General features: G+C 38.9%; 3 protein-coding genes and 2 pseudogenes across 10 annotated transcripts; 2 read left to right on the top strand and 3 right to left on the bottom strand.

Annotated features, from left to right (window-relative positions):
• Positions 1-7,058: 7,058 nt before the first annotated feature.
• Positions 7,059-30,259, bottom strand: KNOP1 (lysine rich nucleolar protein 1). Of its 4 annotated transcripts, XM_072597983.1 has the most exons (6): positions 29,848-30,240; positions 28,210-28,255; positions 17,739-18,634; positions 12,470-12,538; positions 11,192-11,269; positions 7,059-9,145 (listed from the first exon to the last, which is right to left on the bottom strand). In XM_072597983.1, exons 3-6 carry the CDS (start codon positions 18,630-18,632, stop codon positions 8,831-8,833), a joined length of 1,356 nt encoding a protein of 451 aa, XP_072454084.1. In that variant the 5' UTR covers positions 18,633-18,634; positions 28,210-28,255; positions 29,848-30,240; the 3' UTR covers positions 7,059-8,830. The 4 variants fall into 4 exon arrangements, with proteins under 4 accessions (XP_072454084.1, XP_072454083.1, XP_072454085.1 ...); XM_072597982.1 differs by lacking the exon at positions 28,210-28,255 and having other exon boundaries at positions 29,848-30,259; XM_072597984.1 differs by lacking the exons at positions 28,210-28,255; positions 29,848-30,240 and adding an exon at positions 29,179-29,430.
• IQCK (IQ motif containing K) lies at positions 29,984-185,111 on the top strand. The gene is made up of 9 exons (XM_072597992.1): positions 29,984-30,263; positions 66,762-66,826; positions 72,403-72,541; positions 77,390-77,487; positions 107,981-108,033; positions 108,178-108,255; positions 127,587-127,671; positions 156,379-156,490; positions 184,152-185,111. The coding sequence occupies exons 1-9, from the start codon at positions 29,984-29,986 to the stop codon at positions 184,232-184,234; spliced, it is 993 nt and encodes a 330-aa protein (XP_072454093.1). The 3' UTR covers positions 184,235-185,111.
• Positions 37,990-39,205, top strand: LOC140497254 (ornithine decarboxylase pseudogene; annotated as a pseudogene).
• LOC140497252 (large ribosomal subunit protein uL3 pseudogene) lies at positions 114,211-115,582 on the bottom strand (annotated as a pseudogene).
• Positions 185,035-214,467, bottom strand: GPRC5B (G protein-coupled receptor class C group 5 member B). 5 transcript variants are annotated; one of them, XM_072597991.1, is made up of 4 exons: positions 214,315-214,467; positions 196,064-197,077; positions 190,014-190,126; positions 185,035-186,412 (listed from the first exon to the last, which is right to left on the bottom strand). In XM_072597991.1, the coding sequence occupies exons 2-4, from the start codon at positions 197,067-197,069 to the stop codon at positions 186,353-186,355; spliced, it is 1,179 nt and encodes a 392-aa protein (XP_072454092.1). In that variant the 5' UTR covers positions 197,070-197,077; positions 214,315-214,467; the 3' UTR covers positions 185,035-186,352. The 5 variants fall into 5 exon arrangements, with proteins under 5 accessions (XP_072454092.1, XP_072454088.1, XP_072454090.1 ...); XM_072597987.1 differs by lacking the exon at positions 214,315-214,467 and adding an exon at positions 214,166-214,254; XM_072597989.1 differs by lacking the exon at positions 214,315-214,467 and adding an exon at positions 213,566-213,813.
• Between the last annotated feature and the right edge of the window lie 19,034 nt (positions 214,468-233,501).

Here is a 233,501-nt window from a genome sequence, read left to right as displayed (position 1 = left end):
CCATCAGAGGAAGACATGAAAATCAAGACTTCATCCAAAACCTCCAAAAAAAAATATGCAATGGTCTCAGGCCATGGAAGTGCTCAGAAAGGATTTTGAAAATCATGAAAGAGGTGGAGGAAAAATTGGGAAGAGAAATGAGAGCGATGCAAAAAAAGTCACTCCAGTATACTTATACCCATTCTCAGTTTTTTGATCTATGAAAAATTAATTTCCATAAAACAGCCTTCTAGGATTTTTTAAAAGGCTAATATATTAATAAGTAGATTTAAAAATACTTCCTTTGATTATAATTTTCCAACCTAAAATCTGTGAACTTTGTAGGATTTGAGGGATTTCTATCTTTCCCCTGCACTAGACATGGTATCTAGTGTCAGAACTACTTGCATAGGAAAACATCCATCCAGCAGTCGAATAGTCACTTTACAAGAGTTTGAGTCAAAGCTGAAGATGCAAAAACACATTTGACAGCTATGGAGAAGCAACTTTAGGAGGGGGACCTCTTAAAAGGAAGAGAGTCAGCTATGGATTCAAGAGAAATCTAGCCTTAGGAATAAAAAATTGAGCTACAGGCAGAAGATGCTGGAAGCCCAGTTAAACAACTCATTAAGTGCCCAGAAAGAGCTTTGTGAAGACTCAGTCCTAGAGTTGAGTGACCTTGCCTTGTCTAAATATGTCCCTCCTTACCATGGTTTGTGCTCACCCTTCCATGGTTGTATTTCTGGTTAATCATGTCCAAGGTTTATGCAGGAGCCATGGGCAATATTTTGCCAACTTAGCAAAGAGCCACTTGTCTGCTGGCGGATTAAGGAAAGCACATGAGTTAAGGCTCATGAGCTATAGTTTCAGGAATTGGTACCCAGAGAATACCCTTAGAATCTCAAGATAGAAAGTTTCTCTGGGAGTAGTCCAGGGCCAGTGCCATGTGCAAATATTCTGTTGGTTATAATCAAGGGAATAGTTATTTAGTTCGATATGGAAGACTGGAAATCAGGAAACTTGAATTTAAATACAACTTTGCCATTTTTTTTTATGTGTGACTTTGGGCCTAAATTTCTTCATCTGTGACATTCCTAGACTTCATGTTAATAAATATAGTGTTCCAAAATTCATAGTGCATTCAAGGTTAAAAATGGCACTAATATCCAAGGTTACCTTATATAATATAGAGGAACAACTGATGAATTTTATAATTTTTTCTTATCTGCTTCATAATTTTTCAGTTACCTGGGAAAATGATTTTCTTTCATTGTGACAGTGTGAGTAAAACTAAGTGATTTTTCAAACCTGTGTGCCTTTGTTTCCCTAACGCTTTACCAGATGAGTCATTCTTTCAAACCACAATTACAAGTTGGTGTTAGGAGTATAAGCGTGTTTTAATGATAATCTAAAGACTTTCTTAGAGGAGACTAACATGAAAATAATGGATAAATTGAGTATAACTAGTTATTCTATTCTTAACCAAAGAAATTTAGGGATAAAAACTAGACCTTTGCCTTTTTAAAAAATTAATTTATGTATTTTTAGTTTTCAACATTCATTCCACAAGATTTTGAGTTCCAAATTTTCTGCCCATCTCTCCCTTTCCCCCTAGATGACATGCATTCTGATTACCCCTTCCCCTAGTCTGTCCTCTCTTTTATCATCCCCTTCTGTTATCATCTTCCCCTTTACTTTCTTGAAGGGCAAGATAGATTTCCGTACCCCACTGCCTGAATATCTAATTTCCCAGTTGTATGTAAAAACAATTTTTTAACATTTGTTTTTTAAAACTTTTGAGTTCCAAATTCCCTCCCTTCTTCCCTCCCCCCACCCTCATTGAGAAAGTAAGCAATTCATTATAGATTATACATGTGTAGTTATGCAAAACACTTCCATACTAGTCATGTTGTGAAAGACTAACTATATTTCCCTCCATCCTATCTAGCCGCACATTTATTCAGTTTTCTCCTTTGACCTTGTTCCTTTTCAAGTGTTTGCTTCTCATTACCCTTTCCCCCAGTCTGCCCTCCCTTATCATTCCCCTCTCCCCTTCCTCCCTATTTTCCTGTAGGGTAATGTACCCAATTGAATGTATATGTTATTCCCTCTTTAAGCCAAATCCAGTGAGAGTGAAGGTTCATGCATTCCTTCTCACCTCCTCCTTCTTCCCCTTCATTGTGAAACCCTTTTTTTGCCTCTTTTATGTGAGATAATTTGCCCCATTTTATCTCTCCTTTTTTCCTCCTCCCTTCTCTCATCCCTTTAGTTTTTAGATATCATCCCTTCATATTCACCTCACCCTGTGCCCTCTATCCATCCATCCATCCATTTCCTCCAACTGCCCTAATACTGAGTAAGATCTCATGAGTTATAAATATCATCTTTCCATGTAGGAATATAAACAGATCAACTTTAATAAGTCTCTTATTTCTCTTTCCTGTTTTCCTTTTCATGATTCTCTTGATTCTTCTATTTGAAAGTCAGATTTTCTATTCAGCTCTGGTCTTTTCATCAAGAATGGTTGAAAGTACTCTACTTCATGGAATGCCCACTTTTTCCCCTGAAAAATTATACTCAGTTTTGGTGATTCTTGGTTTTAATCCTAGCTCCTCTGACCTCCAGAACAGAATATTACAAGCCCTTCAATCCCTTATGTTGAAGCTGCTGAATCTTGTGTTATCCTCATTGTATTTCCACAGTATTTGAATTGTTTCTTTCTAGATGCTTGCAATATTTTCTCCTTGACCTGGGAACTCTAGAATTTGGCTACAATGTTCCTAGGAGTTTATCTTTCTGGATCTCTTTCAGGAGGTGATCTGTGGATTCTTTCACTATTTATTTTGCCCCCTGGTTCTAGAATATTAGGGCAGTTTTCCTTGATGATTTCATGAAAGATGATGTCTAGGCTCTTTTTTTGATTGTGGTTTTCAGGTAGTCCCATAATTTTTAAATTGTCTCTCCTGGATCTATTTGCCAGGTCAGTTGTTTTTTCCAATGAGATATTTCACATGATCTTCCATTTTTTCATTCTTTTGGTTTTGTTTTGTGATTTCTTGGTTTCTCCTAAAGTCATTAGCCTCCATCTGTTCCATTCTAATTTTGAAAGAACTATTTTCTTCAGTGAGCTTTTGAATCTCCTTTTCCATTTGGCTAATTCTGCTTTTTAAAGCATTCTTCTCATTGGCTTTTTGAACCTCTTTTGCCAATTGAGTTAGCCTATTTTTCAAGGTGTTATTTTCTTCAGCATTTTTTTGGGTCTCCTTTAGCAAGTTGTTGACCCACTTTTCATGGTTTTCTTTCATCTCTCTCATTTCTCTTCCCAATTTTTCCTCCACCTCTCTTACTTAATTTTCAAAATCCTTTTTGAGCTCTTCCATGGCCTGAGACCACTGAATATTTATTTTGGATGTTTGGGATACAGAAGCCTTGACTGCTGTATCTTTCCCTGATGGTAACCGTTGTTTTTCCTCATCCAAAAGGATGGGAGAAGATATCTGTTCACCAAGAACCCTTCTATAGGCTTATTTTTTTTCCCCTTTTTTGGGTCAACCAGTTATTTGACTTTTGGGTCCTTTGTCAAGAGTAGGGTATACTCTGGGGGTCTGTAAGATCTCAGGTCCTCCAGGATGGTATAATCAAGCGTGTACAGTGGTCTGGGAGCAAGCAGAAATTTTTGTGCCCAGAATCTGAGTAATAGAGTTTCCTCTACACAACCACCTTGCCTTCAATTCTGCCAAAGTCAGCACTGGGGGCTAAGATTCAGATAAGCTGCAGGGGCAGGGCCACTATTCAGTGTGAGATAAAGATCAACTGCTCAAATCCCCCAGGAGTATTAGGTGGGGGCAGGGCCTCTACACAGGGCTGAGGTAAGAATCAGCTGCTCAGTGCCCTCAAGGGTTTTATGATCCAACAATGGATGCGGGCTGCTGTAGGGGCTGTTGTGGAAGCTGCTGCTGTCACCCACCCAATGTGGCCTCTGTGGCTGCAGCCTGAGGCCAGAGCTATGGGAAGGCCCTTCTTCCTTCTTGGCCAGCTGAAAAAACCCTGTCACTGACCTTTGGTGCCTGTAGGTTGAGGGATCTATGAACCACTGCTACTGTGACTGGGGATTCTGCCCCCGAGGCCTGCTCTTGTTCTCCTCCCAGAGCCGTGTTGTGTGGCCAAGGCTAGGCTAGGCTCTGCTCCGCATCTGGTGCAATAGATGTTTCCAGTCAGCCTTTCAGGTCACCCTGAGCTGGAAATCGCCTCCACTCTGTTGTTCTGTGGCTTCCGCTGCTCTAGAATTTGTTGAGTCTTTTTTTACAGGTATTTTATGGGCTGTGGGGGAAGAGCTAGTATATGTGTATCTTTTTACTCTGCCATCTTGGCTCTGCCCGCCAGAATTATTTTCTTCAGTGAGTTTTTGGACTTACTTTTCCATTTGGCCAGTTCTCCTTTTTAAGGCTTTCTTCTCCTCATTGGCCTTTTGGACCTCTTTTGCCATTTGGGTTAGTCTATTTTTTAAGGTGTTATTTTCTTCAGTATTTTTTTAGGCCTCCTTTAGCAAGCAGTTGACTTATTTTTTATGATCTTCTTGTATCACTCTCCTATCATTTTTTCCAATTTTTCCACTATTTCTCATATTTGATTTTCAAAATCCTTTTTGAATTCTTCCATGGCCTGAGACAATTCATATTTTTCTTGGAGGCTTTGGATGGAGCTTTGACTTTGTTGTCTTCTAGTTGTATGTTTTGATCTTCTTTGTCACCAAAGTAAGATTCTATAGTCTGAGTTTTTTTATACTGCTTAGTCATTTTCCCAGCCAAATACTTGACTTTCTAATTCTTTGTCAAGGTAGGACTCTGCTTCCAGGGGGTATGGGTGTACTGTCCCAGGCTTCAGGGGTTTTGTATCAGCTGCTTGTTCCCCCATCATCTGTGGGCCCAGAGTTCCAGAAGCAGCTGCCACTACTACTCCTGCTGCCACTACTGCCCCAGGCTGCGGCTGCATCCTATCCAGATCATGAACTCCTTCTTCACCCAGATCCCACAGTTTTCCCACTGACCTTCTATGCTGTCTTTGGTGTTGAGAAGTCTAGAAACTGCCACACCTGCCAGTGATTCAGTACCCCCAGGCCTGCTCTGGACTGGCATGGCCCACACTGCACTGCACTCCACTCCCTGCCCAGTGGTATATATACACCCTTCTTGATTTGTTTCACTTTATCATTTTGTGTGTTCTGTAGCTCTAGAATTTGTTTAGCATCATTTTTTACAAGAAGTATCTGGAGGGCTTTGGGGGAGAGCTCAAGCAAGTCCCCACATTTGCCCTGCCATCTTGGCTCTGCCCTGGACCTCTGTTTTAATGGTATAAGGAATTCTGAGATGAGGAAACTTTCTACCAACGTATATTGTTTCAAGAGAATTGTTTATATCAGTGCCTAGCAGACACATAATTAGTTCTTCATAAATGTTTCTTAATTTCTACAGTTAGATCTTGCCACTCACATAGAACAGCTGGAAAGACCAATCATTATGCATAAGTACAATAAAATATTTATCCCCTGAGAAACTGCAAATTAGTAAAACTGCTTTTTAGCCTTAGAAAAGCAGGTATTATATACAATATACATATAATCCATTTTTACATCTGTGTAGATCAAGGACTGTTGTACATGACTAAGAAATATTTACAAAGGACCTTACATAGAGTAGAGGTGGGAAAATCTATTTTTAATACAGTCTGCTGATAATCTAGTAGATCTCTGGCCATCAGTGCACTAGTTCCTCAGTTACAACTGCCATTTTGCGTAGTTCAATAATGTGAAATATCTTATTGGAAAAGCAACTGACCTGGAAAATAGAATCATTTTGCGTAGTTCAGAAGTAAATTTGGAAAATAACAGGTCTACCTTTTCTGCTCACCACTCTGAGGATGTAGTTAGTATAGCCTGAAAAGTTAAGAGAAAGCAAAAGCTAGACACTGTGCAGAGGCGGCCAGTTGATATCCTCTCTTTTGAGAAAGGAGCTCAGTAAATCATTAGTTAATGCTCTGACATCTAGCCACTCCAAAAAGTTTCTTGCCATGTATTATTTGCAAGGCATAAGAATTTTCTTAGTGATGAGGGATGAAAGATTAAAGAAAGCAACAAGGATTTTTAATTATATTAGAGGAAGTAGCTCTGAGTGGGTGGGACTGTGATAAATGAGAGGATGAGAGTTGCTGCTTAACTTTTTCCACTAGCTGCACAATAGAAAAAAAAACTGACTAATAAGGAGTTGGGACACAAGAAAAGTAGCAAGATGGTAAGCAAGGACATAGATAACCTTGATGAGTTTGACACTGGGCCCAGAGGCTACTGAGAAAATCCAGCAGATGTAATTGCTGAGTACCCACCAGTCATTTATGAAGGACCTTGGTGAACCAGGGACATAAGATTTGAGACAGGCAAATGTTCTAATTTTCTGAGAGTGAAGCCTACAAAATGTAGGCTAGTGAACTTTACTTTGTTTCCTTGCAAAATTCTATAAAGTATTAAAGTGATTGTTAGCAAACTTCACCTACCAGAAGGTAAGTGATGACTAAGATTCATGGCTTGATTAAAAACATCAATAAACAATAGGCACATCATAACCCTAACACTGTAAGACACCCTGAGGATCATCAGATCCAAGCCCTTCATTTTTCAGATAGGGAACTAAGACTCATATCAGAAGCAGAATTTGAATCCAGTCCTGACTCGAGTGGTCATACCAATGCAATTTTTTTTTTTTGATGGGGTTACTAGACTGGCAGACTAAGGGAATACTATATTTAGACATCTGCAAAACATGCAGCAAAGCCTCTAAGCTATTCTGGTGGAAAATAGGGAGATATAAATTGGATGGTAGTGTGGTTAGGTGAATTTGGAAATGGTTGAATGGCTGTACCCATGGATTAATGGTTCCATAGAAAGGTTTTCTGGGAGAGGATGTGACAGACAGGGTTGGCCCCATGCTATTTTAACATTTTTAGCAGTGACTTGGGTATAAACAAAAATACCATGTAAAATGACACAAATTGGATAACAGGTTTGAAAAAGATCTTGACAAGCAGGATTATTAGGCCTAATATTGAAATTTAATAAGAAAAATTGTAAAGTTTTTATGCATGACTTTAAACAATCAACTTTAAAAATACAATATGGTGAGAAATATGCTATAGAAGAAGACTGGGAATTTTACTGTACTGCAAGCTCAATAAATATAGAGCATATGGCAGCCCCAAAAGCTAACGTGATCTTAGGCTGTTTTGGGAAGTATGGTTTCTACAAAGAAAGAAATAAAGCACCTACTATATGCTACGCACTGTGCTGTGTGCATTACAAGTACCTGATTTGATTTTTATGACTGTTCTATGAGGTAGGTGCTATTATCTCAATTTTACAGATGGGGGCATTGAGGCAGACAAAAATTAAGTGACTTGCCCAGGGTCACACAGCTGGAAGTGTCTAAGAAAATCTAACTCCAGGCCCCGTGCACTGTGCCATCCAGCTGTCTCTGCAGTGTGTTGTGTTCACTTCTTAGAGTCACATTTTAGGAAGGACATTAATAAAGGGTCTTGAGTGTGATATAGTAAAACCAAAGGAACTAAAAAGAAAACAATGGGAAACATGGTCACAAGTTTTCTAGTACTTAAAAGGCTGGGCTAGGGGGAAAATGAATTAATCCCAATGGCCAGAACTAGGAGTGGTGGTGGAAGTTGCAAAGGATCCAACTGAGGTCTGATGTTAGGAAAATTTTCCTTATCATCAGAGCTATCCCAGGTAGAAAGGTTCACTTTAGAGGAAGTACTGGTTCCCCCTTGACTGGAGGTTTTCACGCAAAGGCCATCTATAGGGGATATTGTAAGGGGAATATTTGTTCAGACAAAGGTTGACCAATATGGCCTCCAAGATCCCTACTGACTCAGATCTGTGATCATAAGGCTTGCTTCATAAAGATTAGAGTACAAAAGGGATCTGAAACATAAACAAAACAACCCTGCCGTATCCTAACATCTCAAAAGTGAAGAAAATAAACCACTAAACCTTGTTACTTTTGAATGTCTCTAAAACTGTTGCCTAACGCTTACAATTAAGGCAGTTGAAAAAGCTGAATTCAAACTTTGAAAAACACAAGAACTCTGATCAGCACAATGACCAACCATGATTCCAGAGGACCAATGATGAAGCATTTTGACAGGTGATGGACTCAGAATAAAACGTGTTTCTGCATGTAGCCAGCATGGGAATTTATTTTACTTAACTATACTTACTTATTATAAAGGTTTTGTTTTGTCATGTTGTTCCAAAGAAGGGCAGATGAGAGGAGGACAAATTAAGTTTCTGTTAATTGAAACAAAATTTAAAGAAAAAATTTTTTAAATCATTTTAGAAATATTGAGACATTTAATGTCAAAGTCTAACTATAATTTTCCTATAGTATTTCTGAATAGTTCATTTTCTCAGAGCTACTTTCTAATGCCTGGGTAAAACAAACAAAAATTACTTGACTATTAAATTTTCATCATTATAAAATCTTAGTTATAATAAATGGCCAAAGGCCGCAAATTTAGCTTGGCAAGGGTGGAGAAGCAATTTTAAAAAAGATATTAGCATACTGTGGCCCATTTTGGTCCAGAATATTTTGAACGCTAAACATAAAAACATCTTTAACAATAGAAATACTACACTGGCTCTTATAATGCAGGTTATCCTCCAGCTCCTCAAGGAACTTTGAAATCCTCCTGATGACTCAATATTGAGAAAAGCAGCTCAACCTTTAGCTCATGTAATATAAAACTTAAAAACAACTTTGGTGATTTGGGGGGAAGGGAGAACAAGACGCTGTTAATCATTAAACTTCACAGATCTGGATGCATTTCTGTCTATATAAAATTTGTTTTTGTTTGCAGAAGCTGAATAGCCAAGTCCAACGCCACGCTGATGCTTCCAGCTCATCGCTCTGTCAAACTCCACTTGCAGATTTTGCTGTAAAGTGTCGGCGGCCTGCTTATTCAGAGCCATGTTCGGTTTCCTGAGGCTGCCTGGGGAATTGCTGAGGGAAAGGGAGGAATTCTTAAAGCCTCCCATAAGTCTGAGAAATTTCATCTTTTGGTCCGAATTTTCAAAAGTAGCTGTATCCCACTGGCCAAACTGTGTAGGCTGTTTAATGAGAACAGAACAAAACAAAAAACCAAACAAGGTTATTTTCCTTGGCTCTTCTTTCCTTGCCTCACATCTCCAGATCCTCATGATGCTTTGTCTGTACAAGAAGGCAACAAGGGGGTTTTTTGAATTTGTCCAGGGATGGGAATGATTTTGCCCTGAATCATTTACCCTGTTCTGCCTGGTCCTTGTGACCAGTGACAATCAATTGACATGATTAACCAAGAAGTGGAGTGTAAAGCAATGGTCTCTAAGCAGTGGTTTTCTGTGTCAAACTAACTTGTTTGGGGGTTGGAACTCTGACTTTAAGCTTGGTTTAGCATCAAATGAAAGGCCTTTCACCTTCATAATGGAGTGCTCTAAAATCTTAAACCACTGAACTTCCAACAACTCCTAGAAGATTTTAAAGATGGGTAAGTGTCAACATCTGTCCCCTCCCCACTTCCTCCAATAGAGAGGACAGCTGAACTGGTTTTACAACATTTGGGTTTCCTGCTCCTGACCCAATGCTCTTTCCACCAGACCATCTTGCCTCCCTAAGCAGAGAACAAATAGTAATCCCTTCTTCAAGTTTGCTAAGTTGGGACACCAACATAAAAACTCAGCCACTTTATATGTGGAATGAGTGAGGAGTTCTGCAATTTGAGCCAGGTTGGCCAGCACACTAAAGAGCTCCCATATTGTATGAGAATTTCCTCCTATAAAACCAAACGCTGGCCTCTAATAATTTCTCTGTCAGCTTGGGGAGAAATTTATTTGCAGGTTGGTCAAACAGCTGCCTCAATTTAACGTGTGACACACTTTCCTGCTGCTGAGGATTTGGGCAGCACAGATGCAAGAATAATTACAGCTTTCCAAATCCTGCAATTTTTGAAGTGAACTGCTGCAATTATTTTGCATTTGGCTTTTAAGACAGCATTTCCAGCCTGCTCTTTATAGAGCAGGCAAATTAGTCTTGTGCCAGATTTTTTCCCTCAGGGTCAATAACATTATCAGAAGCTTCTTTGAATGATTTGAGAGCCACTGGGACATTTTTATCTCTGAAACCTACCTGAAGGAATGCAGCCACAGAGACTACATGCCTGCTGGTTCCTTTCCATGTGATTTCTAAGACACTGCTTGTGGCTAGTCATGCTAACAGCTTTCAGCCTGGCTACTAATAAAGTTAGTATATGGTGGTACTAACACCAGTCCCTGCAAAAGCCAACAAAAAAGGCAGCTGATGTGGCTCTGTAACTGCTGAGGTTTGGGGGATGGACTAGAAGCAAAGAATAGAGACGTGGGGGATTCCAAATTCAAAGCTGTACCATCCAGGTGAGCCATGGGGGAAAAGAGCCAAACTCAGTTTCCTGTATTCCAAGAATGTGGGTGTCATAGGAGAGGCTATGACAGCCATTGCAATAACAGGATGCAGAAGTCACCAGATTCCTTTGGGTGTTTCCTCTCTGTTCCTGACATCTGCAGGAAATGATTTCCCCCAGGAGCAGCTCCCACCCAGTCAAAACTAGCCTTATGCTAAGTGAGACAGCTTTTTTCAACTTATCCTTAGGTACTTCTGTCCTTGCTAAGAAATCTGCCATCAAAACTGTGCTTAGAGAAAAAGTGCCAAAGCCCCAGTGGAAAGATGCTCAACAAACAGCCCTGTTTTTTCCTCTCTTTTTGCACTTTTCCAGTGGCCTTTCTGATGCTCAGCAGGAAGTAACTCAGTGATTTATATTCCAAAATGTCTTACGATCAAAAAATGAGAAAGCAAGGTCTTTGTTGCTAAGCTATCTCAGCCACTTCTCCAAGGTGGGTGCAAGGCAAATGCTACTTTTCTGGATTAATGATGGAAATTAAGTACAATTTCTACTGCTGAGGGAGCAGGGCAGTCATCTTGTGCTGTCTCTAGGGATTGACAAATTTGTTCTATTGCATGATCTCAAATTTACAATCTAAAGACAGACTGGTATACCAAAAGGGAAGCATGACGAGCATGCTGAAGAGAGCACAGCTGCTCTCGGACATTATACTGCAAAAAATCACGTCCAATTTCAAACGTACCTCTTCCACTTTGGTTTCAAGAGCATCAGTTTTCCTGGATTCTCGATCAATCTCTTCCTGCAAGGCCTTTCTTCTAACCTAAGTGAGAAAAGAAAGCAAAGAAATAGAGGATAAAGAGATACCAATGTTCTAAGGGATGTCTTGATGATTAAAGGAAGGCCAAAGCTTGGGGAAGGAAGACAGAAAGGGCAAAAACCCTCCTTAGCCTCATTACAATACAATGATGCGGTGTGTTTAAGTTAATGGATACATAAAGAGTGGATTTTTTAATGTCTTGAGATTTTGTGATTCCCAACTCAAAGTCACAGTTATGCTTCATTTTATCAGACATCACAAGGGAATTCTCCCCATCTTGAGCTACAAATCTTTAACCATTTTGGATTTATTATGCAAAATACACGTTTTTTCCTCAAACAGAATATAATATGCTTTTCTTCACTGACTCAGCATCTTCATTATAACATTACTGTGCTGTAATGCAGTAGTTCTGAGGTCTTTTCCCTTAATATATAGCACCCTGTTTGCATTCCTGCCTTTACTGTTCCTCTCTGATAAATGTGACACTTCTATTTACGTTCTTCTGTGGAACTTTGTGATAGTTTTTTTGAGGGGCTCCAATCTACTGTGCTTTTCAAATGACTGGATTCAGTCTGTGTACCGATCTATGTACAAGGAGTCTTTCCTTATTCTTTGAGGCCAGGGGCTGTTTTTGCCTCTCGTGCTACATACAGTGCCTGGCACATAGTTAGTAATGAAGACAATGCTTGGAGGAGGGAGTCTGAGGGAGGGAGATTCAATTTTGGAACTCAAGATTCAAAAAGAATACAAAAAATAATAAAATGTAAATAAATACTGAAATGCTAGTTTAACTGACAATTGAAATTATTTAATATCCAAATAACTGGGATATTATTACATACACCAAAAACCCTAGCCAAGAAGTTCTAAACTCAGATAAACCAATGGTTTGCAACTGTGACTCTAGGCAACTTGTCTCTAAGTCTCTCCCCTCTCAGGGCCTTGAATCCCTATCCCATAAAGTTACAAGGCACTGAAATAAGACTGCAAGGACCATGATCATCCTTCAGTTAAAAAAGATCAAATTCAATTAAAAAAAGACTAACTGAAACAGAATGAGTAGTCACTTCCTTCTCAGAGTGGGGCAAGTCTTCCCAAATCCACACTTTTGAAACGTGCTTGTAGAGAAGCCTCATCTATAGTAGATCAATGTACTTTTAAAGGCTGGATGGCAACACAGGTTAGCAGATGCTACTGTACCGTATCTATGGTGACTTCATCCAAGTTTCCTGTTTTTTCAGATACCACTTCCAAGTCTGATTCATGTGCCTGAATAGTAAAAGCAAAAACTCATGTGACATGTGCAAGCATGTGTACATAGGCAAAGGTCTTCAACAGCCCAGCATTAAGAGGTAGAAAACTGCTATGGGGACAAATTCTACCTGACCTCCTTTGGGGAACAAGCACAAGCACTGGCATGTTATGCCAGAAACATGTTATCTCCAAGGATTAAGACAGGGACCAATAGTGTAATGACCACATCCAAAGAAACAAATGTATTGAAAAGAGAGCTGTCAGCGAGGCCGGGAGGCCTGGTCAGGTTCAGTGGCCTGGGTCCAACTTCATAGCTTATCAGGCAGCCCAAGGCACAGTAGAATGCCCTGACATGAACGAGATTAGAGGCCAAGCACAAGCAGAGGCCAGGTAACCACAAAATGTCAGGGAGGTTAGAGAGCATTCCTGCTCAAGAACAGGAGAGGCAGCATGGTGTGATGGAAAGAGTAATGGATTAAAGAGACCCTTGGGTTTGAATTCCACTTCTGATATTTACTAGCTGTGACCATGATCAAGTCACCCAAACTCTGGGACAACACCGAGGTGTGTGGATCAAATGAGATGTGTGTAAAAAGCCTAGTGAACATCAAAACACTCTACAACTAATAGCAAAGAAGCAGTGTGGGCTTGACTTCAAACATGGCCCCAGGCTCACATTGGCAGTGTATCTCAAAACAAGTCACTTAACCTCTCAGTGCTTCAAGCAAATGAGATTATGAATTAAAGAACAGCTAAAGACTGATGATGGCAGAAATTTCCTCGTTGGAAACTTATAAAAATCACAGGTCTAGTCCATAATATTAGCAACCATTCAACTTTGAGAGTGATGTGAAGAGGTCAAATGAGATGGGAAGCAAAGACAGAACCTACCTAAACAATTATAATAAATCAAATGGGAAATAATAACTAAGACATAACCTTCAGCCAAGTTTACTAGGTTTATTTTTAGCTCTTAAAAAACAAAAATCAATCTATAAAAAAAGCTGAAAATTTGATTGACTCTCCCCCTCTTGGCCACATAAAAGAGCCTCTGAATACATGACTTATACAACCACTTCCATAAGAAGCAAGTGGAGAAACTTTAATCTTCAAGTAATTATCTGAAGTCCTATTGTTCTAAGATTTTTTTCCTCAAAAGAACTATTTAGAGCCGTAGTTAGTTTCCTCCCAGGCAGCCTAGTCTTCTCTCTTCTCATTTCCATTAAGAAAGGTAAAGGTCAAAGAGTTGTAAAAAACTCAGTCCAACAGTGGCTGGGGCAGAGCTCCTAGTTCTACAATGGAAAGGGAGTCACAGCACTTCCTGGTTAATTCTTAGAAATCCAAGACTCCCTTCCCCTTCTCCAGTTATGGATTACCAACCAACACCATACTTTTTGGTGGAGAAGTGAAGGACTACAAGACTAAGACATACATTTTCAGACATTAAAGTTTTAATATACATTTATTTTGCTTAATTATATTTATTTCTTACAAGGCTTTTATTTTGGGAGAAAGAAAAATATGGGCATGATGTAGTGATAGTGATGTTAAAAAAAGAAAATGAAAATCAATGAAACATTTAACACCAAGAATAGGGAAGTTCAGAAGAAAGAGACAAGTGGGACCATGTTATTATTACCAAAATAAACTTCACATGTTAAAAAAACAAACATCAAACTATGTAATAGATTAATAGTTGCATATATTTTTCTTGCCTCTGGATCTGTAGAAATGTTCATATTGATTATTTACTAGTTTGCAATTAAGAAATTATTTAAATAAACAAGACAACACAAACCTTGATCATCCTCCATGCTCAGGTTCAGTTATGTCTCCAGCTGTAGGAGAGGTGCTCGATTGCATAAAACCCCTTGGGATTACAAGTTTCCAACCCCACAGGGGAAATAGCCTAGAGTAAATCCATTCTCCTTTCACTCTTCTAGTGGGATAGGAAACAGCCTACATCTTAGAGCCATATGCCTCTTTACTTTCCCAGTTCGCCATGTTCCCCATCCTCTAACAAATCAATGATGGAGAATGCACAGCTGACTGCCTTCTCAATCACAACAGCTTTTGTGATCCGGGACACATCAGATATGGCCAATGGTCAGGGGTCCAGCAGCCCAAAGGAGTTTCCAGGTTCTTCTCTCTTACTTCCCAGGGCGCAGTAGAGGCTGGACTGCCTTATCCTCCAGGCCTCCATATTTGGTCACGCCCATCATTCATTTTTCATTATCTCATCTCCACAACCAGCTACAGAAATCCAAACAAAGAGTACTAATCTGCTGCAGATCTGGAATGTGGGCAATCAGTCAGAAAATTTATCAGGATAAAATGTTCTTGCCCTTCATTCAAGGTCAAAAAGAAAAACCTCTCACATTAAAGGCCATACAGATCATCTAGTATTATGTTGCCATTCCATTTAAAAGACCAAGAGTCAATTTCCCTGTCTTTGGGGAGACTAATGGCAGGTATCTCCTGGAGAGGAGGATGGCTCCTTAAACTACACATACAAAACATTATTTATCTTGTTCCTCTTCAACCAAAAGGATTTTCCAATGTTCACCTGTCCTCACAACACATGCATCCTGGGGCAGTAGGAAAGTGCTGAGTCATCTGGTTCCCATTTTACACTTAGGAGTCAAGCTGGGGTCAATTTAAAGGGTTGGGCTCAAGGCCACACGACCCCATTTTATGATGGCCTCAAAACATCTGGCCCTCATTTAGATGTTTCTTCTGATAATGGGAAGGAGGCACTAGTGAGCTCTAGTACCAAAGCCCTATATCTTCTGCTGCAAAGGGGGTAGGGGGTGTCTATTACTCACTTGGGCACTTATGTGTATGCAGTCACATCCCTTCTCTGCTCCAAAATCTTCAGTGGCCACTAATTTCTACCAAGGAAGGTCCAAGTTCCCTTATCTGGCATTGAAAACCCCCACAATTGGACACCACTATCTTTCTGGTCTTACATCACATCGCTCCTCTCCATCTGTGACGTTTTAATCAAAACAGAATACTGCTCTCTGTCCCAACCCCCTAAAAATCCCATGTTTCCTCCCTAGAAGGGCTTTCCTGATGTTGTTCCCTCTGCTTGGACAGCATCCTGCACCCTCTATCAGCATTTCCTCTAAAATCCAAATCAAAGGCCTCTTTTTCCATAATAACCCATCTCTCTTGCACTGAACCACAGGCCTATGGGGGAGAGCTAGAAAGGATCTTGGAGATCACCTAGCACAACCCTCTCATTTTACATCTAAGGAAACCGAGTCTCAGAGAGGAACAATGACTTCCATAGCAGAAATGAAAACAAACTTAGGTCCTACAACTCCAAATCCATCTTTCTTTCCAGGATACCACACTGCTTCCCACTGTGATGACCTCCCAAAGTATTGACTAGTAAAGCTCTAGTGCATTTACTTTTGTGGATTCCGTTTATCTTTATCTGCATCTTATCCCCCTACCAGGCAGTAAGCTGAGGACTGGGACTATTTTACCTAAACTTCTGCATCAAGGTGGCACTTAAGTGAAAGGCCAGAGGAAAAAAGAATTCAGGTGAATTGGCAAGGTTGAATCCACAATTTTTCCTTCTGGACCTCCTGGAGTTTTCTTACTAAAAACAAAAACAAAAAAACAAAAACACACATATCCTACCTACCTCAGATGTTTTTCTCTTGTTCCTTACAAGTTTTTGTTTCTTCAAATATGATTACCTTGACAATTCTGTAAATTATATCTAATGAGCCTGTTCTTTCACAAGCAGTGCCCTCAGAACCACAAAGGAGTCATCTGAGAGTGTTGGTTATACTGCATTTCTCACCGCACCCCTTCTGACACCAAGAAAAAAGATGGAAATTTTTTCCCCTTTCTCACCTACAGATACAAAAATGTACATTTCTACTTATGTTTTTTTTAAAAGGTCCAGAAGGAATTCCTAGTAACATCTACCCAGTGGTTAAGCCTGGAATGTACTTGGTCCTCTATCTCTGTAGTGTTAAACTCAAGATAGAAACAGGTTCCCTTATGTAAGGATCATACGCTATGCTTGATGGTTGGTCACTTATCTGCCATCTCTGCTCTTCACCATTTATTTCCTCAAATATTTTCTCCCTATGCATCAGAAGGGTGAGCTTTGGTTTAGACTCAGAAGCCCTGAGTTCTAATTTTGGCCCTGTTGAATGTTGAAAAAAAGAAGGTTGGAAAACTTGGTAATACTTCAGCTACTTCACTTTCTTTTTCCTATCCATGAAATAGGAATATCCTTTCCTTGCTTAATTAGAGGAGAGTTTTATATTTGGGCCTCTCAACTTCTGATGCCTGGTATAACAGTGAGCCTTTTTTTTTTGTGGCCAAAAAACATTTTACAAAAGCTAAGAAACTGATAAGGCTCGTAAGAATCACATGGTAATTCCCCTGACCAAGGAAGTCAGCAGGTACTGGGCATATAGGGACAGTGGTCTCCTTCTGTGCTTGCTTTTGGGGTCCAGATGGCAGTTTTGGCACATGTAGCCCAGTGGCCAAGGTTGACAAGGAGGGAAGAAGTACCTGAGTAGTTTCTAATGGAAGATAGATAAAGATCAAGCCACATCTGGAAAACAAAGCTGAAGGGGAACGTGACTAAGGACCATAAAATTAAATACAAAGGCCTGTGCACCTAAAACTGTAACACCAGAATGGATTCTTCCACAGTCTATCCCTGCTCTGAAGCAGAAACTATTAGGACAAATAAAGGGACACAAATTAAGAGAACTTTTAAAACTGAAAGGGGCCTCAGAGGTAAGTTAAACCAATTACATTTTCTATCATGAGGCCCAAAGAGTTGAAATACCTTGACCAAGAGACCCTCAACACAGAAAAAAAAGCCAGACTCCTAGGACATGGTCAGGAGCTAATAAGAGCAAAACGGATAAATTGGAGGAGTGTACCAAGATGGGTCCCTCAATAGAAGCTCCAGAACTCTAAAGATGATGCCATGGAGGGCAACTTCCTATTCTTCTCTAAACCACTCACCCTAGTGCCCATAGGGTCAGCCCAATCAGTGGCAAATCTTTCATCCTCTGGGGAAAGGAGGTATGTGCATGCATGTGTGTGCATATGTAGGTGTCTCCATGGGCCCTTCCTTATCTTTTCTTTAGACAACAAAGGCCTAGACTCTATTGGGACATAGGCCAAGAGCCTTATCATGCCCACACTGAATCAGCTTCTGGGAAAGACTTACCAGGCCTGGGCCTTGAGGGTCCTGCATCACTTTCCTCCCTACCGCTGTCTTCTTCTTCTTCCGAGCAGGCTCCTCAGCAGAAGGTGGCTCTATCTGTGTCTTAGATGTTTTTTCTTTCTTTTTGATGTTCCTGGGAATATGTGCTAGAGGAACACTTTCTGCCAATTCGACCTCTGGCTGCTTCTTTTTGTGGCCTTTCTTTCTGCTGCTGCTGAAGGTACTGAGGTCCTCTACGTGGCCCACATCATCGGGCACTCTGTCAGTTCTATCATTCTCCTCTTCTCTGTAAGCCTTCTTCTTTTTCTTTTTCTTCTTCTTGGTGCCAGAGTCCCCTGATACCTGTCCCTGTTCGCTGGGCTCACATTCCTCTTCTTTCTCCTCTTCCTTCATGGGGTCAGGAAGGGCCTCCTTAAACTCCTGCTCCTTAAAGCCCTCCTCATCTGACCTTTTATCCTTTTTCCGCTTTTTAGGTTTTCTGACAAAGGCCCCTTCCAGATCCACACCCACCGCTGTCTCTGCTCCTGGGGGGTGAAACAAGGATGATTTTGTCTTCTTTCTCTTCGCCTGACACAGGGACTCAAGTGGATTTGGAAGCAGCTCCTTTCTGCTATGATGCTTCTTCAGAGAGTTCATTCTGCCTATGATCTCTGCCTCCATGCTCTCCTCATAGGGGGCTCTGTCTGGGCTCTCTGTTTCATGAGTGTTCTTCTTTTTCTTCTTCTTTTTCAGCAGGGGCATCTCTGGAACCATGTCTGGGGGGCCCACACTCTTCTGGGATGGCTTTGTTTTAACAAGGGGTTCCACATCCAAGGCATTCTCCTCCACTGCCCTTGTCTTTTTCTTCTTCTCTCTTGTTTCCTTGCCAAAGTCCAATTTGTCTGCCTTAGCAATCATTGCTGAAAAGAAATCACGCAAGTTACTTCACAACATGATCTTTCCATAGCATTTTAATGTACATCAGTAAATGATGATGGTTTTCTGATGGTTACAAGACTGTTGAAGAAAAGGAAGGAAAATTACACACATCACAAACACAGACTATATGAGAGTAGAAACATGGAATAAAGTATAGGGAACCATAGGGGAGATTAGGAAAATCTGGATTCAACCTCCAACACACTGTGGAGAAGTGACTCAAAGGAGGTAACTGCTTAGTGCCCTTGGGTACTCTATGATTCCAAATTGGAAATACTTGCTAATTTGCATTAGGTGAAAAGGTTAAAAACAAAACAAAATTAAAAAGAAAGGTGTATTATTCCTGAATAATACTATGATACAACGGCCAAAATTTTAAGCCTTGAACGTTGCTATTCTGGAAACCCATCCACCTACTAGTATCAGGGACACTAAGAAAATTACCAAAAAGACCATCCTCAAATGGAGAGACCAGGGGTGTCAAATCCAAATCAAACACGTACTTAGAAAACCATAAATTCAGATGATCTACGTTGTACTGTATTGTACTTTATTTTGTTAAACATTTCCCAATTATATTTTCATCTGGTTCAGGTTGCAGTTGATTGCTCTAACCCCAGAGTGTGACAGAACTGATACAGACAATCTACAACAAAGTCTGACTTTACTAACTTTATTGTATGCCTTGAGAAGGCATTATATGCCATCTTCCCTATCCTGCCTTTTAAACTTCTGATTTATGCTTGACCGGGCTGTTCCATGAACAAGACACTCCATATTTAGGCTCTGGGCATTTTTCTGGCTGTCTCCTATGCACGGAAGACTCTCCCTCCATTTCTCTGAAGTCCCAGCTAAAACCTCTTCTTTTACAGGGAGCCTTTCCCAACCCGCTTTGAATTCTAGTACTTTCCCTTGGTTAATTATTTGCTATTTGTCTTGTCTAATAGCTTGTTTGTACATAGTTCTTTGCTTGCTGTCTCTCCCATTTGACTGTGAACTCCAGGCTCACAGGGCAGGGACTTTCTTTTGTCTCTTTTTGTATCCCCAGCACTTAGCACAATGACTGACACACAGTAGACACTTAAAAAATGCTTACTAATTATTGACTGAATCAGGTTAGTTTTAAAGAAACAGCATGGTATACTGAGAGTCAGCAAACCAAGGTCCAGATCTGCCACTAACCAACTGGACAAATCACTTTATCTTTGTGAGCCTTAGTTTCCTCTTTTATAAAATGAGGGGCCGTATCTTTCAATACCAAGCTAAGGCCTATGCAGACATGAAGTACAAGTTGGTCTCCATCCTGTGGAAAAAGTGAATAGTGTAAAAGCACTCATCTCTACTCTCCCAAGTTATTAGGAAGAATGAAGTGTTGCTTGAAAGCAGTGTTTTAAAGGAGTTCAAGAAAGAAAAGGAAGTGAAGAGACAGAAGGGGATTCTAATTTAAATCAAGAGACTAGAGGAAGAATGAAGAGAAGTGGCCTTTTAAGGGATGGTAAAACAACAACAACAAAACTTATCTGCCTAGAATTTTTGTAAAATTTGTAAAAATCTTATCAAAATCATTCTAAACTGAAATGAAAAATGGGAAGGTGGAAAAGTATCCAAATGGACTCTGCCAAGCCTAGTGTTAGAGAAGGGACAGCCAATAATTTAGGGTAGACAATGTTCAAGAGAGCCAATTATAATAATCATGACCTCAGACTATCTCTCAGCAAATACAAAAAGGGAAGGGTAAATAGAGTTAAGAAGTAGGATGATATTTATGACTAAAATACGGTTCTAGAAAAGAAAGGGGGGGGCAGTGGAATAGCAATGAATGTTAAGATAAACTCAAGAGAAAAAAAATCCAAGAATCGTGGAACACAGTGGAGAACAGGCTGAAAACTGCTGGAGGGAGAAATAAAAACTCTATTTTCTCCCCAGTCTTTTCTTCCCCAGGCTACACAGCCCCACTTCCTGGAAGGGTCTTTATAAGGAATGGACCCCAAACCCCAAACTATTCTGACTGCCTTCTCCTGAATACCTTCTAGCTATTATTAAGGTCTAGACACAGAAGGCTGAAAGACTTTCTAAGGCATCCTTTGAAGAGGCTTGGCACTTGTAGGAGATAACTGGAAGAACTGTTAGATACTGCACTCCAGTGAGCAGTTCCCTATAGAGGTTACCATTTTGTAAATAGTTATCTCGTTCACATGTTCCTTTAACACCTGTTTCTAGGCTGGTCTAAGTCAGGGAAAGAATATAATAGGAAGAAAACTGGGCTGGGAGTCTGACTTGAGTTCTTTCTTGTTTGATTTCTGTGACTAATAATGAGCTGTTTTACTTTGGGAAAGGCCCTTCACTTCCCAGCCTCAGTTTCACTAGCAAAATGAGGTAGGTGGACCAGATAATGATTATACTTAATTATGAGAACTATATTCCTTTCACCTAAGGAATTTTCTAATTCTGTGACTGGAGGATACTAGAAGGTAAGGTATGCATAATTATTTCTAGAATGTACACAGCAAAGGTTTTAAAATGGGGGTTCATGATCTTGATTTTTTAAAATAAAATTTCTGATAACTCTATCTCAATATTATTGGTTTCCTTTGTAATCCTTTGCATTTCCTTTGTATTTTATTTTCTACACTTAAAAGAGATTTTTGGAAAAGGATGCCAAAGGAGTCCATGATCCAAAGAATATTAAGAACCCCTGGCTCTGGGGCCAGGTGGCACTTAATAAAGGCTTCTGATAATAAATATTGGGTACAGCAACCCAAAACAGTACAAACTGACTGGAATTTCTGGCTTTGCCTTTGACCTTTTTCTCAAATCCTAATGTTTTCTTTTTTTTAATAGTTTACTTTTTTCAACTTAGCATTTAAAAAAATTTGTTTAACCTGTTTTCCCCAATGTGCAAATAATAAAAACTAAAAAAAATAAAGCCTCCAATACGTAGCTGCATAGTTTGGCAAAACAAACTCCCACATGAGCCATGTCCAAAAGCATTTATCTCTTTCTACATCACCTCTCTTAACAGGAGATGATGGCAATATTTTGGACTCACTGATTCCAAAACTGTCAAACACCATTACAATCACCACCAACAACAAAAGCATTTTCACTTCATTCTAGAGGAAAATGAGTCAGATGCACATGTACAATTATTATCTCCAGTCCAGCTGGCTCACATCTAATTCATAAAGGATAGTAACAAACTCAAACAATTAATAAACAACCAGACAGGGCTGCCAATAGCCTGGCTCCAGTCTGGGTGGGCTTCTTGTAGGACTTGATTTCGAAAAACATTTATCAAGTGCTCACTACATGCCAAGCATTGTGCCTGACTTTGGGGATACGACAGGTAAGTCAACAGAAAGTAGTTGTAGGCCAGAATGAATTAGCAACAGGGGGCAGTTAAGTGGCACAGTGGACAGAAAGTAGGATGGAGAGTCAGGAACAAATGAGCTCAAATCTAGCCTTTGATACTCAGGCGCTGTGTGACCCTGGGAAAGTCACCCCAACAGTTTGACTCAGTTTCCCCATCTGTAAAATAGAGATAATAATAGCATCTAACTCCCAGAGTTGCTATGAGGATTAAATGAGATAATATTTGTGAAGTGCTTTGCAAACTTTAAAGTGGTATATAAATGCTAACTATTTTTATTAAATCAGCAAAAATTTATGCAGAGATCTCCAATACAGTTTCTGTAGAGAAATTATTATGAGGAATCTCCTGCTAAAAAACCTGGCTGAAAAAGGCAGCCCAAGCTCCCACATACCTTCTCTAGCAAAATCCTGAAGTTTGTTTCAGATTCATTAATGATCAAGAAACACCACAAGAAATTACAAATATTTTTTACTCTGGAAGAGGAATAAAAGACATCCAGAAGCCTACGGACAATATGAAAGAGTGTCCTTTCAAGAAAGCTAGCATCAGCACATTCAGAGATGAGCACACAGAGCGAAAGGCTCTGAGAAAGCCCCAACTGGATAATATGGAAGTTCTTGGAAGTAGTAACCGACCAGAGGATCTGAAGTATATCTAACACAATCAAGCACCCTGAACCTCAAGATCCATGTGGGGCCCAAAACCAGGAGTTGGAGGTCAGCACAAGAACATGGGAGATCCTGGGTGAAACCAAGCAGGGCTGACTTCCATATCCAGAAGCAAAGCAAGTAGCCAAGCCTAGCCCTAGCCCAAAGCTTCAGTTCAGGAACTAAAACTGTCAATAAGTAAGTCAAAGAAAACAGTGACCTATATAAAAAGTACTGCAAATCTAACTCCATGACAATATCATGCAGAGACTCAAAAGAAAAAACATTTTCTACAAAGACTATGTGTATGCCTAGAAAAAATGAAGCAAGAGTTTAAAAAAAGAAAGAAATGTTCTGAAAAATAGAACTGGAAAATGAGTAGCTTATGAGAAAATGGTAAACCTTTCCGAGAAATGCATTCTCTAAAAACTCAAATAGACTAAGCAGAAATCAATGACTCTATGAGACAGCAAGAAATATTAGAATAAAACAGAAAGATTAAACAAACAAAAGACATATGATATTGGAAACAGCTGACCTGGAAAAGCAATGAAGGAAAAATGATTTAAGAATTACTGAACAGGCCTGAACACTATTTTTTAAAAATAATTCTTTGTAACTAGTTATTATCTGTCCCTCCTATTTCCTCCTCACTCCATTCAAGAATTAAAAAAACCTCAAACATGCAAAGTTCAGCAAAAAAAATTTTAACACTTAAAATATATTTCTCTTCTGCCTTTTAATTCTATTGCCTTTCTGGCAGAAGATCGATGGCACGCTTCATTCATGTTCAGTTCTCTAGAATCACACTTTATTATTACTATTACTGATCAGAGATCTAAAGTCCTTCAAAGTTGTTTCTGTTTACAATGTAGTTGTCATTGTATAAGCTGCTTCGTTTCACTCAATTCACTTTGTATCAGTTCATACAGACCTTTCCAATTTCCTCAAAAATGGACCATTTTCATCATTTCTTAGGGTATAATGCTATTATATTACATTCCTATAGCACAATTTCTTTAACCGTCCTTCAATGGGAGGGCAACCCCATCATGTGTGGGTTTTTTTTTAACTACTACAAAAAGAGCTGCCATAAATATCTTTTGCATATATTGGTCCTTTTCCTTCCTCTTTCTTTGATATCTTTGGAATACAGGTCTATTAGTGATATTTCTGAGTCAAAATGTATGGACAGTTTAGCAACCAATGGGGCATAGTTCCAAATTACTTCCCAGGATATCTGGACCAATTCACCATTCCATCAATAGTGCATTAGGTTTTCCTATACTCCCCAAATATTTGATCTTTGTTGTTCTGACAGGTGTGAGGTAAGCCTCAGAGATACCATAATTTGCATTGCTCTAATTATCAGTTACTTACAGCATTTTTTAATGATTGTTGATAGCCTTCCTTTAAAAATAGCTTGTTCACGTCCTTTCATCATTTATCAAATGGGAAATGATTCTTAGTCTTTTAAATCTGAATCTGTTCCTTATACACTTTGGATGTACAATCTTTTATCAGAGAAGCTTGCTGCAAATATTTTTTCCCAGTTACCAACATGTTTACTTTCCAATTTTAATTTAGTATTAGCATTTGTACAAATTTTCTGTAATCAAAATTGTCCTTTATATCTTCTGCGATCTTTTCTAACCTTTATTTGGTCATGAAATCTTCTATCTACAGATCTGAAAGATAAATTCTTCCTTGATCTTCCAATTTGCTTATGACATCATTTTTTATGTTTAAGTCATGTATCCATTTGAAATTTACCTTAGTATATATGTTATGAAGTACCATATATGTTTAAAGAAATCACAAATGAAAACTGACCAGTTCTATTAGAACCAGAGGGCAAAGAGAGAAAGAATCTACCAATGATCTCCAAAAAGGAATCCTAAGAGGCAAAGCAACAGAAATGTCATAGTAAAATTCAGAGTTCTCACATCAAAGTAAAAAAAATGCTGCAGGCACCCAGAAAGAAGCAATTCAGTTTTTTTTCCTGGGGGAGGAGCCAAGATGGCGGAGTAGAAAGATACACATATGCTAGCTCCAAACCCACAGCCCATAAAATACCTGTAAAGAAGAACTCCCAACAAATTCGGGAGCAGCAGAAGCCACAGAACAATGGAGCAGATCCAAGCAGGCTTCAGGGACAGAATCTCCAGAGGCCACGCAGGTCCCTCCACCCACAGGGGCCAAAGGTCAGTGAGAGGGTCTTTTCAGCTACCCGAAAGGGCAGCGGGGTGTCTCCATAACTCAGGCCCCCTCGAGAGGCAGCAGCAGAGGACAGGGGCTCCCAAAGCAGGCAGGAGCTCGGATCCATTGTTGAAGGTCTCTGCATAAACCCCCTGAGGGAACTGAGCCCCCTGAAGCGGTCCTGCCCCCACCCAAGCACCTGAACTTAATCTCACACTGAATAGCAGCACCCTCTGCCCCCAGCCAAAAGCCCTGAGGCTGGGAAGCAGCATTTGAATCTCAGTCCCCAAGCGCTGGCTGGGCAGATCTGGAGGCAAGGTAGGTGTGCAGAGGACATTCAGAAGTCAAGTCACTGGCTGGGAAAATGCCCAGAAAAGGGGGAAAAAAAATAAGACCAAAGAAGGTTACTTTCTTGGTGAACAGATATCTCCTCCCATCCTTTCAGGTGAGGAAGAACAATGCATACCATCAGGGAAAGACATAGAAATCAAGGCTTCTGTATCCCAAACATCCAAAATAAATATTCAGTGGTCTCAGGCCATGGAAGAGCTCAAAAAGGATTTTGAAAATCAATTAAGAGAGGTAGAGGAAAAACTGGGAAGAGAAATGAAAGAGATGCAAGAAAAGCATGAAAAGCAGGTCAACACCTTGCTAAAGGAGACCCAAAAAAATGCTGAAGAAAATAACACCTTAAAAATAGGCTAACTCAATTGGCAAAAGAGGTTCAAAAAGCCAATGAAGAGAAGTATGCTTTCAAAAGCAGAATTAGCCAAATGGAAAAGGAGGTTCAAAAGATCACTGAAGAAAATAGTTCTTTCAAAATTAGAATGGAACAGATGGAGGCTAATGACTTTATGAGAAACCAAGAAATCACAAAACAAAACCAAAAGAATGAAAAAATGGAAGATAATGTGAAATATCTCATTGGAAAAACAACTGACCTGGAAAATAGATCCAGGAGAGACAATCTAAAAATTATGGGACTACCTGAAAGCCATGATCAAAAAAAGAGCCTAGACATCATCTTTCATGAAATTATCAAGGAAAACTGCCCTGAGATTCTAGAACCAGAGGGCAAAATAAATATTCAAGGAATCCACAGACCACCTGAAAGAGATCCAAAAAGAGAAACTCCTAGGAACATTGTGGCCAAATTCCAGAGTTCCCAGGTCAAGGAGAAAATATTGCAAGCAGCTAGAAAGAAACAATTCAAGTATTGTGGAAATACAATCAGGATAACACAACATCTAGCAGCTTCTACATTAAGGGATTGAAGGGCATGGAATAGGATATTCCAGAAGTCAAAGGAACTAGGACTAAAACCAAGAATCACCTACCCAGCAAAACTGAGTATAGTACTTCAGGGGAAAAATTGGTCTTTCAATGAAATAGAGGACTTTCAAGCATTCTTGATGAAAAGACCAGCGCTGAAAAGAAAATTTGACTTTCAAACACAAGAATGAAGAGAAGCATGAAAAGGTGAACAGCAAAGAGAAGTCATAAGGGACTTACTAAAGTTGAACTGTTTACATTCCTACATGGAAAGACAATATTTGTAACTCTTGAAACTATTCAGTATCTGGGTACTAGGTGGGATTACACACACACACACGCACACACGCACACACACAGAGACAAAGTGCACAAAGTGAATTGAAGAGGATGGGATCATATCTTAAAAAAATGAAATCAAGCAGTGAGAGAGAAATATATTGGGAGGAGAAAGGGAGAAATGGGGCAAATTATCTCTCATAAAAGAGGCAAGCAAAAGACTTATTAGTGGAAGGATAAAGAAGGGAGGTGAGAGAAAAACATGAAGTTTACTCTCATCACATTCCACTAAAGGAAGGAATAAAATGCACACTCATTTTGGTATGAAAACCTATCTTACAATACAGGAAAGTGGGGGATAAGGGGATAAGCAGGGTGGGGGGGATGATGGAAGGGAGGGCATGGGGAGGACGGAGCAATTTGAGGTCGACACTCATGGGGAGGGACAGGATCAAAAGAGAATAGAAGTAATGGGGGACAGGATAGGATGGAGGGAAATATAGTTAGTCTTATACAACACAACTATTATCGAAGTCATTTGCAAAACTACATAGATTTGTCCTATATTGAATTGCTTGCCTTCCAAAGGGAAGGGGTGGGGAGGGAGGGAGGTAAAGAAGTTGGAACTCAAAGTGTTAGGAATAACTGTCGAGTAATGTTCTTGCCATTAGGAAATAAGAAATACAGGTAAAGGGGTATAAAAAGTTATCTGGCCCTACAGGACAAAAGAGAAGATGGAGACAAGGGCAGAGAGGGATGATAGAAGAGAGAGCAGATTGGTCATAGGGGCAATTAGAATGCTTGGTGTTTGGGGGGGGAGGGGAGAAAAGGGGAGAAAATTTGGAACCCAAAATTTTGTCAAAATGAATGTCAAATAAGGGATCATATCTTTAAAAAAAATGAAATTAAGGGGTGAGAGAGAAATATATTTGGAGGAGAAATGGAATGGGGCAAATTATCTCTCATAAAAGAGGCAGGCAAAAGACTTTTTAGTAGAGGAGAAAAAAGGGGAGGTGAGAGAAAAACATGAAGTTTACTCTCATCACATTCCACTAAAGGAAGGAATAAAATGCACACTCATTTTGGTATCTTACAATGTGGGGGAGAAGGGGATAAGCAGGGTGGGGGGATGATGGAAGGGAGGGCAATGGGAGGAGGGAGCAACTTGAAGTCAACACTCTTGGGGAGGGACAGGGTGAAAAAAGAGAATAGAAGCAATGGGGGGTAGGATAGGATGGAAGAAAATATAGTTAGTCTTATACAACATGACTATTATGGAAATCATTTGCAAAACTACACAGATACGGCCTATATTGAATTGCTTGCCTTCCAAAGGGAATGGGTGGGGAGGCAGGGATAAAGAGAAGTTGGAACTCAAAGTTTTAGGAACAACTGTTGAGTTCTGTTCTTGCTACTAGGCAATAAGAAATACAGGTAATGGGGTATAGAAAGTTATCTGGCCCTACAGGACAGAAGAGAAGATGGGGACAAGAGAAGGAAGGGATGATAGAAGAGAGGGCAGATTGGTGATGGGGCAATTAGATTGCTCGGTGTTTTGGGGTGGGGAAGGGGACAAATGGGGAGAAAATTTGGAACCCAAAATTTTGTGAAAATGAATGTTAAAAGTTAAATAAATAAATTAAAAAAAAAAAAAAGAAGCAATTCAAATTCCAAGAAAGTAGAATCAGGGTCTCACAAGACCTGGAAAGTTCTATTAAAACCCAGAGATCTTAGAATACAATATTCCAAAAGGTAAAAAATAGGCTTACAACCAAGAAGAACTTACCCTAAAAAATGTACCTTGAAATGGAATAGAGGACTTTTGAGCATTCCTGATGAAAAGAACACAGCAGAATTTTGAAATACAATCAAGCACAACTGACACAGCACTTTGCAAAATCCTTTACAAATTTTATCTCATTTTATCCTCACAACTACTCTGGGAGGTGCTATTATTTTCCTATTTTACAGAAGAGGGAACTGAGGTAGAGAATGGTTAAGTGAAGATCCAGGGTGAGCTACGAAGTGTCTAAGGCCAAATTTGAACTCAGGTCTTCTTCACTCCAGGCCCAGTGCTCTATACAATGTGACACCTAGCTAGCTGCCTCTAAAACAAACACAAGAGCCCAGAAAAATCTATAAGGTGAATTTATTTGGACAACTAGAAGGGGCTCATGCTGATGTAATATTAACATTTTAGTAGGCAGAGAAGAAACAAGTGCCCCTTCAGAACCTTAATGTCCTCAAGTGCAAGGAGGGAGTTATATGACCCAGCCTGGATTGTTTCCTTATGTATGATGGAAGGAGACGCCCACCCAGGGAGGGAGCATCTGGACCCCGTGCAACAACTGGACATGGCTAGTAGTAAAGGATGATTCCACCATTACAACCTGATCTATAGCTGTTCCTCTCTAAGCTTGCTCAGTCTGTCTCCCTTGCCTGGGATGTACTTCCTTCTTGTTTGACACTCCTAGCTCCCTTCAAGGATCAAATAGAGTGCTACTTCTTCAAAAGTCCTGACTCCCTCAGCTGTCAGCCTCCCCCCTCCCCCCATCTGGGAACAGCTGTAGAAGTGACGCTTCCCTCCCGAAGCTGCCGGAAGGCAGAGGGCCTGCCACAGAACACACAGCCTCAGAGCGTGCTGGGGAACACCACCTCTGGTCTCTGGCCCCCAGGCGCTTAACCAACGTTTACTGACTCGGAACCAGCAAGGTAAGCTGCAGAGCCTGGCACCACAGAGAAGGCCCTCCCTCACCTCGGCTTCCACGAGTTCTTCCCGATCCCCAGAGAACCAACACCCGGACATACGTAAAAAGAACTTCATGTGACCGTCTCCCACCTGTAACGGGCTGTGCCCACACCCCCTCCCTGAGGCATGCCCGACTGCAGCTGCGGCCCTCGTGGCCGGCACCCAAGGCAGCCCGGCGGCCAAACGCCAGCGGGCTGAACTAGGACCCTACGGGGGCTGGCGCCGGGCTCCCCAGTGCCCAGGGGCAATCCCACGTTCTTTCTGGGCGTGGCTGCGTGGAGCGCCTCCGACCCGCTCCGTGAAGGGGTTCCGGTCCAACCCGCTCATTTTACAGATTAGGAGACTGAGGCCGGGGACCGTGAGTGACTTTTCCCGGGAGGAGTCCGCAGCGCACCCCGGCCCCACAGAGGGCGGGGACCCCTTCTGTCTCCGGCCTACAGGTAGGTGACTTCACCGAGGTAGTGGTGGGGCTACCCCTGCAGATCTCGGGGGGCAGCCTCGGGGTAGTGGGGTCAGAAGCCAGGAGGCGAGGGCTGAGAAGGGAGGAAGACGACTCTTTGCAGGAGTCTGGGTGTCAAGGGAGACGACTCGGCTCCGCGCCTGGATAATCAAATGCTCGCCCTCCCCCTCAATAGCCCGTACTCGCCCGTCCCCCGTCCTTTCTCCCACGCTCACCTCACATCACTGTTCTCTGCCCGCCACGTGCGTATCCACTCTTACGTGCCCCGGAAGTGAAAGCCTCCCTCTCGGAAACGGCCTCTTCCGGGTCACGGCCCTCGGCGCGCTGGGTCGTTGCTGGGTAACCGCGTCCATGGCCGGGAAGACTGGCCGAAAAGCCCCGGCTCCTCAGCCGGCGGCGGAGGTCGTGCAAACCCCGGTGGGGGACGCTGCGGAATCCGGTGGGACCATCGTGGAGACGGCGTCCCCTCCGTCCACCCTGTCTACGACCTCTCCATTGTCTCCGTCGTCTCTGGCGGTCGGGCCGTCGGCAGCCGCGGTCGAGGCCGCGGGCATAGGCGTTAGTGAAACCCCCGCAGACGCTAAGACTGCAGCTGAGCCGGAGAAGAATCTCTGGGAGCAGATCTGCGAGGGTAGGAGCCGCATGTGAGGAGGCGGGGAAGGGGCGGGGCCTGCTGGCGGGGCGGGGCCGTGGGCGGGGCCAGCGCCTGCCCAGGCTGGGGAGGGAAGCCCTTCATCCACCTGGAGCCTCGCAGTTCGCTGGAGAGGGATTTGGAATGAAAGGCTCCGAGTTCGAATTCTGGTTTTGTCTCTGAGTCACTTGACTATCCTGGGTACTCTGGTTCTCAGTTTCCTCGTTAGTAAAACGAAGGGATTGGACTAACTGGCGTCCTAAAGGTCCCTTCCTGATCCAACAACAAGGGGCATTTATTAAGCACCTTACTCTGTCGTGCCCAGTTACTTAGATGCTAAGTGCTGGGAATACTGAGAAAGCATAAACCTGGTCCCCGTGCTCTAGGAGCTTACACTCGTATGGCAGAGACTGCCCATTCAGCCTCTGACTGCAACCATGCAGTCACCTGAAAATGGGATTGAACGAATGCATGTATGTATATGTATGTCCTTACTTATGAACGTATGAATGAATGAATGAAAAAGCCTGTGCTACTAAAGCTTAGTGTGCACAGCACTGTGCCAGATGCTGAAGTATATACAAAAACTAGATAGCCCGCCACTTCTCCCACCCCAGGTGAGGGAAGGATGAGGATTTAAACCCTACTGTGTAGTGGGGCCTGAGGATGCAAAGACAAAAAAACAAATCACCTTTGCCTTCCAAGAATTTACTTAAGTCTTGGGGGCGATTGGGAGGAGGGGAATGGGAAATACTTAGACCCCTATGAACTAGAAAGGAACTTAAAAGCCATCCAATCTAACCTCCTTATTTTATACATGAGGAACTAAAGCCTAGAGAGTTTAGGGACTAACCCATGAGCTCACAGGTAGTAAGTGGCAGAGCTGGAATTTGAGTATATCACTGGACTCCAAATCCAGGACTCTTTGCACTGTATCACATTTGATTCTGGAGGAAAATTCAAAGTTCTTAAGCACATAAATCATGTTGGGATCAAAGATCTCATAAATTACCTTCATTTAATGCATTACCTTTTTTGTGGTTGTCATTTTAAAGGTCCATATCTATGATTTTGTTTGGGTTGGAACTCCTTGCGTGGAAGTTCTTTCCACTGATGCAGAGAGGCAGCTCATCTCCTCTCCCCTTCTCTTACTCCTTCTCTCTATTTCTATCTCTCTCTGTCTCTCCTTTTCCTCTACTCTCCCTCTCTGCCTTTCCCTCTTCTACTCTTTCTCTTCCTTTTCTCTCCTTTCTGTACTTCTCTATCCATTCTCTTTCCTTCTTTCTCCCCTTACAGTGATGGATAGAAGAATAGTCCCTTCCAAAAATGGCGACCGTTTGTATGTGATGACTGCTAGAGCAGGGACTCATCCAGGTGCAGCCTCTGATTGCCTTTTCTGGCCTGCAGTTCTTTGCCTGAGTATAGGAGCTTGAATGGATTCTTTGAGATAGACTTTTGGGGAGTGGCTACTGTGGGAGCTTCTGGGTTCCTCAGTATTGACTACACTCTGGAGGTACCTCTATGCATACTAAAGAACATCTTTGAGGAAAAGATGACCATCAGCAGGAGGTGGTGGACTTTGAGGGAGCTATTCAAATAGTGCAGAGACCCTGCATGGATGATGGGAAAGGAATAAGGCACCTGGTGGTTCACAGTGGACAGTATTATTCTGAGCAAAGTTGTCTTTTCTGGGCCCACATCTTGGGCTCCAATAGAAGACCTGAATTCAACTTTGACCTCAGATGCTTACTGGCTTTGTGACTCTGGGCAAGTCACTTAACCCTGTTTGCCTCACTTTGCTCAAAGAAGGAAATGGCAGATCACTCCAGTATCTACCAAGAAAGCTCCAAATGGGGTCATGAAGAGTTGGACATGTTAAACATCAACAGTGTAACTACCCAGCTCTAGAAGAAGGGAACAGTCCCACGGGATATTCCTCAAAGGGAGCAAAACTTTATTTATCAACACTCCCACCCACCCCACCACCATCGGGAGAGGTTCTGAATGGTGAGTCAGGGAATACTGGATGGATATAAATCTCAGAACTGACTCTGGATGTAGGGCCCTGGTTCCATGTGAGAGGGTAATGACCTCTTAGCTAGTTTGCTACAAATGAACCTAATCTGTGATAAGAATTGATGCCTATGCCAGAATATCAACATTTTCACAGTGGCCTTGATTATTTCTGGTGCCCTCATGCTAGTAATCACTGTTTTACATCAGGAGACCCACTTTGAACTACAAAGGTTTGGCATCAACTACCAAAAAGATCAGATTAAGATCTGGAACTCATCCCTTCTAAAGGGCAGTGGAAAACCCTGGAATTGCTGGACTCTGTTTCTTTCTATGTATAGTCATCATGGTTCTGCTCTCCTTTAGGGGCTATTAGATTTCTTACTGTCTTTTCTTTCAGTTTTTTTTTTTTTGCCTTCATGTCTCATTTGATTCCAATCTTGACTCTGAACCACTACACCAATCTGCCTTGGGCCTAGTTCAGAACTCCTTTTAACTTAGCACCAAAAGGGTCTGTCTTGGGCCCCCTCTTACTTGGTGACCTCATTAACTCCCATGAGTTTAATTACCATCTCTGTGCCGACCAATCTACTAAACATTCAGCCCTACTCTCCAAAACACCCAACCTTCATCCCTACTCCCTATTGGACATTTCAAATTGGATATGCCATAAATATCTCCAAATCTACAAGTCCACAGCAGAACTTATTTTTTCCCCCTAAAATCCATCATTCTTTTGAACTTCTTTATTTGTGCCAAAGGCACCACCATCCTTTCAGTATCCCAGGTTCACAGCCTTGTCATCATTATTGACTCTTCTCTCTCTCCCCACATATGCAATCAATTGACATGTTTTGCCATTTCTATAATCACAGCATCTCCCTTATTGATCCCTTTCTTTCTGTTCATATAGCAGTCACCCTAATTTAGGGACTTTGCATTTTCCACCTGCACTACTGCAGTAGCTTCCTTGCTGCAAGTCTCTTCCCTCTCTAATCTGTCCTCCATATAGCTGCCAAAATGATTTTCCTAATGTGTGGGTGTGTCTGTAACATCCTTCTACTAAGTAAACTTCAGTGGCCTCTTATTGCCTCTAGAGTCAAAAATAAATTCTTCTTTTTAGTTTTTAAAGCCCTCCATTACCTATCCCCAACCTATCTGTCCAGGTTCATTGCACATTAACCCCTTTTCTGTTCTACAGAACAGATAAGTGACTTTGCTGTTCCTCACATATGACATTCTATTTCCTGTCTTGCTGTCCCCTGTGCCTAGAATGCACTCTCTCCTTCCTTTGGCATGTCGGAGTCCCTTGTGTTCTTTCAAACTCACCTCTGATGCCCCTTTCTACATGTAGCTTTTTCTGATCACCTGTCTCTTGTCCCCTAACTTGGGGATCTCCTTCCAACGTTGCCTTATATGTATTTTTATCTCTCTTCTATATACTTCATATATGTACATGTTGTAAACTCTTTGAGGGCAGGGACTGTTTCAGTTTTGTCTTTATATCCCCAGTGCCTAGCACAGTGCCAGGCACTTAGTTGACATTTAATTAATTTGTGTTGATTGATTGTTATTTTCCCCAGTACTATATATTTTAGTAGACATTAATAAGCCAGAACGTATTTTTTCGTTTTATTTGTTTGTTTTGGTCCAAATGTGTAGTTTTAATGGTATAGGGAATTCCAAGTGAAAAAACTTCTGTCAATGCAGATCAGCTGTTCCACTTGGAGATTAGGCATGGACACTGAGAATTTGTGACTTGCAGAATCACAAAACTAATATGTGTAAGAGGTAGGACTTGAATCCAAGTCTTTCTAATTCCAAGGCCAATTCTCAGTACTCTTTTATTTTTCTTTGAAACTGTGATTCTATGTTGGAAGCTGGAATTTAAGTGTTGTAATCATGGTTTAATAGGAGTTATCCTGTTGTTAAGCCTGAGTTATTTAAAGATGCTTCTTTTGTATAAGTAGTACTTGTGAACTCTTGGGTAGAATTACAGAGTTCCCTTTCACCCAGATTAAGTAATGTTAATAACTTGTAATGGAGTAGAAAGGGAAATTATCTCAGTGCTCTTGTGACTAAGCTTTCTTGATTTATGACGGGCCTGCACAACCTGCAGCCCATGGACTACCACTTGCGGGACACCAAAAGACTTTTAGTGGGCTATGAAAAATGCACACTGGTTGTACAGACCTGATTTATGATATATTCAAAAATCATTGATTCAAAGTATTCCCTTGTTCCACATGGTAGCCTTTTTTTGTGATAATATTCCATTTTCTTTGTCAGGATATTCAAGAAAGGGAGTATGATTTAATAGCTGGAACAAAGAATTTGAAAAGCCACTTTTCCATGTTATCTTTCTATTTGCAGGAAACTGATGATGTGATATTTGACTTTGTATATTTTGCTTTGCAAAGAAGGAAGGATGCCACCTCTGGAGAGCTAGAATTTAGTTCAGCATGAAACTGGAACCTTGAGTTCTAATTCTACTTCCTAAAATTGCTGTGATTCTGTTATATTTCCATTTAAATATATTTCCGTATTTCCACTAGTGTAGTGACATCACAGAATAGAGGACATGATAATAGGGAAGAAACATGAAATAAGCAACTCTAGAGAACTCCAAACAAGATGTAATTTGGATCTGAATTGATCTCATCCCCAGGACTGCCTGTGGGAAGGAGGGGACCTTCCAGTGACTCAGACATCCTGCCTCTGCCTACTCCACTCCCATTCCTAATTACCTCCCTTATTACTCAGAGTATTGTTATCTCCTTTTAGCTTTGGAGAATACAACCTGATAAGACTGATATTTCTTTGTGTGCTCTGATTACAGTTAAGACAATGTTCTCTGTAGCTCTTTTAAATTTTTTATTAAATGATTTATTACGTAAACTTAATATTGAACATCAGTACAACTGATTTAACCTTATAACTATTTCCATCTAAATAAATTAATTTTAGTTTTTAAAATTACTTAACATCTTTTTTCTTCTCAAAGTCCTCAACCCTTTGCAATCTGGCTTCCAATGTTATCACCCAACTAAAACTCTTGTCTCCAAAGTTACCAGTTGTTAGGGGTGGCTAATGCTAGCACTCTGTTAGTTCAGGTTCAATACTGGGACAAAATGAGGCACTTTAAATTCATTGAACAGTTAACTGAAGAAGGTTTGCTTTACACTAACTTAGCAAGGATATGCAGCAAGGACAACACCCCCTGCTATGAAACTTTAGACAGATTTCTTCTCTAGGTTTTCTTGACACTGCGCCTTTTTGGTTTTCCTCTCACCTTTCTGATAGATCCTTCTTAGTCTTCTTTGCTGGCTTAATGACTAGATCATGCCTCCTAACTGGGTGCTCCAAAAGGTTCTCTCATAGACCCTTTTCTTAAATATCATCTCTTTTGGAAACGTCATAAACTCTCTGAGGTTTAACTATTATCTCTATGCAGTTGACTCACAGATCTACATATCCAACCCAGTCTCAACCCTGAGCTTCAGTCTCCCATCACCAGTTAGTTGCTTATTGGATATTTCAAAGAGGATGTCCCAGAGACATCTCAAACTCAGTATGTCCAAAACTGAATATATTTTCCCTCTAAAACCCTCCTCTCATCCAGACTCCCTATTTCTGTTGAAGTCACCACCATCCTTCCAGTTTCCTAGCTTCTGAACCTCAATGTTATCTTTGACTGCTCAATCTCCATCACCCTATGTAGCCAATCAGCTGCCAAATTTTGCTGTGTTTACTTCCACAATATCTCTCACATCTTACCCCTTTTGTCCAAGCATGTAGTCCCATTAACTTACACAAGCCTGCATTACTTCTTACCTAGATTGCTACAATAGCCTTCTAAGTGGAGTCTTTGCCTTAAATCTTTTACCTCTACAGTTCCTCCTGTACATTGCTACCAAAATAATTTTCCTTAAATGTAGATCTGACCACGTGATTTCCTCTACGTGGTCAACTCCAGGGGCTTTCTGTGTCCTCTAGGATGAAATATAAACTCTTCTGTTCATCATTTAAGCCCCATACCTGGCTCCAGCCTGTCTTTCCAGCCTGGTAGGACTTTACTCTCTCCCTGCCCTCCTCCCCCAATTCTGCATTACAGTTAAACTGAACTTGTCTGTGTTGTTCACACAGCACTCTATCCCTTCTCCAGCCCTTTTTCCTAGCCATTGCCCTTCTGGAATGGAGGTCCTTCTTTTATCTACCGTATGAAATCTTTCTCTGTGTAATTCAGGTGCTGTCTTTTGAATGAAGCCTTTACTAACCAACCCACCCTCGTCTCCCCACTTGTGAGTGTCTTTCTTCCTAAACTGTCTTATATTTAACTATTGTATGTGTTTGCATTTATTCAGTGTATATTTGCATTGGATATTTTTATACATGTACTTTATGGTTTTACCATTAGAATGTAAGCTTTTTGTACTCACAAATGATTGTTTCGTTCTTTGTATCTCTAGGGCCTAGCACAGTTCTTGGCACACAGTAGGTGCTTAATAAATTCTTATAGATTAACTGATAATACCTTTTCAGTCAGTCCATTAAGTTTTCACCAGGATTCTTTGTCCATTTTCATTCATTTTTCCTCTTTTATGTCATAGATTAATTGAATATTATTCATCTAGTTCTGGATTTGTATTACATTATTTTATAAAAATCTTTCCAGATTTTTCGTATTCCTCATATCAGTCCTTGAATTATTTTTCTATTTCTACTCACTTCTTTACCAGGGAATATACTAGTTATTTACTGGTATAGAATTTATTCCTAATATTTTATTATTCAGTAATGATAGCTGGCTTTTAACCAGCAAGAGACATTGGCAGAGAGGATATCTCTCTCTTCCTCACAATCCCTCCGCCACCCCCAAAGAGCAGAAATGGAGAATTACAAAAGGAACATATGACAGTGAGTCACAAGTGCCTGAATGTAGTGTAGTCTTCCCATTTCTGGTTGCTTTGCTCTGCCTTTCTGTTTCTTTTCATTAACATAGTAACATAGAAAAAATTCACTTTCTAGACTACCACAAGAAGGGAGGGGATACTTATTCCTTTTCCTCTGACCCCTACTCTTGGAAGGGTAGACATTACCAGTCTTTTCCAGTCACTCCTTTCCTCCTCCTACCAGGCATGAAGTCTAATCAAGAGATTCCTCTCACACTATTCCACTAACCCACACCAGCAATTGCCTCTCTTTCATCTGAGGGAAAACTATGAATTCAGTTTTTGCTTCATTTGGGACATAAAATATTTTTAAAAATCAATAAAATTCGGTCAGACCCCTTCAGCCTCCACTGCCTCTGCCACCAACTGTCATGCCACTTTGGGCCATGAGTCTTGTATTTAACAGGACTTTGTCTTCCTGGTGTACCATCTTCAGTGTAAAGCTGGAAATAGCCTCTCTTTAAATTCCACCTCTTGGTTTTCCATTTTGTTGCTTAGAGCAACACCAAGAAACCAGGAACAACTTTAACAATGATGAATTTAACTTCAGTTTCCTTGATGAAGGCTTTACTGCTAAGGATATTCTGGACCAGAAAATTAATGAAGTTTCTTTTGATGATGATAAAGATGCCTTCTATATTGCTGACCTTGGTAACATCCTAAAGAAATGTCTGAGATGGTACAAAGCTCTTCCTTGAGCAGCTCCTTGTTATGCTGTTAAAAGTAATGATAGCAGTGCGGTAGTGAAGATACTTGCTGCTTCAGGAGCAGAACTTGATTGCTAGCAAGACTGAAATACAGTTAGTACAAAGTCTTGGGGTGCCTCCAGAGGGGATAATCTGTGCAAATCCATGCAAACAAAAGTTTCAGAAATTAAGTATGCTGCCAACAATGGAGTACAAATGATGACTTTTGATAGTGAAATAGAGCTAATGAAAGTTGCCAGAGCTCATCCAAAGGCAAAGCTGATTCTGAAGATCGCCAACGGTGAATACAAGCTGTCTCTCATCTACGTGTTAAATTTGGTGCCACTCTCAAAACTTGTAGGCTACTCCTTGAGTGAGCAAGGGAACTGAATTTTGATGTTATTGGAGTCAGTTTCCATATGGAAAGTGGTTGTACTGATCCAGAAACCTTCATCCAAGCAGTTTCTGATGCCTGATGTGTCTTTGACATGGAAGGGAGAGGGAGTTTGGTTTCAGCATGTATCTTCTTGATATTGGTAGTGGCTTTCCTGGTTCTGAAGATGGAAAGCTTAAGTTTGAAGAGATCTCAAGTGTAATCGATCCAGTATTAGACAAGTATTTTCCTTCTGACTCTGGAGTGAGAATCATGGCTGAACCAGGCAGATACTGTGTGGCGTCAGCTTTCACATTTTCAGTTAACATCATTGCCAAAAAACTTGTGTAGAAGGAACAGATTCTGATGATGAAGATGAAACAAATGACCAAACCTTTATGTAGTATGTACATAATGGAGTATATGGATCATTTAATTGCATCCTGTTTGATCATTCTCATGTTACATCTATTCTACAAAAGAGATGAGAAGAAGTACTCTTGTAGCATATGGGAACCAACGTGATAGCCTTGATCGAATTGTTGAATGCTGTGATTTACCAGATATGCATGTGGGAGACTGGATGCTCTAAAAACATGGGACACTTACACTGTTTCTGCTTCTTCTACTTTCTGTGGATTCCAGACACCCAGTTTCTATCATGTGATGTCTGGACTAGCATGGCAATGCATGCAACAAATCAAGAACCAAGGTCTTTGGGCAGAAGTCGAAGATCAAGATATCAGCACTTTGCTGTTATCTTGTGCTTGGGAAAGTGGAATGGAGCATCACTCAACAACTTGTACTTCAGCTAGTATTAATATGTAGGTGCTGTTTGTAGCCATTAATTGCAAGTTTAGCTTGAATTAGAGCATTTGGGGGGGACCATTAACTTCTTCCTGGAGTTATTAAATATGTTTTAAGAATAGGGTTGGCACAAATGTAACGGTATGGAAGACTAAGAGATGGGGTCACACTTATCTGTGTTCCTATAGAAACCATTTGAATATTTGTTTTATATGGATTTTTATTCATTTTTCAAATATGCTTCTAAAGATTGCACCTCAGCTGCTAAGCAAGCATTTGTAGCTTGTCCAACGGCAGAATGGGATTGAGCTTAGTATTGTAACCTCTTTTAAAATCCAAGTATATTGAAATAAAAAAATCAATAAAATTTTTTTCTCATATGTCTCAGAAAATCCAAACTTGAACTCTTTGGTAAAGTTCGGACATAGAATGTTCATGTTCTCTGTCCCCATTTTCTTATTATGCCTAATATGCTAGATACTGTTTTCCTTTCTTTTCATTTTCAGGATGGAAGCACGTAGATCAGAGCAATTTTGCTCAATCAAACTTTTATTTAGAGTAAGCTGCTATTAGTACTAATTAATGAGAAATTATAAATATAACTTTAAAGACTAGAGATCAGCTTTGGAATAGGGAACACACTATCCTTGGGAGAAGAGAGGGAGAAAAAGGGATGGAAAAAATCCATTGTCCTTCTTGACTGACTCAGTTCCAAGTGGTGTGCTTTAACCACCTGATCGGTGGTAATAGTTGCTGTGGCACCAAGCTTTCCCCCATCTCTCCTGCTTCTCACAAAGTCAAAGTAAAAACCAAATGCCAAGTTGAAACTGCACCAGGATGTAGGAACCTTATCCAACCCTTCATGCCTTTGTATATCCCCATTCTTATAAAATTCTCTCTTTCAGGACAAGGGAAAAACAGAGCACTGTCCTTTTAAAACATTCTTTCTTGTTTTATCCACAGATCATGGCAAGCTGAAGAATTCTGTTCCATGTACTTTCCAGCCAGACTTCAAACACAGGCATGCACTTTTCCTCACTAGGGAAAGCTCCCAAGTATTGTATTAGCAATCCTGAGAATGGGCATTTCCAAACTTGGGAGTTACCTCATGGATTATCATTTGTTTTCCCTAGTTTTAGAGTCAGGTAGTAGAATCCCAGAGGAAAAAGATTTCTCTTAACAACTCACATTTTGGTGGAGACAATAATTACAAATAGGAACATCTTAAAGTAGTTGGGACTAAGCCATGTCATGAAAGGCCAAAGAGGATCTGAACCTTGCTAACCCTCTATGTGTCTAGAGATAGCCGAATGTAGCAGAGATTTCTAGAGAATGTATCCAACCACCACAGACCAGAATAACATGCAGTCCCCCTAGGAAGTGTGTTGTAATAATGGGATGTAAACAGTGGGACTATGTTGAAATAAAGTACAGGGAATAGAACTGACTTAAGAACATTTGTTGTTTTTGTTCCTTTTGTTTTTTTCTTTCCCCCTGTGGCTTGGTAGTGAATAGATGTCCATTGGTTTATGGACTTCCATATTAAGGGGAACCTTTTCGGTTTCTATATTCTAAACTTGGCTGGTGCTGACTCCTTTTTTCTTTGTTGCCTGAATTTGTTCTATATATAGGGAATTGTAAATTATTACGCCACTTTTCTGTGGTCACATTTTTCTTACATTATGGATCTTAGTCTCCCACTTGCCATCAGTATTAAGTATTATCTCTCCGCCCTCTTCCCTATATGGTCTTAATGTCACCACTACTAGCATAGGTCTATCATTATGTGTGCCCTGATCTGGGCTCTACCATTCTAATTTCAGGTTCTTATCACCTTTCATGAGGACTATTACAATAGCTTCCTAACTGGTTTCCTTGCCTCAAGCCTTTCCCCACTACCATCCATCATCCACACATCCACCAAAGTGATTCTTAAAGAAAAGATCTGACCATGTCACACACACATACCCAACCCTGCACTCAATAAACTACTATGGCTCCATGTTACTTATAGAATCAAATATAAATTCCTATGGTACTTAAAACTCTTCAAAGTCTAGCCCCTTGTTATCTTTCCAGTTTCCTTACGTATTACCCTTCTACATTCTCCATGGTCTAGCCATACTGATTTCCTTGCTTTTCCTCCCACCTATTGCACCATCTTCCACTTCTATGCCTTTGCATCTATTTTCCCTCATGACTTAATTTCTTTGCCTCTTCATCTCCACATCTTGGAGCCCCTAGCTTTCTTAAAGACTCAACTAAAGCTTTGGGAGCTCTCAAGCCACAGATGGTAAGGGGAGGTAAGACAACTCGTCAGAAGGAGATTATTTTGCTGTCACCGTGTGCAGAACTCTGTCACATTGCCCACATGCAGTTCCAGATTGAAGCCCCGTAGCTAACAGGAGCACTAGCTCACTAGCATTTGTGGTCACAGGAGTGAATGAGGGTCACAATTCCAGGGAGGAGAAGAGTGTTTGTGGTTGCTTAGATCATACCACTTTAGAGGAACTGAAAACCTACAGACTCCCAAAACTAGCTCTGAAAACTGTAACAAAAAGGTCCTTGGGACAATGCTCCCTCCATTCTGAGAGCAGAACCCAACTTTAACATAAAATTATTAGTCAAGAAATAGGTGGGAAAAATGAGCAAAAAACAAAAGAAGAACCTGACCATAAAAATAGCTACATGCAAAACTTAAAAAAAAAAATGTGAATTGGTCACAGGTCCACAAAAGAATTCCTGAAAGAGCTCAAAAAAGGTTTATAAAAACTAAATAAGGGAAGTAGATAACAGATTGGGAAAATAAGTGAGAGTGATGTAAGAAAATTACAATAAGAGAGTCAACTTGGCAAAGGAGGTACAAAAAAAAACACCTTAAAAAACCCCACCAGAATTGCCCAAATGGTAAAAAAAGGCATAAATATCCACTGAAGAGAGCTACTTAAGAAGAAGAATTAGTCAGATAGAAAAAGAGGTACACAAATTCATTGACGAAAAGAACTCCAAATGGAAAAGGAGATAGAAAAGCTCACTGAAGAAAATAATATCTGTCTTTGTTTATTTTTCCCAGTTACATGTAAAAAATATTTAACATTCTTTTTTAAAACTTTGAGTTCCAAATTCTCTTCCTTCCTCCCTCCCTCCACCTCATTGAGAAGGCAAGCAGTTTGATATAGATTATACATATATATAGTCGTACAAAACATTTCCATAATAGTCATATTGTGAAAGAAAATATAGAACACCCCCCCCCACCAAAAAAACCCCTCAGCTAAAATAAAGAAAGTAAAAAGTATGCTTCAATCTGTATTCAGACACCATCAGTTCTTTCTCCGAGGATGGATAACACTTTTCATCATAAGTCCTTCAGAGTTGTTTTGGATCATTGTATTGCTGAGAATAACTAAGTCAATCAGAGGTGATCATCTTACAATATTACTGTTACTTTGTACACTTTGCATTAGCTCATGTAAGTTTTTCTAGGTTTTTTCTGAGAGCATCATCCTTCTCAACATTTCTTACAGTATAGTAGTATTCCATCATAATCACACACCACAATTCATTCAGCCATTCCCCAACTGATTTGATTTCTAATTAATTGCCACCAGAAAAGAGCTACTATAAATATTTTTGTATATATAGGTCTTTTTCCTTTTTTGTTTTTTATCTCTTTTGGGATACAGACTTAGTAGTGGTATTGCTGGGTCAAAGGGCATGCATGGTTTTTTAGCCCTTTGAGCATGCTTCCAGATTGCTCTACAGAATGGCCAGATCAGTTCACGACACTAACAGTGTGTCAATGTCTCATTTTTTCCCACATACCCTCCAACATTTGTCATAAGAAAATTGTTCGGCCTAGAAGCCGAAGGGTTACCCAAGCCTTTCTTACCTGTCGCAGGTCTTCGGAGATCAGCCGGATAAACGTGTTGAGAGAAGAGACTTTCCAGAGTTGAACAAGGGTTAGGCTTTATTCAGGGTCTTAGTTACATGTGCAGGGTGAATTCTTCCTCAGGAGAGAGGAATCCTCCTCCTCCCAAGGGGCAAGGATCGTACAGCAAGAGGATGGGAGCAGGAGAGGAGAGGGACCCTCTGCCCTCTAAGGGCCCCTCAGCTCGAAGAGCACCTTCAGGCTTTCCTGACCCTACTTAAGCTCTCCCGCTGCATAGTTTGCACGTGAATACCGTGCATGCTCTCAGCCCTTAGCTAGTCAACAACAGGTGTGCTCAGACCACAGGCCAATCTCAAGAGTGGGATGCTCTCCCCAGCAAGTTTCCCACTGAGAAGAGGCGGAAATGCACAAGATAGCCCGTGTTTCACGCCTCAATTCCCAGCTGTTCCCTGGGGGGCCTCATGAGAACTCTGAGGTTTAGAAGTCCTCACCTTTACCTGCCCGAAACTGTTCTCATGAAAACTGAGCTTACACCCCCAACAGAAAATAATTTCTTAAAAATCAGAATAGGGAAGGTAGAAGCTAATGACTTCATGAGACATCAAGAAACAATAAAACAAAGTCAAAAGAATGAAAAAATAAAAGACAATGTGAAGCATCTCATTGGAAAAACAACTGATCTGGAAAAAAGATGCAAGAGAGATAATTTATGAATTTTTGGAATATTTGAAAGTCATGAACAAAAAAAGAGCCCAGGCAATATATTTTAAGAAATTATCAAGAAAAATTTCCTGATAGCCTTGAAACAGAGGGTGATATAAAATGGAAACTTCCTCACATAACAAAATAAAAACTCCCAGGAATATTATAGCCAAATTCCAGAGCTCTTGAGTCAGGGAGAAAATATTGCAAGTGTCCAGAAAAAAACAATTTAATATTGTGGAACCGTAGTCAGGATAACACAAGATTTAGCAGCTTCTGCATTAAAGAATCAGAGGACTTGGAATGTGATATTTCAGAGGGCAAAGGTGCTTGGATTACAACCAGGAATAACCTACCCAGCACAACTGAGTATAATTCTTCAAGGGAAAAAACATTGGATATTCAGTGAAATAGAGGATTTTCAAGCATTCCTGATGAGAAGACAAGTGCTGAGTAGAAAATTTGACTTTCAAATACAAGACTCAAGAGAAGCATCAAAAGGAAAACATGAAAGTGAAATTATATTTCAGTAAGGCTAAACTGTTTACATTCCTCCACAAGAAGATTATGAGGACAGTTAAAAGGAGTGTAATGTTGTAAAAGGATGTAAGTTGACTTTGATAAGATGATAACAAAAATTGAAAGGTGAAAAAAAAAGAGATATACTGGGAACAGAGAGAAGGGTGAAATGGGGTAAATTATGTCACCTAAAAGAGGCATGAAAGGAAGAGTTTTTATACTGGAGTGGGAGATGGGGTGGGAAGACATTGGGTAACACTTAAACCTTACTCATTGAAATTCGCTCAAAGAGGAAATAATAACATACATATTCAGTTAGGTATAGAAATCTATCTTGCCTTATGGGGAAGTAGGAGGAGAGAGGGATAAGAGAAGGGGTAGTGATAGAAGGGAGGGCAGATTGGTGTAGGCAGTGGTCAGAAGTAAAACAGACTTTGGAGGAAGGACAGGGAGAGACAGACAGCTACAAAGAAATATAGGATGGAGGGAATGTAAATGAGATGAACTCATCCATAAAATGGAAGCAGATAGCAGAATGGATTAAAAACCAGAATCCAATAATATGTTGTTTATAAGAAATATACTTGAAATAGAGAGACACACACAAAGTAAAAATAAGGACACTGTTTGTCGCGAGGGCTTATGGAAAATTATGTCAAAATTTGGTTGCCTGGAGAAGTTAATCAATATTGTATGTCACTTTCATGATGGCATGTTTGCCTGGGTTCTGGATAGTGGACAATGCTCTTGTTTCTTCCCAGTCACCAATGGAGTGAAACAGGGCTGTGTGCTTGCTCCCATGCTTTTTAGCATGATGTTTTCAGCCATGTTGATAAATTCTTTCAATGAGGGTGAACATGGCCTCAAGGTCAACTGCTATACTGATGGTAAGTTCTTCAATTTGAAAAGGCTATAAGCCAAGACCAAAGTGGAGGGAGTGTTGGTGCATGATTTTCTGTTTACAGATGGTCGTGCACTCAGTGCAGCCTCTGAAACTGAGATGCAACAAAGTATGGATCAATTCTCTGCTGCCTGTGTTACTTTTGGCCTAATAATTAACACCAAGAAAACACAGGTGCTCCATCAGCCACCACCATCCGTACATGGAACCATCGGTTACAACAAATGGAGAATGTAAGTTCACTTACCTTGATAGTGTACTTTCCAGGAATGTACACATTGACAATGAGGTTGATGCACGCATTGCCAGAGCTAGCTCAGTGTTTGGGAGGCTCAGAGGAAAAGTTTGGGAGAGAAGAGGTATTAGACTACTACCAAACTGAAGGCCTGCAGAGATGTTATGTTGACCTCATTGTTGTACGCCTGTGAAACATGGACAGTCTACCAGCGTCATGCCAGGAAACTGAATCGCTTCCATTTTTAACTGTCTTTGGAAGACTCTGCGGATTCATGATTTTTTTGCATCTCTCTCGTTTCTCTTCCCAATTTTTCCTCCAGCTCTCTTACTTGATTTTCAGAATCCTTTTTGAGCTCTTCCATTGAATATTTATTTTGGATGTTTGGGATACAGAAGCCTTGACTTTTATGTCCTTCCCTGATGGTAAGCATTGTTCTTCCTCATCCAAAAGGATGGGAGAAGATATCTGTTCACCAAGAAAGTAACCTTCTATAGTCTTATTTTTTTTCCCTTTTTTGGGCATTTTCCCAACCCACTTTTGACTTTTGAGTCCTTTGTCAAGGATAGGGTATACTCTGGGGATCTGTAAGATCTCAGGTCCTCCAAGGTGGCACAGTCAAGCGTGTACAATGGTCTGGGAGCAAGCAGAAATTTTTGTGCCCAGAATCTTAGTAGAATTTCCTCTTCACAACCACCTCACCTCCAGTTCTGCCAAGTCAGCTCTGGGGACTGAGATTCAGATAAGCTGCAGGGGTAGGGCCACCATTCAGTGTGAGATAAAGATCAGCTGCTCAGATCCCCCAAAGGTTTTACGATCCAACAATGGATGCAGGCTGCTGTAGGGGCTGCTGTGGGAACTGCCCGATGTGGCCTCTGTGGCTGCAGCCTGAGGCCAGAACTATGGGAAGGCCCTTCTCCCTTCTTGGCCAGCTGAAAAAACCCTGTCACTGACCTTTGGCACCTGTGGGTTGAGGGATCTTCGAACTCCACTGCTAATGCAACTGGGGATTCTGCCCCCGAGGTCTGCTCTCATCCTCCTCCCAGAGCCATGTTGCCTGGGCAAGGCTTGGCTGGGCTCCGTTTCTTGTCTGGTTCAACAGACGTTTCCCCTCAACCTTTCAGATCACCCTGGGCTGGAAATCTCCTCCACTCTGTTGTTCTCCACTTCTGCTGCTCTAGAATTTGTTGAGAGTCTTTCTTTACAGGTATTTTATGGGCCATGTGGGAAGAGCTAGTATATGTACATCTTTCTACTCCGCCATCTTGCTCCACCCCTAGTGTCCAAATTCTTAAAGGAAAAGTTAAATGAGTTGTAGGAGAAAACAGTAAAATTATACTAGTGGAGGATCTCAGCTTTCTCCTCTCAGAACTAGATAAATCTAACCATAAAATAAACACTAAAAGAGTTAAGGAGATGAATAGAATTTTAGAATAGTTAGCTGTGACAGACCTGTGGAGAAAACTGAATGGGAATAGAAAGAAATGTAACTTTCTCTAAGTGGTACATGGAAACTACACGAAAATTGACCATGTATTAGGGCATAAAAATGTTTCAACCAAATGCAGAAAAGCATCAATATTAAATGCATCCTTTTCAGATCATAGTGCAATAAAAATTACATTCAATAAAGGGCCATTGAAACATAGATTAAAAATTACTTTGCAACTAAATAATCTAATCCTAAAGAATGAGTGGGTAAAAGGGGTGCTAACATGGACCTCGAAAAGGAAAAGACCGTGTCTTTGGGACCTGGATCCTAAAGCCTTTGAACCCAGATCTCTGAGTTTCCCTGAGGCACCCAGCCCATCCCTGGCAATAATCCTTTTAACTGCCCTTTCACTGGAGCTCTCCAGCCACTTAACTCCTTCCATTGTCTGCACCTGGCCCCACCTCAGGTTTGTGGCCACTCCTTAATCCCATTCAGATCTTCCCACATTCTTTCTGTATAAAATGTCAATCTTGCCCTCATCAAATGCTTAGATTCTTAAAATCTGGCCCACTTGTATTGGCTTTCAAATAGCAAAGACTCACTAGGAGTCTGGCCCACAGGTTTTGCCATCACAACTGCAAGTTGAATTCTTTCAAGGCAGACTTGCCCCCTGTACCCTTGCATTTTGGGGTTCCCAGCCCCCCTGTGCTGCAACAAAAGAACAAATCATAGAAAGAATTTCATTAAAGAGAATGACAACAATGAGACAACATGCCATAATTTAGGGGATACAGCCAAAGCAGAATTTAGGGGAAAATGTACATCTTTAAATGTTTGTATCAATAAAATAAAGAACTATGATGAATGAAAATCCCCAAAGACAGAATTTTGGGGTAATTAATAAACAATTTACTAGTTTGGATAGCTTGTAATCAAGAAATTGAAAATCACCGGTTTGTCTAAGTTTATAAAAGACACCAAGGAAGATCCTGAAATGCCTTAAATCCCTTCTGAAAGGCAACTCAGCCTTGATTGGTGGACATTTAATGAGGTGGTGAGCTAAATAAAAGTCTTCAGCTTCTCTTGCTGTGAATGTGTCTTGATCATGAGACTCAGCAGCCTCAAGCCGTCCAAACCTCTACGACTAGTTTTCTCCTTCATGAGCTGGGTTTCCTTAAAATCTAATGGAGGGATTTAAAAGTTGGGGGTCATTTTCCCCAGGCAAAGGCTTACCCAAACTGAATTCTGTTTGCACTGGAAACAGAAATTAGGTCTCCCAGTTGAGTAGGATGTGTATGAGTGGGATAACCATGTGTCTCGAGCAATATTATCAATCAGCCATACCCTTCAGAGGCTGATTTACCTTTTCAGGAGTTGGACCTTAATAGAAACAGTAAGAAAAGGGTGGATGATAAATTAATAATTAGTTATTAGTATAACAGTATAATATTAATTTCAAGCAGATCAATGAATTGGGTATGCAACTAAAAAAAAAACTAGAAAAGGAACAAATTAAAAATCCCTAGTTAAACACAAAATTGGAAATCCTGAAAATCAAAGGAAAGATTAGTAAAACTGAAAGTAAAAAAGTCATAGAAATGAATAAGTAAAGCTAGGAGCTGGTTTTATGAAAAAAAAAAACCACAATAAAATAGATAAACTACTGGTTATTTTTATTTAAAAAAAAGAAAAAAGAAAACCAAATTACCAGTAAAAAATGAAAAGGGTTAATTCAGCAGCAATTGAGAGGAAATTAAAGCAATTGTTGGGAGCTGTTTGGCTGATTGTATGCCAATAAATCTAACAATGTAAGTGAAATGAATGAATATTTGCCAAGTACAAATTGCCTAGATTAGCAGAAGAGGAAATAGGATACTTACATAATCCTATCTTAGAAAAAGAAATTGAATAAGCCATCAATGAGCTCCCTATGAAAAAATCCCCAGGACCAGATGGATTCACAAGTGAATTCTATCAAAGATTTAAAGACCAATGAATTCCAATACTATATAAATTATTTGAAAAAAATAGGCAAAGGAGTCCTATCAAATTCCTTTTACAATGCAAATATGGTGCTGATTACCTAAACCAGAGAGAGCCAAAACAAAGAAAGAAAACTATAGACCAGTTTCCCTAATGAATATTGATGCAAAAATTTATCAAAGTTCATACACTATGATCAGAAATTCAGGGCTGGTTCAGTTGTTGTTGTTGTTGTGTTCATCCTTCGTTTTCAAAAAAGACCATGATATCAGAGAAATGATGACATCACTTGCACTTGACTTTGTTTTGAGTGAAGGAGGGCTGTGCAAGGTCACCAGCCTCACTTTCTCCTCCTAAGCCATCTGGATCCAGTGACCAGATATGAATCAGGATGACTAGAGATGGCCCAGGATGCAATGGGAGACCTTGGCCTCTTAGGCCAAGACCTTTTTAGGTACTTACTTAAAGTGAGGTAATGCCCATTCAGTGAATAGACCTCTTTAAAACATAGTCAGGGGGGTGGCCCCTTTAATAGAAAAGAAAAAATAAATCTATAAATCACTCCGGAAGGGGCCTCAGAGTTGTTGTTTCAGAGAGAAACTGTTACTATTGACACTCAAGCCAGGAGGACCCAAAACCAGCCACTGAGTGGAAGTTGGGCAGGGACCCCTCGTTGTTCAGTCTATGGGCTTCAGAGTGCACAGGGTCCAAGGCTTTCAGGGAGACAAGAATGAAGGGAATGGGAGGATGGGGAGGAAAGGGAAGGAGTTGCCCAGCTAGCTAGGTCCCCATTTAGGCAACTCTGTTTACTCACAGGTTATGTTTGTCGTTCATTTTCGAAGAGGACCATGACATCAGAGAAATGATGACATGACTTGCACTTGATTTTGTTTTGAGTGAGGGAGGGCTGTGCAAGGTCACCAGCCTCACATTCTCCTCCTGAGCCCTAGTTCAGTATAATCAGCCATATCAATAGCAAAAACAAGAAAAATCACATGATTATGTCAATAGATGCAGAAAAACTTTTGACAAAATGCAAAAGTCATTCCTATTAAAAACACTAGAATGCATAGGAGTAAATGAGGCTTTCGTTAAAGTAAGTAGTTATCTAATACAATCAGCAAGCCTTATCATAAACCTTCTCAGTAAGATCAGGGGTGAAGCAAGGATGCCCGTTATCACCACTATTATTCAATATTATATTAGAAATGCTACCTATAGCAATTAGAGAAGGAAAAGAAATTGAAGGAATTAAAATATGTGATGAGGAAACAAAACTATCACTCTTTGAAGATGATATAATGCCTTACTTAGAGAATCCTAGAGAATCAACTAAAAAACTAGTTGAAATAATTAACAACTTAAAGTTGTAGGATATAAAATAAAGCCACGTAAATTATCAGCATTTCTATATAATACCAACAAAGTTCAACAGCAAGAGATAGAAAGAGAAATTCCATCAAAATAGCTGTAGACAACATAAAATACTTGTGAGTCTAGTTGTCAAGAGAAATCCAGAAACTAAATGAGCATAATTACAAAACACTTTTCTCACAAATTAAGTCAGATCTAAATAATTGGAGAAATATTATCTGCTCATGTTTAGGTTGAGCCAATATAATAAAAAATGACAATTCTACCTAAGTTAATTTACTTATTCAGTTCTATGACAATCAAACTACCAAAAATATTTTATAGAGTTAGAAAAAATAGTAACAAAATTCATCTAGAAGAACAAAAGGTCAAAAATATCAAGAAAATCAATTTAAAAAGTGAAAGTAGGCAACCAGCAGTACCAGATCTCAGTTTTACAAAGTGGTAATCATCAAAACAATCTGGTACTAGCTAAGAAAAAGAATGGTGAACCAGTGAAATAGATTAGGTATACAATTGTTGTGTTTGTCCTTCATTTTCTGAAAGGACCATGACATCAGAGAAATGATGGCATAATTTGCACTTGACTTTGTTTTGAGTGAGGGAGGGCTGTACAAGGTCACCAGCCTCACTTTCTCCTCCTAAGCCATCCGGATCCAGTGATCAGATATTCATTAGGATGACTGGAGAAGGGTTGTTGTTTCCAAGAGAAACTGTTACTAATGATGTTCACTCTAAGCCAGGAGAGTACAAGACCAGTCATTGAGCAGAGGTTGGGCAGGGACCATTCCCTGTTAAGCTTTAGGGGAGACAAGAAATAAGGATGAGAAGGGAAGGGAAGGAGAGGGGGGTCCCCATTAATACAGCTCACACTACTCACAGGTTGTGTTCATCCTTCATTTTTGAAGAGCACCATGACGTCAGAGAAATGATGAGGTATACAATACACAGGAGTGAATGACCTTCGTAACCTAGAGTTTGATAAATGTAAAGATGCAAGCTTTTGGGACAAGAACTCACTATTTGACAAAAATTACTGGGAAAACTGGAAAACAGTACAGCAGAAACCAAGTATAGACCATATACCAAGATAAGGTCAAAATAGGTATATGATTTAGACATAAAGGGTGACATTATAAGCAAATTAGGGGAGCAGACCTATGGAGAAGGGAAGAATTTATGATTAAACAAGAGATAGAGAGCATTATGGGAAGTAAAATGGATAATTTTTGGTTATATTAATTTAAAAAATGTTGTACAAACAAATACAATGCTGCCAAGATTACAGGGAAAGCAGAAAACCTGGGGAATTTTTTTTTACAAGTTTCTCTGATAAAGGCGTTATTTTTCAAATATGTAGAGAATTGATTCAAATTTATGAAAATAAGAGTCACTCCTCAATGGTCAAAGGATATGAACAAGTAGTTTTTAGAAAAAGAAATCAAAGCTATCCATAGATATGAAAAATGCACCAAATCACCATTGATTAGAGAAATGCAAATTTTAACAACTGAGGTACTACTTCATGCCTGTCAGATTGGTTGATATTGCTAGAAAAGAGAAATGACAAATGTTGGAGGGGATATAGAAAAAATTAGGACACTAGTGCACTGAGGGTGGAGTTGTGAAATGATCCAGTCATTCTGGAGGGCAATTTGGAACTATGTCCAAAAGGGTATAAAACTGTTCCTATCCTTAGATCCAAAAATACCACTACTTGGTATGGATAGCAGAGAGATTTAAAAAAAAAAAAAAGGAAAAGGGCACACTACATGTACAAAAATATTTATAGCAGCTCTTTTTGTGGTGGCAAAGAATTGGAAATTGAAGCTATGTCCATCAGTTGGGGAATGGTTGAACAAGTTTTGGTTTAGGATTGCAGTGGAATACTGTTGTGATATAAGAAATGACAAGTAGGATGTTTTCAGAAAAACCTGGAAAGACTTTATAGGAACTTTATAATGAATTGAGTAGAACCAAGAGAATATTGTATGCAATAATAGCAATATTGTATGATGATCTACTGTGAATAGCTTCACTATTCTCAACAATACAATGATAAAAGACAGTCCTGAAGGACTTAAGATGAAAAATGCTAACTGCCTCCAAAGAACTGATGGACTCTGAATACAGATCTGAGCATAGTTTTTCTTCCTTTATTTTTCTTGGTTTTGGTTTATGTTTTCTTTTGTAATAAGATTAATATGGAAATATTTTGCATGACTGCACATTTATTCAGTTGTTTTTAGTCATGTCAAACTCTTCATGAGCCTATTTGGTTTTGGTTTGTTTTTTTTTTTGGCAAGACACTGGAGTGGTTTCCCATTTCCTTTTCCAGCTCATTTTGCAGATAAGGAAACTGAGGCAAACAGGATTCAGTGACTTACCCAAGGTCACACAGCTAGTAAGTGTCTGAGGCCAAATTTGAATGTGGTGAGATGAATCTTCCTGACTCTATGCTTAGCACTCTGTCCACTGTGTCATTTAACCACCCTGAACATGAACATCTATATCAATTTGTTTGCCTTCTCAAGGAGGCAGGATAGTAGGGAGGAAGAGAATTTGGAACTCAGAATTTAAAAAATAAATGTTAAAAGTTGTTTTCATATATAAATGGAAAAAAATAAAGTATAAAAAGCTAAAGAAAAAGATCTGAGCTCAAGTCTTTTCTCTGACATGTACTTTAAGGGCAGTGGGGCAGCTAGGTGGTGCAATGGATAGAGCACCAGTGCAGGAGTCAGGAGGATCTGAGTTCAAATCTCACCTCAGACACTTGACATTCACTAGCTATGTGACCTTGGGCAAGTCACTTAACCTCAATTGCCTCATGCTGGGTCATCTCCAGTCATCCTGATGAATATCTGGTCACTGGATTCAGATAGCTCTGGAGGAAAAGTGAGGCTGGTGACCTGCACAGCCTTCCCTCACTCAAAAACAAAGTCAAGTACAAGTCATGTCATTATTTTTCTGATGGTATGGTCTTCTTCTGCAACAAAGGGCAAACACACACACACACACACATTATGGGCAAATCCCATAGCCATTCAGTGTTCCAGACAGCAATCTAAGACTATTCTTTTTTTTTTTTTAGTTTTCAACATTCATTTTCACAAAATTTTGAGTTCCCAAGTGTTCTCCCCATCTCTTCCCTACCCCCACCCCATAATGCCTTACATTCTGATTACCCCTTCCTTCCTTATGCCCTCCCTTCTATCATACTCCTCCTTTCCTTATCCCCATCTTCTCTCTTTTCTTGTAAGATAAGATAGATTTCTATGCTCCATTACTTGTTTTTTATTTCCCAGTTGTATGCAAAAACAATTTTCAATATTAGTTCCTAAAACTTTCAGTTCCAACTTTTCTCCCTTCCTCCCTCCCCACCCATCCCCACTGAGAAGGGAAGCAATTCCACATAGGCTATATATGTGTAGCTTTGCAAAAGACTTCCGTAATAGTCCTGTTGTGTAAGACTAACTATATTTCCCTCCCATCGTATCCTGCCCCCCATTTATTCTGTTCTCTCTTTTGACCTTGTCCCTCCTCAATTGTTTACTTCTAATTACTCCCTCCTCCAATTTGCCCTCCCTTCTATCATGACCCCCACCCTGCTTTTCCCCTTCTTCCCTACTTTCCTGTAGTGTAAGATAGATTTTCATACCAAATTGATGAGCATATTATTCCCTCCTTAAGCCTAATGTGAAGAGAGTAAACTTCACTTTTTTTCTCATCTCCTCCCTTTTCTCCTTCATTGAACAAGCTTTTTCTTGCCTCTTTTATGAGAGATAATTTTCCCCATTCCATTTCTCCCTTTCTCCTTCCTACATATTCTTCTCTCACCCCTTTAATTTTTTTAGATATCATCCCTTCCTATTCAACTCACCCTGTGCTTTGTCTATGTGTGTGTGTGTATGTATAAATATATATCTGCGTGTGTGTGTGTATAATCCCTCCAACTTCCCAAATACTGAGAAAAGTCTCAAGAATTATAAATATTCTCTTTTCATGTAGAAATGTAAACAGTTCAACTTTAGAAAGTCCCTTATGATTTCTCTTTCCTGTTTACCTTTTCACGCTTCTCTTGATTCTTGAGTTTGAAAATCACATTTTCTATTCAAAACTATTCTTTACAGATGAATTGTCAGTCTGTGTCAGTGGAGAGATTTTCCATATCAGAGGTTCCCCATGCTGTTGTGTATGTGCATACGTGTGCATGTGCATGTGCATGTTTACGTGTGTGTGTGTATGAAGGAGAAAGAGAGAGCTTGGCACATTTGTGCTTTATGGTTTGACAAAGCATTTTCTTTACAATAAATGATGAAATCTTGAAGGAGACTGGATTCAGAGGCCAAGGTAAGGAGGGAGTGCATTGCAGGCATGGCACAGAAAAGAGGGATGGAGTGTTGTGCAAGAAGAACAATCTGATTGGAACATAGAGCACATGAGGGGAGTAATATGGAGTAAGCCTGACAAGGCAGGCTGAAGTCAGATTGTGAAGACTTTTAAGTACCAAAAAGAGAATGTTTTATTTAACCCTAAAAGTATTAAGTAACCATTATATTTTACCATGCAGCAACCAAGCCTGTGTAAGGTTAGGTGTTGTAAATGTGTAGTAGATCCAAGCACGCAGCTTTTGTGGCTTCCTCCAGAAACACTATCACCTCCTTAAGTAGGAGTTGACAAGAAAGATGACTGGGGTCAGCTGGGTAATCTAAAAGGGTATGAGGACTTTAGTAGAAGAATGTATTTCATAGAAATGGTCCTCTTAGTGAATCAATCTGATAGAGTCTCTACATATATATATATTCATATTTTAAACATTTTCATATTAGTCATGTTATAAAGGAGAATTAGAACCAATGAAAAGAATCATGAGAAAGAAGAAATAACAGCAAAAAAAGAGAGCAAATAATATGCTTCAATTTGCATTCATACTCCATAGTTCTTTTTATGGATGTGGATAGCATTTTCCATCATGGGCCTTTTGGAGTTGTCTTAGTTCCTTACATTGCTGAGAAGAGCTAAGTCTATCAAAGTTAGTGATCAAGCAGTATTGCTGTTACTGTGTACAATGTTCTCCTGATTCAAGCAGTAGTAATTTATAATCAGCATTAGATATTCCATTTTGACTTAGAAGCTTTCAAAATATATCCTTCATATAAATCCCTAAAAGTATTTCTGGGCATCTTTCCCAAATCTTTTTCCATGTTGTCTTTCCTATTGCTGTCTTTCCTGATCCCGTCACTTACTAGTGCCTTCCCCAACAACATTATTACCCTATATGTATTTTGTACATACTTATGAGGAGAAAGTGAGGCTAGTGACCTTGCACAGCCCTCTCTCACTCAAATCAAAATCAACTGCAAGTAATGTCATCATCTTGATGTCATGGTCTGCCTTGAGAACATAGGACAAACACAACCTGTGAGTGAGTAGCAGCTACTCCCCTCCCCTCCCCTTCCCTCTCTTCCTTACTAAATTGTAACTGTTTTTCTTTTACCCAGGAACCCTTAGGCCTTCACCTTCAAATTTGATTTTTTTTAGTTTTATTTTTTTAATTAAAGGGGCCATCCCTTGAGTACCTACTTAAAGAAGCCTATTCATTGAATGAGTGTATCCCACTCAAAATGAGAGTCAGAAAAGACCTTAGCCTAAAAGGGTCAGGGTCTTCCATTACTTCCTGGGCCATCTCCAGTCATCCTGATGAATATCAGGCCACTGGACTCAGATGGCTCTGGAGGAGAAAGTGAGGCTGGTGACTTTGCACAGCCCTCCCTCACTCAAATCCAAGTCAACTGCAAGTCATGTCATCATCTCCCTGATGTCATGGTCCTCTTCAAGAATGAAGGACAAACAACAACAACATACTCATGAGGGCAGGGATTAGTTTACTTTACTTTTGTCTTTATATCCTCAGCATCCTAGCACAGTTCTTGTTACAAAGGAGGTGCTTAATGAATGCTTGTTGGTTGATTATGAATGTCTCTGAGAGCTTGTATTCCCCTAAATGGGTTTTCCAGACTTTCTTCTCTGCCCTGTATCTTCACCCCCTTCTATTTAGCAGGTGATCTCTTCCTCAACTTTACTGAGAAGACTGAGTGCTCCAATCTTAGGTTGTTTAACCCTCTTTGTTAAGATTGTTCAGTACAGTGAAAGAAGATTGGATTTGGAATCAGTGCTCCTGGGTTCAAACTGCCTTGCCTTTTGTGAGAAGTGAGGCAAGTCCTTTCAACTCTCTTGGCCTCAATTTCCTCATCTGTAAAATGAGGGAGTTTTATTAGATGACCTCTAAGCTGCCTTCCAATTCTAAACTCTAAACCTATGATCTATAAATCTATGACCTTAAAAATCTGTTTTCTTTCATAATCTCTTCTTTCTTTCTGCTTTTTCAACAAGGTTTCTTAGTTCTTGGTGTCCTTGGCCTTTAAACTGTTGACTACCTTCTCCATCTTGATGTTCTCTTCTGTCATGTTTTATATTCTTTGTTCCACTTCTACTTTACTGAGCATTCCTTTTTGATTCTTTTATTAATCGTTATTCTCCTAAGTTATACCAAACTGGTGCTCTAGGTCTCTATTCTCTCTGCTTTCTCTTTTGACAAAGTTTCTTCTTATATTTCCAACTCTGTGAGAATAACTCCAAAATCTATATCTCTGACTCTGATTTCTCATTTATCTCCAGTCATGCTTCATTTCTGGTTGCTTCATTGACATGTCAAACTCAGTATATCTCAAATTGAATTCATCCTTTCTCTTCTGGAGCTGGTAAAGTAGAACTTATGCTAAATTTAGAATCGGAGGGACTGGATTCAAATCTTGGCCCTTTTACTCTTTGCCTTTGAACAAGTCCTTCCTGCCACACTAGATCTCAGTTTTCTCATCAGTAAAATGAAGAGTTTGAACTAGGTAAGCTATAAAGTCCATGATCAAATAAGCCCTCTGCATAACTTCCCTATTTCTGTTGATAACATCATCTTGCTTTCATTGCCACTGCTCTCATTCAGGCCTCTCACATAGGCTATCATAATAGCTTTCTACCTGGTCCTTCCATTTTTTTCTTCCCCATTCTTCATAACCATTGCTAATCTAAACTTCTTCATACACTGGTCTGACCATGCCATTTTCTTGCTAAAAATCTTTTAGTTTCACCTGTTGCCTGCTGAATTAGTACTTAGCAAGTCTCACCATAATACAATTCCAATCTTTCCAAATTAATTTTATTTACTCATTGTACACTTTAGCCAGTTTTGGGCTATTCTCTGAGCTCATCCCACCTTCACTTGTTTCTGTCTATGAACATCTTCTCTCATTCCTGAAATAAGTTTATAGTCCTTCAATACCCAGTTCTAGAGATACCTCTTCACTGATGTATTTACTGATTCCTCAAGCTAGAAGTTATTCCTCCACACTTCTTAATTTTCTCTTTCCATGTTAAGAGATTTGACCAAGGTCATACAGTTAGTTAATGGCAGAGTCTAGACTAGAACTCAGGTTTTTTAGTTTTCAGTCCATTATTCTTTTGAGAAATGGTTATTTGGGATAGAGCCAAGAAGGCAGAGTGAGAGCAACTGCTCACCAAAGCTCTTAGACAAACTCCTTCAGATCCCTCTAAAAAGAGAATCTGACCAAATTTTGGAGGTGCAAGAATTCAATAGGACACAGACTGTGGCAGATTCACAGCCCAGAACAGACTGGAAGGTCAACGGGAAGGAGCTGCTCTGTAAGGGTGAGCCCACAGTACACAATGCAGTGCATCATGCTGCAGCAAGGCCAAGCAGGAAACCCCCACTGTGGTCTGAGGCTTTGGTAGCATGGCAGAACAGCAGAGTGGCAGCCCAGGGCGGGAGACAGCAGGAGCTGAGCAAGTGACAGATGCTAAGCCTCAGGTATCAGCTGCAGCCGCTCCTGAGACTTTCAGCCCACAGATTAAACATCTGTAAATAACCTACTTGAACCTCCAGGAGCCACAATGGTGGAGTGATCAGTAAACAATCTCTCCCCCTCCCCTTATTGACCTTGAAAGAACCATAAAATATTTCTGCAGAAAAATTCTGGATCAGTGGGATCAACAGAAGGGGCAAACACTCTCATAGCACCTGAGGCTAGGAAAATGGCTAAAGAATATTCCTCTTACTGTGGCAGAGGCAAACCAGAAGGAGGAGAATCCCAGGGGGGGTGGAAACTCTCACTAGGACCCAGGTGTGCCTAAACGCTCCATAGGAAATAGGAAGACAGTAGAGTAGTGGAGATGACCAAGTGCTGAGCTTGCCTTTGCTCTCACTCAACTGGGGAGATCTCCCATTACCAAACCACCCCTCCTCCACACTTAGCAAATTAGCTCCAGGGCTAATCCGGGGAAACACAAAACAAAAAGGAAAAAAGGCACCTGCCCTTAGCTTTCTCACACCAGCAGCTCAACACCAGGTACTCCAGCTTCTAGCTGAAAGAACCAGAGGCCATAATACATAGAGTGTCATCATCATGAGTAAGAAGAAGCAAAAGAAGAAGGAAAAGGCCATAGAATCTTTCTGTGAGGACAAGGACCAAAACACGAATACCAAAGAAGTTAGTATTTAGACTGTACTCCCATGTGAAACTTTGGAAGGGACTATGAACTGCTCACATGCACAAACAGCTCTCCTGGAACAACTGAAGAAGGAAGTAGAAAAAAACTGGCCAATGATTTTAAAAGTATGAAAAAAGAATTCTATGAAGAGAACAGCTTGTTAAAAAGAAAAATTGAACAAATAGAAAAGGAAGTACAAAAACTAACTGGAGAAAATACTTCCTTAAAAGGAATAATTGGACAGATGGAAAAGGAGATGCAAAAGTTAACTGAAGAAAACAATTTGATAAAAATTAGAATTGGGCAAGTAGAAACTAATGACTCTGAGACATTAAGAATCAAACAAAATCTAAAGAATGAAAAGATAGAAGAAAATGTAAAATGTCTAATTGGAAAAACAACTGCCTGGAAAATAGATCAAGGAGAGAAAATTTAAGAATTATTGGCCTATCAGAAAGCCATGATGAAAAAAAGAATCTAGATAATATCTTCCAAGAAATCATCAAGAAAAACTGCCCAAAAGTGCTAGATCCAGAGGGCAAAATCGTCATCGAAAGAATCTACTGTTCACCTCCCGAAAGGGATCCCAAACTAAAAACACCAAGAAATATTTTTGCCAAATTCCAGAACTATCAAGTGAAGGAGAAAATAATACAGGCAGCCAGAAAGAAACCATTCAAATATCAAGGAGCTACAGTCAGGATCACACAGGACCTTGCAGCTTCTACATTAAAATATCAAAGGAATTGGAATATGATATTCCGTAAGGCAAAGGAGCTGGGACTACAACCAAGGATCAATTACACAGCAAAGTTCAGCATAATATTTTAGGCAAGGAAATGGACATTCAACGAAATAAGAGATTTCCAGACCTTCCTGACAAAAAGGTCAGAACTCAATAGAAAATTTGATCTTCAAATGCAGGTCTCAAGAGAGGCATAAAGAGGTAAACAACGGAAAGGAACAACTTGTTACTCAATTTGGGAAGATGATACTTGTTAATCTTGAGAATTGTACATCTATTATGAAATATAAAAGGGATATACATAGATAGAGGGAATGGGTATAAAGTAAATGATGTGATGATAAAAATGTGATTTAAGCATGTGAAGGGATTGTAACAGGAGATGTGAAAAGAAGGAAGCAGAAAATGGCAAATTACATCACAGGAAGAAGTACAAAATTATAGTACAGGGAAAGAGGGGAAGGAGATGAGCATTTTTTGAGAGGTACTCTCATCTTATTTGGTTGAAGGAGGGAACAATAAACTTAATTAAGTATATAAATCTAACTAGCTCTATAGGCAGTAGGAGGGGAAGGGGGAAGAAAGGGGAGGGGAAGCTAAAAGGGAGGGAAGAAATAGTAAGGGTAAAGGGGAATAAAAGGGAGGGGGACTGAAAGAAGGAAGGGAGGACTGCAGGAGGTGGTGGTCAAAAGTGAAAACTGTTGAGGAGGGGAAGGGAGAAGGAAGAACTAAAAGCACAAATGATGGGAAAGAAGATGGAGGGAAAGACAGATTGTAATCATAACTGTGAATGTGAATGGAATGAACTCTCCCATAAAATGGAGATGGATAGCAGAATGGATTAAAAGCCATAATCCAACAATATATTGTTTACAAGAAACACATTTGAAATGGGGGGATACACACAGGGTGAAGGTAAAAGGGTGGAACAGAATATATTGTGCTTCAGCTGATGTAAGAAAAGCAGGGGTAGCAATCCTAATCTCAGACAAAACAAAAGCAGAAATAGATGTAATCAAAAGAGATAAGGAAGGAAACTATATCCTGCTAAAAGGTACCATAGACAATGAAGCAATATCATTACTAAACATGTATACTCCAAGTGGTATAGCATCCGGATTCTTAGAGGAGAGGTTGGGGGAGTTGCAGGAAGAAATAGACAGCAAAACTATACTAGTAGGAGACCTCAACCTTCCCCTCTCCGAACCTGATAAATCTAACCTCAAAATAAAAAAGAAAGAAGTTAAGGAGGTAAATAAAACTCTGGATAAGGTAGATATGATAGATCTCTGGAGAAAATTGAATGGGGATAGAAAGGAATATACCTTTTTCTCAGTGGTATATGGCACATATACAAAATTTGACCATGTTCTAGGGCATAAAAACCTCACAATCCAGTGCAGATAGGCAGAGATCCTTCTCAGATCATGATGCAATAAAAATTATATGTAATAAAAGGCCATGGAAAGATAAACCAAAAATTAATTTGCAACTAAATAATCCTAAAGAAGGAGTGGGTTAAACAAGAAATCATAGAAACAATCAACAACTTAATTCAAGAGAATGACAATAATGAGACAACCTACCAAATCTTATGGGATACTGCAAAAGCAGTTCTTAGGGGAAGTTTTATATCTTTGATGCCTACATGAATAAAATAGAGAAAGAAGAGATCAGTGACTTGGGCATGCAGCTAAAAAAGCTAGAAAAACAACAAATTGAAAATTCCCAAGTAAATAGCAAATTAGAAATACTGAAAACCAAAGGAGAGATTAATAAAATTGAAACTAAGAAAACTATTGAACTAATAAATAAAACTAATAGTTGGTTTTATGAAAAAAAAACAATAAAATTGATAAACCTTTGGTCAATTTGATTTAAAAAAAAGAAAGAAGAAAATTAAATTACCAATATCAAAAATGAAAGGGGTGAACTCACCTCCAATGAGGAAGAAATTAAAACAATAATTAGAAATTACTTTGCCCAACTTTATGCCCATAAATTCGACAAACTAAATGAGATGGATGATTACTTTTAAAAAATATAAATTTCCCAGATTAACAGAAGAGGAGGTTGAATACTTAAACAACCCCATCTCAGAAAAAGAAATTGAACAAGCCATCCATACACTCCCTAGGAAAAAATCTCTAGGGCTGGGTGGATTTACAAGTGAATTCTATCAAACATTTAAAGAGCAGTTAATTCCAATACTATATAGACTATTTTTTGAAAATTGGGGAAGAAGGAGTCCTCCCAAATTCTTTTTGTGATACAAATATGGTTTTGATAACTAAACCAGGAAGAGAGAAAACAGAGAAAGCAAATTATAGACCAATTTCTCTAATGAATATAGATGCAAAAATTTTAAATAAGATTTTAGCACGAAGAATACAGCAATTTATCACGAAAATAATACATTATGATCAGGTAGGATACATACCAAGAATGCAGGGCTGGTTCAATATTAGGAAAACTATTAGCATTATCGACCATATCAACAACAAAACTAACAGAAACCACATGATTATCTCAATAGATGCAGAAAAAGCTTTCGACAAAATGCAACACCCATTCCTATTAAAAATACTGGAGAACATAGGAATAAAGGAAACTTTCCACAAAATAATAAGAAGTATCTCCCTAAAACCTTCAGCAAGCATTACATGCAATGGAGATAAGCTAGATGAATTTCCAGTAAGATCAGGGGTGAAACAAGGATATCCATTATCACCACTATTATTCAATATGGTACTAGAAATGTTAGTTGTAGCAATTAGAGAAGATAAAGAAATTGAAGGAATTAGAATAGACAAAGAAGAAACTTAAGTTATCACTCTTTGCAGATGATTTGATGATATACTTAGAGAATCCCAGGAATTCAAGTAAAAAACTACTTGAAATAATAAACAACTTTGACAAAGTTACAGGTTACAAAATAAACCCACACAAATCTTCTGTATTTCTATATATTAGTAACAAAGCCCAATAGCAAGAGATAGAAAGAGAAATCCCATTTAAAGCTAGGGTAGACACTATAAAATATTTGGGAGTTTACCTGCCAAAACAAACCCAGGGCCTATATGAACACAGTTACAAGGCACTTTTTGCACAAATAAAGTCATATCTAAGTAAGTGGAAAAACATCAGTTGCTCGTGAGTAGGCCAAGCCAGTATAATAAAAATGACAATTCTACCTAAATTAATTTACTTATGTAGTACCATACCAATTAAACTATCAGATAATTATTTTCTAGAGCTGGAAAAAATAATAACAAAATTCATCTGGAAGAACAAAGGTCCCAAATATCAAGGGAACTAATGAAAAGAAATGCTAGGGAAGGTGGCCTAGTATTACCAGATCTCAAATTGTATTATACAGCAGCAATTATCAAAACCACTTGGTACTGGCTAAGAAACACAAAGGTAGACAAGTGGTATAGGCTAGGTACTCAAGACACAGTAGGTAATGAATATAGCAATCTACTGTTTGATAAACCCAAGGACCCCAGCTTCTGGGATAAGAACTCACTGTTTGACAAAAATTGCTGGGAAAACTGGATAACAGTGTGGCTGAAACTAGGCATAGACCAATGCCTGACACCATACACAAGAATAAAGTCCAAATGAGTACATGATCTAGGTATAAAGATTGATACTATGGACAAATAAGTAGAGCAAAGAATAGTGTATTTATCAGATTTATGGAGAAGGGAAGAATTTTTGACTAAAGAAGAGATAGCATTATAAGGTGCAAGATGGATAATTTTGATTATATTAAACTGGAAAATTTTTGTACAACCAAACCCAATGCAAGATTAGGAGGGATGCAGAAAACTGGGGAAGAATTTTTGCAGCTAGTGTCTGTGATAAAGGTCTCCTAGAATATTTAGAGAACTGAGGCAAATGTACAAAAATACAAGTCATTCCCCAATTGATAAATGGTCAAAGAATATGAACAGGCAGTTTTCAGAGGAAGAAATTAAAGATATCTATAGTCATATGAAAAAAATGCTCTAAATCACTATTGATTAGAGAGATGCAAATCAAAACAACTCTGAGGTACCACATCACACCTATCAGATGGCTAAAATGACAGAACAGGAAGATGATAAATGTTGGAGAGGATGTGGGAGGATTGGAATGCTAATTCATTCTTGGTGGAGCTGTGAGCTGGTCCAACCATTCTGGAGGGCAGTTTGGAACTATGCCCAAAGGGCTACAAATATATGTATATCCTTTGACCCAGCAGTATCACTTCTAGGACTGTATCCCCAAGAGATCATAAAAATGAGAAAGGGTCCCACATGTACAAAAATATTTATAGGAGCACTCTTTGTGGTGGCCAAAAACTGGAAATCAAGGGGATGCCCATCTGTTGAGGAATGGTTGAATAAATTGTAGTATATGAATGTAATGGAATACTATTGTGCTATAAGGAATGATGAACAGGAAGACTTCAGAGAGGCCTGGAAAGACTTATATGATCAGGTGCTGAGCAAAAGGAGCAGAACTAGGAGAACTTTGTATACAGCAGTGACCACAATATGCTGGAGTTTTTTCTGGTAGACTTGTAACTTCATTGCAATGCAAGCACTTAAGAAAATTCCCAATGGTCTTTTAAGGCAAAATGCCTTCCACATCCAGAGAAAGAACTATGGAATTCAATCGCAGAATGTAGCAGATCATTTTTTTTGTGTGTATTACATTTTGGTTCTTTATAAGATTTCTCCCGTTCATTTTAATTCATCTATACAGCACGACTGTGGTGAAAATGCATTTAATAGGAATGTATGTGTAGAACTTATATAAAATTGTATGCCCTCTCAGGGAGGGGAAAAAAAATCTAAGTTATATGGTAGCAATTGTAGAACACTGAAAATAAATAAAATTAATATAAAAAAATAAATAAAATTAAAAATGTTTTTTTAAAAAAAATTTTTCTTATTCTTTACAAACATTAATTCACATGAATAATTCATATGTGAAGAACAGAGACAGGAACTATATATGAAACTATTAATATACTAGTGTGCTTTTTAAAAAAAGTATATAATACATTTCAGCATGTTAATTTTAGATCTGTCTTATTTTGCTGTGTCTCCCTCTGAACTTCCTTGCTCTTCTGTGTATTTTTTTAATGCTTCAATAAGCATATTTTTATTCTTTTTTTGACATCTTTATTGCTCCCTCTCATTCCTCCAAATCTGTTTCCTCTTGTATTAATATACTAGCAGCAGCAGCAACAAAGCCTCCTTTGTGACAAATAAACATAGTAAAGCAAAACAAATTCATATATAGACTTTATGCAAAATTTTCTATATTATTCTGCATACTTTGAGTTATTGTTGGTTATTGTATTGATGAGTGTCCTGAAGTCTTTCAAAATTGCTTTTCTTCATGTCATAGTCACTGTATATATTGTTTTGTTTCTACTCATTAAAATCTGTATCAAGTCATAAAAGTCATCCCATGTTTCTCTAAATCCATCTTTTCTCTGAACAGCATTTTATTATATCAACGGTTTGTGACTTTCTTTGTATCATGTCTATATTTAACAGTCTGGAGAAACCTATGGACCCCTTTCAGAATAATAATTTTTAAAAAATCATAATTGAAGGAATTGCTAAATTTCAGTTAGAGGTTGAAAATAAAGTGTATTTTTTTTCCCATCCAAGTTTATAGACCCCTTAAAACCTACTATGGACCTCTATGATAGTTTTGGAGCATTTGTTGCTTTTTCATATAATCATTTTATATCTTGTGCAAAAGTTATTGGCATTTATATTTTAATCTTTCATTAGATTGTAAGCTCCTTATTTGCAGGGACAGTGCTTTCTTTATTTTTTTCATTTTTAAGCACTCAATGCCCAGTAGAGTATTTTGCATATAGTAAGCATTTCATAAATGACTACTGAATTGGATTAAATTGAAATGAACTTGTACCCATCTCTTAAAGCACAGTTCAAATACTACTTCTTCCATAAAGCCTTATCTGATCCTAGGAATTAGTATTTTTTTTAATGAACTGAAACAAATATGGATAAATATATATACAAAGGACATAAAAAGATTATATATGGAACTGAACTCCTATTACATTCAGTTTTCTAAAATGTATATTATTTTCAACATGATATCAAAATAGGAATGCTTGGCTGACTTCCATTCTAAACTTTCTTCTGGTCTCTTGCATATTTTTAATGTTTCATTGAAGCTCTTTTTTAAAATCACTATTAATACCTACCCATGTACTGTCCCTCCCCATCTTCCCCCAAAATAGAAGCCCTTTCTTGTAACAAACAGATATAGTCAAAATTGTTCATGTCTGAAAATGTGTGCAAGAGTATTCTGTATTTTCTCAGAGTTCACACAAGACTTTGCAGTTCTTTTATATACTTATTATGTATTATTTTGCATTATAGTTACTTATTTTTTTATATTGCCCTACTACTACAAATTGAAGGTGAAGAGGTGCCACAGATTCAGACACAACTGAACGACTAAACAGCTAGACCCAAGTAAATGCAATAGAGGAGGGCTTGTGCTTTAGCTAAACCATGAATGTCACAAAGGATAAGTGTGGTGCTCTCTACCCAGTAGGCACTTATAAACCTGTTTGTTGGGTTTATCTGAAGATTTATTTGTTTAAAGAGGAATTATTTTTTTGAAAGATGTCTTGTGTGTTTCAAGGAATGAAAATCAGGAGACCTGGTTTCTAGTTTAGGCTCTGCTGTTAACTAGCTATGTGGCCCTTAGCAAGTCCTTTGATATCTGTGGGCCTCAGTTTCCTTATCTGTAAGATGGTAGGGTTGAATTAGATGACCCTCCATCAATAAATCATCAAGTATTTATTAAATGCCTCTTATGTACCAGGTGCTATATTATGCACTGAGGATATAAGTATAAAAAGGTGACATAATCCCTACTTGAAATGAGTTTTGTTCTTTGATTTTTTGATTTCCCAGTCACTTGCCAGTGATAGCCTTGTCCTTACTCATTTCAGAATCTGCTCCCATACTTCAGCCTCCCTCTATTTTCTGCAAATTTCCATTCATAAGGGAGAGGAGCATAGCTTCCTGGTCAGCATTACTCCCCATTGCTCCCTACCCATCCTCCACACACATTGCCTGTACTGTCACTCCTCCCCATCCCTAAAGAGCAAGATTGTGGGGGTAAATTGAAAGTAGCTTTAATTAAACTCAAATTTGTGATAAATGGGTTTTGTCATTTTTTAAAAATCACCAACTCAAGTTTGAAATAACTTCAAAAAGGGCCTTTGCCAAAACATATTTGGGCTTTGCTGTTATGTTTTCCTTTTTTAGAATATGAAGCTGAGCAGCCTCCCTTTCCAGAAGGGTATAAAGTAAAACAACAGCCTGTGATTACTGTGAGTATTACTCAGTCCCTGGACTTTCACTAACAGTTTTTTTTTTTTTAAAGCCAAAGAAAACAAACTTTATTGAAGATTCACCAAATTGGGTTGCCTCAAGGAGCCTAAGCATTTGGGTACAGGCGGGCCAGATAAAATCCCAGCTAGACAGAGTCTGAGCTGGATTGAATCTGAGCACCTTCAGGGAGGCAAGATGGAATTTAAATACAGAAAAGAATATAGGAAGGATCTGGGGGGTGGTCTGGTAGTCCAGGGTGATGGGAGGAGGGGTTTAGGAAGGGTCTTGAGGAGAAGTCCAAGGAAGGAATCCAATGAGCGTCAAAGGCTGGAAACACCTGGAGGCTGTCAGGAGATATCAGACTAGGGGTCACCTAGGTGGGAAGCAGGTGGGGCAATCTAGAGGTAACAGACAATGGCCACAGATTTGAGTATGAAAAGCCAGATTAAGTGAGGAGATTCCAGGGGAGCTCAAGGAAGTTCCCAGAGTCTGAACCCTATCATTCCCCCCTCAAACAGATTGAACCCAAATTCTTTTGGGGTAAAGGGCGAAGGTCTCAGCTTCTGAAACTTCTTCCTGCTGGCAAGGGGCGTTCGCTAACAGTTCTTTGATTGAGAAGGCAATATGAGCTTCTTTACAGCACTAATTATACTAAAATTATGCATTAGCAACTTGAGATCTTTTGAGAATTCTTTTAAAATTCGAGAAGTCTCTTAACAGTTGTTCTGTCGCAGAGGAAGAAGTTGCTCTTTAATATGTGTAGCCTAAATTATTAACAAAAACATACCTTATTCTTGGATAGTTACAGACTTGTGACATATTTAGAAATATATTAACTCTTCTATGTGTCTGTGCCATTGAAGTAGATTTAGCAAGTGGATTCTTTCCGGGGAATCAAATCTATTCAATTTCCTTCAAGAGTATGTACAGTTTTGTTTATTATGCATATATTGTGGGAAATACAAGATGAATAAAACATGATCCCAAGCCTTCAAGGAACTTACAGTATGAATAACTCTTTGAAAGCAAGAAAGTAGGAGGGGTGATATAAGGCATCACTTAAATAAATTATACTTTACTTTTGGTGCCAAATAAACTAACTTCCTTGCTGGAGCTACCCTTACAACTTCTTTCACAGTGTCCTGTGAAAAAGTAGAAAAGCAGTGTGTTGAACTTGGGAAAGAACAAAAGTTTGGAGACCTGCCTTTCTATCTCTTCTCTGTTATTAATTTACTGTGTTACCTTGGTGCTACCTAACACCTCTGGGCATCAGTTTCCACATCTGTAAAAAGAGAGAGCTGTCTGATCTCTTAAGGTTCTTTCCAGCTCTAACATTCTAAGGCAAGTCCACAGTAAGCAGATTTTGTTTACGGTTTGATTGAAATAAACTCCCTTTTAAATAAATGTCCCACACTTTGCTTAGTGTGTGTTGTTTTTTTTTAAACTTTACCATGATTTATCTTTCCCTGCACTTTTGTCTAATAAGAAAACCTAAAAAAAGTGAACTCAGCCATATATGGTAGCTGGGCCAAATTTTGTACTCAAAGAGTCCAAGTCCTCCTTTATTGAATATGTAGAGGGTGTGTCTAGGAGGAGCACGTTCAAAGTTAAGAAGTGTACAAGGCTAAAGAATGAAGCCTTTGTTTTGACTTTGTAGATGTCCTTTAACACAAAGGAGCAAGCAGCCACATTTGAGATTTTGGTTCTTGCATTGATGGTGTATGAATTCTTGTTGCTAACCCATGGACACCAAATTAAGGTTAATTGATTTTTACACTAATTCAGTTTATTAGTTTCAGAGTACTTGAGCAATATTCCCTGGAAGTACTTGGCCTTCAAGTAGGGGAACTAGGGAGCGAGAAACCAAGCTGAGAGACACAGATGAGAAGGGCTACAGAGACTTGGATTCTCTTCCATTGAGGGGAAGCCTGTGCATCTTCCAAGACTCAACCAAGAGTCATGTAGCACCACAAAAGGAGTCATGCACAAAAAAGGCAATGATTAGAGGTAGTGGCAGAACAATGGCGAAATTCCAGACAAGCAAAGGAATTCCTTACTTTATAAGCCTTAGAAGAAGAATTCCAGGTCAGCACTGAGTTCCTAATCCAAGATTCCTAGAGAACATAAGGAGTTCCTGAACAATACTGAGTTGTAGGACTAAGTCTCGTAGAGAAAAGAGGAGAAACTCTAGACAATGGCGATTCCCAGACCCATTAAGAGAATTCCTGGATAAAAAGAGGACTAGGAGCAATAAGGAACAGAACCATGTTGTAGAAGAGCCAAACTTGCACTTTATTAGTCCTGTTTTGTGTGGACTGTGTAGGTCTCAGAGAAGGGATTTTGATTCTAGTGACCTGAAATGTTTTCTCCTTGGGGGAAGGTGGGTGTAAAGCTAGGTCAATCCTTTGGAGACTGGAAATCCACCAAAGAGGAAAGTGGAATTGTTCTGTTTATGGGTTCTGGGTTTATTTACATGGTTTGGGCTCAGTCTTGGAGGGGGCTTCTCACCAAGTATTCTCTTTTTTCAATTATTCTTCCACTGGGAACATCAGATTTTTATCGTGTCTTGGTCTTTCTAGAAAGTATAAAGGGCCCTCAGTGATCATGAAAACACCCAGTCAAACATTACGTTGAATATAAGACTGGCTCTTTTTAGTCTGACAAAATTTCTTTAATCTGACAAATTTCAGTGTAGAAAGATCTAACAGAAATAGTCAAGACAACTCTTTCTTCTTTTCCTCAAAAGATTACCCTAGAGGTAAAGCTCTCCCAGAAAAGGAAAGCTTGGGGAGACACTTGGAAAAGTACTGGGTCACATGTTGTTCAACATATTTCTTGTACCACTTGGCTGAAATTTCCTTGTTTGCATTTTATTTATATGCACCTATTTCTCCTTTGTTTGGTAGATGTATACATTTGTCTTTGGGGAATGTGTGCAATATCACCTGGTTTATTGGTTGGTCAGAAAACTGTCAGGATCGTGTACCTAAGTTTGAGGTGACAAGGCTTCCAAATGGAAATGGAAATGTACAACAAGCTGCCTACCTTCTGGTAGAGAGGTGATGAACTCAGAGTGCAGATTTAAATATGTGTGTCTATACATACGCACACACACATATATGGCTAATGTGGGGATTTGTTTTGCTTGATTATACGTATTTGTCATAAGCATTTTTTATTGGGAGAAAAAGAAAATAGATTTTTGTAATTAAAAAATTTAATTTAGAAAATAAATCCACATCAGATAGTTAGAGATAAGGAATTGGTGTTCTATCCAGAGATAGAAATTTGGCAGTCATCACTGTATAAGTAACCATTGAAACCCTGAAAATAAATGAACTCTTTGAATTTACCAAGAAGAGAAAGCCAAGTACTAAGCCTTGCTAAACACCTGTCTTAAGAGAGTAGCTGGAAAAGGGGGAGTTAATGGAGGAACAGAGGAAAGAAGTAGTCAGTGAGGTATATAGGGAGAAGACCAAAATGGTCTAGGTGTTGTAGAAGCCAGAAAAAGACAATTTCGAGAGGGAGTGGGTAAGGTTAAGTATGTCACATAGCAGAAAGTCAAGGAGAATAAGGATAGAGAAGAGGCCCTAAAATTTGGTGATTAGTAATTCATTAGTGATACTAGGGAGACTATCAATTTCATTAAGTGATAGGGATACAGACATTTCAGGTCTTTAGCAAGGCTTGAAGGGCTTTCAGAAACTTGTTACTACCCCAAGGCAGCCTATTCTACTTTTGAACAGTTCTGATTGTTAAATTTTCCCTCATGCTGAAATTAAATCTGCTTCTCTGCAGCTCCTACCCATTGCTCCTAGTTCTACATTCACATATCAGCCTTTCATATAGTTAGGCATATCCCTCTCTAAGTCTTCTCTCCTATAGGACAGTTTCTGCTCCTCTACTCAATCCACATATGCCCTTAATTCCATCTTTCCTCATCTTTCATCCAACTTTGGTTCTATCTCATCTACTTGGACTATTGCAGTGGTCTTCTCCTCAGTCTCCCTGCCTTGAGTCTCTCCACTGCAGTCCAGCTTCCACACCTGGCTTACACTACTCTGCTTGGTAAACTCCAGTTGCTCCCTCTTGTTTCCAAGATCAAATATCAATAATGCCTTGTAGCTCCTCTTCAGAGCCCTTTACAGCCTGGTTGAGGTTTACCTTTCGAGCTTTTTACCACATTAGTTCCCTTCATGAACACTGTTTAACAGCAAATCTGGCCTGTTTACTCTTACTACATGGGACTCCCATCTCTAAGTTTGTGCATAGACTGCACAACATTCCTACAGTGAGCTCCCCCCTACCTCATCTTGTTGTTACCTTTAGTTTTTTTCAAGGCTCCATTCATGAACCATCTTCTGCATGAATTTTTTCCTAATCCTTCTGCTAGCACCTTGTACTAAAATTAGTGTCGTTATTCAGTCATTTCAGTAATGTCTGTGGGAGATTTTTAGGAGCATAACAATGTCTATGTTGTCTGTATTGTCAGACTCTGTCAATGTGCTGATTGGTTTTGATCAATGTTTTTTTCTTCCTCTTATTCTTTGTCATAAGGGATAGTTCCCTGGGGAGGAGAAATATGTGGAAATGAAGCTGATAAAAACAAAAGATACCCATTAAAATATTTTTAAAATAATTTTCTTCTTGAAAACTGATTTTTTCTGAAGTGACTTTTCCTTTAGAGCTCCAAGTTATGGAATTCTCCCTGTATTTTTTCCAAACTGTTTGATATCTGTAAGCCAAAATGTCTTATTATGTTTAGCTTTTCTCTCCGCTATTACAGATTCTAAAATGGAGGTCACTTTGCTGCAAAATTCCAATAATGTATATTTTAGCAGCCAGTTTTCCTTTATTGGTAAAAGTCAGATCCAGAAGAGCAATTCTCCTTGTCATTTCTTCCATCTTTTGAAGGACCAAATTGTCATTAAGGAAAGCTATGAATTTATTAGCTACTCCACTTTTGGCAGAGAAACAAAATCTAACAAATATTGAGATAGTTGAAGTCCCCCATCTCTCTCTATGATGTTTTTTTGCTAGGCTTATGGTCTGTTTCCCTTATTCCTCGTCCTTCTTCCTGGTCAGGTGACACATTTTGGTGCTAACATTGCTTTCCTTTCTGCCTCTCTTGGTCTTCATCCAGATGTTATTTATTGTTTTTACACCTCATTTCCTGGATGTTGTGATGAGTATATCTTCTTAATATTTAGTACTTGCTCATAACCACACAACTAATAATAACTGGAGCCAGGATAGAAACCCAGATCCTCTGATTGCAAATACAGGTCTCTTTATATAAGTAATTGATGATTTTTTTCACAGCATGCTCAATGGTAACATCTGCACAAATATGAGATAGGAACTGCGTCTATGATGTCATTGATATAGGAATTTCATACTGTATGGCCTTTGTTAATATTGGTAATATTGCTTATGATTCAAATACCATTGTAATCATTAAAAAAAGAAATTGCAGCATCTAGGTCACCAGAAAGACATTTAATATTGAATTCTATGTGATTCTATAAAGGAAAACCAAATTATTTATACTATTTATGTGAATTGATTTTTAAAGGTTTCTGCGCCTTTGGAAGCAACAGTTTTCCCAGGTTTAAGTGCAGAACACTTTTTTCAAGTTACGCCAAATTATGCCATTGTCCATGATGTACCTTGTGTAGTCCCTGAAGCTCCAGAAGTTTTTGACCCCAAAACATGTAAGTAAGACAATAAAATGTCCTTTCTAGTTTCCTTTTGACATTACTATAGAGCATTAGGTGGGTACTCTTGGGGGAAAAAAATCAAATGAGCATCACATGAGTTAAGAAAGAAACTTAGATCATTTTTAATTTTTAAAGGAGAAAAATATTTCACTTCTTTTTAAAGTTGTACTTTAATACTTCAGGGGTGCATGATTTCATTGTTTTAGACATTATCTCCACTCAAACAGATTGATCTTACCCCTCCTCATCCTCATAAACTTCTTGATGCACTTCTGTGGCTGAAAAATTCATTTACGTTTTCTGACAGTGAGTCTTTCTGAAGTTAACTGTTCTCAGAAGACACAGCCATAGTCCATCATTGGACCCATCTACAACTTTCCAGCTTGGCAGATCCTACCAGAAATTGTGCTGTGTTAGCATAACCTTTCAGAGTCCTAGGTCACATTGACACCAAGAGAGAGCATCAGAATAGGTCTGTAGAGGAGGCTTCTTAGGTGAAGAAAAGCTTAGTTAAAAAAAATGACATTCTTTATTTGTTCTTTATTAGTTACTTAGTAAACATGATAAATAACGCATAGATTGGCTTAGCTGCTTAATAAATATTTACCGAATTGAATGTGCATATACACATGCACACTTCAGTGGTATATAGATGGGCAGCTAAATAAGTAAGGGAGATTGGGAGCAAAGAGGAAGAATGATAGAAAGATGTACAAAGACCCTGACAAAGAGACGCATGGGTTGGGTGGCTCAGGAGGTTGTATGATAAGTATCTTTTCTTCTCTCTTTTCTTCCCTTGGGTGCTGGGCATCAGTGGTTTTTTATTTGGGGGGTTTTTTGTCTTATTTTTATCTTAATTAAATTTTACTCTTTTTTAAATTTTCAAACATTTATTTCTTCTTTCTTCCACCCATCCCTTACTGGAGAAAGAAAAAAGAAAACCTTGTAACAAACAGACAAGCAAACTTAATAATCAATACAATAAATCATCGGCATCAATGTTATTACCTATTATCACTAAACTTTGAAATACTGTTGCACTTCCTAACAGTTTCTATACTTTTCCATATCAGATCTGTGCAGCTATAAGCAATTATTCAACAGTTATTCATCTGGATTCTGAAAGGAATACAAACACTGGACAGGCTTTACCAACTTGGAAGAGTTTTTTAGTGTCTAGGCCCAGCAATGTATTTTATAGCTGTTATCTGTGGTCTGGGGTCATTAAGTATAGAAAGATTCATCAGCATATTGGCTGCTGGATGATAAAATTTTTGACCACAGTCACTCTCAGACGTTATCTCTGAAGTTATATAAAGATTGTGATCTGGGACAATGGAGGGTCTCATTCACACCACTGAAAGCATGAATCCTTTTAAGTTCATAAGCATACATATAGTAATACATATGTAATTATTTCTATGCTGAAAAATTCCCTTTTTAAAATTCAAAGTTTATTTTCCGAATAAAGGTATGTTTTCCTATGGAAAAATCTGAGACTTTGGATTTTATAAAGAAATTATTTAGTTTTTACAGTCTTATTTTTGAATTTTGGCAGTTATCAGTCAATTTATTAACTCTATGCCTTGAAACCTCTGTTAGCAAAAGTCATTCAATGAGTATTAAGCACTGTGCCAAATTCTATGGATATAAATACAGTGAATCAAACAATTCCCACTTGCAAAGGGCTAACAGTCTATGAAGGAGGAAAAAAATACACGTATAAGTATATATAGGATATGAAAAGAATAAATGCCAACAAATACAAAGTAGCTAATACAGGTTAGTTTGAGAGGAGAGGGCATGAGCAATTGTGTATCAGATAGAAGGTGTAGAGAAGGTGGTGCTTGAGATACGTGGTGGAGTAAAAGATGGGGCTCTATGAGGCCAACTAGAGGGAATGCCTTCCAAGCATGGAGGATAGCCAACACAAAGGCATGTAAGGGGGTGGAGCAGGCTCAGAATATCATTGTTGTGGGTGAAGAACAGAAGGAAGACCAGTTTGGTTGGATGATAAGAGGGCAGGAAGGGGGATTGATGTCCCATGAAACAGTAACAATAGTTTGGGATTACCTCAGTGAAGGGTGTTACAAACTAAAGAGAGGGATTTGTATTTTATTCTAGATTCAATAGTAAATTACTGGAGTTTATTAAGTAGGGGAGTGACATGGTCAGATCCATGTTTAAGAAAAAGTACTTTGGCAGTTGTATGGGGGATGGATTGTAGTGGGGAGAAGTTTGAAGCAGGGAGACCAATTAAGAAGCTGTTGCAGTTATCTCGGCAAGAGGTTATAAATGAAACAGTACAAAATGTTACATTAAGCACTGTGCATACAAATAGAAAAGCAAGACCTCTCCTACTTTCAAGGAGCTTATATTCTAAAGGGGAGGCAACATGTATCATCAGCATTAGCTATAAGTCTGGAAATGTCTTATGATCCTCAGGGTGCTTGGTGAATCTTATGGTAAGGCATCTTCTTTAATATCATTTCCACTGATAAAATCCTATGTGTTTCTGATGATGAACCACTTAAGAGTGCCAAGGATTTTGGTGCTAAGAACTTGCTTTTTCCAGTTTTCAATAACACTGCTGAGGAAGCAGGGTTAGAAGACCAAAGCAGTTGCCAGATCCTGTTTCCACAGGTGCTGCTTCCTAGGATGATGGCTTTGAGGACTGGGCCAGAGACTGAACTGATCTTTTGGGGAGCTATCAGTTCTAGGGCTCTTGGGTATTCCTACCTGTTACTTGTGGTAAGGAAAGTAGATCTCCCCTCCACAGAGATCACTCCCCTCAATGATGATTTTGGATCCCTGGCTGGAGGCAGGACTAGTGGCCTAAGGGGCATTGTTATTTCCAAGTCTCAGGTTCAGGGTCCCAAGCTTTTTCCACTGGTGTCTGAAGGAAGTTGTCTGAGATGGTCAAAGAGGAAATGTTTTGACTTGTCTGGACTGTGCTGCCTCCTGACTCTCTGGTTGCCTTGCAACTTCAGCTAGACTAGCTTTGAACAGAGGTGATGGCTATGTGTTGGATGGAAGTTCCTATAAGAGAAGTGTTCTGGAAGTAGAATTTCAAAACTTGGCAACTGATTGGATATGTGGGGTAAGGGACAGTGAGGGGGACAAGGCCAAGGTGCCTAGAAATATGGTAGTATCTTTGACAGAAATGGGGAAGTCTGGAAGAGGAGAGAGTTTTAGGGAAAAGATAATGAATTCGATTTTGGACATGTTGAGTTGATATGACTCTGGGACATCCAGTTTAAAATGTTCAAGAGGCAATTAATTGATGATACAGGATTAGAGCTCATAGGAGAGATTGGAATTTGATGCGTAGATCTGGATATGTCTAATTGAATACACACATACACACATCTACACATGGAAATGCTCATTAAATCTATGTGAGCTCATGAGATCAACAAGAAAGAAAGTAAATAGGGAGGAGTAGGGGCCTAGTTCAAAACCCTGGGGATCACAGCAACTAGGTAACTGGTCTTATTTGGATAATGAACCAGCAAAGGAGACTGAGAAGACACAGTTAGACAGATAGGAGAACTAGGAGATAGTAATGTTATGAAATTCCAAAGAAAAGAGAGTGTCAGGTAAGAGAAGGATCAGAACTGGAAAAAAAGGGGGGGGACAATCAGATTTAGCATTTAAAAGGTAACTTTAGAGAAAAGTTTCAGTGGAGCAGTGAGGTTGGAGGTCACATTGCAAAAAGTTGAGGAATGAATTAGAGGGAAAGAATCAGGGAATGTAGACATTTTTCATGGAATTTGGCTGAAAAAGGGTGGTGATCTTTAGAAAGTTTTTTGTTTTTAAAATGGGCCAGATTTGTACCCATTTAAAGGCACTAGGGAAGGAACCAATAGAGAGGGAGAGAGGTTGAAGACAACTTAATCCTTTTGAGATTAAGATTGCTTCATTTCCTGTTTCCTGGAAAAAACCCTGGCCCCCACTCCTCCAACATCAGGGCAAGGCTTTTTACCCAGGTGACTAGTTCCCATTTAGTTTATATTTATGTAAAACTTTAAGGTTTGCAAAGTATTTTTCTCACAACAACACTGTTGCCCAAATGGTGCAGATGTGTCACTCCTGTTCACATAGGAGGAAGTTTGAATGTAGAAGGGTAAAACGATTTCAACTGGTCTTCTGTCTTACAGATCATCGCCCTTTGACCTTGACTGTTTGAACCCGGATGAATGTGGGGGAACCCAAGGAAATAAACAAACCAAGATCAAAATTAGTGAAAAAAAAAAGCTTTAGGAATAATTAGCTTTTCTTCAGTAACAGATGTATCCCTGATATAGGATGTTATAAAATATAAAGATGATAATGATGATGGTGATGATTTGGTTCATTATTATTTAGTTGCTTATTATAAACCAGGAAGACCAGGCTTCAAGTTTGACCTCTGACATACCCTGGCTGTGTGACTCTGGGAAAGAGGCCACATGTAGCCCAAAACAATCCTGAGTGTGACCCAAACCAGATTAAAATATAATTGAAAAATATTTAAGAAAATAAATAAAAATACAGTAAAAACATAGATAATGATCCATAGGGACCCTTATATACAGTTTATTGTCCATGTTTCTAGCTGGATTTGACTGCACTCTTCCAGGTAACTCTTCAAGAGAAAGTGCTACCCCACATTAGCACAGGGAGTCTCTTCACCTAGGAGTTTCCTATACCAATAAAATCACAGATCCAGTTTTTATTTGTTGTTATTATTATCTATTTTTATTCAGTGAAAATCTCACTTTTCTTCAAATTTCATCTTCAAAGAGATGAAATGAATTTTTACTTTTTGCTAATAGTATATCATTATTATAATTTTTCTAGGTTCTCCTAGAGAATATTTGGAAAATTTCATATTTCCAGTGTTGCTTCCTGGAATGGCTAACCTACTCCATCAAGCTAAGAAGGAAAAATGTTTTGAGGTCAGTTGCTTTTTTTTTTTTTTAAGAGATAGCAGCTTTGGAAGTAATTATTTAAATGCTCTTAACTCGTGTTTCTCAAAATGACAAAGTACTGTATCAGGGATCATCTTATTCATTTTAGTCTTGTGTCTATTATCTTTTCTGTTGTGAGGAAAACTGATCTTTTTTTCTTTTCCCTCAATATATTTTTAAATTTCCCATGACCGTAAGTCATTGTGCCCTTTTCATAGGACGATTTTGAAATCTTTAAGTGTATCTAGTGTAAATGTCTGTCAATTTGATATTGCTAATGCATGTTCTACATTTTTGATTAACACTAGAGGGCACTCAGTTAAAGGAGACTATAAATAAAAAAATTTATTTAAAAAAATAATTACAATATATAATTTTAGAATACTGATTTTGAAATCTGGTTATCTATCACTCTTGCAATTTGAGTATTGCAATAAATGGAGGTTTTACTTCAGCTTAAGGAAGGAAGTACTCAGTAGTCCCTCATGTTCTACATGACTCATTCACAATTGCTTCAGAGAGAATGAGAATTATTATTTGTTATATGTCTGAAGTCACCAAAATATAAACATTTTGATCCTTCCCTGTAGGTTATTTTCCTTTCACTTTTCTGGTTTCTTTCAATTTATTCTGATGAATTTTCCTATATTTATTGCTAAAATGGGAGCTATGGTTTTATTTTATGGTTGGTTTGGTATGTTCAGTTTGTTTCTCTCCATCATATTGAACACTAGACATTATTAAGTATAATAAGTGAAACACAGGCAAAAGACAATCATACTCTTTTGAAGATTGTTACCTGGGCAACTGACAACAGCGGTTGGTAGGGATGGGATATTTGTGCTCAATAAAGTCAACTGAATATTGGCTGTGATAAGAGTGACTGTGGTGGTTTATTTACTCAGTCAACTATTTTTTACCCCGTGGGCATTTATTTTTTTAGGAAACGTTGGTTGAATGCCTCTTATATGCAAATCACTGTGCTAATATACTGTATTAGAACTGGGTGGTGCTGATTTGGCCAAAGAAGTTCAGACTCTGGAGAATTCCTCATTGCCCTATATACCTTTTACCAAGTTATTTTGTTCTATAGATAAAATAGTTCCAATTTATTCCAACTTGAAAGTCAGCAAAATCAGCCCAAAGGGCAATAAATTAAAACTTTATGTTGCAGGTTGCATAGCAATGTTTCTTATAAATGATTTTGCACAGTGTATTGGTATGCTGGTTTTTTAGCCTCTAGCAAGTAATAATATGTTTTTTTTAAAAAACCAGTACATTTTATATTTATAATGAAATTTAATTCGTTATTCTTGTTGGGTCAACTTATATTTCATCTTTGATATGTTCCAAATAATTCTTTTCCAAAGCAGTAAATAAAAACTGTGTACAAGTTAACTACTAGAAGGTACCTGGATGAAATTTTAAGCTTAAATTTTTTTTATTCCTCATCAAAGAATGAAAAAATTATGTTTCTTAACTATATTAACCTGCATGCCCGATAGGCTTACCTAGTGCTAACTTTTTACTAACTAGTACCTAGTATTTCCTTATGTTACTAGTGTAACCAACTGTTACTTTGAGCTAACAATGAATTAAAATGTTACAAATATACTCAAGTGATTCATTTAACAGGGTTATTTTTTGCCTTTTTTGATTTCATATTTCACTTTCAAATTTGGCATCTGCATATACTTTTTCCCCATTCCTATAATCTTTTGTAGGTTTTCATTCTGAAGGTTTCAAAAATTACGTTATTGATGATTCAATACTGAGACCTATGTTTGATTTCCTTCAACCAGATCTGTTGGACAAGTTTACATTTTACAAATTTTCCCCACACACAGTGTAAATAGAGGTTTTAAGCTGAATAATAACATATGCAACCGCTAAAGTACAAAAACCAAGATGTATCCTGCATTATCCACAGCCTAATTTTCATACAAAATATCTGACAACTACAACAAACACCTGTTGTTTGTTGTAATTTAAATTGTTTTCTTAAATAATCTTTATATTAAAAACATTCATAGTAACTTAAGTGCAATTGCTTATTTGTATTTTTTTCTTGGAAATTCTGTCTTCTCTGAGATTTACAGATCTTTGTACAGCAAGTGTCTCCCCATCAGGATAGGAGCAAGTACTATTTTTCATCTTTGTATCTCTAGCATTTAGCACAGTGTTCTTGTACATAAAATAGTGTGCAAATTACTAGGGTTGAGGTAAAAGATTTAAATTTTCTTATACAATAAACCTTATGACTTTTTGCATCATTAAAACACTTTTCATATACAATATGTCCTTTCTTGCAGACCCATGTTTTACTCAGTTTGACAATGAAGTCAAAAGATTTTGATGTATATTCTTTAATTACTGGAATAGCTGGGTGGTCCAGGGGATAGAGCACTGGGTCTAGAATAAAAAAGGCCTGAGTTCAAATCCACTCTCAGATATTTACTGTGTGACCCTAGGAAGTCATTTAACCTGTATTTGCCTCAACTTTATCATCTGTAAAATGAGGATAATAATGGCACTTACTTCACAGGGTTGTTGTGAAGATAAAATGAATATTTGTAAAGCACTTAGAATAGTGCCTGGCACATAGTAGGCACTCTCAAAATGTTAGCTATGTTGATGATAATGATGATGATAATACACATTGGGTATTAATTTTACCTTTGATGAATAGTCTGTTTTCCCAAGTTTAGCCAACATGACCTTGTTCCACGCCAAACATCACAAATGTTTAAGAAATTTATACATGAGATGAAGATAAATATGTATCAGTGGCCTGGAAATTTGCCTTATTTAAACAATATTGAAAATCTATGGACTTCAGGCAAGATTAGACTTGGAAAAATAGACTGCCAGAAAGGAGGACATACTGCATATGAAAAGTTTTTTGAAGATATAAAAAATTGTAAGGTTTATTATATAAGGAAATAAATTTAAGTATTTTATTTACCTTGACCCTAATAATCTGCACCCCGCTGTGTGCCAAAGTACTATACTAAATACTAGCGGTACAAAGTTAAAAAACCAGCACTGGCTCTCAAGGAGCGTCTGTCTAACTGGGAAGATACTGACTGTGTACAGGCGTGTAGATCTCTAGCGTAGACTGGACATGAACTAAAATGTATTTACAATGAGGAAACAAGAAGAAACAGTTAGTTCTTTGTAAAATTAATAAATGAAAACTTTAGGGAGGTCAGCATGGAGCAGGAGAAAAAGTCCTAGGGGAATGGGGTTCAGACGCAGCCTCAGATACTTAACTAGCTGAAGAACTAGCTCAGAAACTTAACTAACTTAACTTAACTGCCTGTCTGTCTATCTATCTGTCTGTCTGTCTGTTTGTCTGCCTGCCTATCTGTCATCAGTCTATCTTTCTAACTCCCTTGTCCTAACTCAACTTCACTGTGCTGTTACCTCATCTGTAAAATGAGGGCATTGGACTCACCCTGCAAAGTCCCTGACAGCCCTAAATCTATGACCTTTTGATCCTATAGACTTACCTTCAGAAAAACCATAGATATTTTATGACAGTTGCCTTTAAGTATGCCCTGACTAATGTAGCATTTGAGGCTCAAATCATTGTAAATGAATGCAGGTCATAAAATGACATTTTTTTCTTTCTAACAGATGTTTTAAATGATGATTTTGAGTCACTAAATAAGTGATTGTTTCTTGATGAAATCACAATTTTCTGTCAGTTTAGGTAAAATGACTTACTATTAATGAAATGTAGCATTTTTACTGAACATTTAAATAAATAGATTTCATGTAGTACTTTACTAATATCTGCTATAGAAAGCACAGCAACACTTTTATATTAGTCTTAATCTGATGAAAAATATGATTCCATGAACACTATTAAAAGAAGAAAGAGGAATTTTTTTGGTTGTTAGAAGTTATATAATGTGGAGAAATTTGAAATTTTGAAACAGTAACTCGTGATGAAAATTTTAAACTCATAAATAACTTAAAGCATATAAAATGTACACATTATATCTATTGGGGAAGCTAAGTAACAGAATGGAAAGAACACTGGCCATGGCCTTGGGAGGATCTGAGTTCAAACCTGGCCTCAGATACTACCTGTGTGACCTTGGGGAAGTCATTTAACCCCAATTGCCCCCTACATATACATACACATATATAGGTATGTGCATGTGTATGTGTGTGTGTGTGTGTGTGTGTATAAATTTATGAAACTATATAAGGGAAATCATGATAATATAGATGCTCTAGCTCCACTTATTGAAACCAAGAGAGGAGAGAGTTTCAAGTAGAATGAAATAGTCAAATATCCTCTGAAGAGAATCAGGACTGAAAAAACAAGCAAACAAATAAAAGCCTATTGAATTCAGTTGAAGATCAGTAATGATTTTCAAAAAGTAGTTTTTTTGGAATTGTGGGGTAAAATATTATAACAGATTAAAGAAGTACTGCAGATTTATATGAACTGGTGCAAAATGAAGTCAGCAGAACCAGGAGAATATTGTACATAGTAACAGCAATATTGTACAATGATCAGCTGTGAATGACTTAACTATTCTCAGCAATACAGTGATTCAAGACAATTCCAGAGGACTGATGATGAAAAATACAGTCCTAGAAGGGGTATTGCTGGTTCAATGGGTATGCACATTTTTGTAGCCCTTTGGGCATAGTTCCAAATTGCACTCCAGAATGGTTGGATCAGCTCACAGCTCCACCAATAATGAATTAGTGTTCTAACTCTCTCACATCTTCTCCAATATTTATCATCTTCCTGTTTTGTCATGTTACCCAATCTGATAGATGTGATGTGGTACCTCAGAGTTGTTTTGATTTGCATCTCTCTAATCAATAAGATACAGTTTTTTTCCCACTCAGTTTCACAGACTCCCTTGAAATCTGTGGACCCCAGGTTAAAAATCTCTGGTATAGACTATTTATTAAATTTTGTGGTTAAAGGAAGAAAATGTGGCTCAGAACACACCCTTCCTTCCACCCCAAGGTGGCCTTCCAAGGACTCACACAGAACTGATTCTTTTTCTGGAGGTCCTGATGTCAAGTGGATCTGTTTATCTCCTTGGCTTATTGCCCCCAACTTGGAGTTTTATGCCATTTCTGTTACCAGTTTATGTTTATGTCTTCCCAAGTGTAGATACCAGAGTTCCTTTCCACAAAGACAGTCAGTGTGCAATATGAGTATCAGGTGTGAGGCAGTTTTTTATTTCCTCTCCCACAGAAAATGTGTAAGGCAAAAGCATTCAGGTACCCATGAACAAATATAGAAACATAATACACTCAAATAATAGAATTCATTCTCACCCCAAAGTAAAGGCACTTTTTGGAACTGCTAAATAAACACTTTCTATTATTCTCAAACTTGTGCTGATTGAGCAGCTCACAACATCATTATGAAAAGTTGATGAGTTCTAGATCTTCTCACCCTTTGTGGTATGGCTTCAGTCTTCCAGCTGGAGGGCAATTCCCACTGTGCACCATCTTTTTTTCTTCTCTGAGAAGTGCAATATTAAGGGAATCTCCCCATAAGTGGCAATATCTGACTTTCCAAGTCAGGAACTCATGAATTTAAAATTAGTGGAGTCTGTGGGGCTGGACATTGTCCATTCTTAGTCTTTCTGACCTGTGCTAGAAAAGGAAACAAAGTCACAAGAAAGCAAGTGGGAATTGGAAATCTAGGAACTCCCATCTCTGACTCTCTTGGGCAAGCATCAACACATTGCCATGTTCTTCTGCCAGTCACCATTCTTTTTCTGATAAGAAAGGACAGTTTCCTTTCATTCTTCCACTCTTATTACATCCCAGTCTAGAAGCTGAAGGGAGAGAGAATGTAAGAAAACAAGAGAGTATCACAAAAGGATTGACTCTTTCTCCCACAAGCTCCTGATTCTCACTCATCTGAGCATTAGGAAGAGTCTTTATTATTTAAGGCCAAATATGAAGTTGATTAGGCACACACCTACTTCCATGGGATGTGCCCTTATGTTAAGATCTGTGATCAGTAATTTCTTCATCTTGATTGGGAGAATTCAACAAATTTATCACAGGCTTCCCTGTTCAACTTCTATCATACTCTCTCCCTTTAGTTAAATATTTGATGTTCCTCATATTTCATGTTCCCTGATGTTTCAGGATGTGTTTAGGGGTTTTATTTGCTCATGTCCCTAAGTCAGGATGACTCTCTTGGACTTCAGGAGGCTCCAGCAGTTGTCCATTAGACACAGTTCTTGATTTCCTTTCTGTCACCCTCAAATACATAGTCAAATTCAGCAAGCAACAAAGGTACATAAAGTTCCTATAACTTACCAGTGCCTTGGTGCTTATAAAGGCCTTCCCCAAAAACAATTAGGATAGAAAAAAACAACTAAGAACAAAATAAACAACTAAAAGTAGCATACAAAATGGTGTAAAAATCATTATAAAATGTAAAACATTGTATCCTAGCCCTAGAACACATATTTGATATCAACCAAGTATTTATTAAAACAGACGTTATGCTTGGGTACAAGTACAGAGAACTAAACAATCCTTACTTGCAATAAGCTTATATTTAATAAGTGAGATGATAAAAGCATATGAAATTTATATACAGCAAAAATAGAAAGTAAATAAATATAAATATGTATAGTAGTTCAGTGCAAGGTGGTTAAGGAGGCAGGGCCCTGGCAATTGAGGGATCAGGAGAGGCTTCATGTAGAACATAGTGCCTGAGAAGAATCTTAAGAGAAGGGAAGTACTCATTGATACAGAAATAAGGAGGGGGTGCATTCTAGGCATGGAGGATGGCCGCTGAAGACATAGAGACAGGAGAACAGTGTAGTATCACATATCAGAGAGAAAGCTAGTTTGACTGGATCACAGATTATGAGATAGGGAACACTGCTCAATGAGGCTGGATGGGTTATGTAGGAATTTAAGGATGAGGAGTTTGTATTTTATTGTAGCAGAAAGAGGAAGCTAGTGAGGTTGTTTGAGTAGGGGAGTCATGATAAGATCTGCACATAAGGGAAATTATTTTGGCAGCAGTATATAGAATAGATTGGAGTGGTGGAAAGACCTGAAGCAGGGAGAGAAATTAGGAGGCTGTTTCAATAATATGGAGTTGAGTGGGCCTAAACTAAAGTGATAGCTGTGTGAATGGAGAGAGGAGGTTGGATTCAAGAGATCATTGTAAAGGCTGAAACAGCAAGTTTTAAAAACTCACTGGGTATGTGGGTGTGGGGTTGTAAGGCGTTAAGAATAATGTTGAAGTTACAACCCTGGGAGATTGGAAATATTGTAGTGCTTTTATCTGAAGTAGGGAAGTTTGGAGGAAGGGAGAGCATAGGGGGAAAGATAAGGAATTCAGTTTTAGACATGTTAAGTTTGAGATATCTTCGTGAAATAGTTTAAAGTGTCCAATATGCAATTGAAAATGGAAGACTAAAGCTCAGGGGAGAAACTACAATATAGATGCACCTGCACTGAGATAATAGTTAAACTCTTGGGAACTGATGAAGTCACCAAGAAAGAGTACAGAGGGAGAGGAAAAGAGAACCTAAGACAGAAACTTGAAGGACATCCACAGATAAGGGCATGATCTTGATGTTGAGATAGCAATGGAGACTGAGGAGAGGTCAGATAGAAGTAGAAAGGAAGTCAGTGTTACAAATTGTAAACTCAGAGAGGACAGCGTATCCAGGAGGAGAGGATCATCAATAGTGTCCAATTCAACAGACAGATTGAGAAGAATAAGAACTGAGAAAAGATAATCAGATTTGGCAATTAGGAGATCACTAGTAGCTTTATAGAATGTACTTTCCGTTGAATTGTGAGGTTGAAAGCCAAATTACAAAGATTTGAGAATTGAGAGAGAGGAGGAAAAGTTGAAGCAAAGAATGTAAATAGTTTGTTTTTTTTTAAAAAAAGGTTTTTTCCCCCTAATAAACATAAATACAATTTTTAACATTTGTTGTTAAAGTTTGAATTTCAAATTCTCTCCCCACTCTCCTCTTTCCTCCCTGAGATGATAAGTAATCTAATATAGGTTATACATGTGTAATCATGTAAAACATTTCCATATTAGTCATTTTTTGATAAAAAAATAGAAAAAGAAAGGAAGAAAGTGAAAAATAGTATATTTTAATCTGCATTCAGACTTCCATCAGTTCTTTTTCTGGGAGGCAAATAGCATTTTTCATCATGAGTCCTCTGGGATTGTCTTGAATCATTATGTTACTGAAAATGGCTAAGCCATTCACAATTCTTCATTTTACTGCTGTTATGGTGTACAATGTTCTCCTGGTTTTGGTCACCACTTTTATTCAATATAGTGCTAGAAATGTTAACATTAGCAATGAGAAGAAAAAAAATTGAAGGCATTAGAAAAGGCTAAGAAGAAACAGAAAAATCTTTGTAGATGATATGATGGTATTCTTAGAGAATCCTAGACAATCAAGTAAAAAACTACTTGAAATAATAAACAACTTTAACAAAGTTACAAGATATAAATGTAAAATAAGCCCACATAAATCATCAGTTTTTCTATATATTACTAACAATACCCAACAGCAAGAAAGAGAAAGAGAAATTCCATTTAAAGTTACTGTTGACATTATAAAATATTTGGAAGTCTGCTTGCCAAAACAAACCCAGAAGTTGTATGAACACAGTTGCAAAACACTTTCACACAAATAAAGTCAGATCTGAGTAACTGGAAAAACATCAGTTGCTAATGGGTAAACCAAGCTAATATAAATAATGACAGTTCTACCTAAATTAATTCACTTATTCAGTGCCATACCAACCAAACTACCCAAGATTATTTTATAGAGCTAGAAAAATAATAACAGAATTCATCTGGGAGAATAAAGGTCCAGAATATCAAGGGAATTAATGAAAAGAAATGCTAGGGAAGGTGGCCAAGTCATACCAGATCTAAAATTGTATTATAAGGCAGCAATCATCAGAAGTACTTGGTACTGACTAAGAAATAGAGTGGTGGATGAATGGAATAGATTTAGGTACAGAAGACATAGTAGTTAATGAGTTACTAATCTAATATTTGATAAACCCAAAGATCCCTGCTTCTAGGATAAGAACTCACTATTTGACAAAAACTACTGGGAAAACTGGAAAATAGTATGGCAGAAACAAGGTATAGACCAACATCTTACACTGTATACCAAAATAAAGTCAAAATGGGTACACCATTTAGATATAAAGGCTCATACTCTAAGCAAACTGGCAGAGCAATGAATACTTGTCAGATTTATGGAGAATGGAAGAATTTATGACTAAACAAGAGATGGATAATTTTGATTACATTAAATTTGATTACATTAAAAAGTTTTTGCAAACAAAGTCAATGCAACCAAGATTAGAAGGAAATCAGAAAGCTGGGAAATAATTTTTACAACCAATGTCTCTGATAAAGGCCTCATTTCTAAATAGAGAGAACTGAGTCAAATTTAAAGAATACAAGTCATTCCCCAATCGATAAATGGTCAAAAGATATCAATAGAAGTTTTCAGATGAAGAAATGAAAGCTATCTGTAGGCATAGGAAAAAAATACCTTAAATCTCTATTGATTAGAGAAATGCAAATGAAAATGACTTTGAGGTACTATATCATACCTGTCAGATTGACTAACATGACAAAACAGGAAAATGATAAATGCTGGAGAAAATGTGGAAAAATTGGAACACTAATCATTGTTGGTGGAGTTGTGAACTGATCCAACCATTGTGGAGAGCAATTTGGAAGTATGCTCAAAGGGGTGTACATACCCTTTGACCTAACAATACCATTTGTAGATCTTTATCCCAAAGAGATCATAAAAATGGGAAAAGGACCCACATGTACAAATATATTTATAGCAGCTCTTTTTCTGGTGGCAAAGAATTGGAAATTGAGGGGATATCTGTCAATTGGGGAATGGCTGAACAAGTTGTGGTATATGAATGTAATGGAATACTATTATGCCATAAGAAATGATGAGCAGACAAACTTCAAAGAAACCTGGAAAGACTTATAGGAACTGATGCTGAGTGAAATGAGCAGAACCCAGAGAACATTGTACACAGTTACAGCCATGCTGTATGATGACCTACTTTGTTAGACTTAACTCTTCTCAACAATGCAAGGTTCTAAGACAATTTCAAAAGGTTCATGATAGAAAATGCTATCCACATATTGAGAAAGAACTGCAGAGTCTGATTGCAGATTGAAACATACTTAGTTCTTCTCAGCAATGCAAGGTGCTAAGTGAACTCCAAAAGCCTCATGATGGAAAATGTTATTCACTTTCAGAGAAAGAACTTTGGAGTTTGAATGTAGATGGAAGCACGCTATTTGCTTCTCCCCTTTTATTTTGTTTTGTTTCTTCTTTCTTGTGGTTCATCCCATTGGTTATAATTCCTCTTTACAAGATGACTAATGTGGGGGCAGAGTCAAGATGGTGGAATAGAAAGATGCACATGCACTTGCTCTTCCCGCACAGCCCACAAAATACCTGTAAAAAATGACTCAACAAATTCTAGAGCAGCAGAAGCCACAGAACAGCAGAGTGAAAGAGATTTCCAGCCAAAGGTAACCTGAAAAGCAGTAACCAGGAGGAATAGGACCAGAACAGGCCTCTGGGGCAGAATTCCCAGCAGAGAGGGTCTCAGATCCCTCAACCGACAAGTGCCGAAGAAAGCTTCAAAGGTCAGTAAGAGGGCTTTCCCAACTGGACAAGAGGGGACCAGGGTCCCTCCCAGCGTTGGCCCCAGGTGGTAGCAGTGGTAGCGGGGTCAGCAGGGGTGGCAGAAACAGGGTACATCCATTTGTGAAGCACATGGCCTAAAGCCCCTGGGGGAATTGAGCAGCTGATCTGAATCTCAGCCCTAAGCATGGTCCTGGGGGGAGGAGGAGCACTAGAACCCTCCTCTTGACAAAGAATTCAGAAGTCAAGTAACTGGCTGGGAAAATGCCCAAAAAAGGAGGAAAAAATAATACCATAGGAGGTTACTTTCTTGGTGAACAGGTATTTCCTTCCATCCTTTTGGATGAGGAAAAACAATGCATACTGTCAAAGGAAGTCAAGGGTTCTGTATCCAGTACCTCCAAAAGGAATATACAATGGGCTCAGGCCTTGGAAGAGCTTAAAAATGAATCAACAGCTTGCTAAAGGAGACCTAAAAAAATGCTGAGGAAAATAACACCTTTAAAAATAAGCTAACTCAATTGGAAAAAGAGGTCCAAAAAGCCAATGAGGAGAAGAATGCTTTAAAAAGCAGAATTAGCCAAATGGAAAAGGAGGTTCAAAAGCTCACTGAAGAAAATAGTTCCTTAAAAATTGGAATGGAGCAGATGGAGGCTAATGATTTTATGAGAAACCAAGAAATCACAAAACCAAACCAAAAGAATGAAAAAATGGAAGATCATGTGAAATATCTCATTGGAAAAACAACTGACCTGGAAAATAGATCCAGGAGAGACAATTTAAAAATTATGGGACTAGCTGAAAGCCATGATCAAAAAAAGAGCCTAGACATCATCTTTCATGAAATTATCAAGGAAAACTGCCCTAATATTCTAGAACCAGGGGGCAAAATAAATATTGAAAGAATCCACAGATCATCTCCTGAAAGAGATCCAAAAAGAGAAACTCCTAGGAACATTGTGGCCAAATTCCAGAGTTCCCAGGTCAAGGAGAAAATATTTCAAGCAGCTAGAAAGAAACAATTTAAGTATTGTGGAAATACAATCAGGATAATACAAGATCTAGCAGCTTCTCCATTAAGGGATCGAAGGGTGTGGAATATGATATTCCAGAAGTCAAAGGAACTGGGATTAAAACCAAGAATCACCTACCCAGAAAAATTGAGTATAATACTTCAAGGGAATAAATAGTCATTCAATGATACAGAGGACTTTCAAGAATTCTTGATGGAAAGACCAGATCTGAATAGAAAATTTGACTTTCAAACACAAGAATCAAGAGCAGCATGACAAGGTAAACAGGAAAGAGAAACCATAAAGGACTTTCTAAAGCTGAACTGTTTACATTTCTACATGGAAAGATAAGATGTGTAACTCTTGAGACTTTTCTCAGTATTTGGCTAGGTGGAGGGAATATACACACATACACACACACACACATATAAACAGAGAGCACAGGTTGAGTTGAATCAGAAGGGATGATATCTATAAAAAATAAAATTAAGGGATGAGAGAGGAATATATTGGGAGGAGAAAGGGAGAAATGGAATGGGGCAAATTTTCACTCATAAAAGAGATAAGAAAAATCTTTTTCAATGGAGGAGAAAAGGGAGGAGGTGAGAGGGGAAAAGTGAAGCTTACTCTTTTCACATATGGCTTAAGGAGGGAATAACATGTTTACTCAATTTGATGAAAATCTAGCTTACACTACAGGAAAGTAGGGGAGAAGGGGACAAGTGGGGTGAGGGGGATGATAGAACAGAGGGCAAATGGGAGATGGGAGTAATTATAAGTAAATACTTTTGGGAAGGGACAAGGTCAAATGAGAGAATAGAAAAAATGGGGGACAGGGTAGGACGGAGAGAAATATAGTCAGTTACACAACATGACTATTATGGAAGTCTTTTGCAAAACAACACATATATAGCCTGTATTGAATTGCTTGCTTTCTCAGTGGGGATGGGTGGGGAGGGAGGGAGAGAAGTTGGAATTCAAAATATTAGATATGAATGTTGAGAATTGTTATTGCATATAACTGGGAAATAAGAAATACAGGTAATGGGATATAGAAATGTATCTTGCCCTACAAGAAAAGAGAGAAGATGGGGATAAGGGAAAGGTGGGGTATGATAGACGGGAGGGCTCACTGAGGGAAGGGGTAATCAGAATGCAAGGTGTTATGGGGTGGGGGAAGGGGAGAGATGGGGAGAAAAATTGGAATTCAAAATTTTGTGGAAATGAATGTTGAAATCTAAAACTAAATAAATGAAACCATAAAAAAAAGATGACTAATGTGAAAATATGTTTAATATGAATGTGTAAGTAAAGCCTATAATAGACTACATGTATCTTGTGAAGGGGAGAGAAGTGGAGAAAATGTAAAACTCAGAAGCTTGTGGAACTGAATGTTGAAAACTAAAAATAGATTAAAAAAGAAAAAATCCTCAAAATAATGTAAAATTAAGCAAATAATAGGAAAGGTGAATGGGTAAAAATCTATATATGTACTAAAAATGAAGGATTTCAAATTTGATACTTCAGAAGCTCTACTTTTTCTTAGCGAAAAAAATTTTTTTTTAAAGGGACATGTTGTTATAGAATGGGGCAATGGATTACTGGGTCTGGAATTAAGAAAACTCTTTCCTCTTCATGAGCTCTCTCTGGCTTCAGACACTTAGTAGCTCTGTGACGCTCAGTTTTCTCATCTGCAAAATGAACTAAAGAAGGAAATGACAAATGTCTCCAGTACCTTTGCAAAGAAAAGCCCAAATTTGGCCATGAAGAGTCAGACATAACTGAGCAACAACCAAGTAATAGAATGGAAGAATAGAATTCAGAACATATGGTTCATCTTTTGTTCTTGAAGCGGACCATGACATCAGGAAGATGATGATGGCATGACTTTCAAATGAATTGGATTTAAGTGAAGGAGGGCTATGCAGTCACCAGCCTTTTTTTCTCCTCTGGAGCCATTTAGGTCCAGTAGCCAGATATATATATATAGATCAGAACAACTGGAAATAACCCAACTTTTAATAGAAGACCAAGTGTGGCCTTTTAAGCAAAAGTTCTTACTTTGACTGAGGCAATGCCCATTCAGTGATTAGGGCTATTTAAGAAGTAAGTCATGGGATGGCCCCTTTAATAAAAAAAAAAAAAAAAAATCTAGCTGAGAGGGGAAGACCCTCAGGGTGTCTGGCCAAAAGAGATATAATTACTATTTACATTCACTCTGAGCCATTGGGGCCCAAACAATAACCTTTAAGTAGTGTTTGACTAGGGACCCTTTGTTGGCCAGTCAGTGAGAGCCAGAATAAATTGGGTTTAAGGCTAGGCTTTAAGAAAGAAATCTAATCCGTAAACCCCAAGATATCTAGGTAGGTTTCAGAATTCAAATTTATCTTCTTTTGGACAGAGTAATCTCAGGTAAGGGCATAATATCTCACGTGGGGAGAAGAGAGGATGAACTGATCAGTTAGGTCCTTAGTGGGACAGTTTAGAATACTCACAGGTTGTGCTTTGTCCTTCATTCTCAAAGAGCAAGATGACATAAGGAAGATGATGCCATGACATGTAAATGAATTGGATTTAAGTGAGGGAGGGCTGTGCAAAATTACCAGCTTCACTTTCTCCTCCGGACCCATCTGGATCCAGTGGTCAGATATTGATCAGGACAACTGGAGATGGCCCAGCAGAATTCAAAATAGACAAGACTAGAAAGCTATACAAATAAAGAGGACAAAGTACATGAAAGAGGGTGCTGTCAGACTAAGAGTCTCAATTTAATTAGAATTAAATAAGAAAATTCAAGAAACAAACAAGAATAGGGTAGAGAGCCTATGGATATTGACTAGCATCACATGAATATAAACAAAAGCTAATTTCAGTCAACTAATGTTGACTTAAAATAGGAAGTGAGTAAAGATCATTACAAAGGAAACGAAAAGAAGAAAGCAAGTCTTACAATCATTGCTTTAACTGTGAACATACTAAGAATCCAATAATAAGAAAGAAAATATCAGAATGGATATGAAAATGAAACCCAGCAATTGTACGTAAAGATATATATATATGTATACATAAATATACATACATATATGAAAGAAAGGGTAAAAAAAAATGAAGATACATACATAGCACAAATGAGTTTTGTTTTTATTCATTCATTTCAGTCATGTCCAATTCTCCATGATCCCATCTGGGATTTTCTTGGCAAAGATACTGGAGTGGTTTGCCATCTCCTTTTCCAACTTATTTTACAGATGAAGAAATTGAGGCAAATAGGGTTAAGTGACTTGTCAGGGTTACACAGTTTGTAAGTCTCTGAGGTTAGTTTTGAACTCAGGAACATGGGTCTTTCTGACTCCAGGCCCAGCACTCCATCCATTGCACCACTTTGCTGCTATGCAAATGAGAAACTAGAACAAAGTTGACCATACATCAAGGGATTCCAAGAAAAAATTGAAACCACGTTATCAGACAAAGCAAAAGTAAGAATTCACTATGTCAAGAGTGACAAATAGGAAGATAACATTATGTATAAAGGTGCTACAAACAAAAAGACAATATCATCATTATTAAACTTATATATACCAAATGGCATCCAAATAAATAAAGGAAAATTAATTATACTACAAAAAGACCTAGCTAATTGCACAGTAATTATAGGGGATTTTAATATTCTCCTTTCAGAACTTGATACATTCAGCAAAAAGGTTATCAGAAAGGAAAATAAAGAATAAAGTATGGGCATGTCTTCGGGATATTTCAGGTGTGGTTCCAGACCACTGCAATAAGGCAAAAATAGCAATAAAGTAAGTCTCCAACTTTTGGTTTCCCAGTGCATATATGCACTATACTATAGTCTATTAAGTATACAGTATTATTATGTCTAATAAAACAATGTTCATACTTAACTAAAAATACTTTATTGTTAAAGAAGAAAAAGCTAACCTTTCAGGTAATTGAAATCTTTTTGCTGTTGGAGGGTTCTGCCATGAAGTTGATGGTTGCTTGACTGATCAAACTGGTGGTTGCTAAAAGTTGGTGGCGTTGGCAGTGTCTTAAACTAAGTTTTCTGGGTTGATTGATTTTTCCTTTCATTTGAGCAATTAGAGGCCATTGTAGGATTACTAACTGACTTCATTTCAATATTGTTGCTTCTCAGGGAATAGGGAAATGTGTGGAGAGGGAGAAAGATGGAGAATGGCCAGTTGGTGGAGAAGTTAAAACACATGTACTTATCAGTTAAGTTCTTTATTCATATAGGTTCATGGTTTGTGATACCCCAAAACAATTACAATAGTAACACCAAAGATCACTGATCATAGACCACCGTAACAGATATAATAATAATAATAATGAAAAAGTCTGAAATATTGTGAGGATTATTGCCAGAATATAACACAGAGATACAACATGAGTACATGCTGTTGAAAAAATGATGCCAATTTGTTAAAAAAAAAAAAAACAAACCAAGGAAACCAGTATATATGAAGTGTAATAAAATGAGGTATGCTTAAAGTGGCAATGTTAGATTTGAAAAACTGAAAATGAAAGAATGAATATACATTTTTAAAGCATGACCCTTACAATTATAAAGCATGTACTAGGGAGGAAAGAAATGATAAATAAATATAAATGTCAGAAATATTAAATATTAATAGGTCATAATGCAATAAATAAAGTAATAGAGAACCCAACCATAACATTTAGATTAATGGAGACATTAATGACGTCATGAATAATGAGTGGATCAAAAACTAAATCATAGAAAGAATTAACAACTCAAAGTTTGGTAAATTAGAAAACACAGAATATTTAGGAAAGGACTCATTTGATAGAAACAAATTTCTGGGAAAAGTGGAAAGCAGTCTGACAGAAATTAGGCTTAGACTAACATACTATATTCCATAATAAATTCAGAATAAATACTTGTTTGTGATATTAAAGATTACACTACTAAAAATTACAGGAGAAATAGATCAAGGTTATTTTAAAAATAACTTTGATTCAATGAAATGGGAAAGCTTTTGAACAAACAAAATTGTTACACCAAGAATAAAAAAGGAAGCAGTCAAATAGAGGAAAAAAAATCTTTGTATCAAATTTCTCCAGTAAAGATTTGGCATCCAAGATATAGTGACAGCTATTCTCATTCTCATTTTTTCTCTATCTGTCTATAATATGGTTGGTTGTCATCCTTTGTCTTCGAAGAGGACCAAAATGACATCATCATGATAAAGTGAAATTTCAGTGTGTCTGACCAATATGAGCTCAGAATGCTATAGATTGGGCACAGATAGTCCATGTTAATATTTGGGGTGGATATCCCAAATTTACATATCCTGCGTTTACTTTGTGCTGTCTCAGTTGTGCTTTACTCAAAGAGTACAGCACCCTTTCTGATGTGGGCATGCCATGCTGAACAGTCCTATGCCAGTTCTCCCATGTTGCACAGTCAAATCCAAAGTTTTTGAGAGAGACCTTGAGAGTGTCCTTGTATCGCTTCTTCTGACCACCATGTGATTGCCTGCCCCATGCAAGTCCTCCATAAAACAGTCTTTTTGGCAAACATACATTTTGCATTCGGACAACGTGGTCAGCCCATCAGAGTTGCGTTCTGTGAAGCATACTTTGAATACTTAGCAGTTCAATTCGAGCAAGGATTTCAGTGTCTGCTACTTTATCCTGCCAGGTGATCCTCAGAATCTTCCTAAGACAGTTCAAATGGAAACAATTCAGTTTCCTGGCATGGCTCTGGTAGACTGTCCATGTTTCACATGTTTTCATGTAACAATGAAGTCACCACAATGGCTTTGAAGACCTTCAGTTTGGTAGTCAGTCTAATACCTCTTCTCTCCCAAACTTTTCTTTGGAGCCTCCCAGACACTGAGCTAGCTCTGTCAGTGTGTGCATCAACCTCATTGTCAACGTGTACATCCCTGGAAAGTACACTCCCAAGGTAAGTGAACTTATCCACAACATTCAACACTAACGGTTCCACGTATGGATGGTGTGGTGGTGGCTGATGGAGTACCTGTGTTTTCTTAGTGTTAATTATTATGCCAAAATTAGCACAGGCAGCAGAGAATTGATCCATACTTTGTTGCATCTCAGCTTCAGAGGCTGCATTGAGGGCACAATCATCTGAAAACAGAAAATCATGCACCAACACTCCCTCCACTTTGGTCTTGGCTTGTAGCCTTTTCAAATTGAAGAACTTACCATCAGTACAGTAGTACCTTGATGCCATGTTCATTCTCAGTGAAAGCATTTGTCAACATGGTTGAATACATCATGCTAAAAAGCATAAGAGCAAACACACAGTCCTATTTCACTCCATGGGTGACTGGGAAGGCATGAGAGTATGTTTATAAATATACTTATTATTAAAATATATAGCATAGTGTATAATATGTCATTTATATGTAATATAATATAGTTTTACATGTACACACATATGTATATATATATATATACATGTATAATGTATACTAAAAAGTGTTCCTGCGGAGAAAAAGGATATGAACAAATAATTCTCAAAGAAATTACATATTATAAGCAGCCATATGAAAGAATGCTCCAAATCACCAATAAGATAAATACAAATCACAACCACCTTAAGGTTTCACCTCACACCTCATATATTGGCAAAGATAACAAAAATGGCAACCGTCAGTGTTGGAAGGTTTGTGGGAAGATAGGTATACTAGTGCATTGTTGGTGGAGCTGTGGGTTGGTGTAACCATTTTGAAAAGTAATTTGGAATTATGCAAATAAAGTGACCAATGTGAGGCATAACTCATTTTATCATGCTTCATAGCTATTAGTTTGTTTGGATTTTTTTTTAACAAATTGAAAGTTTGTGGCAGCCCTGCATCAATCAAATCTATTTGGCACCATTTTTCCAACAGCAGACCTCCACCCAGAGAGTCCACTACTAGTCATATAAAGTACCCACATATGCCAAAATATTTATAGCAGCATTGTTTGTGGTTGCAAGGAATTGGAAATAAAGTAATACCCTTTGATTACGGAATGGCAAACAAACTGTAGCTAGGTGGTACAGTGGGTGGAGCTCTGGGTCTAGAGTCAGGAAGACAGCTCTTTCTGAATTCAAATCTGGCCTCAGACACTTATTAATTATATGACCCTGAGCAAGTCATTTAACCTTGTTTGCCTCAGTTTTCCCATCTCTAAAATGAGCAGGAGAAGGAAATTGCAAAACACTAGTCTCTTTTCCAAGAAAACCCCAAATGGAGTCATGAAGAATTGGACATCGCCAAATGACAACAACAAATTGTGGAATTTTACTGTGCTGTAAGAAATGAGTATGATGAATACAAATGAGCACGTAAAAATGTGTGGGATCTGATGCAGAGTGAAGTAAAGCAAAGCCAAGAAAGCAGTATATATGTATGGGGACCGCAACAAAGTAAACGACCGACTGCAAAATAACCAATGGTGAATGTTGCAAAATGACAAAGAACAAGCATGGTTCCAGAAAAAACGAAGATAAAACATCCCCACCCCCACTCCTGTACAGGGGTGAGAAGTTTATGACTGTGGTACATTTTATGTTTTCAGACTGTTTTTATGTAAATGCATCAAAAATAAGTTTTGATTTTTTTTGTCTTATCCTCTTTTTCTTTGTAAAGATAACATATTATATGTTATATATAAAGATAACATTTATTATAGTATATATATATATTCTCCAGAAGGAGGGGGATGTAAAAACCAAAAGATATTATTATTATTTCTTTTAAAAAACAGGTAACAACTAGGTGAAAGAAAATAATAACACTGAGACAAAAAGCCAGAATTTTTGAGGTTCAGTTGAAGTATTCTGCAAAAAGTTATATCACTGAAAACATAAATCATCAAAACAGAAAGAAGATTAATGAACTTACTATGTAATTAAAAAAAATAAAGCCCAAATTAGCGCAAAAGAATTCTTGAAAATTAGAGGTGAAATAGACACAATGAACAACAAAATATTTGAGAAATGATAAAAACTAACCATTAGTTAATTTGATTAAAAAAGTTAGAAATCAAAGTCCCCAAATAAAAAATTAACAAAGTAAACTTATGACATTTAAAAAACCATCAGAATTTACTATAATTATGTGATAGAACTGAGAATTTGAGAAATACAAGATTATCTACAAAAATATAAGCAAAGCAAAAAATATAAATCTTAACCAACTTATTCCAAAAAATTAAACTTAGTAAGTTATAAAGGAACTACCAAAAGGGAAGAAGAACTCTGGTCTAGATGGTTTTAATAGAAAATTCTATCAAATATTTAAAGAAAAGTTAATATTTATGCTAAACAATTATTCCAAATAATTAAGGAAGCTTTCTTTCAAACTCAGTTTTTAAAAACAAATATAGTTTTGATCATTAAAGGAAGGAATACAGCAGAGAAAGAGAACTATAAACCAATATCGCTAATGAAAATTGATTGAAAAAATTTTTCAAAACCTGGCAAAAATATTTTGGCAAGATGTTATTGTAATATAACAATCACTTACTATAGTCAAATTGGATTTATACCAGGAATGAAACAATGGTTCAGCATCAGGAAAACAATGAATATAATTACTCCAGATCCCATGATTTTAACAAGGCATAGCACTCATTAATGCTAAATGTCCTAAAAAGTACAAGCATAGAGGAACCAATGTTACCATAATTTTAAAAAGCACTATATATCTAAAATTGAAAGCTTGTAATATTTGTAATGGAGAAACATTAGATGTTTAGATGATTAAATAGAGAGATAAAGCAAGATGTTACTTTTTCATGATATTTGATATATTGCTAACATAATTAGAACTAACAAGAGAAAAAATTAAAGGCACAGACACCGGTAAAAAGGAGATGAAATTATTCTTATTTGCAGATGTGATGGTTTTCTGAGAATTAGAAAGGAAATTAATTGAGAAGATTAATAGTCTCAGTAAAGTTGCAGAATATAAAGCAAATTTACAGAAGTCATCAAAATTTCTATATAGTAATAACAAAAACCTGGAAGAAATGATAGGGAAAATCCTATTCACAATACCTACAAAATATACAAGGTATCTGGGGATCAATCTACCAATGTGCAGTAAAATTATGTCAAAATATTGTTCCAAGGTACTCTTTGCATAAATCAAGGAAGCTTTAAACAATAGGAAGAATATTCATTTTTCATGGGTGGAATGCACCTAATAAAAATGATGATACTACTTAAATTAATTTATAGGTTTGTGGTTATACCCATCAAGGGATAATTTTCTAGAAGCAGACAAAATACTAACAAAATTCATTTGGAGGAACAACTGGTCTGGAACAGGGCTTCTTTCTTAGAAACCTTCTGCAATCTGATGAAATCTATGGACCCTTTCTCAAAAATGCATAGAATAATAGGTGTAGTATTATTTTTTTAAAACCTACTTACATTGAAATATAGTTATCAAAACTTTTAAAAAAAAAACAATTCCTGCTCTTTCTAAAATTATATTGAGCCCATGCTAAGAACTCCTGATATAGAATCTCATGGGAAATAATGGGGGGAAAAAGTAAGAATAAAGGTGAAAATGGCACATGTTAAATTCTATGTCATGAAGTGGTGATCAGCAAAATTGGTTAAAAATAAAATAAATAGGAAAGCAGATCATTGGATTGGATAAGGAAGAATCAGAAACTATCCAACTTAGCCCACTATTGGATAAAATCAAGAATCCTATTTAGGGAAGGACTCAATAGTTGACTAGAACTTCTGGGAGAGCAAGTTGGTAGAAAATATGCATTTTTTACCATATGCCACAATAAATTCCAACTAGTACTCAAATGGATCTATTATCTCATTGATTCTAGAATTTCCTGCTTATCCTTTCCAGACCCAGGCCTCCTTTGCATTTCTCAACCATCTATGCTTCATACTATCTGTGCTTGTCTCCAGTCAGGACTTTATGTCTACCCTCTCCCCACCAGAAAGTTGGACTTTGTTCTTGGAACCACCAATGGGCTTTAATAGTCCAGTTTAAAGAATGAATGAGAGTTACCTTGCTGTAAAAGAGCCTATAAGGTGATATTTTGTTCTACCAAATCAAATGGTTTTGTTTGTTTGTTTGTTTTTGGTAATCAACAAACAATAAGGAAAAATAGGATCTTATATTCTCTACACCTTTCAGGCAGCTGTGAGATGATAAAATTATGATCCATTTTAAAATAAAATAATCAATGGCTAACATATACTGCTTTAAGATTTGCAAGTGCTTTAATATTATTTCATCATCACCAGCAGCACTGAGAAGTAGGTGCTATTCTTAAACTCATTTTATAGATGAGGAAACTGAGATAGATTCATAACTGGTTTTTCCAGGGTCATTTAAGTGTCTGAGACCAGAATTGAATTCAGATCGTTACTCCTCTATTGTGACTGTGCTCTATCCACTGTACACTATCTGGCTACAGTCTGGTTAGATAGCTCTTAAGAGAGCCTGCTTATTCCTAATACCCTCATCAAATGTGCCCTCAGTTCATGTACAGATGAAGCACATGATTTTTTTAATTGATGGGAAAGTAGGTATATAAATAAATAGTTATTCATATTCTCTCATTCATCTTTTTTGTTATTAATAAAATTAGAGGGTTACTTTTGAAGCTTGGTGTCTTCTCCTCTGATACCTTGATATCAGTCCTTCAATGCTCTAATAATTGTGTTACTCAAGCATGGATCTCCTTTGTATTAATATATTCGCCTATTTTATTCTCTTTAATGCTGTTCTTTCTCTTCTGTATGTATCTCAAGAATTGCGATGTTAGGGATCCAAGTATGGTGGTCTCAAAACTCTTAATGCAGAAAACAATTTGTTAAAATGGCTTTGCAAATATTTACATGTTAATTTTGTTTGTAGTGTTCCTTTCACTTTCTTCCTTAAGTGCCCATAGGATGACTTTGCTTAGTCGGTTGTATTGCCAAACTTTCTTTATGTTGGTTTTGCCCTCTACAACTTATCTTTCCTTTATGAAATTTTGCACTTCATTGTTCATCATCCTTCAAAAAATTTTACAGACAAGCTTATAATCTAATCTGATGTTGCCATGAGGAGCCATTTTTCAAGTCAAATATTTGGTGATTAATGTACTTTCCGGGTTCTTTTGATCATTAATTTCCAGTGGTTTAGCATCTGGACCAAATGCATTTTCAGTGTAATTTCTGTTATCCATTTTCTGTTTTTGAATTTCAATAAATTGTTTTAATAATTGAGGGCTAAATCCTTTAAAACTGAATGCCATTATAATTTTTCTCACTATAACACCTTATCCTTAATTGTAAATTCTGATCTTAACTCTGATGAGTATAGTTTTTCTGGGCACAGAGTATTGACTCAGAGGTAACTCTAAAATGTATAAAGTCTTTTTCTATGTCTGTTAAATGTCAGTTTCATCCTTTGTGATGTGATTTGGTGTTCACTTAATAGTTACTGTCCTATGTGTATTTATAACATAGATCTGTGAGACTTCTTTCCATATCATCTACAAGACTTTGGCTTCTCTGATTTTTTATCCTGAATCATACTTTCCTATATATTTCTCCATCTTTTCATTGACATTGCCCAATTTGATTTGGAAGTTCTTATAAGATCATTGGTGCAAGTCCTCTCATTTTATAGATAAGAAAACTGAGTCACAAATATCTTGTCCAGGTTTAAATATAGCTAATAATTATCTGAGGCAATATTTGAACTTAGGTCTTCCTGACTTCAACTTCAGGGCCCTCTCCACCATATGACTTAATCATCCTCAGCAACCAATGTTGGTGAATAAGCCACAATTCTTTTAATGTTGGTCTTTATGCAAATGCTTATCACTAATAGGTGATAACCAAATAATCAATGAAATAATATTTGTTGTTGCTTTGGTGCATACAACAAAATCTCTGCCAACTTCTTTTGTTGCTTCTCCCAGGAGACCCTGTAAGCTATTCTTCTCTTTAGCTGCAACCTCTTCCTTGCTTCTGGTATTATTTATGGCAAAAATGTCAGTATTGATATTATTGCACTAAGAGTAGTCCAAGGTACTAAGAATCCAAATGACTGCTCTTCCTAAATACAAAAGAACAACATCATGTGGTGGTACTTTTCACAGGATGTCTGTAAGAATTCTTCACCAAACAATGGGTGATCATGAAAACTAAAGGGGACCATTTCAATTACCTTGTAAGTATTTAGGAAAATCTTTGAACTTAACATTTAATGTTTTTATTATGATAATATCCATGGTTCAGTCATTTAGTTATTTTTTCAGCTGGATCTAAATGGGATTCCTTCTTCTCAGAATAGTTTGTAATCTTTGCTTCTTGCTTACTTTTCTGGGATAGAATTACGTTAGTTACTTTCTAGTTTTTTTCTCTTGTTCCTGAGTCATGTATTCATTTGTCTCCTTTACTCAAAATGGCAGAAAAGTCCATCTATTTGATACCAAATGCTGGCTGAATTGGCACCCTTTCTTTATTCAGATGCTTGTATTTTAATATTGCTTTTTCCTTCTTTAGTATATAATTATTCTTTGTTTCTAGTCCTTTGTTTTTCATCCTTGATCCATATCCCCTTGTTCCTGAGTATTTTATTCCGGGATTCTACTCCTTTTCTTTGCAGCTTGGTTGTGGACAGCTTCTCTATTGAGCTCGATTACTATATATTTCTCTAACCTATGTAAACCACTTCGCATGCAGTATCTTAATAACTTTCTTTTCACTTTTCTTCTGTACTGCTTCTCCTCTCTCTCCTCTTTTCCCTTTCCATTTGTTTTCATTTCTCTCTTGCAGCCACCCAGCAGATAATTTTTAAGCTAAACAACAACTGAACAATATCCTCACTGTTCCTGCATGCCTAAGCATGCAGAACACGTTTAAGCTTATCCAGAACGGAAAGACAACACCATTTCTTCATTTTATTTCTTTGCATCAAAAGTGATAGTTTGTCTGCATTGCACTCATATGTAAGACAATTTGACTATTTTTAAAGTGCATATGGTCGATTAACAGACCCTTTGCTCCCCATGGAGAATGAATCTTTATAACAAAATGTTGCTATAAATGCCAACGGGAACAGTACTTCTTTTGTAAGAAGAAAAGGATACTTTCATTAGACATACAATTGTTGTTTTGTTTAAATTATAATAGGGCCATTTATTCTGGTTACATATTTTTATTACTGTACAAGTGTTTTTTTATTTTGATTAATAATACAACTTTGAAGTGACTGCTGATCTTGAAATCCAGTGCAGTGTTTCATGGTCCAATACATTTTGATTTTATTATCTTATAAATAATATTTCAATTCTATTTTTCCCCCCAAAAAGCTTTTGGTGATTCAATTAAATTTAATGAACATTTATTAAGTGCCAACCATGTTTAAGGTATTTTGAAGACATTGGGAGTCCAAAACATGGAATATTATATTTTTATGTAATATAATACATATACAGATAATTGCAATACAAGATAGGGAATGATGTGGGCAAAGGAAGGGGCTAGACAAAATGCTCTAGGAATATTTGAGGAGGAAGGGAACACTTTTAGTTGAGACAATAAGGGAAAGCACCTGAACAAAGTGGCGCCTGAAGACTTAAAGGAAGATAATATTCAGAAAGGGGAAGAGGAAGAGTAGGTCTGTTATTGTCGTTAAGCACATCCTATGTGAATGCACAGAAGAAGGAGATGATGGTGAATTTGGGGAACAGCAAGTTGTTCTGTTTGGCTGGAATATAAGTGTGTGTGTGTGTGTGTGTGTGTGTGTGTGTGTGTGTGTGTGTGTGTGTGTGTGTGTGTGTGTGTAGAAATAACGTGAAAGAAGGTAGACGGAAAGCAAATTATAGAAGTCCTTAAATGCCTGATTAAAGTTTGTATTTTGCCTCAAAAGCAGTTGGCAGCTGCTCCTAAATAAATATTTTTGAGCTAGATAGTAATATGGTCATACCTATCCTTTAGTAAAATTATCTTGGTGATTGTATGGAAGATGTGTGTGTGTGTGTGTGTGATAGAGACAGAGACAGACAAAGACACAGAGAGACAGAGGAAGAGAGGAGATTGCTGTTAAGAGACTTGTAATACTCTAGGTAAAATTACTTGATAGAGATATATGACAGAATTGAAATGATTTGAAAACTGATTAGTTAAAGGGGTAGGGGAGAGAAAAAGGTCAATGGGAGAGAGTGAAAAATGGAAGAAAGAAAAAAACCAAAAACAGAGCCCTTAAGGGATTCTCCATGATTAGGCACTGATAGGCAAATGATGAACCACCAAAAGAGACTGAGAAAGGAAGATAGACTTGGATATACAGAAAATCAGTCAAGCGAAAATGGTGTCCCATATGAGGTGCTTAATAGATATTTACTGACCTCCTAAGGCATAGAGGGAGCAGGTCTGTCAGAAGCTGAAGAGCGATGAATAAGGATGACGACTGGGAAGAGATCATCAAGTTTAATAGTTAAGAGATCATTGGTAACTTGAGAGTCAGAATCGGTAGAATGGCAGGTCAGAAACCAGACTGCAAAGTATTGAAAAGTGAAGGCAGCAAGTGCGGAGTATTTTTTTCTTTATTTTTTTAAATTATCAACTCGACAAACCACCCAATGAGTATTTCTATTTACATAAAAAAGAAAAAGGTGATTATTTACAAAACTCAGCATTATGCTAATTATGCTCGTTAACATTAGCTTCTTTTAAAGGTATGTGTTAAATATAGTCGGATATAACCAGAATACTGTTTATCTGTATACCCTTTTCACTTTCCTTCTCCTTTTGCCTGCTTATTTTAATGTTTTAGTGAAATTTTCTTTTTTTTCTTATATTGTGTCCACATCGCTACTCTCCTCTCACCAAAGCCATTGTTTGTAACAACTAAGTATCAATATAGGTTTAGATTTTAGATTTAATTCTTGAGCACCAATTGTGTGCCATGTACCATGCGTAATGCCTTATGAATATTCTCATTGTAACCTCACAAAAACGCAGGGAGGCAGATGCTATTATTCCTCCCTCTGAAGAAATTGAGGCCAGCAGAAATTAAGTATCCTTCTGAGGGTCACATAGCTAGTAATGTCTATGTCCGAATTTGAACTCATGCCTTCCTGACTCGAAGTCCAACACTCCTGCCATCTAGCATCTATATATAATAAGGCATATCCTATTCTTCACCTACAGTTCATCGCATCTCTGCTAAAAGGTGGGAAGCATAATTCACTTTCAGTCTTCTGGAGTTATGGTTAGTCACAGAATTAATCAGAGTTTTTAATTCTTTCATAGTTGCTTTCCTTTAGAAAATTGTTGTCCTTTCATAAACTGTTCTCCTGGTTCTGCTTTTCATAGAAGTCTTCTCAGGCTTCTGATACTCTGTCCCTTTGATCATTTCTTGCATTGCCATAGTATTCCATTATATTCATATAACAATTTGTTCATCCATTCCACAATTGACAGGATACCCTGTATTTTTCTGGCTCCTTGCTATATCAAAAAAAAAAAAGTCCCACTATGAATATTTTTGTACATATGGGCCCTTTCCCTCTTTTCTTTTATCTCCTTAGGGTATTTGCACAGCAATGGTATTTCTGGGTCAAAGGGTATGTGCAGAGTATAGTTTCAAATTGTTGTACAGAATAATTGTACCAATTTAAAGCTATACCAGTGGTGCATTAATGTACTTATTTCTCCAAAGCCCCTCCAATATTTGTTATTTTCCTTTTTAGCACTTAGGACAAAGCCTGGCACTTAATGGTGCTTAATAAATTTCTGTTGATTGATTTTCTCTCATCTTTGCCAATCTGATGAGTACAACATGGAATCACAGAGTTGTTTTAATTTACATTTCTCTAGTGATTTAGAGTTTTTAAAATATTTTTGTTGATGGCACTGTTTTTTCTTTTGAGAACTACCTTTTCATATCTTTTGACTGTTTTTCTATTGGGAATGGCTTTCTCGTATATGTTGGGAATATCGGATTTTTATAAGAGAAGTATGCTGCAAAGACTTTTCTCCTGTTAAATGGTTTTCTTCTCATTATAATCATGTTGATTTTGTTAGTACAAAAACTTTTAAATTTTATGCAATCAAAATTAGCAGTTTTATCTCCTGTGATCCTTTATATGGTCAAGAATTCTGTTCTCCCTCTTTCTTCCCAGTTGGGAGAAGTGAGTAGATAGCGATAGGGTTATCCCATAAAATGAAAGAAAAAGAAAGAGAAGAAAATAAGGTCATTAAAACATTTTTTAAAATGCACAGGAGGTAATATGAGGAAGGCCAGAAGGATCATCAGTGAGCAGGAGGACAGCTTTAAAGTTGCATGTAAAAAAGAAAATCAAGCTGTATGTGGTGGATATTTGTAGGCTTATATACATATATATGTTAAATATGTGTGTGCATATACATATACATACACATACATACATATATATATACACATATATACATTCCCCTTGGTTGTTTATGACACTGAATCTGTAAATTACAGTATTTCACTGCATAATCATCAAGATTTTATGATAATTTTTTTTGCAAAAAGTGGGGTGCAACCATTATATGAAGCTTTAAAAACTGTGCTGGTATTACTTAAAAATAATTTATTATTAAACTGTCTTTGGTGCAAGATTAGGATGCACAGAACTCATGAATATACATTAAAATTGGGAAAATGCAAGTCTTAAACCATATCATGTGACTTATGCATGGTAGCTTCACTTGACCACCCACTTCCCTTGTGCCTACAGCTTTTATTGTGTTGATTGACAATACTGTTTGTACTGCAGTAGTCTAAAGAAACCAAGCAAGTTGGCTTTTGGAAATATACTGACAATATATGCCTGAGCACTGAGAGTTCTAGGCTCACAATGTGAAAGATAAATGCATATCCATACGCCATTGGTGAATACGTTACTACTGTTTACCTTTTAAGCATCACGATGAACAGTATCATACCATATGACAATTATGTGACAAAAGGTTACAATCCAGTTTTTGGACTGGGGGAAAAACACAATAGGGTACAGTGATTATATGGCGAATAGGTCACTTAGGTAGTATTTCAGTTTTTGATATATTAGCATGAGTTACCTATAGGCAATTAGTAACTATCTAGTTAAACTTCCTTTTATTTCTATAGTGTTTTGTAGCTATAATCATAATTCCTATGTGTTTTGGTAGGATGACTGATATTTTACGCATTCTGTAGTCTCTGAATGGGATTTATTTCTCTATCTCTTCCTATTAGGTTTTGTAGGTAGTATACATAAGAACTGATGCTATAAGTAAGTTCACTTTACATCCTGCTGCTTTGTTGAAGTTATTGTTTCATTATATTTTTAGTTGAACGTATAGGGTTATCTAAGAAAACCATCTTATCATTTGCAAAAGTGGTCATTTTATTCCTTCTTGCCTGTGTGTTTTCTTGTCTTATTGCTATAGTTAATATTTTTAGAACTGTATCAAACAATAGAGGTAACAGTGGAATCCTTCCGTTATTTCTAGTATTTCTGAAAAGAACTCTAGTGCTTCTCCACTATAGATAATACTTGATCTTGGTTTTAGATACATACTGTTTGTCATAATAAGACAAGGCCATTTAATTATATGTATTTTAATTTTTAAAAAATATAATGGATACTGTATTTTATCAAAAGCATTTTCTGCATCTGTTGATATAACCATGTAATTGTGTTGCTTTAGTTATTAAAATGGTCTGTTTAGCTAACAGGTTTCTTAATATTGAACTAGTTTAAAATATAAAGTTATTTATAAAATATAATGAAAGAGGATGGCAGAATATTATGAGAGGTGTACGACTAATAGGCCTATACCCAAAGATATCAAAGAAAGAAGTTTTTGTATAAAAACATTTTGAGTATCTGCTTTTGTAGAGGGAAAGAAATAGAAACTAAGAGAACACCTATCATTTGGGGAATATATGAACAAATTATGGTTTATAAATGTAATAGAATACTTTTTCTCTGTAAGAAAAGAAGAAAGAGATGGTTTTGGAGAAACCTAAGAAGACTTGTGTGAATTGATTGAGAGTAAAGCAGAAACAGAACAGTCTATGCTGTAGCAACAACCTTGTAAAAACACACCATTTTAAAAGACTTAAAAATTCTAATCAAAGCAATGATCAACCTTAGTTCTAGAGGACTAATGATAAAGAATTTACTTACCTCCTGACAGAGAAGTGATAGACTCATGGTGCAGAATAAGCCATACATTTTCAGACATGTCTACTATGAGAATTTGTTTGGCTTGACCATGCATATTTTTTTACAAGGATTTTATTTTCCTCTCTTTTTATAAGAGGAGAAAGAAGTGGGAGAGAGAGAAAATAAATGCTCAACAATTGAGAAAAAAATCAACAAAAAAAATAAATGTTTGCTGAATTTAATTGAATTATTCTAATATGTTGTTTAGAAGTCCTTGATTTTTTTTTAAATAAAAATGGCTTTTGAAAAAAAAAGGGTTGAGCATGGTTGATGGTTGCTCAATAAAAAGCTTCATAGTCTGAATTTTTTTTAAAAAATACCAATTCTGTTTAGGAGATGTTTTTTACTTAGACCTAGCTCTGGAAGTCTTGAACATGTTATACTTCATTTAAGTTCTGCTGCTGACTAGTACTTACAAAACTAAAGTAGACTCTCATGCATATTTCATCTAGCAAAAGCAATCAATTAGCCTCTCTTCCTCTGCACTTTATAGACATGTAATCATTCACAATAGGTACATAATGTGAAACTCTCTTCTCTCTTCAGCGGAAAAAAACAAAATTTATTGCCTGTGATTTTCTGACTGAGTGGTTATACAAGTAAGTTCTTTACCTTTTTGAATATTCAGCATCCTTAATAATATTTCAGCAGTGCTAATTTGTAATGTGGATTGTAGCAATTAAGATGAATATTTATTTGTTTGTTTTTTTCATTTCAACCAAATATAATGGAATAATGAACAGCCAGAATCCAAAGAGGATCGGTGAGCCATTCACAGAATTCTTCTCAATTCCATTTGTGGCAGATTGGCTAAAGATTCAGTAAGTACTGCCAGATATCTTTTTGAGTAACTTATACCTAATTGTAAAGTGGTGTAAAAACTAACTCTAATTTAGGTGAACTAGCTGCTAAAATTCATTTCGGTTCTCAAATCAATTGTATTTGTTTCTTTGCCTCTCTGAGTTTATTTTAGCAAAATGTAAGCATATTTCTACCGTGTACTAGGCACTGTGCCAACCACTGAGGATACAAAGAAAGGCAAAAAACAATCCTTGCCCTGAAGGAGCTCCCAATCCATTGATGGAAATAACAAGCAAACAAATAGGTACAAACAAGATAAATAGGAATAAGTAATAGAAGGAAGGCACTAGAATTAAGAAGGATTTAGAAAGGCCTCCTATAGAATGTGAAATTTTAGCTGGGACTTGAAGGAAGCCAGGGAAACCAGGAAGTAGAAATGGGGAAGGAGAGACAGAGCAATTCAGGCATAAGGGACATCCAGAGATAGTGCTGGGAGCAGAGTGATGGAATAGTTTTTTTCATGAAATGGCAAGGAGACCATTATCATTGGATTGAAGACTACATTGTAGAAGTGTATGGTTTGAGAATACCGGAAAGGTGAAAGGTGGCTTAGGTTATGAAGGGCTTTGAATGCCAGCGGTTTTTGTATACAATCCTGGAGGTGCTTCCCTCATTTGTTATTATCAGAAAGATTTTAAAATATGAAATACAAAGCTATTATTGAGCCTTGTCTTAGTTAATGTTATCTTTTCAATATATTTACATACAATTCTGTATTTGTAAATCACAGGTGGCATAAAAGATCATTGACAAACCTAGAGAAATAATAAATCCTGAGTATATTGCTTTGATGTATTTTTCACAGTCTTTTTCTGCCCTCCTTATTTCATAGATCTTACATTATTTTGTTAACAGACATAAAGTGATTTATCCAAGGACACTCTGAATGGGCTACAGGACCAGAATTATATTAGTTCTTCTGACTCCCAGACCAGTATTCATTTTCTTCACTTAACTGGACTTATTGGACACAAGAAAGGACTTTTATTTTCTTTTTTAATGTCAAGGGAAAGTTTTAGGAGAAGGAGAAGAGTTGAAACAGAAGAGAACAGAAGGAAGTCTGGAGGGCAACACCAGCGAATAGAACAGCTTTAAATCTAACTTTTTTTAAAGAGGCATGCTGTTTATAATATTCATAGTTTCTTATGCAATCCTTCTATTCTCTGTATGAAGAAATGTTCATGTTAATTAGTATCTGTTAAGTACGGAATACCAAAACATTTAAAAAATTATTTAAAAAAGAATATCACTTTGCCAGCTATTTGGGAAATGATTTGGAGAGGGAAGACTGGAGACAGGGAGGATGTTGTAATAGTACAAGGGAGAAGTGATTAGGGTGTAAACTAGGAGGGCTGTTATGTGAGTACAGAAAAGGGAATGGACGTGAGATTATGGCAATAGAATTAACAAGACTTGGCAACTGACTAAATGTGAACGCTAGATAAGCAATGAGTAAAGGGTGGTTCTGAGGTGGCACAGTTGATGTCCTCAACAGAAACACACAAGTGAGCAGGAGTCAATTTTTTGTTTTCACTGTGTTGAGTTTGAGAGGTTTCTTGGACATATTGTTGGAGATTATAATTTATTGTGTTAAAGAAGGCATTAAGGAAAAGAAATAGTTCCCCCCACGAATAGAACATATTAGCAGTATTCCTCAAATGGTTACTTTATCATTAGAGGAGGGATTGTTCAGTTAAGAAAGACTGAGAGTTCTTTTGGGAACCACTAGGCTGTTGAGCAAACCACTCTGAGCCTCAGTTCCTTCAGATGAAGAAATGCAATTTTCCTTAGCTGCTTACTTATTTCCCTTTAGTGATATTTTCTACTCCCTATGTTCCATGTCTTGTACATAGTCATGAACTGAATGGTATTTCTTTTAGCTGGAGACTTACTTCATCTCTTCCATAAACTATGCTCCTAACTGAACAACCCACTTCCAAGCTCATTTTGTACTTCAAATAGGATCAACTAGTTAGAAATTTTGAAATCATTGCCTACTTTAGGCTAAGTAAAATTTAGTTTTTCTTGTGGGTCAAAAACAATAGACTTGATATTTATTCAGATTCGCTTGCAGAAAAACAGGCACAAAGTTGAAAGGTCTACTGCTGGATTTCTAATCTCATGTCCTAAGGGGTAAAATTCATGAAAAACATTGTTAAAAGTATGAACTTCAATGAAACTAAAACTGGGTTTTAGAAGAAAGAAGAAAAGATTACTTATGGTGAAATGGCTTTCCAGCCATGTCCTCTGCTGTAAGACAAAAACCTGCATCACTCAGAGGCATTTTTTTTTAAAAAACCAAAATACAGAGGCATAAATTGAAACAACACTTTTTATATTAGGACAAGCCCATCATAGTGGTAATATCCTTGTGTTCAGTTTTATAACAGCAGGGAAATATCTTGGGCTTGCAGTATCACAAATGAAGCCATGTATATTAAAAAAAATGTTTTTCCTCAAAAATCCATAATTAAAGAATCTCAGAGTAAGACGTTAGGTTGTCATGCAATGTGGATGAAAAAAATTCAGAACGTTGGTCTAGTTGTGTTGTATATATGTGAATTTCTATCTGTATTTTTTAGAGGCTAGAGTGACTCAGGAGACTGAAGGTTTGATGTCTTAATATGAACATCCTTTAAAAAACTCAATTCAGTTCAACAAACATTTAGTAAATGCCTCACGTGGGTTGGTCACTGGGTGTGACAAAAACGAGATTATTTGCCTGTGAAGTGGCTCATATTCTTCTGGGAAGTTGCAACATTTGTACATCTAAGTATAACATATAAAGTAATTTGAGGAAGAAGAGAGCATCAAGAAATACGGAAATCTTGAAAAGGTTCAGAAAGGGGAAGAGCATGGAAGGCCACGGTGAGGAGGGAGCAGGTTCCAGGCCTGGGAGAGGGTCTATGGGATTGCACAGAAGTAGGAGACAGAATGTTGAGTTGAAACAGAAGAAACAAATTGTTTTGAGAGTTATAATATACTGAAATTCAAAGTTCCTCTCCATTCTCACTCACATGAGAAGCTTGATGTGGGCGGTCCCTCTGATATACTTCACAGTGTATTTTCTTTTGCTAATGTTTCTAACTTAAGAAACTTCTGTAAACACATGTGCAGCATAGGTATGCGCAGCTCATTTCATTAGGGTGTGCCCCCAGAGAATTTTATTAGTTTTTAAGGCAAACATTTATGGAATATTCAATAATGGATATTATTTTTATTTATCAAACTAAAAAACACTAAAATTTGACTACTTACTTTAAAAAAAATTTAACAATTAAACTTTACTTCAAAATGCAAGCTTTAAAAATTAGACAGAAAATACCGAAAATTTTTTGAGACATTATGATATGTCTAGGCATATCTAGCATACATACCTTGAACATCTCCCTATGATGATCATTTTTTATTTCAAGTCATAGGATATGCCACAGTCATAGTTATCACAGGATCACATGATCTAATTTTAGTTACAAAGGACCTCATGAGTCATCTAGCCCACACCTACCTGAAGAGGAATCCCCTTTACCTTGGAAACTTAGTAACCCAATCTCTGATTAAATACCTTCAGTGAAGGGGAAGAGTAGCCCATGCCACTTGTGGACAGCTATGATTACCCTTAAGCTTTTACGTGGAGCCTGATATGGGATGTGTTCAGAGAAGACAAGGACCTTTGCTGTGAAGGCTGCTGAGCCTTTCTCAGGGCTGCTTTCCTGGTGTCCACTTGTTCCACCCAACTCTCACCTATGTCTCTTAAGAAGCTGTAGCATGTGCAGCCCCCACACTTCAGTAACCCAGTTTGGCAGACAGGCTAAACCAGGTTGAGGCCAACTGAGGGGTCTCAAACCTATTGGTGAGTTAGGGGAGTGGCTACCCAAAACATATGAAGTCTTCTGAGTGGAATGGGTAGATGAGAACAGTCTTTTCCAATGGCCATGAAGGCAGCTGAAGCAGGTGCTGTGGAGGGCTTAGAACGTGGCTAGACATCAAAGACAACAGTGTCATCTACTGCATGTTGGGCCATCACCAGTTGTCTTGACTCTGTCCTGCCACTGGACTGTGATGACTCTGGAGGACAGAGTGCAGCTCTGCCTCACTTAAAACCAACTTATGCACGAATCAAAAGACATCACCCATATCATTCTACCATTTTTACCTATCTCAACGTCCTGTGGCAACAGGCAAGTGACAAAGCAGCAGGTGTGGATGCACTGGGAGCTGTAGTCACAACTCTGTACATAGGTGGCCTAGGCCATAGAGTCATCTTCTCACTAGAAGCAGCAGTGGGATTTGGCAGGCCCCGATGTCTGAGCAGTCTTTTAAAGACTGTACTGCTCACCTCCTGGTGAGAGGAAGGAGCTGGAAAAGGTGCCCTAAAAATTGTCTGCTTACCCAACTTTGGTCTGATTACTGTGGCAGGTGGGGATCCCACACTGCAGTCAAAACACCAAAAAAATATCCAAAAATTTCTACAAAAACAATTCCACTCACCATTGACACATGGAATGTGCACACACTTATAGACAACATAAAATCAAAATCCAGTAGACCTTAAAGATGAACAGCTCTTGTTGCAAAAAAAATTCAGTAGGTATTGCATCCAAATAGCAGCCCTAAATGAAACAAGGCTGGCAATTGAAGGGCAGCTTACTGAAGTTAGAGCTGGATACACATTTTTCTGGAGTGGCTGCAGTGAAGGGGAGCGCCATGAAGCTGGTGTAGGTTTTGTAATCAAAACTAATCTAGTCACCAAGCTTATATGCTTCCCAAAAGGAGTGAACAGTGATTCATGACAGTATGATTGCCACTTGCAGGAAAACATCATACCACCATCATCAGTGGCTATGCTTCCACCATGATGAACCCTAATGAGGTGAAAGAAAAATATAATGAAGACCTAGAGACCCTCATTGTCAGTCTGCCAAAAGAGGACAAGCTTATAATTCAGGGTGACTTTAATGCTAGAGTAGGCTCAGTCTACCAGACTTGGCAGCAGATCCTAGGAGGAATGGAGTTGGAAACAGCAACTGCAGTGGTCATTTACTACTAAAGACCTGTGCATCTCATGACCTTCTCATCACCAACACTGTCTTCCATTTACCTAAATGGAATAAAATATCATGGACACACCCTCACAGCAAACACTGGCATCTAATAGATTATGTGATTGTAAGGAGAAGAGACAGACAGGATGTGAGAGTGAGGAAGGCATTGTGTGGCACAGAGTGCTGTATTGATCATAGACTTATCCTCTCCAAGCTAAATATTTGCTTTCAACAAAAGCAGTGGCCCCAGAGCAAAATGACTACCAGAAGAATTAATGTCAACAGGTTAGAGCTCTTCTCTGAGAGGGAACAGTTTATGGCTAAATTGGAGGGAAAGTTGAGCCAACACACAGCTGACAAGAATGGAGCAGAAAAGGAGTGGACAGTTTTCAGAGATTTGGTGTACAGCACTGAAATTGCAAACATCAAGACTGGTTAGATGAAAATGATGGGAAAATTCAGAAGCTGCTAAATGAAAAACAAGAATGCCACAGGGTTTACCAGCAGGATAGTTCATCCCTCTCTTAGAAGGCATTATTTAATTCCATCAAAAGTAAAGTACAAGCAAAGCTTCTAGAGATGCAGGATTCTTGGCTCAGTAAGAAGGCAGATGAAATTCAGTTTTATGCAGATAGTAACAATCCAAAACACTTTTATAATGTCCTGAAGGCTATTTTTGGATCAAAGACCTATGGTGCATCTCCACTACTCAGTGCTGGTGGAGCCACATTGATTGGTGATAAGGACATGATCCTAGAGAGGTGGGCTGAACACTTCTATAGAGTTCTCAATAGACTGTCATCAATCAATGCTGAAGCCACTGACCGTTTATTTCAGGTTGAAGTCAATTCCTCCCTAGCTGAACTTCCAACTGAAGAAGAGATTTTTTTTTTTAATTGTGAAAAATTTATTGAGAATCCACCAGCTCCAAATTGGTCTGGAAATATCAGGCAGTTTCTTCTTTTGTGACTCGGTCCTTTTTGAGTGGTCCCATAGAAGCATTTTTCTCCTCCACAGTCTGGAACTGACCATGGCCAAATTTGGATGTGGTGTCAATAAACTTCAGGTGGATCTTCTCCAGGGCGCGACGTTTGGTCTGTACTAGCAGAGACTTTCGCAGGGTGAGGACACGCTTCTTGGTCCCAGCAACACAGACTTTCAGCATGATAAAGTCATTGGTCACTTCACTGTAGTGGACAAAGCCTCCCAGAGGATTGATGCTCTTGTTGGACAGATCATAATCTGTGGATGCATTGTTTTTGATCAGTTTGCCATCCTTGATCTGGTAGCCCTCGCTACTCTTGTAGATCTTTTTGTTGATCTCAGTGCGATGGTGGTGGCCCTTCTGACCAGCTTGAGCCACAGAGAAGGCTACCCAGGTGGGATGCCAAGCTCCAATACATGCCACCTTACGCAGTCCTTGGTGGGCTTTTCGGGCAGTTTCTTGGTGTGCCAGCAGCTAGTGACACCTTTGTAACCCTTGCCCTTCATTACCCCAATGACATCAATTATCTCATCTTGCCCAAACACCGTGGACATGAGCACCTGCTGCTCCAGCTTCTCACGGGCCCAGTCCAGTTTCTCAGCCACACTACCACCATTCACCTGGATCTCCATCAGGTGAGACTTCTTCTGCCTCAGAGGGAGCAGGTGCATCTGGGTGTGGGCAGTGATGAGGATCACCTGGCAGTACTTCTTCATGCTGCTCAAGTCTTTCTCCAGATGCTTTTTGCCATCCTCATCTTGCCACTTTTTGAAATACTTGGTGAAGGCCTTCTTCTTGGACTTATGCCAATTCTTATAGAACCATCTCTTATACTCATCACTGATGTGCTCGGCAAAGATGGTTTTAAAGCTCCGCAGGCCTCGTGGGGTTTGCACATAGCCCACAATGCCCACAATGACCATGGGGGGCATCTCCACGATCGTCACAGCCTCGACCACTTCCTTCTTATTGACCTTTGAGCCGGGCCTGTCCACCTCTCGAACAATATGGATCATGCCTGCCCTGTAGCCCAGAAAGGCAGTCAGATAGATGGGCTTGGAGGGGTCATCTTTGGGGAAGCTCTTAACCTTTCCCCAGTGCCTGCTGCTTCTCTTTTGAGGCAGGAAGCCCAGAGACCCATGCCTAGGAGCGGAGAACTTTCAGTGGGACATGCTGCTGCTGATGTATCTGTGGCTGCCACCCAGGCAAGTTTGGAGAGCTGAAAAAGAGATTTTGAAAGCCATTAGGCTCCTGTCTTGTGGCAAAGCACCTGGTGCTGATTCTATTCCAGCTGAGATTTACAAGGTAGGGGACCCATTCCTCATACAAAAGTGGACTGAAAAGTGGACAAGAGGTGGTTATCCCCTAGGAATTCAAGGATGCTTCCATTGTCCATATCTAAAAAGGTAAAAAAAATACATTGTCCTGTGACAATCCCAGGGGGGTTTCTTTCTTAGTCATTGCTGGCAAGATTCTTTCCAGAGTCCTCCTTATTAGGCTCATCCTTTACCTGGAAGAAGGTCATCTACCTAAGAACCTGTGTCAGAAAGGGTTGAGGAACAACCTATGTGTTTGCTTCTCAACAACTCTAGGAGAAATGACAGGAGCAGAACAGAGGTCTGTATACCTTTGTAAATCTGTCCAAAGCCTTTGATACTGTTTATCGTGAGGGCTTATGGAAAATGTCAAAATTTGATTTCCCAGAGGTTACCAGCATTGTGCATCAATTTCATGCTGGCATGCTTGCCCAGGTTTTGGATAGTGGACTGTGCTCTCTTGCTTTCCCCGTCACCAGTGGAGTGAAACAAAGCTGTGTGCTTGCTTCCATGCTTTTTATCATGATATTTTTTCATGTATGTTGTCAAATGCCTTTAATGAGGATTAACATAGCATCAAGGTCAGCTACCACACTGATGGTAAATTCTTCAACTTTGAAAAGGCTACAAGCCAAGATCAAAGTGGAGGGAGTGCTGGTGCAAGATTTTCTGTTTGCAGATAATTGTGCACTCAATGCAGCCTCTGAAACTGAGATCCAACAAATTATGAATCATTTCTCTGCTGCTTGTGATAATTTTGGCTTAACAATTAATACCAAGTAAAGAAGGTGCTCCATCAGCCACCACCACACCATCCATATGTGGAGCCATTGATTACAGCAAACAGAGAAGTTTTAAATGCTGTGGCTAAGTTCACTTACCTCAGTAGTATACTTTCCAGGAATCTACATATTGATAATAAGGTTGACACATAAACTGGACACTATAACAGTGCCATGCCAGGAAACTGAATCGCTTCCATTTGAATTATCTTAGGAAGATTCTGAAGATCACCTGTCAGGATAAGATACCAGACACTGAGGTCCTTTCCCAAGCTAAACTGCTAAGCATTCAAACTCTACTTCAGAGAGCACAAGTCCAATGGGCTAGCCATGTTGTTTGAATGCAAAACATAATGCTTGCCAAAAAGACTATTTTATGGAGAACTCACACAGGGCAAGCATTCAGATGGTGGTCACAAAAAGTTATACAAGGATACTCTCAAGGTCTCTCTTAAGAACTTGGGAATTGATTGTGTGACATTGGAGACACTGGCACAGGACTTCTCAGCATGGTGTGCTCACATCAGAGGAGGTGCTGTGCTCTATGAGCAAAGCAGAATTGAAGTAGCTCAGAAGAAATGTAAGATGCACAAATTTAGAGAATTCACCCTTCTGGTAGAACATTCTGAGCTAATCAGCCACAGATGACACACTGTAACCTGACTCTAATGTAGTGATGTCATTTTGGTCCTCTTTGAGAATGAAGGACAGCAAATGACCAACATGGAGCCTAAATCTGTCCCTGCCACTTCCACCCGCACTTCCTAGTTCTGTCCTCTGGCTTTAACAAAAGAACGCATCTCTTTTCTGCAATGACAGCCATCTTCCCTGAGTCTTCTTTTCTCCAGGCTAATTATCCCTAGTTCTTTCCATTGATCTTCATACAACTCCCACAGTTTATAATCCACTCACACCATACAAGGAAGGATTGGGTGACATTCTCCCCACGCTGACTATATAATTGTATTTACATGGAACTGAAGAATATATTAAAAATGTCATAGTAGGAACTTTTACCTTTAAGGTGCTTGTTCCAGAAAATATAATGTTAGAGACTGTAAATTAGTAAAAAGTGACAATTCATCAGGGTGGGTTTATGGAGAAATGGGTGCATTCATATTCTGTTGAGGGAATTGTAGATCATGGAAATCTTAGAAAGTAATATGGTAATCTTTTTTTTAATTTTATTTTTTAAAAAATATATAATTTATTTTTCAGTTCTCAACATTCATTTCCACAAGAATTTTAATTCAAAATTTTCTCCCCATTTCTTCCCACCTTCCACCCCAGTATGCACCCTATCCTCCCCTTCCTCTAGGCTGTCCTCCACTCTATTACCCACCCCTCTTCCATCCCCCTCTCCCCTCTGTTTCCTATAGGGCAAAATAGATTTCTATACTCCATTGTTTATATATCTTAATTTACAGTTGCATGCTAGAACAATTTTTAACATTCATTATTAAAGCTTTGAGTTCCATATTCTCTTCCTCCCTCCCCACCCACCATCACTGAGAAAACAAGCAATTCAATATAGGTCATACACGTGTAACAATGCAAAGCACTGCTATATAATTAAGTTGTAAAAGACTAACCACATTTCCCTCTGTCCTATCCTGCCCTCCATTTATTCCATTCTCTCCCTTGACCTATCTTCCCACAATAGTGTTTGCTTCTGATTATCTCTTTCCCCAATTTCCTGTCCTTCTATTATCTTCCCTCTCCTGTCCTCTTCCCCCTTGCCTTCCTGCAAGATAAAATAGATTTCCATGTCCAATTGAGTGTGTATTATTCCTCATTAAACCAAAGCCCATGAGAATAAGGCTCACTTATTTCCTTTCATCTTCCCCCCCCTTTCCCTCCATTGTAAAAGCTCTTTCTTCCCTCTTTTACGTGAGATGATATGCTATATTCTACCTCTCCCTTTCTTTTACTCCTAGTACATTCCACTCAGTGAATTTTTTTTAAGTATTCTCCCTTCATATTCAGCTCACCCTTTGCCCTCTGTCTATGTGTGTATATATATATATGTGTGTGTGTGTATACATATATATGTGTATACACACATATATATGTATTATATACATACATACACACATACACCCAAGTATATATACATACCTACACATCAGTCCACCCTCACTCAAAACAAAGTTAAGCATAAGTCATGTCATCATTTCTCTTTTGGCAACAAAGGACAAACACAACAAAACAACCTACGCATATATAATATGCATATTCATACATATCCATACATATCTATATGTAAACATATATGTATATATGTAAACATATGTGTGTGTGTGTGTGTTCCCTCTAACAACTCTAATATTGAAAAAGGTCTCATGAGTTACAAATAAGATCCTTCCATACAGGAATGCAAACAATTCAACTTTAATGAGTTTCTTAAGGCTTCTCTTTCCTGTTTACCTTTTCATGTTTCTCTTGATTCTTGTATTTGAAAATCAGATTTTCTGTTCAGCTCTAGTCTTTTCAACAAGAATGCTTGGAAGTCCTCTATTTCATTGAAATTCCATTTTTTTCCCCTGAAGTATTATACTCAGTTTTGCTGGGTAGGTGATTCTTGGTTTTAATCCTATGTCCTTTGGACCTTTGATGAAGCCACTAAATCCTGTGTTATCCTGATTGTATTTCCACAATACTTGCATTGTTTCTTTCTGGCTGCTTGTAATATTTTCTCCTTGACCTGGGAACTCTGGAATTTGGCTACAATATTCCTAGAAGTTTCCTTTTGGGATCCCTTTCAGGAGGTAATTGGTGAATTCTTTCCATTTCTGTTTTACCCTCTGATTCTAGAATATCAGGGCAGTTTTCCTTGATAATTTCTTGGAAGATGATGTCTAGGTTCTTTTTTTGAACATGGTTTTCAAGTTGACCAATAATTTTTAAATTATCTCTCCTGCATCTATTTTCCAGGCCAGTTGTTTTTCCAATGAGATATTTCACATCTTCTATTTTTTCATTCTTTTGGTTTTGTTTTGTAATTTCTTGGTTTCTAATAAAGTCATTAGCTTCCATCTGCTTCATTCTAATTTTTAAAGAACAATTTTCTTCAATAAGCTTTTGAACCTTCTTTTCTGTTTGGCCAATTCTGCTTTTTAAAACATTCTTCTCCTTGTTGGGTTTTTGGGCCTCTTTTGCCATTTGGGTTAGTCTATTTTTAAAGGTGTTATTTTCTTCAGCATTTCTTTGAACCTCTTTTAGCAAGCTGTTGACTCGCTTTCCACATTTTTTTTGTATCACTCTCATTTTTCTTCCCAATTTTTCTTCCACCTCTCTTGCTTGATTTTCAAAATCCTTTTTGAGCTCTTCCATAGTCTGAGAGCATTGCTTATTTTTTTGGAGGCTTTTGATGTAGAAGCCTTGACTTTGATGTCTTCTTCTGATGGTATGCTTTGTTTTTCCTCATCCAAAAGGATCGAAGAAAATACCTGCTCACCAAGAAAGTAACCTTCTATAAATTTATTTTTTTTCTCTTTCAGGGGTATTTTCCCAGCCAGTTACTTGACTTTTGAGTCCTTTCTCAAGTGGAGGGTATGCTACCCTAGGCTTCAGAGGTTTTGTGCAGCTATTCTCTGAGATATCTCTAGGGACCTGTAAGTTCTCAGTTCCTCCAAGGGGGCACAATCAAGTGAGAGGAGTTTACTCCTTTCCTGGCCTGTGCTCTGGTCTGTGAGCAACCACAAACATTCTTTTCTGCCCTGGAACTGCAAGTGAAATTCTCTCTCCATAGCCATCATTAGCTCCACCCCAGGACTGCCATTCAGGACTGAGACCCAGATCAGCTACTTGATTTCCCCCAGGCTCTTTACACTGAGGGCTCCACAAGTGGAGGCTGCTGCTGCCTCAGTAGCTGCCACCATCCTGGGGCCAGGGCTGGAGCTGCACCAGGCTCCACTCCTACCCTGGTGATCTTACTGACCTTTGAAGTGGTCTTTGGCTTTTGTGGGTTGAGAAATCTGCTACCTGTGATTCTCTAGCCTGAAACCTGCTCCAGTCCTGTCCCTGCCAGGTGCCACAGGATGGGCTGTGTTCTGCTCTGAGCCTGATGCAAAAGACGCATCCTGTTGGCCTTCCAAGCTGTTTTGGGCTGGAAATCTGTTTCACTCTGTCATATTGTAACTTCTACTGCTCTAGAATTTGTTTAGAGTCATTTCTTACAGATATTTTATTGGTTATGGCGGGAGAGCTAGAGATTGGTCCTTCTACTCTACCATCTTAGCTCCTTCCCCATAATATGGTAATCTAACCATTGTAATCACTTCTGGTCCCAAGGGGCCTGGAACACTGCATTCTATCTTTACACTAAGGTGAACATCTGCTCTGAATCCAGCCATATAGTCTTGGATGAGTTAAAGTTGAGCCGCCTAAAGGAAGGGTCAGAGGGTCAAAATCTACTTCTTACATGGTCTGGCTCTACATATTGCCTACCCTAGCACCTTCAGGAAATAGTTTCTTAGTTTTGGCTCATATCTAAAGTTTCCCCAAAGTGGGGAGTAAAAGGCACCCGCTATATAAGTTAGGTGTGGGAAAGTTATTTCCTCCATGCAAAAGAAATGTTACATACAGAACACTGTCACACATGTGTAATGAAAGAAACTTAAACAAGCAACAATACTAGTTATATTCTCCTGGGGGATCAAGACATAAGCATCAGAACTTGAAGAATTTTGCAGAACTGCTGAATAGCATCTTATATTTCAACTCAGCTCTTAACTGACTCCTCCAAAGTCCATATTTTCTACATTTCCAGGCCAGGGGGTCTAGAGTTGTTAGAGACTACTCCCAGTGTGCAGCCAGAACCAACTGGGAACCCAGGATCTATAAACCTCTGGTAAGATTGCCACCAAGACCACTCTCAATCACTTTGGGATTCTGTTTGGTTACGTATATAGTCAGGAAAGAACAAATACAGAAGTAGCTCACAACCCAGGTCAGACTCACATAGACAGGTCATGAGCTTTACTTGTCATGTAACCACCATTTTCTGTTTTTGCTTGGGTAGGAAGAAGGGCAGACCCTTTTCTTCACCACTTCCAAGCACTATGGCAAGCACTACTTGCCATAGAAAGTCAATGGAAAAAGAGAGGGGTGGAATTATTTCCTTTTTAAAGGTTCATTGAGTCATTGACCCACCCAGTGACCAATAAGGAATAGCTTTCTCATCCTCAAAGCTCTTAAATACATTAGCTATGAGCCACACATGGTTACCCAGAAGCAGCCTAGGGCTGCACCATCCCCAAAGTGCTGGAGGGCTGAACTAGCACACGTGGTCCATAACTACTTTGGTAAACTGCAAAAGTTTCCATGTAATCCTACATTTTGCTCATTCCACTTTTTGGTTCATTCCATTTAGTGTACTGTGGACTACCACACAGACATTCATATAATCTAAGAAGCATTTATTGAAACCACTCAGAGTCTAGTACAGACAATAAATCTGATACTGGCATTATAAAGAGAAAAGGAAAAACCAGTATATGCCTTCAAGTAGCTCACATTCTACTGGGGGAATTCAGGGAATGGTGTGGATTGTAAATACAAGTCATGAGAAGCAGAGAAGTAGGAAGGGGGTGAGTTTGGGAGGGAAAATAACTAATAACTAAATTATACAATGTAGTTGGTTAACTAAAACACCTATTTCCACTGCTTTTTAAAAAAACCCTTAAGCTTGTCCTACTATATTTGGTCAATAGTGGTGTAGTATCTTCATAAACAAAGAAAAAAATTTTCAGTGAAACAACACTTCACAAATTATGCAGGTTTTTATAAATACCTTTGAACATGGTATATTTCAGTATTTTCAAGAGCACATTTTAAAAGCTTTTTGCGTGTGATTAAGTCTCTACATTAGCTGTGCTTAGCCTCTGCATCACAAAAGATGGTAATATTTCTCAAAAAGACCCTATGATTTCTTGCAATATTTATTTGAAATAGATAAAGCCGTAGTAACAATATCCTACCAGTATTTTCCTAAGTCAAATGTTAAAGGGAATGCATGCTAACCAGTTACAAGAAAGGGAAATGTTCTAATGTTTCTGTACTGAGCTATGAGTAGTAGTTAGTGCCCCCAGGCAAGCAGCATGGAATGTATTCTCGTTTGAGAGAAAGGGGCTAAGCGCGGAACTGAGACTCTAGTATGCCAGCTGGCTGCAGAGAATGGAGGAAGGAAGGTGTGTCAGGGAAGGACTTCATTCCAGCTCACTACCTGGTAACTTTCTATCTGAACTAACTATTCTTGCTAACTAAGCTGCAGAAGGCACTACAAGTGTTGCCAGCACCCTTTAAATTTGATGTTTTCTGTGTTCATTAAAACCTCAGTGGTTCTGCCCCCTTCATGGCTCTACCTACACGTCTTTTTATTCAGACGGTTTGAATGAAGACACCCAAAGCATGTCTTGTAAGACCACAATACCTGAAGGCTGTGGAGAGATCATACGGTGTGCAGTGCATCATTTACTAAACACTGTTATCAGGACACAAACTATTTCCAATTGTAGGTTTTGTAAATGGCACTCTGTTCTCTTGTTTAGGAGGATGATTCAGCTTGCTGCTGGGGTAATAACTGCTTGACAATCTCCAAGGGTGGAGATTAGCGAAAGGAAAAGGGAAGATTCCTCTTCATATCTAAGATCTCTAATAACTACTCTCTTCTTACTGCTGGAACTACCATGCATGCTTTGCAAAGATGGAACTGAAAGATCTGTTATAGTATCCTAGTGATCAGTTACCCTAGAAAAGAAAATTCAGATAGGCTCTACTATACCAGCAACAAATGTTTGGTTCATATAGCTCAAAATGCAACACAATAGAAAACCTCAGAGGTACTATATATATTGAGAAACAAGTCATGAATGAGTGCAATGGCTGTGCAGCATTTTATTAATGAATAATAAATGATAGATGAAAAATTATTCATCTTAATTGTAAATATCAAAGTATAGTTGTAAAAATAAAAAATTTATAAAAGCTTGCAAGAATAAGACTTAATTGATTGTTGATTTGGGGTGTTGTGGAAGATAATTTTTTCCAGTTATTAATTTCCATATTGAGTTTGATTGGAAGTTGGAAGGGAGCAATCTCAACTACTTTACTGTATACAAAATTGCACAGAATCGAAATCCTGGGAGGCTTTTTTCCTACCTTATTTTCTTTACATAAGATTTTGAATGGGAATTCTTTGCTTGATCTGGAGCTAGATAGAAAATATTTAATATAACCTCTCATTCTTTTCTAATATGTGTGCTATGGCACTCTTCTCTGAAAACTGTAGAAACAGACTATTGGATTCAGCTTTTACTGAACATCAGCTCTATGCACACCAGTAACGATAAATTTAAATAAATTAAAAATTAGTCATGACCAGATAGTTTGCTAGTACTTTCATTCAGAAGTCAGAGCCCTTCTTTTTTATATTATTGATTTTTCTAGTCGATTCCTGTTTTATTTACATTTGGAAATGGTTTAAAGATGCAAAAGTGTTTTTAAAAATGTATTGATATCACTAAAATAGCTTTTGTGGAAACATGCTCAGCAGTATTGTGAAATTGTATGACCATGCAAGTATTTTCGGTCTGGAATTGTCAGTTGTCATTAGTTATAGCTGCCTTCTGCCTGGATTGTGACGTTTGCACAGCCCTCTATACCTCCACGTCTTTAACTGTCAATGGATTACATTGTTCCTCCTCTATTTTTGTTTGACCTGAAGCCGTTTGCAAATGTTCGAAAGGACGAAACAGGAACTGGCATGACTTCTACTCCTTCAAGCTGACCTGCTGAAATGATGGATCATTATTAGTGACTACTGTACTGAAGATTGAGTCCTTTCCATTTTGCCTGATTTACATTGGTCTTCCCATATTTATTCTCAGTTCGTAAACTAGACAGCTCTCCATTATTTAATTATGAAAGCAGAGTTGTCAATAGTGGTAGGTTCCAAAAGTCTTTTAGTAATCTCATTTTGTTTTATCTTATGATGCAAAAGACTTCAGTGTTTTATTACCAGTGAAAGCCCTTCAGCCAATATAAGTAATGGCTATAAAATTAAAAGTTCCCATTCTCTTTCTAATATAAAGTAATACTACTTTTGCCTTCTATGAATGATCAGACACCAAGAAACATTTTAAACGGAAAAACTGGAAGTCTCAGGAAAAAAGAGCAGTAACACATTCTTTTTATTTCAGACTAATTGTTCAATCTTAAATTTTTTCTTGGTTTATAGACTAGTTAATATCAGCAAAGGTAATAATGAATGGTTTCATGTAGATAGCACTTCGAATTTTTTTGTTTGTTTTTGAGAAGCAGATTGGTGAATGTAATAGGTGTAAGACAGGGGAGACAGGGAAATGCTGGCTTCAAATTCTGCCTCCTGTATGTCACAGGGTCATAGATTTAGAGATGAAAGGCACCTTGGAGAAGATCTCCTCTGATACCCTCATTTTATAGGTAAGGAAGTTGGTGCCCAGGGAGTTTAAATGATTTATCCAACATTATACTATTTATTTGCAAATTTATCCTCTGTATTGTCTCCCCCATTAGACTGTGTGAGCTCTTTGAAAGCAGGAACTGTCTTTTACGTTTGTATCCCCTGTGCTTAGCACATAATAGACATTTAATAAATGCTCATTGGCTGATTAATTGACTAGGAGAAATGAAATTTGAACCTAAGTACTTTCACTCCATATCCAGTGATTTTCCCACCATAGCATTCAAAACTAGAGGACTGACTGGATTTGGAGAGAAAAGACAAAGTCAAGGTTGACTCCCAGTTTTCAAGTCTAAGAGAATGACAGAAAAGGGGAAATCACAAAAGGGAGATCTGGCTTTGGTACTCCAAAAAAGAGCTTTGTTTTTGTTTTAGACACAAAGTTCACATAGGTACTAATTGATTCCAAATCCAACAGTCTTACCACTGTGCCTATTTGATTTTTGACGTAGAAGGATGTTTGCTATGCTGAGTATAGCTGTGGATTTGACTCCAAAGAATTGAAATAGCCACGAGGCTATGAACTAGACTAATAAAAAGAGCTGTCAACACTACCTTGTGAAGAAGAGTCATACACAACTGCAATTAGGGGAGAACCAACTGATTGCAGTGGCGCTCAGAGGAGAACTAGCAAGAAAAACAGTATCACTAGATGTCAGCAGATGACATCAGCAGCTCAGCAGAAGAGCTAGAAATGGCAACCAATGGCAACTTTAGCCAGATGTTCCAGTTGAGACCAGCATGTATAGGAGTATGTATGTATATATATCCAAAACCATGTATAGGATTATGAGTTGTGCAGCCTAATATAGTCTCCTTCCCAGTAGTTGTGTGAGAAACTGGCATGTCTTCACAGAAAGAGAAAAACATGCATAGTTGTGGTGGTAGATGGCAACATTTAAATGAGGAAATAAACTTTTAATCGCTTGCTTGTGTTTTACCTCTTTTAGTTGCTTTTTCCACCCTCTTACTGCTCCCTCTCCCCATAATGGTCTGTTGAGTGAACTTTCTTGTTTGTATATGGTTGGCTCTCTTTGTGAGTAGGTGGAAGTGGGAAAGGAAGAGGGAAGAATTAAGTATAGTAGATTATTTTAAATGTGGAGAACTTTTCCAAAAGAAGCAGCAGAAACCCAGTCATTTAAGTTACTTTAAAATAATTTGACTAGTCCTAGAAGTCAGGGACTAGTAAGAGACACGCACAGACAAGCACAGACAAGCACAGCACTGGCTGAAAATGAAACAGATAACCTCAGATCATTCTTATTTTTGATTTCTGTGGTTTTAGAATGGACCAGATTGAATATGCAGATTACATATTCTTTAATTCTTAAAAAATTTTCAGAGTTAAGTGGGAGACAAATACCTGCTCAAAATATGTGTACAGTCCAGGAATTGTCGATCTCTTTGACCAATTTAGCTGGGTTGTAACTGGGATGCAATGAAATGATTTGCTTGTGAGTCTGTTGCAACAGATCCCATGTTTAATTGTATCTTCTGAAGGCTAAATTGATAACTTGGATCACTTATTTCTCTCTCAATACTTGTGGATATGTATCCTTGTATTCTTGAATGAAATTTAACATTACAGATCTTAATTTAATACCTTATTAAGTCAGATATAGAGTAGCATTTCAATGAGGAATGCCTCTGCAACTCTTTTACAACAAAACTCAAGAGAAAACTGATTTAAAAATACTTCCTGGCTACTGGATAGTATAAATACTCCCCTGTGAGTTAACACTATTAACTAATACAGCATTTGAGATGCTTTCTTGCTCATTAAAATGTGTAAATGGATCTTAACTTATAAATATGTAAGAATTTAAATCATGTCATCCAGAAAATATCCAAACTATTATATATAGACAGCTCTATATTATAATTGTCAGAAAAGAGATTACCTACCTAATTAATTTTCCTTCAGTAGAAATTTAGAATGAGTTCAGAGTCTGGTTTCAGACTGTCTAGAAAAGTCAATTTCATTTGATTTCTTGAATTTTCTCTATATAGTATTATGTAAATAGCAGTTTTCTTGCTCAGCTAACAAAATAAGGAAGTAGAGTTTTAACTTAATGAATTCTCCAAAGGAAAAGTATATTTTTAGTTGTTTGATATCTGTATGTGTTCATCCTTTGTTTCCTAAGAAGACCACGCCATCAGAGAAATGATGACATGACTTGCACTTGACTTTGTTTTTTTTGAGTGAGGGAGGGCTGTGCAGGTCACCAGCCTCACTTCTCCTCCAGAGCCATCTGAATCCAGTGACCAGATATTCATCAGGATGACTGGAGATGACCCAGGATGAGGCAACTGGGATTAAGTGACTTGCCCAAGGTCACACAGCTAGTGAGTGTCAAGTGTCTGAGGGGAGATTTGAACTCAGGTCCTCTTGACTCCTGCACTGGTGCTCTATCCACTGCACCACCTAGCTACCCCAACTGTTTGATATAATATTGGTTTAAAAATATCACAAAAATTTCACCTTTGGTTTTTGAATTAAACACATAACAGTGACATAAGCATAACAGTTGTTTCAAAAATAGTATTGTTAGTTTCTAAGAAATGGATAAGGACATTTAATAAGAATGACAATTATGCTGTCAAAGGTATTTCAGGAAATGAAGGATAAATAGGAATGTAACCACTTGTTATTTTTTTAGTCCTAGGCCACCAATTCCTCTTTCTCTCCTGCTATCAGAAGAAGAAGCAACCCTCATCATCCAGTCATTCTGGAGGGGCTATCTGGTGAGACTAATGTGTAATTACCCTATTTGGTTTGATGTTGAATCTTTGTGACTCAGAAAGCACATGATAAAACTTTTAAATAAATTCCATAAACAGAAGATACTATAAATAACATCTAGACCTCCAGAGAGCTTTGGTAGTAGATGTAGTTCTATGTAAAAGAAATCTTGAAGAGTAATTCTGATTTCTTTTCGAATTACATTTTTATTTCATTTGAAGTACCACTGAACTTACAGTTGAATCAATTAAAATGTGTAGCATGTGCTAAAATTAGCATAATAATATTTTTCTACCTCCTAGGTTATTTTTTCAGATTGAAGAATAAGTACTATCAATTTGCCATGGAAATGCTGGTTGCTATTCTGATCTTTTTTTTTAGAGAAGTAGTAGAACTCCGCCCTAATCTTACAGATGGTCATGAGACTAATTCACAGATGAAAGATCAGTGTAGCATAAACCACCATAGAGAAAGCCTCCATGAACAGAAGTGGATATGGACAGATTTGACTGTCCCACCACAGAACTAGTTGATAAAGATCTCTTGTTTTAGATTTCATTCATCCATACTGTAGAACTGACAAGGGAAAATCGAATGGATATGAATTCTAGTTTTACCTCTAACCAAAGAATCACAGTAACATAGATTAGGCTTAAAACTAGTAGGAAGAAACCTTTAAGGTCATCTAGTCCAACCCCCTTATGAAGGTCACAGGTCAATGATTTGTCTTAGAGATAATAAGTAGCAGAGTAGGGGGATTCAAGCTCAGGTCTTTGGGCTCTCCAAATGCACCATTCTTTCTATAATACCACGCAGTGAAGATTTATTGGGTGTGTTCTTTGTTCGAAGTACTCTGCAACATGTTAGGGATACAGAGAAATATGAGATATGCCCCCTGACCATAAAGAATTTACAGTATATTTGGAAAAAAAACATATTGACAAAAGGATGACTGACATTTTAAATAATAATTATGAATCAGGTCATATAGCCCCTTAATGTTTACAGGGTACTTTTAAAAGCAGTATTTTACAAAAGAAGAAGCTGCAGCTTGGGCAGTTGCAGTGACTTGTGCATGCATTCCTATTTCATAGAGGAATCTGAGGTTCAGACAGTTCCTGTCAGAAGTGGGGTTGGAATGAAGGTCTGCTGGGTCCAAAGCCAGTTGGCTTTCTCCTTTATACTACACAGCAAGGTGATTGTTGAGTTAATGATTCAGATAATGAAAGCTTTAAGGATTCAGAGTAGCCATAACATGATAGTAGATAGAAAGCTGGCCCGAGAACCCTGGGTTTAAGTCTTACCTGTGGCACATATTCGCTATGTGACCCTGGAAATGTCAGTTAAGCTCTTAGTGCTCCAGGTGACTCTCCAAGGCTATAAATTGCAAAGGAAGTGCCCAACTGTATAGGTAAAGGAGTTTCCTATACCCATTTATATATAAGGTCTAGGAGGAAAAAAAAAGAATCTAGAGAAGGGATTGTTCCCTGGGAGTTGGGGTAGACAGGAAAGTTTCACTTAACAAGTGGTACCGCAGGCAGACTGTTGAAGGAAGAAGATTTAGATAAATGAAAAAGGTGGCTGGGGGGTGGATGGTCCCAACAGCAAACTTATTAACAGAAAAGGAAGAGGGGAGGGGCATGATCAGTAGAACAATGTCTGGACTAGAAAATTTATGTGGGGGAGCTGTGGGAGTCATTGTTGGAGGTATGGTTTGGGGACCCAAATGTGGTCTTGAATGCCAAACTATTGGAGCTTAGACTTTATCCTTTAGTTATTGGGCAGGATAGTTCCCTGGTTTGTACATCCTCTTCTCCCATCACCCACTACCTAAAATGTGGTTTAAAAAGCAGTTACATCAAGGCACTTTGCAAAGACTTGGAAGATTGCTCAGCAGTAATACTGAAGAGTCATAATTGTATTCCTCTTATTTCTAGTAGAGGTTTTATGCTTTTAATGTATTTTTTCTAGTATAAAAATATTTCTTTTTTGCCTAATACAAGTAATTTTCAGTTACCCGTTAACAGTGACTTTACACAAACCTGTTGCTTAACCTTTCTATTCTTCTAGACTTTCAGAACTTACTTGAAAGCATTAGATTGCTTTTGCATCCAGAAATGTCCTAACTTGTCTGTCATGAAACCATTTAAACCAGTTGTGAAGTATATTTTAACTACTTGCATTAATAGAAATATCCTAGTATGTGAAAGGCTATTTTGAGTGAATGTTTCATTGTAGCTCTGATTTTATAATTAGCATTGTAAGAATATTTTAAATATTTATTGCTAGACATTTGTACATCATGGACTTTGACATATGCTTCTTCCTTACATCCAGATGCTAAACTAGCTGTTGGAAATGCAGATTGTCCTAATATAATATTTTTTATGTTCCTATCTATATAATATGAATGAGATTAGTTCCTTTAAAACCTTTTTAATAATGTGATGTGCAGTATATCACACTTCACTGCATCTCTAATGAGAAAAAAAATTAAAATGAAGGATGCTCATTCTCTAAGACAATTTGGAATTAGGCTAAGAAAATGACTAAAATATCCATTATCCTTTGGCACAGATATCTTACTTCTAGGTATGTACCATAAGGTCCTTAAAGATAGAGAAACCATGAACTAAAAATGTATTTATAGTAGCACCTTTTGTTGTAGCAAAAAATTAAGAAACAGATGTCCATTGATTGGGGAAAGGCAAAACAAATTGTGGTTCATGAATATGTTGGAATATCTCTACACTTGAAGAAATAATGAATATGAAGAATATAGAGAAGGCCTTCTCTACACACAGGGTGCTGCTGCTGCTGCTAGTTCCTTCTGCTCTGGATTACCTTCCATCTACACTCTATATCTCGAATATACCTAGTTGTTCACATGTTGGCTCCCCCACTAGAATGTAAGTGTTCCTTGAGGATAGGTACTGCTTTTGCCTTTCTTTGTATGCCCAACATTTAGCACAGTCCTTGGCGCAAAGTAAGTCCATAATACATGTTTTTTGACTAACTTACTGCTATAAGTAGAATTAGGAAAATAACATTTATTTATATATATGTATATATATACATATATACACATGCATGTGTGTACATATACATATTATCCCTGTATATACATAATACACACACATACACACACATGAACCAGATGGAACTGGCCTCTGACTTGTAGGTGGCCAGAGCCAAGCAAAGCAGGTTAAAGACAGGAGAGTCCACAATCAAAAGTTTAATTTCAAAGTGAGGGAAATGGCTTGTAAGCAAGGAATCATGCACCAGAGCCCTGCATCTAGTGGGGGGCCTAAGGCAATGTGGGGAGATCTCAGGTCCTAACAATGAGAGGTAGCAGCAGCAGTGTGACAAGTCTGATTCATGAACACAAACAATCCTGGGATTTTGTGGTGGCGGAGATCATCTGGAGGGTGAGTGCAAGGGGCTGTTATGCCAAGCTTGGGGTAGAGCCTGCCTGCTGGGCCTAGGATGTCTCCTAATAGCTTTGCAAAATGACTGTAACAAGGTAAAAAGAAAGAATGAAAGCTAAACTGAATGTTGTGTAAGCGTGATGAGTGCTTCCAACCTGGAAGGAGAGACGAGAAAAAGCTTCCTCCTTTCTTTGCAGAGTGGCTGGCTTAAGTGTGGAACTTTACTTGGTTGTTATTGCTGAACTGCTTCTCTCCTCTTTATTTTTTTTTTTCTTACAAGAGATGGTAAGGGGTATTGAAGGTGATGTTAAAACAAAATATATTAATAAATTTATTTAAAAGTAAATGAAGGGTACTAACCTAATAATTGACATAGATTTTATAACCTCCATATTAAAATCAAAGGGTCAGCTAGGAGTCACAGTATATAGAGTGCAGGGCCTGAAATTAGGAAGACTCAACTTCCTGAATTCAAATCTAGCTGCACATACTTACTAACTGTGTGACCTTGGGCAGGTCACTTAACCCTGTTTGCCTCAGTTTCTTTATCTGTAAAATGAGCTGGAGAGGAAATGGCACGCCATTCTAGTATCTCCGCCAATAAAACCCCAAATGTGCTCAAGAAGAGTCCAACATGACTGAAAAATTACTGAACAGCAAGAAATATTAAATTCATATATGAGTCTCATGATGCTCAGTGGTTTGAAATTCCTTTAAATTTCTTGCAAGGAAGAAGAGAAATCAATCCATTGAATATATATATTTCCAGTTGTAAGTACCTTTGGAAATTTATTTTCTTTTTGTTTTTCCTTCTCCATGACTTAAATGTGGGTACCCACAATGAGATTAACTAGGATAAATAATTTTTCCCACTTCTCCACTTTGAGTTATGAATATTTGAGAACTACTGATTTCCATTAACTTTCATGTTGACTTTCCAACACCATCTTATCTAATCAGTTCTTGCCAATTGTTCTAAAAGATGTCTTTGTTGAAATGTCAAAGTTCAAAAGATTAATGTTCGACATTAATGAAATAGCTCAAACGTTTAATTGATGTTCAATATGCATTTCTCATTGAAAGAATAACTAGGAGATCTGGAGCACACTATAGGATAGTAAAAATGCATGAAACTAATTGGCCTGTTTGGAGTTCACAGACAGAACTAGGTTTGGACATTTGTCTTGTAACAGCCCTGAGGAAGCAATCCAGTTTTGGGGGGTCCTCCAGACCAAGGATGATTCAGGGTCCAACTAATTTTAAGTGATCCTAGTAAACTATATATTTCATACAGGAACAAGTACTTGCCCAGCTAGAATTCTGAGGCAGGAAGTATTCTCCTTCTTGGTCTGGCTCCACCTTGATTACTTGAATTCTTGGTCTCAGCTTATATTAACCACTGAGGAGCCCTGTACTAACACATTGCCATTCAAACTGACTGTTAATTTTTTTTTTTTTAAGCTGACAGAGGACTAGAGTTGGAACTATGGGACTCAGCTAATCACTTGTGGATTATACTAGCATACACACTGAATGGGGAGTCAGAGAAATGGGGTCTAAATCTCAGCTCTGCTACTTAACCCGAATAGTTGTTGTTGAAGAAAAAATGAGATGATGTCTCTGTGTGTGTGTGTGTCTCTCTCTCTCTCTTTCTCTCTCTCTCTCCATATATTATATATATATATTTGTACGTATGTATGTATGTATGCTATTATTATTGCCTAGACAATCTTATGAAAGTCATTATCTTGTCCAATGTCTTAGTCTAAAGTGAAAGGTTTACACCAGATGATTTCTGAGGTTCCTTCTTATTCAAGGTTTCTCTGCCTTGTACCTTAAGTTCACAGAAGGGGTAGCACAGGAAGGGGTAGCACCACCTTTATTTTGCGTTTGTAAAAATGATAATCCTCATTGGCTCTAAATAAAGCTTCAGTGGTTTTATAGCAGCATTAGAATAATGCATTTTTGTGTAGGCCAGGGTTTGAGAGAGAAAACTCTAAGGCTAAGAATGCTGAATTGTTTCTTTTGCATAAATAAACCTTTTACCCATTTGTCAAAAGAACTTTCATGTTGTGCTTTAATTAGTTGGAGAATTATTAATTAGGTGTGTATTTGGAGAGAGATGACAGTCCATTTCTAGTCGGAGGTGTTGATTTAGCACATTTTATACCATCCCCAGAAGAACTACAGAATTGTTTCTCAATTCTCATGCCAGGAAAAGCCCATGGGTTTTTAATGGGCTTAATTTCCTAGGATTCTGATTTTATTTTTTTCAGCACCATAAACAGTTAAGGAAACAAAAACCATAAAAAAAGTATTTGGTCATAGCTATCAATTCATCCTTGTTCTTCTGTTCTTTCTAATCTGTATGTTTTGCTGCCTTGATGTTGTCAGTGTTCTTTCTGGTCTACCTTTTTTCCAGCAATTTTTTGTCCTTTATTTACATTTCAACTTTATTTGGATTTACTTGTAATGTTATTCTTAGAGTGTTTGAATTCCCCTTTGCTGTTGAAAAGCAGCTGATAAACCAAATTAGAAAGAGCTGTCCTCAGAGCTAGGAAGACCTGGCTAAGTGCTACTGACTTTGGTGACCCCACGCAGAGGTTGTACTCCAGCCTCTCAGAGACCCAGGCTGCTGGACTTCCTGTACTAATAATAACTCACATTTGTACTCTATACCACCAAGGTTTGCAAAGCACTTTGTTCATAATAGCCCTGTGAGTTAGAGTTTTGTTGTCCTCATTCTATAAATGAGCAAATAGACTCAAAGGGGTAATATGAATGACTCTCCCAGGATCTTATAGCTAGCACTGAGCCAAGTGTCCTTCCTGGAAGTCAGGTTCTTTCTGTTACATCAGCCTGTTTATCTTTAACTGCAAGTACCTAAGAATACCCTCTTACTGTAGCCCTAGTGGGAGGCTGTATGGTCTAGCGATTAGAAGGCTGGACTTTGAATTACTAAGACCTGAGTTTGAATCCTATGTCAGCTGCTTACTGATTATGTGAACCTGAGCAAGTACTTAATCTCTCTGAGACTCTATTGTGAGGATCAACTGAGATAATATATGTAAAGTGCTTTATAATCCTTAAGGCATTCATTATATAAATGAGACATTACTGTTTCCTAAACAGAACCATGATGCTTTCCTTCTCATTTTCCTTGCTTAGTTTTAGGATTCATTTAAGAAACATGGAGGCTCATGGGGACAGAGATCCTATCCTGAGAATGTATATGTTGAGAATGTTTATCGTGTGAGACATCATGTATAATTACGAGGGCAGAATTGGGAATTGGTAGAATAGGTAGAAGTTACAGAGAATCTGCTTTATAATGAGAAACTTTTTACCATGGAAAACAGATTTCACCTTCCCAAGGGACACCAGCCGTGTTCTCGAGGCAGTTGAGGGGGAGGAGGAATAGGTATGCTAGAGTGGGAGGAGGAGAAGATGTGAATTTTCCCAGTGACATCTGCATAGCTGCTGCTGTGGGTACTTCATTTGAGGTTAGGATGTAACAGTCCTAAAGGACCAGTATTGGCTCAGAAGGGAGAAAGATGTGAGTTTGCAGAATAGAAGGAGGGAGTGGAGTGGGGAAATATTAAAGAATAAGAATAGATATGATTGTGTTTGAGATAAGCCACATGACCAGCTATCATCAGGAGGTTGAAAGGTGATCAGTGATTAATCACTTACCTCTTTGGGTCAGCCCTGCCCCATTGAGGTTTGGCCACAGCTTCAACTTTGAAGAAGTTTTTCTCAATTCAATTAATTTTAAGTCAAAAGATATTTAAGTATTTTTGAATACATGGCTTCTACTTTGGAGAACACTACACTTCACGTAGTTTGAATACTCCTCCATCTCTACATCATTAAGAGAACAAAGAATATTTATAGATAAATCTCATGAAAGGAGAATAGGAATCATTCCAAAATTTGAAAGGAATGAAAGGTGGAAAGGAATAGTATAAACTTGAAGAGGGAGGGGCCCATTGAGGTTAACTGGTCTGACCCTGCCCCCCCATATTGTAGCAGGGGTGTGTAGGAGTGAGCACTGAGGTTCAAGTAGTGTTATAGGTCACTACAGATCCTCTCATTCTGCATCTAGATAGCTTTTGAAAATGCCGTTTCATTTGTGAATTAACATTTCTGGGACTGAGGGTTCACACGATGGAAGAGGAGAAAGGAAGAGTGTGGTGCTTCTAGAATCACATTTATATTTAGGTTGACTAAGAGGTGGTAAAAGGATGGGAAAGATTGGAGAGAGACGAGACAGAAAAGTTCATTTAAGCATTTTTAAAAGACACAGAAAGGAACAGAAGTCCAGAATGTCAGTCTATAAAGATTTATTTTATTTATTAATGTAATGTGCTATGTGCCAGGCACTGTGCTAACCATGGGGAATATACTAAGAAAGGCAAAAGACAGTCCCTCTTTCAAGGAACTCGGAGTCTAATGGGAGAGACACCATGCAAATCACTTATGTACTAATAAGTAAAATGAAGAAGTTGGAGCTAATCAACACAATTTCAGGGAAGTAGGTCAGCTTTGAAAATGACATGCTGAAGTTATTATATATTTTAAAAGAAAAGCAAAAACTGTACAAAATAAGAGACTTGCTGTGTACAACCGTTTTTTCCCCATCCCGTTAGGCACTATGCTAGAGGCCGGGGGCAAAAATAAAAAATAAAACATTCCCTATTTGTAAGGATCTTGTGTTTTAACAAGGGAAACATATCAATATACATATGGAATATTTTTAAATACAAAAAAGTAAAAATAATTTGTGGTATGTAAATGGAATGGAATGTTATTCTGCTATTAAGAATGATAAGTATGAAGCATTCAGAAACGTGAGAAGCCACCTATAAACATGTTCAGTGTGAAGAATATAGAACCAAAAGGACAACATATATGACTACAATCATGTAAGTGTAAATAAGGCCAACATTCAAAAACAATAGATTTCAGGTCAAATACAGTCATCCTGGTTTTAGATGACCAAGCTTTAAAATGCATGTCCTTCTTTTCTTCTAAGAATGGCATACTCTGCAAAAAGTTCCATGTATTCGCAATTAAAATCAGTATAGATGTTTTTATTAAACTTTTCTTTAAAGGGAAGAGGCTGGGGAGGAGGGGAGAATATTGGGAAGTAATTGTTGGGTCAAAATAGACATTAACTAAGACAATGGCATGCTCCACTCAGTTTCTTGATATGTACATATATGTGTGTAGTTTCAAACATTTTTTTTTGTTTTATTTATTTTTAATTCTATTTTTCATTTTTAACACATTTTATAACAGATAAAACAATTCAAACTTTTGGTCAGGTGATTCTTCTTTTTAAAGCATTTATAATATGGACCACAAAAGAATTTTTTTTTTTAAACATTAACCAACTGAGACACAAATAACATTTATGTTGCTAACTTCACAAGCTCTTGACCTAATTGTCTCCACAGTATTACTAAGATTTAAAGGACCCTAACTTCTTGTTGTTGGTCTAAAGTCCTATGCCTAATATTAATTTTAGACAACCTCGGATGTTACCCTACAAGTAATCTACAATGGAATAGATTTTTGGTATTAAGCTTACAAACCTTTTCAGTATAGGAAGTTGCCACCAAGAGTAGGGATATTGCAGGCATACAATATCTCCTCAACTTCGTGTCAATTCCAAGCAGGGTTAGATTGTCCACTTGTATTCAGTCAGGCTTCAAACGTTTCTTCTATTTTTTAAAAAAATCTTTTTTTTGAAAGAAAATTGTAAAACTTTTCAGAAAACATGTTTGTCATTGAGTTGGCTACATTTACTTATATATTAAAAATAAATTGAAATTTAAAACATCCATTTTCTGCTCAGCAGTCTGCTACTATTGATTTCAAACCTAAAACTGGCTTATGTTCAAATAATAGTCTGCATTGTGAGGAAGTTGGTTATTACTTTGCTTTTACTTCTACTACATTTTGAAAGGCAAGAAATAACATGCTGCAAGCAGTTCTTGAATGTGAACAATTGTTGGTTTCATAAACAGAGAGACTGACTACTTTCACAGTATGTATTTGTCTGGCTTCATTAGAAAACTAGCATTTGTTTCTCCAGGTTTTTAAATTTTACGGCTTGAAATGCCAGCACTTTTCATGTGAGAGACTCTGGATGAGGGAGGATGGTGAGTGTTTTGCTTAATTTTGATTGGATTTAGCTTTGTTTTTGTTCAAACAACACTTTCCTCCTTTGCTGAAATGGACTGTGGTTAGGTAGATGGATACTCTCATGAAGGTACATTACAGGAAACCCAGAATCATGAACTGAGCTGTCAGCAGGAAGAACTAACATTTAAACATTGATGGGGGGAAAAAAGCAACCACCCGGCATTAACAACCAACAACAACAAAAAAGACTTTCAGATACAACCAAGACAAGTTTTGTATTTCCTTTAAATTTTTTTCGTTCTTGAATTTAGAGTCAACATGGTTTGGGAAAATAGTGCTGGACTTTGAATCAGGGAGAACTGAGTTTAAATTTCTTCACCTAGTATTTACTGTGTGACCTTGGACAAATGAACTATACAACTCTAAACTAATCTGTACGATGTTGATGATGATAATGACCTCACAAGCTGTTGGAGGTTGGTTAGAAGCTGGTCCACTGCATGGAGAAAGAGCAATTACAATGCTCAGCCTTTGTCAAAGTTAGTAAGGGTGATCAGTCCCTCTTTTCTAACTTTTTTATGCAGTGAAAATGCTATTTTTCAGCACAGAAAGAAAGCAATAAACATCTATGTGGGTCCTGGCTTTACTTTGATTCATCAATGTATATCAAGGATGCTTGCCCCTAGTTAGGATTAAGACATAACTATTTTGCTTCCATTCTTCATAAGTACTTTTCTAATTCTTCCCCAAAAGAAGTCCTTTGTTGTCCCATGTTGACGATAAGGCATCTATAACAGAATGCATAATGGGCCAGTTTTTGTGCTGTTATACTTTGGAAGTCTTGCTTGTGGAATACAATCTCTGGATCCCTACTTCTGATTCTAAGTGATGAGGGCATCTTAATGAATGACTGGCCTTACACGTGGTTAGCCTTAAAACTTTTCTTACACAGCACACATATGGTGGGCTTCTGCTCGACCCTTTTTCAGTGAAGCCCCTTACAAACCTAGAAATGTAATAAGAAAATAAAAGGCTTTCTCCTTTCTCTTTATGTCTTTTTCGCAGTCTCTGTCTTAACTGTCTCTGCCTTCCTATGTCTATTTCTGCTCTGTCTCATTGTTTCACTGTATATATTTGAATGTATGTATACACACACATATATGCTATTTAATATAAATACTTTCTTCATTAGAATGCCCTATGTAGGGGTGGATTCTGCAATTACATATGATCAAAATTCTTGATAGATTGAACAATCATTTGTTTGTGTGGTAATTTGTCTCTCAGTACACAAGGTTGTGAGGATCAAGTGAAATAATGAAAAGAACACTGAGCCAGTAGTCATGGAACCTGGGTTCAAATTCTATTTATCAGCCAATTTAGATGCCTAAGATACTGAATGCAAAGATCTGGAAAGTAGGGGAAAAGATCACACTTTTATATCCACTTTATATCCACTTTTTACCTATGTGACCTTGGGCAAATCACTTCATATTCCCTGTCCTCAGTTTCCTTGTCTGTAAAATCAGGGTATGGGTCTGCTTAACCTCCAGGGTCGCTTTCTGTGCTACATTTCTTATTTTCAAAGTCAGTTAGTCAGTAAACATTTATTGCGTGCCTGTTGTGTGCCTGATACTCTGCCAAACTTTGGGTACAGAAAAAGAGGCAAAAAAAGACAGTCCTTGCCCTGGAGGAACTCATAATCTAAGGGAGATAGCAAACAAACAGATTTGTGTACAAACTATATTTATGGTAAATAGGAAATAATGAAGAAAAGGTAGGTACTAGAATTAAGAGGGGCAGAGAAAGACTTCCTGTAGAAGATGGGATATTAGTTGAGACTTAAAGAAAGCCAGGAAAGCCAGTAGACAGAGATGAGGAGAGAAAGTTATATTAATAAGTGTCAATTATTTTAAAGCTAGAGAACAGAATCACAAGTCTTAGGTTACTGATTGACCTATATATATAAATTTTCTATTATGAATGCAATGACATTTCATTATACAGAGAATAAAAATGAAAATTGTGTCAGAATGTAAACATGTCCCCTTCTGAACGGTGCATTTTAAAGGTTTCATTGATGCCCTTCTCCACCGCCCCCTACATCTCTATCACTACCTGTTAACTCATCCCTCCAATAGAAATTTCCTGCCCCCTGCACCAAAAGTTTTTTGTTATTCAGCTGTTTTTCAGTCATGTCCAACTTTTTGTGATCCCATTTGGTGTTGTTCTAGCAAAGATAACTGGAGCAGCTTGCCATTTCCTTCTGCAGCTCATTTTGCAAAAGGGAAAAGTAAGGCAAACAAGGTTGAGTGACTTGCCCAGGGTCCCAGAGCTAGCATCTGAGACCAAATTTGAATTCAGGAAGATAAGTCTTACTGATTCCAGGCCTGGTACTCTATCCACTGCATCACCTAGCTGTCCTTATAACAGATACATTCAAGCAAAACAAATTGACACATTCATTGTCCACTTCTGAAAAAGTATGCCTCATTGTGCTTCTCTTGTCAAGAGCACAGTCAGTCATGTCTCTCTGTCAAGTGGAAAGAGATATATTAAACTATATATTTATAAGAAAGGTTCTAGTCTTCTGTTTTGATTTCTCAGTACCATTTATGTTGATCTTAAAATTAATGAAATAGAAAAATATTTACATAAAAATATTTTTGGCCTGAACAGTTAGGACAAAGCCAACCCATAAGTGAAATGTCTTGCCAAAGCATCACAGAATAGGCTGAGCAATATTTCAAGTTAATTGAATTAAAAAACCTTCTAGAGCTGGACAATATTACTTCACAGCTATTCTTTTAATTCTCTTTATGTTTACACTTGAGTGATGTTAATTTTTAACTTTGGCTATTCCGTAACAAGACATGATACTAGAAAGAAACAGAGCATGTTATTGAGAAGTGTATCCCTAGGTGTACTTTGGAGTATTTAAAAGCCATTATCAGTTATACAAAATGGGAGGCAGGGCATGATGGTGCTTACAATGAATAGGCATTTAAGTTTATCTTAAAACTAGAAGGGACGGACCATTCATGAAATTCAATCCCAAATGAATGTATTAAAGTTGAGAAGACTGTTGGGGTAATGAGCCCAAGCTCTCACACTTAGCTGGCAGCAAGTAGACCCTAGAATCCAAATCTCCTGGTCCAATAACCTTTCCAATATATCACATGTTTTGTGCCAGAGGTTTTCTTCAATTTTTATTCTTTATCATATAACTGATATGTGCTGGCAGGTGCTGAAGTGATGAACTTTGCTTACAAAAGTCAGACATTATATTGCACAAAAGGAATGTTAAAAACGAGACATCATATCAAGTGACATCCAATTGCATGGTCTATATTGCATATGCCCCTGGGCAGTCACATGGCAATTTGTTATATACTTTGCATACTTTATGACCAAACTATTCAGAATGCCTCTTTTATGGGGTGTAGAGAGGATTTAGCTTTATCCATGAATAGGAATGGCAATGCAGTTCTCAAGTCACATTCACATGCTGTTTTATAAATGCGATTTCAGTCATACTGTCTACCAAATTTCCTCTCAGACTAGAAAATTCCATTTTTGAAAAGCTCTAATTTTGTCTGACTTAGATATTGAGACTTGATTTCTTATTACTTTGATGAAAGCCACATATTTGAAATGTTTCAGGGATTTTGCAGCATGTAGAAAGTGTTTATAAGCTATTAATATAAACATGTATGCATTGTCTAGATAGAAAAATAGATGGATATTATTAGACAGATCAATGGATAGGCAGAGACGGATAAAAAGACAAGAATGATAATAGGTAAACAGATAGTGTCAATGTCTATTTGAAAATTAGCCTCACTAAAGGCTACTATTTATTTCCTACATAAATAGATGTGGTTTTAAAGACTATCCCACAAAAGGCATTGACTTCTGTGTCAAACTGGTATGTGACATCAGTGAGATACCTCTGGTGGGTCCTGCAAACTAGAATAGATTCAGGTACAGTTCCTGTTTAGCAGCGTATCTGGAGACTTACCTCTCAGATTTTTTTAAGTTTGACTTCAACAAGCCACTTGCATAACAAGGCATGATTCTAGAAAGAAACCACTCAGCCCAGTTGGAGAAGCTGATCATCTAATCATCAGTCACCTGCCAATGCAACGATAGCTGTCTCTACTAAAGCAGAGAGAGGCTGGAATTCCCCATCAATGGATAAGGCATCTGCATCCATGCTGAAGTCACAGATCCCTGGCATGATTCAAGGGAAGTAACAAATAGCTTTGACATGCTAATCAAACCCATGGAGCAGAGTGGGAGTCAGAAACTCTGAAGAAATGTAAGTCCTTTGGAAAACCGTGGTGATATCAGCAGAAGTGAGGCTAGAGCCAGTCTATGGTTCTTTTGTACAATATGAGCAAAAAATAAAAAGTGATGTAACTGAGAAAAGAAAATGAACATAGGACAGGAGCCAAGAAAGCAATGACATCACTGTACTTAGTTATCTTGTGAAGCCCAAATAAATGACTTTTATCACTGAAAAACATCATATGAAATGATTTATTTAGTGTTTTGTTGCTATATTAAAAACACCAAAGTATTACAAAGAAGGCTATTAGATACGGGTGGGGAAAAAAGCTGAATATTTGTAACATTTGCTTGGGAGAAATTGTCTGAATATTTTTTCATTTAAAATATTTTCAATTTGAAGTGAAAATAAACACGTTAGAGCACAAGATATATGAAGGTTATTTTTCATTTTTATTGCCCCCCAAATTTTCCAATATACAGTAATATAAGTTCCAGACTTATTTTTCCTCTCCCTACTTTCTCTGGGTTTTCAGCTTCCCTGCTGTTGTTTATCTGTGATCCATTTTGTCTAAGCTTCCTTTCCTCTTTTCCGGAGTTTTCCACCTGGGAGCCAGAGATGGAGTCTTCTGTTCAGTGCAGCTGTTCCAGGCCAAAGAGGATACGTTTCCTCTCTTTGTGCATTTTTATAAGCCATCTCTCTTGCTTTCCCTTTTGGGCTGCTGCTGAATGAGGTGTATCAGTGTCATTTCAAACAACACTTCCTTTCTTCAGGCACAGAATTTGTTATATTTTATGAGTTCTGATGCTTGATGGGACAGTGTAGAGACAGTGATGAATAATGTATGATCTTAGGTCATAACTTAATTTGGCATCACTTTTCCCAACACGGTAGTTTTTTTTCAGTATAATTATCTAGTTTGACCCCTTTATTTTTCCTGAGGAAAACTGACATTAACTTTCCTACATACTTTCTTTTTCTTCTCATTGAACACATTAATTTTCCCAGAGGCCATAAAAATCATGTTCTTTAATCCCAATTTGAGTTCATTGAAAAATTAAGTATCTAATTATGAGCCATGTAATACTTTTTTAAGTATAATTTTACTGATATTTCTGATATGACCTAGCGGAGAGAAGATATTATATCTACACTACGTAAACTTGTACTCTAAAGAGTTACTTTGGACTGTTTATGGCCTGGTTTCTTAAACAAGATCCTTCCCATTTCCTTAATACTGTTTTATCACTGTTTAAATATTGTTTAGGCTAAATTTTCCAACAGTCATTAATCAGATTTTTAAAAAAAGCTTTATCAGCCTTCCAAATTTTTAGTAGTTCCTTCCACTTCCTCTTTTCAGCTATAGTTTAACTGAAATTTAAATAAGAATAACAAAATGACTTCCATACCAACATTATAGTGACCAGCCAACCATAAATTTCACTCTTGTCATAAATGAGATTTACCTGATGATTAACCAACTTAAGTATGGTACCAACATTACAAATTGTATTTTTCATCCTTATTTAAATTCTTAGTTTTTCAGAGCCAGTGCTTTTTAATATCCTATTTTATTTTCAACAAAAAAAAAAATCTTTTGAGTGTCTGGTTAATTTGCACCTTAAGTCCTCCTGGGGCTAGAAAGAGAGGAATGAGTGAGAGAGGAAGTAAACCTGGCAAATGAACACTTTACCAGCTGAAAGAGACATGTGGAGTGTATCCGTTACTTTTATTTCTAGCACTACTACTGTGACTAGAAGGTGAACATATATTTAAAGACCCAGCCCTTGTTTCTAAGTCTGAATAGGGAAACCAGGATTGCTGTGGTTGACCTTCTCTTAAACTAAACACTTAAACATGCACCACAATTTGCTTCCTGCCCTTTGAGCACATTTAGATTTAAAGGGACAGCTGGCAAAGATTATATTCTCAAATTGTTAGCTCTCAGCCAACAACAAGCATTGATATTTCTTCAAGGAGTAACGTCAGTAACAACAGTTCTGCATTCATTGTTAGCAAGGACAGGAAACCACTGAAGGGGAATACTCATTAGTATTGTAAAAGTTGCCCTTAATTTCAGTCAACAGGCTCTTAGGAAGTGCATCAGATACTTTTGATGCTTTTGTGAGATTCATTTCCTGATTACTGGGGCATGCTGGGGTCAAAGAAAGGTGGGCAATTTTCATCTGAACCACTAGCATTGAGTATGGAAATGTGGTATCTCCAAAGAAGGCACAGTGATATGTCTCCTTTATTAAAGGGGTATTGATAATATATGACCACTTGTGCAAATATATTTGAAATATGGAAATCTTAAATTGATATAAAAATTATATTATTGTAGAAAGGGCTGAAAGTGTACTATAATTTTAAAAAAAGGTCCCCCAAAACCTAAAAAAAAGGCTGCTGATTAAGAGAGGTATACAGATGACCCTTGTAGTGACTCATTTTGATTCTACCTATGATTTATTGATTATACATAGCACAAGAGTATTAAATATTATATAATATATGGCTGGAAATTTTTAAAACATTTTATTAAAATCATAGTAGATATAACTGATCTTTAGAATTTGAAACATGTTTTATCCTAGATTCATAATTATTTGGAAGAGAAATATTAAAAATCATTTGCATAGACTGAATAGGGATTTGTGAAAGAACTTATTCCAAATATTTTATTAATTCATTAAATAGGGATTCTGTAAATGTGTAGATTTAAATTACTGTTAAATTCAACTTTCCAAGGTTTTTGTAAAAAATCCTTAAGCATGAACATACACATCTATAGGCCTATGATTATAATCCTAATCAATACCACCAGAAATGTCTGATGTGAAGATCTGAGTGGAACTTTTTTTTGTGATCATTCAATATACATAACATCTTACTGTCATCTATAGTGTACCAAATGCCCTCATCTGGAGAGATTACAAATACTACAGGGTACCATTTGGTTGCTTTATTTGTTAAGTTAGGTCTCCCTACCATGAAGATCAGTGAATACTTCCTAATGTGCAACGTTGACCGTCTCCTATTCAATCAAGTCCAACAGTCCCCTATTGCCTCTTAGGATCAAATATAAAAGTCTTTGTTTGGCTTATAAAGCCCTCCATAACCTAGCCCCTTCCTACCTTTCCAGTCTTCCTCTACCACCCTCACCCCTACCCTCACCCCTGCTTTGAGATTCTTTGGTGCTGGCCTTCTGTTTCTTGAACACAGCATTGCATCTCCTGATTCCAAGTATTTTCACTGGATGTATTCCATGTCTGGACCTCCCTCCCAACTCCTGGCTTTCCTGGTTACAGCCTTACTTCTGCAAGAAACCCTTCAGAATCTCCCTTAATGTGTTGATTATCTCTAGCTTATTCTGTACACTGAATATCTGTAAATAATTGGAAAGTTGTCTCTCCCCGTTAGACTCTTGAGAGCTCTTCGAGAACAGGAATTATCTTTTTCTGAAACTCCAGCACTCAGTACAGGGCCTGACACTTAGTAGGCACTTAATGCTAATTGATGATGTGGGTTGACCAACCTGGGTACCTGTCCTGACTGGCATCATGTAACCACAGAATTCATTTCTTTGTCTGAAAGCTTTCTACTCAGCTTTAAAATGCATAGAACCTTAGAAAGGGCCACACATAAAATTTTTTATCAGTAACTTAGGCCTAGTACCTAGGACACACTGCTATGCACATAGTGTTTAACAAATACTTGTTGATTCATTGGGCAGGTAAAAATGTCAGATGCTTTCTTAGTAGCAAGTTTTGATAAGGAAGAGAGTGATGAGCACATTTAGGGCCCTGGGGATTTGAGCAGAAGGAGCAATGGGCATCAAAGAAGGGGAAGGGGAGATTGAAAGGGCAGAAAGCTACCTGAAAATTCTTTTTTTAAAAAATTTTTTTTTTTTGTATTTAAATTTGTTTATTTAAGTTTTCAACATTCATTTCCACAAAATTTTGGGTTCCAAATTTTCTCCCCATTTCTCCCCTCCTCCTACCCCAAAACACCAAGCATTCTAACTACCCCTATCACCAATCTGTCCTCCCTTCTAACATCCTTCCCTTCCCTTATCCCCATCTTCTCTTTTGTCCTGAAGGGCAAGATAAATTTCTATACCCCATTACCTGTATTTCTTATTTCCTAGTTGTAAGAACAATACTCAACAGTTGTTCCTAAAACTTTGAGTTCCAGCTTCTTTTCATCGCTCTCTCCCCACCCATTCCCTTTGGGAAGGCAAGCAATTCAATATAGGCCATATCTGTGTAGTTTTGCAAATGACTTCCATAATAGTTGTGTTGTGTAAGACTAACTATATTTCCTTCCATCTTATCTTGCCCCCCGTTTCTTCTATTCTCTCTTTTGATCCTATCCCTCCCCAAGATTGCTCCCTCCTCCCACTGCCCTCCCTTCCATTATCCCTCTCACCCTGCTTATCCCCTTCTCCCCCACTTTCCTGTATTGTAAGATAGGTTTTCATACAAAAATGAATGTGCATTTTATTCCTTCCTTTAGTTAAACGTGATGAGAGTAAGCTTCATGTTTTTTTCTCTCACCTCCCCCCTTTTTCCCTGCACTGAAAAGTCTTTTACTTGCCTCTTTTATGCGAGATAATTTGCCCCATTCCATTTCTCCCTTTCTCCTCCCAATATATTTCTCTCTCACTGCTTAATTTCATCATTTTAAGATATGATCCCATCCTATTCAATCTACTCTGTGCTCTCTGTCTCCTTCTATGTGTGTGTGTGTGTGTATGTGTGTGTGTGTGTGTGTGTGTGTGAGTGTGTGTGTGTGCAATCCTACCAACTACCCAGATACTGAAAAAAGTTTCAAGAGTTACAAATATTGTCTTTCCATGTAGGAATGCAAACAGTTCAACTTTAGTAAGTCCCTTATGACTTCTCTTCACTGTTTACCTTTTCATGCTTCTCTTCATTCCTGTGTTTGAAAGTCAGATTTTCTTTTTAGCTCTCATCTTTTCATCAAGAATGCTTGAAAATCCTCTATTTCATTGAAAGACCATTTTTTTCCCCTGAAGTATTATACTCAGTTTTGCTGGGTAGGTGATTCTTGGTTTTAGTCCTAGTTCCTTTGACTTCTGGAACATCATATTCCATGCCCTTCTATCCCTTAATGGAGAAGCTGCTAGATCTTGTGTTATCCTGATTGTATTTCCACAATACTTGAATTGTTTCTTTCTAGCTGCTTGTAATATTTTCTCCTTCACCTGGGAACTCTGGAATTTGGCCACAATATTCCTAGGAGTTTCTCTTTTTGGATCTCTTTAAAGAGGTGATCAGTGGATTCTTTCAATATTTATTTTGCCCTCTGCTTCTAGAATATCAGGGCAGTTTTCCTTGATAATTTCATGAAAGATGATGTGTAGGCTCTTTTTTTGATCATGGCTTTCAGGTAGGCCCATAATTTTTAAATTGTCTCTCCTGGATCTATTTTCCAGGTCAGTTGTTTTTCCAATGAGATATTTGACATTATCTTCCATTTTTTCATTCTTTTGGTTTTGTTTTGTGATTTCTTGGTTTCTCATAAAGTCATTAGCCTCCATCTGTTCCATTCTAATTTTGAAAGAACTATTTTCTTCAGTGAGCTTTTGAACCTCCTTTTCCGTTTGGCTAATTCTACTTTATAAAGCATTCTTCTCCTTATTGGCTTTTTGAATTTCTTTTGCCAATTGAGTTAGCCTATTTTTCAAGGTGTTATTTTCTTCAGCATTTTTTTGGGTCTCCTTTAGCAAGGTGTTGACCTGTTTTTCATGCTTTTCTTGCATCTCTCTCATTTCTCTTCCCAATTTTTCCTCCACCTCTCTAACTTGATTTTCAAAATCCTTTTTGAGCTCTTCCATGGCCTAAGCCCATTGAATATTTATTTTGGATGTTTGGGATATAGAAGCCTTGACTTTTATATCTTTCCCTGATGGTAAGCATTGTTCTTCCTCATCCGAAAGGATGAGAGAAGATATCTGTTCACCAAGAAATTAGCCTTCTATAGTCTTATTTTTTTTTCCCTTTTTTGGGCATTTTCCCCAACCAGTTACTTGACTTTTGGGTCCTTTGTCAAGAGTAGGGTATACTCTGGGAATCTGTCAGATCTCAGTTCCTCCAGTGTGGCACGATCAAGCATGTACTGGTCTGGATGCAGAGAGGGATTTTTGTGCCCAGAATCTTAGCAGTTACCTCTCCACAGCCACCTGACTTCTAGTTCCCAAGTCAGCACTGGGGGTTGATTTTCACATAAGCTGGATGGGCAGGGCCGCCATTCAGTGTGAGACAAAGACCAGCTCTCTCAGGGCCTCCACACAGGGTGGAGGCAAGAATCAGCTCTTCAATGCCCCCAGGGTTTTTACACTCCAAAAATGTATGTGGCTGCTGCGCCTGCCAGGTAGCCTCTGAGGTGGCTGCCTGCTGCTGGAGCTGTGGGAAGGCCCTTTTCCCTTCCTGGCCAGCTGGAAAAACACCATCACTGAGCTTTGGCGCCTATGGGTTGAGGGATCTTTGAACCCACTGCTGCTGAGACTGGGGATTCCCCAACTGGGGATTTTGCCCCCAGTGGCTATTCGCAAGCCTTGCCTGCGTGCCCAAGGCTGGGCTGGGCTCTGTGCTCCACTCCACGTCCAGTGCAACCCACGTTTCCCATGAGCCTTTCAGGTCACCCTGGGCTGGAAATCTCCTCCACTCTGTTGTTCTCCACTTCTGCTGCTCCAAAATTTGTTGAGAGTCCCTCTCTACAGGTATTTTATGGGCTCTGGGGGGATACCCTCTGTGTGCGTGTGTCTTTCTACTCTGCCATCTTGGCTCTGCCTCTCTACCTGAAAATTCTTGAAAGTGTGGTTTTAGCCACCAAACTGGAAAATGATTGTAGGCTACTATACTAAAAGACTTTAGATGGCTCTCCCCAAACCAGCCTTCCTTATATTAGTCATCCAAGTAAAGTTCATTGCTAGATAATATTTGTCCCTATAACTTCCTGGATCCTAGTGCTATGTCTGCTACATTTGAGTAGGGGGACAGAAGTAAGAGCAGGAAAATAAGAACATTTTACTGAATACGCCTTCCTTTGTACATGTTCATATTGATTCAACATATTATTGAATTTGAAAATGTGTATGACACTGAGAGAGCTGGATTTGGACAGCATTTTTAGGGTTATCTTGCATCATTGTGTTTTGCTCACACCTCAGGTGGTCAGAGTTGTCTGTAACCTATGAAATCCATATTCAGATGCCAAGTCTGCTTTCTGATATTCCAGCCTCCCCTCCTGCTTGCTACTCCACATGTAAGTGCTTATAGCAGATTCATTTAGTCTGAGTATACTCCAATATAAGACATTACATGGATCCCTAGTGCATTTCATGTTATTAGATTCAGTTGAAGTGCTCTAATCTGTCAAGATTTAATTGGATCCTGTCTGTGGTCTGTGTCATCCAGTGTGTTAGCTATCTTTCTCTGCTTGGAGGTCATCTCTAAAGGTGTGTGTGTGAGGGACAGTGCTTCCCCTTTGCAACAACAAAACAATTCATAACATTTTAATTAGTAAAGAGAAGAAAAAGAGCCAAAATCTGATGTTTTGGTTTTGGGAATTGTAGCCTCTTCTAATTTGCTTTTCTTTAGAATTTCAAAACAATTCTTTTTCACATTAAAAAATTATTTTATTCTGAACTTAAGAAATAAAACAAGTATTTCCATTGCATAGTAGGATAGGGAGAAAAAAAATGAATGCAACATGAAACTGCCAATTATGTACAACTTACTGTTGCTTTTAAAAATCATTTTATACTTTTATATCAGTTCTTTCTCTGGATGCAGATAGTAACATCTTCTTTCATAGGTCCTTTCAGTTAATTTGGATATTTATAATAGTAAAAATGATTTAGGCGCTCCAAGTTGTTCTTAAAATATTGCTGTTACTGTATACAGTATTCTCTTGATTCTACTGGGTACACTCTTCATTGTTTTGAGCAAGTCTATCCATTATTTTTCTAAGTCTATCAAGCTCATCATTTCTTATAGCACAGTAGTATTCCATCACCGTCCTACCACAACTTGTTCAGCCATTAATTAAATAATTTATTTGGAATAATAGACAAAGAATAGGTCCTACCAAACTCCTTTTATGAAACAAATATGATACTGATACCTAAAGCAGAAGAGTAAAAACAAAGGAAGTTATAGACCAATTTTGTTAATGAATATGGATGTAAAAATCCCCAATACTAGCTATTTACAATAAATTTTTAAGCTTATACATTATAACCAAGAGGGATTCACACCAGGAATGCAGGGATGATTCAACATATGGAAACATTGATTATATTGATTAATTGATTATATTGATTAACAGGTGATTATGTCAATAATAAAAATAGCAAAAATCATATAATTATATTAATAGATACACAAAAAGCTTGATAAAATATACAAAACACTCAAAAGTATAGGTGTAAATGGATTTTTTCTTAAATTGATAAGAAAAACATTTTAAACCATCAGCAAAGCATTTAGTTTTAATGAAGATAAACTAGAAGTCTTCCAAGTAAGATCAGGTGTGAAATAAGGATTCCCACCATCACCATAACATTATTCAATATTATATTGGAAATCCTGGCAATGGTAAGGAATCAAAATAGGAAATGATGTAATACAACTACCTCTTTTTGCAGACTATGGTAATATACTTAGAAGATCCCAAAAACCCAACTAAAAAGTTAGATGAAACAATGAATAATTTTAGCAAAGTAACTAACAAGATATAAAGTAAATCCACATAAATCATCAGCATTCCTATATATCACGAAACTATGCAAGAGATAGTGAGAAGTATCCCACTTAAAATAACTCTAAGATGTTATAAAAAACCTGGCAGTCCATCTACCAAAACAAACCCAGGAATTAGGTGGACAAAATTATAAAAAAAATTTTTATACAAAAAAAAATCAGATTTAAATAGTTAAAGAAATACTAGTTGTTTATGGGTAGGTGGGGCCAATATAATAAAAATGACAACTTTACCTAAATTTATTGAATGCCATCCTAATTAAGTTACCATAAAGTTATTTTATTGAGTTAGAAAAAAACAAAATTCATATGGAGGAGCAAAAGGCCAAGAATATCAAATGAACTGATAAAAAATGTAAAGGAAGCATGTTTAGCAGTATCAGATCTTAAACTATATGGGGTAGTAATTATCAAAACTGTCTAGTCCTGGCTAAGAATAGTGGGAAAGAGTAGACATACAATTTACAACAGAAAATGACTATAATAACCTTGTGTTCTACAAATGTAAAGACAAGTTTTGAGGATAAAGATTCATTATTTGTTAAAAATTTATTGGGAAAACTTGAAAACAGTTTGGCAAAAATTGTATATAGGCCATTATCTTATGCCATTTACTAAGATAAAGTCAAAATGGATACATGAGCTAGATATAAAGAGAAATATTACAAGAAAATTTGAAGAACATGGAACACATTACCTATCAGACCTATGGAGAAGTTAACAATTTATGGGAGAGCAGTGAGGTGTGATATGGATAATTTCAATTATATTAAATTGAAAAGATTTTGTACAAACAAAACAAATGTAGCCAAGAGCAATAGAAAAGCAGAAAATTGGGGGGTGGGGATTTTATAAACAATTTTTCAGATAAAGGTCTCATATTTCAAATGTATAAAGCACTTTATCAAATCTCTAAGAATACGAGCCATCCCCAATTGACAAATTCTCAGAGGATATGAATAGGCAGTTTGACAAGGAAGAAATCAAAACTTATAGTCATTTGAAAAAATATTTTCTAAATCATTACTGATTAGAGAAATTAGCAAATTAAAACAATCTTGAGATGCCGTTTTACACCTTGAGATATCATTTTACACCTATCATATTGAGACACTAATTCGCTGTTGGTAGAACAGTAAACTGATATAGCCTTTGGAGAGCAATCTGGAATTATGACCAAAGAGTTATTAAACCGCCTATAACGTTGGACCCAGCAATACCAGTACTATGTCTGTTTCCAAAGGTGATTAGGGAAGAAGAGAAAGATATTCCATAATACTTATTATAGCAGCTCTCTTTGTGATGGCAACAGAACTAGAAATTGTGAGGATGATCATTAAATTTTCATGAAAAATGAGTTGTTTTGTATCTGACTCTTTGTGACCCCCATTTGAAGTTGTTTTGACAAAGATGCTGGAGTGCTTTGCCATTTTGTTTGCCAGCTAATTTAGAGATGAAGAAATTGAGGGAAACAGGGTTCAGTGACTTGCCCAGAGTTATACTGCTAGTAAGTGTCTGAGCCCGGATTTGAACTCAGTTGTTTCTGATTCCAGGCATGGTGCTCTATTCACTCCCCCAATTTTAAAATACCTAACTTTTACAAGAGCAAAAAACCAAATTAGTTGCCTCCCTGTTACCAGAGATAGGCACTGTACCTATCATTTATGAAAAAACTCCTTCTACCAGTTCAAATTGGAATCAGCTCTGCAGTTTACAATTACAGTTTACAATAGAAAGCTATTGCGGGAAGTGATCAATTTAGACCCCTATTTTATTTAGACCGCTGGTTAGTTGAGTTTGATTCTAGAGGGGCAATAATTATTACTGTTGCACTTGTCTGCTGATATAGTTAGTCTCTCTAGTTGATCTACTTTCTTAACCAATGCCAGATGAGTAAATAATGGCACCCAGTGTGGTGGAGGTGACTCAGTGGCATGGAAATTCCCCTAACTATTTTTGATTATACCTCCACCCTTGTTATAGCTTTGATGGTACAGATTCTGGGAACCTCCTTGTTTCTTCCCACTTAATCTGGTTTTTCATACTCAGTCTGTTACCCTTAACGTAGCGTGGCCCTCCATTGTCTCTTGCCTCCAGATTGCATCTGGCAGATTACCATAATTGATTACTTCCCACCCAAGACCTCCAAAGTCTGATCTTAAACAATTGGGCTCAACTGTCTCCTACATTTCTAGAGGGAGTGAATCAGGGTCTTGAGTAGCAATTGATGGTTGCAGTCTCTCGCATGCCTTGGGCTTAATTAGATACTGACAGCAATAGGGGAACACTTTAGAATCTGGGAGGCAAACTATAGCTCGGGTGGAAGAAGTAGCTGGCACAGGAATTCCCTGATCCCAAACAAAAGGGGAACATGAGAGGTCTGGTGAAGAGGGAAACAGAAGATGGGAGGCTAAACTAGAGAAAATTGGCTCCCCAATTTCACCATCAGGTCCCTTCCCAACAGGGGAGCAGGGCAAGAGCCCAGCATAATGAAGGAGTGTTCAAACAACAGATCCACAAGTAGATCAGGAGGTGGTATGTCTGGAGACATCTTTTTGTTTCCCCTTTGATGTCTATGACCTGACAAGTCAAGGGGCAAATAGGGCTAGAGTAATTAGTTAAAACAGAGAACATACCAGTGTTAAAATGGGTAACCATACCTTTGGCTTCAATTTTTCTCCAGGGTTCAGTGTGAGAGATGAACAAAGTGGTAGCACTACCACACCCCAAGCTCCCCTGTCATTCCGCCTGGAGGACAGGGTACTGGGGGCACAGCTCCACCATTTTTCCAACCTCATGGACAATCCTTCCTCCAATGTCCCTTCTGGTCATGTGGACTGGGTTTCTGGGGCTCCCTTGGAGGGGGGCATCCTACAGGGGCACTCCTTGGGCCAGTGACCCCTTCTTGAGGCATCAAAAGCAGGTTTCCCCACTGTTCAAGTAGCCAGGCTTCCTCCAAGGTGGTGCCCTGGAGAGGTACTCCTTGGGTCTTTTTATGAACATGGCAACAGCCAAGAATTAAGCATTTTCTGTCCCTCTCCCTTTCCCTGTGTGTTCTCTTTCCTCTGCTGCAACTAGGTCTCTGTTGTTAGACTCCAAAGGCTGTCTCCAGTAATTGGGCCTGAGGTGTTTGGGGTCCCACTGCCAATTTTTGCAGTTTCCTCTTAATATCTGGGGAAGCCCCTTCCATAAAGTCAGTATCCAAATCCATGTACTTTTTAATAGCTTTTACTAGCTAGTCTTGAAAAAGGGCAGGGTTTTGCTTTCCTCCCTGAGTAATTTCCCTAACTTTTTGAAAATTTATTTGCTTTCAAAATGCAGTTCTTAGGCCTTCTAACAGGCCACTTACCATGTGGTCTTGCTTTTCCCTGTCCTCACTCTTTTGATAATCCCATCCTGGGTCACTAGTGGCAACAGCAGCTGTTCCACTGGGATCACTGCTAGCTAAATGATCCCCAAACTTTTGGGCTGGTTCCCAGATTCTCCTCTTCAGTGGTACAAGAAGGGGACTTGCAGATTGCCCCAAGAAAGCTCCAATTGTAGGGATATGTCTTCCACGTCTCTCCTCAGTTTCTCTTTAACCTGAATGAGAGCTGAAATGAAGAATGGAATATGCACTCTATTGTTCCACTGGGAGGGTGCCGGAACTTCCTTCAGGGGAAAAAGCACAGGAGCTGTGGGGAGGGGGGGCTTGGGAAGAAATAAAGGAAATCCCACTTCTTGTGAGGGAGGGGCTGGGGAATGCTGACTTCCAAGGGAAACAGGAGAAGGGGAAGGAGTCCATGGGGAGATTTCCTAGAGATGGCCTCAGGGGTGGGGCCTGAGGTCTGAGAGGGTATTGCCTCAGGGGGAGGGGCAGCAAAGGGAGTCATCTCAGCAAGTCCTGTGACTGGGGCTGGAGAAGATTGGGACTGGGATAGGAACTGGGAAGGTAATTGGAATAGAAATTGGAATAGAAGCTGGAGAGAAGGGGGGAAAGGCTGAAACCCTGGGGGCCATAAGGGGGGAATCATCCAAAATGTCTAGTTGACCCCCAATGCCCCTTTGTGGGGCAGTTCTAACTGAGAGCATTTTATAATCTTTCCTGAGAGCAGCATTCTGAGAGACCTCAAAGACCGTTATGTCGGAAACTTCTATCCATTTTTCATGTCCCTCTAGTATCTAGGTGATACTCAGGTCAAACAGTTCTTTAGAGAAACAAAATTTTCCCCAATTTTGTAAAAGACAACCCAAAGGAGAATTTTTGGAAATTGAAAAGGATTGACCCATTATTGACATGGGAAGGATTTCCAGTAAAGGAGGATCTAGGAGCAAACCTAGAAAAAGGAACATAAGAAAGCAAGGGGAAAAAAAAAACAGAAAAAGAAACCTAAAACTTTCCCAGTTCCCTAAAACCAAGAGAATTGAAAGAATTGGGCATATACTTCCAAATAGAGCATCTGTCGCTGTCCTGCATGGTCTCCATCATAACCACTAGGCCGAGAACCTGTACGAGACAGCCTCCTAGCTGTTTGATGTACTGGGACCAGGGAAGTCAGTCCCGAAAAACTACCTCCAATGTACTGAAAGGGAATATGGAGAGGGGGAGGCTTACATACTACCTTCCAGTCTTGGATGGCAAAGAACTTTGGAGATTGGCGGTATTCCTGGTCAGGGAACCATACTGTTGAGTTTTGAGGTACTTCGGAGCCCAAAATACCAACATCCCAGGTCCTGCCCAAATGCCTTCTTACAGCTAAAGAGAAACAAAGTTTATTAAAGATTTGTCATATTATATTGACTCTTAAGAAGTCTCGCCATTTGTGACGCTTGTATTGACAAGCAGGCCCTATTGAATCTGAGCCCCTTCAAGGAGGCAAGAGGGAGCTTATATACAGAAAAACTGTTGGAAAGATCTAGGGGTGGCCAAGTAGTCTGGGAGGAGGGGTCAAAGGAGAATCTTGATGGGACTGGGGTGATGAATCAAGGGTGGGAAACAGCTGGAGGCAATCTGGAGGCTACAGACAATGGAGGGCCAAGTTAGGTTAATGGTAACAGATTTAGGCATGAAAAGCCAGATTAAGTGGAAAGATTCTAGGAGAGTTTCAGGAGGTTCCCAGAGTCTGTACACCATCAGCCTCACTAGGAAAACAGCCCTATGGCACTTGGCCAACAGGTCTTATGAGTACTTGACCCATAGGTGACCCTACTTTCACATTGCAGGAGCTCCCTTCAAATGTATTCCCCAATCTGTGGCCCAACATGGGGCCAGTGAAAGACCATGATTTCTACCCATATTTGGATACTTCTACCAGCTAATCTGTGCAAGCATGAGCTGAAGGTTCTCCTGGAATGTCAAGATATAGGTCTGTCACCCAACAAGACTATATTTTATTTTGCCTCTTATGTATCATCTGGGTAGCAAGCACTATAAGACTTTAAGGAAAGGGGACATCTCAGATTATGAAGAAGATCTGAAGTCCACTTCATTAGAGAGGACCATGGATCCTTAAATGAAGTGCTGTTGGCTCAGAGCTCTGCCTCAGTTTCTGTTATTACAGATTGGATAATTTTGAACCCCACACTACCTAGAATGCTGAGAGTTCAAGTGATTTGCCCAGAGTTACACAACCAGTAGAGACAAAACTACAGCCCAGATCTTATTGACTTTGAGAGCAACTCTCTTATCAACTATACAACATTGCCTTTCATCTTTGACTCATCTGTTCTAATTCAAATACACTGAGATAATGGTTCTTACTAGAAATGGAACAGGGCCTCAGTATGAAAACAAAGAAACAAAAGCTTCTGAAGAGGCAGAGAGGAATCCTGATCTGTATTAGGAAGTGGAAGGGTAGAAAAAAAATGACAGAAGAGAAAAAGAGTGAGAAGAACCACCAGACACTTGGAGCTAAATAATGGATATTAGACTCTTTGCTATAGAGTCTGTACATTATAGAGAACAAAAATTTATAATGTATGTTTAAAAAGAGTTTTTAGTGAATTTTAAATAATTATTCATTTGTACGGAACAAATAGAAACTAAATAAAATCTTTTGTGACCTTTTTTAGGTTCGTTGTGAACCTGAGATCCAAGAATTGCGACAGTGGCAGAAGCAACTGAGGGAAGATAATCACATTCGTGAGAGAGTGAAAGAATTCTGGGCTAAACAAGAAAAAAAAGGTCAGTCTTTATCTGATTCATAACCTAGGTGTTTCTTCTCAAACAATGGTGTTACTCTTCTGCCACCCCAAGAGAGTTTTTTTTTCTTTCGAGAATTCAAAGGGTCATTCATACAACATCACTCTTCTTGGGCCTCAAATGCTCCAACTTGGAAATGACTAAATGTGAAAATCCATCTACAGAATGATTAAGGTGATGACTTACAATTAATCTGGCAGTTTTCCTGCTTGGAGATGACTTAGGTTGACAGCTGTGGTGACTTTTACAGGCTGTGAGATAAGGCATTCAGTGGATCCCATTATTTAACATAGACAATACTTCACTTGATAAGTTATTGTTTTATGAATTGTTGATCTAATCCCAGTCTGAACCCCTAAATATCACAAAAAAACTTTAAAATAAATTGAATGTATGTGGAAAACATATTCTGGCTTAAAAAAATAAGTCTCTTCTACTTCCCAGGATGGACAAACAGTTCTGTCAACATGAAGTAGGAAATATTTGTTAAAAAATCATAGACTGTTGAAGCTGAAAGGGACCTTGGAAAGTATTCATTCTAAGATAAGGAGATAGGAGATAGGACATAAAGTAGTTAAATGACACCTGTCTAGTAAATAGTTACCTGAGATAATGTGTTTAATAACTGTATGGATAAATAAAATAGAAAAATATTTGAGGCTAAATTAATTAATTAAAAGGCTTTTTCCAGATCATGCCACACCTGGACTCGTTCACATCATTGTAGAAATGTAAAGGTTTATCTGTATTTTGGTAACTTGATTTTACAGACAGCAATTTCTCAGTATTGGTAGAGAATAAAGTATTCTCGATAGGATAATTTTCCGGACAACTGAAGCATATACCTTTAAAAAGAAATTTTTAATTGCTTTTGCCTTTAAAAAATGCATCTCTGCATCATCTTTATGAATATAAATTATATTCTTTTTAATGCAGTGGAGATTTTTAAAGTATGACAACACTTGCATTCCAGTCCTGTGGCACCTTTCCTATTTCCCACAGTCTTTCAGCTATCACTATTATCAGCTATAACAGTGGCTCAGTAATCACATCTACCAAGGTTTCTCCCCACAATCCCCTCCCAAATACTCGATGATCTGCATCATTTGGGCTAGTTACCCTGGATGGGTTCAAGTATCACTGGACTAAATCACTAAATCATTATTTTATATACGTGTATGTATGTATATGTATATACACATATGTATACATATATACACACACATATGTAACACCACTAAATCATACTCATGCATTTGTAGAATTGTTCATTTAAACATTACGAATTTGTATAATGCAAGGTCTTGACAAGAAATCCTTTAGCCAAGGTGACACAGCAATTAGACTCAAGATTTGTGATAAAGGCGTCTGAAAATAGGTTAGACAATTGCTAGTGCTGTAGTTAGATGGAGACTATATTAACAATAATTAGTTGAAGTGTTTTAAATTAAGATTATTTTTAACTACATTTCTCATTAAACACTTCCTTGTTCAAACAGTACACCAAGGAGGAACTTTTTAAAGGAAAATGTCTGAATTAAAAGATACTGTTATAATCGTACTGCTTATTTATAGGTATTTGTAGAAAAATAATTAAATTCTTTGCCCCCACCCCAGCCTTGGGAGAGGCCTAAGAGTATTTTTAGCAGTTGTAGTGGAATTGTGGTATAGAATAGACATCATCACATTACCCTGAGTCAGAACCTGTTCCAATAGTAATTCTTCTCAGACAGATGGTGTGAAGTTGTCTTAGCTGCCTTCATTTGTGTACTTCATTTTTTTTTTTGTTTTTTTTTTTTTAATAAGACCTGTTTCCATCTGTCTAGAGTGCTCTTGGTGTGGAAATTCCTCTCCTAAAGCTTAGTTGAACCTGCTTTGTAATTTATGGTTTTCAAGCATTGCCTGGGACACAAAGATCCCAAAACTAGTAGTTATCTCTTCTACTTGTGAAGGGGTGGGGAGATGGGGGGGGGAAATGGGGAAGGGGGATGGTTAGGGGCAAGATGCCCACCCCACGTCCCTACTTCCTTCCCCCAACAAAATCTGTAAAACTGTTGTAAAATTTTTTAGCCCTCCCTTTGTATCAGAGAAGTCTGAATTTTTTTTGTTTTATGGGGAGTTTACAGTATCTTATTGTAAAATTACAGTTAAGTATTTGGTCATAGGCTCTGTGTTGTCTGTTGGCCTTTGTGTGTTGTCTGAGGCTTCCACAAAACTCCCCCAAATTCCCATTCAGTTTCTTGTGCTGACCTGCAATATATGGAAATCTTGATGGGGAAAGTCGCGATGTGGAACTGTATAGCGAAGGTGGGATTTGAATCGAGGTCCTCTTTGTTCTGAGACTAGTTCTCCAACCGCTATGGCCTCCTGTTTCATAAGAATTATTTAAAATGCACATTTGAGCTGTTCAAGCTCAAAACTGCACTAGGACTTTCGGAACACCCTGTATTAATGCTTCATTTTAATAACTGTAAATGATGTATTGAGAAGCACAACTAGCTAATCTCTTGAAAAGATACTTTAAGTTGCCCCTTCTAGATCAGTACTTCATTTAAAATCTAATGATACAGCAGTTTTCAGATGAATTATGTAGTTAAGTACCCATGCTTTATGTGAAGACTAGTATAGATGAATATTGAGGAAGTGATAAAGAAACGATTTGGATAGCATAATTAACTCAATGATACATGTTTTGTTCTTACTATCAATAACGTTCGTGTGTTTTTGTTCTGTCAGAGCCTACTTTTTTTTTCAGTGTTGCATTGACCTATTCATTTACCACAGTTGTTTGAAAGGGAAGATTGAATTCATAAAGACATACTAGTATTGTAGAAGATAAAATTCTTGAAAGGAAAATAAAATGAAGAGAAATTATTTTGCCCTAAACAAGTAAATACTTTAAAAGTCTTGTAAGTTTGGGATATGTGAAAATAAAACATAACTCATTTCTACTGCAGTTTAAGGTTGCCCTTTAATTTGAATGTGCAACCCAGCCACACTACTTTTGTTTTGACTTTTCAATAGCTTTGGAATTTAAATTCATTTATACTTCTTACACTATTCATATGCTCATAGTAACAATATTTACATGTAATAATGAATAGATAAAGATGACTGGGACCATTGATTCTGCAGCCACATAGTTCAGTTGACACAGTACTGGTTATAAGGTGTGTGTAATTGCAAATCTAACCTAATGGGTCAAGAAGCTGCAACCTCTGGCCACATTACTTTCATGCTAACCTCCAAACATTTGAAGTCCCAAATCCTGATAAACCATAGAAAACCCGACAGACACTACTGCAGACTTCCGTCCTTGTAGATGTTGGAAATTCTCTAGATCATAGGAAGAGGGTTCTTGACAGCCCTTACTGATCCCTGTCAGATGTCTTCAAGGGTGAAATGCTCCTGGTTACTCTTATACTAGGTCCACCCCCACCTTGCTGGCAGGATTTCCCAGTGAATATCTCCTTGCTTCTTACTCTGAATTACCCCCATTCAGATCATGTATTGTGTGACTTTTGACCACTAGTATGATCTCTGTGCCTCTATTTCCCCAATTTGCACAATATGGATAATTTTGCCTTGTGAAAGAGAATAAATGAAGTTATTGTGTGAAAATGATTTGAGTCCTTGAGAAGGAAAAATTTCTATAAATAGAAGATATTCTTTATCTTTCATTTCTCTCTCATTAATACTCTTGGCTCCTCAAAGTCTAGAACTTTCTAGTTCCTTAACCAAAAAACACAAGACACATTCCCTACACTTTCTGCAAATGTTACTTCTCTTCTGACACCATTTTTGCCTTCTGGCAAGTTTTCATCTTCTTCATGCCACTGATATTAATCTAAGATATTATGTGTTAAGGTACATAGCATGGTGATACTTTGATGACAGTAATTTGCATATTAATAGAATTCACTTAAAGGGTATAAAAGGCTACATATCCAGAATATATACTCTTTCTAAGTGCCTGAAAAATCTCAGGAATGGGGAAAATGAGAAAAATGAAAGCTTTCCTTTTCAGGGACTCACCTCTTTTGTTTTATCAGAATTTATAATTTTAGCTGAAAGGTTTGCATGATACCCACCAAAGTAGCTTAAGTTAATACAGATGGCCACCTATGAATATAAAATCTGGGCTTTATTAAAATGCACTCCAATAAGCTTGTTCCCAGAAGGTTTCTTGCCGTAATTAGACAATGCTGTTAGCGTTGCCTCTCCCATTCATGGCTGCACACATACATATTACTTGTGTATAATTGACATATTCACTTAATATGAGTTTAGGAAATAATCTCCCAAATCCCGCTCCTTCCCTGAGATTACCATATGTTTCCTACAAAGTCCCTCATTTTAATTTTTTCTCTTCTGCCCACTCCCTGCCCCTGTACCTTATTTTAGTTGAGTTTCACCCAGTCCGAAAAAAACTGTTTGATTGGTTTCACCAAGAAGGGTTTAGCTTTGATGAATGCATTACTACTTATTATCAGTCTATTTATCTGCTACTCTGACTATATCCAAAAAGATAATGACATTACTTAACACTTGACAGATCACTCTGGAAACCATATCACATAAGCAATGTTTGAAAGAATTGAGAATGTTTAATATAGTGAAGAAAAGAGAAAGGGGAGGACATAAGAGTTATTTCTAAACAGCCGAAGAGGCATCATAAGAAGAGAAACTGCTGAGTGGAAATGCAGTGAATATTTCCTGATAAAGGTCTGATATTTAAGATAAATAGATAATACATATACATATGTGTGTAAATGTAATGTATGAAACTGATACAGATATACCAAGAGCCATTTCCCAGTAGACAAGTAATCAAAGAATGTTTTCAGAAGAAGTGAAACTAACAGTATCGTGACAGTTCATGACAAGTCATACCATTCATTGGGAAAGAGAACTCTTTCCTTAAAATGAATTATTAATTTTGAAGTGCACGTTTCATTACTGTTGTTTAGCTGCTAAGGACTAATAAATATGATTAACTTATGCTTAGAGGATGTTGTGGAGGCCCTTGTTTTTTTGTTAGTCTACATTAAAATGACTGTACTAATTCTTCTCATGCCTATCCGTGTGAACTCAAAACATCACATTTCCTGTCCAGATAGTAGAATTACCAGGAATTTTATGTTCACTTCACATGTGCTTGTTTTTCTATGACAAGTCTAAGGTAGAGAAAATAGGGACAATTATCTTGGGCCCCCTGAAATCACTAGTGGATGGTCAGTCAGAGAGACAGCTAAAGGAATGAAAAGTAACCTTAAAAAACCCCAGAACTTGAAGCTCATTATAAATACATTTGTTGTGTTGTTCAGTTGTTTTAGTTGTGTCTGAGTCTTTGTGACCCCATTTGAGGTTTTCTTCTTGGTAGAGATACCAGAGTGCTTTGCCATTTCCTTCTCCAACTTGTTTTACAGATGAAGAAACTGAGGCAAACAGGGTCAGGTGACTTGCTCAGGGTCACACAGCTAGTAAGTTTTTAGGGTCAAATTTGAACTCAAGTCATCCTGATAGAGCACTTCCTGGTGCTCTATCCACTGCGCCACCTAGCTGTCAATAAATACATTGTCAGACCACAGAATTATTGGAACAGTCCTTTCTCCTTTCCCTTTTTTCTTTCAGGGTGCCCTTATATTTAATTAAAAAAAAATTTTGATCTTAAACACAAAAGGAGAAATTTTATATGCGCAGCAGAACACAAAGAAAGGATTTTGTACAGAACATAAATAATACTTGTCACATTGCTTTGTTTTTTAAAAAATATATAATAAATTTTGCATATTACTTTCAAAACTGTCCTCTTTGCAGACCTTGTAACATACAAACATGTCAAGAAAAACAAATGTACACAGTGGCCATGTCCAAAAATGTATGTCTCTGCATCTTATGTCCCAGTGATGTGTTTTTGATTTAATGTATTTATTCTTAGTTTGCAAATTCACTTCCATGGTTTACATTTTCTCCCCCTCCCCAAGATGGCATGCAAACTGATACAGGCTCTGCATATACATTCTTATTAAACATATTTTCACATTAATCATGTTGTATAGAAGAATTAGAACGAATGGGAGGAGCCATGAGAAAGAAAAAAAAAACTAAACTAAACAAAAAAAGAAAATAGTGTGCTTTGCTCTGCATTCAGACTCCATAGTTCTTTTTCCATCATGAGTCTTTTGGAGTTGTTTTAGGTCCTTCCATTGCTTAGAAGGGCTAATTCTATCAAAATCAGTCATTGTACACTGTATACAGTGTACTGTACTGTATACCATGTTCTCCTGGTTCTGTTCACGTCACTCAGCATCAGTTCAGCATCAGTCTTTCCAGATTTTTCTGAAGTCTGCCTGTTCATCATTTCTTATATATAGCACAATAGTATTCCATTCCATTCACATACCACAACTTGTTTATTTCCAGTTCTTGGCTATAGAAGAGTTGCTATAAATATTTTTGTATATATGGGTCCTTTTCCCATTTTTATGATCTCTTTGGGATATAGACCTAGAAGTGGTATTGCTGGGTCAAAGAGTATACACATTTTTATACCCCTTTGGGGACAGTTCCAAATTGCTCTTCAGAATGTTTGTTGGATCACCCCACAGCTCCACCACCAATGAATAGTGCTCCAGTTTTCCCATATCTTCTCCAATATTTACCATTTTCCTGTTTTGTCGTATTAGCCAATCTGATGTGGAACCTCAGAGTTGTTTCAATTTGCATTTCTCTAATCAATAGTTATTTAGATCATTTTATAGATAGCTTTAATTTTTTTCTCTAAAAACTACCTGTTCATATCCTTTGACTATTTATCAATTGGAGAATGTCCATCAATTTTATAAGGTAACAGGCTTCCTCATAGGTCCTCTGGTGACATGATTGGTCATTATGCCAGTTAGAGTTCTTAGGTCTTTCAAAGCTGTTTTTCTTTACTATGTTACTGCTCTTGTATAATTTGTAACCCTGGTTCTGCCACTTCATTCTGGGTCATTTCACTACCCAGGATTCTCGGAGATCATCTTTGTCACTTCTTATGGCACAATAATATTTCATTACATTCATATGTGGCAGCTCTTACTGCCTTCAGATGCAGAGCCTTTCAGGCTTCACACATCCCTGACCCTGTCTCTGGTCACTTTGTGAGGCTGCCCTGTGCCAGTGTTGGCTTTGTAGGGGCAGGGAGTGGATAGGAGTTTTCTGCTGATTTTTCGCTGCACTTCTGGGGTAAAAGAAGTCACTTATTTCCTGATCTTCATTTGGTCTAGTGTGAACTTTGGGGTTTTGCTAGAGTAGGTGTACGGAAGCTGGGTGGTTTACCTCCTGTTCAGGCAGTTATCTTGGCCACCATTTCTCTTATAATAATTTTAATGAGATCTCACTTATATAAAATTTAGAAGGGGACACAGTAGACAGTGTTATTTACCCTGTGCCTATACCCTCAACTTATTAAATTTCATCTTAGTTTATTTTTTATCTTCTATGTATTTCTGTCTCTCTTTGGACAGCTCCACTTATTGGGTATCTGCCCTTAATGTGTACTGCTCTCTCTGTCCTAGTGTCTTTGCCCCTCCCATATCTGTGCTTGATCCTTGGACCTCTGGCCTTTTTGGCATCCATGCTGAGCTTTATTCTCTTCTTGTTGTCCCATGAGTCTGTCTCCTGTAACATCACGTTTTTGTCTTGTAAGTCTTTCTGTGGCTGATTCTGAGCCTTAGTTATGTTATCAGTAAGATACAAAATGAATTGACATGATCTCTAATGTCTCTTCCAGTTCTAAGATTCTTCTTTACTCCATTACTGAAATTTCCATGCAAGAGTGTGAATCCACAGCTGGCCTTTATCATTCACTCTTCTGGAACAACAACTGTCCTTTCCAAGTGCACAAGACTGGCCAGTTTGGAAAGCTAGGCAAGGAAGATTACTTGTAGCATGACTCAGGAAGTGGCCATATTCTGTGGCTTTTCATATCTGTGCATGCCTATAGCAGTACTCATGGAACGGAAAGACAGTTTAGATTCATCACAGCCTCGCCAACACAACTAACACAAAAATGAGAGTCGTAAGACCAGCATTGACAAGTGATCCAGCTGTTTATAAGTATACCCTACCATTTCTATGAACCCCAGAACTCATGCAGATGTGAACATCCTCCTTCCCACTCCTTTCTCTTTCACACATTGAGAAGATCATAAACCAGGTGATCACCCTATGATGGAGGGAGAGGCCAGATCTTACAATGAGAGGCATAGTCTTTCCCTCTTCCAAGATCACAAAATGGAGATTTTTTTTTTATAGTTTTTATATCCACCTGTGTTTCTCTCACAAAACTCTTTTTTTTCTTTTGAGGGAAGTTAATTACAAATTCCACCCTCTTAACTCACCCAGTCAAACAGTGATGTTTTATTTATACTAAAAATTATGTTAAAATGTCATGTCATATCAGGATCAGGGGATGGCATTTTTCATTGCTCTTTTGCTTTAAATGGAAATGAAACCCAATTTAAGAAATCATGAGTGCTTTAAAAAACCTTTAAAAGAGCACAGCAGGCTTGGTACTAGTTGGCTGGAACCAGAGAAAGCACTCATATTTTTTAAAAAAATCATAAAAGTAATAACCATGAGCAAAAACAAATAAACATACAAAAAATAAGGAATCAAGTTGAAATAAAATACTGAGCTTATAACAAGGTAGAACCAAATGAAATCACACACAAACAAAGTCAAAAAATCACTTATTAAAGCTTATTCTTTGGGGAGAATTTGTTGTTATCATATAAGGAAAATCATTGACATTGTAAATTATTTGCAGGAACATGGATGGAATAGCTTTGTATACAGAACCCTTCTGTAGCATCCTTTAGGGATGCTGGATGAAAGAATCCTTCTTCCCTCCTCCCACCCCAGTGCTTTAGACTCTATTACATCTTCTGCTTCCTAGATGCCATGGCATCACTTGGGGGGTGGGACTTGCTTCCATGGCACAGTACCTCAGCTGCTGGATAAATCCATTGCTGGAGTTTGTCAAGCAGGCTGTTCTTGAGGACTGGCTCCTCACTGGACTGAGCTCCTACTGCTCCTGGCACTGGTTGTTGATGTCTTGTCCAACCATTGAAAGCTGAGCCCGGTCTGTTCAGTCTCTCTAAGAACAGGAAAGAGTCAACACAACCAAGGCAGAAAAACAGAGGAGGTATGCATTCACAGCCACCTGGCACCTAGATAGGTGAGGAACTTTCTCACCCAGCAGCTCACAACAGTTGTTCCTTCTAAAAAGCCACCAAGGCTTTCAGGTTAGGATCACCATTTTAGTATTTCCATGGAGTTTTGGCTCAGCATCCAGAAAAAAATATCTTCATGGTTGATAGGAGGTCAATCAGAGGGTATCTATGCTTATACTGAAGAGTGTGTGTGTGTGTGTGTGTGTGTGTGTGTGTGTGTGTGTGTGTAAGAGGGGGAATAGAGAAAAGCTCCTCTATCACATATCTCTTAGTGGATACTGCACTTGTTTGAAATATCATCATTGCAATGAAATTTTATTTGGACTATGAGTTAGGAGATCTGTGTTCTAATTCTAGATTTACAAATAATGAGCGATGTGATTTTAAGTAAATCATTTCCTCCTACCTGGGACATAGTTTCCTCATCTATAAAAAAAGGGGTGTATATAAAATCACCTCTAAGGTCCATATGTGAAATCCAGTGATTTGGTGAGTTATTAAACGCAGTTTTCTAAGGACTTTTGCTACTTTTTGCCCAAATATTGGGAATATTTCCAAAGGGAAAATGTGGTTCTGTCACTAAAACACTTTGAAAGCTGCTAACATATAGCTAAAAGTACTAACATATAGCTACAACAGTAACATATAGCAAAGTGCTAGCATATAACTAGCATTTACGTAGCACTTTAAAGTTTGCAAAGTCCTTTACAAATATTATTGTATTTAATCCTCATAGCAACCTTAGGAGGTAGATTCTGTTATTATCCCCATTTTACAAGTTAGGAAACTGAAATAGACAGAGGTTAAATGACTTGCCCAGGGTTTTGTAGCTAGTAATTGTCTAAGGCAGGATTTAAACTCAGGTTTTCATGACTCCAGGTTCAGTACTCTATCTACTGCACCATTGCTGTTATATAAATGTTAGCTATTATTATTACTATTATTACTAATGACTTTTTAAAAAGTACAAGAAATAAATGAACTCAGGTATGTGTCATATCTATCATGGTCAACTTGTGCCCTGTTTAAGCCATTTTCTTATCAAAGAGAATAGGTAAAGCAGACTTCAGGGTCTGAGGCTTAACATTTCTAAGCCAGACAAAGGAAAGGAGAGAATTATCCCCAAAATTACCCGAAATCTGTAGTGTTTATAACCCCATAGATTAAAAAAACAAACACTGATATAAGCAAAGATACTCTGCAAATGTTAGCAACCAAAGTGAATTTGGTAACAGCCCTGAAGGAGAGACTCATCTAACTCTTATAATTAAATTTTATTTTTTTCAATAAACAAGTATTTTTCTCTCCCTCAAACCCTTTCTACAACCCCCAAAGGAAAAGCAAAATCCTTCCAACAAATATGTATAGTCAAACAAAACAAATCCCTATGTTAGTGTGTTGATAATGCATTTTTGCTTATTGTTAATATAATTTTGCTTCTAATGGGAAGATCTTCCCTCCCATTAATTGGCCTGTGAAGATTTGTAGGAAGGCCCACACCTTTTATTAATGAGACACTGGTTCTCAAGGGTTGTGATGCCCTCTGGTTCTAAAAAATGTTTAAGTACTTTGAGTTGAGGCTTTACTTTGGGGCTTAGTTTTTGAAAGAAACTTTGTGTGCCAGATGAGACTCTAAGAAGTTGCTGAGCAGCCCCCCAACTTGGAAATCAGATCTTGATGCTTCCCTCCCTGGCAACTATAGTCAGACAGTTGAATCTGTCTGTTAGTTTATGATGTATATATTGCTTATATCAGACAGTTTGGAAGCTATGTCTGTTGATTTAGATTTCTCTGTATTTTCTCTGAAGTTCAAGGTGCTGACTTTTTCTCCTGAGCTGTGAGTTATACATGTGCTTGATTAAGGTGATTCTTGACCCCTCAAAAGTTGCTTTCCTTTTAGAAAAGCAGATCAAAGAATCTGTGATAGCAGGTCCTCCTCTGTATGCTAGAGTGCTTACTATTACAGTTGGTCATGTCCAAAAATGTGTATCTTATTATGCGCATTGGTGTTCTGTCAGGAGGTAGGTATGTTATCTATCTTCAGTCCTTTGGAATGAATCATGATTCATCATTATATTGATCAGAATTCTTAAGTCTTTCAAAGTTCTTTGTCTTTACAACGATGTTATGCCATAAATTGTTCTCCTGGATCACCCCTTTGATTCATTTATATTGGTGATACTATAGGATAATGGTTTAAGCTTCATTCCATTATTCAAAGAAAAGTCCACCCTAAGTATTACTGTCCACCAAAAGTGCAGAGGGCATTGTATAGAACATAGCAATGGCCCCATTCTTAATGCAATTGATGTTAAGACAGATTTTCCATATCGTTACGTTACTTATAAATGCTTTGTAGATAAGCCCAATCAGGGCTTAGAATGCATAGAAGTGTGTCAAAAAGAATGAGATAGAATGCATTATCTAGTGTCCACCAGGGCCTAATCTTCTTAGAATAGTGATAGAATTTTTCAAGTCAGAAGGGACTTTCCCACAATGAGAAAGGTGGGGGGGAGGGAGGGAGAGAGAACCATGTGTTTAAATCCTTCCATTTGAAGAAGTCATTCCATTTAATTGGCATGTATTCTACTCATGAGGACTAAGCCAACATTGCTGCTCCATTAAATTCACCACTCTGATCTATATTTAGGACCTGAGTGCCCCGTGCTTTCTGCCAGTTTTCAGATTTGACTCTTTCTAGACTGGAAAGAGAGAGGGAGAAAACTAGTCCTATAAAACTGAGCAGCTGCACTCTGGGTTTGCTGGAAGGACGTTTTCAAAGCTCTTTCCCCAAAGTTAGTGGAGGTTGAGATGTCTTAGCAGGTATTTCAGTGCTTCCATTTTCAAAGGATTATTTTTATTTTTTTCCCCTTAGTGATAACGCAGGCCTCAGAGCCAGGGCAGCTTGTTGGTGTAAACCTGTCCAGAGCCTCTCAGTTTAAGAGGCTTGGAGGATTCCGAGGTGGGCAATGTGGTAGAGTACTGCTTGCCTGTGGAATGATTGCGTGTTTTAATTTGTGTGGCTATGACTTAAATGTGGAGAGTTTAATTAGCTCCGTATGGGATGTTTACTTTGGAAAGTTCTTCAATTCCTAATTGTGATGATACAAAAAAAAATTTATAGGTTGAAAATGTATCAACTCTTATCTCTCATCTTGTGGTCATCTAATTAAAACCCTGATATTATCACCCTGGAGTATCCTGTTAGTCACCAAGTGAAGCTAAAATTAGTAGCCTTATGGAAAGTTCTAACAGGCAGCAGTAAGGGAAAAGTGCTTCTCCATGGGAGGAGTGCATCCAAATGTGCTGTGCAGACATGTAGTGCCTCTTCCCAGTAGCCAAGAAATTAGAATTAGAAATATTCTAATGTGGTTCTTCCTCACATTGTTACATGTCCGGTTGCTTTCTCTTTTGATTAAGTCTGACTTGTCTGATGACCTCAGAAATGATGGGCCCAATATGGCATTCAATATGTCATGCATTTTTCGTTCTTATTTGTTGTCACATGGATGCTTAATGGGAAGTATCAGAATGAATGTTATTTGGATAAGATTAGGCAAAGTCCAGAAATCCATGCAGATGAAACTTCGGGTAATAAGATGCCCCCGTACAGGTGGCAGTTCATTCTGCTGTAGTGGAATTGCCACTCTAATCAAAATCCTTTAATGGTTTCTTATTGCCTAGACAACAGAGTGTAAACTCCTGAGCATGACAACCACTCCACCTGAGTGTATCTTTCAAGGCTTATCTCATAAAACGTCTCCTGAATTTCCTGATGGACATGTTCTGGACTTTCCAAACTCAGGGCCTTTTTCATTCTGTTCTGAGTAGAATGCCCTTTACCTCCATCTTTGCCTCTTGAAGTCGTCCGACTTAACTGCCATCAGTTTTCATAAAGCCGGAAGTCATCCTCTCCTTCATCTGAATTCTTAAAGTCCTTCATCTGTACCTCTTGTATACACTCAGACATTGTTCATATCTTATCTGCTACTAAACTGTAAGCTTCTTAAGGACAGAAGCCTACTTCTGCTCCTCTTTACATCCCTCGGAGTCTCTTGCACAGTGAGTGCCTTGTGTATAATAATGATAATAAATGGACGTTTGTGAGTGCTTTATGTCCATTGTCTCATGGGAGTCTCAGAGGAGACAAGTATGACAGGTCTTATTATTCCAGTTTTATGTTTGAGCAAACTGAGGCGGGGGAGTGACTTGTCCATGCTTACACACGTGCCAGAGGTGGGAACACAGTTCTCCTGACTCTGAGTCTCTCCACTGCACTATGCTGATGTAGTAGGTGATCATTAAGTATTCATTGAACCATTTAATCTGGCAGGGTGAGAATACAACAGCATTTTCACCCCTAAGTTTTAAATGATTTGTGATAACTACTATAGATATGAAGTCTGAGTATCACCAAGGTGGCCATAGCCTCTCTGGAGCAAGAGCTAATTCCAAACTAAGGATTTTTAGCATTAATACAAACATTTATTGTAAGATTTCTCTCGGTTCTGTATGGTACAGACTTGTGCCTTAAATGGTTTTGGTCAGATTTCTTCTGGATGACATATTTTAGGACAAATGTTGTTAAGCTGGATGGCACCCATAGAGAACAACCTCAAAATCGCATATCATGAGTAGCTGAAAGAACTAGGCACTAGGAGACCTGAGCTGAGATGATTGCTATTTTCTTTTCTTTTTTTTTAAGAGTAAAAAAAGAGGGCTTTATTTTGCTTCATTTTCACATTCAAAAATATTCTTTTTTATTATTTTATTTGTTTTCAATTTTCCACATTCACTTCCATAAATCTTAGATTTTCTCTATGATCACTATTTTCAAGAATCTAAAAGACTGTATTATAGAATGAAAGAAAGAAATGAAAGGCAGGAAGGAAAAAAGAGAAGGAAGGGAAGAAAGAAAAAAGAAAGAAAGAGGGAAGGTAGAAGGGAGGATAAAAGGAAGAGCATTTATTAAGTCCTTGGTGTTGTTCAGTCATTTTTCAGTTGTGTTTAACTCTCTATGACCCCGTTTGGGGTTTCATTGGCAGAGATACTGGAGTGGTTGGCATTTCCTTCTCCAGCTCCTTTTACAGATGAGGAAACTGAGGCAAACAGGCTTAAATGATTTGCCCAGGGTCATACAGCTAGGTGCCTGAGGTAGTATTTGAATTCAAGAAGATGAGTCTTTCTGATTCCAAACTCAGTGCTCTATCTAATACTGTGCCACCTACCTGCCTTTCCTTTGTGCTAAGTATTATGCTAAGTACTAAGGATATCATTAGAAAAGTGAAACAGTCCCCACCCTCAAAGAGCTTACTTTCTGAAACACGAAGACAACACATATAGGGAATGGGTGAGTGAAGCTTATTGACATGCTCTTTCCAGTAGCAATAGTAATTTTGATTTAATCATAATTCCCAGAGCAAGTGTTAGAACACAGAAAGGTGGAGGTGCTCTGAACATATGAGAAACCAAAATTCATATTAACAAAACTTAAAATTTGGTCTCTACAGAGATCTGAGACTACACAATATTAGTAATTGTAATACTGAAAGATATAACTAGGGGTGCAACACCTAGACCTTTACTCCAAGGTACTGAAATTTACAAAGTAAAGACAGCACTTTTACTCTAGCACATAGAAACAACTTAATGGGTCAGGAGGATGGTCAATAGCTAAGACAGTACTTTCTTTCCTCCTTCTAACAGGTCCTTTGGCCTGTGGTGCCTCAAAGTCCTCTGCTGGTTCTGTGTCTCCCACTCTCCATTCAGACACCCTTGCTCAGGTCCTCTGTCTGATGCATACTGGCTGAGTGACCCTGAGGACCCAACTAGAACTAACTTCCTTCCTTCCTTCCTTCCTTCCTTCCTTCCTTCCTTCCTTCCTTCCTTCCTTCCTTCCTTCCTTCCTTCCTTCTTTCCTTCCTCTCTCCTTTCCTTCCTTCCCTCTTTCTTTCCCTTTGGGTTTACAGGCTACATTTCTTTCTTAAAGATCATGCCTTAAACACAAATCACTCTGACCCTCACTTATTGGCCAACAATAGGTCTTGGACCAAGCCCCACTTGCTCATTTTTTGGGCCCTGATTGACTCAGAATGAATATAAACAGTAATTGTTTCTGTTTTGGCCAGAAACTCTGAGGCATTTCTTTTTTGTTTTTTCTGGAGTTCATTCTTTAAAAACCTCATTTTTTTGCCTATCCTTAATCACTAAGTAGGCATTGCTTCAGTCAAATTAAAACCTGCTGAAGACCTTAGCTTTAAAAAGCCAAGGTCCTCCACACATCTGGGGCCATCTCCAGTCATCCTGATGAGTATCTGGCCACTGGACCCAGATGGCTCCAGAGGAGAAAGTGAGACTGGTGACTGCAGAGCCCTCCCCCACTTAAATCCAATTCACTGGCATGTCATGACATCACCTCCATGATGTCATGGTCCTCTTCCAGAACAAGGACAAATAACCACAATCTACCCAGTGCTCTAATTGGCTACAATTGATTAATGAAGAGCAAGTTGTCTATTTGCCTTGGTAGGGAGAGTTTCCTCGCCTGAGATTTCCGTGTACTAGGTCTAATCTCTGTCCCTGCATCAAATTTTAATGGGTGTTTTTAAGATTTCCAGAAGAAAACCAATGGCAAAGACTTAACACTGACCATGATAATTGAAGAGACTCCTCTAAAATGCTATTTTTCTTCCATTAGTTTCTGTGTCAACATACAGTATCTCAATTTACTTGAGTAAGTTTTGATTGAGATATATTTTCGATGTGTCACAGGAGCTGCTATGGAAAGGAACTCTGTGGTTAAATCCTCTGGAATGTGAATATCCCTCTCTCCATCCATCTCCCCCCCTCACCACTTAGCCCTGTCTATAACTTTGGGATTTTGTAGACTGGATTTTTATAAATTGAAGTTTATCGCTACTGTTTTGACTCCAGTTTTAGTGACCGGTCGATGCTGCATCAATTATCTAAGTGCATATTTTAAAACTATGAAAAACTTTTTATTAAATGATTAAGAGAAGCAGTCCAGAAGTGAACAAATTTTTATTTTTCTTAAAAATAACATTCAAATACAAAGCCATTGCCAATTAGAATTGGATGTGAACTGTTTACTTCAAACTAATTCAAAATGCTTTGGATGTTTTGAAGGTTTAATCTTGGCAGCAGCAACAGCTGAGAATGTAGTGATAAATAAAAGTCATGAGACACTACTGATTTGATTCTGCAAGATTCATTCACACCCATGACTCACACATCTTTTGAAGGCATGGGACTTTTAAATACTGCCAATGACTGGGACACATAAGATGTGATTGTCTTAAAACACAGCTGTAAAACCTCAGCCTTAATGTCCTTCTTAATAGAGTTGTAAGGCTAACCAAATTAATAGAATTCTAAATAATGGTGTCATGTTCCTTAAAGATCTCTGGGGTTGGCAGACGTGGGCTTATACCCCAGTTCTGTGTCAACTAATTGCTTGACGTTTGGCACGTGACAGCCTCTGTGAACCCCAGTTTCTGTGTAAAATGAGAAGGTTGTACTTACTAAATACTAAGATGCCTTCTCAGGCTTCCATAATTCTATGATTCTTTTGACCTTATGGATGCTGACTCTTCCCAAACAAAGGAAGCTGCAACAACTTAAAGGAGGTTTCTCAGGGAATTTACTTTAGTAATATTGTCTGGAAATTTATAAAACATGATGACTGTTAGTGAATTTTAGGTTAGAATTTTCCCTAGGAACTTAATAAGACTTTTTAATACTGAGATTTTCTTCCTAAAATAACACTACAGTAAGACCTCATTTATCTGATATCAAGAAGTAGAGTGTTCAACATAAGTGAATTTTCTGGTTAACTTCAGATTTCCTTGGTAAGCACCAAAAGATACATTGGAACACGGAATTCCCAGATGAGGAAACTCCCTCTCTCAGTGTAGGTCAGCAAGTTCTCTGCAATTTATAGGCTCTGAGAATTGCCTAGAACACAGGTGTCAAATTCAGGGCCCACTGGCATAATGAACTGGCAAAAATCCTGAGTACTGCAGAACCTATATTAAAATATAACTGAGAAATGCTTAATAAACTAAATAAAAGACAGTACGACATAAATAATGTTAACTTGTGGTTTTCCAAGTCAATTTTAGGCCAAAGATCCATTTGTATTTGAGATTGACGGTGTTGGCCTAGGTTGAAAGAGACTTGCCCAGGGTCACATAGTCACTGTGTCCAAAGTGGGATTTGTGTCTTCCAGGATTCAAGGCCAGCAATCTACTGTGCCATGTTGTTGTTCAGTCATTTCAGTTGTGTCTGACACTTCATGGCCTCATTTTGGATTTTCTTGGCAAAGATACTGGAGTAGTCTGCCATTTCCTTTTACATATCATTTTACAGATGAGGAAACTGAGGCAAAAAGGGTTAAGTGACTTGCCCAGAGTCACACAGCTTGTAAGTGTCTAAGACCAGATTTGAACTCAGAAAAATGAGTTTTCCTGACGTCAGACCCAGCACTTTATGCACTGTGCTGCCTAACTACCTCTCCTATGCCATATTAGGTTTCATAAGCACCAAAACTTGTCTATTTTAACCATTACTGATGGGACTTTTTAAAAAATGCATCAAACAAAGCCAATGTAACCAAGACTAGAAGGGAAGTAGAAAGCTGGGAAACAATTTTTATAGCCAGTATCTCTGATAAAGGCTTCATTTCTAAGATATGTAGAGAACTGAGTCAAATTTAGAAGAATACAAGTAATTCCCTAATTGATAAATGGCCAAAAGATAAATGGTCAGGATATCAATTCCCTAATTGATGAATGGTCAAGAACAGGCAGTTTTCAGAGGAAGAAATTAAAGTTATCTATAGTCACATTTAAAAAATGCTCTAAATCACTATAGATTAGAAAGATGCAAATCAAAACAATTCTGAGGTGCCACATCACTCCTATCAGGTTGACTAATATGACAAAAAAGGAAAATGATTAATGTTGGAGAAGATGTGAGAAAATTGAAAAACTAATGCATTGTTGGTGGAGTTGTGAACTGATCCATCCATTCTGGAGAGCAATTTGGAACTGTGTCCAAAGGGCTATAAAACTGTGCATACCCTTTGATCCAGCAATACCACTTCTAGGTCTCTATCCAAAGAGATCATAAAAATGGGAAAAGGACCCACATGTACACAGATATTTATAGCACCTTTTTTAAAAAATATTTATTTCTTTTCACTTTTCAACATTCACTTCTATAAGATTTTGAGTTCTAAATTTTCTCCCCCACCTCTGTTCCCCTCCTCAAAATGGCATGCAATATAAGCTATACGTATACAATCATATTAAACATATTTCCATATTAGTCGTGTTGTAAAGAAGAATTAGAACCAAAGGGAAAAGCCACAAGAAAGAAGAAACCAGAGAGAGAGAGAGAGAAAAGAATCTGCTTCGAGCTGCATTCAGATTCCATAGTTCTTTTTCTGAATGTTTTTCTGCATTTTCCATCATGAGTCTTTCAGAATTGTCTTACATCTTTGTGTGGCTGAGAAGAATCGTCTATTAAAGTTGGTCATCACACAAAGTGGCTATTATTGTGTACACTCTTCCCCTGGTTCTGCTCACTTCACTTGGCATCAGTTCATGCAAGTCTTTCCAGGTTTTTTCTGAAGTCCAGCTGCTCATCATTTCTTATGGAACAACAGTATTCCATTCCATTCATATAGCACAACTTGTTTAGCCATTCCCCAATTGATGGGCATGCTCTCAATTTCCAATTCTTGGCCACCACCCAAAGGGTTGCTATAAATATTTTTGTGCGTGTGGGTCCTTTGTCTTTTTTTATGATCTTTTTGGGATACAGTCCTACAGTATTGCTTTGGACTTTGATGGGTCTTTGGAATTGTCCTTGTCTTGACCAGAGTAGCTAAGACTTTCAATCATCCTTAAATATTGTCATTACTGAGTTCAGTGTTCTCCTGGTTCTACTTATTTCACTTTGTATCAATTCATGTCTTTCCAGTTTTTTTTCTGAAAGTATCCTGCTTGTCATTTCTTACATACAATAGTATTCCATCAAAAGCATGTACCACAGCTTGTTCAGTTGTTACCCAACTGATGGGCATCCCCTTGATTTTCAATTCTTTGTCACCACAAAAAGAATTGCTATAAATATTTTTGTACAAATATATTCTTTTCCCTTTTCTTTGATCTCTTTGGAATATAGTAGTGATATTGCTGGGCAGAAAGGTAGGTACAGTTTTATAGCTCTTTGGGCATAGTTCCAAATTGTTCTCCAGAACAGCTGGACCTGATCACAACTCCAACAGTGCATTAGTGTCCTAATTTTTCCACATCACTCCAATATTTTGTCATTTCCTTTTTCTGTCGTGTTAGCCAATCTGATGGATGTGAGATGGTACCTCAGAGCTGTTTTAATTTGCATTTCTCTAATTTGGAGTATTTTTTCATATGATTTTGATTCATATTCCTTTGATTTCTTCTGAAAACTGCCTGTTCATATCTTTTAACCATTTATCAACTGGAGGGTGGCTCTAATTTTTGTAAATTTGGGTCATTTCCTTATATATTTGAGAAATGAAAAGCTTACCCTCCACCCTCCCCCAGTTTGGGGCCTTCCTCTTAATTTTGACTGCATTGATTTTCTTTGTGTAAAACCTATTTAATTTTATGTAATCAAAATTATCCATTTTATTTCCCGTGATCCTCTCTATCTCTTGTTTGGTCATAAACTCTTCCCTTCGCTATCATTCTAATAGGTATATTTCTCAATGTTCCCCTAATTTATTTATGACATAACCCTTTATATCTAAATCATCTACCCATTTTGACCTTATCTTGGTATATGGTATGAGATGTCTATCTATGCCTAATTTCCACCAAACTGCTTTCTAAGTTTTCCCAGTAGTTTTTGTCAACTGGTAAGTTGTTGCCCCAAAGCTTGGCTCTCTGGGTTTATGAAACACTAGATTACTGTGGTAACTTACTGTTGTGCTTTGTGTACCTCAACTATCCCACTGATCCACAGTGTGTTTCTTAGCCAGTACCAGATTGTTTTGATGATTTCTACTTTGTAATATATTTTGAAATCTGGTTGCCTTCCTTCACATCTTTTTTTCATTAATTCCCTTGATATTCTTGACCTTTTGTTCTACAGATGAACTTTGTAATTTTTTTCTATGTCTTTAAAATACTTCTTTGGTAGCTTGATTGGTATAGCACTGAATAAATAAATTAATTTGAGTAGAATTATCATTTTTATTATATTGACTCAACCTACCCATGAGCAATTAATATTTCTCCAATTATTTTGATCTGAATTTGTGTGAAAAGTGCTTTTTAATTGTGTTCTTATAGTCCCTGGTTTTGTCTTGGCTCCCAAGTATTTTATATTGCCTGCAGTTATTTTAAATAAAATTTCTCTTTCTATCTCTTCTTGCTGACTTTTGTTGGTAATATATAGAAATGCTGATGTGGGTTTATTTTATATCCTTCAACTTTGCAAAAGTTGTTGATTGCTTAAACTAGTTTTCAAGTTATTTCTCTAGGTCTCTCTAAGTATGCTATTATATCATCTGCAAAGATATATTTGTTTCCTCATTGTTTATTTTTATTCCTTTAATTTCTTTTGTCTTATTGCTATAGCTTGCATTTCTAATACAATATTAAATAATAGTGGTGATAATGGGCATCCTAGCTTCACCCCTGATCTTACTGGAAAGACTTTTAGTTTATCCCCGTGACAAATAATGCTTGTTCTTGGTTTTAGATGCTACTTGTCATTTTAAGAAAGGCTCCATTTTTCCTATGCTTCCTAGTGTTCTGAACCAGGAATGGCTATTGTATTTTGCCAGTTCTTCTGCATCCATTGATATAATCATATGATTTTTTTGTTGTTTTTTGTTGTTTACATGGTCAGTTATGCTTGTAGTTTTCCTAATTTCAAACCAGTCCTATATTCCTGGTATAAATCCCACCTGGTCATAGTACTGATTTATCTTTCTAATAAATTGCTGTAATCTCCTTGCTAGTTATTTTGTGAAAAAAAATTTGCATCAATATTCATTAGGGAAATTGACTTATAGCTTTCTTTCTGTTTTTACTCTTCCTGGTTTAGGTATCAAAATCATATTTGCATCTTAAAAGGAATTTAGTAGGACTCCTTCTTTGTTTTTTTCAAATAGTTTGTATAGAATTAGATTAATTATTCTTTTAAGTGTTTGCTAGAATTCACCTGTGAATTCATCTGGTCCTGGGGATTTTTTCTTAGGGAGCTCATTTATGGCTTTCAATTTCTTTTTCTAAGATAAGGTTATTTAAGTATTCTATTTCTTCTTTTGTTAATCTGGGCAATTTATATTTTTGCAAATATCCTCCTATTCATTTTATCAGTTTTACTGGTGCATAATTGGGCAAAATAGCTCCTAATAATTGCTTTAATTTCATTTTTATTAGTGGTGCATTCAACTCTTTTCATTTTTGGTGCTGATGATTTGATTTTCTTTTTTCCTTTTTAAAGAAAATCAAATTAAACAATGGTTTATCTCTTTTATTGGTTTTTTTAATAAGACCAGCTCCTAGTTTATTTATTAGTTCTAATTTTTTACTTCAATTTATTAATCTCTCCTATGATTTGCAAGATTTCCATTTTGATGTTTAATTGGGGATTTTTAATTTGTTCTTTTTAAATCTTTTTTATTTGCATGCCCATTTCATTGATTTGCTATTTCTCTCTTTTATTGATGTACATATTTAGGAAAGGTATTTTTTAATGATTTTATAAATACACATTGTATCTGCCAAAGTATGCAACATGTTGCTCTCCAAGTTCCTCATCTTTCTGAAGCAAAGGGAATATTTAGGTTGGATCCTTACTGCTCAGTCGAGTCTTGGCTTTTGAATTTCTGCTCTGATTATTAAGTTGAAGTAGCCTTTATTTATGACTCTGCTTTTTTTTTTGGCGATTAATGGAAATTAACAGGTCACAGACTGAGCTCAGAGGAACTAATGGCCTTAATCATTTAGTTATTGTTATCATCTTATTAACATGTATAATTGTGGGAGTCCCCACATCCCAGTAGTCTCAACTGTTCATCTGGCTCCACTTTCAGGATTTCTGAACTCTTCTCTCATCACAGCCTTCTTGAATTGACTTTGTTATTGCCCATAGAAAGGCACCAAGCAAAATGTGGCACCTGTCCTTTTGCCAAAAACTCATTGTGAAGTTAACAGCTTTCTTTCTTCAAAGTATAAGAAATGTAGGGTATTCTACATACTGACAGACTATTAGCCAAAGTGATTTTTAAAACCTTAAGGATTACTGCATGACTTTTAAAAAAATGTAAGCAAGAAAGCCTACAGGGTGGGAGGAACCACCTGGGAAATGGAAGAAAAATGTTCAGTGTTTGTCATCCACAATTATTAATGTGGTTGTGCCATATCTAGTGGCTTCTGGCAATTGTGAGCCAGAGAAAGAAAACAGCTTCACTCTGATGGCAAAAAAGCTTTTCATCTGGAAGGCAACAAATACAATTCCATAAAGATGATTTATTGTTGTAGCCCAGGGTCTATGGATTAATAGCAGGGGGTCTCTGTGAACTTGGATAGGAATAAAAATGCATTTGTATTTTTCACTGACTTTTGAGTTCCTTTGTTATTTTATGTATTTACTTTTATGCATTTAAAAACATTATTCAGAGAAGGGGCCCATAGCCTTCACCCAAATGCCAAAGGTTAAAAACTCATTTTCCAGACCCTTTTCCTCACTTCATAGAAAACTAGGGGAGCAGCCAAACCAGTCCCTTCCTATCTATAACTTCCATTGCTATAGGAATTTCAGTACTTAAAGCCAGTCTAGCTGGGGTTGGGGGAAAGGGTTCTTTTGTGAAGATTAGAGTAGTTTGAAGATAGAGGTCATAAGAACTGGGGAGGTTGAGGACCTGGAAGTCTACCTACAGGGATTGGGAGAGAGAAGGCTGTTATTCTACTTGCTGGGGAGAAGCAGTCCACAGACAATAAGTAACAAGGATCTGGTTAGTCAGGCAGTTAATAGACATTTGTTAAGGACCCACTATGGGCCAGGCACTCTGCTAAGCACTGGGGACACAATGAAAGTCAGAAGACAAACTTTGCTCTTAAGGAGCTCACAGTCTATGAGGGGAGACAACATGCAAATAACTGTGTACTGACAGGAAATAGACAGGCAAAATTGGCATTAACGGAAAGGTGGCACCAAAATTAAGGGAGGTGGGGAAAGGCTTCTTGAAGTTGAGATTGTTGCTGGAACTTGAGGGAAGCCAGGGAAGCTAGGAGGTAGAGATGGAGAGGAAGAAGATTCTAGGTTTGGGGGATGATCAGTAAAAGTCCCCTGAGTGGTGAGATGAAGTGTCCAGTGTGAAAAGTCACTGCTCTTTTCTACTGTAATGTTTAAGGTTCAAGGGGAAGAAGGTTGAGTGTCCTGAAGACTCAGCTTTATGTTGAATGTAATTTAAAGGAGCAAAGGTGGTTGCTGAATGATTGTAGCAGAGAAAAATCTGAAAGCAGAGGTGGTGGTAAGGGCAAAGAGTGTGCCAGCTCTCCATCTGGCCCTATGCGTGTGAGTTAAAGGGTATGAGAGAAGATGCACCCAAGCTTGGAGAGTGATGAGACATAGAGCATCTTCAGGAGAAATATTGCTAGAAAAGAATGTGAAAATAAGAAGTTGAGAAGGGGAATCTGATGACAGTAGATAATCTGATGATAACACTGGAGGGTTCTAGGAGACATAGGAAATAAAAGCCACCAGTATATTGCCTTCAGTGCTGCTTCCCTCCCTTCTCCCAGCATGTGTTATTCTCCGCTCTTCCGCTCTCTCAGCTAAGTGAAACAGGCCTTGGCAGTGCTAGTTCTAGGGTAGGACAGAGCAGCACAAAGGTTATGTGAGGGAGTGAGCCAGTCAGGTGACTGGAACCCATGGGAGGGAGAGAAAGAAGCACCCCACTCCCCAAATGTTGGCATCTAAAGGTTTAGTTGCTCCAGGATAGGTCCAGCTCTGCTAATCTGCAATGAGATGTTAAAATGTTCTCATGATAGAGAAGCATTTCCAGACTTGTCTTATCTAAATTTTTTATCTCCCCCAGTGCCTAGCACCGTGCTTTGCACACAGTAGTCATTTAATTGTTGTTCAATCATGATTCATCACAAGTGACTCGCCCATTGTGACCCTGTGGACCACAGTCTGACAATACTGTCCATGGGGTTTCCTTATCAAAGATGCCGGAGTGGGATACCTTTCCTTCTCCATTGGATTAAGGCAAGCAGAGGTTAAGGGACTTTTGCAGTCACACAATTAGTACATATCTGAGGGTGGATTCGAATTCAGGTCTTCCTGACTTCATACACATCATTCAATCCACTGAGCCATCTAGATGCCTCTAGTCATTTAATAACAATAATAATTTAATAACATTTAGCTATTATCAGCAAGTTATTTTCTTGGATGTAACAGTGAGAGCCCCATGTAGTGTTGGCATTTCCTTTGTCACAGAATAACAGATTAAGGTTGAAAGAGCCCTTGGCCATGATACAGCAGGAGGACTGGTCCTAGTCTAGGCCAGCTCTTCACCTGAAGGAAATGAGGCCTAGAAAGGTGAAGTGATTTGCTGAGGTCACATGATATAAACTAACAGTTAGAACTTGAACTTTGTTCTGTGATGCCACACCACTTCTCTAACCTCTCTGTTCCTGGCTTCTCATCCTCCTCCTCTTTCTTAGAAATGCTTATCCTCAGTGTTCTGTCCTTCAGTTTCTTCTCTGCTGGAGTGCTCTGTTAGAACCAGAGCAGCTGCTAAATGCTCAGCTTGCATTCCTAATAATTTCCTACTTCAAAGGCAGAGCAGGAGGCCAAGGGAACTGCTCTGCTGGACCTGGTTCTGCTCAATACGGAGAACATGATTACTGAAATAGAAAGGACAGGAACCTTGGGAGAAAGTGACTATTTCAGATTATGTTTCAAATAAAAAAGGGAAAAGTGGTCAGTGTGCTGTACACTCTAGATTTAGGGAAAAGATTTGAAAAGATAAGTGGCAAATCAAGGTCCCAAATTCTAGAAGTGAAGTTGGCCCAAGAAGTTTGGGATACTTTCAAGATGAACATTCTGATAACACAAATGATTCCAATTCCAAGGGAAACTTTCCAGAGACTAAGATGGATGAACCAGGGAACTCACTGACCAACTTACATAGTTTTGTTTTGTTTTTTAGTTTTCATACTTGATGCAGTCAGTTTTTATTTCCTAGAGTAGAACGTATGATAAATAGACTAGAATCCAAACATTTCAAGACCTATCCAAATTTGATGTATCTAGCTATTTTAACAACAAAAATACCCTTGACGTTAGAAGTCTCCAAGTGCGAGCTGGAGGTTCACTTGAAGGAGACATTTTAAAAGGGATTCAGGCATCAGGCTGAACTACATTAGTGATATCAAACTCAAATAGGAATGGCAGCCCCTAAATGGAATATAAGAATCTGTGTGGGCCACATATTGACTTAGTTTAAAAACGTAATATTTTCTATGTTTCATTATATTTTTATTTATTTTTTAAAACATTTCCCAATTACATTTTCATCTGGTTTGGGCTTCATTCTGGAGTGTCCAACCCTCATATTTGATACTTCTGGACTAAATGATCTCTAAAATCCATTTCAATTCTGATTTTGCAATATTCATTTCTGAGGAGATCAACCAAAATAGATGTGTGCACGTTGGTATGCTATTGGTAGATCATCTATAACAATATGCTTCTTACCTTTGTCTTAGTAGACTTTCTTTCTGACCACGATCTACAAATTGGGTGTGATTCTTTGTATCTCTTAAATGCAAAAAAAAAAAAAAAAAAAGATATGATGCTAATTTAACATTCATTATCCTTCCCTTTCCCTGTTCTTCTCATTTATAAGTTCCCTGTAGCTTTGAAGTTCTGACTCTGTAGCTTGACAAAGATCTGAATACAGATCTCTTTTAAATAAAGTGCAACTCTAAGTACACTTTTGCTATCTCCTTGTTTCCCAAAGTAGATCAATTCTTCAGAATCGTAGACAATTTGATGTCTGCCCGTATTCTTGTACTCAAGCTGAAAAAATTGGGACTTGGTTAAGCATATGTGGAAAGGCCAGCTGGACTGAGTGTTGCTTTGTGGATTATGCTTGTGATTATATATGAGTGTAATAAGATGATTGACCAGAAAACTGAGAAGCCAGTCTTTACCCAATTGGAGATTAGCGTTTGTGTTAGACCGTCTTTAACTACATGTTGAATAACAATGTCTAAAATGTCCAAGAAGAAGTTTTAACTCTATTAACTTTAGCAAATTCACAGAAAAGAACTGTGCAGGAATTTAGTAGTGGAACTGACAATAGAAGTCAAACAGGGTAATGTGCAGTTACATGACACATGAATCACAGTAGCAAAGGCCCTCTAAGCCCGTATCGCTCATTCTCTTCCGGTTTGTCCTCTCAGTGTAGCTATTTCCAAGGGCAGGTTTTTCTGAACCCTTCAGCATTGCAGAGAATTACTTGTTGAGGTCAGTTAGCTCAGTGGGCTTGCCTAGGTTGCTATTAACACTGATGTCAGGGATCTGAACTCCATATAGGGCTGACATTATGAACAGACTAAAAAGTAGTACCACTCACTTCACTCGACAGGTTAATTTTGCATCCTACAGGGGAACCAGATAGTGTGGATAACTAAAGCACAGTTCCTCCTTACTAGGGGAAAATAAATACTGTCTTTAATAACAGTGACCTCATCTACAAAGAAGGGCATACAGTAAGTTTTGTGTATTAACAATAATGGGCAGGCAAAAGTGGTACCAGAAGCACAGACTAACAAGAGTTAATTTTCATTTGGGCTTCATTTTCTCAGATTTTCCCTCCTTTTTGGGGGGTTGGGAGGAGGCTTTTATCTGTTCAGGACTGATTACTTTCACAGACAATCTAACTCTGTCTTTAGTTGTCTTTCCTGTTTGGCAGAACAGGGGAAATCACCTGGACCGTATTCTTGCCCAGACTGTGACGTACAAGAAATGAATCTACAGGGACCTTGTTGTTGTCCTTACCAATATCCTGATTTTGACTCTTTGGGGTTGGGGTGCGTTGAGCTGTGAAACCGAAATCTGCCGATATTTCAGTAAAATCTTTCAAGCTACACAACCTGAAAATAACACTTTTGACTTTCACCTGAAATGAATCTGGGAAACAAACTCAGTTTGGGGTTTGGGGATATGATGATGCTTTAAAGTTTTTATGGGACGCAACCCATAAAGTTCCCATTCCCAATACACAAGCGTACCTTACAGAATCATCTCTTATATTTGTGGTGTCCTTGTTAGAATGTGTTTTCCCAGAGTTTCTCTCTTATTGAGTCTTCTTTCTCTTACAGTGAAATGCACATTAGAGGATGAAGAAGAGCCTCCCAATCTGCAGCCTGAGCCAAGCACCATTATAGATGCCCCAAGCAAATAAATGGCACCTGCCTCTTGCATTCTTAAGTCTTAGACGTAAAAGTTCTTTGCTGGCAAAATGAAGAGTTACTGGAGAATACATCAAAAACACAGCTTTATATGCAGATGTAGTCGATTATGTATGAACTTACTCTCATTATTCTCTGGAGCTTTCCCCAACAATCCACTGTACCTGGGAGAAAAGCACCAGTCTGGAGTTCTTGCAAACAGTACATTTCCCTTTCCGTCACTAGTCTAGATGTTTCCCTCCTATGGTACAAAACTGCTTCTGAAATGCAGGGTGGCATTGGTACTCTAGCTGCCCACTCTCTAGTCCCAGTAGATAATGCACTATTTTCTGCTTCTCTCTAAGCATTCAAATCTGTTTTCCCACCTGTGAACTACTCAGTTGCAATCCCAAAGATTCATTTTTAAACTGAGGTCCCAAACCTGGGAATTCTGGGTTTTCTTTATCTGAAGCTACAGACAGTCTTTTGCAAGTACTTGCTCATTTTAAATTCTTTTGCTCCTGCAGTAGTTCCTATTTTTGGGGTCATGACAATCCTTAACACTTACTATACCTACAGGAGGGTAAATGCAAACAACAGAAAGAGGAGACCAGGGTGAGTTTGCAACTCAAATCTCTGGGCCAGCCATTTTGTAGAGAGGCCTTTAGCGCCCTGCTGAAGTGAATATCAAGTCCACGTTCGTACTCCGATTTGCAGTATCTGTGGGCACTGCATCTAAAGTCCTGAGAAGAGCCATAGGGCCGGATTACGAAGGAAAATGTTGTCAGGCCGTTTTAACAAGTTACAAGAAACATTGTACGTAAATAGTAAAGCCTTTATTTTTTGTTAAGAACAGCATTTTGAAAATAAAACATATCTGCCCATGCTTTACAACCTTCTTAATTTGTATTCTTATATACAGTCATTTATGGTACACATTGATTGTCTTGAAAATTCTTTAAAGGTATTCTTTTTAAGTATGCAACGGTTAGCAGCGGGGTGGGGTGGGAGGGGGAAAGTACATTATAAAACACACATTAATACATTTAATAAATATATATTATCTATCAAAAGTGAGCTTCTGCTCTTAATCAGTTAATAAAAAGCACCTGCTGGGTAGTCCTGTAAGCTGGTATAATAATAGTCGAATCACTTGATTATAAAAGCTACCATGTTCCCTTTTTGCACAGCTTTTGGTTAGGCCTGAGGCACCAAACTCAGCTGTCACCAACCAAGAAGAGACAACCTGGTTAATTCGGAGTGAAAAAGGCACCTTTCAAGGACAATTAAGCAGTACCTTTCTTCCAGAATCACGGGGGTGCTCACAGGCCCCTGGGGGTGTGCACAGAACCCACAACTTCATCTGATTTCTCTTAAACCATGGAAGAGCCACATTTTAAATAGGACAACATTTCATCACAAAGTCTGAAAGCATTGTAGGGTTTCAGAATGGCGGTTCCCTGCCCTGTCCCCTCCCCTGCCCCCCATCTGCAGAGAGATGAAAACTGGGATGAATCCAGTTTTACACCAAAAAGGGACATGGTGGCTTTTATGGCCCCAGAATGGCTTCTGATAACTTAATGCTGAGAGATTTACAATTTGTGCTTACAACTGTGTGTTTTAATCACGTGCGTACTACTTGTAGGTCTTTTTACTCAAAGTTAAAAGTAAACACGTTTTGTTTACACAAATAAAAAGTGGAGGTGCCATAATACAGGGAGACGCCTTGTCACACTTTGCTTTCTGGGGCAGTTGCTATCACAGACCATGGCCAGGCAAAGATCTTTGTATGGGTCATGTGAGGTTATTAGGAAAACAATGATCCTCTCTTTTTCTGGGATTACCACTCCTCTACCCCAAATTACAATGAGCTCATTCCCATTTTTAAACCCTGCCAAACACAGAACCGTAAAAACACATCTGATAACTGTCTGAAATAAAACTGTCCAAGGACTAGAAACACTTTCATTTTTATTGTAGTGAATATTAGTTTCCAGCAGTAGCATTTACAAAGAGAAACCACTCCTGCCATCTAGGTCATAGTCACCTTAGACATTTTGATAACAGCTTAGAGGAAAGTTACATCGTTAATGGTTCCTTTCTGAAAGTGAGACTTTTTTTGCAGGCAAATGTCACTGATGGCATTCTACAACTCCAAATGACTTCATAGAGGTGGGATAAGTAACCATTTCCTGGCACAAGAATGTGGAACTTGTTTTTAATTGGATTAGATGGAGGCATTAGGAGATTTCTTTATTTTTAGAATAATGGGTTCTGCATGCAACATCCCACCCCCTCCCCCACCCTTTTCCTAACATCCCCCCTCCCCCAAATACTTAAAATTCCAAACCATCTAATAATCACCTTCCCGAACACATCCTAAGGGCTAAAGTCAGGTGTCTGGTTTTCTAAAGGCAAGCGCATGCTCCCAAAGCTGATACCGGAGATGAGATATGATGGGGGCAGGCACTCACATGCCATGCTTTCTTTTCACATGCATGGCAGAAAGGGAAATGAACTTGCAGAGAGGGGAAAAAATAACTTGTAAGATGATCACGGCAAGAATGGCCATATGGACCTCATGTCCCCCAGAGCTGTGCAGAGGGTGGAGGGCTTCATAGGACACAGCCAAAAATCAAGTGGAGAAAGAATTAGAGGTTTTGTTATAATTATTCAGCACAGATGTATGCATTTTATAAAGTCAGTGACCATTTTTCCCCCAACCATTGACCTTTTTCATATTCTTTGTGGCTTGTCTTTTTTTTTTAAAGACTGGAAAGTAGATTTCTTACAGCTCGTGCTATATAGCAAAAGAACCCATCGTCATTTATATATCCAGTACTGTCAGGTTAAAATCTTGCTTTAGGCATTTAAGAAAGCTGCAGATCATGTTGGCTGAACAATGAGGAGACCATGATGCTTTTAATGTTGGATATGCACTAAATAAATGTTAAATAATAACAGGATGATTTGCTCAAGACAGATGGAAACTATGGCAGAAGTAATGGATTTTGAAATACTATTTTCAGAGAACTTGCAGTTAACCAAGTTAAAAACATCTAACAAACTTCTCTTCTCTACTCCAAAGCCCAAAAAACAAAAAAATCCACAAACAAAAATGTTCCTTGTCTTGGAGATCCCACTACCTTATTATAAGGAACAGATAAGTTCCTTGCATTACTAAGCAGTAGGACCCATGATAATACCATCTTATGGGACTCTAGGAAAGCCATCTCACTGAAGTCAGTGACAAACCTGACACGGCTCATCCCTCTGGCTTTCTGAGCTGGTGGCCCCCATTGACCCATTTGAAAATAAAATATAGATAAATCAGAAAAATGCTTTGACCACCAGGTTCTCAATCAGCTTCTGGGGAAGTGGGATGGGAGGAGAGAAGGTTGATTAACACCGAGACCTTCAGTCTGGTGCCACATGACACAGGTCATGTCTACCTCTGGCTCCATTTTTGGGCCTATCTGTTCTCTTAATCAGAATATCACAGGTAGGGGGCATAAAAAAATGAACACCAGTCCAACACCATGTTAAATGTGTCCATGAACCAACAACCAGATACCATTCATTTCTTCAGAATGGGAGGGGGAGCCTTCACTAATAGTGTTTCTTGCATTTTCAGATAATGCAATGCTCCTCTCAATGTTAACCAGGCCCCACCCTCAATAAAAAACGTCATAATTTAAATTATGCAAATTCGCACTCACAAAACTGATAAGCAAATTACTCCCTGACTCCTGGCAACACATAAACCAACTAGCAACAAAATGGGAAAGACCCTCTGTATGCTTCAGCAATAAAGTGCCAACCTCATAAGGTAGGTAGCCTGGTTCCAATACTTGCTATTGGAAGAGGGCCTGCAAAGAAACCTGCACTCAAAGCAAATCAGGCCTGCTCAGCAGTCACTGTGACTTTGGTTCTTCTAATTTGGAGGATGCAGTCTCCCCAGTTGCATTTTAAGAGTGAGCCTAATTCTACAGGAAATTAGCTTTGCTTTAGTTTGCAAAATCATTGGTTGGGTTCATATTTTGAAGGTGGTTAGCTTATCAGTTCACCAGTGTTCACATTTACACAAAACCCCATTATCTGGGATTTTGAAAAGCTCCAGGATGAGCGGTGACTTTGTTCCACCATCGTTATTGATTTCTCCCCCCGAAAGACTCAGCCAGGGAATAAAATCTGTAATAGAGATTCTTATTCTCTGGAACTTTGTAAAAGCCTTTCACCAGAGGTGTCGTCCAGTGTAACTTGGCGGAGCGGTTGGGATCTGGAAATAAGGATAACAAATCCATAACTATGAACTCGATGCTTTTCCAAAGTCATTGTCAATATATGCACTGTTAGAAATTAAGTCATTAGGAGAATGACATGATTCAGTAAGCAGTTGTTTTTCAAACTGGCCAAACAAAGCAGAGCTCACGAAATAAACGTAAGCACAGTGGAAATGCCTTCTTGTCTTATTCAGTGAAACTTCTTCATCTGACCAACTTTATCCTTTAATAATAAAGCATTTCCTTACCACCCCACTATGAAAATGGCCTAAATGACTCAATTCTACATCCACAAGCCTTTCCCTTTATTTTGAGCTACTGCTCTGTGGCATATTTATCCATGGTTGATAGTAACAGGTGGGTTTAAACAGCCATTGACCAACCAAGGGATCCTAGGCCTGATTCCAAATCTTATTTACTGATGGCATGGAGACCAAACACTCCTGACATAGATTAGTTTGGCAGAGGGCCAAAGCTTGGCCCTGTGCATACTCGGGAGAAGGGACCTATACCTCAAAAGCTAATCTGTGATCCTGTTTATTTCTATGCCCAACTAATCTGTGACATCCCACTCAAAAGTAAAAGAACAAAACATCTAAATAAAATCTAAGGTTTCCTGTGCCCAATGTACATTCACCAAAGAACCTCAATCGTTGGCTCATGTTATTAGTGACCCAATATGATCAGGCTGAGTTATGGAATTGGCACATGATATAAAAAATGGAAATGTACTTGACATGTATAAACAGGCTTATGAATGTTATTTTTTTTTAAAAGAAGCACATAGCCATGTTTGGAAATTAAATGTGGTGATGAGAGTTCCTCTCTGGATTGCTACAGAAAAAGAATGCCATTCCAGAAAAGGAAAATGGCTGTAACCATTCTCTTGAAAGATTTCTTGGCATCAGTTGGCTAACCCATTCTTGCCATGAGAACAGAGCAAGGCTTTAACATCCTGACAGGGCAAACCATGTCTGAGGGGAGGAAATGGTGATCTCCATGTGAGCAAACTCTCTGAGTCTTTAAGGATCCCTCTGCAGGGAGTTTCCTGTGCTGACCCTAGGGCACACAGGTTGACAGAGAGGAAGGGAGAAATCTGAGCTAGGCTGAGCATCAATGAAATCTGGAAGAGATTATAATTTAAAATTGGCTGGCCTTTCTCCAAAGGTGAATCAGCAGGAAAAATTCTGGGGGTGGGGGTTTCCTGCAGGCTTACTTATACTGTCAGGGATCACTGGTGATCTCGAATAGGCTCGAGAACAAGATTCTCAAACTAAACTTCAAACTGACTCAATTCAGGTGGATTTTATTTTAATTATATGGGGCAGAGGGAGAGAGAAAAAAATGTAAAGCAATGCATGCACACTAGCTGCAAGTGATGTCATTTTTAGCTTTTGTCTTTCTAAAAAGAGCAAGCAGTTTAAACGGTGCCATTTATCCCCAGTGAATCTGTTCCCCAGGACTGTACATAGGTAAGCCTCCTGCCATAGCATCACATTTTGATACTTACAGTCCCACCATTTAGCACAACTGCCATCTCAGTGGGCTGATAAACGTTGCTTCTAAATGGAGCACTGGGTCGGTTGGCCAAACTACCATTTCGAAATCCTGCAGTTCGTAGAGCTGAGGGGGAAAGAAAAAAAGAGATGCAATTTTTTTTTTCAGTGGTTGTTTTCTTCTTGATGCATCAACACCCTGCTCCTGCCCCCACACTGTGTCCTCCCCTCATCACATGCCAGGCTAAAAACAAAAATCACAAAGGAGCTTTGTTCCCAGCCTCCCTTTGTAGCTAAGCAGGCATTTGTGGGGTTTGGGTAGTTTGTCCCTAAATTAGTAAACTGCCTGGCATTTGTAGGAGAGAAGCTTGAACTCCCTATCCTCATTACTTGCTGACAACTCTACCCAATTCCAGTTCTGCCAAGATGATAATATGTTTCTTCCCGAATACTGTTGACAAAAGATACTGTCTTTTAGTGCCTACTATGTGCCAACCACTATCCTAGAAGTTTGGGATGCAAAGATAAAAGAACCCTAAAGTCTCTCTGTGTTGAAGGAATTTACAACCTCCTGAAGGAGTTTACAACTTCTGGAGTTGTTGCCACCATCCTAGTACAGTTGACAGAATGCTGGGCTTGGAGTCAAGAAGATCTGGGCCAGGTCTACACAAGGCCTGATCTAGGCTCAAAACCTTAGTTCTTTGAGAGGACTGATTTTGGTATGACCTCTGTATCCTCAGTACCTAGCGCCTTGCACACAGTAGGCACTAAACTAGATTCAGGCCTGTTGGATTAGACTGGATTTAAATCCCACCTCATGCTATCTATGTGACCATGGGCCAAGTCACTCAACCCAGGCCTCAGTTTTTTCAGCTGTAAAATGCAGAAATGTCAGCGATTCTTATCATCATCCTCATTTAGTAATTGTTTTGCTAAGGAAATCTTACCCTACAGCCAGAGAGCCAGGAGCAAGCTCAGGGTCACAATGAATTCTATGCAGTTATTCCTACAAGCACCCAAATTATCCCTAGAAACAATCTGGACTTCAGAGAGAGTAGACTTCGGTTTGGATCAAGGAGCTGAGGAAAAAGAGACCCAGTTCAAGAAATACTTGATGAAACACTTTTCCTAAGCATTTGCTGAGAACCCAATTATGTAGCCAGCAATAAGACCTCTGAAGGTAGGGAACCAGGACTGGAGCTAAGTCAAGTCAGAGGATCATTCAGAAGTAGTTCCCCATTCTGAATAAATTGTGGTATATGAATGTAATGGAATACTATTGTGCTATAAGAAATGATGTACAGGAAGACTTCAGAGAAGCCTGGAAAAACTCATATGAACTGATGCTGAGTGAAAGGAGCAGAACCAGAACTTCGTACATAGCAACAACCACAGTGTTCAAGGAATTTTTCTGGTAGACTTAGTACTTCATTGCAATGCAAGGACTTAAAAAATTCCCAATGGACTCTTGAGGCAAAATGCCTTCCACATCCAGAGAAAGAACTATGGAATCTGATGGCATAATGAAGCAGAATATTTTCTTTTGTATTATGTTTTGTTTCATGATTTCTGCCATTCATTTTAATTCTTCTATGCAACATGACTAAGGTGAAAATGTATTTAATAGGAATGTATGTGTAGAACCTATATAAGACTGCATGTCATCTCGGGGAGGGAGTGGGGAAGGAGGGAGAGGGAGGGGGAAAAAATCTAAGATATATGGAAGTGACTGTAGAACACTGAAAACAAATAAAATAATTTAATTAAAACAAAACAAAACAAAGTAGTTTGCCATTTCCAATGTCATTCCCATGGAAAATCTTATTCTATTCTCATGCATGTCATCTGTCATAACCCAGGTCTCCCACTTGCTCTTACATGTGAGAGAGAAGGCCAAACGGTTAGCACTTACTTTGCTTCCTAAACCAGGGAACTGGGGCAATTGATTATCTGGGGAATGTGAACCTAAGAATTATTTTCACTTATGTTTTATCTACTAAGTGTCTGAGGCCAGATTTGAAGTTAGGTCCTCCTGACTCCAAGACCAGTGCTCGATCCACTGCACCTACTAGCTGTCCCTACTTCTACTTATCTTAATCAGAAAGGTAGTCTCTGTTTGGCTGTAGGGAGAACCAGGTATTTTGCTTGTTTGTTTACTGGATCGAATGATTGGCTAAGTATGTCTATAGTTCTTGAAGCAACCTCTTTACCAGAAAGACCCTAGTCAAATCATTGAACCTCTCTATATGCTAGGAGAACTGCCTCCACTTGAAAACTCCCTACTCTTGGGAAGCAGGGCTGGATGTTCCCTGTAGGATGAAATCACAGTCGTTCCTATCCCTGTCTCCAGACCCTAGCCCAATGGTTTTCCTTTACAACAGACTTGCACAACTTGGGGCCCTCTTGGAATCCCTTGGCAAGCGGCAAGCAGTCCAAGGGCTGTAAGTGGCCTGCTGGGTTGCAAGTTGTACAGGTCTGATTTAGAAGGTTCATCAGAAACTGCTCAATTGAAATTGTTCCCTGTGCCTTGGTGCACCTGCTGCAGTCCAGGTGGCTCTAAAATGCCAACGCTTCCAGAACTGGAGCGCTATCACCACAGGAACCCAGCTGGATCAAGTAAGCCCTGCATTGTTTTTGCCTAAAGCAATAACAGGAGGGAGGCCTATTCTCCAGATGCAGCCAAACAGCAAAGCCCAGAGTTTGTTTCTAACTTGTTGAGTAACCAATGCTCCAAGGAATGAATGAGCCAAGGGACTAAGTGACAGAGAGGAGCCAAACCCTTAGCTTTCTCTATAGTGAGAGATATGAATAATAATATTGCAGAAATGGGAGGTTATTATGTCCAAACCTCTCACTACAACAAGAAAAGTGTGAGGCCTACAGAGGTGACATACTGAGTGATCTACAAAACCCCCAAATGCAGCCTGGACCAGATTAAAGCGTAATTGGGAAATATTTAACAAAAGAGATAAAAATACAATGTAAATTTGTGGTTTTCCAAGTCAATGTGGCCTGCAGGGATCTGTTTCTATTTGAATTTGACATCACTGCTATATATCATATCCACAACAGAAGGATGCAGCCCGCAGCCCTCGAAAGCAACTGCCAGATCTCCAGGCATTCACTTCAGGGGTAGAGGGGATAGACTAATGATAAAAATAGCTAGCATTTATATAGCACTTTACATGTATTATCTCACTTGATCCTCACAACTGTGAGGTAGGTGCTATTATTCTCATTTTGCAGATGAGGAAACTGAGGCAAAAAGCGATTAAGTGACTTATCTAGGGTCAAATAGTAAGTATCTGATGCAGGATATGAACTCAGGTCTTCTTGACTTCCAAGTCTCATCTATCCACTACACTACCTAGCTTCTTAGTATAAACATAAAATTATCTATGGTCTACTGGGATTATCATGCCCTCACTCCCAAACCTCTCTGGCCTCTGATCAATTGACATCCATAGAACTAAATATAGAATTCTACTTGAAGCTCATACCAACTGACCTTTGAAGTAGACACTAAATGTATTATTATAGGTGAGGAAATGGAGTTTTAACCCAGGACCTTCTTTACTCCAAGCCCAATCCATTATGGCCCCTAAAAAAAGGCACTCTTGAAAAAGACTTCGTCTCATTCCTTTGAAAGGTGAATGTTTAACACATCTCTAAGGCTTTTGAAGTTGTGATTCTGGGTGCGAGATTTTTCAATGCATTTTAATTTCTTATCACTTCTGTCATGCTGGCAGTGATATTAATAAGCAGAAGGCTGAGCAAAGCATCTCTCAAGGAAAAAGGAAGGAGACAGAGGCTACCGGAATCAGCTTTGTCACCAAACCGTACCCAAAGGGCTATAGTTTTCTCAGGAATATACTCCACCACAATACTGAAGTGTGAAACAGAGAAGGTAATGAGGGAAGGCAAATGGTCCTCTATCACTTGTATCACGTCAGTGAAACAAGAAGATTGAAACAGGAGAGGACCACGTTTAATCAAACAGACCTTGTACGATTCTCCTCAGTCAGAGTTCGTTGGCCTGAGATGAGGGCCATAGTGGTATGAAAGAGCCCAACTGGAGAGCACTTGGGCCCTGGCTCCCTGAAATTCAAGACCCCTGGGGCTTATGCCAAGAATTCCAACAGCTGTTCTCAATTGTGGCTAGAGGACAAGTGCAGGAGGGCCTTGGCCATGGTAAGATAAGGTTTCTATTTCATGGATTTATGCCTGCAGGGGAGAGTCTGCTCTGCTAGAGGTCAGGACACAACTTTGGGCAAACTTTGAGGCCCCCCTCCCTTAGGAAGTCCACTTTGCACATAGCCAACTGGCAGTCATTTGTGCTAATAAAGATACAAAGTGATCCTTAACATAAGATAAATGAAAAGTCCAATTGTTTTGGCTCTTGAATAAAGCCAGGGGAAGGAAAGGACACACAACAAGACATCTACTCTCTTTTTTGTCTAGTCCAGGCCTGTGACCTTGAGGTCACATGTGGCCTTCGAGGTCCTCAAGTGCAGCCTTTTGACTGAGTCCAAGTTTTACAGAATGAATCCTTTTATTAGGGGATTTTTTCTGTGAAGTTTGGATTCAGTGAAAGAGTCACACTTGAGGACCTAGAAGGCCACATGGGGCCTTGAGGCTGTAGGTTCCCTACCCTGGGTCATTTTGTCTTCAGGGGCTAGGCCTCTGAAGACTATGGATACTGGAGGAGAAGAGGGTATCCATGTAAATCAGAATCATAGGCTTATGGAATAGCAGTTTGAGAATACACTTTAGACATCATGTACATTTTTTTTATGGTGGAGCACTGGGGTCTCGGATGTGTCATGACTGCTCAAGGAGACATGATGAGAGAGTTAGTAGCAGGACCAGCTCTCCTATGGCCCTAAGAGAACTAAAGCATTGAATCTGACATATCAGATTCATACAGAAAGGGCAGCATCAGCAGTGCAGAATTGAGCCTGGCACTGTGGGGGTTTATCACTTAGCTCTCAGAGTATATGAAAGAGAGTAAAGCCATTTTCTCAAAGCAAACAGTAAAAAAAACCAAAAACAAAGGAAGAGAGGGTCGCTACCCTTGTTTCAATCACAGGATGGGGATCTTTAGTTCTTCCTATTCTGCCTCAACTAATAATAATACACCAATGCAATGATAACTTCTAGTCTTTAAGAGATACACTGAGAAGTTGTTTAACTGACTTTCAAAAAGTCACATAGGTAGAATATGTCAGAAACAGGACTGAAACCCAGGTCTTCCTGACTCCTAAACCATCACTGTGTCATGCAAGCTTCCTCTTGCAACAGCAGTAGCAGCTCACATTTAGGAAATGCTTTTAGGTTTGCAAAACAAGCACTCTATACATATGATTTCATTTGACTTTCTCAACAGCCCTGAGAAATAGGAGCTGGCCATTTGGTACCTCCATTTGCCAGGAAAAAAGATGGGGTTCAAGCAGCTTAGATGATTTTCAAAACTAATTTCTGGGGGAGAATTTAACTCATTTCTTCCTCATTGCAGGTTTAGTATAAGAGGTAGCTCTGCCCACTATGCCAACTGGACTCAGGGATCCCAGGGAATACATTCTCATTCTGAAATGTATCTAAAGATTTGCTGGGTGGAGGAGGAATGATGGAGAGGAACCTGTCCTCTCCTATAAACCTATTCCCATAGCTGGATGCACAGTTCTCCAGTGCTCACCAAGCAAATCCAACAATGTAGGCTCTGCCATTGGGAAGAACAAACTCATTTTGATGAGCTGACTCAGCATAGCCCTCTGCAACTTGTAGGACGGAACACGTCTGTGAGTATTCTCCTTCCTACTAGGATTCCCAGTAAGAGATGATTTCCAATTAACATAAATTAAATATCAAGCAAGGATTGAAGGTCTAACTGCATTTACAGGTTGGTGACCTCTGTTCTACTTTTATTTGGCTAAAGGACATGGAACCACTTCAAACTGGCCTAATAGGTCAGCAAGTGGGGTTTATGGGGAACAGTGCCTAGCTGTTCATCGTCTGATTGACAGATGCCTATAAGAGGCCATAAACAAAGCTCAGTTCAAGTTACCTGCATTGTGTTCATCCATTGAAAAACCTTTGTTTTCCATGTAGCTCCGGGGAAGTTGAACATCCTCTTCAAATGCTGTCTCCCGCATCCTGGGCTGTGATGTGTCAAAGTAGTTGGGTGTATTCTCTTGTTGCGAAGGAAGGATTGAGCAGTGTACTTCAGGAATAGCATGGAAGATGACAAACACCCACCCACTGGCCACTAGGGCGATGGCCAGGGTGGGATCACTCCACACGTCACCTTTCCTTAGTTCTGCATTGCCAAAAAGGTACATGGTCATCCAGGCCACCCAGATCAGAATGGAGAGGAAGGTGGTAAGGATGAGGCACACACCATTCTTCTTCCACTTCTTAAATTTCCCACAGAGAGTGAAGAGGGACAAACCCAGGGTTACCACCAGTAGAACCATGTCATAAATTAAGGCCAGTGCAAAATCCATGGGTTCATAGCTGCAGGCTAGCTTTTTATCCCGGACCACATTCAAGACTAGCCACTCTGTGGCAATGATGACTTGGACCAGCATCAGGCATATGGCCATACCAGTGAGATGCCAGCCTGAGGGGCTTTTCCCATGGCCAACCAGCCTTCGGACTCGCCATGCCTGACTGAGTAAGCATGAGAAGCACAAGGCAAAGAGCACCCCCCACAGGAACCTACGCGCTGAGCATATGGTCTCATCCTCTCGGATGATGAAGGCAAAGGTCAGTCCAAACAACCCTAGGGTCCCCAGAAGGAACAGGAAGTTCAGGCCCAGGGGCCCCTTCTTCTCCTTGTCCTTGATGAACGGCAGTCTCACCAGGAGAATCAGGATCAACAGCAGAGTGATGAGGGCCCCTGCCCCCGCCACAGCCTCCACCACGATCCCCCAGATGGCATCCAGGTCGCACAGGGACACGTACTGAGGGAGGAGGTCCAGCCCACAGCCTCGAGAGGTGCTGGCATTCTCTGAGGAGCCAGAGCCGATCACAAAGAAGAGGAGAAATGAGACGACCAGGTGGGTTCTCATTTTTCTCTCTGAAATAGCAGAAATTTTTTTAAAAGAAAGAAAAAAATCCCTTAAAGACTCCATCCTATAGATAAATGAATGATTTTCAAAACAGCACAACAATTGAACTATTCTAAAGGGAGGGAGCTTCACTACTTATTTCAAACCTTCCTTGCTCTTTCAGGAAGGCCCAGACCTTAAAGCTTATTTTATTAACCATCATTTCCAATTGCTCGTCACATGGAGCGTATTCAGTCTGTGATCTCTGTATCGAGCTACCTCCCACCGCTGCTCCAGTCCTTGCTTGCCCTCCAGTTACCCAAATAGCTTCAGTCCCAGGAGTTTCCCTAAGTAAATACAGTATTGACCACTTTCTTTGTCTCTAAAGTCGCCCTGAGCCATCTCCCAACCAATGAGTCTCAAATCCTAGTCACCTCAGAGGGGCCGTGAGGCTGGATGAATTATTTATGTTGCATAGATAAAAGATGCTTTGAGCTGTAGGATTGGTTTCCACTCCCCCCCAGCCCCAGTGGAAATGGAAAGGAGAGTACAGTGTGGCCATGATGATTAACAGCTCATGAGCAACTAAGCTCTATCTACTGGATTAAAAATCAGTGCAGACAACAAGAAAGCGTTAAAGAGGGGACTGAAAGGCAGCACAGCAGAGGGGTTACAGGGCTGGCTTGGGGAACTAGGAAGACCTGAATTCAAGACCTATGTCAGACCCAGGCTGAGTAATGACTCTAAGCAATTTACTTGACTTTAATGATGTCTCATTAAGCCCCTACTCTGCAGATGAATCGCACCGGTGTAAGGAGTTTCCACCCCCAATGAGGAAATCCAGGTTCAGAACCCAGCCAGCTCTGGGAGCCACCCTCGCCTTATCCCAAACACATCCAAACTTGAGTTTCCCCTGTGTGAGTATCTTATGTGTGGGATTCACAGGATGTTAGAGGTGTAAAAAATCTTAAGAGTTACTCTGAAAGGAGCAGTTCAATGGAAAGAATGGGTAGCTCTGGAGTCAAGGGACCTGGATTCAAATCTTACCTCACTGATGCTTACCAGCCATTGGAGCTTACTGTTCAGTTGTTTTCAGTTCTGTCCAACTCTTCATGACTCCATTTGGGGTTTTCTTGGCAAAGATACTGGAGTGGTTTGCCATTTCCTTCTCCAGTTCATTTTACAAATGAGGAAACTGGGGCAATCAGGGTTAAATGACTTCCCCAGGATGATCACACAGCTAGAATGCATTTGAAATCAGGAAGATGAGTCTTCGTGACTCCAAGCCTGGAATTCTAGCCACTGAACCATCCAGCTGCCCAATTTGTCCTTAGCCTGGGTTTCCTCATGTGTAAAATGAAGGAGTCAGGTTAGATAAGGAGTGAGAAACCTGTGGCCTCAAGGTGACATGTGGCCCTCTAGGTCTTCAAGTGCAGTCTTTTGACTAAATCCAGACTTCACAGAACAAAGTCCCTTAATTAAAGGATTTGTTCTGTAAAACTCAGTCAAAAGGCTGTACCCAAGGACCTAGAAGGCCGCATGTGGCCTCAAGGATGCAGGTTCCCCATTCCTGGACTAGATTCTGGGGTTCTTTCAGCTCTGAGTCTATGCTCCCACTATCTTTTCCCAAGTTTTCCACTATCTATGGTGAAAGGGGGCCCTGACTGAGGAAACTCCATGAGAGTTTTTCTCAGCAACTGAGGTCATCAGGGCAGACTCCAGATTTAATAATTCTCATCACTTTCACACATAGGGCCAGGTATGTTGTAAATGACTTGCCAACTCTCCTACAGAAATTAATTTTGAAACCATAAAGGGTCAGGGGCTTCGAGAGGATTCTTCCTGAAGAAAGAGCCAAAACAAGCAGGTTGGGAAAGCTATTGTGCAGGGTGGGGATGGAGGGAAGGGAGGAAGGGAGGTGCATTAGACCTTGGAATGCAAGCTTTTCTAGGTGGAAAGATTGAACCTCCCCCCACCACTAGGTGGTGCACCAGGCAGCTAAGTTCAGTGACTTGCCATTGTTACACAGTAAAGGTCAGAAGTGGGGGGATAGGAGCCCAGGTCTTTCCTGTTGTAGTTAGGTGGCAATGCAGATACAGTACTAACTCTAGAGTATGAGAGACCTGAGTTCAAATCCTGCCTAGACACTTACTAGCTGTTGACCCTGGAAAAGTCACTTATCCTGTTTGCCTCAGTTTCTTCCTCTGTAAAATAGGGACAATAATAGCACCTGTCTCCCAGGGCTGTTGTAAGGTTCGTATGAGATAATAATTGTAAAATACTTAACACACAGTGCCTGGCACATAGTAGGTGTTATATAAATATCTTCATCATTCAAGGACCCTGCAAATTGGGGAAAGGATTTATTTAGGATACAGTGGGCAAACACCCCACCTATTAGCTTTCTAGTCTGACTATTCTTGTTACTGTAGGTCTTGAGCTCAGCTATAAAGGTACCAGTGGGCCAAAGCCCTGGTTGGGTTCTGCCTGGGGGCACTCATCTCAACTGGGGCATATCTGAGCATGTCAGGGTGACTAGAGCAGACCCACCTAGCTTTCTGTGTGACCATGAATGAGGTCACTTTCCCAATCTAGGCCTTCCTTTCCTGTGTAAAAAAAGATCAGATGACTTCTAAGGTCCCTTCCTGCCCAGATCTGTAGGAGGAGGACAAGCGCACGCACTGACATTGGCTCTTAGATGAGTTTTTCCAGGTCAATAAGCCTTTTGCTTCCCTTTCAAGTGTTGTCTTTCCTCTTCCTTCTCTGCTCCTACTCATCTACCCTCAGTAACCTTGAATTCCTCCACCGGCTACAGTGTTTGTTGTTGCTCAGTAGTGTCCAACTGTGGGAGACCCCATTTTTAGGGTTTTCTTGGCAAAGATACTAGAGTGGTTTGCCATTTCCTTCTCCATCTCATTTTACAGATGAGGAAACTGAGGCACACAGGGCTAAGTGACATGCCCAGAGTCACACAGTAAGTGTCTGAGGCCAGATTTGAACCACTGAAGAGGAGTCTTCCTGATTTCAAGCCTAGTGCTTTATCCACTGTACCACCTAGCTGCACCCAGCTATAGTGTAAAGCCAAAATAAAGAAGGCACAGAAAGCCTGGAGAAGGTCAAAGGACCAAGGAGGAGTCATCAGATTTACAAACCTGGCTCTTGTTCAGAGAATTTCAGTTCAAGCCAACAACCAAGAGGAAGCCTGCAAGCTTCACAAGCCAAATCCCATTACACAGGATCCCTCCTTCTGACAAAACTAATCCTGTAGCCCTGCTGAATGAACCACTCTGGGGGAGTGGAAGGAACACCTGATCTAGAATAAACAGATCTGAGTTCTAATGGCCTTGGACAAATCACTTCTGGGTTCCAAGTGGTATAGAACAGCTTAAGTTCCCTCACAGCTGTATCCATCTGTATGACATGGATATAAAGCTTTTATATGCACACACACACACACACACACACATATATATCTGTATGTATATTTCTACTATGTGCCTCAGGGGCTTACCCACTATGTGATTTTATCACTCTGAGCTTTAGTTCTTGTGTGTGTGTGTGTGTGTGTGTGTGTGTGTGTGTGTGTGTGTGTGTGTGTGTGTGTGTGTACACACACCTACAACAAATTCCAATCCATTATACAATTATCCAAAATGAATGCTTTCTCTGGAGCTGATTCCTCTGACAGTCATTGTCTATAATAAGCTAACTTGAGGGTTCATAGTTCCTTCTATGAGAAGATATTAGAGAAAGTGTAACAGCTATTTACGTTTATTTTGTCCAGCTCTCAAGTACTAGCCACTTTCTGTTCTCCTTCCTTACTGCAAACATTCTACCTACCAAACAACCCACTCAAAATCATTACACTTAGTAAATATTTACTGACTAAACTATTGGGAGAGAGCCTGTGGAAATACCAAACCTAACATTTTAGCCACCTTCCCAGATGGACCAGCATATCGAACATAGCATTTGTTTCAACTGCATCCAAAAGGAGGAGGCATCTTGGGAGTCTTTTTTTTTCTGGCAGCTGTTTAATACAGTTATCTGAGGAAGAAGACACTGCCTCTGGGAATTCTAGAGAGAAAGCCCCACCATTTTATTGGTGCTGATTGGTACAAACAGGGGATTTAGTTACGGTCAGTGCTCAGTATAGGGGTAAATAACTCACATTTATACAGTTCTTTTAAGGGTTACAAAGTCCTTTATACACAACATCTTGACTGATCAACAACTCTTGTGTTATTCTTGTGGCAGTCAAGTGGCTCAGTGGATAGAATGTAGAGTCTGGAGTCGGACACTTTCTAGCTGTGTGACCCTGGGTAAGTCACTTAACCTCTGCCACAATTTTCCCATCTATAAAATAGAGATAATAATAGTAAAGCACTTAGCACATAGTGCCTAGCCCAGAGTAAGCACTTACTATCGTGTGGCAAATCACTTAACCCTATTTGACTCAGTTTCCTTATCTGTAAAATGATCTGGAGAAGGAAATGGCAAACCACTCCTGTAACCTTGCCAAGAAAACCCCAAATGGGGTCACAAAGAGTTGGACATAACTGAAAATGGCTAAACAGCAACTCTTATTATAATCACCATTTTTCAGATGAAGAAACTGAGACTCCGAGTGATAAAATCACATAGTGGGTAAGCCTGAGGCAGAATTTGCTTCTAAGTTTTCCAGACTCCAGGTTCAGTCCTCATGCTTCCTCTCTACTGGAGCTGACCACATCTTCTGTCATCTGTTACTTCTTCAATTCTGTTGCCTGTTGTATGGGCAGCATCAGTCATGGACTTGGTCTGACACAGGCACCTATGCAATCTCCCCATGGCTCCAAGGTGATAGATAACACAATGGGAAGAGTCCCAGGATCAAACAACACCTGGGGTTTACATAGTATATCCCAGCCTTGGCCTATTTCTCATCAGCCAACATTCCACTGACTGACTCACTGCTTGTTTTCTCACAACCAAGTATAGGCTTTAAGGAAGGTTAAACCAGTTACTTTGCCTTTCCCTTCATCCCTTAAAATACTTCTGCAGAATTGTGGTTACAACCAGTTGCCACCAGATTCAGTTGTTTCCTGAAGTTTCTGTGCACTCCACATGCAAGGCATAACTACCTTCACTCCCGACAGTAACACATCCTCCTTATAAGAATGACAGTATCACCTTCATAGAGACAATGTGGGGTACAGTGGACAGAAACCTGGTCTCAGTTGGTTCAAATGCTGCCTCTGCCAGGGACTGACAATGTCCCCCCAGGAAAAATCTTAGTGTCCCAGGCAATGAAGCCTATAAACTGCAGAGCAGATGCAATCTGTCATGGCAGAGGGAGTTTGCTGTTTGCTGGCTGAGATTTCTGTATGCCAATGAATTCATAGTTCTGGTCAATCACCTTCCAGGAATAGGAATATGGAGAGATGACCCCCTCCCCACATGCTGGGGAGGACAGCTAGCTGGCACAGCGAATATAAAAAGAGTGTTCAAGTTCAAATCTGGTCTCTGGTACCGTATGACATTGGGCAAGTCACTTAGCCTTTGCCTGCCTCAGTTTTCTCATCTGTAAAATGAAGATAACGATAGCACCTACCTCCCAAGGTTGTTGTGTGGATAAAAATGAGATAATACACTCTGATTCTGGGCTAAGATGTGCCCAAGATCCCCAACCCTGTGAGGGTTCCCTAGCTGCATGGGCTTAGGGCATTTTTATCCGTTGATTCCACATTTTCTCCTCCTCTTGTTTCAGTGCTCACCCCCTTTTCTGTCATTCTGGTCAATCACTGAGCTAAATAAACACACTATCAGACCTCCCAGGTTATCCGGAAAGAGGAATGTCCTGCCAAGTGGTTTTGCTCCCTGCCTGCCTCACACCAATCACAGAAACTTCATCGCTCCTGGTCCTTTCCTAAATAGGGTCCAAAACTTTTTACAAAATATTCATCATGCCCCACTGGGATTCCTTCTTCCACCAAGATCCCTCACAGTCCAGCCAAGAATGGTCCCTCAAGTTTCCCTTAATAAAGGCCACTAGAGTCAGGCTGGAAGGAAAGGTATTAGTTGAATTGAGTTACAAGGCAGAGATGTTAACACCAAAGGACATAGCCCAAGAAAGGACATAGTCCCAGAAAATAGGTGGGTACAGTTCTATCTCCAGCACTGAAGACCCTAAGATCCTTTCCATAATCAGGAGATAAGGTTAGTGATAAAGGGAAGCCTAACAAATATTATAATTGTGTCATACCTGACTTTTCATGACTCCATTTGGGATTTTCTTGGAAAAGATACGGGAGTAATTTGCCATTTCCTTCTCTAGATTGTTTTACAATTGTGGAAACTGATGCAAATAGGGTTAAGTGACTTACCCAAGGTCACACAGCTAGTAAGCATCTGAAGGCAGATTTGAACTCAGGACAATGAGTCTTCTTAACATTAGGCCTGGCACTTGAATCTCCTAAGCACCGACTATGTTTCAGGCCTGTGCCAGAGATATGCAAAAAGGTATAAGATACTCCCTGCTCTCAAGGAGCTCCCAATCTAATGGAGGAGACAATGTGCACACAACTGTGTACAAATAAGTGTGCAGGACAAATGGGAGATAATTAACCAAGAGGAAAGCATTAAGGGAGATTCAGAAAGGCTTTACCCAAGACCTTTGAGTCCAAATCCAGGGTTCTTTCCACTGCACCACACTGCCACAGGGGGCAGTCAATTCCCTAGATTGCTTTCCAGTTAGAAATGTCCAATGTCCTCTTATGAGGCAGGCTTTGAAGCAGATAGGTGGGTGGCAGAGTGGATACAACATGTGACTTGGAAGCAGGAAGGACTGAGGTCAAATCCTGCCTTAGGGTCTTACTTCTTGTATGACCTTGGACAAGTCACTTAACCTCTGTTTTCCTGAATTTCCACAACTGTAAGAGGAGGATAATAGCTTCTACCTCCCATGATTGTTGTGAGATTCAAATGAGATAGGTACAGAGTAAGTGCTGTATAAATATTAACTATGACGATGATATATGGGGACCTGCTGTCACCACTGCCACAAATGTACCTCCCAAGGTTACTCTCAAGCCCAACATTATTTCACTGACTTTCCTTGTACCCTCCCTTCCTCATCTGTCAAATAAGTCTGTTTTTTATCCACCTCTCCACCTGACTATCCCACCCAAAATCAACACTTCCAAAATGGAGCTCATTCTCCTTCTCCTTAACCCTGCTCCTTCAGGGTCAATGTCAGGAAAACATTCCTAGTAACTGGAGCTTTCTAGGAGACAAAAGAGGCTGCCCCAGGAGGTAGTGAGTTATCCTCTACTATGGGTCTTCAGTCCAGGGTTGGATGACCTGGTGTGTTGGAGGGGGAATTCTTGCTTAGGAATGGATGGGTCTAGGTGACCTCCAAAGGCCCTTCTAGCTCGGGAATTCTGTGGAAATTTCCACTCCTGGATGAGACATCAGCGGGAGAGTTTTACCAGGATGGGAGCTGTGAGAGGGGCATTGCAGCCAGAAGCCCAGGCTGGAGGGCAGAGGTCAAGGCAAGGGGATAGGTTATATGGATAGCCTGATGGTGGAAGACAGAGTAATTCAACTATCCTCACCTCTGTGGGAGGGAGGCAGCTGTTGGAGAACTTAGACATGGTGACAAGAACCTTAGTAGTGGTGGAGTGGGGAAGCACTGCCCTTGTGGAAAAAGCCCTGGCTCCAGAGTCAGATCTCACCTCTGATGTTTCCTGCTTATATGACCTTGAGTAAATTAATCTCCCTAGCTCTCTATTTCCCTGACATTCTCTGCTTCCTGGGGTCACAAGAAAGATGGCTGGATGATGTACTAGCACATAAGCCCCTTGACAGGAGAGATGGCTTAGATTCCCCCATTGTCTTTGCAGTGTAGGTGAGTCCCTAGGCTTGGTGATGGATCGCTAAATCCAACCCTACTGGTTTGGATTTAGCCTTGTTTGAGTCTCTTATGTGTCCTAGCTGAGGTACTGGTTCTAGCAGTCCAGGCACTTCTGGGAGAGCTGAAAAGAGTTCTCATATGCAACATGAAAAGTGCTGACTTTTGGAGACAGCTAGGTGGATCAGTGGATACAGCACTGGGCTTGGTGCCAAGAAGATCAGAGTTCAAATCCAGCCTCAGACCCTCCCTAGTTGTGTCATCCTGGCCAAGTCACTTAACTTCTGTCAATCCACTGGTAAAAGAAATGGCAAACTACTCCATTATGTTTGCCAAGAAAATCTCATGTATAGTATGGCTTATGGGGTCATGAAGAATCCGACAAGATTAACAACAAAGCGCTACCTCCATTTTCTTTCATATCTGCCTCCTACCACAACCTTTCCCCTCTATTAATCCATCAAACTGGATGTATTAAGCACCTACTATGTGCCAGGTACTGAGTTAGGCACTGGCGATAAAGACAAAAAAACATCGTGCTCCCGAGTGTCAAAGTAAGCAAAATGTCTACTCTAATGCACACAAAATGCATATGAAGTAAACGATAAGTCATTTGCCTTGTATTAGTTCCCTGTAACTGTAGCAGCAGTCAGAAAGAACAGGACAGAATTCAGGTCTGTCAAAGTACTGTTATTTGTTTACAACAGTAAGTATTTTAAAAAGTATATCGGTATAAAAGGCAGGAAGCTGCTACTACTGACTTAACTTCTTTTTAAGTTATGCGTTGGTTTGGTTTATCCATGATAATAACAAGTAACGCTTATATGGATACTGTAATAAATCATGTTTACCTACAGCATCTCATTTGATCCTCACAAAAAATATGAATTAGATAGTATGTTATCTCCGTTTTAAAGATGAGGGAAGTGAGGAAAGTAAAGCTCAGGGAGGGCCAGAAGGCTGGTAAATACTGGAGCTCAAACCATGGAATATGTGTGAAGAGTAATAACTTGAGGGTTGGAGGGTCTGGGCCCTTCCTGGACTTCAATGGACTCATCCATAAAATGAGGATCATGAGGTCAGAGAGAGAGAGAGAGAGAGAGAGAGAGAGAGAGAGAGAGATGAAAGGGGTCTTAGAGACCACTTAGTAGTACTCTTTCATTTTAGAAAAGAAGAAACTGAGACCCAGAAGGGGGTCTCATACAACAATATATACTAGGCACTGTGCTAAACACTGGGGATAAAAACAGAGACAAAAGCCAGATCCTGCCCTCAAAGCCATTACAGTCTAACGGGGAAGACAACAAGAAAACAAGCATGGACAAAGCAAGCTATCGACAGGATAAATAGGAAAGAATTAATGGAGGGAAGGCCCTGGAATTAGGAGGGGTTTGGGGAGGCTTCCAGATGGGCAGATTGTGCCCCACTCAGGGCCTGAATTCAAAGCTCAACTCAGACATTTACTAGCTATGTGACCCTGGGCAAGGAAATGACAAACCACTCTAGTTATCTTTGCCAGTATGGTCCATGGGGTCACAAAGAGCTGGATAAGAAAGAACAACAGAAACCCCCGATGTGGGTTCAAATCCTACCTCTGATGATGTGACAGTGGGCAAGTCACTTAACTTCCCTTAGACTCACTTTCCTCATCTGTAAAAAGAGCAACTCTACAGTCCCTTCTGGCTCTAAGTCTATTCCCCAGTCCCATGCTCTTTCTACTACACAAAGCAGTTCCTGTTTTTGTTATACCTATGAGCATGGGACTGAGTTGAGTTGCAGGACTGCTTAATGTTACAAAAGTCCAATTCTTTTAAGTCTACTCTTGGGTTTGATTCTAAAGGTTATGGGAGGGGGCTTCCCTAACTTTGGGGTATAACAGTTCCCTCTGATTCTAAAGTGCTTAATACTTTTCAAGTCCTATTGAACGTCACAAAAAACCAACAAGGAAGGGATAAAAACACGCTTCTCAAGAAACGAAGGCCCAGAGAGGTAAGTGACTTATTCCAGGTGACAGAGCCAGCACTAGAATCAAAGTTGTGACTTGAGAATTCAGAAACACCAGAGTTCCATTCCCACCTTTAACTGCTCTGTGATGCTGAGCAAATCACCTCAGTGTCCTGATCCATAAAATGGGGACAGTAATATGGTTGCCTGTGAGGCTCAAATGAGATAACAATGTATGTGAAGCCCTTTGCACATTTTAAAACACTCCACAAATGCCAGTTATTATTATTGTATAGAATAGCCAAATTTTATAGTATCATTACTAATAATCATAACCTGAATGAAGCCAGCGTAAATTACAGGTCCCCCACCCCCACCTCCAAGTCCCCACAGAAGTCCTATCCTCCCAAAAGAGATATTTGAATTACCCCAGACTGGGGGAGGGGGAAAGGACAAGTTCCTCCCTTCCTCTCTTCATCCCTTCTAAATTCTCATATTCATGTCTGATGAGGGTTTTGGAGCCAGCCCAATGGCAGCCACTTGTAGTTAGTGATGGAAGGAATACAAAGCAAGAAAACTGAGTATTCCAATGGAGCTTCAAAAGGCATAATACATTAAAATGGAAAACCAGGCTAATATATGCAATTATCTTTGGTATGACCTAAACTCCCAGACACTGGAACTGAGCTAAAGCTGCTTTACCCATCCTGATTTAAACATACACACTGGAAAGAAAGGTCCACAATTAAGTGATAGGTCACACATGAGAGAACTCAATTTTCTAGTGAGCTCTGGTTCATTGAGCTTGTAAGGAATGCAGTAAACAATCCTTCAGAAGAGGGCTCCTTTAACTGCCCTGTCAAGACACCCAAATGATGCCTCTGAGCAAGCTGGATGGCTTCAGGACAACAACCTTTGTTGCCTGCTGGCTCTGCAAATGCTCCCTGTTCCGAGGCTCTGTATTTCCCATTCCTCGCTCCCCCCTCTCACCCCCCACATACACACATAGTATATTTCATTCATGTCATGTAACCCTCATGTGACTGAGCTCTTCTAGACTGGCCAGTTACCATGGAGATGGTGTTACATGGATAACCCACCAGGATGTCAGTTCATCTCTTGTTTCCAATGCTTTGCCTTATTATAAAGCAAACAAGGAGTCACCAATAGAAATAGAAGTTCCCTTTAAGGCAGGGGTTTCTTAACCTGAGAATTATGAACTTCAAAAACAAAATTGTTTTTATAACTATATTTTAATATAACTGGCTTCCTTTGTAATCTTGAGTATTTTTATGAATTTTTAAAATACTCTTCTAAGAAGAGGTCTATGGGCTTCACCAGACTGACAAAGGGGTCCAGGACACAAAAAAGGTTAACCTCAGTTTTAAGAGAACATTTTCCCCTAGAATGACTAGTAATCAGTCCCAGCAGAAGGATGGAAACAAGGTGATTTTTCTTTGGGGAATCTTGGAACACTGAAAGTAAACATAGGTAGGCATGAACTGGGTACCTTTGGCTTTGTTGAAGCACCAACACTGATGGGAGAGGGAGGGCAAAAGGAGGAAGTTGTTCTGTTGTATCAGTTGTGTTCGACTCTTTGTGACCCCATTTGGAGTTTTTTTGGCAAAGATATTTGAGTGGCTTGCCATTTCCTTCTCAGCTCATTTTACAAATGAGGAAACTGAGGCAAACAGGGTTAAGTGATAAGAGAAACATTTAATAAGTACCTACTATGTGCCAGGCACTGGGCTAAGCACTATAGACATTAGTTCAATGAGCTATTAAAGCATAATTCCATAGTCCTTACAGGTTTACAATCCTAAGAATCGTAGACATTTATTTTTATACCAATTTTACAGAGTGGGGAAACTAAAACTAAGATTAAGTGAAGAGCCCAAGGCCCCAAAACTAGTGTGGACACCTGAGTTCAAACTCAGCTTCCCCAATTCCAAGTTCAGTGTCCTTTTAGGGTGGTACAGTGGGAAGAGTCCTGGATCTGAAATCAGGTCTTATCTCTCATGCTTATGACCTGTTTGACCCTCTAGATTAAATCTTAATCTCTCAAGGCTGTATAGCTACGTCTTTATCTAGATAAATATATAGTATCGTAGGATGACACAGGCCCTCCATGCCTAGAGAAGGACCTCTTAATCTGAGGTTCATAGAAATTTTATGGATAGATTTCAGGGGTCCATGAACTTGGATGGGGAAAAAAAAACTACATCTTTATTTTCACTACCTCTACCTGAAATTTGGCATTTCTTTCAATTAGAAAACAAAAACATTCTAACAAAGGGTCCTCTATGTTTCCCCAGACTGCCAAAGGGGCCCAGGACACAAAAATGGTTATGAACACTTGATCTAGACCAAACCACCCAGAAGAACAGTGATAGAAGCCAGATATCAGCTTTCTATTAAGAAACAAGTATTGGAGTCAGGTTAAATGTCTGTATGCTAGGCTTCTTCCTTCCTCCTAAGCTAAAGAAGCATTTCTAGAGGGGCTTTCCCCGCAAAAGGGTGCTGAATTCTTTACCTGGAGCAAAACAACCACAGTTCCCAGCTCACCCCTGTGTCCTTCTAGAACCAGGAATTTCTGCTCCAAGTTAGAAAAAAAAAAAACTGTCATTCTTTAAAGAGGTGAAGCTATGCTTTCACAGTCTAGTTTGGAAAAGTGAGGTTTTGAACCTCTTTCTTAAGCTTTGGCATACTTAACAATAAGAAATAATGATTCCTTGAATCTTTATGATGCTTAAAAATTTTCAAGGTTCCATCATATTGATCTTCCCCATAACCTAATAAGAGAAGGCTGATATCATTTGATTATAAACTTCTTGAGGGGAAAGATTGTTTTTTGCCTCTTTTTTGTATCCCCAGTTCCAGTGCCTGGTACAAAGCAGGTACTTGATAAATCTTTATTAATTACCAAATGATTGATTAATATCATGCTTCTCATTTTATAGATGAGGGAAGTGACTGTGAAATCCAAATCTCCTATTCCTAGTTCACTAGTAGTCAATGAGTCAATTCAGGCCTGATATCCTCAAGCCCACTCAAAATGGAAGTATTTTAAGCCTTGATTAAAGGCCTAGAGAGAGCTAGGTGGATCAGTGGATTGAGTGCGCTGCCTGGAGTCAAGAAAACCTGAGTTCAAATATTCAGACACGTAATAACTATGTGACCCCAGTCAAGTCATTTAACCTCTGTTTGCCTTAATCCATTGGAAAAGACAATGCCAAATCACTACAGTAACTTTGCCAAGAAAACTTCACTGACAGTACTGGCATGCTATATATGGTCCATAGGGTCACAAAGAGTCCTGGACTGGACAACTACAAAAGTCTTTCATTCAATTAAAATTTGTTAATAGCTTACTATATGCCAGGTACTGGACTTGGAGTCAGGGAGAGCAGTTTTGAATCAGTTTTGAGAGCTGTGTGACCTTGGGCAAGTCACCTCACTTCTCCCAGTTCAGCTTCCTCATTTGTAAAATGCTCTCCAATGTCCTTTCCAGCTCTGTATCTATAATCCTAGGTGCTAGGTGCTGGAGATATAAAAGTTTCCCCCAGTTAAGAAGGTTATATACACCAGAGTGTTCTTGTTGTCTCAGATTCTAGCAAAAGTCCTACCTTCTGTAAGAAGTCTGTCCCAGATCACATTTTGTGGTAGTGCCTTCCCTCTGAGATCATCTCCCTCCTACCCTCTATATAGCATGCCCAAACATAGCTGTTTGCATGTTGTCACCCCCATTATTCTGTGCTGCAAGAGAACAAAGGGTTGTCTTTTGCCTTCTTTGTATCCTCAGTACTTAGCACAATCCCTGCTATATATAATGGGTGCTTAATAAATGCTTGTTGATTTTATTTGGCTGAAATACTTCGTAGAGAACGGTAAGCTACCCAACCCACCAACCCCAAAGCACCAGCTCTCCAGAGAAAGAACAAAGAGTTAAGATGGATCTCTCCTCCAGAGGGCCCCGTGTTTTCATCTATCACATCACTCCTGTGGTTTTAGCCTTTACTTGTCAGTGTAGATAACAGTCAGCAAAAGACTTTAGGGCACAAATAGCTGGGCTGAATCATCGGGAGAATTCGTTCCACCCCTTCCTACCATTCATTTCTTGGCTTTCTCACAACCTATTTATTTCAAACATAGGCAAAGCCTAACCTACTCAACCCCTAGATTTAGCACCAAAGAAATCCCTTTCGGTATGTAAATACAGTTGTGAGAATGTCTCCATGAATATGCAAAACAGCCCCGAGTCGGTAAATAAAAGCAATCATTTAAATGCAAATGATATTCCAGACCATTCCATTCAGGGCTGGCTGGTTTCCCTAGGCTGTGATAGAGAAAATTCCACCAATTTTGAACTGCAGTTAGGAAATCTGATAATTCTGGGAGAGGACACTAATTTGTTCTAAATAACTCCTAACATGGTATCTGGTCCAGATTTCCTATAAGATGTAAGGAGCACATATTGGGAAGAAGGAGAATCAGTCAGGCTGGAGTCAGAGGTGCTCAACCATTGGATCTTAATATATCTTTGTCTGCACCTCACCCATTAGTGCCAACTGAGCACCTCCTCGGATGATGGAGGTTTAAGCCCATTAATTTTGCATCCAGACACCAAGCCAGTTGGCACAGAGTGGTGAGGAGGCAGTAGGGCAAGTCTGTATAAAATCAGGACCTACCTCTCCCAATTCATTGCTATAGCTACTCAGGGTTGCTCTGAAGTGTATCAGACTCCCAGGGAGCTTCAGGTCTTAACAGAGGCATGAACAAGGGGACAAAGTATAGAAAATATGTCTTCCTGTTACATGATAATAGTCTGCCATTGGATGGAAAATTCCTCACACTCCTTAGCACGTAGTTTCTGAAATCCTTTTTAGCATCTGTGCCTCAAAGTGCTGATCTTTCTCTTTACTTCCTACCCTACCCCCTTCCTTCCTCCTCTAAGTGCCATACTTCTCTTCTGCCTGGGCATCCAGCACTCCATCTGGCTCTAGTACACAGCACCATCCCTTCTGACTGAAGCCCCAGGGCAATGAATGGAGAGGAAGAACAATTTGCACAGTGGTTCGAATACAAAATGGGTTAGGGACTGTGGACTCACATTTGCATATCACTGTGTACTACTGGACCGCCTCCAGTCAAAATACACAGACTCTCAGTCCCTAATTCTCCCCCTCCCCCATTAAAATCCCCTCAGATTCTTTGGTGCTACAGGTCAAGTTCAGTGGCCCATTGAACAGAGGAAGTTAAGGGATTTGTCCAGGGTCATCAATCTGAAGAAGGCCTTTCCTGGCTCTACAATCAATTCTATCCACTACTTCATACAGCCTATCCAATAAAAATGTGTTGGAAGGAGGGTCTTTTTTAAAAAGACTGAGTTCAGGTAGGGAGATGATCAGAACTCACATATCTGGCTGTCTTTTCTCCTTATTTCTGTGTCCCTCTCAAGACAATCTAATGGATGCGTGCTCTATATCCCAAAGCATACTTAGTAAGGCGGTTTAGTGTTATGGAAATAGCATGGAATTTGGAGTCCCAGGACAGGGGGATCAAACCCTGGCACAGCTACTTAGTGTCTTCATGACCTTGGGTATGATTTAACTTCTCAAGAGCTTCAGAGCTCCAAAATGGAGCTGACTACAATATGATCTCTAAGATCATGAGCAGGAAAGCCAGCTCTTTCAAAATCTTATGGCTAACAGCCCCACTGTAGTCTGCCCTTGTCAAAGGATATCTGGAATACTGTGCTCAGAGGCAAGAAGACAAGTTCCCCTCGTTTTCAGAGATAATCATCTCTAGGGATTCCCCCAGTATTACCAGAGGCTGGATGCAAATGAAATCAAACAATATTTGTCAATCAATTCCGGGCTTTTCTTTCTGACTTAGAGAAGCCAGCTTTCCAAAGAGATGGTAAGGAGATGGTTACTTGAAGGAGTCAAAGGACCTGACTACCCTAGGGCCCATTCAAAAAGAATCTCAGCTATATTGACTAGCTCCTTTGAGCCAGTTAAGGAAACTTTAAAGAGCTGGAGAGGGGAGGAGTGAAGCTGCATTGGACTCTGGCCCACATATCTCTTTCCACCCCAAACCTGGGGAGCCGAACTGAGACTCAGAACTGGGTTGGTAGGGGCTGGTGGGGTCCCTGGGGTCAACAATCCTACAAAGGAGAAGGATTTTTTAAAGAGCTGAGGTTGGTTAGTACTCCCTCCCTCCCCATTAAGGTCCCGACCTTCCCACTGCGGGCAAACATTTCCCAGCCACAGTATTCTTCTACCAGATGTACTATTATTGTGTTCAATGACCTTCTCTCTCTCTCTTCCCTAGTCACTCCTCTCCACCCCCCCCCCATCCCCCCAACCCGCCTCGTCCTTACTTTCCCCCCTCCAGCAATCAATCGTTCCCTCTCAGGTTATCTGGAGAGGCACAAACAAACAAACAAAAACAACCAACCAACCCAAACTAAGACAGCCACATAGGTTTGAGTTCTAACCTTCTCCCCACTCCTAACCCCAGGTCTTTCTGGGCTCGGGGCTCTGGCAGCCTGCCGCCAGCCCCCAAGCCGGGGCCGTGGGCTCCAGTCTCCTTACAGGCTCCTTCCTTCAAACTCTCCCGACACATCCCCAAGATGCTCTTTTAATCACGACAGTCCCTAAAGCCTTCAGCTGGGCTTTACCCCCTTTCTTCTCCAGTTCTGCAGGAGTCCTTCTCCAGCCCCGGTTCCCTGCTGTTCTACGGTCCCAGTCTCTCCACTTGTCTCGGGTCAGCACCGTCTCCCTTCTGGACAGTGCTGCGCACGTCCCGCAGCAGCCTTCCTTCTGCAGGTGCGGGCCAGACACTGGTTTCCAAGGAAGGCCAGGGGCTGCCTCCCCTCCTGGGAGCCAAGGATGGGCTATCTGACTGATTTCCTCCCAGAGCTTCAAGGCACTGACCTCCGCAGGAGCTTCCCCCTCCCCCGCCTTTCCCGAGACAATCACCCCCAAGCCTGGCCCCGCTCCGCCCTCTGCGGCTCCTCTCCGGACGCGGCCGCCCTGGGGCCTCCTCCCCGCTCCCCAATAATCCTTCCCGCACCTCCGGCTGGCTCACACAGTCCCTGCAGTGGCCCCTGGACGGCACAGGACAATCAACCCCCTCCGGGGTGGGGGACACTACCCAGAGCTTCTCCCGCTGGAGAAAAGTTTCTCTGGGGCCTGGAGGGCAGCCCCCCTTTCCCCCGCCACCCCTCCCGTCCTCCCGCCTGGGCTGAACCCTTTCTCCGCAACCGCCTCGCACTCACCCGCACCCGCGGCCCCGCAGCCGGACGGCTTCTCCCGGTTCTCCAGCAGCCACCGCCGAAGTCACATTTCTGCAGAAGGGTCCCCCTTCCCTCCCCTCCCCTCCCCCCACCCCCTAAGTCTCGGCTGCTGCTCCCCCAGAGGCGCTCACCGCATCGCCGCGCGCGGCCCCCCTTGCGCCCTGTCACAGCGCCGCTGACGCCGCCCGGACCCTCCCCGGCTCGGGGGCTGCCTCGGACCCACTCCGGCTCCCGCTCCTTTGCAGCGGCGGTCCCGGCTCTCGCCCTCAGCCGGGTCCCCTCCCTGCACCCAGCCTACCCCGGTGCTCCCTCCCCGCTCAGCCCCGCGGGCCCCAAGCCCAGCTCGCTCACTGGCTCTCGCACAGCCCCAGCTCCACCCCCAGGCCGCCCCTTCCCCCTCCAGCCCGTCCTCAGCCCCGGCGCGGTCCGGGTGTCCCCCGATGTCTGATGTGACTGCCAACCCCCCTCCTCCCTCCCCCCACCGCGCTCTTGCCGCCCTTGGTGTGCACTCGGCACGCGAACCGCCGTGCTCACTGGCACCGACACACACAAAGGGTGCGTGGATGTAGATCTCACAGAGCGCGGGCACACTCGGGACAGCGGCCCGCGAGCACCCTTCTGCGCTTCCCGCCCTCCACCTCCCCAGAAACTCGCGCTTGGGGGCACACGGAGCGCTCACCTACGTGTGGGAATACACGTAGTGACAGAGAACACAGTCTGAATCATCTGCACAAAGCAGAGAATGCACAGAGTCCAGATGGGTGCCCTCAGAACTTTGGAAGTGGAACTGGAAGGGATCTTAGAGGCAGGCCGGTTCGTAATTCACCTCCCTTGCCCCGGATTTTACAAAGGAGGAAAATGCCTAGCCCAAGGTCACCCGGGGAATAGGCATGGGGGAAGTCTTTGAAACCAGCGCCCCGGCTCGGTGCCCTAATACCCATTTGCACCTCACACTGTCAGGAGCCCAAAGTGAACGGGGGTGTCAGGGAGCTTTGTCCTCGAGATTATTTAGACCAGATTTCTATCCGTCCAGAATAGTTCCTCTGTTTGAAGCAAGGTGCCTAGGTCAGGTGATCTTCTGTAATCGTTTGTAGCTTCAGAATTCCAGGAATCTCTTGTCCTAAACCAGTTCAGTACAGCTGAAGGCTTTGGTCTCTGACGAAAGAGCAGTGGGCAATGATATGTTTTGGTCGGTGGCCAGGGGGATGGGAGATGGGAGATGGAAGATCAAACAAGAGAATGCCTGTGGATACAAAGAAAGTACCTTTTTCAAATCAGAAGCTAGCAATCAAACATTCTTTCTGAGCCTGCTCCAGCTACTTCCAAAGAAGACTTTAAGGGTAAAAAAAAAAGTGTAATTCTTGGTTTCCCTTAACCACCCCAACGAGAGTTGTTTAAAGATGTTGGACAACCTATTGAATGAGGTGGAGATACTCTTGTTCAATCAATCAATCAAATAGCATTTATTAAGGCCTTACTATGCTCCTGGGGCGGTGCTAAGTTTGGGGTAGGGAGCAGGGAAGAAGAGGTTAGAAGTAGCCCCTGGACTCAAGGACATGTAGAAATTTGGAGAGACAACATGTAAATAAATAGGTATTGACAGTCATGGTAGGTGGGAGGTACTCTCAAAAGGGAAAGGCATCAATACTTGGAGGGACTGGAAAAAGCATCTTTCAGGGCTGGGGAAGTGGGAATTTGGAATTAACTTTTGTGGTAAAGTTGGGAAAGGGGGAAGGGTCTTTAAAGAATATACCTCAGTTCCTTCATTTATAAATTGAGAGGTGTTGACTAGATGAGCTGCAAAGTCTCTGTCTTCTAAGTCCTTCTGTCTTCTAGTCACCTCTTGCCCCTATTCCTTTTCAGTGATTCTTGTCTTTTGTTTGTATATCACTGCATACTATTTGTATATGGTACCATTCTAAAGCAGAGGGAGATAGCATAGGATCATGTAGTTAGAGCTGAAAGAGGAGGCAGGAAAAGGGGTAAGTGAATGCTTAACTGGTTATTGTTCTCTATCCCACTTTAAAGTTTATTCCCTTAGGGGTGCAAGATTGGGGATATGTGCACAACACACACACACACACACACACACAAACACTCACACGCATCCTTTCATTTACATATATCTGCTTAAACTTTTTTTTTAAATCAGGGAAGAAATTTTTTGGGAAGAGAGTTTTCCATTAGTTTCCTTGAACTTGTTGAAATAGTAAATGGATAGACACCACCACCTCCTGGTGAAACAGAGGGATTTGGTTCCTGAGATGGTTTCTGAAAGTCTCTTTTGCTAGACCAATGGGATAGGGTGATATGAAAGTACCTAAGGCATAGGAGGGCAGCCTTGTGGCACAGTGGGTAGAGCACCAGGCCTAGAGTCAAGAAGACTCATCTTTGCTGAGTTCCAATGTGGCCTGAGAGACTTGCCTAGCTGTGGGACCCTGGGCAAGTCACTTAACCCTGTTTACTTCAGTTTCCTATAAAATGGGCTGGAGAAGGAAATGGCAATCCATTCCAGTATCTTTGCCAAGAAAACCCCAAATGGGGTCATGGAAAGTCAGACAGGACTGAAAATGACTGCACAAACAACAACAACAAAAGAAGGGGAAAAAAGTAGACTTGGTCTAGACCAGTTTTTGCTAGTCCTCACTTTCCGAGTGGCAAAGATGCCAGCCACAAGCCAGCTCTGAGCATTTGTCTGAGTTCCACAGAGGCACTATGGGACGCTGGAAACGAGGCTAGATTTGGAAACAGAGGATATGGGTTGGAAGCCTTCCTTGTTCTACCACTTAATTGTCTTTGATCTTGGGCAAATTTACTTAATTCTGCTTCTCAGTGTCATCATCTGTAAAAGAAGGGGTAGTGGACCAGATGAAGGTCTCTTCTAGCTTTAAATTCATCTTTCTGTGAGTTTGTGTTCTTGCTCACAAACATCATGGTGCAGGATAGAAAGAGTCAGACGACATGAGTTCAAATTTTGCCCCTAATGCTTACTGCCTGTGTGACCTCTGGCAAATCACTTAACTTATCTAAGACTTTATTTCTTCTTCTGAACAATGAGAAAGTTGAATTAAATGACCTTTAGAGATTACCCTTCCAGCTCTAAATCTAGGTTTCTGCAATGACTTGTAGATTTCCAAAAAGCAAGTGCTTTACTAGGGTAGGTCCAAAAGAAATAAAGGTGGTCAGAGTATAAGGAAATGTAATGGGCATTTACCAAGGAAACCCTGTAAGCCCCAGGGCAGTAAAATTATCCAAATGAGGTGCCACAATTTGAGACCTATGTAGAATAATTGTAACACCCTCTGAATCTGTGAGGGGGAGGCAGTGGGGAAGACACATCTTTCATCAAACTTGGAGTTGCAGCGTTTATGTTCCTTACAGTTACTCTGAACTAGTGGCTTCAATAAAGAAACCCACCAGGAATATATGACAGTGTGATGTAAATCTGTGCCTTATTACCCACAGTTGGAGGTGGGAGGAGGCTGACCGAGGCGCCTGTAAACAGCTGTGGCATCCAGACAATAGCTTCAGCCAGTAGTCTGAGCAACTGAATCAGATAAAAGGCTTTGGTTCTGATTGCACAGGGGGTTAATCTCTTACTTGTTCATATAGTAACAGAATCTCAGTCATGCACCTCTCTTCAGGGCTGGTCTTTAGCAGATGACCTTGGCCTTGAGATGAGATGCCCTTTCCATGTCCTTGTAGTCTATCCTGCAGCTCTTCTGTCACCAAACCCTATATCCTAGTGTCTTTTTCTATACCTCACCAAAACTCCACTGTTCCCTTTCCTAGTCCTACAGAGTTCTGAATATTCTAGCAACAGCTAACCTGTCTGGTCAATTAAAAAAAACCAGACCTAAGGGTGGCTACTGATACAATAGACAGAGTGCTGGACCCAGAATCAGGAAGACTCATCTTCCTGAGTTCAAATCTGGCCTCAGACACTTACTAGCTGTGTGATCATGGGCAAAGTCACTTGAATCTATTTGCTTTAGTTTCCTCATCTGTAAAATGAACTGAAGGAGGACATGGCAAACCACTGTAGTATCCTTGCCAAGAAAAATCTGAACGGGGTCATGGAGAGATGGACACAAGTGAACAAAAAACTGTGGTTCATGGAAGTAGCCACCCCTTCCCAGAGGTCCATGGATAGATTTAAGGAGATCGGTGAACTTGAATGGGGAAAAAATTGTATCTTTTTTTCACTAGCCTCTGTCAATCATGATTTTTAAAATTCTGTCAAGTATGATTAAAACAACAACTTTATGAGTACAGAGCTTTCTCCACACTGCCAAAGGGCTCTATGCCAAGAACCTCTGCATTATAGGGAGTTATTTTTTATTTATTTTAATAGTTTATTTATGATAATAGGGAATCAACCTGTGATTCCATTTGTCTAGAGAAACTCCTGGTTGTGAGGGTTCCTTTACCAATGCAGAGTGTGACCTTCTCTGCAACTGAGAGCCTTAGAGAGTGTTGACCAGGAGATTGAATGGATAAGGGAGACTTTCTCAGGGTCACCAAGCCAGTGTGTGTGAGAGGAAGGACTTAATTTGACTCAGGTCTTCTTGGCTCCAAGGTCAGCTCTTTGTCCACTACAGCAGGTTCTCTTAGCATATTATAATAATAGCTTGCATTTATAGCATTTTTACAAATATGACATGCTCTCACATCAATGATTTGTTCTGCGGTAGTTTCAATCCCACCTGAGGTGCTCTCTGACTCTAGGGTTAGATGATATTGAATTAACTCCTTCCCTAGGCTCAAATTATAATACTTAGCCAGCAAAGGGGCTCTTTTCTGAGAATTCTGGAATAGGCTCTGGTATATAGGTGAAATTGATTGTGTATATAAACCATTCTCTAAACAGTGTAGATTCAATGATGTTCATGGAGTAGGAAAATCTATATTTAAACCTCACTTATGTGATAAATAGGCAAGTTCCTTAATGTCTCTGAGGCTCAGTTTTCTCATCTGTAAAATGTGGCTAATAATAATACCTGCAGTAATTTTAACACACAATTGTTTTGAGGCCTGAATGAGATAATATTTGTAAAGCACTATTTAAATGTCACCTGTCATATTATTACTATTACTTTTAGCCCTATTTTTGGAGATGGAGAGGAGATGTGGAGAAGAAAGCTGGCTCCTTGATGACTGAATGGACTATTTAAGTTTCAAAACTCACTAGACAGACTAGCAATGAAGTCTAGACACTTTTCTTCTCAGGAAGAACTCTAACTCTCATGAGCCAATATATTTCTGGGGTATGTTTTTCTTTCGTTTTCTATGAAGTAGAAGGACATAAGTGTACTGGACTGCACAGAGCCTGCAAGTCTCATTTTAGGAGCCTTTTTATTGTAAGATGTGATGCTGTGTGTGGGAGGAGGGAGAGAAGAGGAGGAGGGGAAGGGAGGACAAAGGGAGAGGGAGAAGAGAGGGAGGGTATAAATCTGGGTTTCAAAGTCTTCTGTTATCAGTGCCTAGGGAGAGTCTCAACTACCAAATCAAGTCAACAAGTATTTGCTAGGTTTTGGGAATGCAAAAAAAAGTCAACCACCAGACCACATCAGACTCTCCACTGAGAAGTCCCTTCAATTTCTGGGGATAGCTGACCTAGAGAGGGGGCTGTTTGGGCAGTATTTGCCCCGATGTGGAAGGAGATCTCTAGGTATCTCAAAGGCAGGGGACATTTTTTTTTGCAATGTCCTTTTTAATCATGCCACCCAGAGTTTAGTTCTACATGTTTTATGAAGTAGGTGCTGGATTCAGTGGGAATTAGAATCGGGCCCTGCTGCTGTGGCAGTCACTGGGTTAATTGCTACTTTAGGGTTATAAACTTTTAGTGTTTTCAACCTTGGGTTTTTCCAGGTGACATACATAGAAGAAAGAAAAATAGAATCATTTTTTACTGTAAACCTTGTTCTGAAACAAGCCATCTTATTGACTTGGAGGATTCTCTTCCTGAACCCTGGTGAGAGCAAAGAATGCTTCCAAAATAACCCACTTTGAGTCTTTCAAGAGAAAATAGTTTCACAAGGGGAGTGGGAGATCTAAGTATTGATTACAGGACAGACTAGAAGGCAGGCTGGGGAAATAATGAAAGCTATTGATGTAACAATAGCAAAAATGAAAGCTAGATAGAAAGGAAGAAATATGATTTAACCACAATTCTTAATGTACTGGGGGTCGGGAGAGCACAGAGAAGAGTACTGGGGAGAGGGGAGGAGGACGAGAGAATGATAAAAATTTTCTGAGGTATTAACATGGTGAAATGAGATGAAAATGTTTCTGAGGCATGAATAGCTCTAAGCCAGACACATCATTAAGACTGCTATAAAAAAAATTATAAGAGATCAAGTCTGAGGACAAAAGACAAGTCTGTTGACCTCTCCACTTTTCCTTCTGCCTTTTTCTCAGCAACATTTGAGGATTCAGAACAGGATTTTGAGGGATACAAAGGCAATTGTGGAATTGGATGTAGAGGATCAGAGAGAAAGAAAAAAAGGGAGAGTTGAGAAAGTAAAAGCTACGTGGCTCACTGGATCTCCCATTGGGTCATCTTCCCTTTCCTCTGGCAGGAAAGAATTGGAATAAATGGGGAAAAAATATGCCTGCTTCTGGCTCCCTGTAAGCTTTGACCCAGTAAATCTTCTGGCCGCAGATGACAAGGGCAGAGGTGCTCTGTCCAGCAGGCCGGTCACATACCCATAATGCTAGGCCATTGGATGGAAGATCATGTGAAGTGGGAGTTCTGAGGCCCACCAGCATTACTCCTCTTTTCCCTTTCTCCCACCTCCAAGTCTTCTCCAATTGCCTGACAACTGATACCCTGGAAATTCTCTGTAGAGTGACATGATGGAAAGAATTATAGAATTCACAATGACAAAATGTGGCATGGGGAGAAGAAGAAGACCCCCAAATCAACAACTGAAGAAATCCACTCCCCCAATTTTTTTTCTTTACCCCAAGTGTCCTTGTGCTGGAAAATTTCCAATTAGGGATGAGTAGTAAGCATTGTCCCCTCACTCCAGGTCCTTTTAAAATACAAATACTATTGAAGAAAGTAACACATTGGGTGTATTGGCAAAAATGAGTTGTTTATTCAACAGTTTTTCTTCCTAAGCAGGAGAAACCAGAGTACACAAGGGTGGGGGTGTGTATGTGAGGGTGCCAGTGTCCTAGGAAGGAAGGGCAGAGAGGCTCAGACTATGGAAGGAAAAAAAAACATAGAAGTCTTGAAGATAAGCTCCAAATATGTCACAATTTTGCCAAAAGCTGGCCCTCCCTCCAGGAAGGAAACAATTCATATCCATTTTGTAGTGAGATTAATAAATTACATTTAGATACTGTCGGGAAGATTTTTAAAACATTTAAAAACCAACTCATTTGAATCTCGTAGCCACCATATGAAGAAATTAATGTAACAACTTGTTATATTTGTTAATGTAATCTTTGGTGTAAAGCTCTTGTGTCCATTTTACAGAAGATGATTTTGGGGCTCAGAGATTCTGTGGCTTGCCCACGATCACACAGCAATGGGATGTAAGCCTAGCTCTTTCCTCTTGCAGAGAGAGCTAGGTGTCATAGTGGATAGTGGACCTGGAATCAGGAAGATCTGAATTCAAACCCTGCCTTGGACACTTAATAGCTGTGTGAGCCTGGGAAAGTCACTTAACCTCTGTCTGCTTCAGATTCTTCAGCTGTAAAATGAGGATGATAATAAGCCTTACCTCCTAGGGTTGTTGTGAGGATCAAACGAGAGAATATTTGTAGGGTTGGCAATTGGACCAGGTGGCTTCTGGTATTCTTATAGCTCTAGCTCTAAGATCCCATCTTCAAGGAACTGTTCTAGGTCCTAGGACATAAAAATAAAAACGATTTCTAAGCAGTCCCAAGGTGGTTTTTTTCTCACCCAGATTCCTGGGCAGTGTTCTTTTGTCTTTTCTCTAGGGGACAGGAAATCATGCGGGCATCCAAGGGACTGAGATACATTGAGCATGGTCCTTCACCCTAATCTCTATCTAGAGGGTCAAATGAGGAGAGTTACAGAGTTCTGGAGGAGGAGGTGATCTTTGCAAATGCATATATGTAGGAACTATCAAGGATATTGAAGAAGGAAATTTCAGCCATTTGTACATTCAGAAAGACACTCTTAGAGGTGGAGGGAGGGGCTCGGGGAAAGAGGCAGCTGGTGGTTGAGGCTGGATTCTCCTACTACAAAGGAGGGGGCCCAGTTCAGCCACCTCATCATCTCCCATCCTGTTGCAGGGGCACTTTCCTCAGGCCCCCTGGGCTGGGTACACTTCTCCTCTCTTCCCATTCCCTCCCCGCCGCCCCCATCGTCTTTTTATGTGTGTCTTCCCCTATTACGTTTCGAGCTTCTTGAGAGCAGAGATTGTCTTTTGCTTTGTTTGTATCCCTAGCACTTAGCACAATGCCTGGCACGTTTGTTGCTGTTCAGTTGTTTTCAGTCCTTTCTGACTCTTCAGACACCATTTGGGGTTTTATTGGCAGTGGAGTGGTTGGAATGGTTGGCCATTTCCTTTCCAAGGTCATTTTATAGATGAAGAAACTAAGGCAAACAGAATTATATGACTTGCCCAAGGGCACACAACTAGTAAGTGTCTGAGGCTGGATTTGAACTCAGTTTTTCTGAGTCCGGTGCTTTTTCTACTCTCTCCATTGCACCACCTAGCTGCTGCCTGACACATAGTAGCCACTAAATAAATGTATATTGACTGACTGACTAAAATTAAGACTCAGAGTCTAGAACCCACGTTTGAAGATGCTCCTTTGGTGCATGACAGAATTCCAGAAGACTTCTAAGGACCCTTCCAGGGAGGAGTCTAAATCTACAATCTTATGATTCTCACTCCAAGTTCAGTCCTCTTTCCACTCTAACAGAAGTGGGGAACCTGTAGCATTGAGACTGCGTGTGACCCTCTAGGTCCTCAAGGCCCTTCGACTGAAACTTCACAGAACGTATCCCATTAACGAAAGGATGTGATATAGTGACTATACCAGACTGTGCAAGTGCTAATCCTGGTTTCGGATTCCTGTTCTGCTACTAGCTGTGTGACGTGGGAAAATCACATTTCCTCCAGTCTCAGTTTTCTTACATATAAAATGAGGATGATAATAGCATTCTCTCTGTCACAGGTTCCTTGTAAGTAGCCCTTTATAAGCCTTAAAGCATTCTACTAATGTCAGCGGTCAGTATTCTTATCATGTATTGAAGTCTTTCTCATCAGGGTCAGAAGAATATAGGCAGGGACACTACTGAATTTGGTACCTCAGAACCTTTTCCCAAATCCTCGCTCTCTGCTTGTTATCTATTTGCTTATGCAAGTTACAGAATCTTTGGGCTTTGGGTTTCCTCATCTATAAGATGGGGAAATTGGATAGGTGACCTTTAAGGTCCCATTCAGCTTTAAATCTATGATTTCTAAGCTTCTGATTGACATGAGGGCGTTGAGTTCTTAGATCAAAAACTCTTGGCAAGGCCATGATGCCGGAACCAAGCCTGCTAAGCTTCCTATCTTAGACTGAAGAGGGAGACCTATAGAAGGAGACCTACAGAAGGACACCTATAGATCTTTAAACTAAAGAAGGAGACTTGTAAAGGAGGAGACCTATAACCGTGGACACCCATGCATGCTCTAAGACTTGGCTCAAGGGTTGGTGATTTTAGCTAAAAGATAATTCTCAGGAACCCTCTGTCTCTAGCCTTTCCTGCCATTTAATTCTCATAAAAGTATACCCATAATGAGATAATAGTAGAAAGAACATCGAATTAGTGCTAGACTTCTCACCTTTACTAGTATCTACCTGTGTGACTTTGTCAAACCATAGTACCAGAGCTGAAAGAGATGACAAAGGCTTGTAGTTCAATCCTCTCATTTTGGAGATGGGGAACCCAAAGCCTGAGGAGGTCAAGTGACTGGTCCAAGGTCACAGAGGTAGTGTCAGAAGTAGGGTTTGAACCTAGGGTCTCTGACTCCTTAGAGTCTAGAATTACAAACTAGAAGAGATCATAGAGGTTATCTAGTCCATCTTCTTTACTTTTTGTATTTATTTCTATTTTTATATATTGTTTATTAATTTTATATAAATATATAAATTATATATTACATATGATAAATATTATATATTATAAATATATTATATTTACAGGGAAATCTTGCCAGAGAGGTTACTCTGGTACCTCAAAAAAAAAAACTCCTTTAATTTTATAGTTTTAAATTTTTAAATTTTATAGTTTTAATACTTTTTTTTGTGTGTGAAAGGCTGTCTCTTTTTCGGACGTTTCCCCCTGCTGTCTAATAACCCCTTACTGGTCACTTCTTTGGAACCCACCACATCTGAAATCTTCCTCTCCAGAAAATGTCCAGCTTCCTAGGTCACTGGTGCATCCCTGACACCAGAGAGCCACCCCAGAGGTAGGAAACCAACCAGATGCGCCTGACTGAGATTGCGTTCCCACCTTATAAAATATATAGTTGTTTTCCATGTATCAGAGGAGTCATGTTTTGTGGGGATAACTCAGGTGAGCCCCTCCAAACCAGAAGATGGGGAGACTGGTCTAATCTCGGTCCAGAGGGAGGCTCTAGGTGTGTCATAGACTTCTTTCCTATCCCGTTCTCTGAAGATCACCTCACTCAGGCCTGTGCCCTCTTGTTCTCTAAGTCACAGGTGTAACTTGACCTTCAAGAGATCCATTTGTAGCTTTGTCTCTCAAGTGACTGTGATCAGGATATATCCTTTCTTTGTGTCTTTCCTCCCCTTTCTCACCACCTTCCCTACTTTTTTTTCACCCACTCCCTCACTCAGTAAATAACTCAGATTGAGTAGCAAAGTCTTCTCTTGTGTGAAGTAAAATGCACCTGTAATAAAACATCATTGGCTGATTGGCTTCTTCTGTAGAAATCTCAAAAAAGCAGTTAGCTGCAGTGAACTGACTCACTTGCCTGATGTTATAAAGGTAATTCAGCAGCAGAGGCAGGATCCAGACCCAGATCTTTTGATTCTAAATACAGTGATTTCCCCACTGTACCTCACTGCCCCAGTATCCTCTTTCTAGGGCGAAGCTTCCTCATCTGTAAAATGTAAGTGATCAAGCTACATCAGAAGTCAGTAACCTTTCTGTATGTTAGAGATCCATTTGACAGTCTGGTGAAGCCTATGGACATCATTCTCAGAAGAACATTCTCCAAAAAAAAATTCATAATTGGAAGAAATGGCAAATTCCAGCTAGAGGTTAATGAAAATAAAGATTTAATTCCCCCTGAACCCCATCCAAATTCAGGGTCCCTCTGAAATCTCTCCATGTATAGTAGCCAGGTTCTTCTGGTTTGTTGTCCATTGAGGTTTTCTACCCTGTAATTTATTCTGGATTTGTATATATAACTAAACAATTTCAGTAAACTAGCAGTGTCAAAAGAACTAGGACAAGGCCCAGGTCAATGATTAGAGCCATCTCTGGGGCCTGATGGGCCCCTTCCCTCTTCATCTCTACTTCCATTTTTATGTAAGAAAAATGTGGTTAAAATAAACATTATGGCTATGGGGGTGAACTCAAGAAAGAGAAGGAAACAGTAGCAGTAGCCCGAGGTGAGGCTGCCACCAACTGGGATAGGGGCCAGGATAAAGTGCTGACAGTAATTATATTGATGTCTCCTTCTCTTCCTCCTGCCCTACTTTCCTGAGTCACTACAGGAGCAAGGCCACCCAAAGTGTTGAGAAGCATCAGTGGCCTGATTTGTCATACCTTAGGGATGTCTATGACAATAGCTGTGAGCTGGAACCTTTTGAGCCCCCCCATAAAGTCCTTTCTAGATTTAGGATTTACCAGTGATCTTTCCTGACTGAGGCAATCCTAAGGGGTCACCCTAGTCAGAAAAGAAACCCTGATACTTGGACAAGTGATAGAGCTAGGGATGGCAGCTCTCCTCCTTCCCCCCCTTTTACATTTCTGGCTGAGGGCATGGCCTAGCCAAGCATGAAAGATTACTGTCGACAAGCAGCCAGGCGGAGGGAGGGGAGCCTGAGGTGACCGTGGTTACATAAAGCCTCCTTGGATGTGGACAATTATATAAAGCCAGAAGTGTGGAGTAGAGGCTAAAAGTGGATAGAAAGGGGGTAAAAACAAGGTTCTCCTGCCATGGAAAGGCAATCAAAAGGAACGCAAAGCTCCAGAAAATGCATCTGAAGCAAGGGCATCAATGTTATTTTGGAGTCAAGGAGAATTACTCATCATTGTGAACCTTTTCCAGGCTCTTCCTCTGGCTTCATTCCAGGATTCTCTGGGGGGAGAATCACTCATATCATGGTCTCAGAGAATCAGAATATCAGAACTAGAAAGGACCTTGGAGATTATCTAGTGCAACTCTATTATTTTACAGAAAAGGAAACTAAGGCTAAGAAAGAAAGGGTTTGAAGCAGACTTTAGCATTAATGCAGATTTTAAAGTTTTGTTTTGCTTGGTGCCTGTTTCCCTAAATATGGAGCTATATCTACATCTAAAATTTATTCCTTTTATTTAAAACTTTTAATCGATTCTGTTTTGCTTTCATATTGCCTACATTTCCAAATTTGTCATTTTTCCCCTTACCCCCACACCTCTGACCTAAAACTCTTGTAAGAATGAATGCAAAAGAGTGGGAGAAAAGCAGTTCAGTTACATGAACTAACATTTGGGTCTGATGATATGTGCCATGTTACAACTCCCTCATCTCTGCAAAGAAGGGAGGGAAGTGCATTTTCTTATCTTTTCTTTGGGTCCAAGGGAAGTCATATAGTTGTAGAATTCACATTATTTTTGTTCTTTTGATTTAAATTGTAGTCATTATGGAAGTTGTTTTCCTGGTTCTGCTAACTTTACTTTATCATATTTTTTCATGCTTTCTCTCTGAATCTTCATATTTATCATTTCTTATAATGTAGTAATATCCCATTTCATTAATGAACCACATTTTTTAAACCACTGTTCCCCCCACTCTGCTCCCATTGATGGGCATCTGCTTTCAATCTTTGATCTTCTTGGCAGTTTAGATTTATTTCTGGGCCAAAGGATATTTTAGCCACCTTGTTTTTAGCATGATTCCAAGTTCTTTTTCAAAATGGTCAGACCAATTTACAGTTTCATCTATCATGTACCAGGATCATAGAACTAGAGCTGGAGTCAACCTCAGAGGCCATTTAATCCAATCTCCTTATTTCACAGGTGAGTAAGCTGATGTCCAAAGATTTTAAATGACTTGCTAAGGTTATGTAGCTTTGAAGGATGAATTTGAACCAAGGTCCTCTGAATGTAGAGTCTGTAAACTTTTCCCACTGTTTCTCTGCAAGCTGCCTTCAACATTGAAAATTCCTTTCTTTTGTCATCTTTGTCAATTTGCTAAGGATAAGATCAAACCTTGAAGTTGCTTCTATTCGCATTTCACTTATTAATCATTATTAATTCACTTATTAATCATTAAACAATCTTTCATATGGTTGTTAACAGTTTGCAATTCTTTTGAGAACTGTTTGCTCATGTTACTTTTTCTCTTAAAATTTATTTTATTTTTAATATTTTTTCTTTTCAAATTTTGAGTTCCAAATTCTCTCCTTCTCTCCCCTGGTCTCTCCCCCATTGATAAGACAGATAATATGATAGCAATTATATATGTGAAATCATACACAACATATTTCCATATTGCAAAAATAAACAAAAAAGTGAGAAAATTATACTTCATTCTGCACTCAGAGCTCATCAGTTTTCTCTTTGGAATTAAATAGCATTTTTTCATCATGAGTCCTTTGGAATTGTTTTGGATCATTGTACTGATCAGAGTAGCCAAATCTTTCACAGTTGACCTTCATTACAACATTGTTATTACTGACCTCCTGATTCACTTCCCTCAGTTCATGTGCTTCTTTCATGTTTTTCTGAAACCACTCCCTTATTATTTCTTACACTACAAATAGTACTTCATCACAATCATATGCCACAACTTGTTCAGCCATTCCGCATTGATGAGCATTCTCTCAATATCCAATTTTTTGCCACCACAAAAAGAGTTGCTATAAATATTTTTGCACGTATAGGTCTTTTGCCTTTTTGCCTTTTTCTTTCAACTTTTTGGGATACAGACCTGGTAGTGGTATTGCTAGGTCAAAGGCTATGCACAGTTTTCTAATCTAGACCTTTGGGTGTTGTTTAAAATTGTTCTTCCTAATGGCAGGGCCAATCACTTCTCTACCAAGAGTATATCAGTGTACCTATTTCCCCTCATCCCCTCCATCATTTGTCATTATTGATAGGTATGAGGTGGTACCTTGGAGTAGTTTTATTTTGTATTTCTCTAATCAATAGTGATCTAGAGCATTTTTTATATGACTATTGATAGCTCTGATTTCTTCTGAAAATGATTTGCTCATATCCTTTTGCCATTTATCAATGGGGAATAGCTCTTATTTTTACATATTTGATTCAGTTCCCTCTGTATTTGAGAAATGAGACCTTTATTAGAGAGAAAATTGTAATAAACATTTAATAATAAACAACTTAATTGTTTATGGTACCTTTTAGCAAAATGTAGTTTTCCCGATTGTCTTTTAATTATGTTTATTTTTGCCTCTTTATCTGAGATCATGACTACTATCCATCTTTTTTTGTTTTCAGCTGAAGCATATTAGATTCTGCTCCAGTTTTTTATTTTAACTCTGTTTGTGCCTTTCTGTTTCAAATGTCTCATGTAATCAAAATATTCTGGATTCTGGTTTATAATCCATTCTGCTATCTGCTATTGTTTTATGGGTGAGCCCATCCTACTTGTATTTACAGTTATTTCCTTCCATCCTATTTTCTTCTTCTTCTTCTTCTTTCTTCTCCTTCTTCTTCTTCTCTCTTTTTGTTCTGTCCATACTCAAAAATCTGCTTTTGCTTTGACCACTCTTTCCCATAATTTTTTCCCCTTATTCCCTTCCCCTGTAATTTCCTGATTGGGTAAGATATGTTTTTATACACAACTGAGTGTACACACACACACACACACACACACATACACACACACACACACACACACATTTTTCCCTCTTTGAACCAATTCTGATAAGAGTGAGATTTGAGCATTGCCTGTCATTTCCTCTCCACCTACTCCACTGTAAAGTTCTTCCTTGTACACTTCTTTTATATGAGTACAATTTTCCCTTTTACTTCTCCCTTCTTCCTTCCCTCTTCAACCACTGCATTCCTTTTTCTCACCCCTTCATTTTTTTTGAGATCATCCCAACATAATCAACTCACACCCATGCACTCTGTTAATATAAACTCCTTTAAACTGTCCTAATAATGATAAAATTCTAGAGAGTTACATGTATCATCTTTCCACATAGGAACGTAAATAGTTTAACTTTATTGGGTCCTTTATGATTTCTCTTTCATGTTTAACATTTTATGCTTCTCTTGAGTCTCATGTTTCAATGTCAGATTTTCTATTCAGCTCTGGTCTTTTTTATTTTATTTAAAAAAAATTAATTTATTTGTTTTTAGTTCTGTACAATCACTTCCATAAGTCTTATATTTTATCCTCCTCCCTCCCTGAGACAGCATACAATTTTATATGGGTTCTCCACATACATTCTTACTAACCACATTTTCACATTAGTCATGTTGCATAGAAGAATTAAAATGAAAGGGAGAAGCCATGAGAAAAAACAAACCCAAACAAAACATAACATAAGAGAAAATAGTCTCAGGAATGCTTGAAAGTTCTCTATTTCATTAAATATCCATTTTCTATGCCCCTGTCCCAAAGGATTATATTCAGTTTGGCTGGATAGGTGTTTTTTGGTTGTAATTTTAGCTCTCCTGCCTTCTGTAATATCATATTCTAAGCCTTGCACTTCTTCAACATGGGAGCCACTAAATCTTGTGTGATCTTGGCTGTGACTCCATGGTATTTGAATTCTTTTTTATGACTGCTTACATTTTCTCCTTGACCTGAGAACTCTAAAATTTGGCTACAATATTTCCCGGAGCTTTCATTTTGGAATCTCTTTCATGAGGTGATCAGTGGATTCTTTCAGTTTCTATTTTACCCTCTGGATGTGGCTTTCTGGTAGTTCCAATAATTCTTAAATTATCTCTATTCTATTTTCCAGGTCAGTTGTTTTTCTGATGAGCTATTTCACATTTTCTTCTACTTTTTCTGTTCTTTTGACTTTATTTTGTTTTTCTTGATATCTTATAGAGGATCTTTTATTTGATTGATTCTAATTTTTAAGGAATAATTTTTTTCACTGAGCTTTTGTATCTTTTTTCCATTTGGATAATTCTGCTTTTTAAAGAGTTCTTTTTTTCAATGAATTTCTGTGTTTTTTTTTTTATCCATTAGGTCATTTCTGCTTTTAAGGCATTTTTTTTCAGTATTATTTGTGTGTGCCTCTTTTACCAAGCTTTTAATTTTCTTTTAGTAATTTTTTTTGCATCACTCATTTCTTTACCCATTTTTCCTCTACCACTCATCACTTTATTTAATTCTAGTAATTCTTGCTGGGCTGTGTCTAATTAGCATTTTTCTTTGAGGCTTCATATGTAGCTGTTTTCACATAATTGTTTTCTCCTGAATTTGTGTCTTCATCTTCCCTGACACTGTAGTAGCATTTTGTGGTCAAGTTCTATCTTTTTGGCAGTTTGTTAATTTCTCCAGCCTATTTCTTGACTTGACCTTTATGTTAAAGTTGGGCTCTGCTCATCTGGGGGTGAAGAGGCACTGTCCCAAGCTTCAGGCTTTTTCATACTGCTGTTTTCAGATCTAGGTCGGCGGGGGGGGGGGGGGGTCTGAAAGTTTTTGGTGTTTCCAAGGTGGTGGGATCTGGGGAGAGGTGTCATCTCAGATCTCTCCTGATCTGTGCTCTGGCCTTTACCCACCAAGGGCTTCTGATCCCCTGCAACTACATGTACTAATACTTCTTTCTGCCCTGGAACTGTGACCCAGAACTGCATATTGGCGATAGAATTGCCAATCAGTGCCAGTTGCACCCAGTGCCAGCAAAGGATCCTCTGCAATCTCTTTTTGATCAGTTGGCTGACTCCTTTACTGTCTGGGCTGAGAGATCCTGAAGCTACTGCTTCCATTACCTGTGTGGACCCTGGATAGGTCTTCACCCAGGTGTCATAGACTTCTCTTGTTAACTTCCTAACTTTTCTTAGGCCAGAAAAAATGCTGACCTTTTGTTGACTCTGCCACTCAAAAATTTGATTTGAGGCATTATTTTAACATTGTTTGGAGGGGAATGTTGAGAGAATTCAGCTGGGTTGCTGCCTCTGATCCATCATCCTGACTCTATGCTCTCCCCAACCCTTCACTCCAATTTGCTCATATTCTTAAACGATTTTCCATTGGGGAATAGACCTTGGTCTCATATATTTGTGCTACCTCCTATATCTTATCAGAGTTATTTGATGACAAGATTTTTTTCAATAATTTTTCTTCTCATATAAATTGGTTTGATTTATTTATGCAAAAGCTTTTCAACTTGACATATCTATCTATCTCTATATATTTAAAACATTGAACTCTCTATTTTCTTTTGGTCAAAGGATTCTTGTACAGGTAAAAGACAACCCCCAATCACCGTGAATATCTACCCTACTTTTTTCTGCCTGTCCAATCTTACTAGAGTTGATGAGAAAAATGGTGCTGCTTTTGATGAAATGTCAATGACATGATACCCAATTTTTATGACCATTATAACTACAAGTATTACTCTACTCTTGTTGTATAAATGTAAAAAATGTTCCACTAGAAACCTCTGGCTTTAGAATCCTTTGCTAATTTCCTAGATTCAGAGTGGAGTGTATTGGCTAATCACTTATGGAAACCATTTCTGAAACTCTCACCAATGCAACATTTGAAGACTCTGAATGTAAAAATCATAGTTCAGATAATTAAGTATTTAACTAAATGAATGAAAAAAGCACTTATTAAGTGCCTAGTGCATTCTAAGACAAAAATCCAAGCTAATACATGAAAGAAATAACTAGGCTGTAGTAACCATCTCCTTGTGATAACACAGGATTAACACCCATAACTGAGAGTTCAGTATTATTGTAGAGGTCTATGTATCTCCTTGGGAAATATATTCACTTAAATTCGTGTTCTGAGCTATCAACTTTTTCTTCGAATAAATGAGATTGGATGGGAATCATTCATTACTGTCAGTTCAACTCATCCATTATATCACAGACTTTAATATTAGAAGAGACTGGCTTGTTTCTTCTAGTAGAAGAGGATCATGGACTACTTTCTTTCCCTGTCTCATTCCTTGGGGACATTTGTGGTTCACTTGTGATTCTTTGGGAATATTTGGAGACCTTGTGCTTCAGACAAGACTAATGATTGCTGTTCTTCTTAGAATATGATGTATAAATCTTTAATATAAAGAAGGCACATTGCTGGGACTCAAAGGGCTTCTCAGAAGAATTAGATGAGCTATTCAAAGTTGAAGGTGATAAGCCCTTTTATTAGATATATTTAAAGGAAAGCACAAAAGGGTGGTCATTGAGCTTTATGGTTGTGTTCCTCCTTCGTTTTCAAAGACGACCATGTCAGAGAAATGATGACGTGACTTGCACTTGACTTTGTTTTGAGTGAGGGAGGGCAGTGCAAGGTAACTAGCCTCACTTTCTCCACCTGAGCCATCTGCATACAGTGACCAGATATTCATCAGGATGACTGGAGACTGTCCAGGATGAGTTTTATGGAGACATTCCAGGAACAAAGAGATAGAGACAACAAAGGAAGGGTGCTAGGACAGTCCCATAAGCCATTCACAATGTGATTTGGACTAACACTTAGAAAAAAAGTCCACCCCTTTTTTTTGCTGATGTTAAGACTAGCTAATATTTCCAAAACAAGATTGGGAAGGCTCAAGGAAGGAACACAACCAGTATTGTTTCCAGGGAGCCTTTAACATGATGGTCTTCAGGCCATAGCAAGAACAGGGAATCCATGATAGTCTAGGCTAAGATGCCTAGTTCCATGCTATCAGATACTTTGAATGCAAGGCAACTGGCTCATTTCTCTGGATCATGGCATCATTGGGATTACCAGTGATCTTGGAAGTGCTAAATCTTATTCCCCTCCACCCTTTTGTTTCTTGATTTCTCAATAGCTTTGACACTATTGACCCCCCAATATGCCTCCCTCTTTCCTAGGTACTTTTTGCTCCCCAGAGTTTTTTTTTTTTGGTAGGAGTGAGTGGGAGAGAGTGGGAAGAAGGGAATAAGCCTTTATTTAGTGCCTACTACATACCAGGACTGTGCTAA

This window comes from Notamacropus eugenii, chromosome 3 (assembly GCF_028372415.1).
Source record: "Notamacropus eugenii isolate mMacEug1 chromosome 3, mMacEug1.pri_v2, whole genome shotgun sequence".
In the NCBI taxonomy this organism is placed as follows: domain Eukaryota; kingdom Metazoa; phylum Chordata; class Mammalia; order Diprotodontia; family Macropodidae; genus Notamacropus; species Notamacropus eugenii.
This window is presented reverse-complemented; position numbering and strand designations above follow the sequence as displayed.

Bases quoted from the DNA above. Each gene is read 5' to 3' on its own strand.
- KNOP1 (XM_072597982.1), bottom strand. From the start codon at position 18,632: ATGATTGCTAAGGCAGACAAATTGGACTTTGGCAAGGAAACAAGAGAG. The intron at 11,270-12,469 runs GTACAGTAGCAT...TTTCTCACTTAG, and splicing joins ATGAAGTCACCATAGATACG to GTTAGAAGAAAGGCCTTGCA. The intron at 9,146-11,191 runs GTACGTTTGAAA...CTCATTAAACAG, and splicing joins TTGAAACCAAAGTGGAAGAG to CCTACACAGTTTGGCCAGTG.
- IQCK (XM_072597992.1), top strand. From the start codon at position 29,984: ATGGCCGGGAAGACTGGCCGAAAAGCCCCGGCTCCTCAGCCGGCGGCG. The intron at 77,488-107,980 runs GTCAGTTGCTTT...TTCTCTCTTCAG, and splicing joins AGAAGGAAAAATGTTTTGAG to CGGAAAAAAACAAAATTTAT. The intron at 156,491-184,151 runs GTCAGTCTTTAT...TTTCTCTTACAG, and splicing joins GGCTAAACAAGAAAAAAAAG to TGAAATGCACATTAGAGGAT.
- GPRC5B (XM_072597991.1), bottom strand. From the start codon at position 197,069: ATGAGAACCCACCTGGTCGTCTCATTTCTCCTCTTCTTTGTGATCGGC. The intron at 190,127-196,063 runs GTAACTTGAACT...TTTCCCCCTCAG, and splicing joins AATGGATGAACACAATGCAG to CTCTACGAACTGCAGGATTT. The intron at 186,413-190,013 runs GTAAGTATCAAA...TTCTTGTGCCAG, and splicing joins TTGTGCTAAATGGTGGGACT to GAAATGGTTACTTATCCCAC.